The sequence below is a fragment of the Platichthys flesus genome, chromosome 12 (assembly GCF_949316205.1).
Source record: "Platichthys flesus chromosome 12, fPlaFle2.1, whole genome shotgun sequence".
NCBI classification, from domain to species: domain Eukaryota; kingdom Metazoa; phylum Chordata; class Actinopteri; order Pleuronectiformes; family Pleuronectidae; genus Platichthys; species Platichthys flesus.
Genome location: NC_084956.1, coordinates 11,837,230 through 12,111,687, shown reverse-complemented (window position 1 = coordinate 12,111,687; position 274,458 = coordinate 11,837,230). Strand labels below are relative to the sequence as shown.

The 274,458-nt window shown below is 40.8% G+C and overlaps 35 protein-coding genes across 44 annotated transcripts; 17 read left to right on the top strand and 18 right to left on the bottom strand.

The window, feature by feature from the left end:
• Positions 1-2,116: 2,116 nt before the first annotated feature.
• Positions 2,117-12,996, top strand: gclc (glutamate-cysteine ligase, catalytic subunit). Its single transcript, XM_062400943.1, has 16 exons — positions 2,117-2,773; positions 5,029-5,141; positions 7,320-7,502; positions 8,852-8,965; positions 9,091-9,149; positions 9,398-9,534; positions 9,728-9,802; positions 9,943-10,059; positions 10,190-10,328; positions 10,559-10,671; positions 10,757-10,849; positions 10,968-11,072; positions 11,176-11,257; positions 11,339-11,451; positions 12,041-12,161; positions 12,267-12,996. The coding sequence occupies exons 1-16, from the start codon at positions 2,624-2,626 to the stop codon at positions 12,446-12,448; spliced, it is 1,896 nt and encodes a 631-aa protein (XP_062256927.1). The 5' UTR covers positions 2,117-2,623; the 3' UTR covers positions 12,449-12,996.
• A 3,512-nt stretch (positions 12,997-16,508) lies between these two features.
• On the top strand, positions 16,509-29,601 carry elovl5 (ELOVL fatty acid elongase 5). Its single transcript, XM_062400515.1, has 8 exons — positions 16,509-16,627; positions 20,639-20,703; positions 21,140-21,327; positions 22,467-22,544; positions 25,028-25,199; positions 25,801-25,925; positions 26,587-26,721; positions 26,940-29,601. The coding sequence occupies exons 2-8, from the start codon at positions 20,646-20,648 to the stop codon at positions 27,063-27,065; spliced, it is 882 nt and encodes a 293-aa protein (XP_062256499.1). The 5' UTR covers positions 16,509-16,627; positions 20,639-20,645; the 3' UTR covers positions 27,066-29,601.
• A 2,408-nt stretch (positions 29,602-32,009) lies between these two features.
• On the bottom strand, positions 32,010-38,050 carry fbxo9 (F-box protein 9). Of its 2 annotated transcripts, none has more exons than XM_062400513.1 (13): positions 37,783-38,050; positions 36,438-36,512; positions 36,086-36,208; positions 35,913-35,970; positions 35,163-35,262; positions 34,368-34,498; positions 34,147-34,261; positions 33,827-33,945; positions 33,334-33,424; positions 33,158-33,253; positions 32,937-33,030; positions 32,517-32,668; positions 32,010-32,431 (listed from the first exon to the last, which is right to left on the bottom strand). In XM_062400513.1, the coding sequence occupies exons 1-13, from the start codon at positions 37,783-37,785 to the stop codon at positions 32,323-32,325; spliced, it is 1,266 nt and encodes a 421-aa protein (XP_062256497.1). In that variant the 5' UTR covers positions 37,786-38,050; the 3' UTR covers positions 32,010-32,322. The 2 variants fall into 2 exon arrangements, with proteins under 2 accessions (XP_062256497.1, XP_062256498.1); XM_062400514.1 differs by having other exon boundaries at positions 36,086-36,205; positions 37,783-38,044.
• Positions 38,051-40,105: 2,055 nt separating this feature from the next.
• Positions 40,106-46,989, top strand: LOC133965917 (serine/threonine-protein kinase ICK-like). Its single transcript, XM_062400512.1, has 14 exons — positions 40,106-40,254; positions 41,407-41,676; positions 42,271-42,325; positions 43,336-43,457; positions 43,570-43,649; positions 43,730-43,862; positions 43,960-44,131; positions 44,243-44,410; positions 44,518-44,895; positions 45,063-45,271; positions 45,366-45,508; positions 45,681-45,797; positions 45,896-46,003; positions 46,143-46,989. Exons 2-14 carry the CDS (start codon positions 41,576-41,578, stop codon positions 46,292-46,294), a joined length of 1,938 nt encoding a protein of 645 aa, XP_062256496.1. The 5' UTR covers positions 40,106-40,254; positions 41,407-41,575; the 3' UTR covers positions 46,295-46,989.
• Positions 46,990-47,544: 555 nt separating this feature from the next.
• On the top strand, positions 47,545-49,971 carry LOC133965915 (glutathione S-transferase A4-like). The gene is made up of 7 exons (XM_062400509.1): positions 47,545-47,700; positions 47,794-47,914; positions 47,998-48,049; positions 48,633-48,765; positions 48,864-48,999; positions 49,417-49,542; positions 49,623-49,971. The coding sequence occupies exons 2-7, from the start codon at positions 47,828-47,830 to the stop codon at positions 49,749-49,751; spliced, it is 663 nt and encodes a 220-aa protein (XP_062256493.1). The 5' UTR covers positions 47,545-47,700; positions 47,794-47,827; the 3' UTR covers positions 49,752-49,971.
• A 1,403-nt stretch (positions 49,972-51,374) lies between these two features.
• On the top strand, positions 51,375-53,255 carry LOC133965912 (glutathione S-transferase A4-like). The gene is made up of 7 exons (XM_062400506.1): positions 51,375-51,453; positions 51,547-51,669; positions 51,753-51,804; positions 52,095-52,227; positions 52,326-52,461; positions 52,700-52,825; positions 52,907-53,255. Exons 2-7 carry the CDS (start codon positions 51,583-51,585, stop codon positions 53,033-53,035), a joined length of 663 nt encoding a protein of 220 aa, XP_062256490.1. The 5' UTR covers positions 51,375-51,453; positions 51,547-51,582; the 3' UTR covers positions 53,036-53,255.
• A 957-nt stretch (positions 53,256-54,212) lies between these two features.
• Positions 54,213-56,118, top strand: LOC133965913 (glutathione S-transferase A4-like). Its single transcript, XM_062400507.1, has 7 exons — positions 54,213-54,347; positions 54,441-54,562; positions 54,646-54,697; positions 54,958-55,090; positions 55,189-55,324; positions 55,563-55,688; positions 55,770-56,118. The coding sequence occupies exons 2-7, from the start codon at positions 54,476-54,478 to the stop codon at positions 55,896-55,898; spliced, it is 663 nt and encodes a 220-aa protein (XP_062256491.1). The 5' UTR covers positions 54,213-54,347; positions 54,441-54,475; the 3' UTR covers positions 55,899-56,118.
• A 2,078-nt stretch (positions 56,119-58,196) lies between these two features.
• LOC133965914 (glutathione S-transferase A4-like) lies at positions 58,197-60,594 on the top strand. The gene is made up of 7 exons (XM_062400508.1): positions 58,197-58,343; positions 58,437-58,557; positions 58,640-58,691; positions 59,264-59,396; positions 59,495-59,630; positions 60,048-60,173; positions 60,246-60,594. Exons 2-7 carry the CDS (start codon positions 58,471-58,473, stop codon positions 60,372-60,374), a joined length of 663 nt encoding a protein of 220 aa, XP_062256492.1. The 5' UTR covers positions 58,197-58,343; positions 58,437-58,470; the 3' UTR covers positions 60,375-60,594.
• A 185-nt stretch (positions 60,595-60,779) lies between these two features.
• On the bottom strand, positions 60,780-62,778 carry tmem14a (transmembrane protein 14A). The gene is made up of 5 exons (XM_062400511.1): positions 62,691-62,778; positions 62,300-62,376; positions 62,114-62,215; positions 61,526-61,613; positions 60,780-61,404 (listed from the first exon to the last, which is right to left on the bottom strand). The coding sequence occupies exons 2-5, from the start codon at positions 62,367-62,369 to the stop codon at positions 61,362-61,364; spliced, it is 303 nt and encodes a 100-aa protein (XP_062256495.1). The 5' UTR covers positions 62,370-62,376; positions 62,691-62,778; the 3' UTR covers positions 60,780-61,361.
• A 2,105-nt stretch (positions 62,779-64,883) lies between these two features.
• On the bottom strand, positions 64,884-75,351 carry agpat5 (1-acylglycerol-3-phosphate O-acyltransferase 5 (lysophosphatidic acid acyltransferase, epsilon)). Its single transcript, XM_062400505.1, has 8 exons — positions 74,458-75,351; positions 73,825-73,894; positions 73,603-73,718; positions 73,414-73,503; positions 72,439-72,529; positions 71,438-71,599; positions 67,941-68,064; positions 64,884-67,304 (listed from the first exon to the last, which is right to left on the bottom strand). The coding sequence occupies exons 1-8, from the start codon at positions 74,674-74,676 to the stop codon at positions 67,079-67,081; spliced, it is 1,098 nt and encodes a 365-aa protein (XP_062256489.1). The 5' UTR covers positions 74,677-75,351; the 3' UTR covers positions 64,884-67,078.
• A 720-nt stretch (positions 75,352-76,071) lies between these two features.
• On the bottom strand, positions 76,072-103,036 carry mcph1 (microcephalin 1). 2 transcript variants are annotated; one of them, XR_009923962.1, is made up of 15 exons: positions 102,923-103,036; positions 101,651-101,703; positions 101,467-101,558; positions 101,262-101,380; positions 101,031-101,115; positions 100,378-100,489; positions 100,164-100,295; positions 99,981-100,061; positions 97,952-99,088; positions 96,798-96,913; positions 94,022-94,059; positions 93,774-93,936; positions 93,603-93,680; positions 76,671-76,919; positions 76,072-76,571 (listed from the first exon to the last, which is right to left on the bottom strand). XR_009923962.1 is itself a non-coding variant. In XM_062401618.1 (15 exons), exons 2-15 carry the CDS (start codon positions 101,682-101,684, stop codon positions 76,519-76,521), a joined length of 2,478 nt encoding a protein of 825 aa, XP_062257602.1. In that variant the 5' UTR covers positions 101,685-101,703; positions 102,923-103,036; the 3' UTR covers positions 76,073-76,518. The 2 variants fall into 2 exon arrangements, 1 of the variants encoding a protein (XP_062257602.1); XM_062401618.1 differs by having other exon boundaries at positions 76,073-76,571; positions 76,671-76,908.
• On the top strand, positions 80,588-92,476 carry angpt2a (angiopoietin 2a). Its single transcript, XM_062401768.1, has 9 exons — positions 80,588-81,100; positions 84,834-84,989; positions 85,877-85,998; positions 86,092-86,330; positions 86,907-87,034; positions 87,372-87,473; positions 88,140-88,306; positions 89,316-89,446; positions 91,570-92,476. Exons 1-9 carry the CDS (start codon positions 80,831-80,833, stop codon positions 91,740-91,742), a joined length of 1,488 nt encoding a protein of 495 aa, XP_062257752.1. The 5' UTR covers positions 80,588-80,830; the 3' UTR covers positions 91,743-92,476.
• A 1,928-nt stretch (positions 103,037-104,964) lies between the features above and the next one.
• On the bottom strand, positions 104,965-106,577 carry npy4r (neuropeptide Y receptor Y4). The gene has a single exon (XM_062401405.1). It carries the CDS (start codon positions 106,575-106,577, stop codon positions 105,222-105,224), a length of 1,356 nt encoding a protein of 451 aa, XP_062257389.1. The 3' UTR covers positions 104,965-105,221.
• A 3,581-nt stretch (positions 106,578-110,158) lies between these two features.
• si:ch73-288o11.4 (beta-microseminoprotein) lies at positions 110,159-113,225 on the bottom strand. The gene is made up of 4 exons (XM_062401272.1): positions 113,149-113,225; positions 112,193-112,298; positions 111,890-111,992; positions 110,159-110,430 (listed from the first exon to the last, which is right to left on the bottom strand). The coding sequence occupies exons 1-4, from the start codon at positions 113,149-113,151 to the stop codon at positions 110,310-110,312; spliced, it is 333 nt and encodes a 110-aa protein (XP_062257256.1). The 5' UTR covers positions 113,152-113,225; the 3' UTR covers positions 110,159-110,309.
• A 217-nt stretch (positions 113,226-113,442) lies between these two features.
• On the bottom strand, positions 113,443-119,770 carry LOC133966360 (sphingomyelin synthase-related protein 1-like). Of its 4 annotated transcripts, XM_062401268.1 has the most exons (7): positions 119,065-119,770; positions 117,536-117,739; positions 115,815-116,441; positions 115,617-115,712; positions 115,330-115,447; positions 114,997-115,147; positions 113,443-114,254 (listed from the first exon to the last, which is right to left on the bottom strand). In XM_062401268.1, exons 3-7 carry the CDS (start codon positions 116,435-116,437, stop codon positions 113,950-113,952), a joined length of 1,293 nt encoding a protein of 430 aa, XP_062257252.1. In that variant the 5' UTR covers positions 116,438-116,441; positions 117,536-117,739; positions 119,065-119,770; the 3' UTR covers positions 113,443-113,949. The 4 variants fall into 4 exon arrangements, with proteins under 4 accessions (XP_062257252.1, XP_062257249.1, XP_062257253.1 ...); XM_062401265.1 differs by lacking the exon at positions 117,536-117,739; XM_062401269.1 differs by lacking the exons at positions 117,536-117,739; positions 119,065-119,770 and adding an exon at positions 118,086-118,523.
• Positions 119,771-120,446: 676 nt separating this feature from the next.
• si:ch211-223p8.8 (dual specificity protein phosphatase 13A family protein) lies at positions 120,447-121,913 on the top strand. Its single transcript, XM_062401270.1, has 4 exons — positions 120,447-120,702; positions 120,784-120,998; positions 121,090-121,554; positions 121,779-121,913. The coding sequence occupies exons 1-3, from the start codon at positions 120,479-120,481 to the stop codon at positions 121,296-121,298; spliced, it is 648 nt and encodes a 215-aa protein (XP_062257254.1). The 5' UTR covers positions 120,447-120,478; the 3' UTR covers positions 121,299-121,554; positions 121,779-121,913.
• A 46-nt stretch (positions 121,914-121,959) lies between these two features.
• On the top strand, positions 121,960-123,151 carry LOC133966362 (dual specificity protein phosphatase 13A-like). Its single transcript, XM_062401271.1, has 3 exons — positions 121,960-122,168; positions 122,264-122,481; positions 122,562-123,151. Exons 1-3 carry the CDS (start codon positions 122,044-122,046, stop codon positions 122,771-122,773), a joined length of 555 nt encoding a protein of 184 aa, XP_062257255.1. The 5' UTR covers positions 121,960-122,043; the 3' UTR covers positions 122,774-123,151.
• A 3,082-nt stretch (positions 123,152-126,233) lies between these two features.
• Positions 126,234-128,777, top strand: LOC133965800 (dual specificity phosphatase 29-like). 2 transcript variants are annotated; one of them, XM_062400352.1, is made up of 4 exons: positions 126,234-126,429; positions 127,089-127,276; positions 127,500-127,723; positions 127,822-128,764. In XM_062400352.1, exons 2-4 carry the CDS (start codon positions 127,098-127,100, stop codon positions 128,046-128,048), a joined length of 630 nt encoding a protein of 209 aa, XP_062256336.1. In that variant the 5' UTR covers positions 126,234-126,429; positions 127,089-127,097; the 3' UTR covers positions 128,049-128,764. The 2 variants fall into 2 exon arrangements, with proteins under 2 accessions (XP_062256336.1, XP_062256335.1); XM_062400351.1 differs by lacking the exon at positions 126,234-126,429 and having other exon boundaries at positions 126,454-127,276; positions 127,822-128,777.
• Positions 128,778-128,951: 174 nt separating this feature from the next.
• Positions 128,952-137,599, bottom strand: adka (adenosine kinase a). Of its 2 annotated transcripts, none has more exons than XM_062400348.1 (11): positions 137,444-137,599; positions 135,095-135,169; positions 133,358-133,411; positions 132,081-132,159; positions 131,792-131,964; positions 131,599-131,707; positions 131,198-131,368; positions 131,047-131,082; positions 130,827-130,941; positions 130,139-130,225; positions 128,952-130,035 (listed from the first exon to the last, which is right to left on the bottom strand). In XM_062400348.1, exons 1-11 carry the CDS (start codon positions 137,551-137,553, stop codon positions 129,911-129,913), a joined length of 1,134 nt encoding a protein of 377 aa, XP_062256332.1. In that variant the 5' UTR covers positions 137,554-137,599; the 3' UTR covers positions 128,952-129,910. The 2 variants fall into 2 exon arrangements, with proteins under 2 accessions (XP_062256332.1, XP_062256333.1); XM_062400349.1 differs by lacking the exon at positions 137,444-137,599 and adding an exon at positions 136,526-136,671.
• A 438-nt stretch (positions 137,600-138,037) lies between these two features.
• LOC133965798 (AP-3 complex subunit mu-1-like) lies at positions 138,038-142,959 on the top strand. The gene is made up of 9 exons (XM_062400347.1): positions 138,038-138,464; positions 138,797-139,074; positions 139,796-139,967; positions 140,064-140,201; positions 140,281-140,366; positions 140,454-140,587; positions 140,792-140,999; positions 141,182-141,326; positions 141,848-142,959. The coding sequence occupies exons 2-9, from the start codon at positions 138,802-138,804 to the stop codon at positions 141,946-141,948; spliced, it is 1,257 nt and encodes a 418-aa protein (XP_062256331.1). The 5' UTR covers positions 138,038-138,464; positions 138,797-138,801; the 3' UTR covers positions 141,949-142,959.
• A 5,870-nt stretch (positions 142,960-148,829) lies between these two features.
• On the bottom strand, positions 148,830-172,598 carry LOC133966449 (vinculin-like). Of its 2 annotated transcripts, XM_062401385.1 has the most exons (22): positions 172,191-172,595; positions 166,374-166,444; positions 165,135-165,285; positions 164,280-164,388; positions 163,089-163,211; positions 162,101-162,261; positions 159,753-159,843; positions 159,508-159,655; positions 159,271-159,424; positions 158,813-158,988; positions 157,838-158,028; positions 156,983-157,182; positions 156,597-156,725; positions 156,323-156,472; positions 156,102-156,210; positions 155,664-155,966; positions 155,456-155,580; positions 154,266-154,451; positions 152,652-152,828; positions 151,518-151,721; positions 151,327-151,431; positions 148,830-150,581 (listed from the first exon to the last, which is right to left on the bottom strand). In XM_062401385.1, the coding sequence occupies exons 1-22, from the start codon at positions 172,356-172,358 to the stop codon at positions 150,435-150,437; spliced, it is 3,378 nt and encodes a 1,125-aa protein (XP_062257369.1). In that variant the 5' UTR covers positions 172,359-172,595; the 3' UTR covers positions 148,830-150,434. The 2 variants fall into 2 exon arrangements, with proteins under 2 accessions (XP_062257369.1, XP_062257370.1); XM_062401386.1 differs by lacking the exon at positions 152,652-152,828 and having other exon boundaries at positions 172,191-172,598.
• Positions 172,599-176,449: 3,851 nt separating this feature from the next.
• On the bottom strand, positions 176,450-180,501 carry plaua (plasminogen activator, urokinase a). Its single transcript, XM_062400390.1, has 11 exons — positions 180,365-180,501; positions 179,707-179,811; positions 179,564-179,609; positions 179,332-179,473; positions 178,690-178,772; positions 178,561-178,602; positions 178,298-178,478; positions 178,048-178,193; positions 177,811-177,951; positions 177,577-177,725; positions 176,450-176,968 (listed from the first exon to the last, which is right to left on the bottom strand). Exons 2-11 carry the CDS (start codon positions 179,755-179,757, stop codon positions 176,774-176,776), a joined length of 1,176 nt encoding a protein of 391 aa, XP_062256374.1. The 5' UTR covers positions 179,758-179,811; positions 180,365-180,501; the 3' UTR covers positions 176,450-176,773.
• A 3,078-nt stretch (positions 180,502-183,579) lies between these two features.
• LOC133966314 (inhibitor of nuclear factor kappa-B kinase subunit alpha-like) lies at positions 183,580-192,629 on the top strand. The gene is made up of 22 exons (XM_062401193.1): positions 183,580-183,832; positions 184,456-184,605; positions 184,705-184,799; positions 185,044-185,161; positions 185,250-185,319; positions 185,403-185,491; positions 185,618-185,707; positions 185,804-185,928; positions 186,141-186,248; positions 186,341-186,476; positions 186,573-186,773; positions 186,999-187,101; positions 187,745-187,868; positions 187,952-188,103; positions 188,200-188,261; positions 188,349-188,458; positions 188,543-188,592; positions 188,726-188,834; positions 188,953-189,100; positions 189,215-189,264; positions 191,332-191,431; positions 191,759-192,629. Exons 2-22 carry the CDS (start codon positions 184,501-184,503, stop codon positions 191,816-191,818), a joined length of 2,205 nt encoding a protein of 734 aa, XP_062257177.1. The 5' UTR covers positions 183,580-183,832; positions 184,456-184,500; the 3' UTR covers positions 191,819-192,629.
• Positions 192,630-194,548: 1,919 nt separating this feature from the next.
• On the top strand, positions 194,549-201,364 carry erlin1 (ER lipid raft associated 1). Its single transcript, XM_062400854.1, has 12 exons — positions 194,549-194,696; positions 195,988-196,116; positions 196,366-196,447; positions 196,676-196,722; positions 196,806-196,867; positions 196,973-197,098; positions 197,244-197,317; positions 197,593-197,651; positions 197,800-197,891; positions 198,043-198,132; positions 198,256-198,335; positions 199,044-201,364. Exons 2-12 carry the CDS (start codon positions 196,004-196,006, stop codon positions 199,200-199,202), a joined length of 984 nt encoding a protein of 327 aa, XP_062256838.1. The 5' UTR covers positions 194,549-194,696; positions 195,988-196,003; the 3' UTR covers positions 199,203-201,364.
• A 3,922-nt stretch (positions 201,365-205,286) lies between these two features.
• Positions 205,287-209,974, bottom strand: spef1 (sperm flagellar 1). The gene is made up of 7 exons (XM_062401660.1): positions 209,789-209,974; positions 209,503-209,614; positions 208,028-208,175; positions 207,781-207,829; positions 206,699-206,774; positions 206,495-206,600; positions 205,287-206,044 (listed from the first exon to the last, which is right to left on the bottom strand). The coding sequence occupies exons 1-7, from the start codon at positions 209,895-209,897 to the stop codon at positions 205,931-205,933; spliced, it is 714 nt and encodes a 237-aa protein (XP_062257644.1). The 5' UTR covers positions 209,898-209,974; the 3' UTR covers positions 205,287-205,930.
• A 61-nt stretch (positions 209,975-210,035) lies between these two features.
• On the bottom strand, positions 210,036-218,907 carry adam8a (ADAM metallopeptidase domain 8a). Its single transcript, XM_062401658.1, has 25 exons — positions 218,798-218,907; positions 218,561-218,673; positions 218,373-218,446; positions 218,203-218,281; positions 217,471-217,547; positions 216,842-217,073; positions 215,916-215,993; positions 215,698-215,766; positions 214,882-215,051; positions 214,717-214,798; positions 214,457-214,599; positions 214,190-214,367; positions 214,005-214,094; positions 213,632-213,827; positions 213,456-213,537; positions 213,191-213,371; positions 213,021-213,107; positions 212,854-212,938; positions 212,401-212,512; positions 212,105-212,303; positions 211,719-211,766; positions 211,531-211,587; positions 211,386-211,436; positions 211,202-211,282; positions 210,036-210,908 (listed from the first exon to the last, which is right to left on the bottom strand). Exons 1-25 carry the CDS (start codon positions 218,868-218,870, stop codon positions 210,864-210,866), a joined length of 2,682 nt encoding a protein of 893 aa, XP_062257642.1. The 5' UTR covers positions 218,871-218,907; the 3' UTR covers positions 210,036-210,863.
• A 1,288-nt stretch (positions 218,908-220,195) lies between these two features.
• On the top strand, positions 220,196-223,119 carry znf511 (zinc finger protein 511). Its single transcript, XM_062401772.1, has 6 exons — positions 220,196-220,397; positions 220,470-220,540; positions 221,324-221,525; positions 221,650-221,774; positions 222,106-222,372; positions 222,614-223,119. Exons 1-6 carry the CDS (start codon positions 220,275-220,277, stop codon positions 222,684-222,686), a joined length of 861 nt encoding a protein of 286 aa, XP_062257756.1. The 5' UTR covers positions 220,196-220,274; the 3' UTR covers positions 222,687-223,119.
• Positions 223,120-225,054, bottom strand: msx3 (muscle segment homeobox 3). Its single transcript, XM_062401773.1, has 2 exons — positions 224,578-225,054; positions 223,120-224,226 (listed from the first exon to the last, which is right to left on the bottom strand). Exons 1-2 carry the CDS (start codon positions 224,942-224,944, stop codon positions 223,817-223,819), a joined length of 777 nt encoding a protein of 258 aa, XP_062257757.1. The 5' UTR covers positions 224,945-225,054; the 3' UTR covers positions 223,120-223,816.
• Positions 225,055-244,050: 18,996 nt separating this feature from the next.
• On the top strand, positions 244,051-245,411 carry si:ch211-217g15.3 (uncharacterized protein LOC368914 homolog). Its single transcript, XM_062401452.1, has 4 exons — positions 244,051-244,145; positions 244,301-244,364; positions 244,532-244,569; positions 244,658-245,411. Exons 1-4 carry the CDS (start codon positions 244,138-244,140, stop codon positions 245,280-245,282), a joined length of 735 nt encoding a protein of 244 aa, XP_062257436.1. The 5' UTR covers positions 244,051-244,137; the 3' UTR covers positions 245,283-245,411.
• On the bottom strand, positions 245,404-248,799 carry fuom (fucose mutarotase). Its single transcript, XM_062401453.1, has 6 exons — positions 248,544-248,799; positions 248,328-248,396; positions 247,066-247,136; positions 246,483-246,581; positions 246,302-246,375; positions 245,404-246,000 (listed from the first exon to the last, which is right to left on the bottom strand). Exons 1-6 carry the CDS (start codon positions 248,743-248,745, stop codon positions 245,934-245,936), a joined length of 582 nt encoding a protein of 193 aa, XP_062257437.1. The 5' UTR covers positions 248,746-248,799; the 3' UTR covers positions 245,404-245,933.
• A 2,549-nt stretch (positions 248,800-251,348) lies between these two features.
• On the bottom strand, positions 251,349-254,963 carry echs1 (enoyl CoA hydratase, short chain, 1, mitochondrial). Its single transcript, XM_062401424.1, has 8 exons — positions 254,762-254,963; positions 253,281-253,478; positions 253,063-253,190; positions 252,574-252,673; positions 252,355-252,459; positions 252,074-252,193; positions 251,912-251,979; positions 251,349-251,816 (listed from the first exon to the last, which is right to left on the bottom strand). The coding sequence occupies exons 1-8, from the start codon at positions 254,859-254,861 to the stop codon at positions 251,751-251,753; spliced, it is 885 nt and encodes a 294-aa protein (XP_062257408.1). The 5' UTR covers positions 254,862-254,963; the 3' UTR covers positions 251,349-251,750.
• Positions 254,964-256,039: 1,076 nt separating this feature from the next.
• On the top strand, positions 256,040-257,731 carry sprn (shadow of prion protein). The gene is made up of 2 exons (XM_062401720.1): positions 256,040-256,182; positions 256,894-257,731. Exon 2 carries the CDS (start codon positions 256,894-256,896, stop codon positions 257,359-257,361), a length of 468 nt encoding a protein of 155 aa, XP_062257704.1. The 5' UTR covers positions 256,040-256,182; the 3' UTR covers positions 257,362-257,731.
• Positions 257,732-258,402: 671 nt separating this feature from the next.
• On the bottom strand, positions 258,403-261,616 carry mtg1 (mitochondrial ribosome-associated GTPase 1). The gene is made up of 11 exons (XM_062401719.1): positions 261,362-261,616; positions 261,209-261,273; positions 260,525-260,629; positions 260,346-260,432; positions 260,178-260,234; positions 259,750-259,840; positions 259,603-259,664; positions 259,415-259,511; positions 259,233-259,314; positions 259,019-259,131; positions 258,403-258,762 (listed from the first exon to the last, which is right to left on the bottom strand). The coding sequence occupies exons 1-11, from the start codon at positions 261,462-261,464 to the stop codon at positions 258,665-258,667; spliced, it is 960 nt and encodes a 319-aa protein (XP_062257703.1). The 5' UTR covers positions 261,465-261,616; the 3' UTR covers positions 258,403-258,664.
• A 668-nt stretch (positions 261,617-262,284) lies between these two features.
• On the bottom strand, positions 262,285-268,517 carry LOC133966344 (peroxisomal N(1)-acetyl-spermine/spermidine oxidase-like). Its single transcript, XM_062401240.1, has 10 exons — positions 268,285-268,517; positions 267,106-267,282; positions 266,281-266,411; positions 265,999-266,186; positions 265,433-265,614; positions 264,562-264,731; positions 264,293-264,378; positions 263,689-263,801; positions 263,393-263,547; positions 262,285-263,306 (listed from the first exon to the last, which is right to left on the bottom strand). The coding sequence occupies exons 1-10, from the start codon at positions 268,439-268,441 to the stop codon at positions 263,160-263,162; spliced, it is 1,506 nt and encodes a 501-aa protein (XP_062257224.1). The 5' UTR covers positions 268,442-268,517; the 3' UTR covers positions 262,285-263,159.
• Positions 268,518-268,612: 95 nt separating this feature from the next.
• Positions 268,613-273,101, bottom strand: LOC133966343 (peroxisomal N(1)-acetyl-spermine/spermidine oxidase-like). 2 transcript variants are annotated; one of them, XM_062401238.1, is made up of 10 exons: positions 272,522-273,101; positions 272,240-272,416; positions 272,019-272,149; positions 271,701-271,888; positions 270,920-271,101; positions 270,609-270,778; positions 270,227-270,312; positions 270,002-270,114; positions 269,508-269,656; positions 268,613-269,292 (listed from the first exon to the last, which is right to left on the bottom strand). In XM_062401238.1, the coding sequence occupies exons 1-10, from the start codon at positions 272,808-272,810 to the stop codon at positions 269,170-269,172; spliced, it is 1,608 nt and encodes a 535-aa protein (XP_062257222.1). In that variant the 5' UTR covers positions 272,811-273,101; the 3' UTR covers positions 268,613-269,169. The 2 variants fall into 2 exon arrangements, with proteins under 2 accessions (XP_062257222.1, XP_062257223.1); XM_062401239.1 differs by having other exon boundaries at positions 272,240-272,401.
• Between the last annotated feature and the right edge of the window lie 1,357 nt (positions 273,102-274,458).

Here is a 274,458-nt window from a genome sequence, read left to right as displayed (position 1 = left end):
TTCGCATATACTGCCTATTGTTCTCTGTATTATTTTTACATTATCTTTTTATATGATTAAAAATTTATATTGACACAACGAGGTAGTGTTTGACAAAGATTTCAGCTCTGTGAGGAGGGGCTGCACTGTGAGAGCAGAAACAGAGCACCAGGCCTGTAACATGAACCATAAGCCAACACATGATGTTCAATGCAGTTTGGGTTCATTGTTGACACCATTATTCGAAAAGAGAGAAGCATCTCCACCGCCTCCATTTGGTGTCTCACCAACCCTCACCCAAGCCTCGAGGATCATGTTACAGAAATATAAAGAGGTATTGTTTTAATGATAGCGTGTAGGACAAGTGCTACCGTAGTGACGCATGTTTCTCATCTTTCTTGTGCAACTGGTTCATTAAAAAACAATAAAAATAAATATCGTTGTTGATGTTTGTGATGGTTGATACTTAGATACGTTTTTTCTGTTACCTAATCATAGTATGGGAAATTTCAAGATTTCTCACAGCACAGGGCCAAGTTATACAAATCGCTGTTTAGGATTCTGACAGTGATTGACAGGATCCTTTCCGAACACTTTATTCTCTGCCAAGGTTTCAGCACTGTCAAACAAATCTATTCATGCCAAGACTATAGCACATCTACTCTTGGGTTAAAAAGAGCTTTAATGTTAGAGAGAAATATGCGAAAGTAAGCCTACAGTAAACAGGAGTGGATGCATGGGCAGGCAATCGGGGCACTGAACGCAGCTTAAACCTGAAGTACCACTGTTCTGTCAGTAGTGTGTTCTTTTTTTAAATAACCTATCACCTACTTACAATATTAATAGTAAATTTGATAAGTTAAGAATGTTTATTTCCTATGCTTTTTTTGAAGATGACAATGTGCTTGGAACATTTTTCCAAATATATCCAATGATGTGTGGCTTTGCCAAAAGACATAGAACTGACAGTAAACATGGAATGACCTGTGCACCTTACCTAGTCAGGAACTGTGCATGTTGGACATATCATTTTCTACTCTGTGTAAATTGTGGCACCTTCATTGCCCCTGATTAACAACAATCCTCTATGCACCAATGAAGATATAACAAATGTTCAGGCTCTTTAATATGACATACATGATGACAGTTGGCGTGGCATGACGGTTGCCATGGAAACCCAACAATCAAATCGCAGCTGGACAGCTTTTGTTTATATGTAGGGAGGAGAGTGAAGTTGACATATACACACAGACGAGTATCTCACAGGATGTTATCGATCAGTTTTATGGAAACCAGGGATTACATGAGGAAAGTGTGAGATTGTCAGAAGTGAAACCACATTATTACTTGATTGCATGTGTACACGCACTCTGAGGAGCATCTAGGGAGAAGTTGAATGCTGTGTCATGATTACTGTCACTTTTTGCCTTGGTATGATTTTGCAACACTAGTTGTGAACATGATTCCTTCATACCTGGAGTTTGTGATGGAAAAACAAAGATTACAAGCCTGTGCTGCCACAGTCTCATACTGTTTAGCTTTTGTCCGCATTTTTTGTAAAACGGCGTTTTAGTATTATCTTGATCTACATGGGGGGGTGAGTCTTTCATTGGAAATATTATCATATGTTAAATAATAAGTCAATAAGTTGTTGGAGGAAAATAGAAATTTCCTACTGGAGAAAAAAGTTCAGGAAAATGTACAAACGGGATTGGAGCTGATGTTTGGACAAATCGGCTATTTCGGGACATTGCGATATGAGTAGTTACTTTGCTTTGAATCCAAATGAAAAGGTGAAATATCATTCTGTTGTATTATACGGAAAGAGGTATAAATATTGATACAAAAGTTGTGAATTTATATAATTTTACTTTTTCTGCTCTTGATCTTTCTCATAGGGCTGCTCAGGTTCAAGTCGACACCACCAGGGCAGCTCTGTGGTTTCCAGTGAATTGTCCATTTGTGCAAATGTTTACATTGATCGTGCAATTTCCCGTATTTCCAGTTTCCACCGTCCACCCTACTCTGATTGACAGCTCGGTGACAGGGGGAGGACCAAGCGCCGGAGAATGCTTAGTCACGGTGATGTCACCACGCTCTACGTCACATGTGCGGAGCCGGGAGGGCGTGGCGTCGCGCTGGTGAACTGTGAGTGCAGCAGCGTGAGGACGCACAGGTTTGAAAACACAGACCCACGGACCGGTTCACTCCGCTGGGACCTGACCGCTCTGGGGTGCACACAGACCGGTCTCACGCTGCCGCCGATATCGGAGCCGAGGCTTCCACGTGCTCACCCGTTAAATCGTCTGATTTATTAACCCGCTACAAGCCGCGGTGCTGGTGTCATACGTTCCCGAGCTAACCGGTCATTAGCAGGCGATTCGCAGGGGCCTGCTCCTCCTGGATGCCAAGCTGGGGTTACCGACAGGACACTCCTCCTAACAGCCTTCCAGAGACTGCGGGTTCCGCCGGTGTAGGCGTCCGACACCGGCCTCAAGAACCACACCCGCCACCCTTCGTCCTGACCTGGACTTCATGCTAGCCCCGTGCCAGGCTACACTAGCTAGCTAGCTAACGGTCGGTGTGCAGGTTGAAAGTGTGAAGACAGATAGGACCGCAGCCTCCGGCTCCCCGTGTGCGTGCGATGGGTCTGCTGTCACAGGGCTCTCCGCTGAACTGGGAGGAAACCAAGAAGTATGCGGACCACATCAGAAAACACGGCATCATCCAGTTCCTCAACATCTACCACAAGCTGAAGGAGCGGCAGAGGGACGTGCTGAAATGGGGCGATGAGGTGAGAAGTTGTGTTTTTTTTTTTGTGTGTTGTCGGTCTTCCATTCGAGCTGATCTCACACGTGGGAATACATATCCTCTGGTGCTGTTATTCATAATAATGTGTGTCTTCGGTCAGTCATGAGGCGTCTGCATGATGCAACAGGGCTGTTGTGTTGTTACAGAAAACGATTCGTCTGATCTCAACGCTGAAAACTGTATTTAATGCAAGAAACACATCTTAAATACAACTGCAGCTTTTCAATGTTGTGTGTCTGTCACTGACACTTTTCATTATGCGACAATGCTTCAACTCTCAATGTAGGACAGCGTTTAGCTTCAATACAGTTGCGCCTTTCAATAGCAAGTTGCTGTTGTCGACATGTTTCCATTCAATATCAGTTATATTTTCTTAATACTGAAAATATTTAAATGCTTCTAGTCTCAATGCAAGAAAATGTGCATTTAGCTTAAATACAGTGATCAATGCTGTCGTGCTATCGTCAACATTATTTCCATGATGTAACAGTGCTTTAGTATTCACTTTTGAAACTCTTTTTTTTTGCTCTTAATGCAAGAAAGATGTATTTAACCTAAATATAACTGCAGTTTAAATGATCTTTCGCTGTCATTGACATTTTTAACATGGTGCAAACTTTTGCTAAACACATAACGCTTCGATAGTTCAGTTTTCAATGTTGTGTCGACATTTCTCCATTATACAACAGGCCCTGGGAGCTGATTGAGAACAAGATAGTCAAATCAATTGTTACAGGTGAAACAGCTCTATGTTACAACACCGGTGATAACACTGTATTTACACACAGTTGGCTCGTTCAATTCTTAATAGACTCAATATTACTACACAGGACCGACGTCTAAATAGCCATACATTATCTAACATACTTAGTCATGGTTATGTAACCTTTTTTTAAATTTATATTGAGTATTACCAATCATTCAGCTTCCTATTACCTAATTCCTAAACTACTAATACAACGTATTTGGCTTTATCTCAGACTCATAGGTCGATATTTGTTAATTAGGAATTATGTTCTAAATTATATCTTTTTTTAAATATTATAAGTAATAGAAGTTAACTCGGGTGAACATTTTACACATTTTAAATTATAATGTTTTTTTTAACTTTAACTGTACTATTAACTCATAATTGTGTTATTTTTTTTATATTTGGGATAGTTTACGGTTTAGATAAATCTGGAACTGGAAAAGGTTTAAAATGATATGAGATCGATTACTTGCTGTGACCCATTTTAAGGACCACATGGCCAGTAAAGGCCATAAAAAGTTCAAACTTTGTTAGCCCATATCTACTTTTAATAAGGATCTGAGGCACATTCGAATAAAGTTCTTTGAAACTCTCTTGTGACCAAATCAGCTCACCAGATTTCAATAAGATCTGTGAAGGTGCTGTACAATTATGTGATAGTTAGATATGGAACTATCCCCACCCAGACATAGTGTAGTCCAAGTTGAAAACCCTGATCATTACTTTGTTTTGTCAGTTTATCAACACATTATCTTATACATGAAATTCCCCAACACGGCTTCAAAGGTGGGGAAATTGATGGCCGCAAATATGTGGCTGTGTTGAAATCTTGAAAACAAAACTTTTTTTTCAGTTTTGATCTACAATAGCTGCAACCCGCTTGGGCTACACATTTTTCCTGCTGCTTATAGTTTTTACAGCACTGACACTGCACATTGTCCTCATCACATAAACCCTTGCAGAATCGCAACTATGTTCACTACATATAGGACTTTGTCTGCCATAAAGAATGAGATGTTACTTTTGCTTCACCCCGCAGCAGCACTTTAACGAGACAAAAACCTGTTATACAGCATGTTAGGAGAATTATGCTTGGCGGTCACCTGTCTTGACTCTTTGTTTTAATTTATCTATGACATTCACAACAGTTTGTATTACTAGTTTCTGTCCAACATCAGTCCTGTAGAACGTCAGCGTGCTAAAACTCCAACAAAGTGTTTTGATTTGGAACAATGTGGAATGCTGTTGTTATAGATTAATCCCTCTTTCAGACAGGGGATTACAGGGGTAGCAGAGTCAAAGTCAAGGAAACATGACTGGTGGATTGGAGTTGATGTGATGGCGTCCCAGTCTGATCTTGAAAATGTTGTTTTGCCTGCTGTCTGTCGTCCGGTGTATGAAGTTAGACATGTATATGAATGCAGTGTTTGACTGTAATGTAATCTTTTGTGTGTTTGTTCTCTTGGATGTTAAATATTTGTCTCTAGGTTGAGTACATGCTGGTGGAACTGGATGAGAAGGATGAGAAGGTTCGACTCGTCCTGAATGGCAAAGATGTTTTGGAAACTCTCCAAGACCAGGGTGAAAAGATAAACCCCAAGTATGTAAGCTTTCCACAGCCCACGTGTGAACATTAACCTTGATGTATTACGCATTTTTAACGTGGTAGCTGTCTTTATACGGTCACTTTTACACAGGGGATATTTTATTTTCTTTGTGGTTACAGTTTTGTTTCCATCTTGGTTTCAATGGGCTAGATATATAAATTATTAAATTCTTAATCTGAACGACATTCAATAAGTAAATTCCACACTACAAGTACCAACATGGGTATAAAATGGGGCTTAAGGACACAGACAAAGCAGATAATAGTGTATGGCTGACAGACAACTCTGCCCCTTTCCTTCTACGGCCGCTCCTCGTTATCCTTTGTCACTCTCCGTGCTCTCTTGTACTCCACTTCCTGCTCACTTTGCAAATGAGCGTTCCCTGAATTCTGAATCAAATGAACAGAGGCCGGTGTATCTCAAAACACATTTACATGTCGTAGCGGATTGTTGTTGCTGCCTCCAAGTGGACTAACTCCAAATATGTTGCCTATGCAAAGACACATCACAACGGCGCATTTATGAACAGATGAATAATATACTATAAAGTTTTTTTATACTATATAAACTATGGTGCTTCTTTAAGCTTCAAAATCTAATGAAACCACCTATGAAAGAGAAATCAGTCGTCAGAGGAACTTTCCAATCTGAGCTCTGACAGCCTTTGAAGGGTCACATGTGTTTCAGGAGTCACAAGGAACAAATGGAAGGAAGTGGAGACCAGCAGAGTAAGGATGCAGTTCCCTCCAGGCAAACACACAGAATTTGCCTATAAGCCTGAATACTGCTGACTGTCCATTTGACTTTCAAAGTCAGCATTCATCGTTCATATTGCATGTGACTAATGATGCACTACACAAACAATTGTGAGTCATTTTAACACGATTCTGAGGAATTATTAAAAGCCTTTACATAGTCTAAGTCGAGACAAGCAAGTGTTGTTGATGGTATTGTGGAGTTGTTTTTAAAAAAAAATCCCAAAATAGCTAACCTGCTTATTTCAACTTGATAAACGTTAGGGTTAGGGTTATAGGACAGCAGAGACGGAAATCAGATGATGATTTCCGTCTCTGTATATAACTTAAAAAAAGTTCACGGGAGCATCCACTGGTGTGTTGCCTTCTGTTTTTTAATTCTTCCCATTCGTAGTGATAGTGCTCACTTTAAGCCCAACAATTGTTACACCCTATTTTTCATGCCTAAACATGATTTTATAAATATAAAAAACTTTTGAAGCTGGTGACCTGAATTATTTGTGAACTGCAAGAGTTTCACCATATTGTACAGACATCTGCACTTCTAAGTCAGATCAAAGAGCACAGATGATAAACTAGAAAGTAACACGGCAGAGCACATTCCTACATCAAGCTCCAACAGCCTCCTTAAACTCAACTAAGCTGCAAGAAATTGCACACACTCAAAGATATCAGTCCCCTAAATATGCCTGATATTATTCATCTAGATCCATGAATTGTTGCCTGGGAAATAAGTGAAAATGTCAAAAAAAATCATTAATGTTAAATAAAGTGCCAAAAAAATGCCAGGATCCGCCTCATTGTCCAGAGCCTTGCCGAAATATCATTGGTTCTTTCTTGTCTCCTGCTTCCACCAAGAATTATCAAAAGTTATTAGATGTTGAAAGTTTTAAAGTAGTTTGGTCGATTAATTCCAACTTGTCCAGACTTTATATTTGGGGTTAAAGCTAATTTAACTGAGGACGGCTGTGAGTGATATACGGATCCAAGCTCCACATAGGAATGTCATTTGCATATCAAAACTGTGGTAGCTTTCTTTTTTTAAAGAGTAGTTCTCTGCAGGCAGTGGACATGTGTTTTTACAAGCTCATGAGTGTTAAGCTTGCTCTCTGCCTATGACGTCTATGTAAATCTGTGAAGCCAACTTCACTCAGGGTAAATACCAGTGAATAGTAGAGCCGATGCATTCCTCATTACTGCCCCTCTGTCGCCCACACCACTGAGCACGCTCTGAAGCACAAATACGTCGAGTTAGCTCCTCCCGCCAAGACTATGGCTTATATCCAATAAGGTGAAAGTGGTCAGTTTATTTAATCAGAAAGCTTATTGATATAGTGATCCTATTATATTGTGGCCTTCTTTCATAATGGCTGATAAAAGTTTAACCTTTTCACAACACCTTTTATATCCCTGCAGTCACCCAACGCTCTGGAGGCCAGAGTACGGCAGCTACATGATTGAGGGAACTCCAGGGCAGCCGTACGGCGGCACCATGTCAGAGTTCAACACTGTGGAGGGCAACATGGGGAAGAGACGACGAGAGGCGTCGTCTGTCCTCAGCCAGAACGAAACCCTCTGCACCATCACCTCATTTCCAAGGTACGCAAGTTCACACTGGGATAACTATACAAAACAGGTTGAAAGTTTGATATAGAGCCTTTTCAATCAAGTGTTTCACCAAATAAAATCACCTTCCTTCAAAACCAATATAGAAATTTGTAGAGTGCATGCACCTCTACCAACAGTCTCTTTATGAAACCACATTTAGATTCACTACATCTGGATTTTTTTGTGTGATCTGCACCAAATTGCACACACATACATATCACTCACCAAAACATGTCTGATTTTCTTCATCAAGATCCATTAATTATTCTGAGAAATTAACAAGAACGTGGAAAAACATCTCTTATTGGTAAAGAAAGTGTAAAAAGAAAATCCTGAATCTGACCCCTGATTCTGAGCTGCACTAAAATTCAGGATCATATTAATGTTCAAATAGTTATTTTATGTCAGCAATCTATTGTAATAATTTTACAATATCCTTCAGCTGTTGGTGTAAGGCACTGTGGGATTGTGACTGTGGTAGTTTTTGTTAGGTTTACAGATTAAAGTAGCTTCCAGTTGAATAATATGACCTTGGTCTAGTTAGGGTCTTTGATTAGGTTGTTAGTTGGCTTGTTTGCTAGCTTTTTATATTCACTTTGGATTTAAGGTCTGTGACTCAACTGTGACGACGAGCAACTATTTCAAATGTGTGTGGGTTATTGTTTAGAGAGCTGGTGAATAATGAACAGGCAGTCAAGGTCAGATCAATCAATGATAACCTCACACCAGCTAAATACTGGCTACTATTTCACCAGGTAGAATGGACCATATATAATGACATGAAAAGGTTTCCCTCACAATGAGTGTGATTAACTTCATAATGACTAGTAAAGGGTCTAAAGTGTGGTGTAGTAAACTGATAAGCGTTTAACAATTATCCCAGCAAACTCAACTCTAATTTTAAACGTACATTTAGGAATGTAAAGTCATTGTGAGGGGAATTTATCAGTGTCCTGGCAGCAATGGTTTATAGATTTATAGGAAAAAAGGATTCAGGATTACGTAGCACTTTCCAGACCTAGAAATAAAATGCAATGATGCAAATGTATAAAAATGGAAAAACAGTATTAAAACAAAGCAAGATATTAAAAAAAAATACAGTAGAAGGAGATATAGATAAATTACTGGCGTATAATCTAAAGTGTTTCTGTAAGACCATAGCTATAGATTGCATGTCATTTAAATTTGACTTCCACAGAGAAGAACAGTGCATGTTGTGATCCTGTTCTGTCAAACCAGCTTCATTATCTCTGAAAAGGTCCATGAAAATGATTTATGGACACGAGTGGGAACCCAGAAAATGAATTTCATCTGTAATCTTCCTGCATGTTTCTGTCCAGGTCAGGTTGCCCAGGTTTCACCCAACCAGAGCACCGGCCAACTCCCGTGGAGAAGGGAGTGTCGAAGTCACTGTTTTTCCCTGATGAAGCCATCAACAGTCACCCGAGATTCAGGTATTTGTTCATGCTAATAACCTCAGCATGTGTGTATGTTTGCATTATGGACAGATCAAAAAATACGTTGTAGTTTGCTGTTGTCGAAGATAAATTATTGTGGGTGAATGGATTTGCTTTTTCAGCACCCTTACCAGAAACATTCGTCACCGAAGAGGAGAGAAGGTTGTGATCAATGTGCCAAGTAAGTCTGAGTTAATTAAAATACAAAGAGTATCACAACCACATATTGTGTAATAAAGATTTTTTTTAAATTATATTTCAGTAAGATTTTTGATTAAAATGCTATTCTTTAAGATATTCACTTTTCAAGTTCTCCATCCGTTGAAATGCAGATAACTGCAGTGGTATATAAATAAAACTCAGAATAGAATAGAAAATAGAATAGACACTAGAAAATAAGGGATATTTTTTTTATCTGTTGCATTTCAGTTTTCAAAGACAAGTGCACTCCATCTCCGTTTGTGGAGGACTTTCCTGAGGACGACGGGGAAGCGGCAAGGGCGGCTCTGCCCGATCATATCTACATGGACGCCATGGGCTTTGGCATGGGCAACTGCTGCCTGCAGGTACTGAACAGAAACGATGGACCAGTGTGGCGTCCCAGAGACATTGTAGTCCTTTAACAATGTTTTTGTTTCTAGCGATGAAGACAGGGTGATGTAACCTGCACTGTTAAGCTTTGTGTGACTTCTACTTTACAATCCCAATAAGTAATTTATTACTTTCTACTTCAGCCTCTTTTTTATTGTGCTGCTGCAGGTTACATTCCAGGCATGCAGCATTGATGAGGCCAGGTACCTCTATGACCAACTAGCAACTTTCTGCCCCATTGTGGTGAGTATATATAACATGGTCTTCCTCTTGTATAATATGATTAATTACGTCACGTCTTTTTCAGCAGGACACTGTAACTATGTCGATAGACTTTATTGTTCCCATTACTTCTACTGAATACAGTTTTCTCTTCTTTAAAGATGGCGCTGAGTGCTGCCTCTCCCTTCTACAGAGGCTATGTGTCAGATATTGATTGTCGATGGGGAGTTATTTCTGCCTCGGTGGACGACAGGACACCGGAGGAGCGCGGGCTGAAGGTGAGCAGCTGGAGCTGAAAAACAAACACTCTTGATAGTGTGCAAACTGTTTGAGTCAAAAGACAAATTACCTCTTAGGAATGTGCTGTGCTTAATTTTACCTATAGTAACCCTAGTTTTCCCCCTGCAGCCTCTGAAAAATAGCAAATACAGGATCTTTAAGTCGAGATACGACTCCATCGACAGCTACCTGTCGAGCTGTGGCGAGAAGTACAACGACATCGATTTGACGATAGACACGGAGATTAACGAACAGCTGCTCAGTGCAGGTAAGGTCATCTGGAAAGATGGGGGGGGATATATGTTTGAGAACAAATCCACGTAGTCCTCTAGATTCAAGATTTTTTTTTTTATTGTCAAATGCACAGCAATAACATTAAGCAGTTGCTGACAGTGAAATGCTTGAGTCTCAGGCTCTCTATAGGAATATGTGAAATAAATGACAAAATTCATGATGCTTGTAAAGTGATCATATGAATAATCATCTCCCTGTGTGCAGGTATCGACAAGCTGCTGGCACAACACATAGCGCACCTCTTCATCCGAGATCCACTCTCTGTCTTCGAGGAGAAAATACACCTGGATGATGAAAACGAGTCCGATCACTTCGAGGTAGGTTACCATTTTAACTAGAAGGGAGCCGACATTGCAGACTTGCCTTCAGCATATCTGACTATTTATCTTGCAACACCTGCAGAACCTCCAGTCGACCAACTGGCAGACGATGAGGTTTAAACCTCCACCGCCGAACTCTGACATCGGCTGGAGAGTTGAGTTTCGCCCCATGGAGGTAATATGAAAAGCTTCAACACAACCTAAAGTTGGAATCTTGGTTTATATTTAAAGACGCAGTAGTAGATACCAACTTTTAGTGAGTTAATTTAAATGTTTTTTGTTTTGTTTTTTAGGTGCAGTTAACTGACTTTGAAAACGCTGCGTACGTGGTGTTTGTCGTGCTGCTGACCAGAGTGATCTTGTCTTATAAACTGGACTTCCTAATCCCTCTGTCAAAGGTGAATACCAAAGATGATTCTACCAATTATATAAAATGAAATTAAACTGACATCAGGCTGCTGCTTCAGCTCTGTAATACAGAAAACACTTTTCTTTCTTTAGGTGGATGAAAACATGAAAGAGGCTCAGAAGAGGAATGCAGTCCAGGAGGGAATGTTTTACTTCAGAAAGGACATTTACAAAGGTGTGTGAAACAAACCGCTCGATGCTCATGGTCAGTTGATCAGATGAGAGCAGCTGGTAAACTTGTCATGTCCACCAATAGGCTGCAGCACGGTGCTGGACGGCGCCTCTTCTGCTCAGAACGGCTTGGAGACTGATGGAGGCGATAATGAAGAGTACACGCTGATGAGCATTGACACGATCATCAATGGAAAGGTGATAATCGTCTTGTATTAAATTACCTGACTGGGTATTGATGATATCTTTAGCTCGCCCTATGAGTCCCTCAGGAAGGGGCCTTTTAACAACTCCAGTCTCTCTGGAAGACTAATGGGGGAAGAGCTTGTCAAATTCAGGTGATCTGGAACACGCTGCCTGAGGAAATACAGCAGACTGAGTCAGTAGCTTCCTTTTAATCAAAGCTTATCTCTGATTTTATATATGTTTAGCTTTTATTATTGTAATGGGTGGTCATGCTTATGTTTCTGTCTGAGTTTTTCTTGTCTTTAGTTTATGTTTTTATATTTTATTATTTGTAAGCACTTTGTAAAGTTTGTTTTGAGAAATTGATGTCAATGTTTTTATTATTAAAATGGCTGCAAGGTCCCGAAGACTATTCACTGGTTAAAATATTTTTAATGTATGATGCTAGCAGTCTGAACACTGGTCAGAGAAATGGCAGACTGTCGTGTTGTTCCCGGTTCGAAGGACTCCCAGCTGTGCCTTAGCACATCCTCACAGAGCTGAGAGTGTGGCTCTCGACTTATCATCTTGTTTTAAAAGACAGGATTTTTTCTGTCACCAGGAGGGAGTTTTTCAAGGGCTCATCCCGATCCTCAACTGCTATCTGGAAAACATGGAAGTTGACGTCGACACAAGGTGCACCATTTTGAATTATCTGAAGCTCATCAAGAAGCGTGCCTCAGGTGAATATCCCCAAACCGTTTTAAACTTAATTTTAATGATGAGAGAGAGTTTCCCTCTTTATGCAGCTTTAAGGTTAAGCACAACTTTGTCTTTTCCCTAAACAGGCGAACTTATGACAATGGCCAAGTGGATGAGGGAGTTTGTCTCCACGCACCCGCAATACAAGCAGGACAGCGTCCTGACCGATAAGATCAACTACGACCTCTTCCTCAAGTGCGACAGGATCGGAAAAGGCGAGGAGCAGTGCCCGGAGCTCATCGGAAACCCTGTTAACAAGTTTAAATGAGGAAACACTGTAGAAAGTATTTTAAACACACGCATGTGAAGAGAGACCAAATGTATGGCTCAGAGCGTTAAGCAGTCCAAGTGTAAGAGAATGCAAAACAGCATGTGTGTGTTGTAAAAAACTAAAACACACTGGCATGTATGTATATATACTGTTTCAGATTTTTATGATTATACAAAATTATTTTAATAGGGTTAAGACATACAAAAAGGTTATGTAATAGAAATCAGATGTGTATTTATTTTTCTCTGGAAATTCCGCCTACCTGTGTGAGAATGTAAATGTAGCTAAGAGTTGTACAGTAGTCTGCTGCTTTTAGTCTTGTTCTGTAAATACTGTATCTCTTCTCGTTACTACTTAAACATCAGAGGCTTTTCTGCTGGATATGAGCTTTCTTCGCGTTTGATTGATTCTTTTCTTTTTTTTTCATACTTTTTTTTCTGCTGACATTGTAGTGGGACCTTGACGTTGATGTTGCATCCAATTGGAAATGTTAAAACATTGTTTGCTATGTGATGCTGCTTCATAATAAATATGTACACCAGTAATTGAGTAACTTTTTCTTACAAGAATGTTTCACATGTTTGTTTTCACCAGTGGGTTTTCTGAGCCACCACAAAGCGGCATTATCATCAAAAAGTCTATTGATCATTCCATCTAGACACTCTAGCATCTTGACTGAAAAGCCTCTGCAGCCAGCCCTATGTATATGTATTAGAGTGTAGTGAAGTAACCAGAGCAGTCAAGACATAGGACAGCTGGAGCAGTTAGAACTGGGCTACATGCTGTAAATGCATTCAGCTGAAATAATAATACATGAATGTTATAGTTACGTCCGTTGCAGAAAGCTAACTGACTATATGTATATTTATACTTTATATATCAACATGCTAACGTTTGCCTAATTGCATAATTATAGCTGAGGCTGATTTTATTATTTCAGTTTGGACTAAACAGACTGACACTTTCTCTGGAGACACGACAAAGTAGGAAAATAACCTTCATTCTTTGTAAAAGTGCACTAGAAATGTAACTCTAGGCAATCAACATAAAGTTAAGCATCAAAAGACTGTTTGATAAATACTGGAGTAAATATAGACTATTTAAATACGTTAATTTCTCAATAGATTTCTTTATTTTCAATTTCAAAAGCCCAACACCTTTTCATCCACAAGATGGTGATATTGAACTGAATGTGTTACTGAGCTGTAATGACAACTAAGAGCATTACCTCATTTTGACCTCTTGGACTAAATAACGATTATGACTGGATCAGGCCAAGCCAACCAAGAGGAGAGAAAAGAGACATGATGAGGGGAAAAAGGAACAGATGAAAGCACAAATAAAGCCCCGGGACTCATTAATGTTATTCATACAATGGGCATTAGGAAATTAAATGCAATTTGTGTTTAGCTTTCTGGTCTGAGAATAATGACATGAAGGCATCACCATTACCATTCACTGAGCCCCTTGCAGATAAGAGGCTGTGTAAAAACCCAGCTATCAGAGAGAATGTCAGAACAGCCACGTCACAGAAGGTACAGTTGTTACTGATAACGTTAATGATGGCTCTGTTCAATCGTAATGACAACATGACAGCGTGGCTGCACCCACAGCTACAGCACCACGAAACCGAATCAACTAAATGACATTCAATATATTCTTTAAACATGTTTTTGACACCTGTCTTAATGTTCTATATAGGGTCGTCAGTGATGTACATTAAAAGTATGTATAATGCTTCCTTCAATCAAAATCAAGTTCGAATTACTCATATACGTAAAGAGCAGTGAGAAATACAGAGTGAATGTGCCAAAAGTTAGGTTAGAATTCCTATAGAGGCCCGAGGCACATTTTAAAGGATGCTTGGCCACTAGGTGGTGCAGTAGGTGCTGTCATAAATCTAGTGGATCCCAGGTGACACTAATCTCCAGCCTAGTACCTTTAGCTCCTACTCTCATTCAAACATATCCAGGTGACATGATGCGACTTTGCATCAACATTGTATCTGCTCAGACCGAACCTCCCCTGTTGTTACAAGAGCTAGAGCGAGGGGGACTATATATAGTCTGCGGTTTTCTGCACAGGTTGGTGGAGCCCAAAACAAAGTTACAAGTGAGTAGTGTACTCACAGTACGTTTGCATTCATTACGGGACAGAAACATGACTCCAAATGAATGCTTACCCCTGTCTACTGGATGTAAAACAACTTGGCTGTGATCCATGAAAAAAGTGTGCAAAAATTTCACAGCAATCCAATCAATAGCTGTTGAGATGTTTCAAAAAGAACCAAGAATGTTTGACAGACCAGCAAAGAACCCACAACGTTGAATGAAAACTGATGCTGTAAACGCCAGTGGAATTGAACTGAAAAAACGCCCTGCACGACGAAGCTACTTCAACATACCCAGGATATCTTTCAGTTATCAGCTGATCTTAACCTAACAGACAGCAGAGCTGCATATTTCACAACAAGGAACCAACTGTAAGGAAAAGATATGAGGAGTACAAAGACATTACACGGACTCAAAAACAGTAACAGCTGCTTAACTCAGTAAGGTCAGCTGGGGGGAAAACTACCAACTGTGAAACCTCCCACTCCTCAGAGACCCTCTGACAATCCACACCAAGCTCCACGGGATCCAGAATGGTGATGTCATGTTTCAAAGGAATAGATTGGTCAGTGAGCGCTGCTTTTATACTGTATAATCTCTTACTTCCAATTTAGCCATTCAGCATAGGTTGCCATGTGGATTTAATCCAATAAGAAACAAACAAGCTTCTTAAAACTGAAAACTCTGAAGTTAGTAACCTTTAGTTAGTAACCCTAACCCCCATTTTAATTTATCTTCTTCCTGGTACAGGTCCCTGATCTTCTGGTTGAGCTGGCCAATCCCTGAGACAATCACTTTGGTTTAATCGCAGGCGCAGAAAGAAAGGGTTCCCTATAACACAAAACATGTTCCTTTTCTTAAAGAGGCTGACTTATTGCAGGTCAATTTGCTAGATTGATGTATTTTTATTTAAACAATATCCAAGTGAAATGGCCAAAATTCTAAAATGAATTTACTTTAAAAAAAAAAGATTTAGCTCTTTTTTTTGATATGTTAGGTTCTGAACTGCATGGTCATTTTATTTTTAATGACATAAGATTTCACTTTTAATATATTGTTATTTCTTATTTGTGCTGTAATGTTGTTTATTCTTCATAATACCATTATCATAAATAAGGATTGATCAAATATAAAACTACATACACAGCAGCTCTGATTGAGTGAATAACTAAGCTCAGGTTAATTGTCTAGTACAGCCATTCCAAAACTTAAGAATATCGCGGCCCAATTTGAAAACTGAAAAATGTGTGCGGCCCACCCACCACTTTAATCACAACTATATGATCCACACAAAGGACTAGAATCATACATATTTTTTATTTCATAGCAAAAATATGTCCTCTGGGCCTGTGACAGGACTTGAGTCCTTTCTGCAATGCTCTTTTTAGTCTTGATTCAGTTGGACTTTCTGATTCCCCTTCGTCATTGGCAGCTTTCCTCTGCTCCATCTTGCTTGACCCAGAACAAAACAAAGTTCTCTCTCACCTATGATTCCCCAGCTAAGGATGCGGTTAAGTGTTAATGTGATGGTCAGCAAATACAATGACATCGTGGAATTGAAATCGCTTGTCTTTGTTTCATTACCTGTGATCATTACTTTTTTTTTAAATCAATCATAAATGTTAGGTGGTATTAAACGCTTACTCACAAATCTGAAACTTTTTTATCTATCTATTTTCTGATGACTTCTCACGGCCCACCTGCAGTGGCTTCATGGCCCACCAGGGGGCCACGGCCCACACTTTGGGAATGGCTGATTTAGAGGGATTGATTATGATTAAATTCAGAGATCCCCTTTATGTCATCATCTTTTTTTTGTGTACTTTGTCTGTGTCTGTGTGTTTGTGTGTTTGTGTGTTTGTGTGTAGGTGTGTGTAGGTGTGGTTGCAGCCCACCGGGTCACCTCCTGGCTGCAGCCTGTAACCCTGCTGTAGGGCACTGGGCCAGTCTGCGTGTTCCTCCCACTACTTTCCACTGAGCGACAAGGCTGCACATTGTGCTCAGAGCGGCCAGGAGACAGCCAAGGTTACACAGCCGCTCTCTCTCCACGCATCGCCTCCGAAAGGTACACAGCCCACGGCGCACGCTCACGCACACGCGCTCGCACACACACACACCGCTGCATCTCCTCGTCCACGCTCAACATTTCTACACTCTCTCCTCTCTGTGTGTGTGTTTGTGTGTATCGGCTGGAGAACTTCATGGTAAGGCTTTTTTATAATATTATTATTTCTAGTGGTTTGGATACGTGGGTGCGCGCATAGCGTCTCTTACATTGGATGATACTGGAGCGGTGACGTCTGAATGCGATCGATATGTTACTGTTATTTGGATTGTGATTGTTTCATTGATTCCTCTCTGGAAGTCTGAATAATCAAAAGAAGACGATGATGTAATGAGATGCCGCCGTCATCAGCTCTGAGCTCACATCATTATTTATCCCGTACTTGAGCTGTTTCACACTGCACAGTGCTTAAAGTGCGAAAAGTGCGATCCTGATGGGACATTGCCGTTACACAATAGTGCATTTTAGGGTTTTAGGTGGAGAGGGATGCAGCAAGGACGCTGCATGATGATCACAGTAACAGTAAAGTATTCCCCTGGAGGCGCCGGCACTGTGCTACTGTGAAGTTAGGGCTGTTACTACTGATGGAAAGTTCAAATGATGACTGGGATTCTGCTATTTTCCTTGTTAGAGTGATGTCATCCACAAAATATTGTTAATAGAACACTTCTGCAAATCCTTTACAAATCTAAAAACAAAACAGATTCCAAGCATTCTAAAAAAGATTAAATGAGAACAATACTAGAGGTAAATAGACTAAAATAAATAAAAAGTATCTATCTATCTATCTATCTATCTATCTATCTATCTATCTATCTATCTATCTATCTATCTATCTATCTTTCTGTCTGTCTGTCTGTCTGTCTGTCCTCTTAAAGTGTGGTGTTGGCAAAGTGACAAATGTATTCATCAATACATCGATACATGATATCAATACATAACACAGTCAAAATGAATTTAGAAATTTTTGATGGAAAACTGTAATCCCAAGAGGAAAATATTCTCCATTCAAGCATGCATGCATTCATGCATAGTATACGTACAACAAATTAAAGTAAATAAAGGACAAAATTCAGTGTATCACTAAAACAGCCCAACTCATTGATCTGCAGCACTGGCCCCACTGTTCTGCAGCGTGCAGAGAGGTTAAAGGGACACGTGCCACAGTGTAAATGGCATTACAACATGTCTGACAACAGACACACTGCACACTCATGTCATAGTTACATCATTATACTCCCTAACTCTTACAGCAATTAATCCTGGATGCAGAACTCATTACCAGCTGCTGCATCCCTGAAACCACGGTCTATATAAAGTCATGAGGCGGCATTTTCGTATTTGGCAGGATCCAGCTCTGGATTGCGTAGACGCATTTATTTTGACTTGGCTCTGCAGCACAGACTCATTGACTGGCTGCTCACACGGGCTCCTGTTGTGGGTCATCATGCTCTGATTAAGGCCTTGCAGATTATCATGTTTTGGTGCAGCCTAATGCATCTTTGATAATCAGAGCATGGACTTTAGTGCACAGGCTTGATCGGAATAAGCCATATTTAGTTCCTGCAGATAAGTGATTATGGGCAATGCAACAATCCGTGACATGCGATTTGTTGCCTCGGCAGCGATTCACTGTAATGTGAAGTGCAACTTTTAATTTCTACATGTCTGCACAGAGACTGCACATTGTTTACAAGCTGTATTTTTGCTCTTAATAATTACACACAGTTCCTTATGCAACACAGATGTTAAGAATATTCCTATTCTAAAATACTAAACCAATGTCACTGACCTGCCCCTTCATTTCTCTTGGTCATGTTTCCATATCCAGTGACTGCAAGAGAGCTGCTTTAGATACATTTGATACTCACAATCTGTTTAAGGTCAATCTGTTACCCCGTAAAGCTGTAATTGAATTTTTACCTCAGATAAATACAACTTGAACAATAGTAGCCCATCTGCATATAAATTACATCTTGAATTTTTTGCTGGAATGTGGATTGCAGAGATGTTCATATGGCCCTATATGTGTTTCCAGCAGTAGACTCAGGTATGAGGTGCAGAAATCTGTGACATAACGCAACTGAAATTAATGTATAACCCTGGAGGGCATCAGTGAAAATAGAATAGGCAGGCATGCTGCTATTTCAGTAGCTGAGAGGAGGCATTTTGTGCAGAGCCGATTTAGGGTCTTCCAAATAATTTAAAGGCCTGCAGGGCGATGTAAATACAGCTGGGGTGATAAAGAAGAAAGTTATCAGGTTTTTAAGGAGATCAGTTGCACAGATTTTTGTCTGTAGAGGTTCACTTGATGAGGCTTTGTATGAACAAGCTCCATTCATATTGCTACAAAAGCCACTTTAAAGGATATCTGCAAATCTTTCTCTATTGTCTAGTACAGCCATTCCCAAACTTAAGAAGGCTGCGGCCAAATTTGAAAACTGAAAAATGTGTGCGGCCCACCCACACCTTCAATCACAACTATATGATCCACACACAGGACTAGAATCATACAAATTATTAATTTTATAGCTAAAATAATTGTATATTAACGCAGGCATATGCAGTGCAAATCCAATAACATCCACATTTAAGCGTAACAATTTGCAAAGCAACAAATGTAAAAAAAGTGCAAATAGGGTATTGTTAAAAATGTATTCTTACTGTTTGTATAACAGAGCACGACAAGGATATCCGGGAGAAGGAAAAACACATTTGAGGCATAACCAAATATGTGAGGGTCAGCAAATACAATGACACCTGCTATATAGGTCAAATAAAATAAGATCAATTTCATTACCTGTGATAATCAATCATAAATGTTTGGTGGTATTAAACGCTTACTTACAAATCTGAAACTTTTTCATCTATTTATTTTCTGATGACCTCTCACAGCCCACCTTCAGTGGCTTCACGGCCACCAGGGGGTCACCAGGGGACCATGGCCCACACTTTGAGAATGACTGCTCTAGTAGATAATAGTCAAAAATACTTATAAGACAATACGGAATTTACAAACCCTTTTGAGAACATAACCTGATCACATCTTAAAACGCACATTGTCCAACTGTGAACACCCAGACATTCATTCAGTTGTGTAGACGGCCGTCTGGTCTACATCACAGAGCTGATCTGACTGTCAGAAGCAGAGCAGCGGATTCTAATTTTATATTCCAAATTAGCCCACATGGAAAAATACAGTCACTTTCTGACTTTTCCCTGGTGTTTAAAAAAACGGAAAGAAAAACCATGTGTTTTAAAGCCCGACTGAGGTAGTGAGTGATCAACAGATACAAACAATAATGCACCACCCCCACAGTTGGACAGCTTTGGCAAGAGAACCTGCATAAAGTAAACGGAGCAGCGCTGCATGTGCCAGACACGATTCTGCAATTGTTACAGCCGGAGCTTGCTGGGGCTAATAAATCCCCACAGTTTGACGTCCTTATTAGCCTCAACAATCGAAAGATCCAGAGAATCACTGTAGGGCAGCAGTTACGAAACAGAGATGTGGTTAACGTCCGCTCACAGCTGCCTGTTGGCTTCTTGTTTTGTCTCAAGAAGTGGCCACATTTGATCTATGGTTGGAAACTGCAGGGACTTGAAGAAAGAATTGAAGTAAAAAGGGGCATTGAAATGAGGCCAAAGATTAAATTAAACAAATTCCAGACTGATGACAGACTGTTGTATGAAAAAGACTTGTGATTTTAGCTGCTTTCATGAGGTTACAATAGGCATGTGTTGAAATGTGTTTAATTTTTATGAAAACACTCTTTAGACTTTCATATAAGTTATAATCATTGAGCCTCCCTCAGACAAAATATTTAGTAATCACGCTAATAATAATATACATGCGCCTCTTGTATGTATCACTCGAAGAAACAAAACCACACACACTCAACTCTGGCTCCACGTTCGACTTTAAAATATGTTTAAAATCTATAATAGGCTAATATTAAGGTTCATACGTTATCTAATGGGTGTGTTGTTCTCATTATGCCACCGTCTTAGGTGACAAATGGAGACCTTCAATCATCAACTGAACACTTACATACAGTCATGGATGGGTCCCAGAGGTAAGTAACGTTTATATTGTTATATTATCTCAGGTGCTGGTGTAGAAACAAATTTCCCTGCCTGAACCTTAAAGTTCTGCGAATACCGACTGCAAAAACTCAGCAGGGCACTACACATAAAGGGATAGTTCACCCAAAAATGAAAATTCACTCATTACTCTACTACAAATCACAGCGCTGTGAAGGCAAACATTACATAAAACCTTTGACAGGAGTCGTTCAATACTGTAGATATTCATGCACAGATATTGAAATGAATTCTGCTCTCCTGTTTCACACTCTTTCATTAAAGTCAACCTTTTGTGGTATTGAGAAACCATTGAGGGTGCAATGCCACCGGTCGGCCCCTCGAGTTCATGTCTTTTCACTACTGAGACCACCTTATCAGCCCCTTGATCGATCAATATACTCTGGCCCCTTTATCTCCATATTTCAGATCAGCGGGTGAAGGGATGGCTCCTATTGGACAACTACCCACCAACCTTTGCACTCACAGTCATGTACCTTCTGATTGTGTGGATGGGACCCAAGTACATGAAGCACCGGCAGCCGTTCTCCTGCAGAGGCCTCATGGTGCTCTACAATCTGGGCCTCACGCTCTTGTCTTTCTACATGTTCTATGAGGTAAACGGGGACATGGGTTGTAGTCGACCAATTCACTGCAGCGTCACACTAAAGCAAGGGAAAAGTGACCAGAACCAAAGCTCAAGACCCACTAAAAAGGGTGTGTGAATAGGACCAAATATGTTTTAAGTCAAGACAATTCTAAAATAATCCTGTTCTGTGAAGATGCTCAGTCAACCAGATGCCAAGTTAAGCTAATGAAGCTAGAAAATGCTGGCTGAAGCCTTGTATTTAGAGTAGAACTAGCATTAAAAATTAACAAGTTTATTCAAGTTGTCATGAAACATTTTCAACCCTCAAAAATTGATACTTCAACCATCAAATCCCTCATACACCATCACAGACCACAGCACAGACGCCTGTTGTTTGCAGTAAGATGGATAAACAACGGATTCCATACCTGAAACTGACAGATCCAGTGGTGTAAACTAAGATGTGATTACATTCGTATTTTGGAAAGATGGCCAAGTCTGAGATGAACGTTTAATAGCAGCTGTGCCAAGACTTCACTTATTATAGTGATCGTATCTGTTGTACCTGTGAACATCTCGGTGTAAGTCTAAAGTATCAGTCTGCTCCCTGCCATCCAGCTGGCAGACTAAGGAATAGCTAGACTGTCTGTGATTCATGACACCTTGAACCTTGACCATGGCGTGGCACCTCATGTCAATCAAAATACATCAACTGTTCTCATCAACTTTTCAGGCTTCAGAAGTTATTTAGTGGTGTACCAGGTTAGTGGGAGGACAATGTCTGTGCAAACAAAACAAAAAATATTTCATGTTAATAAATGCACATGTTCTCAAATAACCTGAAGACCTTTGAACAGCACATACTACATTAAATTTACATATTATAAACATATTATGAATAAATAGTTGTTAGGTTCCTAGTGCTTTTACTTTTAATTAGGCAACATTAAATATTTAGAACCAACGTCAGCAGCTAAAGATCGGTCAGCAGAACCTGACTACACATCTAGCGATCTGACTAGCTCTGTACCTGTGCACTCGGTCGTGCATGTGTTTATGACTTCACATTCTGCAACACAATATCTTTCAACAATTTTCACTTTTACATTGCATTTGTGCATTGCAGTGTCTATGTGTGTTAATTGATTGCATTTGCTTGTTCTGCAGCTCATCACTGTTGCGTGGTATGGTGGCTACAACCTCTACTGCCAGAACACTCACAGTGCACCGGAAACAGATAATAAGGTGAGTCAGTCAGGCGTACACGTATTTATGTTTAGTGCTTGTGATGATTTTATGCTATTATGAAATATCTGACATAACTTGGATAATTTCCCATACCGTTTCTTCAAGCTATTTGCAAAACACAAAAAGTATAAATACAACAGGACAGCTACAATATGTAATAATCTTAATCAAGTTTTTTCTCCTTTCAAATCCACTTCTCTGATGTCTGTGGCCTACCTGTAAATCCCAGCAGATAAACTACAGACACAGGGAGTCAATTTAATCCGACTCTATCTTATCATCAGGATGACTACACTGTAAAAACGCTGATGGTAGAATTCACAGTAAATATCTAGCAAAAAAAGTTGTCCATGAAATATTGTAAAATACATTGTTGTTTATTTTTAAAAGAATTACAGTATATGGCACAGTTAACAGGCTTTTTGTATATATTACATATGATAAAATATTTTGATTAAATTAGATTTATTGTTTTATGTGCATGAAGTTTATTGCAATCTAGCTCACAACGTGGTATTGTATACAACTCAAATGACCTAGATCCTCGGTTCCCAAACTGGGGTACATGTACCCCCAGGGGTACGCAAAGTGGTTCAGGGGGTACATGGGGAGAACATTTTATTTGCGTTTTCAAAGTGAAAAAGCCCATTACATTTTCAAACTGAGCTATAAATAATCATGCATTATTAAATAGTCTAAATAGCCAAGTCGCATTGCCAAAAATACTCATGTATACCCATATTCTGTAAAATAATTACACTGCCAATAAAAGTTACAGGTAGGTTAGTGACCGTTAGTAAAAACGAGGGATGGGCATAATTAATTGACAATCGATTAATTGATCCTTAAGAATTTCCTAGATGACATTTTGTCATAGACATAATTCTGTTGCGTTCACTGCCAACACTGCAAAGCTATACGTCTCCATGAGCGCCTGAGGAGTCCACTGCTCTCTTCAAGTAGGAGGTCTAGCTCCAAAGCTAGCCCCTTCGGACCCAGACAGAGCCGGCTCTGGGTGAGGGGTGACAACCACCGGACTGAGAGGTCGAGAACCGTAAAATCCAGTTAGCTCACAGCGGCTAGCTGCACTCTCATCGGGGCTTAAGAGAACAGCAGCGCATATTTTCAAGTGTAACCAGTGAGCGGTTCCCGTTTAACTGCCACAAGAGTTGTTCACCTTGTAATAAAGATCTATATTTTCACTGCATTTTAACAGAGCCTATAAATAGTGCATTTTAATATAAAATATTAACCATTAATCAAAAATCGATCGTTAATTCTCCCGACAATCGATTAGGAACTGACAATCATGATTAACAACTGATTGATAACTGACAATCGATAAACTCAGTTTGATCTAAACTTCCATCCGAGTCCTGAAATCCCTGTAAATTTCAAAGTTTCAAGTGTTATATGCTGTATAAGTGCGTCGGGGGGGGGTACGTAGCTGGAGATTGAATGTCTGAAGGGGTACGAGACTGTAAAAAGTTTGGGAACCAATGACCTAGATAAATAGTTACAAGTAATTAGCAAAAAGTGTGTCACACTAAAATATGTTGAATATTATTACAGTACAATTTCTGTTCTTTACATTAGCAGCCAAACGATTTGAAGTGTTTTTAATGAATTTTATAGCACAAGACTGTGACAGTTAATGACCAGGTATGATATATTTGCATCATCATAATCTCAGACAGTAAAGGTTATAAACCTTGCATCCTCCATGTAGATGTGGACCAATTAAAAAAGTCAAAGTTCACGTCAAATTTGGTTTAAGTTATTTACATGATGCTATAAACACAGGATGAAACGCCATGGTTGGCAGCCGAGATTGACTCGTGATTGGACTTTGTTCCAGGACCTTGATACCACGGCTCCACACCACAATTACTACTGTGCAGACTTTGACTCCTGATGGCTCCAACAGTGCCAATATGTTGTACGAAGGGAGGAAGTGTAGATGCGTCATCCATCTATATATAGTATACAATCTATTAGAACACATCTTACCTGCATTTTAACAATTTGTTATTGTGGACAAATACTGTCAGCTGCTCTATTATTTTGGACCATTGATACATTGCGATATACAGTTTAAGTTTGTAAAATGATAGAACAATACGTTTTTGTAAAAATTCATTGTGGACACAACAGAGTGTGTTACAGTGTGTTTGGTGTCCCAGCTGAACTGTGCGGTGAAGGAGATAGCACGGCTCACAGTGAAATGTGCTCAGCTTTGCAGTTCTGCAGTTATCAAATAAAAACGTTTTATCAATGTGTCAGAGCCACAGATTACAGTAAAATTGCTTTATGACAGGGCAGATATCTTCTTATGACCTTGTACTGATGTTTGGGAATTATGAAAGAACGGTTTCCGCTGGACATTTATGATTTGCTACTATATCAGTCCCTTCGAGAATATACAGGAAGTTTTTATTTTGCAATTTGTGTAACTTCTGCTTTGCCGTGTCTCAACTCAGATCATGAATGTCCTGTGGTGGTACTACTTCTCCAAGCTCATTGAGTTCATGGACACGCTTTTCTTCATTCTACGAAAGAACAATCACCAGATCACGTTTCTTCACGTCTACCACCATGCCAGCATGCTGAATATCTGGTGGTTTGTTATGAACTGGATAGCCTGCGGCCACTGTGAGTGTTTTAACATGACTTTAACCTCCAGTGACTCAAATCCCTCACGTAGCCACATTCAGGCTGTTTGGGCTCACAGCCAGCTGAATAATTCAAGTGCGCTAATGTTAAAGCCATTAGGCCTGAAAACCGCCTGAGTCGTCCACAAGGCCTTAAAGGACACAAAGTGACATTTATTGACTCGAACGCTGCAGTTCTGTGTAACAAACTTTTTTGTGTTTCTATTATAGAAAGCATCACAGCACTCTGAGCATTATAGGACATTCGCTTAAAATCCACTATTAATTTAGATTTAAATATGACATTATACACACATTTGATTATTTATCAGATGTTTACTAAGATTTTGTATTATTATGTGTGCAGTAACGCAATGCATGCACATATATTATTTATTTATTAATCATTACTGTATTACTTTACTGTTAATGGCTTCTATTGATTTCAAATGAAAATTGTTGTAGTGCTTCCTAACAGACCCGACTAATGAAGAGTGTTATTCCCTGTGCACTCCTGAATACCAGTCACTTGCCATTCATTAACTCTGTACTGTACCCTGTAGATAAATCATTTCATGTGTCTCTCATCTGTGTCTGCTCAGCGTACTTTGGTGCAGCCGTTAACAGCTTTGTCCACGTTGTGATGTACTCGTACTACGGCCTCTCCGCCATCCCAGCCATAAGGCCGTACCTTTGGTGGAAGAAATATATCACACAGTTTCAGCTGGTGGGTTTATCCTGTGTGGAGTATTATTCATAAAGTACATGCACGGTAAAATGATATATTATTGGATTATTGTTACTGATGCATTATATGTTATTCACTGCTGTCGTCGGTCGAGCTAAGTTTCTCATCCGGTTACATCCTGAACATCTTACTTTCTTGAAAGCAATAGAATGACATTTTATTGGCAATACTGTGTTTAACCTGTTTTTACTTTTAAAAGCATTTTATCAAAAACTGCTCTTAAAAGGAGAATTTAAAGCAAGAATGATGAAGGAAGTTGCTGAGATGTTTTCACTATAATGCAAGAAAAATGAGAAAAAAGTAGCTCACTTTTAGAAATCGACTTCATTTCATCACGCTACTACTTCTCTCCTTATTTCTGTCAACATCTTTAGTTGATGGCCATAAAAAAAAGTTTAATTCAAATGTATTATCATTTGTCTATGATTTGTATGTGATAAAATAATAATAAGTTAACACTCATTTCTCATTGTAAAGCCAATAATGCTTTTTAGATTTAAGCATTTAATAAAGTGTGAACATGTTTAGCGCCATCCATCTAAGATATTTTAGGCACTGGATCAATATATACATTGTGCAAGTTCTCTGAGTCACCTTCTCACTCCGCCATCTGCATATGAATGTTGCGTTTCCTCCACAGATCCAGTTCTTTTTAACCATGTTCCACACATCCTGGGCTGTCATTTGGCCGTGTGGCTTCCCCTCGGGCTGGCTGTACTTCCAATTCACTTACATGGTCTCGCTCATTATCCTTTTCTCAAACTTCTACATTCAGGTAAGTTGATTGTCCTTTATAAAGTGTGAACAATTGAATATTACTGACAAGTATGTTGAACTGTTCTTATTGATTTATTTTAAGTTTCATTCCTCAAAAATACCTCAACTCTGTTAATTAATTACATTTTAACATGTAATTAAAACGATTCCATTTTCCATCCTGATAAACTGTCTAATAACATGTCCTCTCTTCCTCTCTTTCTGTCACAAAACAAGACGTACAAGAGGCAAAGCATTTTAAAGAAGGAGCAACAGAACGGCTCTGCTCTATCGAGAAATGGACATGCGAATGGGACACCCTCTACGGAGAGCACTGCACACGAGAAACTGAGGGTGGATTGACATTTGAGAACCCGTCATACGTCACTCGAAGCTCACTGTAGTCTGTTAGCTAATGCTGCTAGAGGGTGCATGAACCTTCTTATCTAGAAGAGTCTAGAGTCACTAGAGATAGAAAAGCCATACCCAGATGTATACAGAGACTGTCCCTGTTTCCGGTCACTCTGCTACACATGGCGGTGAATAATGAAGTCGTTATAGCTAAAGGGCAAGAGATTTGTAGTAGGGCCGGGTTTAAATAAAGATAGTTTGAATTAAAATAGATTCTAAATGATCTAATATAAAATTTTAAAATTAAGCCATTTAAAATATTGAAACGAGACAAAAACAAAGCCATATGTAAGTTAGAAATATGTACAGAAATATCCAAGTGCTAAAAACAGCTGACCTGTTTTTTGCACTTGCTATACTATGACCTAGATGGATGAGAGTCTCCACAGGCATGTACAGAAATGAAAGAAATACCATCAATCTCCAAAACCATTTCTTTAAAAAATCCACTAAATATGCAGAAATATGCAATTGTCGCTGGAGACCAAAAAAAAAAACACCGGAGACGCTATTTGCAATAAATTTTCCACCCAATCCTCTGCGTGCAGAATTAGGTATATGTTATTTGCACTGGCTGCATGGTGATGTGCTTTAAAAGCTGCTGTTTATAATACACTGAACATATGTACACATGGTTTTTAATGCTTTGTTTACCTGCAGTAAAGAAAGCACTAATTAACACTTGTCGGTCATGTAAACATTTTTTTTTTATATATGCACTAGGTTCCTTGTACAATTTGCATCATCAAATCAATTTGGTGTGTTATGAATTGGATTTGAATAGAGTAGCGATACCCAGTGCTATATTGTAGAATGGTTGACACTGCACAGTAGTCCCTCCTCAGGAATACAATATCTAGTATACATACTGCAATAGATACATTGACTCATTCAATGATGCTTTACACGCAGATCGTCCAAAGATGAGAGCTCCAGTAGTGCAGGGTCTCCAGTTGGGAATATAGAGCCATTCAACCAAAGCATACTGTGTGCAATGACATAATGTTGGTTGCTGTAGTTTATGAGCACAATTCAAACTCCACTCCACATTAACACCCCCATCCACACTGTTATATCCACTGCAGCATTATCCAGTAAATTAGTTTACAGCTTGAATTTACTGATATGAATTATTGAATTCATAAGAAGCGAAACCTAGTAGGTCTGCAATGTTTATAAGTAAGTATTTGGGTATCAAATTTATCAGGCCAATATAATCATACTGAATAATTCAGCAATGAATACTCAACTACATTATACAGACAAAAAGGGTAGATTATGACACATTATGGATCATAGAAATAGCCACAAGGTCCATTTAGTTGATGTTTTGGAGCCTCTACTTGTCACATTTAACAACAGATGGATTTCTCCCAGGTGGAAGATCACATGTTTTTGTTTGTTTGTATGTTTGTTTAGGGTTTATTTTTTGAGGCTATATGTTAACAGGGTGCCTTCTGGACCAGTTGATTTAGTTTCTAATGTAGCATCTTTTATCTTTTCAATATTCTAAACACATGTTGGTCCATTTCAGAATAACAAGCTATGCGTTGGATGTCCTGTTCAAATCCTGTGCCTATCTCTTTATTTTCCTTTTTGTCTTTTTTTTTATTATCTCTTCAAAATGTTCACAATTCTCATCCTGTTTAACTGGCACATACTTAACACAACAGCAACGTGTATCTCAAGTTGAAGGGATCGTTTTATAATTGAATTAGTTAAGAATATCAATACCACTTTCATATATGATGAGGTATGATGGTTTTCTCACCTACTGCTCAGAAAGAAAGTGAACAATTAATATGTCAGATGATTTCTTAAACATTACTTTTAAAAAGGGGCACAGTTTCTCATTTTAGGCCATTAACACGATTTCTTTGTGAAGTAAAAACAGTAGTCGTTTCATGAGAATGTTTTTTATGGGTACTTTTATTTTCCTTTCAGGGTGGTAGAGAAAACAAAGATGTTTGAATTATGAACTGTGAATCGGACACCCTGGCCGTGACCGCGTTGCTCGACCAAGCTGATTGAATTTAATGAGACTGTGTGGCCTTAACCACTGAATGAGCATGACATGTTTTTCAAATGCACACGTGACCTACTTTCTTGTTTGCTGCATTTGAAAATAATATGAGTAATACAACCAGAGCCACAGTTTCTCTGTTTGATCAATCTGTTCCACTGATATGTTCAGATTACACAAAAAGATGTTGACAAACACGGACCATTTCTACTCAGAAATTTAACTTGAGGTAATTTTGTTGAATTTCCATTTACATGTCATCTGGTACAGTTCCTCTGTTGTGTGCCAGGTGACAGTGGTGGAGCGAATATTTAAGAGCAGGACTAACATACAGGTATCAGGTATATTACATACATTTTATATAATATTATAATTATATTTTTCTGAAATCTGGGATAAGTAGGTTGACTTGTTGTAACTCATGATTTATTCTATTTGAATGCATTAAAACCCGATTGTAAAGCTGCTGGTTACTTTCCTTGATGTAAATGCTTTAAATTAGCATTGCTTTTATAGTTTTAGCATCTTACATACTTCATTTTAGGGGATTTAATAGTTTGTGACAATATCTATGGGCCATCTTTGTCTGCTATGCTATGTTAGCATGCTAAAAACTTAAAAACCATTGTGCTAACATTGTTACTGTAGCATGTTTACGTGCTAATATTAGCATTCGGCTTTATCCACTGGATGACTTGTTGAATCTTAATGAATAAGATGTCAGGTCAAGTATCTCAAATACACTGAAATTAAATGTTGAAGTAATGGAGAATATTTTAGAGAAACATTAATGACAGTGTCAACAAATGTTAAAGAAAATATACGCTTATCATCGGTAAACATTATATTATTATGACAACCAAGAATAAAATGGCAAACCTTCTCCACACTGAGAAAAGTTTATTCAATTCCATTTTATTGTGTGTATTACTGCAACATGCATACGATTACTTCGAATAGGTTTGGGGGAAATTTGGGAATCAGAGAAGAAGATAAAAAAACATTCATGAAGCCCATGTAGTTTGTTTTCTCAGGTATTGATATCTCCATAACTTTTTAAAAAAGTTTATTTTCATATTTTGTAAAAAATAATAAATGTGATGTATCCAGTTTTGAAGGAAAACACAAAGAAAGACAGGTGGCCTGCAAATGTTTTTTCAGATATTCAAACCTATACATTTGAATGATTAAAAATAGTAATATAGGGCTTTTTCCTTCAAAATATACTTGAGAGCTATCTTACTAATTCTATATTTAACAAAAAATAAATTGGTATTCATTTGTTATCTTGCTCCTTATCCTTGTATAATCCATATTTTGCAGTACTCCTGTAGTGCTCATAGTTTTCAAGAGCTGGTTCATGTGGTCTGGGCAGAGCCAAAATCCATTGAATCTGTTTATCAATATAATATTTGATTATATAATAAATTGGCACATAACAATACTTAAAAGGTTTTGATTATTATGCTTCTTCAGAAATGACAGCAGCCTCGTAGTTCCCAAAGAAAATGTCACAAAACTGGTGTAACAAAAAATGTTTTCTGTGTCCTCTGTGTTGTTACCTCCTCGCTCTGTTGGTAAGTCCTCTTTTTTTGGATTGTGGTGGAAGTTAGCACATTGTGAGTTAGACTTTAGAGAGAGGACATGCGGCCATGATGGCATCAAAACCTGCAACTGAACACCTTTTCAGGTGGAATGTGTTTTCCTCTGTTGTCTCAGTGCTGTTATCAGCCACCAACTCTTTATGAGCAATGATGATAAGGTCGAGGCTGCAGGAATTCTTAGCATTCTTGGTAATAACACTCTATTGGTCTGTAAACCTGATGTTGACCTCTCTCAGGTCTATTGTCTCTACAGTGTGACTGCACCTTTACTGCCCTCAGTCCTATACTCTAGAATGGCATCACTCTGGAGTGGAGGACTGAGGGCAGTCCCCTACCCTCAGTCCTCTACTCATCAGAGCTGTTTGCAGACTGGATGCACTGGGAGACTGTGTGTGTCACACAGAGCTCACGTTTGGAGGACAGAGCAGCTGTTTGTGAGCTTCGGTTGTGTGTCTGCAGCACAAACAATGCCTCACTCAGGAATTTTTCAGAGGCCGTGGTCTGAACAGGGTGGGCAAGATGGGTGTCATCGAGGTTTTTCACTGACAGAAGCAGAGAAGAAGCGTTTACGTTGTGTTGAATATTTTTTTGGGTTATTTAAAAAAATATATTTTTTTTAAAAAAAAATAAAATAAAAAAAGTGCTGCTTTGCAGCCCGTTATTTTTTTATTTTGTATTGTTTACCTTTGCTCCACATTAGTTTTCTATTCTAACTCATAACAATTGTAGCAACAGCTGGTTATATACAGCAGGATTTACTTTTTAATTTGGGATTTGCTACAGACTGTTATTTGATTACTTGAAAAACCAAAACAAGCCACAAATCACTTTTAGCCTAATCCAATAAAACTTTCACATTCATGTATCTTTTCCCCCCTCTGCAAATCCTGTTTCATCTGTCCGTGCTTGATTCCCAGAAAATGTAATACATGGATTATGACCCTGTGCGTCCTCGGCAAGAAGACAAATGATGCTGAAGTCTGACATCACATCAGCAATGTCTTTCACTGAGGTTGTGTAATAGGACGTCTAGAATTTCACAGAGATGGATCATATTTTCACATACAGGAGAGCCTCAAGGTCTCTGGTCGGAAATGTGTCCTTGAATGAGATTAATCCAGTGAAGATATGCTGCCTGGCTACACATCAATACAGGTATGTTGCATTTTTGTTGTACCAACTTATTCTGAAATGTACCCAGTGTCTTCTTGAGTTGTGTTTGTCTATTTCAGTCATTTACCATAAAAAAGAGCCAATGACAAGACCGTGTTCTGTTCACCACTGTTTATTAGGGAGAAAGTCATGAGATAACAACAGTATAAACATTCATTGCTTAGACAGGTGGGGGAAGGGTGGCTAATATTTTAGCTCTCAACACATTGCTTTCATTTCTGAAATAAGAAAATAAGTAGTTGTCTATCAGGTAAACCTGAAACATAACACGCTCGCATTGGAGGAAACATGAGGGTTAAATTAATACGTTATCCAGATGCAGCACAAATTACACCGGCAGAGAAGTATGCATTTTATTAAATGTTGTTTGCTGTGGTCTCTATGGGTCACATGCACGTCCCCATGATGCTTAGAGAGGCTGCTCGGAGAAAGCAGTGTAACTCTTCACACGTGCAAAAGAGAAGGGGGTGTACATCCTGTCCAGGTCAAACACAGTGACAACCGCTTCCCCGGTCAGCCTGAAAACAGGATTCACGTCAAGTCTCAAATTAACAAGTGAAATAATTTGACTTATCCACAATGGCGGGTGCTACTGTTTCTTACTTGTAGGTGTTGTGGCAGGAGTGGTGGATCCACACCAGCTTACTGGAAATCTGGCGCCCCCCAGAGGACAGATGCAGTCCAAGGTGGAAGATGTGCTCAGTTTCGGTAGCTGGGTTCCGCCTGCAGAACCGATTCTTCTGAAAGTCTCCTTTCTGTATAAAAAGTATGCAGTTTAAAACTTGAGCCATAAACTGACAGATAAGGGTTTTTACTTTAAATGCTTCTTGGAAAACCTGGAAAAAATGTGAGTATTAACGTATTAAGAGTTCATATATGCTGGAATAATAAACCTGTTTTTAATTTTCACTGATCTTCAATTGTGATTTTTTCCCTGAATTTTAGGTCGATAAATTCAACTAAATACTTAATTTACTGCAATGCTTAGACTAAAATTATGAGTATGTATATATTTATTCTCACCTCCTCCTTTTTCTTGCAGACAACAGCAAAAACTTTGGTTTGATTGTCTGCCTCCTGTGACAGACGGAAATGACCGACCAGAAGAGAATCCATTCTGTTAAATGAAAAAACAACGATCGTGCAAAAAAAAGGAAAGCTTGTATTTAATAAATATATAAATATTTGTTTTATGTTGCAACTTGCATTCTTGCTGAGGTAGTATAAAACAGAGAAGGTCTGACCTAGTGTTCCTGGTACGCAAGCGAGGAATGATGGACAGAGGGACCTCAGGGGTGGTCAGCATCATGACTTTGCCGTCAGGGAAGAACCTGAGGTACCTATGAAAAGAAAGAACAATTAGTTTAGATATCTACTCAACTTACAATAAAAAGTAACGATTAAAGTCAGAAAAGTGTACCTGTAGAACTCAACATGGTGCAAGGACTTGTAAAATCCATCCAGTGATTCCTCTCCTTGACGCATGTATGATGTCTTGCTGATATACACACCTGTGAAAATAATATGCAAAGTTCAACATCTAGTAATAGCTACTCAGAGGATGAACAGTGTAGTAATAGTTGAACAGTAATTAATTAGTGCACTGGCAGCACCATTTGCCCATATTAGCCTATAGAAGCAACATCAACACACAACATAAGTGCAATATTATGAAACTGCGCTTTCGCATTTGATAATCCTGTGGTTGTGTTGATCATCACAGTGATAATAAAGTCGGTCCTCTTCAGAGCAAAGATGTTCGAAACTGCAGCTTCGCACTACATTTTAGACATGGATATATGATGCACTAGTTTGCACTGAGACATATATTGGTATATTAATCAGTATTGGTCTCATAAACTATGACAGAACCGAGTCTAGATTTGTATGTGATATTCATTTTGCTTCGTTACCATCAAAACGGACGTGTGGCCTTTGCAGAAACATTTCCCTCCAGGAGTTGAAGGGAACAAGTTTGGTGCAGTTCCGTCCCCACAGTCTTAAACAGGCTGATCGCCACAGCTCAGGGTCTCTGGAGAGAAATTAAAAGTGAGTTGTAAAGATCGAGTAAACCTAAAAGAATAAACACATGACTGGCTTTTAAAAATAGAAAAACTGACAACCCAATTGTCTGATCCCAAATCAACAGTTTTGAGAGGCAAAATCTTGAGAAAAGCAAGCTGTTGGTGAATAAGATGTTGCACATTTAATCTGTTATGACAGCGGGGCTCACCTTGCACAAATATAAAAACCCCGGCAAACCAAAGAGAGCTGCTCCAGGGCTCGCATGTCCAGATCACTTGACACAACCCAACGAAATATGTACATCAGGATTTCCCGCGGCAAGGCTGCAGTCAGATAAATCAGGAAATGGTTATAATGAATACAATTTTAGAATGACTCGTTTACATGTTTTCAATCTTAGAAAACAACAGCCTTTTTTTTTTTCTTTACCTGAAATGTGCATCTGAGTCATTTCCAACTCAGGAGTGCAGATCTTTGGAAATGAGCTTTCCAAGGTGAATTGCTGCTCAAAGTAGGCAAGTAGATCTTCAATCTCACCTTCAACATCACTGTCCTCCATGCTGCAACAAATTTAATAATATGCTCAGTTTCAGAAGTGAGATTTCCCCACACGATATCACTCAATTTCTAGACATGAGCCAGAGCCATGGAACAACCAGTTTGATGTGGGTGTGAATGAGTAAAAACAGATTATCCAACCTGTGACTGTTCAACTTTAGAATCTGATTCGCTAATGGCTTAAAATAAACGATTTCAGCATTTAACAGAGCTATTTGTGTTAGAGATAATAATCTAAAAATGGGGATGAAAGGTATAAGTGAATATTGTCAAAACTGTATGTAATGATGCAAACCAAACCATATTTTTGGCCATAACTCAATGGAGTTATGGCCAAAAATATGGTTTGTAAAGTCATTCTACTTAATACACCCTTGAGTGTAACCGGATATTTCTGCCAAATCTGAAGGAATGCCCTTGAGGTGTTCTAGATATCTCGTTCATCATACCAAAAACAAAATCTAATCAGTTCATCCATGAGTCTGTACCAAATTTTAAGGAACTTCCTCAGTATTCCTGAGATATTTTGTTCACAAAAGTGCGAGTCATAAAGAAATGGACTAACGAATAAACAAACATAGCGCAGACCTTTCGATGCGTGTTGAAACATTGCAGACTCAGATTAAGTGAATTAATAGATGTCATCCCAAAAAAAAGGCAACTTACTATTTTCCTCCAACTAAGTCGGCATCCAGAGGACGGCTGTAGTTGATTTTGAACTCGATGTCAGGCACAAGCTGCATGGCCATGCGGTAGAATTTGATAGCTGTGAGTTAAGACATCAATTCATGAACAGGGAAGAAGATGCAACTGAAAGGCTCAGGAAATGTAATCACTTTTTTACTGACTTTACAAAACTATTTGAATAGATTTAAACATTCTCATCTACTTTCAATGGCTATAACCACTGAATGAAATCGTTCACATTTAATCCAAGACAATGACTGAAAGTTAGAAATACCTGTGTTTAAAAATATATATATTTTGTGGAATTTTCCATGGGCTGATAAATTAAATATAATAATAATTATTGTTATTAAGGTAAAAAACATAGTTTACAAAGTGCTTTGACAGCTGATTAAAAATAGATAAGGGAAACCATCAGTAGAATGGCAGTACAAACCACGTTTAGGTGGTCGCAAACAAGGTAGTGTTCAAATTAAATGAATTAATACAGAGCTTTGTCACATGAAAACTTGAAAACATAAAAGCAGAAATAGGACAATAAAAATACATCAAGTAAAATAAAAAGGTTGAAAAAAAAATGATAAAGGGTAAAAACAGGACATCACATCACAGGAAAGCAAGTCTATAAAAATGCGTTGTAAGAAATGATTTAAAAGAAGTCCCTGACTCTGCGAGCCTCTGCACTATTGGACTTGTTCATTTCTAAGGAATCTGTCCTCTCAAACGTACCCTCATAGACAGCTCCATTCTGCTCTTCCTGAACAGCTCTCAAGAACAGCTCTGTGGCCTGAGGGAAGATGACTCATCTCAGTCATTCCAACAGCGCTGGGAATTTCAGTTGCAGCACTCCACAACACACAATGAGATGGACCTGAACCTTAAGATATCATTTATCAACTTACTTTCTCCTCCAGAGCCTTCTCTTGGCTCCTCTTCAGACCTTTAACTCGCAGCAGTCGGTCACTTGCTGCGGAGTTCGGTTTGATTTCGGACATCCACTGAACTCTGAACGCATTGAGCTCCTGCTGAAACACATTTTAAAGTGTCAAAACAGTCCTGACCTTTATTGTTCTCAGCAATGCTTCAGCAAGAGTTGTTTCTGAAGTGGAAAACTGAGAATTGATTAATAAAAAAGCTCAAGAGAGGAAAGGTATGTCATATCCGGATGGGCTGAGACAAAGGTGCAGTTTGTAAATTTATATTAGATAAAACATTTTAGAGAATATAAAAGAAAATGTTAATAGGATGTCTCACCTTAAGGTTCGAGTCATTTGAACCTTCATCTTCATCCTCAACTGTACTTCCAATATCTGCTGCTTCTTCTTCCGCCTTTACAACAAAGAGGTGAGGCATAAATTAAATTCATCCAACCCGTTACATTACATTTTACTAATTCAGTTACGGTACTACTGCAGTTGTCTGTTTAGCTCTGTATGTGTTGGGTTTTCTTGCACATGAGGTCGCAGTTAAATCCACTAAAAAGTAAATGTGTTGCAAATTAAGGTTTGTTTTTAACTCTTGTGATGCACATCTAGCTTTTATTATCTGTGTTACATGTATTTTCGTTGTCTACTGCACAACCTAGTCACTCGACATTTCAATGTGTTGTGTGCATGAAGATACATCGCCAAATCCTTCAATTATTATCACAAATGTAAGATGAGGCAAATAATGCAGAGAGGAGTCTGGCATTATAACGAGCTGTGGAATGTAACAAAGAATATTAAACGCAAATCTGTAAAGTACAACTTTGCATGCTACTTTGTACATTTAGTCTCCAAGTTAGTTAATATATAAGTGAAGTAAAGGTGATATGGAATTAGAACGTTTCCACTTTTAAAGCTCAATCAGTAATTTAATCAGTTCTTATGCAAGATAAAACGTTGTTTAGAGATGAATGTATCATAACAACAATACACTTTAAAAGTGGATTTGGGGGAAAATCGAGCTGCTGATTATAGCTCAATCAATAAATGCATCTATTGACAATAAGTTGATCAGTTGACAATAAACTCCACGTCAATCAAAAAGCTGTTTACATATTAACAATAATCTAATAATAAGAAATGTACTATGTAAACACTAAGAAGGGGAACCGTGTTTGCTTTAAGGACATTGCCTTGAAATACCTTAATTTCCTGATTATTCTCCCAGCTTTGTTTCTATTTCTTTTTCCAAATCAGGACTTTAACATGTCTTGAAGTAAATGTAAAGAGTGGTACTAGTGTTTTTACTCCAGCAGCTTATTTGTTGTACTTATTCAAAAGCTGTTGACGTTAAAAATAGCTCGGGAAGCTGCTTTGGTAAATGCTGGTAAACAGTGAGTAGCTGTACACGGTAATACTAGCATCTTAAACTAAATTAACTATTTATCTGCTACAGACTCGTGAGTGTCGTTTACAAAATGGACTGGTCTCAAAGTTGAGGGCACAGAAACACAAACACAGTTTAGCGATTAGCTGTTAGTTAGCGGAGACACGTCGGGCACAGGGAACTACAGGTGGACACGCAGGTGACGCTAGCTACTTCGGGCTAGCTCGCTAGCTCGCTGGCTAACTCGTTTCCCCGTGAATAACAAGGTGAAAGCGCGGTGACCCACCATGGCGGCTCGGTCTGCAACTCTGGGTCAGCTCTCCTCACACGCGGTCAACAATAGCGTCTTACAGGTCACGGTCGGAGAAGCGAACAACACTACGGACAAATTTACGAGCTCGCAGGAACGCAGCCATAACGCTGAGAGGCCGCGAGCTTCACAGGAAGTCAGGCCGAGAGTGAGGAAGATAGAGACGGAGAGGAGAAGGGGGCAGTCGGGAAGAGGCGCCTTGCTGTCTGTCAGGAGCTGCACTGTTTCTATCACAGCTTAGATAACTTCCACCGCACTGGGCTGTCACTCATCCAGGAAACGATGCTGGGAATAAGTGTGTGTATTTCGAGGACATGACAGAAGCCCCGTCCAGGCTTTGGAGTCTGGATCGGGGAGGAGCAGACTTCTCTGTTGTGTGAATGGATCAACACATGCAGGGGATGCACATGGATTGTCGCTGTGTAATGGAGAACATGGGGCAGTTTAACATTTCAATTACAGCGACCGATGCAAGGACAGAAAGACTTGTGAGAATGCTCCTCTGCAGCAGTGAAATGAGAACATCAACAGTCACAACAACAAGTAGTGCTGACTGATACATGATATTACATAGGACGTTGCACCATAATATGGGGAATGAACATCACAATTAATCTTAAAGGGATGAAGGGCAAGGAAGTTTCTTGAAAAATCTGAAGCTTAACCCTGGAGAATCATCAAGCTCCGATGATAATTTTGACCAGATTTGATCTGTTTAACCTGCAAGGAGAGTTTACGTCAAAGTAATGAATTTAAGTGTCCTGTTCCCAATAGGTGGCGCTATGACCAAGACTGACATTTGGACTGTAGAGGTTGTCAGGCCTGGACTTTATCAAACATTTGAAATCTCAGAAAGATCTGATGATGTAAGGCACAGTAGAAGTTGCATTATCGACAGCAAAGTTAAAATAACTTTGATTTGCAAAACTGTTAAGGGGCGGAATCAAGCCACTTTGTTGCTTCCATGCCTGACACACATAAAATCTATACATTTTCACCCAATAAAATCAGATACCACAACGGCACATTAAATGTCATGTTTTCAGGCTTAATTGGGATGTTATGGTACTTTTAGTGTAAACATTTGCATTATTAACATACAAAACGGATCTTTACAACAAAAGTTAATAGAAAAATGCTCTATAATCAGCCTGGACACACGCTTATTTAAGACTATTTATGAAACATGGTTTAATTAAACCACTGCACAGGTGGTTAACAAGATCAATTTATCAGCCTTGCTTCATTTAATGATGCCATTTGTTGTCCTGATTTTCCACAATGCATTTATTGACTTATTAAATATTTCAGCTGGATTGTTTGTTTATGGCCACATACTGAATAGATCATGAAGAAAAGCATTTAATGTGTTTAAAAATGGACGATGCGTTTCCACTTGCATTTTGAAATCAAGCTAAAATATCCTGTATAAAAAGAGTGCTACCCTATATAAATAAAAATAAACTTTATTTATAAAGCACTATTCTTAACAATGTTAAAAGCATTTCTCAAAAAACAAACGAGGCAGTTGACTAAAAGTGCATCAGCAACGAAAGAGATGAAGCAATACAAATTTATAAAACAAATATTGATCTGATGATGAAGTTCTGAGCCAAAGTGCACAGTAGCAATCAGGGGATGGGGATACACATGCTCGTCTGTGAGCCTCAACTGACAATCATGGTGTTTCACCCTATTTTTACAACAACAAAAAACAAATCAAACCCCTTGTGCATGAGAAGAGCTAGCTAAAAATTACAAAAAACTTTTTCATGAATAAAATATTGAATGTGTCCTTGTAGGTGTACCATCCATGTCGTAAAATATCATCACACTGGTCCTCCTTTACATTCTGAAAAATCCAAATATTCTTTATGGTAAATTGAACCACTTTTGGACCTTCTTCCTATCTGAGATTTGACGAGGTGAATGCAAAGCAAGATTGAAGCCTCCCTCACATCCGTGTTTGCTTTACGCCGCCAAGTCTCTCGTCTTCGTAGTCTTTTTTTTTTTTATATCGTGCTATTTATCAATATCTTTCATTCAAAGGAGTTTAACTGCGGCCTGCATTTATAATATATAAACTGAAACAAGCAAAAAAACAAATATCATAATAGATATTATTTTAAAGAGCGGACTATTTCATGCCGCACAAGGTGTAGACATAGAGAAGGCAGATATATGTTTCCGCTCCTGTTGAGTCTTTGGAGAGCTGTGATTTGTTGGGATGAAACCGCGAGAGAACAACGCGAGACTTCAATAAACAGAGGGCCTGTCTGAACATCTACTTGTGTGTAGTGTACTTGTGTGTACATGTGTACGTGTAGATGTGTGTCTGTTTAGATGTGTGTGATAGACCGAGGTTGCGGCTATGATCGCAGTGAGCAGATTATTCCGCCACATTTCACCACAGATGCTATGTGTTATTGTCGATGTGACGAGAGGAGGGTGAGTGATGTGTTTTGATTAATTAGTGAGGAAATCGTTCAATGTAAAAGATTATATATTTTTTTTAAAGCATCAGGGCCAAAACATCTTTACCACAACAGCGATGCCGTCAGAGATCTGCTTCCGCTGACTGTGCAGAGCCATCGTTCGAATTCTAACTTAGCACATCTGTAGTGTTATCGCCATAGATGGTTATCGCAACCAAAAGCACTGAAGCTAACGGAGTGGAGGACCTTTAGTGCTAATTAACCGTTACGTTAGCTTCCTTTCACTAACTTAACTAGAAACACGGCTGCTAACGTTAGCTACATACGACCCAAACATGACACAATATCAATACCATGGTGGTGGAGGAGGTCGAGGCTGTTAGCTTGTATTGCTTTAGCAAGCAGCAGCTGTGATAGCTACTTAACGTCTGTAACGTGCTACAAGACATTTTAGCATAAAGATGTTTACTGCTTAAAGGACCACTTCAACGTTTTTCATCCTCATCTCTATGGAGGCACCAGGATCTTTTACTTATGTTAAATCTGTCTGTGCATGTGTGTATGTGATTTGGCCTTTCCTTTTAAAACAAGTAGGATCACCTCATTGAAAAGTTGAATCTACATGTTCTCCTTCATTGAAAATAGATCCAAAATCGGGACCATGCAAATCCCATCAGAAGTTTAATGCTACAACAAGATGTCTCCTACGTAACTGAAGATAGAGTCCTGAGTGAATTACACATGTCTAAGTGAGCAGTGGGTGTGCACCGGAGACGTTACACATCAGACTTCATATTGGATCATGAACTAACTGTGATCCCACTCCACCTTAAAATCAGGGATTGAAGTAGCCTCACCTTTTCTGCAGATTCATGTGAAAGCAATGTTTAAATTAACATAAAGCTAAAATAAATTTGGCTGATGGGGAGGAGTGGGGCTTTAATTGTCTGTGTTATTCTTTGCAGTAGTGCCCTGATCCTTATCCCTAATCCTTAATGTAAGCACCAAAACTGTGTGACACTGAAAACTAGAGGACGTTAGAGAGAACATGGTCCAACAGTCCCTTAAAATTCAATCAAGCTGCACGGAATTGTACAGGTTTACATGGGCATCAATATTCCCACTATTTACCTTATTCTGAACATTCTATCTCTCACCTTCTCAGCTACGAGGAGGAAAGTCCATGACACCATGAGCCCTCCAGCTCTGCCCCTGGTCTTCTGCTGTTGTCACAGGAAAATCTGGTTGCATTCAGCAGCAGGAAACAAACACGTCTCTTACTTTCAGCCCAATTATCATTTGCCTCCACACACTGCTATGGAAGGACAAGCACAATGAACAGGTACACCTCCATCAGACAGCTCGGGGATGGCACCTACGGCTCGGTAATTCTTGGCCGCTGTCTGGAGTCGGGAGAACTAGTTGCCATAAAGAAGTAAGTATCTGGTAGTTGTGTGTGTTTCACTGCAATCTGCAATACGTGATGATGTTCTGCACCCCACTGTGTATTGTTTTTCTTGGAAAACCAGCGGCCTGTTTGAAAACATGGCGGGGTGTCTTCCTGGGTGTCACCAATCGTGGGCTTTTGTTTTATGTTTGTTAAGACTTAAAGGTTCAGTGTGTAAGATTTAGGTAAAAGGGATCTATTGGCAGAAAATGAATATAAAATAATCACGAGGGCGTTTCATCTCAATTGTACAAATTGTTATGTTCTTTAATCTAGATTGGTCCCTTTATATTTAAATACTTTATATTGACATCAGGAGCGGGTCCTTTCAATGGAGGCCGCCACATTTTTTACAGTATCCCAGAATGGACAAACTAAACACCTTTTGAGTTTTTATGACAAGTAACTGAAGGTTTCCACAGGTTCTCTTGCATGTTTGGAAGGGGAGGGTGAGGTGAGGGGTACTCTGCTGCACTACACTAAATTCTACACACTGAACCTTTAACAGCAGTTTAACAAAAGATTGATCTGCAATTTAATGTAATTTCCAACAATTGGTTAACAGGAATGCTATGTTTTCAGAATGAAAAGAAAATTCTACTCCTGGGAAGAATGCATGAACCTCCGTGAAGTCAAGGTGAGTTTATCTTTTCTGTATTTTTTTAAACAGTTTCACACATAAGAATAGAAAACTAAAAATCAGCCCAAAATCTTTAAGGGAGTTCCCTGTTCTAGAATCATATCAACAGCTGATGTTTCATCTTTACTTAAGACTCTAGTTCATATTTACTGATCATAAAATTGATCAAGTTAATTTAAGTTGTATGGGCCTGTATTCATGTAATGTTGATCTGGCTGGTCAGTCTTGGATTCATTCTCCAGGTGTAGGTATGAAACATCACTGTGGTTTGCTTTATTATTTGTTATATTTTCTTGGTGTCGACTGTATATTTATAAATAACTTGATGATTATTAGATAATTTACTGACGATATGTTCTTATGTTCTGGCCTCAGTCATCAAATGTAATAAATCAGCTTTCTGTTGTTTCTTCTCACACCACCTCAGTATTTCACTGTCTAAATTTCCTCGCAGCTCAGAGTCACTCAGCATCTGTGAGAGTAGAAGGTGATTCTCGTGTGCTGTTGGGTTTTCAGCTCTGGTTCCCATCCCCGGCCCACACACCACCTTTCCCGGAACTTGACTTTAAACCAGCCAAATAAATGTGTAGAGCACGCTGGTCCTCAGAGTCCCACTGAGTAGATAATTACTGCATGATGTCACACCATAATATCTCAAACTCCCTTTCCAGCTTTTCCTCCTTACTAAAAACATAGCCTGGTTAAACCTTTATCATCCCAGTGCATGGGAGCAGTGTACCGAATCTCCATCCTGCTTTCTATTACTTTATTTTCCCCCTTTTTAAAATGTCAGCATAAATCCTACCATTGCAGCATTTACCTCCAAACTACACAGACCATGTTTTACCAAGAGGGATTTGTTTTCTAGTTGTAAGCTGCTTTTGAATGTGCCGCAGTGACTTGTGTGTATCATCCAGCATGGTTAGATTTCGCTTTTTATTTCTACCATTCATTTTTTCTTTATGCGTTCCACACACTCTAACACAACCTCTCTTTTACTTTTTCAGTCCTTAAAGAAACTCAATCATGCGAATGTGATCAAACTGAAGGAGGTAATTCGAGAAAACGACCACTTGTACTTTATTTTTGAGTACATGAAAGAAAATTTATATCAGCTAATGAAAGACAGGTTTGTAAAGCTTTTACTATTTGCATTGTTATTTCTAAATTTAAAACTATATTTGGTTAATGCTTAAAGTTTCAAAACTGATTGAGTTTTTGTTCTGTTTTTTTGAGGGCAGGGCTCGTCTGTTTCCTGAATCTGCAGTCAGAAACATTATGTTTCAGATACTGCAGGGGCTCACATTCATTCACAAACATGGTAGGTCTGTGTTAAGATTACAGAGTGTGGCACAAATAAAAAATGAATGTTCTAAAAAATGTACATGTTTGCTTTGTTAGGGTTTTTTCACAGGGACATGAAACCTGAGAATCTCCTGTGCATGGGCCCTGACCTGGTAAAAATAGCCGACTTTGGTCTCGCCAGGGAGATCAGATCTCGACCGCCTTACACAGATTATGTGTCAACTAGATGGTGAGTGAACGTAGCCAACTAATAATTCGACCTAAATGAAAGCATGTGCAATGGCTGAGTGCATTCAAGCCTCTGCCCCAACTCTTCTTCTGACCAGGTACCGAGCCCCTGAGGTGCTCCTCAGATCCACATCCTACAATTCACCCATAGACCAGTGGGCAGTTGGCTGCATCATGGCGGAGCTTTACACCCTCAGGCCTCTTTTCCCAGGTTCCAGTGAAGTAGACACCATCTTCAAGATTTGCCAAGTTTTGGGCACGCCAAAGAAGGTACGATGAACCACACTGCATTTAAATCTCACTTATAAAATAGAGTTCAGCTTCAGGTGAATAGTGGAGTTATATGTGGAGCATGAGATGGCATGCTTTCTTTCCTTCTAGAACGACTGGCTTGAGGGATTTCAGCTGGCAAGTGCCATGAACTTCCGTTGGCCTCAGTGTGTTCCCATTAATCTGAAGAGTCTCATCCCTAATGCCAGTCCTGAAGCCATCCATCTGATGACCGATCTGCTTCTGTGGGATCCCAAAAAGAGACCAGCTTCTGCCCAGGTACAGTCTGACCTGCAGTTAAAACATATTAACAGCTGAACATAGACAAACAGAGACAGACACACAGCTGTTCTTTGTCCAATTTGTTAGTTTGTCTATCTTTTCAGGCTCTCAGGTACCCTTACTTCCGGGTAGGCCAGGCTCTGGGCACCCCTCAGCAGATCCTGGAGCAGGGCCGACCTCAGCCGGCTCTTGTGCCGATGCAGGCTCCATCACAGTCACCACAGCAGCAGCAGCAGCCCCTGCTACTCAAGCCCCTCCCCCCCGCCCAGCCGCCACCTCCCAACCAACACTGCTCCCCCTCCAGGCCTCTCCAGCAGATCCAGCCGTCCCCTGTATCTGCAGCCGCCCAGGCGCCACTGTACCACCGGCACACGGAGCTGATGCGAGCACAGCAGCCTAAGCACATCCTGAAACAGGAACAGACCGAAGGGACTCCACCCAGCCATCTACCTTATATCGTAGATAAAAATCTGCAGAGCAAGGTGAGTCTGGGCTTGGCATAGAAACATACAACTGGCTGTTATACTATTTACTGCACCTGTCAGCCTCCAATTCCAACACAAATAAATCAGATCAAGTTGCTTCTTCCAACATGTAATTGTGCATATATCCCTCCCATGCATGGTTGGTGTTGTTGATGTTCTCCTAGCAAACCCGAGAGGAGTCAGAAAATGCCAACTTACTGAGCTATCAGCTGAAACCTAAAGGAGGGCGTCGCCGTTGGGGCCATGGCACCGGTCACCATAAAGGTGAAGACTGGGACGAGTATGAAGAACCGGATCTGACATCAATAAGCATACTGGGAAAAAAACCCTTCTCCACAGAGAAGTCGAGGCAGGAGGAGGACGCACTGAGCAGGTGAGGTTATGATCCGTCTTCAGGCCAGATTCAATGATTTAGTAATATAATGCATGAGCACAACACAGGATCCTTACTGCCCTCTGTCTTTCAGATATGGAACTGTTCTGGATTTCAGTCGACCCAGCGGAAAGGAAGATGCACCTTTAAACCTGAACAAGACTGCAGCCTATCAAGAGCCATCGAGAACGGCCTCTGCTAAACAACATTACCTGAGGCAGTCCAGATATTTACCTGGTAACTTATTGTATCTTTTATGACGTTTCGCTAATAAAAACAAACATAACCTTTGATGACTCAGGTGATGGACGTTTTAGTTCACTTATTAATGCCTCACCCTTACCTGTTTTATTTAATTATTTATTTCAGAGGAAAATATAAATATTAAACTTCTTTTATCTCCTCTCAGGCATTAGTACAAAGAAGAATGTCGCCATTAATGCCAGTAAAGACTATAGTGGAAGCCATCTTTGGGGAAACAGTGGTATTCCGTTTGGAGGGACTCTGCCGAGCAGAGGAGCTCATGGTGAACATCACAGACATCTTACACTGTCACATCCACTCATCGTTCCCACTTTTCACTGTGTTCAAGTTTTACAGATCTGTCTTTGCTTTAAATATCAGGTACAAATACGATCCCAGGTGGATACATACCATCGTTTTACAAAAAAGACATCGGTTCTAATGGTCACAGAGGACATCAGGGTCCGTCAGAGGAATCAACAGCATCAAGTGAGTGAACAATTTCGAGCTGTGAGCTTCTGTGATGCTATTTTAACTGTTATAAACTGTTTTAACTATCCAGCCACTGAGGAGTATCTCCTAGTTCTTGCTGTGTTCATTGATCATTGTGTATTTATCGTCATTTTAGATTATGCAACATGGCGGTCTGGCCGGAGTCAGATTAACACCTCTGCCAACATGCCGCTGGCCAACAAGAGCAACCCGGGTCTGCTGCCTCGCCCACCCGTGCACACCATCCACGGGCGACCAGACTGGTCTGCCAAATATGGACACCGCTAGTGGCCTCGCTGGAGCTCCGATCTGTTCGGCGCTCCCAAGAACTCTTTCACCTCCAAAGAGTAGGCCTAGTTATTTTGTAATCCAAAAGTGTACATACATCTAACACAGCAATAAACTTTGTTTCATGATGTGTACCATGGATGTTGTGAGTTGTCACAAGTTGTGCGTGTATAGTATGTGTACAGCGAAATGCAACTGGCCAAAATTTAAACCCGGGTCTTTCTCCTCAGTGTTTTATTTTTTATTTTCTATCTCTGTGACTTACACTGTTATCCTACAGAGTTGACACCTGTACCTTCAGTTTTTTTGTCATCAGATTTATTATTGAATGCTCTTCACCAACCTGTTTACATTATATATGCATATTATAACATCACGAAAGTTTCAGTGTGACTTGTTTTTGGTCAAACTGATTATTTTGCGTCTGTATAGAATAGCCTTTTTTTTTTTTTACTTTCCTGCTGTATTGTTTCATAATGGTGAACTTGTAGCTATTATTTGTGCATCCTGTGTTCGAGATGAAATCCAAGGCCGGGCTGTAATTTCAGTCAAATTAATGCAATGTTGCCATGTTTATGAATCTGTTTACATTTGACCAGTAACATGATCCATGTTAACACATTTTATCCCCTCAGCCAAACAGAGTGTGATTATTGAACAGCCAGTTATTGATTGTGATTAAATGTTTGACTGAGTGTGTGAATATTTTTTTATTAATTATTATATAACAGTCCATTCTCCATGCCTTGCTCAGTGGCTGTAACAGGGTGAACACAGGAGAGGCAGCCGGATTAATCTGCTGCGAAAGGTTCATCAAGGTCACTGTTAATCCTATATGTGCAAGAATATGATGATGCAATTATACTGATTATTTGTGCCAGAGTCAAAAACGCAATACAATGAAATCTGCTTTGGACTATATTTAGTATATATTGTGATTTGAAAAAAGAAAGAGGCTCTAAATTCATCACACATCATCACAAGTTAAATAGTTTTGCATTACATAACCTTTTTATATAAAGTCTGTGTACAGAAGATTAAATTGTACTGAATGGCCGAGAGCTATCTGCATCTAAATGTGGGGGGGGGGGGGGGGGGGATTTGTTTAAGCAGAAATAATCACATGATTGCAGTGCAGTCACAAGGCTATAGACAAGAAAGGGTCGCTCTATTTGCTAACATGGCACACAACCCACAAGAGCAGCGTTCTAATCCATTTTCAGCACTTCATCATTGGCTCCCTCTTCTGGAGCCACGTGGTCTAAGCCAACCAACCAATGGCAGCCTCTGCGTGTTTTCTCAACTTTCACCGTGTTTCTTATCCTCTGAAGGAATAAAGTTATACAACAACTCACACCTTGCTTCCATCTGCCACTTCTCCCACAGCTGAACTCAGCCCTGCTCGTGTAAGTCTGCTGAACTCAGATTTAACACTTGCACCCTCGTGTTCAGGCAGTTTTATCTCTAATTAGTGTTTTCTCCTTTTTGTTCATTTCTAGCTTCACAGTTTTGTATCCCCCTAAAAACCAAACCATGGCTGGAAAAGTTGTGCTCACCTACTTCGACGGCAGAGGGAAAATGGAGACGATCCGCTGGCTTCTGGCTGCAGCGGAGGTGGAGGTGAATAAAACATGCTTTGCTTCTATTCCTCCAGTTTTATTGCTTTTGAAGGAAAAGCAAACTAACTGTTGTTGCATTCACAGTTCGAAGAGGTTTTCCTGACGACCCGGGAGCAGTTTGAGAAACTCCTCAGTGGTGAGTTGTCTGCATACAGCTGATTAAAAATAAAAAGTAGTTTCTGTGTTTTCCAAATCAGTGAAAGTTTTCAGTGCGATTTATTTTATTCTTAACGCCACCTATCAGCTGGAAAACACGCCTCTCACTTTATTTGAACTATAACCTGTAACCAGGTGAAGGGTTTTACTCAATGGATGTCAGGATCAGCTGAGAATATTCCCCCCCTGTGTTTTTATCAGTTGAAATTAAACCGGTGTCTGGGATTTTAAAGAAGAACTGCAGATTATTCAGCCCCTGCTTTTGAGTCAAATTCTGCCCCCCCATAGAGATATGTTTCCTTTACACTTTAATTCAACCAATGAGCCACCAGGTTTTGTCACGTATTTGTCCAACAATAGACACAGCAACTCCCCTGTGTGCTCAGACCAATTTTTGTTAATGGGAAGCAATCTTAACTTTCTGAGGAGGTAATCTCAAGTATCGTGTGATGCTTAAATTCACGCGATACTTGTGTGAATCGTGTGAATTGGGTGACTTAGTGTTTTACTGCCCTGTGTCCCCTGCCCCTGTGTCTCCTGCCCCTGTGTCTCCTGCTCTTCAGACGGAGATCTCATGTACCAGCAGGTTCCCCTGGTGGAAATAGATGGCATGAAGCTTGTTCAGACCAAGGCGATCCTGCAATACATCGCAGAGAAGTACAATCTCCACGGCAAAGATCTCAAAGACAAAGTCATGTATGATCCCCTTGTTCCTTAATGTATTTCATTACTGTGTGCTGGGATGTTTTCACTACATAGATGTGTTTTGGTAAAATGTCGATGTTTCTCCTCAGGATCAACATGTACTCAGAGGGAATCATGGATCTCATGGAAATGATAATGATGCTGATTTTTGTCACGGATAAACAACCCAAACTGGACATTATTGAAACCAAAGCAAAGGAGCGCTATCTGCCTGTGTTTGAAAAGGTACTAATACACCTATTGAATATCTGAAATAGCACCGGGTGCCAACCTCTGCCACAACAGTCCCCTTAGGGAAAACACATTTAAATGAACTAAATCCAGGTTTTTATCTTTGCACGGACTCATAAATATCAGTCCTATAGTTCTGAATATCCTGGTTCTGCACCAGAATTGAATGGCTTCTTCCCTGACCCACGCTGCATCCTTCTACCCAGTTTCATTCTGATCCATCCAGTAGTTTTTGCGTAATGTTTCTAACAAACATACAAACCAACAACAGACAGGGATTGCAAACAAATCCTCTTCGGCGGAGTTAATCATCTCAGTCAAAATCACTTAATGATATAAAACTGGCCCGTTGATCATTATATGTGATTGTTTATGATAAATGAGATGAGCGTCTCTGCCGAACTCTCTCAGGCTCTGTCTGGACCTGTGTACCTGGTGGGAGGTAAACTGAGCTGTGCAGATGTGCAGCTGATGGAATGCACCCTGATGCTAGAGGAGAAGTTCCCGGCGATCCTCGCGGACTTCAGCAACGTCAAGGTAAATGTTACACAATGTTTGAGCCCAGAGATAACAGATTTATAAAAAGTGTTATACTAAATCTGAATTCGGCGTTACAGTCTTTCCAGGGGAGGATGAGCCGGGTCCCAGGCCTCAGCAAGTTTCTGCAGCCGGGCAGCAAGAGGAAGCCACAGCCAGACGACCTCTTTGTGAAGATGGCCATGGAGGTGTTGAGACTCAAGTTGTAATTTCCACAAGCTTTTGTTGAACATCTGGTACACTCCTCAAACATCTAACGACGAGTAGAACAGACATATTTACTGTTTTATTTTGAGCTGAATACTGCACTGAGGTAAAAGCACAAATCCATTTGTTACCATAGGAAATTATGTGGTTATTTTTGATAACAATCAGTGAATTAAATGAAGTGAAGATGCCACTAAATAAATAATCTATTTCTGGACAACATTTGAGAAGTTGCTGTTTTTTTTCTTTTTTTCGTGTCGAACATATGGAAAAACACTAGACCTGCTACACAAAAAGAAAATCATAATGTTAAGAATCAGACTCACACTGGCTATAAATAAAAACACGTTGAAATCATTTCCCCCTCAATGATAAATAATGTGAGAATTCAGGAATACACTTAAGTAATTTGAATATTTCAGTTTAATATCCTGCAGGACAAAACAGTGGTAGTGTAAACTGTTTATTGCCACTGCCAAGACAAACAATAACAGCCACAAATGTCATGTACAGAGGAAATGTATTTTATATACAGTCTGTGAACAGACGATTACATTGTACTGTATGGCTGAGAGGTATCTGTATCTAAATGTGGTGGAAATGTTGTTTATTTTAGGAGAAATAATCACATGATTCCAGTGCAGCCACAAGGCCAAAGACAACAAAGGTTCGCTCCATTTGCTTGTATGGCAGAGCCATCAGGAGGGCGGGGCTTAATGTGAAATAGGGGCCAGAGTGAACGCTACATAATGTGCGGTAAGATCACATGAGTGTTAGGGCCGTCTTAAAATAATCTGCGATATTTAAACAAGATTATACAACAGTATGTAGTTCTGGATTATCAACAAAGAAGCTGGTTCGCCCAGTATCAGACTGGTTTTTACAATGAAATATAAAAGTCATATTTATAGATGTCAATATGTCATAAATGATTGCAGCAACATATAATAATCATAACAACAACGATACTGATTATTGTTAACAATAAAATTGCACTAATTATATAATAAATACATAGTGAAAAAAAATATTATAATTACAATTATTATTATTGTTTTTAAATCAGCCTCTTTATTGCTGATCCCGAGCTACATGTATACAGATGATAAGAAGCCCTGTTCTCCTGCAACATGTGACCCTGCCCCACCCTTTCGCCACAAAGTCACATGAAGATGAGTCTGTCCCTGTAAATGAGGAAGTGGAGAGCAGGTCGGAGGTCCAGAGTAGAGCTGTGTTTCACAGTTACACAGTTACACAACATGCACGATAATAAATCTGTATCAGAATCTTGGTTGATGAAAAAAATCTCACTTCTTATCTTACTGTAGTTTTAAAAAGCCGAACTTGGATGTGAATCGAAGCTCAAGTTCCCTGTGTCACCTCGAGCCCTGATATCTAACCAATAGCGACATTATTTTTCAGAAGGGAGCAGCAGATGTCTGATGAGAAGGATGAGACTCGTGGAAACCCCACTGACTGAGAGTATCTCATGGGAGACGTTTTTGAATGGAGCAGCGTGATCACACCTTTCGAGTACTTCATCATTGGCTCCCTCTTCTGGAGCCACGTGGTCTAAACCAACCAACCAATGACAGCCTCTGTGTGTTTTCTCCACCTTCACCCTTTTTTGTATCTTCTGCAGGTACAACTCACACTTTGCTTCCATCGGCCACTTCTCCCACAGCTGAACTCAGCCCTGCTCGTGTAAGTCTGCTGAACTCAGATTAAACACTTGCACCCTCGTGTTCAGGCAGTTTTATCTCTAATTAGTGTTTTGTCCTTTTTGTTCATTTCTAGCTTTACAGATTTGTATCCCCCCTAAAAAACCAAACCATGGCTGGAAAAGTTGTGCTCACCTACTTCGACGGCAGAGGGAGAATGGAGTCGATCCGCTGGCTTCTGGCTGCAGCGGAGGTGGAGGTGAATAAAACTTTCTTTGCTTCTATTCCTCTAGTTTTATTGCTTTTGAAGTAAAAGCAAACAAACTTCTGTTGCATTCACAGTTCGAAGAGGTTTTCCTGACGACCCGGGAGCAGTATGAGAAAATCCTCAGTGGTGAGTTGTTTGCTTACTCTTTACCTTAAACCAAAGAATCACCAGGGTGTGTCAGGTATTTGTCCAACAATAGACACGGCCTCTTTTAACGTGAAGCAATCTTAACCGTTTGAGGAGATAATCTCAAGTATCACGTGTTGCTGGGTGACTTAGTGTTTTATTGCCCTTTGCCCCCTGCCCCTGTGCCCCCTGCTCCTGTATCCTCTGCCCCTGTGCCCCCTGCTCCTGTATCCTCTGCCCCTGTGTCCCCTGCCCCTGTGTCTCCTGCCTCTGTGTCTCCTGCTCTGCAGACGGAGATCTCATGTTCCAGCAGGTTCCCCTGGTGGAAATAGACGGCATGAAGCTCGTTCAGACCAAGGCGATCCTGCAATACATCGCAGAGAAGTACAATCTCCATGGCAAAGATCTCAAAGACAAAGTCATGTATGATCCCCTCGTTCCTTAATGTATTTCACTACTGTGTGCTGGGATGTTTTTACTACATGGATGTGTTATGGTAAAATGTCGATGTTTCTCCTCAGGATCAACATGTACTCAGAGGGAACCATGGATCTCATGGAGATGATAATGACGCTGCCGTTTGTCAAGGATAAACAACCCAAACTGGACAATATTGAAACCAAAGCAAAGGAGCGCTATCTGCCTGTGTTTGAAAAGGTACTAATACACCTACTGTATATCTGAAATAGCACCGGGTGCCAACCTCTACCACAACAGTCCCCTTAGGAAAACACATTTAAATGAAGTAGATCAAGGTTTTTAACTTTTATCTTTGCACACACACGCAGTTAATCATCTCAGTTAAAATCACTTAATGATGTAAAACTGGCCCGTTGATCATTATATGTGATTGTTTATGATAAATGAGATGAGCGTCTCTGCCGAACTCTCTCAGGCTCTGTCTGGACCTGTGTACCTGGTGGGAGGTAAACTGAGCTGTGCAGATGTGCAGCTGATGGAATGCACCCTGATGCTAGAGGAGAAGTTTCCGGCGATCCTCGCGGACTTCAGCAACGTCAAGGTAAATGTTACACAATGTTTGAGCCCTGAGATAACAGATTTATAATAAGTGTTACAACCAAATCTGAATTCTGCGTTACAGTCTTTCCAGGGCAGGATGAGCCGGGTCCCAGGCCTCAGCAAGTTTCTGCAGCCGGGCAGCAAGAGGAAGCCGCAGCCAGACGACGTCTATGTGAAGACGGCCATGGAGGTGTTGAGACTCAAGTTGTAATTTCCACAAGCTTTTGTTGAACATCTGGTACACTCGTCAAACATCTAACGACGAGTAGAACAGACATATTTACTGTTTTATTTTGAGCTGAATACTGCACTGAGGTAAAAGCACAAATCCATTTGTTACCATAGGAAATTATGTGGTTATTTTTGATAACAATCAGTGAATTAAATGAAGTGAAGATGCCACTAAATAAAGAATCTATTTCTGGACAACATTTGAGAAGTTGCTGTTTTTTTTCTTTTTTTCGTGTTGAACATATGGAAAAACATTAGACCTGCTACACAAAAAGAAAATCATAATGTTAAGAATCAAACTCACACTGGCTATGAATAAAAACACGTTGAAATCATTTCCCCCTCAATGATAAATAATGTGAGAATTCAGGAATGCACTTAAGTAATTCGAATATTTCAGTTTAATATCCTGCAGGACATAACAGTGGTAGTGTAAACTGTTAATTGCCACTGCCAAGACAAACAATAACAGCCACAAATGTCAAGTACAGAGGAAATGTATTTTATATACAGTCTGTGTACAGAAGATTACATTGTACTGTATGGCTGAGAGGTATCTGTATCTAAATGTGGGGGAAATGTTGTTTATTTTAGGAGAAATAATCACATGATTCCAGTGCAGCCACAAGGCCAAAGACAACAAAGGTTCGCTCCATTTGCTTATATGGCTTAATGTGAAATAGGGGCCAGAGTGAACGCTACATAATGTGCGGTAAAATCACATGAGTGTTAGGGCCGTTTTAAAATAATCTGCGATATTTAAACAACAAGATTATACAACAGTATGTAGTTCTGGATTATCAACAAAGAAGCCGGTTCGCCCAGTATCAGACTGGTTTTTACAATGAAATATAAAAGATATATTTATAGATGTCAATATGTCATAAATGATTGCAGCAACATATAATAACTGTAGTTTTAAAAAGCCGAACTTGGATGTGAATCGAAGCTCAAGTTCCCTGTGTCACCTCGAGCCCTGATATCTAACCAATAGCGACATTATTTTTCAGAAGGGAGCAGCAGATGTCTGATGAGAAGGATGAGACTCGTGGAAACCCCACTGACTGAGAGTATCTCATGGGAGACGTTTTTGAATGGAGCAGCGTGCTCACCGCTTTCGAGCACTTCATCATTGGCTCCCTCTTCTGGAGCCACGTGGTCTAAACCAACCAACCAATGACAGCCTCTGTGTGTTTTCTCCACCTTCACCCTTTTTTGTATCCTCTGCAGGAACAACTCACACTTGGCTTCCATCGGCCACTTCTCCCACAGCTGAACTCAGCCCTGCTCGTGTAAGTCTGCTGAACTCAGATTAAACACTTGCACCCTCGTGTTCAGGCAGTTTTATCTCTAATTAGTGTTTTCTCCTTTTTGTTCATTTCTAGCTTTACAGATTTGTATCCCCCCTAAAAACCAAACCATGGCAGGAAAAGTTGTGCTCACCTACTTCGACGGCAGAGGGAGAATGGAGACGATCCGCTGGCTTCTGGCTGCAGCGGAGGTGGAGGTGAATAAAACTTGCTTTGCTTCTATTCCTCTAGTTTTATTGCTTTTGAAGTAAAAGCAAACAAACTTCTGTTGCATTCACAGTTCGAAGAGGTTTTCCTGACGACCCGGGAGCAGTATGAGAAACTCCTCAGTGGTGAGTTGTTTGCTTACTCTTTACCTTAAACCAAAGAATCACCAGGGTGTGTCAGGTATTTGTCCAACAATAAACACGGCCTCTTTTAACGTGAAGCAATCTTAACCGTTTGAGGAGATAATCTCAAGTATCACGTGTTGCTGGGTGACTTAGTGTTTTATTGCCCTTTGCCCCCTGCCCCTGTGCCCCCTGCTCCTGTATCCTCTGCCCCTGTGTCCCCTGCCCCTGTGTCTCCTGCCTCTGTGTCTCCTGCTCTGCAGACGGAGATCTCATGTTCCAGCAGGTTCCCCTGGTGGAAATAGACGGCATGAAGCTCGTTCAGACCAAGGCGATCCTGCAATACATCGCAGAGAAGTACAATCTCCATGGCAAAGATCTCAAAGACAAAGTCATGTATGATCCCCTCGTTCCTTAATGTATTTCATTACTGTGTGCTGGGATGTTTTTACTACATGGATGTGTTATGGTAAAATGTCGATGTTTCTCCTCAGGATCAACATGTACTCAGAGGGAACCATGGATCTCATGGAGATGATAATGACGCTGCCGTTTGTCAAGGATAAACAACCCAAACTGGACAATATTGAAACCAAAGCAAAGGAGCGCTATCTGCCTGTGTTTGAAAAGGTACTAATACACCTACTGTATATCTGAAATAGCACCGGGTGCCAACCTCTACCACAACAGTCCCCTTAGGAAAACACATTTAAATGAAGTAGATCCAGGTTTTTAACTTTTATCTTTGCACACACACGCAGTTAATCATCTCAGTTAAAATCACTTAATGATGTAAAACTGGCCCGTTGATCATTATATGTGATTGTTTATGATAAATGAGATGAGCGTCTCTGCCGAACTCTCTCAGGCTCTGTCTGGACCTGTGTACCTGGTGGGAGGTAAACTGAGCTGTGCAGATGTGCAGCTGATGGAATGCACCCTGATGCTAGAGGAGAAGTTTCCGGCGATCCTCGCGGACTTCAGCAACGTCAAGGTAAATGTTACACAATGTTTGAGCCCTGAGATAACAGATTTATAATAAGTGTTACAACCAAATCTGAATTCTGCGTTACAGTCTTTCCAGGGCAGGATGAGCCGGGTCCCAGGCCTCAGCAAGTTTCTGCAGCCGGGCAGCAAGAGGAAGCCGCAGCCAGACGACGTCTATGTGAAGACGGTCATGGAGGTGTTGAGACCCAAGTTTTAATTTCCTGCAGCTTCTGTTGAACATCTGGTACACCCCTCAAACATCTAACGATGAGTAGAACAGCCATATTTATGAATTTATTTTTCGATGAATACTGCACTGAGGTAAAAGCACAAATCCACTCGGTACCATAGGAAATTATCTTGTTATTTTTTAGAACAATCAGTGAATTATATGAAGTGGAGATGACACTAAATAAATAATCTATTTCTGTTCAACATTTGAGAAGCTGCCGTTTCTTTTCTTTTTTTGTCAAACAAATGGAATATCACCAGACCTGCTACACAAAAAGAAAATCATAATGTTAAGAATCAAACTCACACTGGCTATAAATAAAATACATTAGAATCATTTCCCCTTCAATGATATAGAACATGAGATTTCAGGAATACACTTAGGTCATTTGAATATTTCAGTTTAATATCCTGCAGCACAAAACTGTAAACGGCCACTTTCAAGACAAACAATAACACCCACAAATGTCATGTACATCTGTTGTGCTGAGCGAATACATCAGTGAATAAAGACAAAATTAAAGAATATAAAATCATAAGGTTTACAAAAAAAGTTTGATCAGCGGAGAGATTAATTACAAAATGTTGAATTTAAGTCTGGTTTGAACGCCCGGCCCTGGAAGCTTATATAAGGATTCTGTTCCCATGAAACTTAACACTGATCATGTATTAAAGCAGGTGATGGTTTGAGTGGTTTTAACTGTTTTTTAATGTACTGACTGATCAGTGTTTTTCTGTATTTGGTGGGAAATAACAATCTACAAAATAAGCTTAAAATTCCATAACTGATGGTTTGGAATAAATCAAAACACAACACATTTAAACATCACGCTGTCGTGTCAGTGCTTGTTATAACACATAGCAGATGACTGGTGCTGACAGGGAACTATGTTTCCTTTGTTCATTCACAGGCCGACAGTGTCTCCTCAGACTGGTTGGTGCTGTTCATGCACTCACGCCATGATCAGGAGCAAAAGTCGAAACACCATTAACAAACTGCAAGAAGAAAAGAGGAAAGGCCTTTTATTTACAGTCTGTGTACAGAAGATTACATTGTACTGTATGGCCGAGAGGTCTCTGCATCTAAAGGTGGGGAAAATAAGTTGTTTGTTTTAGAAGAAATAATCACATGATTCCAGTGCAGCGCCAAGGCCAAAGACAACGATGGTTCGCTCCATTTGCCTACATGTCACAACCCACAGGAGGGCGGGGCTTCATGTGGAATCAAATCAAATCAAAGTTTATTGTCACATGCACCAATGACCGCGTCATCGGAGCAGTGAAATTCTTATGACATGGCAGGCAAACATCTACGCAGTAGGCGACCTTACAAAATGACAAAAAAAACAACATACTATGTAACATAACATATAACATATAACACAGTCAAGTGAATATTAAATTAAGTAATATGAATATATGTATAACATAACAATCAAATTAAAGTCAAAGTTAAATGAAGCAGCATGAAATAGGTGCCAGAGTGAACACTACATAATGTTTGGTGAGATCACATGAGTGTGAGGGCCGTCCTAAAATGAATCGGTACGATATATAAAGAACAAGATTATACAACAGTATGTAGTTCTGGATTATCAACAAAGAAGCTGGTTCGCCCAGTATCAGACTGGTTTTTACAATGAAATATAAAAGTCATATTTAGAAATGTAATTATGTCATAAATGATTGGAGCAACATCTAATAATCATAACACCAACAATGATGATTATTGGTAACAATATGATTGCAATAATTGTATAGTACATACATAGTTAAAAATATAACTACAACAACTATTTTTTTTTTGTTTTTAAATCAGCCTCTTTATTGCTGATCTTGAGCTACATATATACAGATGATAAGAAGCCCTGTTCTCCTGCAACATGTCCCCCCCCCCCCTCCTTTGGCCACAAAGTCACATGAAGATGATGATGTCCGGGAAGTGGAATGAGGAAGTGGAGAGCAGGTCAGAGGTCCAGAGTAGAGCTGTGTTTCACAGTTACACATCATGCACGATAATAAATCTGTATCAATGTCCTGGTTGATGAAACAATCTCACTTCTTATCTAAGTGTAGTTTTAAAAAGCCGAACTTGGATGTGAATCGAAGCTCAAGTTCCCTGTGTCACCTCGAGCCCTGATATCTAACCAATAGCGACATCATTTTCAGAAGGGCGCAGCAGATGTCTGACTGAGAGTATCTCATGGGAAAAGTTTTTGAATGGAGCGGCATGCTCACCACTTTCAAGCACTTCATCATTGGCTCCCTCTTCTGGAGCCACGTGGTCTAAACCAACCAACCAACGGCAGCCTCTCCGTGTTTTCTCAACTTTCACCGTGTTTCTTATCCTCTGAAGGAATAAAGTTATATAACAACTCACACTTTGCTTCCATCGGCTACTTCTCCCACAGCTGAACTCAGCCCTGCTCGTGTAAGTCTGCTGAACTCAGATTAAACACTTGCACCCTCGTGTTCAGGCAGTTTTATCTCTAATTAGTTTTTTCTCCTTTTTGTTCATTTCAAGCTTCACAGTTTTGTATCCCCCTAAAAGCCAAACCATGGCTGGAAAAGTTGTGCTCACCTACTTCGACGGCAGAGGGAAAATGGAGTCGATCCGCTGGCTTCTGGCTGCAGCGGAGGTGGAGGTGAATAAAACTTGCTTTGCTTCTATTCCTCTAGTTTTATTGCTTTTGAAGTAAAGCAAACAAACTTCTGTTGCATTCACAGTTCGAAGAGGTTTTCCTGACGACCCGGGAGCAGTATGAGAAACTCCTCAGTGGTGAGTTGTCTGCATACAGCTGATTAAAAATAAAAAGTAGTTTCTGTGTTTTCCAAATCAGTGAGAGTTTTCAGTGCGATTTATTTTATTATTAGCGCCACCTATCGGCTGGGAAACACACCACTCACTTTATTTGAACTATAACCTGTAACCAGGTGAAGGGTTTTACTCAATGGATGTCTGGATCAGCTGAGACTGTTACCCCCTGTGTTGTTATGCATTTAAACTAAACTGGTGTGTGGGATTTTAAAGAAGAACTGCAGATTATTCAGCACCTGCTTTTGAGTCAAATTCTGCCCCCCCCCATAGAGATATGTTTCCTTTACACTTTACCTCAACCAAAGAATCACCAGGTTGTGTCAGGTATTTGTTCAACAATAGACACAGCAACTCCCCTGTGTGCTCAGACCAAGCCTCTTCTAATGTGAAGCAATCTTAACCTTTTGAGGAGATAGTCTCAAGTATCACTTGATGCTGAAATTCACAGGTAACATGCACTTGGTGACTTAGTGTTTTACTGCCCTGTGTCCTCTGCCCCTGTGTCTCCTGCCCCTGTGTCTCCTGCTCTTCAGACGGAGATCTCATGTACCAGCAGGTTCCCCTGGTGGAAATAGACGGCATGAAGCTCATCCAGACCAAGGCGATCCTGCAATACATCGCAGAGAAGTACAATCTCCATGGCAAAGATCTCAAAGACAAAGTCATGTATGATCCCCTTGTTCCTTAATGTATTTCATTACTGTGTGCTGGGATGTTTTTACTACATAGATGTGTAATGGTAAAATGTCGATGCTTCTCCTTAGGATCAACATGTACTCAGAGGGATTGATAGATCTCATGGAAATGATAATGATGCTGCCGTTTGTCACGGATAAACAACCCAAACTGGACATTATTGAAACCAAAGCAAAGGAGCGCTATCTGCCTGTGTTTGAAAAGGTACTAATACACCTACTGAATATCTGAAATAGCACCGGGTGCCAACCTCTGCCACAACAGTCACCTTAGGAAAACACATTTAAATTAACTAAATCCAGGTTTTTATCTTTGCACGGACTCATAAATATCAGTCCTATAGTTCTGAAAATCCTGGATCTGCACCAGAATTGAATGGCTTCTTCCCTGACCCACGCTGCATCCTTCTACCCAGTTTCATTTATATCCGTCCAGAACCTTTTGCGTAATGTTGCTAACAAACATACAAACCAGCAAGCAGACAGGGAGTGCAAACAAATCCTCTTCGGCGGAGTTAATCATCTCAGTCAAAATCACTTAATGATATAAAACTGGCCCGTTGATCATTATATGTGATTGTTTATGATAAATGAGATGAGCGTCTCTGCCGAACTCTCTCAGGCTCTGTCTGGACCTGTGTACCTGGTGGGAGGTAAACTGAGCTGTGCAGATGTGCAGCTGATGGAATGCACCCTGATGCTAGAGGAGAAGTTTCCAGCGATCCTCGCGGACTTCCGTAACGTCAAGGTAAATGTTACACAATGTTTGAGCCCAGAGATAACAGATTTATAAAAACTAGATCTGAATTCTGCGTTATAGTCTTTCCAGGGCAGGATGAGCCGGGTCCCAGGCCTCAGCAAGTTTCTGCAGCCGGGCAGCAAGAGGAAGCCGCAGCCAGACGACGTCTATGTGAAGACGGTCATGGAGGTGTTGAGACCCAAGTTTTAATTTCCTGCAGCTTCTGTTGAACATCTGGTACACTCCTCAAACATCTAACGACGAGTAGAACAGCCATATTTATGATTTTATATTGAGATAAATACTGCACTGAGGCAAAAGCACAAATCCACTCGGTACCATAGGAAATTATCTTGTTATTTTTTAGAACAATCAGTGAATTAAATGAAGTGGAGATGACACTAAATAAATAATCTATTTCTGATCAAAATTGGAGAAGCTGCCGTTTCTTTTCTTTTTTTTTCTTGTCAAACAAATGGAATATCACCAGACCTGCTACACAAAAAGAAAATCATAATGTTAAGAATCAAAATAACACTGGCTATAAATAAAAATACATTAAAATCATTTCCCCTTCAATGATATAGAATGTGAGAATTCAGGAATACACTTAGGTAATTTGAATATTTCAGTTTAATATCCTGCAGCACAAAACTGTAAACAGCCACTTTCAAGACAAACAATAACACCCACAAATGTCATGTACATCTGTTGTGCTGCTCGACTGTGAGCGAATACATCAGTGAATAAAGACAAAATTAAACAATATAAAATCAATGTAAGGTTTACAAAATAAGTTTGATCAGCGGAAAGATTAATTACAAAATGTTGAATTTAAGTCTGGTTTGAACACCCGGCCCTGGAAGCTTATATAAGGATTCTGGTCCCATGAAACTTAACACTGATCATGTATTAAAGCAGGTGATGGTTTGAGTGGTTTTAACTGTTTTTTATTGTAGTGACTGATCAGTGTTTTTCTGAATTTGGTGGGAAATAACAAAATCTACAAAATAAGCTTTAAATCCAGTTACTGATGGTTGGAATAAATCAAAGCACAACACATTTAAACATCACGCTGTCGTGTCAGTGCTTGTTATTACACGTAGCAGATGACTGGTGCTGACAGGGAACCATGTTTCCTTTGTTCATTCAGAGGTTGACAGTGTCTCCTCAGACTGGTCGGTGCTCGTCCTGCACTCACGCCATGATCAGGAGCAAAAGTCGAAACACCATTAACAAACTGCAAGAAGAAAAGAGGAAAGGCCAATCAGAAACCACTGAATCAACAAGCGCAAAATAACGTTGCACAAGCCTCACATTGCAAAACACATATCTGCACGTAGAGCAAGCCTGACTCTGACCTTAGCCCCGACATAATCCCAGCAGGCAATAATTTCCCAGACTTCTTGTATCTCATGCCCATGATTACTGCAAGGAGTCCTGAGGCAACTGAAAGACAGAAGCAATGGTTGATTAGTGGCTGGACATTCAAACCAGTTCTCCATGGTCAATGTATTCAAAACAATTCAACTTGTTTAGCGCCAAATCATAATAAATATTATCTCAAGCCCCTTTGCATAGAAGGTCAAGACCTTAAACATTACAGAGGAACCAACAATGACCAGCACTCTGGAGAAAAAGCTCCCACTAAAGAAACCTCTAGAACCAGACTCAATGTGGGCGGACATGTGGCTCGACCGGGGAAGAGAGGAGAGATGGGTAGAGAAGAGGGGTGAGAAGAGAGACAGATGGAGTGATAGAGAGAGACCAGGAACAGTTGTGTAACCATCTAGTTTCACCTCTGACCAACTAGTTGAGGGAATGAAAACAATTATGGACGATAGCAGCAACACTTAATATGATAATAATAATAATGATTTTAACAGTGACCATCGTTATGCATGTTATGATTGAAGAGCACACGAGAAGGATCCTATAGCCATACTCACTCAATGAGACCTTAATGTCCTTTGGGTCATTAGAGACATTGTAGGCACCATAAGCAGACAATCCACCAAACACTAGCCCCGCCATCAGGGACATCACGCTGCCTGCAGGGAGACACATGAGGACAATCAGGGTTTTATCATCTCGTTAACTCATCGAGCGGCCAAGCTTTCCTTTCAAGTGTCAACCTTTTCGCTTGTAGCCCATGAACCCTCCAAGGGCGATGGCCGCAGCATAGCAGAACCCGATCCAGTCCATCACCAAACTGCACACAGGGAGACAGGACACACACTTTAACACACGACTGACATTTGTCCTTGGCACTGGTCGTTTCTTTGAGCCCAGGTATGAATCTGTTCTCAATAGATTTAAAACACCAACAAGTTTCCCTCTGAAACTCTCATCCAACTTGCCAGCAGGAGGCCGGACAGGCCGCTAGATGGCACTGTGATAAAAAACATTCAACAGCAGAGGAAGACTACATTATCTATTCTGCACTCACGTTCACGCTAACTCACTGCACGTGAAGTTATTGTCGTTACAAAGTAGTTTGATTCGTCTGTGTGTGTTTATTTTTACCTTGAGTAGAAACAACAGCAGCAGCTCAACAGTACCTTCGATCTGTCACTGCACTTCCTGGTTACTGACACATACTACTGCGCATGCGTGATTTGTTAACACTGCTGCGTTCGCCGGCCGACTATAAAATGGGAATTCAAACATTTCAAAAATTGCTTTTAATATAAAAAATAGTTAAAATACAATTAAACGGATCTATATTTGAAGGACAAAACACAGTATTAGAAACAGTGGCTGAATGAGTGAGTGTATCAACTCTAGATGATCAGATGAAGTCGCTGCACTCTAACACATCATGCTGGAATTATGGGGAAAAAGTAAATTAAATAATTTCTCATGTTAATTCAACATGTAAATCTTCTTGAATTCAAGTTCAACATTTTAAGGTAAATTTTTATATCTGGACTACTTAATGGACAAGTTGTTTTAACTTCAGGTCTTTTGAGAGGAAATGGTAGTTTGCACAAATCATGTTCACATTTCTTTTTCAAGAAATAAAACAGATCTTCTTACTGATTACCCAGCATGCATTGTTTTAAGTTAAAACTCTCCTATGTTTGTATTTTATTTTTACAGCATTTTCCCCGATTGAGCTTCTTTGAACAGTGCAACACATTGCTTTATTTTAGTTATTCGGTTTCAATATAATTATGAAAGTGGATATTCATTACTATTCATTAGAGAAAAATAGGAACATGGACAGGTCCAACTCCAGGTTTTAGAAAAGGAATGTATTAAAAACCTTCATGTTCTGTTTAACTCGTGCTGTGTGGTTCTGACAGAAGTCACCACAGACTGAATTACACATTGAAACCCAAGGAGAGGGCGCAAACCCATTTTAATGCCGTCAATTTTTTTATCGCGAGATTAACGCAGAGCTGCCAACTCTCACGCTTTCGCCGTGTGACACACGCTTTTGCATGTTGGTGGTTGACTAAGTCACAATCATTTTTTAAAACATCATCGTATCAGGCCGTCATGAAGTACAAGGAGCTGGCGAGTGTGTCTGTGTGGTTCCAGATAGCGCACAGTAGCCCCGCCCCCTGCCCCCGCGCACTCGCTGAGGGAGACAGTGAGATCAGAGCTCGTTCACGTGCAGCAGCCTCTCAGTGACTCACTGCTTAACTATGAAAACAGTGAAAACACAGAGTTTCTCTGGTCTCAGCTGATCAGAGATCAGCGTCTCAGCTTCTCGATCAGAGCAGAAGCTGCAGTTGGTTTCTACCGAGCTTCAGTATCTGTGTTCGCCTCCAGTCTGACCTGCTCTCGCTTTGTTTTAATATTTCGCCAACTAGAATATATATTTTTAAGCTATTAGGCTGCAGCTATATGTTTTTATTTATTTCAAAATAGGGTACTTCTTATTTCATACATTTTCCACAAATATGGGGAGGACTCAAATAGCCCTACACAGTTCTGTGTTTAATTTGTTTCAAAGTAGGCCGACACTTGCTTGTGTATTTTGTTTGTTTGTTATTTTGTTGCTTGTCTGTTTGAGAGGCCTGACTGCTATGTTCACAGCAAACTTGAAAAAAAGAAAATATTAAGCCATGGTTTAACTGCACTATAGGCTGAGTCCTTGTTTACCTGAAATGTGCACTTTATAATTGTATTTTGTACAGCCCTGTTTGGCAATGTTGTTTTTCAATAAAATAAAACATTTGCATAAACTAAAGCAAGCCAATCCACTTTACATGTTGATAGAGCATTAAAAAATTATGGAGAAAAAATTAATGAAGGGACATTAAGAATAGATAAAATTTGCGATTAATCCTGATTCATTTTGAGTTAACTATGACATAAATGTGATTAAATATTTTAATTGTTTGACAGCACTAGTTTTAATATCATACTAGCGATCAAAGGGGGTTGCTGAGAAACACAGTACTTGACTTTAATTCAACTCCACTCCTGTTTTCTCATCATTTCAGGCTGCATAACAGAGTTATTTGAACATAGCAACTGTATGGTCTGTGTGTTCCTGAGCTGAAAGCTGTTGTGTTTTCACTGTATTTGTGGAGGAACATACACAAACAGATGAGGGTTTGAAGGTGAGCAGTCAATGTTTCCTTAAAGATACATTTATTTATTCTGGCCTGCAGCTGTCCCTCTGGCAGATCAGGATAACAGATAACAGTAGCAGAAGACGTATTATTAACCATGTGTGGAGGACAGTAGGACAAAAGAGACAAGTTGACTCTCCCCAAAGAAATTCACTTTATTTCACTCCGATTCCCCATTTCCAGAACATACACATATTAAAGGTTTCATCATTTCATAATAGTTCTCAAAAAGTGTAAATGCATTCTTTGAGCAAAATAAGCCACTATGAAGTGCAGACAATGTGACCAAGAGCTGCAGCAAGCAGCAGCTCCAGCACACTGGAGGTCACCTGCTGGAATAAAGAGCCACTGTGCCCCCCTGTGGGAGGGCTGAGGAACAACTCCTCCAGAGAGAAGGCACACATTTTCAAAAACCGTTGGCATTGAAATACTGTCTACGCAGAGTTTCCTGATGAGTTACAGTCTGATCTTGTCAGGATCAAAATAACTATAAAATGGCTGACGAGGGTCGTTTCAGAACGAGGAAGGATTATTCAAGTGAGGTATCAGAGAAACATGTAAAAATCATGAGATGTACTGTATCATGATCCACGCGAGGAAAACATATGGCAGACTGACTCTAAAGGAGGATGAGATAGCAAAACATGTAAAGTGACCTGTGGAAAATACAATGGTTTCATTCAGTAAACGACCACAATGGACACAGTGCGTTTCACAATACAGTGATGATTAGAATACAAATGGCTTTGAGTGCACAGGAACCTGTGATATTCTGTTCACATGGCTTTGTCAGCTTTTTGCTAGGTAGATATTTTCAGGTGAGCTGTAACTCAATATTAAAGGTAACAAATGCATAAAAGTTATGGAACTGCGAATAAACAATACTAATAAAAACACATAATTATCTTATATGGCCAAAAATACTTTGTTTTGGCATTGAATAATATCTTAAAGTTAATCGATATTTTACATCATAGACCATCTTTAAAGATGAATGAGATGATTGCTCTCCAAAAGTGAAGCCAAAATGTTTCAATCGCCACCTGGTGGATGGCTACAGTATAGTTCATAACACCCAACTCCTCCTTGCTTGTAACTAGCAATGGACCAAACTAAAGAGTCAAAGTATATGTTGAATAAAACATTTTCCCGTCACACTGATGTTATTTTTGGAGTGCTTACGTGTCTGGCAAGTTTGGTTTTAATTAGTTATTTGATGCTATAACAAAGAAACAAAGATTGACAGTTGAGCTGACTGGCGATTGGTGGAGCTTGTGTATCGCTCCAACCCTGATTGTTATTGTTATTGACTCCGTCTCCAATTGACGTCATTGGCGAAAGATGCCAGTTTTGTCTCTGAGATATTTTGGCTTCATTCCTGGATAGTGGGAGCAAGTGGAGAAGGGTCGTCCATCTTTATTTACTGTCTATATTTTTCATTGGTAGAACATTTTCAGCGGCCATACTCATTCCTCTATACGAGCTCATTGAGGCATCTGTACAGCTAAAAAAATATATTTTTAATAATAATAAATGGGTTTTGGAAATTAAGAAAAAAAGATGTCCTTTTTAACGGCTACATTCATTATCGCTATGTAACAAGTGCTGTCACTCTGAAGAGTTATGGTGAATATAGCAGCTGGTGTCATGTTCATGAGCTCATATAGAAGACTGCAGATCATTTATTTTATTCTACTAATGTAAAAACATCACTTGAAATTTGCAAAGTGCATAATCCTTCTGACAATTAACTTGAAAACCGGCATTTCAACCAATGTCAATGAGTCAGTGCACTTCATTATAACTGATCCATCGTCAGGAGGCTCGTGCACTCTCAGTTTCACACAGTATCTGACTATCACCTTTAAACAAGTTTTTAAACTACCCGGCACACTTTGACAAAAACATTTTTCATGAGAGCTTTAGGGAGCATGCAAAATTACTAATTTGGATAACTCATGAGGGGAAAGTCGTTTTAGAAGGGGAATATGTTTTAATATCATACTAGCAATCAAAGAGGGTTGCTGAGAAACCCAGTACTTGACTTTAATTCAACTCCACTCCTGTTTTCTCATCATTTCAGGCTGCATAACCGAGTAACGCGCAGGAACACGTAGCAAAAAAGCCTTAATTTCTCACATGTCTGTTCAGCTTTCGGCTCAAGGTCAACATTAAGCCAGACGTGCAGGATAAAGCTCTGAGCCTTGTATCAGATAACTGCTCTGCATCTGGAACACACCTTGTGTTGTTGCGATACAGGAAAATGGCACCATTTGTCTATGTGTTTTGTGAGTCTAACTGTGGCCGCCTCTGCCTGTCCATTCGTTAAGGAAACACGTTCACCCACAGCCAGCCCAGCAGCGTCCCATAAACCCAGGTCCTCGCATACAGTTTCCTGCCATTCTCTGTCAACAGTAACGGCAGTGTCAGTCCTCCCAAGATCGTCACTGACGGGAGGGTTTTCCAGAGGTTTAGCGGAGACGGTTTGCCTTCCCCTGGGAACCTGCTGATTTTTTCTGGATCCTCCGACTCATAGAAATCTGTGAGCAACCTTTATAAAAACAAACAGGGGAAATCACTTTTGAATTCAGCCCATTTTAGATATACACAGAGAGTTCATATCAACATAAAAACTGCACACAAACCACATCAAGGCTTTTCTTTAGCTTGTTTGATGTGACCAATGTTGGTTCCACTTTTCTTACGTTCGACTGATTTCAGGGCTGCAACAAATAATTATTTTTATTGTATTCAAATCGTTGCTCATTCCCCCTGCAACCATTTCAGCTCCAGTTATTTAATACCATCGGGAAACTTGAATTTTGGTCTCATTTGGGAAATCAGCTTCTTTCACTCATGAGTTGTTTTTGATATATGAGACTGCTGCTCTGTTGGATATATTTTAGAGTTTAATCTCCCTAGTAAACTTACGAGTTCATGTTGTCTTCAATATAAATTTGACTGGATCTTGTTTGGTTATTCTTGGTCAACTATTCTTTAGAATCAGATTTTTATTCTCATGTTTTCTAAGAAACAGAAGCTAAGAATCAGTAACTGAAATTCCTGGCGTTCAAGTGCAAAACATTTAAAAACCTCAACTCACTTTGCTTTAAGCATTGATGGGATAGCCTGCAATCTCATCATAAATTCTTCCCTCCCACGCTCACATACACACACATACACTTACCGGTCCTTGATTTCAAAGCGCTCGTGCAGCCACCTGCGGAAAAACAGTGGCTCTGGAGGAATTTCCTTTATATCCACACGGTCGAAGTGTATGTGGACCCGGGGACATTCTTTACACAGGAATTCTGTCAAACAGAGAAAATAAAAGAGACTAAACAAAAACAGGAAAAGCCTTTCAGCAAAACGGCACGTAGAGTAAGCACTTAAAATCAACACAAGGAGACAGTGATAGAGTGTAGAGCCACTGTGACACTGTGATGCCAAGGTCCTTCGACTCAAGAAAGGAAAGAGCTGTGATGTGAACAAAGCTTGTTGGTCATGACGGTTACATAACTGATCCTTTAAGGAACAAAAACATAGAGGTGATAATAAAATCCACTCAAAACCTGAAATACATACAAAGTTAAATTTTAGATCTAAATTAAATAAATCATCCGACCGTTCAATTGAATTTCATTTGCTTAGTGATATAACTCAAATTCTCTCTAGTCAATAAGTAAAAATGTTTTCAGTCTTAAGCCAAATCAAACTGTCAGGGTAGTGAGAGTAGTGAGAAAACCTGATGAGTGTCTGAGAAGGTCAGACATAAAAAAGTAGCCAAGTGTGAATGCTCAAGGCAACACATGTAACCCCAGAGAGCTTCAACTTCCGGTTTCCACAACAGGCGATATTTTCAGGAAACTTGGCAAGGCGACCGAAAGAGGAAACTTGACCGAAGTCCGCTGCAAGAGATTGCTTCGCCGGTGGAGCGTGCGCCTCCATCAGCTGCTGCACAGATTGAAACCGACCCTCTGTCCCAACCCGAGCCAGTTTAACAAACGCTGAAAACTCAGTGAACCCCCCTCAAAAGAAAGCAGATTTTCCACTGCGGATCATGCTTGTGTGTGTGTGTGAGCAGAACAATGCTCCAAAAACACTTATAAAAACAACCTGGAAGAGGTAAAGGAAATTAACTGTACGCTCCAAGTGATAAACAAGTCCTGATTTCAAAAAACAAACTGAAAATGTGAGAGAAGAAATCTTTAATATGTGGAAACATCTGTGTGCACAGGGGAAAGCAAACTGCTGGAAGAGACGTGCACAGAGTTGTTTCACTGAAGCACCTGATAATAATAAACTGTATTTATATAGCACCATTCATAACAAAGTTATAAAGTGCTTTACGAGACAAAACGATAAAAGCAATTTAAAATCTGTTTAAATATAAAGCCATTAATCGAAAGAAGCAAAAATTAAATCATTATGGAAATTGTATAAAAAAAAATTATGAAGGTTGAGACCACAAAGGCAGTAAAAACAAATGTATTAAAATGTGTTTTTAAGAGCGATTTAAATTAGAGCCCCAGTCACCAAGTGTCCAGTCTAGATTGTGGAAAGGCGAGCAAGTTCTTTGATGAGAACAAAGAAGTATCCAAAATGATTGAGTATTCAAAGTAGTCATTACCATTTCTGTTCTCTGATCTAAAACATTCAACTTCTAATATACAGAATGGAGAGAGTCCTGCTTCTTCCAGAACCTCGGAATGCTTTCTCAGATAAACATGATCTCTTTGCTCTAAGATAAAGTCATGGACCACATAGGGATTTTAAAATAAGGTCAGAACTCAGAACATTTCTACATTCACATCCTCCTGCTCTGAGAGTAACAAGCGAGCTCCTGGTATGATACGGGTCCTGGAATTCCAGTGATAAATCAACATGCCATCAGCATTTAAATGAAATATTTCTCAATTTCTGACAAAAGGCATTTTCCAGAGCACAAAGCTAAATTTAGTCTGTATAATACTGTGGAGTTATCCATCAAACAGTTTAACCGAGTATTTCTTCCAAGTTACATTTTAATTATTACCTCTGTGTTTGTTTGTTTTTTAGATTATGCAGTTACTACTGGACAGATTAGCATGTAGTACTTGGTGGACAGATGTGTTGTGGAAGAACCCATTCAATTTTTCATTAATTTCTCATGGGGACAACTTTAACATGTCGAGGGGACTGATATGAGTGACTGAGTGTGGGCCATTTGGTGCAGATCAAAATAAAATCTAGATCTAGTTTTATATTCACATCTATAATTCAAATGAATTGTCAAAAACTTAATCAGACAGCCTGAATGCAGCATTATGTGCCACTCCGGTTATGTTGTCTCCAATTATCAGTTTGCTCGATTATGACATCACAGTTAATGACTGAATATTTTGAAAACTCAGTATTAAGTCTTAAATCTCAGAAACTATAATTTCAGTGTTTAAAAAAAGACATCAGCTTGTAGCTTCACATTCAAATAAAGTAAACTGTTCATACTGATGAGAAACAGAAGGAACGTCAATTAGCTAAAGCCTCAGCTCCCAGCTCCTGTTGAAATTACTAAAGTCACAGTCACCACATGAGGTCAGGATGTGCGTGATGGGAAGAAAGCTTTTCTGCTTCTCTTTGTTCCGTTTGCTAGAAACACATCAATGTTTATTCCTGACTGCAGCAGGAGGGTATTTGTTTGTTTTTTAAAAACAACCGGAACAGAGAATAATCAAATCTGAAAAACACGGAGTCATGCTGTTTACAGGAAGACACAGATGTTAATAGGTGATGTTTTCTTTGTGATTAATTAAGGAGGGGGTCAACATAGTGTTGCAGGATTGATATAAACTGCCTGTGGGACCCTGGAAAGGGAATCAGCTGCTGTCAGCTGAGAGTCTATCTGCGATAGTATCAGGAGTTAAATGCTTCTTTTGTGATATACTATTTTATTATTTTATACATTAATTCTACATATTGGGTTGAATATATGGAAAGCTAGTATGTGGAAAGGTGATTCATTTTTCATTATATGATTTGTCTTTTACAGTACTCGTCTGTAAATGTAACGGTTCAAACGGTCAACAAACATGTCACGTTCCAGAGCAGAGAAAGCATTGCCATGAATTAGTGTCATTCATTATTTAAATAGCCTGTATTTACACCTGGCAATTAACCAATCAATGTGTGAGCCAAATACCAGATAGGATTTGGCTGATCTGTTCAACTTCGTGTTCTGCATGTCTTGACATCTAAAATTAACATAGGCGTTTCCAGATTCGCACAAGATCTCCAGATACAGATCCGATTTCAACGGCAGTAACAGACATTTTTATTCTAAATACTAAAACAGGAAAGGAGCGATGACTGGGCAGAACAGATCTTTCTGGAGTGGAATGATGTAAAGGCAAGCAGAAGAAAAAGTTTATTGTAAGCTTCTTCTACACTGTGGGCTTTAATTTCACAGAGCTGAGCATTGTCATGATTGCATTAGACCAGACTAACTCCCTAATAAAGGGTCTGGCCCTTCCAGTTATATATGTTCACGAAGATGTTTTTTTTTTGGACCCATTAGGGTAAAAAACCCAGATAAAAATCACGCTGTACAACCAGGTTCAATGGAGGATATTGTAATGTGTACATCTTTTTCAGGAACACATGATCAAATAACTGGATGTCTGTGGCCAACTTCCAATACCTGCTTACCTGGCATGGATGGTGCAGTTCTTCTTTGACCAGAAGAATCCAGCGTTCCCTCGTAGGCCACTGTGATGTCATACACGGCGTTCAGGTGGTCCTTCATCGACTCCATGGCTACGTGAGACGCTTTCATCCTGGGTGTTAGAGTGTGCTTCAGAACAGCCAATCCTATGGTAAAGACATGAGCAGACCAGAGCATTAGGTTTACAGACAGTGTAACTATGCAGGCTGTCACATCAGCTCACTGGACATTAATACAGCTAGTATTTAGCGTAAAAAAAAAAAAAAACTCATTGTAACCGATTGATTTTCGGCACGGTCTCTTGTTCCCCAGTCGATCCATCCTCTGCTTACTAATACCTCACTAATAGCAGATAATGTCATGTGCACATGGCGCCTCCACACAGCGATTTGTTTGGATTAAGGGGGGGAGGTGATATTCAGAGCTGCGGTCCAGAGATAGGCTTAATCTCTGCGGAATGGATGCAGTTTATGAGCTGACCTGAGAACCAGACTCCACAACAGCAGCGTAATAAACATGACACATCTCACATATTCAATGGTCAAATTATAAAGCTATGATGAAATGCACTGTCAAATTCAAGCAGAGGAAAACAGGACTTTCTGACTAGCTCTTGTAATACTGAGAGTGAGCACTGAATTCTCTGTTGTAGCTGAGAATTTAGTCTTCAAAATATTGAGTTCCATAGATTAAATATATAACAAGGAGTTTTGGAAGAAGCCGACCAGTTCATGACACAACACTAGTGATGCAATAATGATGATATAATTGAATATGGCAGTTATAATAAGCTCTACCAAATAATATTTTAACAAATTGTTGTTTCTCTGTATTTTCATTGTTTTACTGCTCTCAGGGATTAAGGCAAGAAGAAAAGGTCTGACTAAACAACTTTCTTCATTCCAACACACATTGCAACATACAAATGGTAAAACATGTGACAGAGTAGCAGTAAAGTCATAAATGGCTGATATCGTGCCAGTACCTTCTTTTGTAGCAAAAGCCTGACTGTCAGCGATAACTTTTTTCAGCTCTGGATTATACCGAGTTCCTTCTGGGAAAATGACGAGGTACATCTGAGGGGAGGAAAAGACGTTGAATAAAACCTCCTTCACGTTTAATTCCTAGCATGAACCAAACATGGTGGAATTTCTGCCAAGTACAGAAATTCGAGGAACATATTATGCTGAACTTCTAGTGTTTGAAAAAAAACTTGATAGATACTTTTAGTGTCTCACTCCTTAAAAATCGATTTGGATTCAAACTCAACAATTACCAGGAAGTTGTACCTATCTGATAAAATGCTTTAGCGCAAGTAGTGCACAAATGTATACATGCATCATTTTTTTTCATTTGCTGCAAATTATTGAGTCCTTTTCAACAATAACAAAGTCCTCACATTTGATAATGATGAAACAACAAATGTTTCATAACATAACTAGAAAGCTGCGTATTATTTTACAAATTATTTCAGAAATATTTTTCAACCGTTTAGTCAAAACATACATTTCAAAATCTGGGTCAGTCTTATTTCATGAATTTCTGTTAATGTGACAACTTGTGTTGTTGTAGACAACCTACCCACCCACCCCCACAGAGGGGAAAACACAAATCTCCCTCACTTTAATCCCAAAAAGTGATTAGAGGCGAACTCTTAGTTTCGACACCAGTTAAGATACAGTGTAACAGGAACTTCATTACTCAATATCTAATTAACATCAAATGACCAAGGCTCAAAATATTCAATTCATACATGTCGAAGCCTTAATAATATAATATGATTAGAGGGAGTTTCTTTAGATGGAATTTTGGAAGACGACTGCAGAGAAATCTGAATTCAAGTTGTGAAAGTTAAAAAAGCTTAAAATATCATAAAAGAACTTTCTTAAATGTGAAGATATAATTTCATTAAGACATTAAATATTCATGCGCTCAAGACGCCAATTTATAACAAACTTACTGGTGCTCCTGATTGGGTCTGAGTGTGGAGTTTTGTCTTCATCGCCTTCTCATTAAAATTTGCGCTTCGTTTGACATAGATCCCGCCATGCTAAAAAAAGAGAGAATCTGATTAGTGAGGAATGAAGTTTACAGTTCATTTACAACTGACATTCACGTAATGACATGCAAATACTCAGAGTAGCATTACCTGAGAGAAATACCATCCGTACAGCGGGAGCCACTTGAGTCCATCTTTCAAAACATATCTGATATGGCCAATCGCACTCTGCCTGATGGCGAGCATGTCAGCGATGATCCAGTCAGCTAAAAAGAACAAGAGTGATTATAAATACTTACACCGTCATTCACATTGATCTAAGTTTATAAAAGCTGCACATTCATATGTAATATATATATATATATATATTACCTGTACATTGATGATTAGACATGTAGATGACGTTCTCTTTGTTCTTTGGTATATCTCCATATATAACAATCTACAGAGAAAGGAACAAAAGCAGGTTTACACAGACGTACAGTTACATAAACAGACTTTTCTTTCTTGTTTTAAATATTTAAACTGCTTGAGGGATTTAGTTGCAGCCTAGACATGTTGTTCTACAAAAACCTTCAAAGACTGCAGCTTTTCATAGATCCTGAAGGAATTTATTGAGAAACTTTCCTTCTAATCTATTCAGGCGCGCCCCAACTGAAGCAGCTTACAACACAAACAGCATCATATCAGAGACTGAGGTTATATGTACGACACTATCACAGTCAAATGAACAAGGAGTGGCAGCAACAGGGCAGAAGAATGCAGACTTTCTGGTTGTTCTCCCTCATCATACCCTTGTTATTTCATTTGTCAAATAAATAAACCTACAAAAATATACTGATCTGTGCAGAGTGACCACATCAGATCAAAGTCAAGTTAAAAAGTGCGCAGGTACACAGTCAGAGGCCACTCAGAGTGGTGGTATTTTGATTAATAAACAATCTATCATCATCAGTTTAATCTGAAACAATGGGATTGTGTGTTGGATAGTGGTGGATCACTTGCCTCCACTCCTGTGTAGTTCTCAAAGAAGAAGAGGACCATGCTCTGGTAGATGGAGTACAGCCTGTCGTCTACTCTGTGGTACACTCTCGCTGGCAGGACAGTTGACAGGAGACGCCAGACTCCCCACGACAGCATGTAAGCCGGGGCTGTTCCCAGCATGACCGTGGCTGGGAACCAGTACCGCAGCGAGTGTGTGTGCACGACCAGGGAGAGCAGCATGGTCCCGACCCCTGGCTGCACCTAGGCAGCGACAAACCCTGAAGAAAGGCACGGGGCCAGGCTAAATGGCAGACTATCTATCCCGCGCCACACCTGGCCCGCTTTCTGCACACCTGTCCTGACAAGTCAGCATAAGAAAGCGAGGAGGCTCCAGAGGCAGCGGAGAGGAGGGGGAGTGAAGAGCTAGCTCGGCTAAAGCTAATTGTAACCTTGTGTGCACGCCGCAGTTAGCCGCGCCGGTTTAAGCGCTAACAGCCTCCCATACTGCGACACACAAAAAGCCAAACAACCCACTGTTATCCGATTAGTTTCGTCATCGCAGTGCGGCGGACCGGAACACGACCTCAGCCAGAACTGCGAACATTTAGAGGAAGTTACCGGGAAGTGTTAGCGCGCTGGCTTTAACGTGCGGGGAAGTTTTAACTGACGCCGCATCTGACACAAACAGTCTCCTCTGACGTGCACGCGACCGGAAACACGGGGAAACTCAACCGTCAGCGGGGATATTCAAAATATAAATAATTTTCTTTCTTCTCCTCCAGTTTCCATCTTTCTCCACTTAGCTGTTCAGAACTAGCTTCTTGCGGCGAATGTCACACACGCCTCCCTACGTAACGACACTCCGTAACATCGGCCGAGCTGATTGGCCGACTGACGGAGGAGAAGCTGGCCAATGGGCGTTCTGATATTAAAGGGATCGGCCACTCTTTTTAAAAGTTTAAATGTTTTGTTTTCCTACATGTCAATAAAAAGTAATCTTAAAGAAAATGGGAGGATGAAAAATATATAATAAGAAAATATTTGTTTGAGTCAGTCAAGTATGATTGCTTAAGCAGATTTGTTTGGAATAACTTTTTGAATATATTTTTACCTTTTAATTTTTTGTCAAGGCTTAGTTAGGTATGAAGTTTGAAGGATGAAAAATGACATGATCTAAATAAAAGGCCTGGAAGAAAAATATACCTACAATCTGTGATTCCTGATGACTCAACAAATATATCCCCAAAAACAACGATGGGAGTTAAAATTAAATAAAAAATAGTATCTTCATGAATTCAATTTGATGAAATTTTGTGTAAAAAAATGTATTCAATCTGATGCATCGGACATGATTTAATTATTTTTGGACTAAAGGTAGGGAGATAAAGGGTGTAGCCACAACGACATTCGTCATTTTTTGCTGACTTAAGAGTAAAATATTGACATAATTGTTTATTTTATGGGGAGAACTGACTCCAAACATTTTACACAAACATTAAATCAAAATCATAATTTAAAAAAATATAAAAAAACCGATATAAAACTAAATAAAAATATGTTTTGATTGTGAGGCTGTCTACACTTGTAAATCTATCAACTTGAAGAGTATAAGAAAAACCAATGTTTAAAATCAAAAGTTAAAAAAACATTTATTAACACGAACAACATAAAACACGTATATAAAGATTTCATTAAAGATACAGTATCCTTTATCTCCATTCAAGTATTGAACTGGCTCAGAAAGTATTTTTAAAATCACACTCTCAATCTTATGTTTCAGTTGTTGCACAATTCATACAATAGAAGATCGACCTGCAGAATGTTAATCTAGATTCACAGTAACATGTTGAATGGTTGATAGTCCTTACAAGTAATAGGTCACCATGGCAACATAGACTCAAAGTCTTTGAAAATAGAATAGGTGAGAGAATTTGGGAAAAAGCCTCAAAGACTAAACAATACGATAAAGTTGCATGAGAGAAACTTGAAGGTTGAACGTGAGGGTGTGTGTGATGTGAGGCACCGTTCAGAATTAAATTCAATAAACTAAACATCACAGCCATAACAAATATTATACAGCTTTCACTCCAAATCGTAGTTATCATATGACAGCTGCTTCAGACGTGTGATACTGTCTGAAAATGAAATCACAAAAACATGACAGAAACGTATATTAGTGACACGATAAAGGAGTTTAGCATTGAACACGGATAAATAAGCAGGACATATCTTACCCAGCACCCACTGCTCCGACAGGATCCTGCTTCCCTTTGGTCTCCTGCCGTTGTACCTCCCTATGCAGATACCCGCCTGCCGCATAGTTTTACACACTGTTCCTCCACAGAGCTGGATCAGCTCCATCAGACACTGAGTGGGCGGCTGGGAGTACTGGGACACAAACATAGTCGGCTGATCTTGGAACAGGTCCTGCTGGTGCTCCCCGGCAGACAGGTGCCTTTGGAGACGACAGATCTGAGGAGAAACTGATGGTTAAACAACCGAGATATTAATGGTTGTCAGAGTTTCTTCCTCAATGTCCTTCCTCTGCAGGTATCTGTGACTCCAGAGCTGCACAAGCTACTCAATACTATTACTATTATTAATTATTAATAATCGATCAAGTGTTTTATTTGTACTGCTACTATTACTGTAGTATTATCAACATTTTATTAATAACTCTAATAACATCATAACACAATATCAATATTTCTAACGACGACTTGATTTTACATTTTTGGGGGCAGGAGCTGAAACTGAGATTAGGGAATAAAAAATATTCTACCTTTCCCCTTAAGAACCTCATTTTAAAATCATAGAAGTCATAACTGTGAAATCTTGATTCAGTACTGAAAGTGGCCTGAAGGTGGCTGCTGGTGATACAGCAGAAGCTGAATGTCACTGTGAGGAACCTGAGAAACAGGAAAAATGTGCCATGAAAAGCAATTTGAAGAAAAACTATTGTTAATATGAGTAAATACTGAAAAGTCCACGCTGCAGGTGAAACCTAAACTAATTCATATTTGATCATTTAGAGAATTGATCATTTAGAAATGTTTATGGCTGAATAAACTGATTTAAACTGACACAGGATACATTTTCTGCTAAGTTGAAAAAAGTAATTATTTTATGCGAATCACATTAACTTAGACAACTGCTTTCTCTCCGATGAGCTACAATATCATATTATGCCCACACTGTTAAACGAGTATCTTCATCTCTCTCTGTGTGGTTCTGTTTCTTGTTGGTTTTGCTGCGTGACACTTTCACCACAGGCCCGGTCGGTAATCTGCTGGGGTCAGTAGCTAAACTCAAGGGAACCAATCTGCCCTCCTCTTAAGTTGAATGCCAGGAAATGAGCTTTGAGGCTTTTCGTCTTTTGTCAATGTTCACACAGTTTTCACTTCACCTCAATAATCGGGGATTGTTCGGGAGGGTTCAGAGACAAGGTCAGGTTAACATTAACCCACATTGTCCTCTTTAAAAGGGAATGATTGAAGACTATATGTCACGTGTACTTTGTGAGGAAAAAGGTTTTTAAAAAACAGGGAATAACACAAGAGGGAAAACAGAAGGGAGATAAACAAAAAGTAAAATACATAAACAGCAGATGTTGAGTATTCCACTGCTAAGAACTCCATATTAAGCCTTGGAGATTTGAATTAAAGTAGTTGGATAAATATATGATGTTGTTTATAATGTGTGGTCAAGTAGCTTCTACTACCTGTTTATTATCACGCTAATATTCTCACACTACTTCTGTTAATAACACAGTGAAGACTGTTAAAGTGGCACAATCAATATGTCATCATATTAACCATTTAGGTCAAGATTTCTGTAAATGATCTTACAGGCATAGACAGGGGTCCTCTATCACCAGCAGCTTGCCTTTGCATGTATTTAACTTCATATGTAGACCAGAAAGGCCAGAAGAGAGTTCATACCTCCCCCAAGAATCAACGTTACCCTAATTCACTCTCCTAAACATGCCTGAGTTTTTCCTATCAAGATCCATGAATTAGTCTCTGAGAAATCAATGAAAATGTGATCTGGATCATATAAAAATGAACTGTAAGCGAGCGGAGATACAGGTGGTGAAGAGCTTCCTCTGAAAAACACTCTTGAGATTGTCTCAGCTTAAATGAGATGCTTTTTTATTTTGCCAGCAACAATTTATAAATGTTTCACATGGGAAATCCCCCCTCCTTACTCCAGCAGCCAAATCAATATCTCTGCAGCCACTAATGGTGAGTGCATGAGCGTTCGTCTGGTTATGCACGCTGGTGAGTCTACTGATAGGGTGGACAGAAGGTTCAGCCTAATATCCAACACCAGATATGGATAAATAAAGCCTAACAGCTCTGCATAATGAAATTCAGTTTGTGCTCAACAGCTCAGCAGAAGTCACAGGATAAACAAATAATTAAATCTAGTGGTTTATCTGGTGGCCCAGAGACTTGTTTTCAACAACCCTAAAACAAATTGAAACACAAGAGCTGCTGTGCACGAATCTACTGTTCAAGTTAATCAGGACAAACACCTGAAAATGTGTTATTGAAATGATGACGTGTGCTTCCTCTGTGGTAATGCGCCTCAAATATGTTGCATTTCCCATATACAGTAAGTATTACATCAGCCTACTTCCTACAATTCTGTTATGGTATTTCTATCCCACTGCAGAGGACAAATCTGAGGCTTTCCTGTCAAAGAATAAAATATGATGCGGTTGACAATGTGGTGAAGTTAAGTTCAAATGAGTATTCGGCACATGACATAAATGTGTCTATTATAATATAGCGGAGATGGACAGCAGCCTGTTTGTCTTTTTAATTTAAGAGTAAAGCTGCTGGAGGTATGACTGAGAGTCTGTTTTAGAGGCACTTTCCAGTAAAAAGGCTAGAAAACTTTCGACTTGTGTCCTGCAGGTTCGTCATTTTAACAAGGTAAAGGTTGGATAAGTCTGTGCCATTATGTGTTGTTGGGAGCCACACTCCTTCTATAAACCCAGGGGTGATTCATTTTCAAAAGTATTTTCTACTGAAAATGTTGTTGTTCGGAGAGGAAGACTAGAAACACTAGTCTCTTTAACAGCTGAAACGGACAAATGTCAATGCTGAATTTTAATAAAGCAGAAAACATCCTGGTTTACATTCACTTTTGTGTGTTTTTTCTGTGTGAAGCTTTTATTTGGTTATGATATTACAAGGTAACGGCTCAAAAAACATTTGTTAAATGTCCTCTTTCCTATAATCAAAATAACGCACTAACATCTGCCTTTTGGCTGCAATCGAAATTCCCTCCCCTGACCTAGCTAGGTAAGTTTTCTGCGCATTTGTGACGTCAAACATGACAAAAACAAAAAGGCAAACTCCTCTATCGGCCACGGGAAATTAGTCAATCCACTTTTTTCACAGGTTTAAACGCCATTTAAAAACGTATACATGATCATTTTGGTGTAAAAGAAAATAAACTTCTTCCCTATTACCTTTCTAGTTTGACCAGTAGGAAAGGGGGCTTTAGTCAGAGATCTGCCATGTACAATTAAGTTTAAATTGCATAAATCAACCATGAACCAGATGCAAATATAAAAGCTGTGACAACTTTGATGTCAGATAACAACCAACTTAGTTTTTACCATTAAGACCATCACATTTGGATTGTTTGATCCCATTATTATTGAAACAAACCTTATATATTAATTTTTTTGCTCACATTTATTTTATTATTTTGCCTTTAATATAAATTAAACATCTTAAAAGAGCAAAGTATGTAGTATAAAAAGAAAGCGTCAATAACATCATTAAACAAAGGGTTCTTCCTTTGACTCTTGTGTTCAAAGATGCTTGAGTATTTGTCGTAGGCCGGGAAACATTCTTCAATGAATGGGATGGACACTGCTACTACCACAGTGTCCTGAAGGTGGACAGCTGCATCCTGAAGAGCTGTTCCAACTACAGCGGGAAAAAAAGGTTTTGTAGAGGATATAGTGAGAGATGTGTAGACTGTGCATCTGCTCCTGTGTTGTGTGTACTGAAAGGAATCTACACTTCACTGCTCTTCACAGTGACTGGCCACAGTGAGTGGGGGAGTGGTTGAAAAACACAGTTAGCTAATCAGAATGGGCCATGGGCTGCTCAAACAAGTGGCTGGGGGCTTGATGAAAGGCGAGCACATGCAGTCTGGCACCGGTGACCTAAGAACCAAACACTACCTCTAATTCCTGATGGCTCTTTCTCCTCCTACCACCGCAAGCTATTAAAAGGAATCCGTAGAACCTCAAGAGAACTGTTTACACTTGGAGGCCGACGCACGTTCATTGAGAGAAGTTTGAGTTAGAACTTGAAAATTTAAAAGTTATAATTTTACTGAGTATATTCTTAGGTAAGAGTACCATACTATGAAGATGCTGCATGTTGACCTACTAGTAGTAAGTTTCTGCCTTGGTCTGGGGACAGGATACAGTGCTGCTGGTAAGAGACAGTATCAGATCCAGAACGGGCCGTGCAGCTACACCTTTCTGCTGCCGGAGCAGGAGAACTGTCAGACCCAGGCCGACAGCTACAACTTCCCAGTGCAAAAGGACGGACCAGTGGACAACGACGAGTCGGCTCAGAGGCTGGAGCAGCTGGAGATCTCCATGGAGAACAACACACAGTGGCTGCTCAAGGTAAAGTTCATTCATAGCCATGATATTTAGTCAATGCAACAAACTCTGAGTGAAGAGCTGAAAGAGCCTCCATGCAGGTGTTAAACAACTTTTCAGTGTAAATTAAACAACTGGATCACACAACTTGGATAAACATGCCTGATGTTTACTAAATGACTTCTGCAGCTGGAGAAGACAGATTTTAACATTCAAGACTTGTTTATTCTGACTTGCAAACATTCAGGAACAACTTTTAAACTGTTGACAGGACGATGGGCTGGACGATGTTGACAGAAAAAATTGTCAATATCAATAAATATCACGATAAATGTCCTACTGTTATTTCTGTTAAGTTTAAAGACAGATTTTTGCTCCTGAGTGAAGGTTGTGGTTTTAAACTCTTCAACACTACATAAACCGCAAAACATTTAGCAACATCTGAAATAGATTAATAATATGTTATAACTCCTTACTGTGCTAACACAATGCATGAACAATATATTGATCTATTAATTGAGCCTTTGTTATATTATTATTGATGAAATTTATATTAATGCTGCTTCATTGCCACAGCCGTAATCATTTACGTACAAATTTACAAAAACAAATGATTAAAGCTCAAAACTTCTTCCCGAATGTATTTTGGTCAGTCTGATTTGAAAAAACAATATGCAGAATGTCATACTAAATCACCAGCTCCATGTTAACTACCATGCTGACACGAGTTACCCTTGACCAGTCCTACAAAACTGATAAAAATGCTCCACTTCTAAAAAGTTTTATGTCGAGAAGAACTAGTTTGGCAGTTTATTAAAAAAAGAGGGGGAAAAAGCTCTTTCTAAGACCACAAGATTCTTAGGGAATCTATTTTGTGGAAGCAAAGGTGGAAATAAACATGAAAAGGTTTGAGTACAAAAGGATATAATGGACAAGAAATGAACAAAACCTCCTCACAGGTGTCCACATGAGCGATGCATGCTTTTCCTTTCAGCTTGCTGAGCTATTTACTTGAGGGAGACATAAGTGAACTGCTTCTTTTCCCGCTCCCACTCTTCACCCCCACTTCAGAGTGCCATTAATGATCAGAGCTTTACAAGCCCAGCCAGACAAGACAAGAGTGTCCCACAGCTCGATTACACAATTCTCAATCTCGGAACATAAACGGGCTCAGATCTGTTCCACGGGGGAGCTCAGGGGGCATCGTCTTTGATGTTCCTGCTCCTCAGTGGCGACGCTCATTCTGACAAAAACTTTGACATGCTGCCTCAGAAATCGAAGGCCAATTCACCACCAAACCAGTGAAGATTTAAAAAGGCCCAACAGCACATCTGATACAGGAACAGGTTATGTAAATGTCACATTGAAAGAAGCGGTGATGATTCATAATGTGCGGCTATCATCTGAACTTACGAGCTTGATCCGTCTCAAATCATTTGGTGTAAATCCAGGCGGACTCAAGTTTCTTCTTTGTTATGTGATGTGACTTCATAAAATCAATTTGCACTTCAGATATTAAATATGGCACAAGAAAAAATTTATCACAGCTAAGGTGTTTAGACTGATGATTTTGAAATTTTGCCATAAAACAGAATATCCAATAAACATAATGTAATTATACATATTCTTAGAAAGTATCTATTTATTAATAATGTACTTTACTGTGGCTCCAGAGAGGAAGCATAGACACTGTAAAGGTCGATAGTGTGTTATGGCCGTAATATATTTACCCACTGGGAAAACCTGTTGAGTTATAAAGAAGTGAGACGCTCAATCAATATCTTACATCACAGACTAAGCTAATTCAACACCTAAGTAGAGCACACACCTCCACCAAGCCCAAGCAATCATACCTGTATATGTTTTATATTCAAGATTCAATCATTATTTCGCGAGTACTGAGAAATGTTTAAGAATTATTTCAATGTTAAGAAGAGAGAGAGAGAGAATTCCTGCCTCTGCACCAAAGATGAATAATTTCTTTCCTGGCCCCAGCCCATCCCTCCAGGTGAGGTTTGCTTATTTAAAAAACATCCGAATACAGACGACAGAGGAAGGAGGGGGAATGAGGAACTTAGTCATTCCTCTCTGACGCCTTTGAGACACGCGGAGTAAACAACTGATTAGATCACGGACTGTCAATGGGACATCCTGCCGACAGTTCAAATTAAATCCTTCCACCTAACACACGTCCATGTCTGCATTCAAAAGCATAAACACACTGGACACCAGGAAAGGAAGACAAACAAAATCAGCACTGATTGCAGCCGCTAGTTGTATTTGCCATTAGAAAAATAATAATAATAAATTGGTCTGTTTGGACTTTTCATTACTGAGTGATGAGTAAATAACGTGCGGCAGATGACAAAGATATTTTACTGACGCTGGTCCCCGGCTGTACACAAGTCACACTGTCATGAAGGATGTAACTCCTCACTCAACACTTCCATCCTGTTTACGAGACGTGTGACCTGATTGCCACTCAGGAACACCGTGCAGGAAATAACTTAATGATTGGTCTTGGTCTAAATCCGGCGATACTGGAAGGTAGATAAGAGCAAATCTTGTAAAGATGAAACACTGACACGCTGACAGCTTCCCCTTCTCGATGCCATTGTATCATCACTATGAATCAGAGGTTTAATATTTGATATGAGAAGTCAGATCACTTATTGACCAATCTAACAACCAGTGCAAAGCGGCACCATTCGTGACACAACTGTATCTGTTAGTTCAAGTATGATGCAGTTGAAATTTTCCCTGTGCAGCCCCCACATTGCTTTAATAACAACTGCACTAGTGCTCATGGACGTGTTGGTCTAAAAATTAGGTGTGGTCAGATGCCGTGTTGGTGCATTGCATCGCTTTACATCAACAAAAACCTGCATTCACCATTCAATTCAAAGAGAGTACCACCTATTGGCGGGTGCACAACACACACTCCGCTTGTTACACACATATGGTCTTCTCCTGTGCAAAATTAGAGAAATGTCCTCTACAGTGAAGCGTTCACTCTGAGTACCTGGCTAATCTAACATTCTCATATGAAACCACTGAGGTGCACCTGAGTTTTAAAGGGACTCGGAGATGACACTCCGATTGGTTTAATGAAACATAAGCCTGGTGCAAATATCTTTTTTTTAACTGGTTAACTACAACACTGGATTTGGATTATTTTATATAATCTCAAGACTGTATTATTCAATTAATTCATTACGTTGCTATTATTACAAAGTGAATAATATCATCTAAACTTGAACATATCTTGACGTGGCTCTGCTTCAATTATGTATTTCTGTTCCATTATTTCACTCTAGTACTGCATCAGCAACTGATTCCAAAAATGGGCTGTTAAATTCATTTTAACATGTACCAATATACAAAATATGCCAACAAAGTGAAATTTACACAATTCTCACAAGTTGTTTTGAGGTCGTAGTATGATAAAGTGTGAGTTTTAATGTAGAATGGGGCAACTCATTTTCAGTGACTCTTTGACAAAACGAAAACCACAAAATGATTGTAAGTTTCTGAACCAACAAGAGAACAAGCACAATTTCTCTCAATAACTGCAAAGCACGTCTGCTCCAAGAAACAGACCCGCTCCTTGTCCAAATATTTTATAGCGAGCAGCTCCTAGTTGTCAATCGGTGAACTTCCCTTTGATTTCGATGCAGCATTGTACAAACAAAACCATTTCTTAAAGATACTAACAGAAATGGTTTAAAAGGGCATTTTTCTTTCCTCTGTGTTGCAGTTAGAGAACTACATACAGGACAGCATGAAACAGGACATGGTCCAAATCCAACAGAGTGCCGTCCACAACCACACAGCTACGATGATAGAAATTGGAACAAACCTGCTGAGTCAAACCGCCGAGCAAACGAGGAAACTGACCCACGTGGAAGCACAGGTGAGGTTGAGCTTTCAGAAATGTAACGTTCAGAAAAACACACTGTCACACTGTGCAGTACAACATTAAGAAAGTCTAACCCGTTGCACCTGTCAACATACAAGCACAACAGATTTCTCAGCAGAACAATGTGTTGGTTACACTGCGAGCTCTGTGGTTCAGTACATTAAATAATGTGGCTTCAGAGTGTTAAAAAAATAAGCAGGGGTGAAAACAGGCATGCTTGCGTCAGTTTATTATTGTGGCTACACGTCAATGACCTTATGTGAGCCAACTGTACAGCATTTCCTGTTATTAGCCCACTCGTATTCCCACAGAAAGGGTCTATCAGTTTGTCACAATCACACATCCGTCTGTTCAAAGACATCAACAGCTCCATTGGAGACGAATAGCTGGGATCCATGTAAACAACCTGCTTTTTGCTGAGTTCAGTTCCTATAAAATGGGAAATTAGAGGCAAGGTCCCCAACCCCAGAGTTTAGTTCAATACATCTGTGGATTGTTCAGGTTCAGGTACTTCTGCTGTATCGGAATTTAGTTGCTCTTTCCTGTCAAGCTTTTCCATTTTGCAATTGACTGTTTTTTTCACTTTGGAAGTAATAAAATGGGGGCAAAGGACAAGCTGCCTGTTGATCAGACAAACAATCTGAGGTTTATTATGTCATTTAACATTATGCATTTGTTTACTTTCCTTTAGGTTACATGTTTTTTTAACGTTCTTTAACGTTTTATCATAAACCAAACAATATAATCTCTAATTTAAGTATTCTTCTATCAGAAAACAGCAGGTTTGCAGTTGTAGTGTCGGTGTGATATGCGTACAATTCTACAGAATAGCGGAAGGTATCTCAGGGACAGAGCTGAAATGGTGCTTCTTTTATTTGCAGGTAATTCATCATACAACGCGACTTGAGCGGAAACTTCTTGAAAACTCCTTGTCAACCAACAAGTTGGAAAAACAACTTATTGTCCAAACAAATGAAATCAACAAACTGAACAACAAAAACAGGTGAGGACTCACTCACTTCCGCCTCACTAACAGTAAAGTGTTGGACAAAACAAGGAGCAAAGCTCACTATTGAATTTATCTGTGACTCCTTAGCATCCTGGAGAAGAAGGTGGGGGAGATAGAGGAGCAGAGGCAGGTGGAGCTGAAGATGGTCAGAGAGGAAAAGGAGCAGCTCCAGACCCTGATACTAAGGCAGACCGCCATCATAGGCGAGCTGGAGAAACAGCTGCTCAAAGTCTCCTCCAACAACAGCGTCCTGCAGCATCAGCAGCAGGAGCTGCTGGACAGCCTCAACAACCTCATTCACAGCATAGCTGTGGGCTCAGCTCGAGGTGAGTCACCACCTAACTAAAGGTTGTTAACTTAAAATCACCTCAGTGCAACCACAGTCTTGACTTGTGGGCTGAGACTGCTGTAACCACTGGAATAACTGAGGGTAAGACACAGTATAATGGAATTTAGAGAAATATGCTTAATGAATTTCTGGTGCAGAGTTAATGGTAAAATGAAGCCACCTCCGTATTTTTCCATTGAATATCAAGCTATATCCAGCAGCTTGTTAGCTTGGCTGTGGGCACAGCCTCTAAATTCTGTTTAGTCTCTGGTCTGATTATCTGCCAACTGCTCAGAGTTTTTGGACAAAGCCATGGTAGACATTTACCTGTTTCGATATGATATTTATCACTGCATTCATTTTATTACCTCTGCCAAGAAGGCTATATCTTCACAAAGTTTCTTGAATCTTTGTGAAGGCATATGTGGAGGGTTGATACATAGAAACAGGTGAATTCTGAAGTGGATCCTGCCGCAGTCACAGTGACACTAAGGAAATAAATCTTTTAGCCACCGGAAGATGTGAACTTGGATGAAACTTGAACGCTGTGAGTGAAATTGTGTTTTTTCTGCAGAGACCAAAAGCATCATGATGCAGGACACCCCAACCACGTTCATGGACTGTGCTGCTGTCTACAAGTCAGGAAACACCCTAAGTGGAGTCTACACGCTCACATTAGCCAACACCACGATGGAGGTTAAGGTACAGTGAGCCAGTTTAATTGCTTCCGACTGGCTTAACTCTAAGAGAGTAGTTTGGATCAGCTTAAAGTGGAATTAAAACCAGAGAGAATTAAATATCCCAGTGGCGAAGAGGACATGTTTTCTGAATGAGTCTTTCGTTGATGTGCATGCTTAAACTAAACCTGTGATCTCCTTAGATTCTCTTCAGTGATTAAGACTTGGACTTTAACTCTGCTCCTTTTCCCTTCAGCTTAAAAGTTTAAGTTTTAACTGAACCAAGCATTGTGAATTTGTGGTTCAGAAAATTTGATTTGAATTATTAATTACCACAGATCTTTTTTTCCTTGTGTCTGAAGGCTTTTTGTGACATGGAGACAGAAGGAGGAGGCTGGACCGTGCTACAAAAACGCTTCGACGGCCGTGTTGACTTTCACCGTACGTGGCAGGAGTACAAAAAGGTAAAACTATTAAGAAGAAATTCTTCCCTTTAATAAATACATATCCTAGGCTACGGGTTTTCAGTCCGGTGGCACAGGAAAGAGGCTAGATTTGGTTTTGGCCACTGACTGAAAGTGCTTTAAAGGCACTCTTAATGGAAGAGAAGACAGCCTGCAGCCATTAAAACAGAGATATGAGCTGATTATCATCAGCCCTCCATCATATGAATGCTGTTTTTAAAGTACCACATTCAGTCACAGCAGATTTAATATTTTTGTCTGTGCATTGAGACTAAAATCTACATTAAAAAAGGATGAGTTAAAAAAAAAAAGCCAATACCAATGCCTAGTGGGAAATGACTGACACAATGCCAAAATTAATTTCAAGTTCAATGTCAGGTCCCCGCAGAGAAATCATTAAAGATCTGAATCCATTTAAAGTCAAATCTAGTCTAAATATCTACCTGTGAATGTGACTTTGATTTGTTTGAATTTGCTGTGTCTTTAAGTTTTATAATGGATAAAAATCTCAATTCCAGGGAAAAATATCTATGTGTAAAAGCCAGGAAATGAAGAGCACATGGTGATCCTCTGTTTATTTGCTGTTTCAATAATGGCAAAAGCTAAATGCCTCTCTACTGCAAGGAATCAGCAATATTTAAATACATTTCTTTAACATCTTTTCAGGGGTTCGGAGAACCTTCAAATGAATTCTGGTTAGGAAACGAATTTGTCTCCAGACTGACGAGTCAACAGATGTACAAACTGAGGATTCAGCTGAGTGACTGGGAGGGAAACTCTGGATTTTCCCAATATGATCAGTTTTCTCTTGACGGTGAAGCACAGAATTACAGGTATGTCATAATATAAGAGAAGTGTTCCCTATTGAATCTGTCTCATGTGAGGTTTTAAACATTTGTTATGTTATTTTGACGTTAATGAGGAAAAATAATTCCATGAGCATATATAACGGCTATCCCGAACAAATACCAAAAACTGTTGCTATTTCTCACTGGCTAGTTCTCAGCCAAAGAGCATCACCAAAGCAGGACTTCTGCAGGGTTCAATAAGTTAAGTTAAGGCTTTTTAAGACCGTATTGAATTAAATTCAAGTCTCAGAAATACATTAATTCTACACTTTTCTATAGGTTACTCAGAAGTTACATGCTGAGTATCCTTGGATCAGATTGTGGATATATTTATCTCCTGCGCATCTGTTTTTTTAAAGACGGCAGGAGATGGTCCAAACTGTTGATCTACTATTACTGTATAGAAGAACAATACATTAATGATCCTCTTGTTAGTGCTATGTAAGAGTGTAGACTGCCTGATGATGATGTGTTGGCATGAGCCCACAGAAAATGTAATAAAACTGGTTAGTATTTGAAAAATAAGGAAATACATAATGTGTTTTGAATCTCTAACATACAGTAACAACACAACCTTCAGGAACTTTTTCTCCTGTAAAGCCAAACTGATTTCAGGAGGGAAAGAGATGCTTCAATTCAATTGATGTGACAAACAGACCTTGAGACGCCTCAATTCAACCCAGTCCATGCCTCAAGTCTACACAACTATGACCAATTGGGTCTAGAGTGAACTGGCTCAGCAACTTCAAAATCTCACAAAGAGATGACACAAATAGTAGCAAACAAACGTGAAAACGTACCAGATAATAAAATCAAGATCAGCAAAATAAACCCCCAAAAAGTGAGGAGACATTTAATCCTTATGCCAAACCCCATTTTAGCACAGTAGTGAAGTTATAGCTAAACAACTCTAAGTCGGATATTGCCTTTTGAGGAACAGCAGTCACGAACTTCCTCCTCCTCTTCCTTCATTTCTCCTTTTCCCATTCTACAGGATACACCTTAAAGGCTACAGTGGAACAGCCGGCAAAATAAGCAGCATCGGGCAGCCAGGAAGTGATTTCAGTACAAAGGATGCAGACAATGACAAATGTGTTTGCAAATGTTCGCAGCTGACAACAGGGGGTAAGAAACACTGTTTTTGTAAATAACTGATTCATCAGGAAAATAACAACAACAAAAAAATCACGTTAATTTGTGATGGCCACACATTCCCACACACTCCTATCTTGGCACTATCCCCCCAAAATAAAAAATTAAATCTTCCAAGTGCATTTTAAGGGCTCCCGTACTTTTGTGGCCTGGTCAAAGAGCACAAGTAGCTTAGAGTTAATCACTGATCAACTCATTGGGGAATTCAACCCCTACAATGGCTGACATTAATAGCCTGGGAACAGAGCTTGAAGGTCCTCCTCTGTTCCCTTGAAAGTGACTCGGCTGCCAGAAGTTAGTCTCCCTCTGTATTGAGGTCTGCCAAGTGAGCGTGAAAACACCAACCCTGTCCTCTTTTTTCCCATTAGGCGTCTCTCACAGGCGACTCAATATGCACATTATGCACAATCGTGACTGACTGACATTGACCTGGTGTAAAGGATACATTGGCTGTTTTGAATGAACACAAATTCCAATCAATGCTGTAAGCCAGTGTGTAAATGGGAGCTACAAATGTATTAGATATGTCTCTCAGTGCAAAGGTTTTCAAAACAAAACAACTGCTAACTGTCATTTTAAAGAGGAAATAAATTCTACCCATCAGTCTGTTGACAGGTGTTGGGGAGTACTACTGCATTTGAATAGAGGTTCCAGAGGACATAACGATGGACAACATGAAAGCCCAGCAAAAGTGAAGCCAAAGGGTCTTGATCACCCCTAGTGGCTAGCTACATTATAAGCCATAACCCCATTCACTCTATATAAGCGTAGAATAAAAAATATATCTATGGTTCTGCAGCACTGATTCGACCAATGTTACAAAAGTACAATGTTAAATCAGTGGAGTACTATATTTAATTCACTACTGGGGACAACAGATTGTGCAAAGGACTATTTACTGTATTGAAAGGGCCATACAGAATTGCATTAAGCATTCCTAATAAACTTGTAGCAACATGTTAGCAGCCATGTTAGAGAACAGTGTGAAATTACATGATGTACGACCCAATTCTTATGACACACAGTCATTATATATTTTTCTTGAATGCTGTTAACTGATAGATATTTATGAAAGCCCAGATACAGCTCCTGAACAGAAATACAAATCCAGAGCCTTTTAATTAAGATTAAGATTAAGATTGAGATACATGTAATTGTCCCAAACAGATGCACAGACATGCAGAGGCACACTCATGTAGGTAGGGAAATTTAACCTCTGCTTTTAACCCATCTGGTGAAGGACACACAGAGCAGTGAGCAGTCATGTACGGCGCACAGGGAGCAGATCTTGGGGGAGTAAGGTGCCTTGCTCAGGGGCACTAGACAGGGTAGGGAGAATCCTCTTGGATTTTTGGACCGATCAATCCAGGTTCATCTTTTTGTTGTTTCTCCATGGAGTCGAACCAGAGACAGACCAGAGACCTTTTCTGCCCATAGTCCAAGTTTCTGCCACTAGTCCACCGCCTAATAGTTCATAAACTAAGTTATCAGTCAAGTCAGTGTCTTCCCTGCACACACTGATGAAAACTTAAGGAGTGTCATTGGGACCTAAAACAAAAAGGGCTGTTAGTCGACGATCCATCGCTATGTAAGAGCAGTAGCAATTATACTGTCACATCCAATTCAGTGGTGTCAAATGTGAACTGTCTGCCTTGACACCATGACACAACAGAGGATTGTACTGCCACTTTCAATTAAACAAGCTGGTCATGTGAGGCCATGATGCCGACATCAATTTAACTGCAACAACAAGTGCATCAAAGATGAATTCAACACCATTCATTCCATAAATCCAGGATTCTAGCTAGAACATATTTGTTATTGCTCAGCTGATAAATTCAAACAAAATGTTCTGTTTTCATTCAATATGCAGCAGATTTTACAGCTTGTTGATGTCAAAGGTTCAGTTTTTTATAAACGATATGATTAAACTTAAAAGCAATACATTTGTAGGGTGTATAGATGTAAGTTACCATAAGATGATTTAAAGATGATTTAGATCTTAGCAGCTGTCAGGAGTGAAAGAGACCAGTATGAATGCATAGTCCACTTTGACAACATTGCATTTAAAATTATGTTTGTTTTGACGATTCCAGGTTGGTGGTTTGATGCCTGTGGTCCCTCCAATTTGAATGGGATGTTTTACCAGCAAGGCCAGAACTCAAATCGATTCAACGGAATCAAATGGTACTACTGGAAAGGCTCGGGCTATTCACTGCAGTCCACCACGATCATGATGAGACCAGCAGACTTCACTGGTCCCCGCTGAACCGTAATTTGTGGCCAAAAAAACGGCCACAAACAAAACCAAAAATTAAAAATCCTCAAGGGAGCCAGAGCACATCGTGAAAATATTTTGTACATTTTTTGTGTTTGTTTATATGTTTAATAATTTGGCTTTTGCAAAAATTGTGAAACATGGACTGAAACCAGAGCAAAATGGGACATTACCTAATTCAATTTGTTGAATGATTTTAATATAGTTTAAGCAGCTGTTTAACTAATTTTAGGAAGGAGAAGATGGTACAGCATGCAGATAAACAACTGGCAAAAGGTGATTGTTATAAAGTGCAAACGTTAAAATGTCACAGAAAATGTTTTTCTCTTTACTGTTTTTCTGCAGAGAATGTATGTACTATGTTATTTAACTTATGTGTAGATTTTAAGGTTGATATTTAACATTATTATATATGATAGAGAGAGTTGTTTAAGAGATCTAGAGAGCCTCTTTGCTGCAAGCTAGTTAATGATTTCATTGCACATAAACTAAGAGGAAATCTTTTAATATAATTCTGCAGTACCGTCCCCCATGCTCACACATGATGACAATTTGAATGAATGTATTTTAAAATGTATTTTGAAGCTAGCTAGGGGGAGAAGTTATGAAATGTGAGGGAGCTTGAATTTCTCACTAGTAAACACTAGCTTTAGGTTTTGCAAGTGTTTGACTGTAATGCTCTACCAGTTGTTATATGTAAAGTTGAATATTAAACACAACCAAAAAGCAGGAACTTGAGCTCTGGAGATGTTTTCTATTATAGGTCTGTTGTATACTTTAACAAAGTAAGTTCTGGTGATTAAAGAACTGCCTCATCACCACAACCTTTCCAGCAATATTATATCAAAACATAGAATAACAATTGTAAATTCGCCCGAATGCTTTTCTTGTTTCTTTTAAGGATCTTTTCTCTGTTCGCCTGAGCATCTCAATGTAGTTTCCTGATCACTCACAAGAGACACAGTTCAGCCACAACATTTAAAAGAAACTGGTTTTATTGTTATGGCTAATCTATTTATTTAGGACTTTGTCAAAACAGGCTAAATGGATCTGCAACAATAAACAGTTGTTATATATTTGATAATGTCCTGACACAGACATTTTTGTGAAAATTAGTTGAGAAACTGATTCGCGATTATCCTAATAATATATAACAAAAAAGCTTTCAGACCCAAGGTTTCTTTCACTGACACTGAGAGCAGCTGAAGGGAATGCTGCCGGCTCCACAGAGCACAGGCTCTGAAGTGAAGAAAGATATTCGTAGTGCGTCCGTAAGAGTGGGGGAATGGTAAAAGGCCTCTGGGACACGAAAATGTTTTGTCTGTCACAGCAAAAGCCATCAAACGGTTTGAAGAGGAAATGTGCTGACATTTGTCTGCATCAAGACCCCATGTCTTCCTTCACAGTGGCAGGAGAGGACAGTGACTCATGAATGACGAGTTCAGGAAGAAGCAGCAACATTCACATTTCACACAGGACGCGTCAGGAAAAACAAGCAGACTGAAAATGTATGACTGTCAATACATATTTGCTGGTTTCCGGCCTACTTCCTTCGCTTGGAATTTACTGTTCTTTATTAGTTTTAAGTGTGTTTATAAACAGGGGAAAAAAACATTTATTACTATTAAACTGAAGAGAGTAAATGTAACAGATATGTTTCTATACAAGAAGTAAAAATAACGTTGATGGAAAAACTTTCTGTATTGAGAATGACAAACTTTTCGGTTTTGGGTATACATTATTTTATTTGAATGCATTGTTTATCAAAGCTTGGCACTTGAAACCTAAATATCAATAGATCTGATTGGTTGCACTGATTGAAAAAGCTACAGGATCACTTCTGGTACTCACCTGGGCTGCTGGAAACTGGTCCGATAGTTCATAAGGCTCCTCTGGAATCCAATGTCTTTGCTCTAAACACCAGAGAATCTACACAATCAATACAAACAAAAAATAATTACACATTTTATTATCAGCTTTGAATGATATGTAATGGCTCCTAAATATATACAGACTACATACCCATTCAAAGGAAAGGATCCAGCAGCCACGGGCTATGCCCAACAGAATATTGAGAGTCCGCCGGTGACCCCCAGACACAACATGAGTCGTGCTCTCACACACACGGTCAACGATTATGAAGCCACCCAGTGTTTTCACCACCTGAATTAACGTGGTCTGCTTCCTACAAGACGTGATGAGTAGAAAGCATCCAAAATGAACAATTTAACAGGTGATATTTGTATCTATTAAATGTTTGAGGTACTTACTCAGAGGGCAAGCTTGTCATCACCAATGTCCTCATTCCCTGAAGCAAAAATGAATGACAGAGATAAGCATCCTTCTTTACTAAATTCAATTTGTCTTTGCTAGATCAACTATTATTGTGTTGATAAATGTATACATTTTACAAAAGTTAGATGTTTGAAGACAACAAATAAAATCAATTAAACCATTACACATGTTCTGTGAATTTGTATAAGTCTATAGAGCATTGACAGAAGTGCATATTGGTGACCTTTAAGTGGAGCAGAAATCACAGAAAATAGAAAAACTCTGCACTCAATGTACAACAAATCTATAATATAAAGTAGATAATACAGTGTTGGAAATTCAAGGCAATTTATGTTTATTTTGGGTGGAAGCATTGTGAGCTGGTTTGGACCGTGTACTTTCAATAACCCCTCGAAACAGATGACTCATACAGACCAAAAGGGAAATCAAACACCATCGCTACGAGCTGAGGAAAACTTATTCAGAGCCACTCAAACTGTAAATCTGTAACCTGCCGATCGTGCTCCATCCTGCCACGAACTTTGGCCCCAGAAAGCCATCATCGACACAAACACCTGAGCAGCAGTTACAAACAGGACAACCTGACTCTTTCCTACCAGGCTCTGATATCTGCCCCCCCGGCTGTAAGTCAGGGGTTAAGGCCTGCTGCACAGTGATGCCAAAACCGTCCACCAGCCCCCCTGACCACCAGTCACATTAACCCTGATAAACAAGTTGTGAAGTCACTGGGTTGATTACCATCAACACATCACTGCTCAGCTGTCCCTGTAGAATTTTTTTTCAAAGTAAAGTGTTATGATATTCAGATTTGCTAATGATTCACAACAATACAAATTAAAATATGAGAATCTATTCCCTAAGGCTCAGTTAACTCTGGCTTTTCCAATGCAGTGGACATGCTCTGGCAGCGGTACAAGAAAACAAGCATTGAAGAATGAGCTTCCGACAAAGAGATGGTGTGAACTGCTGCAGGGCCCCGGAGCACAATGGAGGAAATTCTTCACTCCCATGACTTGGCGGCACTGATGCCGACTATTTTAGCGCCCAGTGAAATTACGTTATTCAAAGAATGATGGAGAGAGATGACGATCCTGGGTCTCTAGAAAGTGGGGTTGAAATTGAGCTTTGAGCTGGGATAGCCAGTTAGAGACAAGGCTACAGATAATACCACTTGTCTCAACTCAAGACTTCCGTGGGTACATTAACAAGCTCATGTCGGAGAAAATATGCTCTGCTACCACAGTCAAACCAAGCAGGCAGCATGCAGACGATCTGTGAGGAAAGATAGAAACTGTGAGGAGACAAGGATAAATTACATTTGATAACAGTCAGTATTGGATTTCAAGCAAAGATGTCTGGGTCATATAGTATGTGTTCATCATAAGCTGTATGCAAACATGGACGACACATCTCCACTTCCAACAACTATCCAGATATAAAACCAGAATTCTGAAAAAAATGTAGTTCATGTACTATCTACTACCATGAAGGAGGTGGGGTTTATGAACTATACTGCAGCCAGCCACTAGGTGGCAATCAAGACCCTTTGGCTTTACTTTTTCCACAATCTTTATATACAGTATGTGTGTCTGCAGACGACTAGGCCACCATGGGACCCCTCTACATTTATAATTGAGCATTTGTAATCTGCTGAAAGTTAACAAAAGAGTCAATTTTATTTATATATGTATTCAAATAACTATATTCACATTGAAATAAAAATATTCTATCAGTGTCAACAGCAGAAGCAGAAAACACTAAACCTGCACAGTTCTCACTCAGAGTCAGGTTACTTGGAATTGATCATTGTTGACTAACTGCACGTCAGAGGTCAGTGAGCCATGCAGGTGTGACTTTCCACAACTCATCACAAATGTGTTTACTAATGCTTCTTCAATTGGAAAGCAATATCTACACATCCATCTGTTATCACAATCTTTACAGAAACAAGAGAACAACTGCAACACATCTGTGATGAGGCTACAATACAGTCGACCCGAAACAGATCCCTAAGGGGGGACATGACGTCATGTTCAGCCACAGCTTGTTGAGGTTAAGAGCGTAACGAAAACAGACACCAGGTGCATTTCACAAGCGAGGAAGTCGTACGCCACCATCACAGGGGCAAAACACAGGAAACCCTCAGGACCAGACGAAACCTCTCAGCGAGATCCGTCAAACGCCTACAGCTATGGAAGTGTATGACTGTATGGAGGAAATACTTTAGAACTGCTTATATTTAGTTTACAATCTAAACCTCCTTAAGAATGAGCGTTAGGACTTTTGTCATATTCTGCAGCTGTATTGATGTTGGAAGAATATAAAGTATGAGCTCAGGTTTCTGAGGAAAGTGTGAAGAGAAAATGCCCCCCCTTAACCTCTGTCGTTTTGATGGAGGAAAATAAACTTGTTCAGTAAAGGCTGTTCTGAAGTAAGAACTAAGAACAAGGTGTAGCATCAAAATCGCAATATCAACTACATGAAATAAATATGCGACAATGGTAAATATATATATATATATAATAGGGTATTATTACAGATATCCGTACCACGGTATTATCTTAAATTAATCTGAAAGCTTCTGACTGGTCACATCCTGTTTTTGTAGAATAATTTCAGTTTCTTTGCCCAGTCAAAAATGTACCGTCAACATGCAGTTTTCTGTGGTAAAGCAATTATCACAACTGACACAAAATAAAAAAATTGAGGTTTGGTTCAGTTAGACAATTTAAAACAATCATGTCTTCATACCTTTGTTTTTTTGTCCAGTTTCTGAAGATTCGCGCTGATCTTCTGATTGTGAATGATATCACCTTCAGAGAGGATCTCTGTTGAACCAGCTGCAACTGTACATTCATTTCCTCTGCCTACATTTGAAAACAACAGAAACACATGTGTAAAGACGGTGGGTGTGTGTGTGTCTGTGTGTTTTACTCAAGCTACTTGGTCTTTTACATCAGCCTGTACAGCGACATTTTACTGTAAATGACTTCACCTTTAAATCAATTAAGTTAACTCCACTTCTAGCTGATAAGTGAATGTTAATTTTATTCCAAATTAATAAGAAATCAATTCTAATTTTGTCAAACATATTCAGCCTAAATTATCGAGGGAATTCAGTGAGCATTGGAATATTTTTAATCAGTAGCTCAAGCTAATTTGTATTACATCAGCACTGAAAACTGCTATTTATCTAGATAGGTTTTAAAACATAGCTATTTACGTTTCCTTATAAGATTGGTTTAATTAGATAAACATATTGCACACCCTTTTCCATCTGAAAACATCTAGTTTCCAAACTATTTATCCTGTTCATGGTCATTTTTATTTAAATAAAAAATTTGGTTTATTAGTCTCAAAATTGACCGTAGGTGTGAACAGTTATTTGTCTCTGTATATTGACCCTGCGATACACTGGCGATCTGTCTAAGGTGAACCCCACCTGCTGCCCAATGTCAGCTGGGATTGGCTCTAGCCCCAACCCTGCAACCTTCCAAAGGATAAGCAATTTAGATAATGGAGGGATTGTTCTGTACACATACATCAAATTTATGAGGCCTAAATTATGAGTTTGGCCTTCGGTAGAGAGCACGCAGAGACAGAAAACTTTGGACAAAAGGGCCTAATTCACACTGCATGTATTTCTTTATTCTTCTCTTTAAAATGTGACACCCAGAAATGTAATTCATCCTCAGAAAATTAACTGGAGAGATTAATGTACATATTAAAATATTGGTATTCCCTAAAAAAAAATTGTTGTAAACCTTTTGAAACCCAATATGTAAGATTACAAACATTGCTACATAGTTTAGTTCAGTCTATAATTAACCATTGAGGAAATGTATTCGGTAATAGTTTCACTGTGATTAAGGTCTGCTCTAAGCTCTGGTGGTCTAACTACTCACTTTCCAAGGTTTGAGATTGGACCCTGACACCAGAACTTTTCTCCAGCTGTGATACTGCTTTATCCTCTGTTAACACTGCTGATAGCACAGATGCTCGTCTTTGTTTTACTGCATCATTTGTAGTTGTACCAGCGCTTGAGAGAGGTAAGGTGCTGCGTCTTGACCTTTTAGCCATGAGTGTTGCACTGGCACTTGAACTGTCCAGTGCAGGGAGAGATTCTTTAACCTCTAGCTGTGAGTGTCTGCTTGCATCAGACCACTGATTGGGATTTTTGCCACTCTGACTTTCTTCCACCTTCCTCTTCTTTTTACTGATGGTCTCAGACTCGACACTTTCACTTCTTCTTTGTTTTCTCTTCTTTGGGACAGAGTTCAACTCAAAGGGAATCTGAATGCCCGTCTCCACAGGCAGATTCGTCATGAGAGGCTTTTTAGATCTATGCTGGTGGTTCGCTGGGGAAAAATAGTCCTCAAACACGTTATCATCTCCATCTGTCGAAACTGATGCAACACTGTGAGGTTGAGCAGAGACAGTGACGGATCGCACCAAGGAAGAAAGTGATAGTCTGGCTCGTTTGGGTGTTTTCTGTAAGACAGAAGCAGCTACTTTGGACAGTCCAACTCCAGCACCACCTGACGTAGCTGGTGACAAGAGACAACCCGAAAAATTCACATTATTGGGACAAATACTGGACTTAGTCTCTGTAAACGGTTTGTCTGCTTTACTTTTTTGCTTTCCCTTCTCAGGTTTTGGGCTAGTTGATTTTATCTGTGATCGCCTTTTCTCTTTACAAACGTTTGGGCTGTTGTCAGACTTTGTATCCTGGCACGGAATTTCCAATAAACGTACAGATTTCTTTTTCTCTCTCTCTTTTCTGACTGAGAGGCTTCTTGTCTTTTTTTGTCTCGTTCCCTCTTCATCCTCTTTGTCCTTCAAGTCCTGACATCTCAAAGGGCTTGATATCATTTTTGGGACTTCACGGCAGGGTGACAGCCAGGGCGTTGCAGAATCTTTCCTGTGGCGTTTTTCAACACTTCCATGATCATCTACATCAACTTTTGTTCTCCCTTCCTCTTTATCAGGTGAGCAGCCAGGTTCCGCAGCAGAGGCACTGGAATCATCATCCGAATGGTCAACTGTATAGTAGAGGAAAAAATAGAAATAATTAAAGGTTTTCAGCCATTTAAATTGAATTGTTCTTCTTTCCCTGTATGTGCATTTGGACTTGCAGTGGCTCTCACTGAACTTTAGAACATAAAACCACAAGCAGCTGCTTGTGCTTCACAAGCTCACACATTTAATTGTAGGCTTGATGCCGACTAGAAAGCAAAACTAAACAAGAGAATGAAGGTAAGACTTGTTCATGCAACCAGTTAATTGGACCCCGATATTTTTCTTATGATCTGTCAGCGAAAACAAGGGCCATATATACTGTTGCCATTTCTGCTAGTTACTGTTAGTGTCTCTCGAGCAGGCAGACTCTTATAATGTTAATTTCAAACAGTAAAATGCCCCAGGCCTCCAAAAATTATGTATTTAAAAAATATGATGCTTCCTGTGGACAGCAATCTGTCTCATTTTCTATTGGTTAACTGTATTCCATAGTTTGAGTCTCCAGAACCACTACTGTTTTACACATGTTTTCTTAATGTATTTTTAACTGCTTATCTATTATTTCATGAGCTTAAGAGAAATACGAACCACCTGCCAAGTCCAAGTAGAAATGCTATCTCCTTGTATTTCAACTCGTGGGTTAATTTGGCTTCATTTAGTTGTTTTATCTGCCAGCTAACTCGAGAACAATGCCTGTAAGGACTTTTTTAATGATTTAGAAATATGTAGCTTCTTTTGTCATATTAGACATCTCATTTTAAAAGTATTGTATATATTTAAATTGTCGAATAATACAGCATCAGGTGGATGCTGCCACTTCCCTCTCTAGACATTTGGAAACCATTCTTGGGAGTTGGGAAAGATAAAAATGCCACTTTGCACTTAGCTGTAAAAGGGAGATCACAATTTTCTTACACATTAATTTGAGGACAGTTGGTGTGCTCCCTAGAGAAGGCTTCAGCCTGGTAGGTGAGCAGGATTCAACCATTTGTGAAGCTGAAAGACAGAAACACTTGCGTGAATAGGATGGCATTTTCAAAAGAGATTAAATACAGGCCTGATCAATTCATTAGCCTGTACACCTGCCGTTGTGCTTACCTGTGGGTGAGAGGTTTTCCCGCTTCTCTTTCATGTCTTTCAAGCGCTGTGCCATATAATTTGATCTTTTCAATGCAGGGCTGTAGACTATTCCATTCTCTTCATCGATGATGATGGGCGACACATCGGTCACTGTGGAAAAATAATTATGAGATGACAAACTACATAATTTTGTCTTAAGTAAACATTTTCTGAAGGTGTAACAATCTCTTACCCAGAGGTTGTTTCGGTGCAAGGTCCTTCATCATCTTGTCCAATTTTTTCTTCATGCGTTTGTCATTTTCAGGTGTCCTCTCTGGAGAATCTTTAGGCTGCATGCAGCGATGCTGGATGAATCACACACAATACAATATTGTGAATTGATCAAGTTTGAATACTTTCAAGGCCATTGTGTTGAAAAGGGCAAATTCGCTTTTCATTTTTTAAGAAAGGCTGACCAATGAAGTGATGTCTCATTGGCAAGGGAAGGGCAGTGAAAGAAATATATTAACATCAAGTCAAGAAGGAAAGTTTCAGTCAACAAGTAGGAGTGTGGGTGAGCCCTAGAATGATAAAATAGAGGTACGCTTTACTGCTTATATCAGAGCTTCTGGTTTTGTTGCAACATAAGGTTCAGGTTGAAATCAAAAGCTCATAAACTCAAATTGAATACAGTTGAATAGCTCGATTCGTCCTATTGAAGTCAACATTTCCAATAAGATCAATTGACACTCATTTTGATATTTTAATCAGATGAGGAAATTACATCAATCAGCGACCCTAAGTTTGTTCAATGTTTAGCTTGACAATCAGTTTTTTGAAGTCTGAAATACACAGACTGCTTCAACTGTTTTTCCGACATAGACATCACATGTTCATCTGACTCACCTTCTTGTTCTTCAACACAGGATTGCTCTCGTCATTTAAGGCTGGATACAACCCCTCATCCACACGCACACCTTCGTCATTACATCTGGACATTATTTCATCAAACAAGAGTCACATTGAGGGAATGAAGTAACGATTCAAGACGTGAAAAACCTTTTGATTGGACAAGCACAATCACGAAAATATTGATATGGAATTATTAGATTAAAATAAAAAAAATAACTCCCTTACCTGCCAATCCAGAGAACAGAGACGAGTCTCACATCAGTTTTCTTAGCTTTACTCCAAGTGGCCGGATGACCATTGTTGAAGACCACATGTGTGACTTGTTTATTGAATGTTTTTGAAACCTGAAAAAAAGAATAAATGTCCTTTATAATTAATAGAGTTACATTTGGACAATATAATACATATGTCTTGTGCCCTCTGGTCTCACCTGAGCTCCCATTTCCTGCAGCTGCTGAACGAATGGTTTTGAATAATTTGCTGTTTTGTCTGACGACCACACATCAACATAGGCAACAACATCTGCAGACAAATTGAACAAAGTCATAAACTTGAACCCGCAACCTGAATTTCACCAGGATGAACTGCAGTTACACTTAGAAGCTGTACAATACCTTTAAGGACAGAAGAGTTGTGGTTTGTGGTCATTACTGGCCTCTAGCTCCACCTGCACAAAACCAATGAATATGTGTTTTGAGATGGAATCCTTAAAAAACTGGGTAACAAAACAAATGTAGGAAGAAATTAAAGTAGATTACAATGTTATACATCCCTTATCATTAATCATGCTTTTGGACTGCACTGCAACAAATAATGAAATTCTGCATGTTGAGTAATATAAAACAAAGCTATGGAACTGACTACTGGTTCTCATGTCATTTTAAGGCTCTTTGCTTGCTCCGTATTTATCTTATCAGTATACTATTGTAACTATATTGGGATATAGTGATTATATTATATATGAGTAACACAATTATTAAGCATATTTTCACTTAGGTCGGCTTAACATGCTTTCGAGACCTCCAGAAAGTTTGGTCTTGGCTCATTCTGTGTCACACTTTTGATGATTTGATATCAAGTCATTCTGATCAAGTGGAGGCTCAGTGATCACAAACTGGCACTTAAATGAGGACACGGAAATCATGACCAAATAAGTGAAAGCAAACAACGTGGACTCGTTGAGGTGAAGAGAGAGATCCAGAACATTTACTTAATCTAATTAAATTTATGCACTTCAACATTTGGAATAGCTGAATGACCTTTAAAATGAAAAGAAGGAGACAGCCCATGTGCTGCTGCCCATTATCCATGAACCCACCTGAAGGACTGGGAATGATTTACATAATATGATTCAATTCTACATAATGTTACAAAACTTCCATTATAGTTTCAATGAGTATAATTGTTGAATTCGCGATGCACCTATTAAATACATTACATAACGAATGTTGCGTGATTGTGAGGTTGAAAATGAAAGTGGAGACAACATGTGCAGAATGTATCAGCTCCATGAAGGCTATAAATATATTATGTTAACGAGGTGCCAACTGTTTACTGGACTCACTAGGACCACCACACCTTTGAAACACACACACACACATATATATATATATATATATATAGTTCATCCACATATTGGTGGCATCTTTAACAGTCCACGTTATAGCTGTCAACAGTTAAGTCGACGCTAGTTTTCCTTTTGTTTACGCGACGTTTCGCTGCTAGCCTCTGGAGCTACTTTGTTAGCATCCTGCTGCTGTGGCTAACTAGAGTCAATACTTCCGTAATGTGCTGACATGTGTATAACGCGTGTTTTACGAAGTGACAGTACACAGGCGTGAACACTATAACCAGCCGGTATCACGTAGGAGTCAACGGTAACTTACTTTAAGCAGCAGAGAGGGTTAAATGTGCAGTTTCCAAAAAGATCTGGCAACTTGTTGGGGCATTGTTCGCGCGTGCAGTTTGTGATGCAATGCATTCTGGGGTAAAGAGCGACGATTGGCTGAAAGGAAAGACGTCACCTCGAAACCAAACCCAGAAGTGGGAAACGGGCCCGAAGAAGACGAATTCAAATCCCACCTTTCCTTTCACTGAGTTTTACAGTGCCCCTAGATACAAAACCAAATATACTATGTACTATCAATTTGTTTGAAACAACTGATACACACACGCGGTGCAGTAACTATACATACATGTGGATTAACTATTGACGCACACTCAACATTACAGTTGTTACTTTATCTGTACCTTTGAAGGTGCTGTATATAGTTTTAGTTTTCAATTGTATTTTATTTTAGTTAACTGTTGCACTGCAGAGCTTACCAGTGTCTACTTGTCCAACACCTTTCATTGTACTGTTGACCCTGTGTTAACGGCATGTGACAGACACAAACTTGAAACTTGAAATATTATGGAATGCATTCGCTTGAGAAAAATAACAACATTTTGTTTTTGTTAATTCTTTTTTGCAAGGATTTTGAACTCATTTATAAAAAAAAACTGAGCAGGATTTTTTTTTCCTGGATTCTCATAACTGCAGGAAACTCGCAAAGTTCCTTCATTTTGCTCAGCGTCACTTCAGTATATCAAACACAAAACATGATGGTGTACAAGTAATTGTTTGAGTGCTCTGTGAACTTCTTTAAAACTGTCACACATTGTTTTTCTAAATCCAATTAATAAACCAGAATTAACTTGATAAGTCAAACAATATGCATGTGTCAGTGCCGTTTGGGAGATAAACTTCCAAACAATCAAATCTCAAAATAATTAGTCCAAATCCAATTAGCCTTGCAGAGTAATTTCACCATTCAGCCAGGGAAACATTTTCTATCTTATCATACCAGAACAGAGAAGAAAATTAGGCATTAGAGGTAGTATTTAAAAAAAAATGTTGATTGACTGTCAATTTAAATACAGCCATTGTTAATCCCACCACTGAGATTATTCAAACAGGCACAAACTAATTGACTACCCAGTCGCCCACATACATGTGCAACCATAAGGGAACATTGGACATACAGACGTGTTATGTGATCTGCATGCCTGCACATGTGTCATCTGAGAACTAAGACCTCAGAACTATTTATCACAGTGTTCATGATAGTCCATCAGGTACACATTTTAATATACGTTAAAAGCCTCACATGAACACATTGGACATTTTTTATTTATTTATCCCTTCTTCAGTATAATTGAACAATATTTATTACATTTTATCTCTATAAGTCATAATATCCACAGAACACAATTGGACCCTGTGTTTGTCTTCACTAATCTCAAACACTGATTTCAATGCATAAATGTCATAAATACAAATGCAGTGATAAAGTCTACTCTCTTATTTTCACATGTGTCTAGTTTGGAACAAATGTATAATTTTTTTTCCCATGACAATCCCATGACAAAACAAATGAGACAACATTCTCCTTATAAAACCTCTTTTAAAATCATTAGCTCTGGATTCTGGGTTTGATTTTTGAATTCATGGAAATTGTGAAACAGTAATTGTTGCATAATCTTGCGAACTAACAACCAAACCAAAGCAGACATGAACAACCTCCTTGGCGAACCAAGCTGTACACACTCATGGATGTCAGTCCCCTTACCATGGTTGATTTTTTTCATAAAGATTATTTCATGTTGAAGATGTAAATATCTCTGGATCCACAACCTTAAATGAATCTTCTCCAACAGTCATTTCGCTCTTCTATGGCCCATATTCCACCCTTCGAATAAATTTCAATGACATTGATTCAACAGTTTGATTAATCCTGCAAAAAGTCACAGAGCGATGACAACCTCCTTGAGGAGGCAATCATTTCTTGTTTGTATAAAAAATGTTGATTTCATACCAACTGCAAAAAAACTGTACAATACACAGTTACGTTTCAATATAGGATGCGGTATAGGATACAATTACATATTACGTTAAGTAACAAATTCTTTTGAATCTGTAAATTGTTCACATCAACATACTACAATAATTAATTACTGCAGAATAATACAAACCAACATTGTACTCCACACGTCAATTCAAACCAATTACATTAATCTTGCACATGTTGCATCACTATCAAACCTGTTGCACTGCCATTAAAAGGTCAAACAAACAGCACAGGTCAGAGCTACATCTCTATAGTTTACAACTTTAGCAGTTTCCTGTAGGCTGCAGCATTGAAGTCACACAGAGTTGCTCATGCAGGATAGAGGCACAGAGGTGCGGGACACTTCCATGTGCACAATGGACATGGGGAACTGCTCACACTCCTCCTCCAGCGGGTGGCAGCGGCAGTGCAGGAGCACCTCCCTCGCCTCCTGCTTGAAGTTGGAGTTGAGGAAGCCGTAGATGATGGGGTTGATGCAGGTGGAGGACATGGCCAGCAGGTGGCAGAGGGAGAAGAGCAGGTTGTGGTGGCAGATGGGCAGAGCTTCCTGGTTCCAGTCGGACACCACATTAAAGATGGTGAGCGGCAGCCAGCAAAGGGCAAAGGCCGTTATGAGGGCGACCAGCATGATGTTGATGCGCCGGCTGTTGGTAATGCGATGGCTCTCGGGGGTCCTGGCACGATCGAGCATTTCTTTGCGATGACGAAGGCGCACGAAAACTCTAACGTAACAGAGCAGCACTAGCAACAGCGGGCCACAGTACTGGAACAGCAGGAGCCACGTGGTGTAGGCGAGCCTGTGCTGCGGGGACGGCCAGTGCTCCAGACAGGCCTCCATGTGTGGAATCGTGGGGACGTAGGACAAGAGGGTGTGATATGAACCTGGAGGCACAGATGAGTTTTTGTATGTGTAAGAGGCAGGTTGAGGCAGTGAGGCATTGAGGTGAGCCTGAGGGGAGGCCCAGTGATGAAGTGGAGACTGGGGCAGGATCACATTATTGTAGGGCTCATTCGTAAGCAGCTGGAAGACCAAGAAGGGGGTAGAAGTCAAACAGGCCAGAATCCAAATGAGAACGAGTACCGTGTACGCCTGCGGAACGCTCGGCTTCCAACCAGAGGGGTTAATGATGAGCTGATGTCTTTCCAGGGCGATGAAAACGAGGGACAGCACGGACACCGTCACAGATACGCACTGGATGAACGGCACCAAGCGACACAACAGAGACCCGAACACCCAGTGATCCATGATCGTGTAAATGACAGTGAAAGGCAGGCAGAAGACGCACACCAGAATGTCAGAGAATGACAGGTTGCAGATGAAAATGCTGGTGACGTTGACTTTCTCCCTCCGACGAGTGATGATGCAGATGAGGCCGATGTTACCCACCAGCCCCAGCACCATTGTGATGCTGTACAACACCACAAGACCCCCCGTGAGAACAGGAGACATATGGCACTGCTCATCGTGCCCGAGAACAAAGATGTTGGAGAGGAGCTGGGACTCGTTCCCTGGCCATTGCACAGACTCGTGACTGCTCCGTCCCTCTTCCCCTGGTAGGACGAGCGGTGAGGTGGAGCCGTTCAAGGGCAGAGGCAGAGCTGTCGGCGGCAGCGGCGGAGGAGACTGGCTTGTGTTGCCACTCAAGGACATCTCGCCAGGATGTCAGTGTCACCAGCCTCCAGGATCAAACTGTCCATCCCAGCCCTCTGAAAACATGCATCTGTGACAAAGAGAGAGAGAACACACACACGCAGAGAAAGACAAAAAAAAACTCTTAGAACTCTTCAAAGAATTTCTTCTTTGAGAATGGCATTGTTATTCTGAGAGAGGCACAGAGTCATGAGAAGTTCATCCTGTCTCTGAGGAGGAATGACTATGAGGAAAGATGCAACATGTGAGAACCTCCTGCAGTTCAGTAAGGGTCAATAAAGCGCTGTTATCAAACATCATGCTCTATTGTATTCATGCCAGTGGAAAAGCTCAGCCCATAGACTGTATAAAAACATGGTCCGCATGATGCCTCACCAAAAGAGAAGCCAGAGTGTCTCAATTTCTACCTGGTGGCCAGCTGCAGTATTGGTCATAGTGAGGTATAAATGTGCGGTCGTGAAAGAATAATCCCACAAAATTCACTTAAACAACAAAAACTTTGGAAAGCTTGTGAACGCAACAAAGTCGGAATGACCGTCTGAGTAGGTAAGACGGTCTCCTCCATGTTAGCAGGTGGGACATGGACCAAATCAAAAAGTAAAAGTAGCCACATAAGCAGATACATTTTTTCTCAAAGATGGTTTCTGTCTTTTTGGGTAGTTCTTATCACAATAATATTTGCCCAAGTGCTAATGTTAATTGATGCTATAAAACGCAGTGAAATTCATGTCATGAATGACAGCTGAGACTGACTAATGATTGGTTGAGTTCATGGATCTATGGGACCTTGATACTGCGGCTCCATCCCCCAATCACTACTACAATGGCTCTGAGCAAGATGGTTGCATTCATATCCAGGATATTTTATCTTCATTTCTGGATAATGAGGAACTGGAGCCATGTCATCTGTTTTTATTCACAGTCTATGGTCGAACAAAAAGGGAACATCCGCACACGTAGTAGCTCCAGTTAAAGGATTTTATTGGCCGCAGTGAAAATACTGAGCATGAGGCACCTTCTTCTTCTTTGTGCTTTTCTCCTGATGAAAACACCAGGAATGTTGTTTGATTTTTCCGACACCCATCAAATATCCTTTTTAATTGGACTTGCATGTTGTTTTCCCATCATTTTCTGGTTCAAATGTTGTTCATTTAAAAAAAGGGAGAACATGTTCAGAGCTAGAAACTTTCATAAGATATTTTTATTCGCTGTCAAGACATTATGAGCAGAAGGCTCCATCTTTCTTCTTCTTCACCTAATGTTTTTCAAGCAGTCTGTCATATTTTGTTTATCTAAATTTTTTTTTGCAGGATGTGCTTTTGGATGAGATTTAGCTTGGACATTTATGTTCTTGTGTGGGATACATTGTAATAACTTTGGTGATTCTTTACCTTTTATCATCAGTTAAGATAAATTCAGTTGATATTTTACGTATGAAAATCAATGACATTCAACTTGGCTTCACGGTAAACATCGTGAAAATTATACTCGGCATGTAAGCATGTGGATTTTTTTCATTTAGACCAAAGCATCGCTTTTACTGTTCGTGTTATACGGGAGTTCTCATGTTGATTGATATTCTACGATATGTAAATACTTTACATCGTTACACATTTGACACTGACAGAGATGGAAAATTTTCACAGAATAATCTGATTTTTATAACAAGCACCACAGCTGCATGGAATTGTGTCAGTTCTTTGTTGTACAGTGGCAATCCCTCTCTCCCTCTTTATTTACACATCTTAAGATCTCAGATCTGTCAGCTTCCCGCCCACAAATGAGTCCTCCAATCAGGCTTTAAGAATGAACGTAATGACAGTAAGATTACTATGCATACATTTGATCACAGACCTCCAGTTTTCCAGTGCACAATTCATGATGTAGTACGTCGAAGTGAAAGGGCACGGCATTGTCAGATTCCTAAAAATGGATTCTGGCTCCCTCCCCCCCGCCCCGAAACCTCTACTGTGAAAAACCAGCATTGCAAAGGAACCAAGCCTGTCATTTCCCATTGATGGTACACACTCTTAGCTCTCAGTCCCTTCACACCGCATCATTACTAACATACTCTGGCACTTTGGTAAGTGAGCTGCAGGCAGGGCGGCACAGCAGCAATCCATTTTCCTTCAAGGAGAAAAGATAATGTCACCTGTAACATATCAGAGGAACCGTAAATGGCTGTAAAAACAGAATGAATAAGTGATTAATAAGCAAATTTGAAGCTTGCACGTTAAGTGATGTGACACTGGACGATGCACGTCCAGCATGTGTAGTATTTGTGTGTGTGAGTTCCCCTCCTCAGCAAAATCTCAGCAGGATGAGGAACACTGTGACCTGGCACTGCACTGCCCATCATATTCTGCAATTTTCCCTTGGTGAAGTTTCCTCCATCCATGACAGAAATAATGAAGTGAGAGAATGGCCACATTTCCCAATGTACCACATTGTGCTTTTACAGGATTAAATGCGCTAAATGTACATTTCAGTAAAATGTTTGGAAAATTGATTGAAGTTTTATGTCAGTCGTGTTCTTTTATTTAATTAGAGGATTATACTGAAAAGTGTGTCAAAAATTTAAATCACAAAAATACATTTTGCACGTACAGAGAACTAAGCCCCCTCGATACATACTGTTTATATTTATGTAAATTGTGTATATGCCTATAAATAGTGTTGCTGATTTGACTATATTACATTTGTGAAAACATTTATATCCCCCTTTTTAATACTGCTTCAAGAGACAACTGGTGAATATGACCATTTTTTGGAATCTGTTCTAAATTCATTTCCATTCATTCATTCAATCATTCATTCATTCATTCAAATCCGTTCAGTGTTTCCGGATGCATGCATTCGGAAACAGTTCTTCTCAGTGTTCTCCTCTTATGTGCGGAGGAGCAGGATAACGGCAGCAGGCACTGTGGTGTGCTCAACCTGAGTTAATGACTCCAGCCTCATTTGTCTCTGTTGGGGGTGTCAGGAAGTGTGGGACATTGATGAACATCAGATAGAGAATTTCCCCCCTTTTTTGTTCTTTTCCTGCTGCAGTTTACCCGCTGAAATTTGGATGCATGTTGCATGAGATGCCTTCCAGACTGCTGTTGGTTAAAGACATCATTCAAAACCATTTGCAGAGGATGATGCATATATAGCACAATATGTGTCGACCCAACAGAAAGAGACAATACAGAAGGAATTTCATAAGTGATGAACAAATAAGATAATTTTCCTCGCCAACAAACCATTACAGTGTGTGAAAATAAAGCACTTACATGGTGCGCTGGCAGAGTGGAGCGTTTCTGTGCCGCCAGGATGACAGAGAAACTGAAACTCTGATGTTCGAATCCACAGAGATGAGAATTGGAAAAGGAGCTAAGACATCACAGCCTTGCTGTCAGAGGCAGCGGCTGGAGGTGTGTGGCTATTATTGGGCTGTGGAGCCCTTTGGGTGACAGAGACCCTCTGAGCAACAGGCTCTGCTGTCACACAGTGGTGAATATATTCAATTACATCCTGAAAATGTCACCTGCTGCAAGAATGTGTTTAAGAGACAAAGAGCAGACAAATAGAAATAGAATGGGAGCAGGTTTTTAACTTTATTTAAAGCAAGAGCAAGGTTGATTCATCTTTGTTTATTGGTGATTTAATGTATTTCCTAAACTCCTGTAGCTGATTAAATGTGAAAGAAGACCTAATGCCAGTGTGTAGGTCATGTTGTGTGGTTTGTGTTTAGTTGGAAGAACACTCCTTTGTCTTGTCTGACTTCAGCACAACCTTGGAAGAACATTCCTGCTCATTCACAACCAGCTCACACTCGTCACTGACTTCCGACTCGGCTGGATCAGGGAGCCTGAGAAACACAAAAGAAGATTATTACTCCAGGGTGAAAAGAAAAACACAACAAATGACCCTCGTGGAATGGTTTTGCACTAAATGTGGCGGTTATAAGGAATGGGATGAGAAAGTGCATGGTTGTTCTAGTTTTTCTCTGGGGCCAAAAAGAGGCTGGTCTGTGCCAAATCAGGGAGAGGGAAGATTGAATATATCTTTTTGGCTTTTTTTTGCATCAGATCATTATTATTCCCAATTCAACAACTAACTCAAAGGACCTATGTGAGTCTTGTATTTAATAAACCTTACTTCTCATTTCCCACTGGGGCTCCACAGGGGTGTTGCAACAGGGTATTGAAGGCAGGTAATTGCCTGAGGCCAAGAGTTGAGAAAATGGCTGATTATATTTGTCCAAAGCAACAATTGAGAAGGGCCCCCCCAGGTCCTTCTAGCCTGGGGACCCAAAAGTCATCTAAAATGCCCCTGGTGCTCTCTGCATGATTTGAGAAAGTAACACTATATATTTATATAATTGTAGTGTTGGATCCAGTGGTGGGGTTAGGAGGGCACTTGACCCAACTAACCCTAACCCTAAACTAGTCACATACAAATAATAGTAAAAATAAATATGTCAAGATTTTTTTATTTCCAAGCCATTTGAATATACATCAACAAGGAACCATTTTCAAATACATTCAATGATGTGTGGCTTTGCTCAAAGCTAGAGAGTGAACAGTAAACCATGACTTAAATGTTCATCTTACTGAATCAGGGACTGTGCATGAATGTTGGACATATAATTGGCCCCTCTGAGTAAATTGTGGCTCATTTATGGCCCCTGATTTAGAAAAATCATTAAACGTGTTTTAATGAGCATAGAGATGAAATTTGACTTAACTACACTTTTAGGTTAAGAGGTTCACATGTAGTTTGAATAATAAATAAATAGGATCTGGGTCATTCCATGACAAATGATCATGCTTTTCAGCAGAACTGTCACAGAAAATTGGCATGCTGACTTGGAAATGGAATGTCGTATGTCTTAGATCTAAATTAAGTAATTTTCATAAACTGATTTAACGCTCATCAGTGCACACACTTATTGACACTTATTGACACACATCACCTTCTGCCTGTAGCAGAATCAACTGTGCACTAAAACCAGAGATCACCACGGTGCACTCTATGGAAGAACACGCAGCATGAAGCTGTCTCCCTCCATTTCCCCTCTGCAAAGATCATATTTTTGGATATTTGACTGTGTGACCTTTGGCTGAGCAGTCTGGAGCAAACAGACCTCCCTGGCCACTAGTTTAAAACACACCTGATCATGAAAGTCATGCACTGGTGGAAACGTGAGAGACATCACATCTCAGTGTGATTTCAAGAAACTTGTGGGAAATGAACCCCAGAAAACATTTTTGTCAAGTTAAAATGAAAGTTATTCATGATTGTAAATCAAGGCATGCAAGTCTTACATGTTACAGCAGCTCAATCCTTCATGTGTGCAGGAGCATGCCACGCAGTCTCTGACCCACTCAGAATCAAAGTCCTTGTGCGTTCCGTCGTGATCCACACACCCTGCATGTGAAGAAAGAAGAAACCATAGTTCAGAGGAGCAGTCGACCCCACAGTCACACTGTGCATGAGTGAACTGAAAGGTGTTAAGGAAACCCACAACAGATTGATTATGCAGTAACACTCGATGAAGAAGAACTGAATGCAACTTCTAGCAGAAAGAAAATTTCCACTCTCCTCTGTTGCTGTTAAAGCCGACTCACCATTTGGGGGGTTGTTCACATCTTTGATGACTAATTCTTCGAAGGTGCAGTCAGAGTGGCACAGGACAACCAGTCCCAGAAGACAAACAAACACGCGGAGCAAAGCCTACAAGAGGGAATAAATCCCAAAGGTGCACATGGTGAATGTTTTATTGTCTATGTAATGTATTCATGCAGTTCTCGTAAATTTACTTCATTTATAAAGCACATCCTTTTAAGATCTCTGGAGGCCTGGAAGGGAATCAGTTATTCATGGTTTCATCATCACCTATTCACCTTTTTCTTGACAAGAATAAAAATCCCCTAAATGGAATACAATAAAAGACTAAAAGTACACTTGTATGCTGTTTCCATGTACAAAACTGTAGTTTGCCATCATCACATATGATTCTATGACTTTTTATATTATGCCAGCAACATACGACACAGTCAGTTGACAAAGGGTTATTCCTTGACAAAGGTTAGCAGGAGCAACTTAAAAATAATATTATCTGTAATATTTTAATTTGAGAAAAAAATTGTAACCGTTCCGTGTATGTTTTTGTTTTTACAAATTAATTTATCCTTTTCAGTCTTTCTTAAAACTGCCATCACCAGCACTGCAAGTATACCACTACAACCACTAATGAAAATAATAATATTTTCATTTATTTGTATCAAATTTGATTAATCATGCAATTTTAAAGGTTTGACCATGACCATAAAGTTCAATAATGATGTCTTCAAAGCCTAGTATACATTATTAATCCACAACTTGTTGATATTTAGACACAAAGTAAAGCGCATGCTTCCACCAAGACCCAATAATCCCCTTAAATAAGAAAATTATACATCAAGATCCATGAATTGATCCCTGGGAAATTTGTGAAAATGTCAAAAAATGTCTCAGTTAAAAACTTAAACCATGATGTAAAACCGGTCGAATTGAGATTTGTAAAATGTTGTAAAATACGTACCATTCTCAGATGTGATGTGAACCAGTCTAGGGGAAGGTGATATGCATTCGAACTGACTCTAATGTTGGCTTTATATTGGAGGTGTGCCCCCTGCACTATGATAATATCTGAATAGTGATGTGATAGGGATATTTGCTTTAAGGTGAGGAATATTTGTAGAGCTTTAAGCACATTAAAGACACACCTCACTTAAACAGGATATTTTCACCGACAATAAATATGTACAAATAACAAAAATTATTCATTTTAAAAAACAGCCTGAAACATAAAAACTGATTTCTTTATCTGTAAACTTTTGTATAGTGTACAATTTAATTTAATCTCAGAATTTTTTTTTAAAGGAATAGATTTACAGTTTGCTCTTGTTAGGTGAGAACTTACTGCTTTCGCATATGTCCATTAAACTAACAGTGTAAAACCAACACATTGTGTTTTTACAACAGGTTTCATGCCAGGTTATTATTTGAGGAGCAGCAGTGAGTCAAAGTGCCAAGTTGGTCTATTACCAAGGTTTAGTGCCAGTAGTTACATTTTTTTAACTTTAAACAGCCAGGGTAGTGTTGCTAAACTAAGCTAACCAACTGCTGGCTTTAGCTTTATATTTATTAGACAGACATGAGAGTGGACAAAAAACTGTCCAACTTCTCCTTTAAACATCCGATTATTTAACAAAATAAAGATTTACGTGAATGAGGTAAAGCAGAAGATCAGAAGCAGCATGTCAAGTATAAAGTTCCTAAATCAGGCTGTAAATGTTACAGCCCATGCATACAGCAGCTCTAGCTCTCTGAACGTCTTACTCTATCCTATCAGAGTCTTCATGAAGGCGGGTTTGTTGAATGGCCAGTTATACTGGTTTGGGACAGGTCCATTCACATTGCACTCGAAGAAGGAGAACATGGGGAACCAGATGCGTGCTCGCCGGCTGTGTTGGTAGGCACGGGTGTTGGCTAGAGTGTGGTAGTAGAGGAAGAGGCGGGTGGTGATGTAGAAGGCGATGAACACGTCGATGGAGTAGTGCTCGTGGGCCGCCAGGATGAAGAAGATGCCAAACAGGTTAAGCACCCAGGAGATGGTGTGAATCAGGTTCCAGGATCGTGGCGTGTCTGCAATTGAAGGTTGAAAGGATTAAAGGCCAAAAGAAGTTCTATTGTTTGTGCCGTCAGCTGTACTGACAGGTTAATTTAAAAAAAGTAAAAGTAAAGTATACTTTTATATGTAATCCCATACAAATGATAATATGGTATCACTTTCTTACTTACACATCAAAAACTGAAATTCTGTCACTGCAAACATTAAAAAAATAACTTATGTCTACAACAGGATCCAATGGGATTAAAGCTAAAACCACAGACAGGGATGTGTAATCACAAAGTATGAAGAGACGTGCTAATACATCTTTGAGTTCCTCTTAATAACATTAAAAAAAGGTTTGTTAATTGAAGAAATTCCCCTCATGGCATTGAAATGTCTTGAAGTACACCTTCCTTCCTCGGCTCCCTGTCTCCCCAGCTTCACAGCGGTCGAGGAGCCTTTACCAGCTCAACCTTCAAGTTGACAGGATTCGTGTTTAAGATTTGTGACATCACAAACCCTGGTTGTTAGAATGTGTTTTTTCCAGACTGGCATTAGTTTGCAGTGTTATCCATGTATGCTGAATATTTTTATATTATTACAATGTCAATGTGTTTAGAAACTTTTTCACTCGAGGAGAATACAATATTTTCATTAGAATTTTCTAACAAAAATAATGGAGAATAATGTTAGTTCTATCCACTAACAATTGTCACATATACTCTAAAACTACAAATTCGGAAGTTAAAGGAAAGTAAAAGTATAAACACTCACATTCAGTTACAAAAAAGTTGAGCATTGTTATGACAACCGTGTGTCCGCTGAACATGTAGTCTCCACATGTTTGCACACCAGTCAAGGTCATGCCAAACCCACTCCAGATCGCTAACGCCCTTTGTATCTTCTCCCAGATATCACCGTATGTCTGTGGAAACAAGAGCTTCCAGTTAACAGTCAGCTGGTCATCGGTTTACAAAGGGAGGAGACAGAGTCAAGATAATCTGTAACAACTGCTGAGAGCTGAGGGAAATAATTGCTGACTACTCAAGACTTGAGAATGACCAACATGATCTAATCTGCACTGAAGCTCGGGTGTGTCCGCCCCACCTTACTGGAACACTTCAGGTGCTGCCCTGGCACGGAGAGGGAGGTGACAAACATGGTGCAGCAACGAAGCAGAAACACAGTTCCTATTAAAGAACACAGCCGCCTTAAGAGAATGGATCTAAAAAACAGGCACACAAAACAGAGTCTGGACTTGAAACATATTCATAACGTTCATGTGGGAAGGTAAATTAATTGATTGATAAATGATAGATAGATCCATCACACTCTACACTGTCACAATACAGTCTATCAGTGGTGAGAATAGGTGGAACAGTGGACTACAGTACCTGTGTTTGTGAAGCAGCAGGATCAACATAAACATATAACACAGGATGAGGCCACAAGCCTCGGCCATTGCAAAAGCCCAGGGGATTCTGGGAACGCTGTGAAAATACAAAACATCTATTTTATTAAAATACAATCTTAAAATAGATATACACTGGTGATTATCAGTGGAATACAGACAAAAGTTATAAAGTGTTTACCTGTCCAGGAATATATCAGGCAGTGGTGGGTATGTTCTCATGTCGGGGACCCGCTCGTGCACAAAGACCATGACAACAGACGTGAATCCGAACACACAAAACACATATATGCAACTCATGACTGTTTTCCACACCTCTGGGTCCAGTCTACCAGCAAGGTGCTGCCTATACCTCCAGTTGGAGTGTGTATGACACAGTGTCGCTCCTAAACCGTATCCAGATCTGTCGCCATTCCTAAGCCGCAACTCCGTCCCATTAAACAAGTGATCAGCTCCATTATACCTCCTCTCTGCTCCGTCACATCCCCACTCTCCTCCTTCCGAGCCCGACAAGAGCCCAGAGGGGAGGCTGTCTGACTGCTGCAGGCCCAGCTCCTCCAGCTCGGCCTGGTTCTGTCTCTGGAGCCGGCGAAGCGCCAGGGTTAACCTCTTGATGTCTCCAAGAACCCTCAGGCCCAGTGGTGGACCCCGCAGGTCAGCCTCAGTCAGAGCCAGCAGGCTGGGCCCATCCAGGCGGTGCTGGCTGCACAATAACTCCACATACTCCCCAAAACCTTCCTCCTGCAGCCACTGGGCCACCTGCTTACAGCTCCAGACAGCCACACTGTCCCCGGTAGGAGCCATGCCACTGCAGACACAGACAAAAGAGCAGCAAAATGACTTGAATGATCAAGTACAACTCTTCAAATGAGTCAAAGACACAGGGATGACCTCCATAATAGAAAGTACAGACTGATGTAACATCCTGTTTTAACTGATGACGACAATCTCCAACGTCTGATAACACTGAGTCACTTCCTTTTTCACCTCTTGATTTCATTACAGTCTTTGTGACCCTCCGCCCAGGTCTTTAAATGCAAATCTGCTGTAAATCTATGGATGTTAATTTTCTAATTTGCATCCTACCGATCACAACTCCCTCCCTAATCAGACCCATTGTGTGTGTCTGTAGGCTCATCGTGCATTATGTATGATTAAGTTTAGTTGATCACATTTAGTTGATTATCACTGTTTCCCCTGATTCAAAACTTCATCCTACAAAATCTAGTAGTGATTCAACAATTGATAAATTGATCAGACAATCATTAGGCAGATTGTTTGGTCAGTTAATCAGTAAATCTGTAATTTTTCGAGGAAATATTCCAAACATCCTCTTTCCAGTATCTCAAACATGACAGTTGATACTCAAGATCTGGTAAATTGAATATATTTGGGTTTGTGTACTGTTGGTCTGACAAAATATGTACTCTCACAACATTATCATAAAAACAATTTATTTCTCACATTTTAGGGCCCAAAACCACAAAAAACTTGACTTTACTCTAATAAATCACAGAACATGTTATAAATTGTTAAAATATATCAGCACAATAACACAATCACAACTACTTATTTTTAAGACAGGCATGTGGTTTGAATGTAACACTGACTAATCAGGAGTCAGTGCTGCGATAATCTGCTGTGGTGGATTATTTGTGCTCCCATTCAACTTGACCCAGGACTGAATGCCGAGGGCTAATTAGCGCTCTTACATCATCAGCGCTCAGGTCAGTCACTGGACACTGGAGCAGCGGCTTATAGTGTCCGTCTGCTGACACCGGGGTCCTATGAAGCAGGTCGAAGATTTGTGTGTCAAACCGAAACGATGAAGAAAGTGTGACTGACCTGTCTGTTACACCTGTGTCATTTTAGTAATACAAATAAAAAAATGGACTCACTAACCGTTCAGGGTTTACACAAAAGCCGCCGAGTAGGTTTTACTCCAACAGTTGGAGTCGAGCACTGGTGAATCAATCTTTGCTTTGCCCTTTGACTCTCTGATAAAGAAGTCACTGCAGTGCTGCTCCCCACTGCTCAAAGGTCTGCCAGGTTCACCAGTGAAATCGCTGTTGGAGTCTGAAGGTGAGCGATAACCCCCAATGCTGACTGGATGGTAAACACAGATTTAAAACTACCCAAGTAAGAAGCTTTAAGATAAAGATAAAGCCAGAGGTATCACTGACTGTGATGAGGTATCAGTAATTGTCCAAACACATATATCCACTGTGGTGTTTTCATGTCTTTCTGAATCTTGGAAGTACTCCACTTGCTTTAGGTTGCAGCTAATGATTATTCTCCTAATCCACCAAAATGCTGATTATTTTCTTAATAGCTAGATTTTTGGGCTCATTCAAAAACCAAAAGATATTCATTTTATCACAGTCAAAAACAAGGAGAGGTAGCTAATCCTCACCACAACTAAAACTACAACGGCTCTCAGTGGCAAACATACCTCTGCCAAGGCCCAACAGTCTCCCTCAAGTGTATCAAGCTGCACCAAAGTTGATCATTGATACCATCATTGATAGCAGTCCTCTAAATGTGCCTGATTATTTTTGATCAAGATCCATAAATTATATCCTGGAAAAATGGCAGAAATGTTAAAATATTCCCTGTCACGCGATGTAGAAGAAAGTGGAAAAATAATTCCGGGATGTTCCCTCTGATCTGGATCAGCACCAAACTGTAACGGATACTTCCCTGACCCAGATTACATCACTCCACCAAGTTTTGAAGTAATCTGTTTATAAGTTTTATAGCAATCTTGCTCTCAAACAAGCAAGCGATTTATTGAATCCCTAAAAGATTAATCAGTTATGAAAATAATTAAGTTCAGTTTTGGTCCTAATCCCAACATATGAAAAGCCGAGATGATCAAATATTTGGTATCTTTGCTTGATGAATAACTCAATGATCTATGATTTAATCAACTAATCATACGTTTTAATTTCTATAGATATAACAATAATAATAATAATGATGATCATGATCATGATAATGATAATAACTTTATTCATACAACAAATAAAAAAAAACGCAATAAGAATACAAAATCACCTACAAGCAGTAATTCAAAATTCAAATAACAGGAACAATAAAACATGAAAGCAAATAAATACAAATATATAGAATAAAAGCAATAAACCATAAACTGCTAGGGTTATGTGCTCACATCAATACTACTCTGATATGTTATTCTAGTCTGAATTGTTGTATTCTTGTCATATGGAGTGACTCATGCAAATATAAATATATGTAAATATATTCCAGTGAACCAAACCATGAGAGTTGATGACACACTTTGTTATACGCCATCAACACACAGATCATGTGGCGACTCGTTGCCTCTGAAGGATCCTGACAGAACAACTATTCAGTGACAAGCTGATCAACTGATCACTAATTGATATGTGAGAGTTAAAGTGACTCACCTCAGCTCGGTCCCCTCAGCGAGACACTATGGTACTTTCTATCACTCTGACAGTGAAGTCTGTGGATTGTACTGGCCCGAAGGCTGCAGCTTCTCTGGCCTCAGGCTTTGACTTGGGGGGTGGGCAGGTTGGATTCATAAGTGCCATGTCAGCCTGTTTGTCTGGTGGCTTACAGTGACTCACACACACACACACACACACACATACAAAGCTGAAGCTCTTCGGTGTTTGTGTGCACAGGTCTATCTATAGTTATGAGGGCAAATTTTGGTTCAATACCGTCATTGTGAGGACATTTTCGACGTTAAGAGGACATTTTGGCTGGTCCTCACAAATTGTGTTAGAGGGTTAGAGTTAGGTTTAAGTTAGTTGTGATAGTTAGGGTTAGGGTAGGGGGTTAGGGAATGCATTATGTCAATGAGTGTCCTCACATCTATAGAGAGACGTGTGTGAGTGTGTGTGTTTGTGTCAGTAACAAAGGCCACACATTGTGTTCAGCACAGGGCCACATTGTAACATCACACTGCTTCATGTCAGCATGACATCAACTCCCCTACTGGTTTTTATGGTGGTTTGTCAAGTTTAAACACAATTTTCTTCACAAAACCAAAGAATGAATGTGTTCAATTGCAATAGAGAACAACTGAAGTCCCAACAAAGTGCATTTAGTTATTTCCCAGTCACTTATAATGGTTTTAGTTGCCTCTCTTACCAGAAATCCAGTTTGAGGGAGCTGCCAGAGGGCGTAGACTGCCTGCCTTCTTGTGTGTCACTTCCCTGGTGGAGAACTTCTGCTTCTTGGCCAACATGCTTCTGACAACCAGGCAACAGCAAACAGGAAGAGAGCCTAGTAAACAACAGCAGGAAAGAGGAGCTGCTGGCCTCAAGCAGGACTGCTAGTGAAAACACACTGACACCTGCTGCTCACATCCAGGACAACTGCTTCATTTCAATACCAGGAACACACTGCTGCCGGTGGTGGAGGAGCACTCCGGTCAATCGCAGTCGTTTTTTAATTGTGCTTTATAAATAAATTTGACTTAACTTGCTGTCTGGTTTGAAAAGAAAACCCCATGCGTGCTCACACATACAAGTTATCTGACTCTGGTTTTGTATTGCTCTCACTGCGCTAATACATAAATAGAGATAGAGTTAAAGAATGGTACAAGACACAAAGATTTCTCTGTAGAAGAAAAGGCGGATTTCCTGAACTATCGGTTTGAATAATAAAAAAAGCTCAAGTTGAAATGTAACAGGCTGAGTGAGAGCCTGCAGACTGGAGTGGTCAAATTGCACCACCTGTTTGTGACCTTCACAGGAGGAATGAGGTGCTACTGAAGTAGAGGCAACAGTCATCGGTATCATTTAGCTTTTAGGGACAGGAAAGAGCAGTTTATGACCTTAAGACTTGAAAATGTCCGACAGAGAGTTGATCACAGGTGCTGCCTCAGACAGAGAATATGATACTGAGAAGTTGGACCTTGGCGAGGAAGAGGAGGAGGAGAAGTGCACATGTCTGACAGCAGAGAAGAAAGAGAAGACCCTGTCTCTCCAGGAGCTGGAGGAGGTCTTACACTCCGCTCCACGCTCCTGTCGCCATGGAGATGAGGTGTGGCCGTGCCTGTATCTGGGAGACATGTGAGCATCCTGTGGCTGATTTAAATTCACCTTATTTGTGTATGTGGATTGTTATTGATACATGAAATGTATATGTGACAGGGTCATGTCTCATGACAAGTTTGGGCTCTGGCGGCTGGGCGTCACTCACGTGTTAAACGCTGCTCATGGTAAACTGTGCTGTAAGGGCAGTGATGATTTCTATGGAACCACAGTGAAGTACCATGGAGTCCCAGCCAGCGACCTGCCGACGTTTGACCTCTCACCCTATTTCTACCCCGCGGCTGAGTTTATTCACCAGGCTTTGACATCCGGAGGTAGCAACAGATACTGTGTGTAATGTAATGATATAAGCTGGGTCCTTTGTCCTTTAAGCATCTCTTTCTTTGAGTGTTTAATGATTTCCAGGAAAGGTGTTGGTGAACTGTGCTGTGGGTGTGAGTCGCTCCGCTGCATTGGTCCTTGCCTTCCTGATGATTCATCACCACCGCAGCCTTCTGTCCGCCGTACGCTGCGTGCAAGAGAAACGCTGGATCTTCCCAAACAGAGGCTTTCTGAGACAGCTCATAATCCTGGACCGAAAACTGCAGCACACAGATATGAATGAGCCAAAATAAAACAAGGCAAGAAATCTATAAGAAAGCGGACTTGTGTTTGTGTCTCGTGAAGACGTTTCACATCTCATCCAAGAGGCCCTTTCAGTTCTAACAGACTAATGGGAGGTTTCAGGTATCAAAACTCTCTGGGTCTTCCCCTATGGTTGCGTTTCAACAGCAGGAACATTCCCCTGGAGGTGGGAACCTTTGCAGCAACTTCTTGAGTTTCAACCAGAGGAACCTGGGCCCAAATCTTTTTGGGCCAAGTGCAGGGGGGGTTAGTATTTTTTAGAATGGACATGTCTTGGAAGTAAGATTTCACGTTATCACATAGATTTGTTTTCTTTTTGTCTCCTTATTCATAAATAAAAATCAATAAATGAACTTTGCAGATGGGTTTTGGAGGAAACAGCCCTCAACAGAAAAGGTGCTCTATGGCACCAAGCTCCTCATTTGCAGCTCAACAGACTTTCTCCATTTTTCTATTCACTGTATGTGCAGCTCTCCCCTCACTCGTCCTCCTCTGACGTGACCTCAGTCTGGTCATCTGGCATCTGTGAGCAGACCGGTCAATGCAGCAGCTCCATTAAAAAACTCCCCATCCAGGCGGAGAGAACACTCTGAAACACAGGGAGCTAATTTGGGAAGCGAGCGGCATTTGAACAACCACCTGCTCGCGTCTCTCACCGAGCTGCGGACTCTGGTGTCGGAGCTGGGACAGAGAACAGAGAGAGCAGCGCTGGAGTCTGTCAGAGAAGCAGGGAGAATGTCAGGGAGCCACCAGCCACAGGACCTGGTGCCCATTAAAGAACTGGAGCTCACTTTGGATTCCTGCACTCTGGAGCTCACTGCAGTGGATGAAGTGTGGCCCAACCTGTACATAGGAAATGTGTGAGTGTCTAATGTTTGAAGGAGGGGCGACATTGCTCATAGACAGAGTGTTGCATTGAGAGGCATTTGTCTGTGTCGGCCTCTTTGTTTTCCAGGGCGGTGGCACAGAACAGAAAGACGTTACATAAGCTGGGCATCACTCATGTCCTGAACGCCGCACACTACAAGCAGGGCAGCATCGGCGACCAGAGTTTTTACGGGAACGCCTGTGTTTACTTTGGTATCCCGGCTGAGGATTCAGAGCAGTTTGACCTCAGTCAGCACTTCAGACCTGCGGCTGACTTCATTCATAAAGCCCTGAAGAGCAAAGATGGTAAAGTACAAGAATGTGACACCCACACTGTCCCATCAAACACTTCCGTCCTGTATCTCATTCTGCGTCCTGCTTTACAGGGAAAGTGCTGGTGCACTGCATCATGGGAGTGAGTCGATCGGCCTCTTTGGTCCTGGTGTACTTGATGTTGCGGCAGCGTCTCCCTCTGAGAGATGCTCTGAGGCAAGTCGTCCAAAAAAGAGCCATTTACCCCAATCGCAACTTCCTGTCCCTGCTCCTCAAGCTGGACGATCAGCTGACGTTCAAACGAAGGTTGTGTCCTCTTCTCTGACGTCCGTCTTTCTCGTAGCATGAGTCGCCTCAGGGCTCCATTCCACCCCATGTTAATTGGTGCTGGCAGTGTTTGTAAACAACGATTTGTTACCACAGTGAGAATTATGTTGACAGTGGTGTGTGGTGATATTGAAATTCCATATTTTTATTTTCCCTGCTCTTTTCTCCAAGTTTTACTTCTAGCTACAGCAGCAATGATGATTATGTGTTTTTACATGTTGTAAATACTGAGGTACAGATTTGTTGTTCATTTTCAAACTGTGTTCAAATGTTTTCTCTCAGCGTTTTCTGTCCATACAGACACCAACATGTCCACAAGCTTTGTAAATACATCTTTACGATTGTTGTCAATCTCCATTAAAGACATTTTCCGATATTTCATTTGGTTTCTATGGGGATAAAATGACTAACAAAGAACTTCCTTACATCTGTTTAATTCTTTGCACATTACACTTTTACAGAAAAGGGTTCCTTGATTACGCCCCTTGTTATTCCTCCTTGATCTCTTAAAACAATTCGTTTTTCATTTCAGTCAAATCATTTTGGATGAACAAGAACAAGTTTGCTGATGGAAAACTCTTTCCCCTGTTTTCATGTAATCAGCTGTCGCCTTATAAACCTGACAAAAACAAGCAGTGGATTGATATTTTACAGTAAAAGTTTTCAAAAGAGAGACCATTTATGACATGGTGAACAACATAATCTTTCTAAAAGGATTTGAGTTTGGAATCAATGTTCGTCTCTCATCATTCACTAAAACATACATTTGCACAGCCAATATTTGTGCAAAGCTTATGTTCAGTATCTTACTGAGGCTCTTACATTCTTCCCTTTATAGTTGCCTCAGGCATTTCCATTACCGCATGGAGCAATGTTGTATAGACAAAACTGAGGAAGCTGTGGGGTTCACATGTTCCTTAAGTGTTCATGCAGTTTGCATTGATTTGCAATCACAGGTGCAATTACTTTGTTTTGCTTGTCGTTGTAACCTGTTTGATTTAAAAAAAAAGGGTTCACAAAATCAAACAATACAATTATTGTAAAATGCTACAATTTTGCTTGATTTTTTTCACATTCATTCATGGATCTTGATGGAAAAAAATCTGGCAATGTCTAAGAAACTGATATTTATAAGTGTGTGCAGATCAAAATAAAAAATCTGGATCTAGTGACTTTTAATGCGATTTCCTAATGGGAGTGTTGGGCCTTGATATGCACAAAATGAATTCAAACTCATAACTAAAGAAGTAAATAAAGTAAAGTAAATACATCACTGTAGCTATCATGTATCTCAAGCAGAAATGTGCCTTTTGCATTTGCATTTTTTAGTTCAAGGTAAATAATTCAGTATTTTGATCCCACATGCTGTGCTTAATGTCAAGGCTTTGATCATATTTCTGAAAGGAAATATGATCAAAGCAGTCATTATATGGCTCCTGCATGAGGACTAACAGAGACACACAAAGTGGAGTATTAAATAACGGTCTGTGGTCATTATGGAAACTCAGCAAGTGAGCTCAGGTTGACGGGATGATGCCACATTGTTGTACAGAAGACAAAGACTTCAGACATGTGGTCAAAACGGATTAGATGTGTTAAGAAGCGCCTGATTACAGTCTGTGGGATGTGTTGTAACTGATAAGTGTATATGAATCCACAGTTATAAAAGGAAACAGGCTATGGTCGCATGTGTGTGTGGGAAGGATAAGATCAGGATGTCACCGCTGCCTTTACATTTTTTCTAAATATGGATTCTATGCTTTATGATTTGGCTAAAAAAATTGCATAATTTTATAAATGTTTATAGACTACATTTCATATACTGACAGTTTAAAAACAGGCCTGTGTGTGTGTGTGTGTCTGTGTGTGTTGTATGTGCCAGTATGTCTCTGAGGGATCAACCATATGCACCTCCTTCTGTTTCGGAGCCACACAGAGACATCTGCCCCAACCCAGGCTTCCTGCGGCAGCTCCACAGCCTTGACATGAGCCTGGAAAGCCACACAAAACCATAGACATCAGCATGTATACACATATACACATCTTTATTGCTACAGAGGTAATTTAAGCCAGGCGGAGGAAACACCATCACTGACAGAGCTGAGGCAAATCCTCTGGTCGAACAGGAAGCCGTGACACCTGACAATCAAGTCTAGCCGAACCTTTACGCAGGAGACGGGTGAGTAGGAAAATCACATCCAGAAACTTTAGGTCTGTGGCGCGAGAAAAAACGTACTGCACGCTGCAGTAGGTCGACACAGGATCAACACAGGTCAGCAGTTTTACATTGACCTCGGGTTGGAGGACCATGGTGTCAAAGCCGCAGACCATCCGGAGTCTGACCTACAACCTTTCTTCAGGCCGGCTGCACAGTTCATAGACAGCGCTCTCAAGAAAAATGGTCAGTCTGTAAACATGACAATAGGAGCCAAAAGGAAAATTAGGAAATTAAAATTACACAAACTATGATATATGATCAGAAAAATAAGAAGGAATAGGAAATATCAATGTTGACACTGTTATTTATTAACAGGAATCAAAATAAGTTAATTCATCACTTCCTTCACTCTTTTCCATTCTAAACACATGATCTCTTTTTTATCCTCTCTGCTACATCATCTACTCTCGTAATAATTATTTAATGTTAATAATTTTTTTTCAATACAATAGTCTGTTGTATGTTGTATGTAAGAAAATCCTAATATTTTCCCACCTTAGACAAGTCTGCTGTAAAAAAGGCCTCTATACCAGTAGAATAAATTGAGTATAATATCATGATTATGATGGGTGTGTTGTTGATATAATCTGTAACTCATCATTTCATTACACTAACATGAACACATATTCAGCACACAATCAAGCCCATAGCTCTAACAGTGTTATTCAGCTGTGTATTGTGATCTGGCTGTTGGACGCTCCCTATGCAGCCAATTGAGATCTTAAAAAGTGTGTGTTTGTCGGGGGGATGACTCTGACCTGATCTTGAAACCGATTTATTGGAACTCATAAAAAATGTAATAACAAAACTCAATTGACAAATAAAATGTAATCCCTCTGTCTGGTAGTTTATCTCCTCGCCACAAAAGAATTGTGGGAATACAACAACTGAATACTTTAAGTTTTGTGACTCTGGAAATAACTGATCCCCACACCTGTCCACACATTAGTGACATTCCTGTGATGACAATGATGCCACAGGCTACTCTCACTACACTTATTTTTGTTTTCTGGCATTGTGCGTCATTAATGTGTGTCTTCCTATACCATAGGGGCTGAAGGAAAGTAATCATTGTGCCATTAAAGGGATCATATCACTTTAGGAAGGTCCTGAGAAAGCATCTGTTTGTGTGTGTGCGTGATTGTGTGTGTGTGTGTGTGTGTGTGTGTCACGTTGATGAGGTCGGGTGTTGTCGCCCAGCTGCCTAAAAATATCATCTTAAACACTGAGCCCGAGACCGGTGCAGTTCCTATTCAAGATCTGTGTTTCAGTCTTCGTGCTCACGCTGCAGACACAGGTCTCGGGTTGATAAACAGTCACATGCGCGCACACATACACACACATGTCCAATGACGACAAGCGGAGGAGCTGGTTTGTGATCACACTGAAGAACAGATAAACAGTCAACAACAACTTCTAACACATACAAGAACGAGGTGAGTCATTTTTTCTTTCTATAATATTTGTATTTTTATCTGTATCAATTATCCTGACCATCTCAACAATATTTCATCTCAAACAACTCAACCTGAAAACAATGTGTGTGAAGAGTTTGAATCAAGAAGAAGAATTTAACAAGTGTCTGAAACAAGAGAGATGTAGATTGGAACTTGGACTGTCGACTTATTAGCCAATAAAGTCAAATCAAATTTAATAGAGATTTATCCATATGAAAGGGAAAGAGAGAAAGACATTTATTAGAACCGATAAATGAATAACGACAAATTGTGGGATTTGTTTATAAACTTCTCAATAAATTCAAAGTCTTGTCTCACATATGTTGTTTTGACAGGTGTTTGTGAATTTATTGCTTGGTTTTACCTTATTTATTAATGTAATTATTTATGGTGTATTGGAAGGTGTCCTTGGTTGTCTCGAAAGGCAATGTAAAAATTATTATTATTATCTATTATATAGAGTAATAATCCTAATCTTACTTCTCTTATCTGTGAAGTTTTGCATCCATAAAACCCCAAATTGTCACAAAAGCTGGACCTGGAAAATGACTGCAGCACTGTACATTGTGCTTATGCTGCATCTACAGAAGTGCAGGTGTGTGTATATTTCAAGGATGTGTGTGTTTTCCGTGCGGCAGGAGTGCGACATGTCGACCTGTGTGGTGAAGTCCAGGAGTAAAAACCCGTACACCGCGGTAAAGGTGGACCCGGACAGTGATTACTTCACACCAGGAACATTAGACCTGGAGCAACTGTTCTGGGCCGGCAGCATGGCTCAGTATGCACATGTGAACCAGGTGTGGACCAGCGTCTACATCGGGGATGAGTGAGTAAACTGTTTATTATGTTTATTAAAGTAGCCCAGATTGGACAAACCTAACACCATTTTAGTTGTTATGTCAACTGAAGGCTACCACAGGTTCTCCTTCATGTTTGGAAGGGGAGGGTGAGGTTAGGGATAATCAGCTGCAACATGAAACTTCACCACTAGTAGCACTAGATTCCACACACTGAGCCTTTAACAATGAATCTGCATTATATGGACACAGGAAAACAGCTCTGGAGCTGCCCGGCCTTAGGGATCTGGGTATCACACATGTGCTGAATGCTGCAGAGGGGAAGTTTAATAATGTGCTGACTGGTGCCGATTACTACACTGACGTGAACATCCAGTACTTTGGTGTGGAGGCCGACGACAAACCAACCTTCAACATCTCCCAGTACTTCTGCTCTGCAGTCCAGTTCATCCACGAGGCCCTCGCTCACCCAGAGAGTGAGTTCTGTAGGAAACGCTTTGAGATAACGTTTTGATAAGAAGCCTTTACTCTTCTCTGTTTGTAATCAACCTTTGCTCCTTTACTTTTGTTCCAGACAAGGTGCTGGTGCACTGTGTGATGGGTCGGAGCAGGTCGGCCACTCTGGTCTTGGCGTACCTGATGATGAAACAGAGCCTGACTGTGGTGGACGCTATTGAGCACGTGCGACAGCGGCGCTGTATCCTGCCCAACCACGGCTTCCTAAAGCAACTCAGAGCCCTGGACATCACACTACAAGAGGATAAACTCAGAGAAAAAAGACAGATGCAAGACCAAATGTAGATAATGTATATATAATAATCAATCTCAGGTATTTAAATGTTCAACAACTATTCTATCAATAAACCCAGTTTTTCATGACTATGTCAAGTTCAAATGAAATATTTTTTCACAAGGACCAAGTGTTGTTTTCTCATCATCAGCTACTGCTACTGATGCAAGATCCAGATCAGTGCATAAAGGGCCTGGCACAGATTACCACAGATGATTCAGATCTCCTGTGTTCAGCAGCCGACCTGTGATTCTGATTCTAATATGATATGAAGTGTGATATCGACCAAACTAGGGTTCACACTCACTCTCCCTTCCCTGGCTCAGCCCCATCCTCCAATGTCTTACCTCGAAAATTCATTTCAGGGAACGGATTGATTTCAGATATTAAGGTTGGGCACAGAGATAGATGACTGAGTATTTTTAAGCCAGATATAACAATGTCTGATAAGGTTGTTCAGGTGTATTTGAGCATAAAGTGAGCTCCTAAAGTCAATGATAAAGTGATTAGACTTTCGAACCAATTAAACAGAGAAAAATCCACATTACATTAGTTCTTATGCTTGTGATATTAAGAAAAAAACACGTATGTCTTTCAGATATGAGTGTCTATATTCAGAATAGTTGTATTTAAAATTCTGCATATCAGACATAACACACACTCTGGTAAATAAAGTTGGTTTAAAATACTTGGCCCAGTATCATGTTCACGTTCTTGATTCATCCTCAAACTCCTTATTCACCCTCAATCTTATTTGTACATGGGTTGCCCAACCAAAACATTAAGATCTGATGATATGAAATTTATATTTTCCAAAAATCTAACTTCAACTTCTAAAATCTGATTTGAATGAGGTTATGTTTTACGACATTGCAATCGATTTACATACATCCATAAACAACACAGACCACTGATGAAATGGGACAGGTTCATTTTAATACACAATGTATTCCTCTGAGAACATTCAGATACAACGACATGTGTCCATGCTTCAGCCCCACAAGCTGCCAGTTGCTCATTACTGGTTAAACTGCGGGCCTCAACTTATCACTACTTCAAGCTTTGTAACGTTTACATAGATTGGAATAGAAAAAAAAGGCACTCATTATTAGAAACCCGAAAAACACAAATACGTCCAAAACGCTGTTGACTGTAACTTCTGAAATCAAGGACACGCTACAGGTGACATTTAACAGTGTTAACATGGACGCAGCAGTGGGCATTAGGCTTTGACACATTTAAAAAAAAAAAGTGTGCGCTTAAAAGGAAAAACTTTTGGTTTCGTAACTGGCCTGTTATAATTAAAACAAACATTAAAGGAATAATTAATCTTACAAAATTTTAAAAAGATCACTTCTGCACAATTTCAAAACATTATCCGAAAACTCCCATGATGGTTATTCTTTATTCCTCTGTTTGTGTAGTGTGTCCTCCCACGGTGGAATCACCATTTGCCTGGATTCCGTATCCAAGAAGAAGAGAAGAAAAAACCCACTTGTGAGATGTCAACACAAGAAGTCACAGAAAAGTGCGATGGCAGTCAGTGGAAGACAATTTTGCATTTAGGTCAAAAATGTCCACATCCTGTGTTGTTATCATGACTCCTCTACGGTCATTTAAATCCCTGGAGTGGATCATGATCCTCTAGCGTTCCAAAGTGGCAGACACATGTCAGGAGACACCGAAACAACAATCGGTAAGAAATTATGTCCGGACTGATATTATGGACGGGTTGCTGATTGAAAAAAAACACAATGATTCTACGAGAATTGAGGGTTGTAATTGCATAAAAAAAACTGAGCTTATGGGTCAGACTTGTGTACAGTGAGGTAAGCACAAGGTTTCAGGCAGAAGGAAATGTTGTCTGGATGTGTCAGTTGAAATCAGGTTTTTCTGGGAAGGTGCAGCCTGCTCGTCTGATGATGACGTTGCCGGCGTAGTGTGCAGCCTTCACGCACTGATCCAGTGGTTTCTCCTGCACCAGCTCAGAAAGGAAACCTGTATGACAAAGGAAAGACTTTAACAGAAATCCACAAAAAACAAATACAGGGCCAAAGGGCAGCTTAGAAATGCATCACATGAACACACAGGAAAAACCTACCTCCTACAAATGCATCACCTGCACCATTTGTGTCAACAATGTCCTTAGGGTCAATCTTCATGACAGGGAAAGTCTCGACTTTGTCATCTGAATAGACAAAAACAATTATACATCCACAGTATAAGAGGACAAGACACTGATGCCCTGTCCACATTGATGCTGATATATTGCTAAAATAATTAGCAATTGGGCCTCTTGTCCAAAAACAGTGTGTTATGTCACGAAAGTTTAGATTTTTACAAACGCTTTCCAAAGTGTAGGTTTGTGATGTGTATCATGACATCTTATATTACTTTGTCCACTGTTACTTTGTGTAATGAGTTTGTGTCAGAAACAACAACAAAGGTTGTGGCTATACACCGGTTTATTTATATTTGGTTAGCTCTGCTAGGTCGAATTAAGTCTTCAGTCAATTTTGCATTACTGCACAAAATGACAGGCGTTTGCCTCGCCCAATATTTCTTGGACCACACAGCAGTCTTCTCAAGTATTTAGCGGATTGTTGATGTAGACTTTATCACCCCCTGCTGGTCTTGCATACTTTGGGTTCTTCTTCTTTTTTTTTTTTCAAGTGTAAGTTTATTAAAGAAAGGTTGTGTGGAGGTTTTTTGTTGTTTTTTAATCGAGGGGTTAATATCTATAGTATTGTAGACATGAGAGAAAAGAAAGTAAGAAGTGGAAATCTTACTTGAGGCCATGACAGTATCGTCCTTCCCCTGAGTCAACACTACAATCCTCTGCCTCTTTGCGTTGTCTTTGGGTAAAGCCTGGGCTTTCTTGGCAATTTCCTTAATGTCCTTGGTCTACAGACAGAGTACACATCCACAGAATGATTGGGTGATGTGCAAAATACTTTTTAAAAATACGACAACGAAGCAAATGCTTAACGAGACTGTCTGTCCACTCACCTCGAACTCTTGCGCTTTAGCAAAAGCTGCTGCTTCCTGAGAAACCAAACAAAGGAATAAATTTAGATTTTACTAAAGATGAGTAACAAACTGCGTGTATCATCAGGTCAAAGCACAACTGCACAATGCACAGCGACTTTCACTGTCTCACCGTCTCGTTGCCGAACAGCACATCAACGTAGGGCATGACCTTCATGAGGTTGTCCTTGAAGAACTCGCAGATGAAGGGCGCAGAGAGGTTCAGGCAGAACAGCTTGTTATTTTTAGACGCGTGCTCCGCCACTTTCAGGATGGACTCCAGAGAGACGGTGAGGAAGAAACCCTGGAAGGAAGGAACGACACTAGGTCAAGACTGATGTGCTTTTAAATCTTGATGGACTCTAATGAATCCTGAACAGAGCCTGCAGCCATACACTGTGGAATGCCCCTGTGGCTCCTCTGAAGGCTACACGTGGGTACAAAGGTGAAGTGATTGGACATGAGATGACCTTCAACACACCATATAATTATATTATTATAAAAACACAATATAGTTTGGAAACCTCTTCTTACAGCAATATAGTAGACTTTAGCCTTTTCCACCAGCTTCCAGTTTTCCTCCAGGTCTAGATGCTTGTCCTTCTTATAACAGTTAGCAGCAGCTAGGTTAGCAACCAGAGACCTGAGAGAAGGAAACAACAGAGGTGAGGAGTTATCGGCAGATGAGATTATGTGTAGACAAATACAAGTTATATTATTTACGCACCTATTATCTCCTGTGATGCAAGCAGCGCACGTCCCTGTGGGCTCTTCGTCTTGCTCGTAGTAATGGGCGTCGATGTGAGCCTCTTCAGCCTTCTGCTTCAGGGTCTTTCCAAAATTGTCTTTGCCGATGCAGCCAAAGAACGTGCCCACATTATGAGGTTCTTGGATCATCCACTACAGGCAACAGCTTGGATCAGTATCAATTCCGCTCACTTCCCACACTGAGTTTCCAGTATAATTTTCTGGTGACAGAACAGGAGGCTAGCTGTATTTTTGTGTTCATGACTGACCTGAGCGATCTTTATAGAGTTCTGCGTGGCTCCTCCGGCATGGTACTCGGCTTTAAAGTTTTTCACCAGCTCCTCAAACCTGCACACAGAGACAAACATTGTCATATTTTCAAAAGAGGATTTACTTCCGGCATCCATCCAACGTTTTGAATGAAAAAGCATAAGACCTCCTCCTTAAGTAGTGTAGATGTAACGTTGATCACATGTAGATTTTGTTTGCCAATTGTTTACTGTCTTTTTGAGATGCTGGTTTAATGACAAAGGCCAAGAACAAAGTTTCAAACCTGACAACACACACACTAAGTAACAACTATGGCAGGGTAAGGTTTTGAGCACTGACCAAACTGCGTCTGTTTGGCACTGAAGGCTTCGCCGGCTTCTTAAAGGAAGCTTTACAACATTTTAGGAGCCTCGCTTATTTACTTTCTTAAATGTGTAGAAAATACTAGGCACAGTCTGCAGCTGGGTGGCTTTGTTGTGTCCACCCTTGTGATGAACATGCTGATAGATATGGCTTGCCGGCCAGTAACCTCATCTGAAGTTGGACAGTGGTTTCACTTACAGTACACGCATGACTGATCACTGATTAAACTATTTGAACCATTTGGGCCTGTTACGTAAGACACTTGGGGCTCCTGAATTAGCCATGTTATGAGGTCTAAATATAGCCCTCATGTCTTCCCACACACATACATGCGTCTGTGTGGTTTGTGTGAGAGAGACCAAGCTGACTGCTGTTAGCGGTCCTGAGACTGAGCCAGATGTTGGACAAGAGGAGACAATATCTGGAAGAGGGGGAGAAAAATCCAATGGGGGAGACCGTCTATCAGTTAGTATGCATTATTTATTATAATTCATTATTCTAATACCTGCCTTTATTTTGTTTTAAACCAAGGGGAGTCAAAATACATGAGTACAATCTTTTCTCACACAGTCACACATGATTTTCTTATCATCCGCTGTTCAATGTTTGCTTTCTCTCTCTTGTCTCAGATGGACTGGGAGGTGAGAGTTTCCTGCTTTGCTATTGGCTGAGACCAGCTCTCACAACCGGATCTGCCGCGCTGCTATTGGCCTTCAAAAAAAGAACGGAGGTCAGTCGTGGGGATTTCTGGTGTGGGCCTGTTTTGACTGGCCCTCCCAAGAACGGAGTGGAGCAAACTCAATAAGGATAAAGAGATATGGCTTTTCTCCCTGTGCCAGTCTCCAAACCACATTATGAGACGTGTTAGAACTCGATGTTCTACAGGGGATGTTGCTGTGTGCAAGATACGTACAGCGCTTTATGCTTGTCCTCTGCCAGGATCTGGTCATTGGGTTTCAGCGTGTACCTGCAAATAATTAAAGGAGTTAAAAGGAATCAGAACCATGTCAAACAAATAAAACTCTGCTCATTCAAACACACACAGTAAGAGTCTGTACTGCATCACAGACGCAATGGCAGTGCTGCCAAATGCGTTGCGGACCATGCATGGAAAACGTGATTCATGACCTTTTTCAGCTATAAGAACACAAGAAAAAGTGTTGAGAGGCCCCATAAAAAAAGGCTGTTACCCCCCAACTCCACATCAATACGTTGGTCTGAAAAATTAGCAGTTTCTTTCAAGGGAAAGGTAGGCTGGGGATTAACGTGCAGCTTTAGTCCGGCTTGGTTCTAAGTGTGAGACTGAGATAGAGCTGTGCTTTGCAGGTTTATCTCTAATCCAGGGGTTTTGAGTGTGGACTCTGAGCTGGAGCCGAGAGGAACCCTTTGCCCTTGTCAAGTCAAACAGCTCGGACACACAAGAAAACTACTGATCAGACTGTGTGTCTCTGTAAAGCACCTGGGGTCCACCCGCTTGTATGAAATATGTTAATTAATTAGATAATGTAATTATCTGCCTCACCTTATGTAGGGTGGTGATGGGGATTTATTTTAGATCATTCTCTATCAGTTTAATGAATACAATAAATATGCAAAAGAGAGTATACAAACGTGTGCAATCATTTTGTGCCTCTGTTGTTTACACAAGTACATTTCTCTACAAAAAATGTATTCCTCTGTAGTGAAAGGTGTATATTATATTAATATTCTCTGTATTTCTATTTACTTAAATATTTTATTTTTCCATCTTTACTTTCACATGTTCTCTTGTCTACCTCATTATGACTATCTGCTGCTGTAACTATTTACCCCCTGGCATGGGATCGCTCAGGTTTAACTCAACTTTTCGTACATTTATAATTAAATAAAGATGTAAGCAAGTAAAAGGGGAAACTGCAGCTGCCTAACAGAACCTCCACAAACTTTGTAGGTTCCATTGACAGACTTTAAGATGTGGCTGACATGATAGGAACAGGATTATGAAAACAATACTGAACTAATTTACACCGAACCTTGGTGAGGGAATGGGATTGAAATAATGTATGATTCATGTTGAAAAAAACTATTTAAATTTAGGATCGTTCGACCTTGATAGGTGGGTAGACCAAAAAGTGCCCTTCTAGCTAGTAATGTAAACGTGGTGACAAAACAGGGAAAGGCACTAAATGTTTTCCTCAGTTTAATGCATATCACTGCTTATGTAAAGAGGCACTGTCTCCTACACTTAAGCTGTGTGTCTGCTGGACATAAAGCTCTGCTGACAGACTATTTGACATCTCTGCTGTCTCCGGAGCTCTGCTCTCTTGCATCACCATTATCTTGTATCTCCATTGATTGAATTACATCATAGAGGCTCTTTCTCTTATGGTCAGCCTCTTGCAATGGCCAATCCACTGACACCAGATGTCTTTATTTCATATTATCAGATTGTGACTGCGCTTTGTGGAGAAATAACGGCAGCATACGAAGAACATTGAAACATAAACAATCCCAATATTTGTAATGTATTGTACCAACTAGGATTAAAATATTACATTAAGCTTTGAGGAATCATCTTTGCAACTACTGGATTGTAGTTTAGGGACTAATCCAACAACAGCACTTTATTCAGGTGACAATTTTATTTCATTGCTTCAATTCTTTAACTTACTTGTCCAAGAAGTCTTTGTCCACTATGGCACAGATGTCCAGCAAAGGGTTTCCCATACCAAAGAGCGAATTAGTGCTGAAACATAAGGAGACTGAGTGTTAGAAGAAAAAACAATTGAGTACTTAATGTTGTTTACTTATATGATCTCTATACATTTGGTTATACCAGGGATGAGACAGTGATTATATTTCAATCCCATCTTTCCTGTAAATGTGGCAGAATTGACAATACAGTGACTGATGTGTTTATCGTTTATATGTTGTGTTTTTGTGCTTCACTGTTACTTTTTTGTACATTGGTCTGCGAGAAACACCATTTAGTTCAGCCGTATACTTTGTATGTGGATGAATAATAGTAGAGTTGACTTGACTGACTTAAAATCCTTGTTTCAGCTTATTGTGGGAACATAACTCATGTTTGTCCTCTCTGCGGAATGTGTTGGTTTCAGCTTTGTTTCCATGCGAATTAATTTCCATCACATGATTCATCACTTCCCGTTCACACAGAGAACAGCAGAAATAATTAATTTCTTACAGACCTAGTTCAGAAATGACACATGGTCAGATATTACAAGAGAACATTAACATGGTCGGTGGTGACATCCAGTTGGTCATGCATGTAACTGTGGTATGACATCCACAGTGAGCAAATATCAGGACAGCAGCAAGCTCTGTTTGTGCGCAGGGTGTTCCGTTCTCTTCTTTCCACAGGCAAACAACTGAGCACAAGGCTGGACAATTTTCACAAACCTGTCTTGTGACACCAAGAAATCACCATTTAAAATAAGCAAAATTGCAACATTCCCTCCACTGGTGCTCAACAAGATGAGAGGGCTACTATTGCACTCTCTGTCCCCGCATAAAAAAATTCAACAGGGACTTGTGTGTTTTTTCTTTTTTTTAAGATAATGCTTAACGATCTGAGAGTGATGCTGCGAAAGCACCGGGCCATTGTGGCAATAGCTGCATCATCTTTGTGTCTTGGTGGTGTCTTCACTTTCTCCATGCTGGTTCCACATGTCAACCCAGTCTATCTGTGTTAGTGGGGAAAACCCCAGATGTAGCAAGTCTCTGATGGCAGCCCAGGACAGATGTCACCTCCACACACCATCATGGGCGCGGAGGTTTTCCGATGTGGCCTCTCTCTGTCTACGACGCCAAGGACAAGATCTCAGGCAGCAAGAAGACGCACCATGGGAGGTGGATTGTGAAAAGATAAAAGAGACGTCGTCGTCCAGCAGGCAGGGACTCAAGTTACACTGATGAGTTTGTGTCACCGAAAAATAGAAAAAGCCTCAACCAATGTGGCCAATGCACCAACCTCTGATAGAAAACATGTGGCAATGTGCAGCCTGATAATAAAACGGTTTTCTACATCAAATCCTCACTGCCTGGATTCAAGTCAGCTCCCTGTATGTCAACGTGGTCTTACCTTGCAGCCGACATCCTGGTGTCCCTCTATGTGTGTGCACCAGCTACAAACTGACAGACCTGTTGAGCAACCTAAAACCGGTTCAGAAAGAGCTACGCTTTCAAAAAAAACTTCCCATCTTCAGCTCTGTGAGCGAGCGGTAAAATCGATTTCCCACGGCAACCGGCTCCTCCTACCAGGGACCGACCGATTGGTAGCATGAGGAGGAGGAAGACCCGGGCTGCCAGTCTCTGTTTGTTGATAGGCTCGTGTTGCAGCGTTCCCCCGAGCCCTCGATCCTCAACCGGTCGATGTCTGGAAGCTGCGCGACGGCGTGACGGGCTTGCTGATGAGCAGAGATACCGTGATGATATATAAAGAGTATTTCCAGCTGTGGGGGGTATATGGCGGACGTCGCAGGGTACTGCAACATGTTTGGATAACATGTAAACAGCATGGAAGCGCCACAGATTCCCCACCACGTGACCGCATTGTTTTTGGGGCTGGCGGCTGCAGCTGTGGTTTTGTATGGAGGGAGAGCATCAGATAAATAAAGACTCTTCCTGCACCTGTAAAACGTGAGAGGGGGGAAGCGGTTGGTGGCCCTGAGAGTGAATCGGACATTGGTCCACGCACGGACCTGAGTCGGAAGCTTGTTGCCACGGTAACGCCTATGTCCAAAGTGCCCCTGACTCCAATGTTTTACAACCTGCTAACTGTTAGCATGAAGCTAACCGCTAAGACCTCACGGCACAGCTTCCTCTCCGAGCGGTTTAACACTTTTTATGGTCAAACAAACCCGACATTTCAACCTTACTCGTTCATTTCAAACACTGCTAACTAAAGAGAGTGGAGCCATTGTTAGCATTCTCAGAGGAAACTCGCGCCCCCGCGCTTCTCCAGACACGTTTAGTTTAGTTTGTTGTTGTTTTCTATCACCTCAGTTTGGCAGAAGTCTCTTTGCTTGGAGACTCCTTCTTCTTCTCCTCCTTCTTCTTCTCCTCCTCCGAGAGTCTGGATTTCTTAGCTTTGGGTTCACCGGAGGCCATGATGAGCGAGAGTAGAGCAAACAGAGAGGAGAGCACGTTTCACCGGTAAGAGAACAGCGTGCCACTCTGGCATGGGAGGGATTGGTGCCCGGAGTGCGGGCTCGAAGGGTGAAGTATCCTTCTACCAATCAGAAATCCTACATTGATTGAGGTGAGTTAGTTAAAAGTATTTAGCTTTTCATTAGGAATAAATATTTAAAAAGAAACCCGGGCAATAAATACAAAAAAAGTCTTACACTGATAGGACTAAAAAAGACATTATAATATAGTATAATATAGCAAAGGTGGAAAAAGGTTCCAAAATGACAAGATAAACAAAACACTTTAATAAGTTTCTGAAGAATAGGCTTTTTTTAAATTATTGTATTGCCCTATTTATATTTTGCACTTTGTTTATGTTATATCATATGTTGTAATATGTGTATATGATTGATTATGATTGTTGCTTTCTTTCGCTAAATCATTGTAATCATGACGATTATTCAATAATAAAACTCTAGATGAATTATCAATTATTTGTATTCTTACTTATTGAAACCGAACACGACGATTAAAGTTAATGTATGTTCAAAGGTGGGAGTGGCACAAACACCTGAAAGTCCGTACTCGGGGGAGTAATATTCTATATAGCTGTCCGCAAATTTCGCCTGACCAAAAAGTCCTGAACGTTTCTCTGAAAGTTTCGTGTGCTTTACAACTCGAGTTGTTTCCCATTTTAATGCTTTAAAACAAACCTCAGTATTTCAATAATGTTGTTTTGACCTTTTTATTTTTCGTTTATCGACATTTACTCGTGTCTGAGTTGCGTTTACGTGTCGTGGGATCTGCAGGCGCCTCCTCAGCTGCTCACACACTTCTGCCATATTGACACAGAGTGATTGTGTCTCGGCAGAGTCAGCTGAAGCCAGCAGGTAAAAGTTTTTTACAACATTCTAAACTGTATAAACATTAATGCCCTGGGATGGGATCCGTATGGCTCGGTTTTAGCTTTAGCAGCAAAATACAGGCGTTGAAAAAGCTCCTACATTTGTTGCAATCATGTTCCTAACTGATCAGTTACCTGAGGTAGAACTTAGTTTTCCAGATTGACTTGAGCTAAATGTTGACGTTGGTGACACTAGCGGTGTGTTGCTGTGATTTGTGCACAGACTCGTGACTGACGAGGGCTGATGTTCAAAATAAAAGTGTTGACGTCATGTCTCGAGGCGAAGCTAACGCGCTAACAGACGCTTCGTTGTTGCAGCTGAGATGATCCACAGTCTGTTCCTGGTGAATCAGTCGGGAGACATCTTCCTGGAGAAACACTGGAAGAGCGTCATCAGCAGGACCGTGTGCGACTACTTCTTCGAGGCCAAGGAGAAGGCGGTGCAGCCGGAGAATGTGCCCCCAGTCCTGCAGACCCCCCACCACTACCTCATCACCATCTACAGAGACAAGCTCTTCTTCCTGTCCGTCGTCCAGACCGAGATCTCCCCGCTGTTTGTCATCGAGTTCCTGCACAGGGTGGCAGACACGTTCCAGGTGCGTCCAGACAGATGCCAGGATTTCTAAGTCTTATATAAACTTGTATTAGATGGTTGTGTAAAGATGTGGCTTCGATCAAGGTTTCCCAAAACTATCAGCCTCTGACCCCCAAAACAAGAATTCAAAAAGTTTAGGGCTCCTTAACATGTATTTGTAGGTCTTAATGTTGGTAATGTTCATTTATTGGCTCATGCTCCATCCCTCCCCAAAAATCCATGGGAATCAGTTGAGTAATTTTTGCATAATCTTTCTTACAAAGACACTCAAAAACATAACCTTGTAGGTCACAAGAGGAATCTTAGGTAATTCATTAGTTTGTATCGTTAGGAATTCAAGAACAAAACAGCAGAGCTCTCCTGATGAATCCCCTTTTTTTCGAGTGACAAAATGATGTAAATTATAATTATATTAAAAAGAGAAAATATTCAGTCTTTGCTTGTAGGCCACCACCCGCGTTAAAGCATCACAAGTTGACACTGCTTAATTTAATTATGTAACAAACGAAAAATATTAGGAAACTCTTTTGTGTAACAGGAAACTGACAAACGCTATTGGAGAGTTGGTTGGACAAAAAAAGCAATAAGATGACACAATCTTTGACTAAAGGAAGTTGTGATAAGAATGTTGCAGTATTTTCTTGTGTTATACACTCAATGATTAAGAAAAAAGTAATCGGATCAATCATTGTTTGATTAATACATGCAATATTTCTTGTCAGGACTATTTTGGAGAATGTTCAGAAAGTATCATCAAGGACAATGTGGTGACGGTGTACGAGCTGTTGGAGGAGATGCTGGACAACGGCTTCCCACTGGCAACAGAGTCCAACATCCTCAAAGAGATGATCAGGCCTCCCACCATCCTGCGATCAGTGGTCAATACGCTCACAGGTAAACAGAGGTCCCTATGAACCGCCCGCTGTGAAGGGATTTCTAAATTTGATCTGAAATGAATCTGCACTGTTGCCTTTTGTGTCTCTTTTCCAGGAGGCAGTAATGTTGGAGATACGTTGCCAACAGGACAATTGTCCAGCATCCCGTGGAGGCGAGCTGGTGTTAAATACACCAACAATGAGGCATATTTTGATGTGATAGAGGAAATAGATGCAATTGTGGACAAATCAGGTACAAAAAAACACTAGTTTGATCACTGTAGACTGTATTCATAGAAGAAATGTTACATATACTTTACTTTCTCATTCAGGCACGACAGTATTTGCAGAGATCCAGGGTGTGATCGAAGCCTCCGTGAAACTCACTGGGATGCCTGACCTGACTCTGTCCTTCATGGTGGGTTCATGTCCTTGTTGCTCAGTGTTTCTTGGCGTGTAAAGACTTGCTCACGGGCATCATTGTTGTTGCCTTTTTTGGTGACAGAATCCTCGTCTTCTCGACGACATGAGTTTCCACCCGTGTGTGAGGTTTAAGCGCTGGGAGGCGGAGCGTGTCCTATCTTTCATCCCGCCAGATGGGAACTTCACACTGATGACCTATCATGTCACCTCTCAAAAGTAAGCCCAGCCATGGCTTTGGGTCTCAGTCATAATTTAAAAATATTGTCCATAACCAGTTGTTGGTGTCTTTGTCGTCATGAGCAGGAAAAATTTAGATTTCATTAAATATATAACAGAAGTCTACCAGTTTGTGCATGTGATTGGATATCAGTATCAAGTGTTATTATCGTTATACACAATTCTCTCTGTTTCGTTCCTCAGTCTCGTGGCCCTCCCTGTATACGTGAAGCAAAACATCAGTTTCTTTGAGACGGGATCTTGTGGCCGCCTTGACATCACAATCGGACCCAAGCAGACCATGGGGAAGACGGTGGAGGGCTTGATGGTCACTGTGCACATGCCAAAATCGGTGCTCAGTGTCAACCTCACAGCCTCACAAGGAAACTACACCTATGACCTCACTTCCAAGGTAACTAACAAAGTTGGACCTCAGCAGAGACACAGTAGTATGTTTAAAATAAGATTTGAATGGGGACACTTTTCTCCAATCAGTGTCCATCATACAGCTTACTACACTATTTATGTTGGTCTTGCATAACCAAAAATGAGGATGAAATGCATTTAGTTTTATTGTCCTTACATTTTTTTTAGCTGTTGGTTTGGGACATTGGCAAACTAAACCCCCAGAAGCTTCCTAACCTGCGTGGCGGTCTGACTATGCTGTCGGGAGCCCCCAGACCTGAAGAGAACCCGTCTCTTGACATTAACCTGAAGATACAGCAGCTGGCAATATCAGGTAATCTTAAATAAGTCAACTAAACCAAGCCGTTTTCAGACATTTATCTCTGTATGATTCAGATGAGGGCTGGCACGTTGTTTAGAGCATCAGGACATGACATATCAATTCCCCCTGCAGAAAATGCAGTGTTTTTGTTGAAAGCCCATGGACATTGGCTTCTCTCTGTGTCTCCAGTGGTGTCTTTACAGATAACAAATCTTCTGCGTGTATGCATGTACATACACGCAGAAGATCTGTTAATTTTCCAGACATTTCCTTGCTGTGTTCTCACATGGCCTCACTCCAGACCCAGATATTTTACAAGGGGACCGGCAGGAAAAGTTCTGAAAAATGTCCGGATCATCTGACTCAGACATTTGCGCTCTCACATCAACCCCTCGAGAAAATTTCAAGAAAATATCTGGACTTCAGTGCAGGTCTGCACGCAGCTTCAATTAACTAGTCCGTCCCTCTTCGTGGCACACTTTCTTTCTTGATTCTTGATTTGAGCTGTTTCTCACTTTTTGTTCTCTATGCAGGTGTCAAGGTGAGTCGTCTCGACATGTATGGAGAGAAGTACAAGCCATTTAAAGGGGTCAAATATTTGACTAAAGCCGGGAAATTCCAAGTTCGGACCTGATTGATGACTGTCTATGAGGCCAAAGGTCAATACAGTCCATTGTGCCAAATAGGAGGCAATGTCACTACACCGCTGAGTCATCCAGTACATCTTATACATCCTCCAGCTCATTGTTATTAATGCATAATTTTGCATTCTAACAGTTATTTTTTATATGTCTGGCATTACATATAAATATATATATATATATATGAATGGATGCTATTTGTGGCTTGTAAAGAGGTGCCTTAATAATTAATATGACCTTTTGAATATGAAGTGCTAATGGTTCCTATCCAGTTTAATTCTAGTTCACCATTTGAACCGTTCCACTTTCTTTTTTAGACTATTTTCTGAATAGAATGTTTTTTTTCTTTTCCTTTTTCCTTTCTCTATCACCTTCTGAGTGTTTTCTAAGGAGGACTATTTTGGTTTTGAAAAGGGACACTCGCGGCTCACTGCCTCGCTCCCCACTACTTCAACACACCTGTACAATCTTATGTTACCTGAGAGCAAATAGCCATGCCTTTTAAAACCAATTCACAAAGTACAAGGTAGCCACTTTTATACCTACACACACACACACATGTATGTTTATATGTGTGTTTATTTTTGAGAAATCTAATGAAGCTGCAGTATGTCTCAAGGCGCTGTCTGTAGTGCATGTTTTTTGCACACATTCTCATCTTTAAAGTGGCCTTAAATAAGAATAGATTAAAATGCTTTGTAAAGCACAACATCACAGCACGAACTACATATTCTTGCGACCTAAGGGAAGTATATCCTCAATTTATCTATGGTACGTAGTTTGACCTATGGAGTTTAACAACAGTCAGGGCCTGGAAACATTTGTATAATAGACTAGAAATCTACAAAGATCCTCACATAATCTTGAATACAACGTCTTAACTCAGCACAGCATTTGCACAATCAATTATCCATTCGGAAAATACTACTTAAAGCTCTTGTATGAAGTTGAATCTGTGTTTTAGTGTACTGTATAAAATGTCTTATTAAAGCTTTATAACTTCGTGTTTGTGTTGTTATTATGCCAGTCAGCATCATGGCTCTAGGAATAACACTTATGCTCAGACTAAAATATCTCAACAACTAGGGAAGAGGCTTTATTTAGAAATGTTGTCCATATTTTCATCAGTGTTGTGCAAGTTCTCACCTCTTATGAACTAGTTCAAAGTTCAGTTCATACAAGTAACATGAATAGTTCACGTTCGAAGTTCACCATTTAAATTCTGAACTAGTTCATAGTACAGTTCATTTCCTAGTTATAAGGTGAAAAGTGAGAATAAAAGACTTAACTTGTTAAAGAAAACCTTATCCATCATTACCCCTTGCCTTGACTATCAGAATCTTTATCAGACCGCGTGTAAAAATCCCTCTATTCTCTCTGTTGCCATCTGTATATGAGAGCGAGAGCTGTTGTGTTGCAGGTATGGCCTGCCCCTTTAAGGAAAGTTTGTATTGTGTGACGTAGTGCACCTTGGTATTGTGGGAAAAGACGCTTAAAGTGTGTGTATAACGAGAAGTGACCGACCACCTAGAGGTGATGAGAGTGTTGCTCCTGCTTTATATCCGAGAAAATAAAGTGGCCGCATTATCAAGTAAAGAAACGTCTCCTCCTCCTTATTCACGGAGCGGTCTGGACGGCTGGTTACCGGCCAGACAGCGAGCCAAGATAACCAGTGACAGGGGCGGCTCCTGGTACAGGCGACACAGGAGACTGATCTCTGTATGATTCAGATGAGGGCTGGCACGTTGTTTAGAGCATCAGGACATGACATATCAATTCCCCCTGCATATCAATTCCCCCTGCAGAAAATGTAGTGTTTTTGTTGAAAGCCCATGGACATTGGCTTCTCTCTGTGTCTCCAGTGGTGTCTTTACAGATAACAAATCTTCTGCGTGTATGTACATGCATACACGCAGAAGATTTGTTATCTGTAAAGACACCACTGGAGACATGATGTGACACATGCAATGTAAAACAATACATTAACGCCACACCATCATCCTCTAACCCCGAGGACACACCGGAGGTAGAAGCGCTGCGAAAAGCGATTTCCTCGCCCATGTTAAATACTTTGGCTGTAGTGCCGGGAAGAACCGGGAAGCGCCGTTGCCACACACACACACACACAAGCACATAATCTCCTGTGGGGGGCTGGCGGCTACAGGCTTGCGTAGGTCAGTCACCTGTGAAGACCAGCATCATTTAACCCTGAACCAGCGCGGAGAAATGAAAATGATGATGAAAAATGAAATATAAATTGTGCGCAGATGCCCACTGCGCACTTCCTTCGCAGAAGCCCATTGCGCAGGAATTGCGCGCGCAGTTTTTTTTTTATTTTTTTTATTTTAGATTCAATTTTTTACCTGTTTTAAATTTACATAGTGTAATATATTTTGCAATTACTAGGAAAATCCTGCCATTTTAAAGAGTTCAGTATATTTGACAGCTTGAATGTGGGATTCGAACCCGGGTCCTTGTTACAGCCACCGTACACTATACCGACTAGGCCACACCACCTGATGATCGCCGTGAGGAACTAAGCACTATAAGAAGATGGACAAATCATTGTGTGAGTGTCTGTGTCATTTTTGCTTCTTTTGATAAACACTTCAGAGAAAATATTTTATACTTCACTACATATATTTGACAGCCTTACTTAAAAGTTACATTTATATTTTTGTCTTTTAGATACTGGATGATTTAACATACTTTACAAACCTATTGTTAGAGAATAACCCAGTACCAGTTCCAACCTTGTCTTCTGTGGCCTTACAAGAATCACAGTCTGCTGTGATGTCCTGAGGCTGCCCACTGCTGGTTGCTGGGTTAATCACAAGCTGGTTTGTGCAGCTTGTGATTAACTAAAGTTGTCCATAAAAGAAAATCTTTAATATCCTTCAAGGGCAATTTGATGTACAACCAGCAATCAGTGCACGACAAAATAAACCGATATATAAAATGTAAATAAAACACAATATAAAAACCCTCTAGACTTAATAGCAGGGCAAAATTAGCTTTTAATAAATTAATTGATAAGCCGACCAACAGAAAATTACGAGTCAACTATTTAGATATTCTCGAAACATTTTATTATACTTTTAGTTTCCTGTTGTGTTTCTAATAATTATTAATCTTGGAGATAGATAGATGACATACGCTCTTCATTTTCTGATCCTCCTTCTATAACCACACTTCCAACAACTTCATCTTTATCCCCTTCACTCTCCTCTTTCACCCCCCTGTCTCCCAATCAAGTTCTGACCTTGATAACCTCCGCCCGCCCGACCACCTGCCCCCTTGACCCCATCCCTTCTCACATTCTCCAGTCTATTGCCCCTGACCTTCTTCCTTTTCTTACTCATCTAATCAACACTTCCCTGTCAACTGTCTGTTTCCCTAATTCTCTGAAGGAGGCAAGAGTAAATCCTCTCCTGAAGAAACCCACCCTTGACCCGTCTGGAGTAAATAACTACAGACCTGTCTCTCTCCTTCTCTTTATTTCCAAAATTCTTGAGCATGCTATCTTTAATCAACTTTCCTCCTATCTTAACCACAATAATCTTCTTGACCCTCACCAGTCTGGTTTCAAGGCAGGTCACTCAACTGAGACTGCCCTCCTTGCTGTCTCTGAGGAGCTTCACACTGCTAGAGCAGCCTCTCTCTCCTCTGTCCTCATCCTTCTAGACCTCTCTGCTGCATTTGACACAGTGAACCACCAGATCCTCATATCCTCCCTTCAGGACCTTGGTGTCTCAGGCTCTGCTCTCTCTCTGCTCTCTTCCTACCTCAATGAACGCACTTATAGGGTAACTTGGAGAGGATCTGTGTCTGAATATGGTCCCCTAACTACTGGGGTCCCTCAAGGTTCTGTCCTTGGTCCTCTCCTCTTCTCTTTGTACACCAACTCCCTCGGCTCTGTCATTCACTCACACGGCTTTTCCTACCATAGCTATGCCGATGACACCCAACTAATCCTGTCTTTTCCCCGATCAGAAACACAGGTAGCAGCACGAATCACTGCCTGTCTGACCGACATCTCTCAGTGGATGTCTCAACACCACCTAAAGATTAACCTTGACAAGACTGAACTACTTTTCCTCCCAGGGAAAGACTCTCCCATCCACGACCTGACTATTAACTTTGACAACTCTGTGTTAACCCCCACTCCAGTGGTGGGAAGTAGCGAGGTAGAAATACTTCGTTACTGTCCTTAAGTAGATTTTTCAAATATCTGTACTTTACTTGAGTACTGATTTTTCCTGATGACTTTTTAATTTTACTCACTACATTTGAACACAAATTTCTGTACTTTCTACTTCGTATATATAAAGAAGTGCAAACAGGGTATTGTTAAAAATATATTCTTACTGCTTGTATAACAGAGCAGGTCAAGGATCTCCGGGAGAAGACAAACACATTTGAGGCGTAACCAAATATACTCGAGGCGTTTAAGCTGGGCCTGCGACAGGCCTGACCTTTGGGCTGACCTTTTTGTCGGTCTGTTTCTGTATCTGTCTTACCTGCCTGCCTACCTGATAGAACCTTGCCGTCCCTTTGTACTCAGGATCTTTGGTTGTATCTGAACTGACCAGCCTGTCAGCACTCTCGGTTTTGTGGCCAATTTAGGTTTTGAACATTTCCTTCGTAAACTCCTGATTGTGTAAATAAAATTCCATACATCCACTTATCTCCCTATGTTTGTGGTCTTGCACACTAAGTCCTGCCTCTTTCCACTGAACATATCAGAATATGGATAGAATTTTCGAAAGGCCTGTCCGAGTAAATTCCGATGCTGCCATATGTGGAACCTACGTGTGAATCATTTAAGAACAGAAAGTCACAGGTAAAACATTTCCATTTGTTTCTTCTCTGTACTAGCGCTGTTCAGGCTGTTAACAAAAGATAAACTATCTTATTTCGTGTGCTAGAACTTGTTTCCCATTGTTGAGTTATCATAAGGGGCATTGTGTATCATTCCTGCCACTGATGAAAGCCCCATTGTTTAGTGATATTTACAGAATTACACTTTGTAAATATCTAAATGACATTTAGTGGTTATACTGTGGTCTATTAGTGTTCTTAGGTAGACACAAGAGGCACTTGAAGTTCAGATGCACTAGTCCAATACTATTTGAACCTCAGCATCTGGGGTTCCAAATTTGTAAAATTATACATTATATGTATATTGTTGTTATAATTTCAGTTTAAATAAATCCTGAAGAGAACAATTTGGGGTTGTTTGTATCTGTGTAGGCCTACTATAAAAAGCACTTTGCATTTTAAATTTTTGTACTTGTACTTTTACTTTTGATACTTGAGTACATTTCAACACCAGATACTTTTGATACTTAAGTCGATTTAATATGAGCTACTTAAGACTTTTACTCAAGTCATTCTCTGACGGGTGACTTATACTTTTACCGGAGTCACTTCCAGGTAAGATATCTGTACTTTTACTCAAGTATGGCTTTCAAGTACTTTATACACCACTGCCCCACTCAGACGGCTAGGAACCTGGGCGTAACACTCGATAGCCAACTCTCCCTTACTGCCAACATTACTGCAACAACACGGTCCTGTAGATTCATGCTGTACAACATCAGGAGAATACGCCCCCTTCTCACTCAGAAGGCGGTGCAGGTTCTGGTCCAGGCTCTGGTCATCTCACAACTAGATAACTGTAACTCCCTTCTGTATGGAAATAAATCTGTGTCATCGGGTTTTGAAACAAAAAAGACATTGAATTTCTAGCACTGAATATTTATGCATGGAAATTATGTATTTGAATGTTTTTCAACGTTTAAAATTCAACTGCAAAAAATTCAACCTAAAAAAATTCAACCGCAAAAAATTCAACCTCAAAAATTCAACCGCAAAAAATTCAACCTCAAAAAATTCAACTGCAACATCCGGGGATCCAAGGAGGAGCAATCGATTCCAGATTCAAGATCGGGAGCGTGCGTGAGGTGCTTCAGTGAGTGTTTAAACTCTTCTATATGCCATCGGTGTAGTTTGTTTCTGTAAGATGTAGTAATAGACAGCTGACATGTGTACATTCACGGACTTTATTGGACATAAATTAAGTGGAACTTAAACGAGATGACGTTCGGATTTTTTTTTCCGAACGGGCCAGTGACTGGCATGGGTAACGCCAGGATTTCAATTTTGGATGGGCCACTATTTAATAGGAAAAATAATACTTATTATATGATCCCTGCCTGACTTGTTTGTGTTTATCTGCTGTAGACGAGCTTTAACAGTGCGCCGCTCTCTCTCCCGTTAAAAGTGAATGTCGCTCACCCAGCTCTCTCTCTCTCTCTCAATCCACTTTATTTCATGTGTGTCCCTGACGTACACGCTGCGGTGATAGACTGCGGTTAGAGTCAAAGATGAATCAATTAAATTAAATTATGATGATATGCTATCAGTACAAGACTCTTTTGATATTTTTTATTTGATATTTTTATTGTTTTTTATAGCTTAAAATTATATTTATTTCAAAAACATAATACATACAAATATACATGCAAAATATAAAAAAACAAATAATAATTCAGAGTTTCAAAAAAACGTTAAGGGGATAAAAGGGGGCCGGCACCCACCAATATTTCAGTTTGTGTCTAAATATTTGAAAAATTACCTCATTAGTCTCGGCTGCACTTTGCCTCTAGTGCCATTTAGCACCAATTAGCATGCAGACATGCTGAATTATATTAACTTGACATGCCTAACAGTATACCTGCTTTAGTATTAGTATGCTGAAATGACTTAGGTCAACTTGTAAAAAACACTGAATACTTTGATTCAACTCTCAGGACATGGAGTCATGTGTTTACGTGCTGACAGCAGTGAATCAAGAGGCCAACTCCCAAAGCATAATTCTTATCTTTTATTCTTCCAAGGCACAGCAGATGTGTTGGCAGGGCTAGAAGCTGTATCAGAATACATTCAGTGTGTGGATGGACACATCAGGTACACAAAGAACTACACCCTGTCGCTCTCAGTGAAGGGTCATGTGACTGCTACATGCTCAGTAGGCCCAAATCAAAAATAAAGACGCGGCGTACATTCTGTGCTGCTATTCAGAGCTCTCCATCACATGGACGGCTCACTTGTACTGTCGAAGTGAAGCCGCTTACACACAGGCACACGTACAAACTCTCCATTTAACAGTTAAAGTTGCCATTGTAAAAAATAAATACTGTTTAGGGAATAACAATCTGGTTCCACCTAATATTGAGGAGTTTCCTGTGATGAAGCTTTTAAACAGCTGTGTAGGTATTCCAGACAAAAACACCTTTATAAGAGTTATTTAAATTTAAACCTATAAAAAACAGACAAAAAAAACAAAATCACTGTCTGATTTCACATTAAAAGGTTGTTTTTGTTCTCAAACCACCTGGGTTGCCTAGAAAATCTGCGCTAAAATTAAAGTTATTCAGATTGAGACTACTTAGGAGAAAAGTCTAAAAGGTTTAAAATCATTGATTTTGATTCATTTTGGAAAAGAAATCCCAACAGTTCAACTGTTATAGAGATAGTGCAGAAACAAGACAATACAATTGGTTACAAAATGCAAAGCAGGAGAAAGCGTTCTCTCTTGTATTTGGCAAAAAAATCAAACACAAAAAGTCCTCCAATTCCCTAAATAAAAAGGGTCTGTGTTGTTGTTTTTAAAAACCTGGAGCTTATACAGTGCGAAAATAAAAACCTTTGGTATTGTTCACTGTGACAGAAATTAAAACAACTCAAAACACATAAAAACACCTGAACTAACTTTTGCTTTACTGTCACTCATACTACCACTGAGAAAACCTCATGTCTAAGAATCAACCTTCCTGCAATCAACAATTTGTTTTACTACTGTTTACTACTGTACTATTGTTTTAGAAACTGCAGCTTTGGCCTACAAGCTGTCAAACACTTTGATCCAGAATAACTTTTAGTTGTTTGCGTACAGACGCTTCACTGGACAGCAGTGAGGGCGTGTCACCTTAAAATCCACAGTTAAGAATAGAGTTATTACTAAAAGTAAACATGAAGAGTGGAGAGCCCGTCATCAGCTCCCACATTACTTCACACTCTAGTGACAAACTCATCGCTGAGTCCATAAAACAAATAATTAGTGTATATACAATAGACAATAAGAAACTCCCTGAAAGAAAACATAACACTGAGTGAACATTTTATTTCTTCTAGGAGATAATATCTTAATGTCATAATCTACTTTTATAAAATAGAAAAAAACTTTCATGCAAAAAATATATATACTTGGGATTTGGATAGACTCTCATAACACAACATACCATAAAAATATATATTAAAAAGTTACAGATAAAGGGAAGTGGAGAGCAAAGCTGAATTCACTCTGGTGAATGAAACCTGCTCGGTACCGGATCTAACGCACACGATAGGTGTGCACGTCATGACTCCGACATGAGGTGTGTGCTGTCGCTGTGTTTTCAGTGACCAGGTTTGTTTATTGGTACCAAGGGGTCTTGCGCACCCATCGGAGGGTGCATCCTGAGTCCGTGCGGATCTTGATGGAGGCGGCTTCTGCTTCCCTGACGGTCTCCTTCACTGACTGCATCAGATTCTGGGCATTGTGGACCAACATCTCTGTGGCCTGGTCGGGGAAACATTGGGTGAAGCAGTTGATAAATTAATAACAGAGGTTGGTAAAAATGTAAGTATTGGAAGAAGAATTCAGATTACAATTTGTATTAACTAAACAAAAATAAACAAACAAAAACACTAAATATCAACACATTCATGTAAAAAAACTTAATGTTTTGCTTCTTAAATTTGTATTTGAACTTTTCTCTTAGCTTTTTCGTTAAATTTTGGATTGAATGACCTCCTGATTTTTTATTAAGCCTTTAGCAACTACAGTATTTAAATGAAAAAGCTTAAATAAATGTACTTTTTCACTACCAAAAGTTATTAGAGATGCACTGAGATACACACAATATGCTGAATCAGTATGTGATACTGACAGATTAGGAATCGGCCATGACCTGACGACAATTAATAGAATATTTTCGTCATCAGTGTCACTAAGGAATTCGTTCAGTAATTCAGTCACTAAAGTAACTGTAGGTCTCCAACTAAATACCAGTTCATCAAAGGTCAAAGCCGCTGTAACATCAGAGAAAAAGCTAAAAGTTATGAATGGTTTTGTTTGTGAATTTCAGAATCAGAAATACTATTGATCTCTCAGCAAAACTGGGTTTTGATACAGTTACCTCAACCAAGAACAGAATTATATAGATTTATTTGACATACTTCTTATTCGCTCTAAGTTCTAAGTTGATATCGCAGATAATTTGGAATAAATTGTGTGATAAATTCTGGTATAAGTCCAGTTTTACCTGCTCTGACTCCTCTTCACTGATGTTTGTCCGTCCCAGCATGGTGGCTTTTACGGTGGAGAGGATCTTCAACTGCGTGCTGATGGTCGGGATGCGCTCACACACCTGCGGAAGCAGAGAAATATGTAAAGCATCTTCTGGACGAGACACACAAGACTGTTCATTGTGCGTTTTGTTTTGTGTGTTCTTACCTGCAGCAGGTTGGTCCTGATGCGTCTGTCGGTGCACTGCTTGGCCACCTCCTTAGCCAGTCTCGTCACCTCATCCGAGGCCTTGGCGATGTCCTTGGCACACTGAATCATCGCCCGCTTGTTCCCGCTCCCGCCGCGCACCAGCCGGGACATTTCTGCCATCAGCAGAGCCATGCGCTTGGCCGCCGCGATGATATCGTTACCCTGTGAAGAAGCAGGAGGACGAGGAAGCAGTCAGGGCTGTGAGCACCATAATGGATGCGAGATAGGAATGCAAGAGGAGCATTTTGTGTGGGTCATGATTCCACACATTTTTCCGATGAGAATCCAAATGTGGGATATTAGAGACGAATGCTGCTGAATGAATTTGAAATACAAAAGCAAAAAAACGGCACAAAGTCTTCAAGCGTGTTAATGAGAAGGCTGCATGCAGTGTCAGGGCACGTGAGCACATATTCCTCAACCCCAATGGAGGAAGATAAATCTGAAATTTAGAACCATTGTAGTTGGGAGGAAACTGTGATCTCCCCTTCATCACAGAGGTTAGAACCCGTGAGGTGACCTTCACAGAGCCGGAGGGAATCAGTACACACCCTGGGGCTCCAGGAAGCAGGAGCAGGCCTCATGCTGGCTGAGCAGGCAGTCTAAATGGCAAAGATACGTCACCCACAGGTCTTTGGGGAAACTGCCATCCTTGGCTTCACAGGTTAGTCAGACAACGAGTGACTGACAACAGCGAAAACAGCGAAAACCATTTTACCTAGTCGTGAACACAGGGGGAGGGACTTGTGAGGCGAGAAGCAGTTTATACTAAGTGGTGCAAACAAACAAACAAACCTGCCATTCCGACAACCCTCGACCTATTAGTGCAACCTGAGCATTAGCATCAGCACAACCGTGTGTTTGAGTTTGAGGCAACGACAGCTGCTCTCCGTGGTGACAGATGCAGAGCAGATGCTGTGACTGTCAGCTCGTGCTCCAGAGGGTGTTGGTTTGTCCTGCAGGGTGTTTTCTTGTGTGTTTTCATGCGTGGATGTGTGCATGTGCAGCTCCAAACAGCTGACGCCATTTACAAAAAAACATCTGAGCCACATCTGGTTGTGTGAGCACTCATGTGCATGTGCGTGCGCAGACCTTGCTGGACCATTTGCGCGCCTCCTGGTGGAGAGCCTGGGCGGCTGCCAGCATGGGTTGATTGACAGGCTGGTTGGAGGGCATCATCAGCAGCTCTGGCTCATAGTCATCCTCACCATCAGTAAACTCATCGTCATCATCTACCTCCCTCTCCTCTACCACCTCCTCATCCTCAGGCTGGGCGTGCAGGGGCAGGGGTGGTTGGAGGAGTAGGGTCGATTTGGGATGGAAAAGGAAGGAGAGGGAGGAGGGGGAAAGGAGGAACGCGGAGGAGAAGAAGGGGGAGAGGGAGAGCCAGGGACGGGAGGAGGGAAGGAAGCATTTAGTACAGTATGCGAGGCACTGGATGGAAGAACAGAAGAACAAAGGAGGAGCAGATGCGAAGGCTGTAAAGGAGCGGGGGGGGGGGGGGGGGGGGGGTGAAACTGAACGCTCAGGCAGAGATGTTCAGTGCAGGGCAAAGAAAGAAAGAAGAGAGAGGAGCCGGCAGCAGGGGGTCGATGTGCCTGAGTCTGAGGCTGTGGTTTGTAAAGCATTTGCACAGTCAAACTGGGTCTAACTGTAACCAAACCAGTGGGCAGGTTCCTTTTAGGAGTGTGATGGGGAACAATGTGCAGTGCTTATTATAAGACATTTCTTGTGCCTGGTTTCCAGCGACACCTCTGATGCACGGACCATAAAACAGGTGAGGAGAAACTGTCATGAGAGCGACAGAGGGGGAAACGGTGACAAGCTTCTCAGAGAAAAGAGAGCAACCGGACATTTTTCCTGGATAATCACTGGTTATATACATACACAACATAACTGTTCCTTCACACAGCTCCTCCACACAGAAACATTTGGACACACACACACACACACACACACACACATAGAAGAAACATAGACATAATATGGATAAAAGATTAGCAAGTAAGGTCTACTTTAAACATAATGTGCTTCTCCTTATGTTTTCGAAACCTTTGAACAGATTACAGTTTCCTCTTGAAGAAGGGATAAAGCCACTCATCTCCACATTTCAGGTTCACATGATTTCAGAAACTAAAACTTGGTTTCAGGATATTCCCAGTATGTGAGAAGTGCTGAACTGAACCCCCCGGATAATCTCCTGACATTCTCCAGAGGGGTTGTACGTGAAAACGCAGAAGTCTCAGTGAAAGGCTCCGGCCAGTCGCCAAATATAAAACTCCGGAGAATGTCTGCATGAGCCCATGTGAGAACACAGCAGGAGATTTACAGTGAGCCAGTGGATGTGTTGATGATGTTTCAAACACGATACAGATACAAAAATGAAACAACAACAACTAAGAAAACAAAGTATGAAAATGCAGATGAACACGTCAACATTGCGTTTGGTGACAAAGGCAGACATCAATGTCAATGGGCTAAAAACAAAAACATGTGATCTCCATGGTGGAATTTTTTGTTTTTAATTTAAACCTTTAGATCATCCAAAACACGTGCGCTAATATGAAATATGGATTTATCACGAAACCAGCCAACTTATTCTACCCAGAACTGTATGAATCTGAATATCAGATTTTGAAATGATTGGCTTTTAATGGGATGATTGTGCAGACTGTTATATTCCTTTGAACGTTTGTGTGAACTGACCTTGCTGGACCACTTGCGCGCCTCGTCATGCAGCTGCCTGGCCGCCACCATCATGGGCTCGCTGAGCACCTCCCCGACCTTTGGCTCAGGGAACTCCTCGTCCCTCTCTTCTGGGGGAGGGGGTCGTGGCGGCGGCACCTCGCCCTCTGGCAACGGGGGCTTGGGTGGCGCCTGCTCATCACTGACCTGGAAAATAAACACAAACACACACATTATGTACAAATATGTATTGAAGAGCAAAGAGGGTCATGGGAGACAAAACTACTGATCCAGAATAGTTTGAAAGATGCTACATTTGATAAAAACTGCACAATAGACCTTGTGATGAAACATGTGACAGCGTGTAGAATTGGTTTAACCCCAGTTGACTGAGAAGCTGCACTGAACACAAAGGAACAGGTTGATAACAGTCACGTTATTCTCAACCCTGAACTGGTTTATGAGTGTTGCATTGGAAATGTAGTTTCAGAGTCTTTTTCTCTCCACAGACAGAACTTTTATCAACAGCACACTGGGCTGTATCACTCTTCTGTTCTGTGCATTACATGTGACTATAGAAGCTTACATTAATCCTAATTCATTTTAAGGTGTTTTATCAGCTTTTAAATCCCTGAAAAGTTTTTTTTTTTTTCTGACATAACTATGACGTATTTGCCTGGTAGCCTCCTTTGCTCCTCCAGCTAAATCCTCCTGAATGTTCCTGAGGTCAGAACCAAAAGTCATCCGTCATGAATCACACCCTGACACAGTGGAACGCTAGACAAAATCTCAAGACACAGTTTTCTTTAACCATTCGTTGCCCTTTAAATTGAATTAGATTTATTTATTTTAGTACATATGCTATGAATTACTATAGATTTGGATTATTTGCCTTTATGCTGCATTTATTGCATGAACTATGCTATAGAAATTAAGTGTAATGTTACATTATAATTGATTATCATTATTATATTGCTATTAAATGTAAATGTTTTCAATCTGAACTCGATGCAAACACTAATGACATAATAATACTTCGAAATACTTTTACTCTATATAAAGAGACTATTACATTTAAAGACTGGAAATTCGATTCAAGGTGTAAAACCTAAAAACTCAACGTATATAAATCGCAACAGATTTGAATGACTGCACTGGTAAAATAAACCAACAGCCTGTGTGTGCGTGTGTGTGTGTGTATGTGTGTTTACATGGAGCTGGTCCAGGTCAGGAGGAGGAGGAGGGAAATCAAGCTCCTGAGGTTGGAAAGCTTCTCTAACTTTTCCTACGGCACCCAGGATCCTCAGACATGAGTCCAGGTAGGCCTTCTGCAGAGCTGCATAGAAGAGAATGTACACTGTGTTTCCTTCTCACACAGAACAGTATATTGAACATGTGATTCGTGGTGTATTCCTTTACCTTTGTCTTGAATGTTTCCAGCCACCGCCTTGGCGTCCATCACCATGGGGGAGATTGTATGTGAGAGGATGTCTGACGCATGTTTCACCGTGTCTCTGAAGCGCGGGTCTTCAGAGTTCTCCACTTCCTTCTTTGCCACCAACAGGACCCGGTTAGCGCGTCTTGCTATGCTTGTTGCCCCGGCAACAAGCATTTGGGGCTGAACATTTGCCATGGCAACTCGGCACTTGTCGATGTCTTTCTTTATCGCCTCCTCGGAAGCGTCTAGGAGAGATTTGGTGTCGATGGCCTCGTCCACCAGACCTGACGCCACACACACACACACATACACTAGGATTAACCTCTGTAATCCCAGCTGTAGATTGGGAGATCTATATGTTCAAAATGTGAGATTGTCAATAATTACTGAAACACAAGAAGTGTTGAGAAGCTTCTCACCAGTGAGTCTCTCCACGTTGTCAATCCACTGGTTCTTCATGGTGTCAAAGTGCTCGTACGCTGCTTTGTTTCCAGGATTCTTCAACAGGATCCGAGCAGCCGAGGTCACCTGGTACATTCACAAACATGTTAACCTCAGCATGGGACGGACTCTAACAGCTTTGTGTTTCACCAGTGTCGGTGCTACAGTATATCATGGACTCTAGAGCAAACAGGAGCACCTGTGGCGTGAGGTCCCTGGCATGTTTCACAGCAGCATGAATCCCCTCTACTGTCGTCTTATTGGCTGTTCCCACGGCAGCAGCCTTCTCGGCAGTCGCCCCCAGCCGACCTGCGTGGGCCTCGAAGTTCCCTGCACGCTCGTCGAAAACCTGTCGCCAACACAAATGTATATATCATCAGACGTTGCACGCTCAACATCTGGATTGTGCAGATTCAGTAGAAATGAGGTTTATTTGCTGTAACCATGTTCACATATTTCTCTGTGCTACTGACCTCCTCCCTGTTTGGGGCATCAGCTGGAGCAGTTGCAGCCACAGCCAGCAGCTTGATAGGGGTGGTGGTGTCACTGTAAACATCGGACACCTCCTGGGTCATCACCTGCTGCATGTGCTGCCTCAGGTCCTGGTGGGAGCAGAGGGTGTCGTATCAGGCCACAAGGGGGAGCTCTGCACCAATACTTGTTTTTGTCATGTTTTTCATGACTGCAGCATTTGATGACATGGAAATATTATACATGTGGTGTGAATCGTTAAGATTTAAACTAATACTCAGAAATATAGGGATCTTCAATATAAACTAAAATGCCCACAGAGGTAATTTGGTTGCACAGCATTCATTTCTTATTATAAATAAAAATGATGTGTGTGTCCGTGAGCTACCTTGAGGCTTTCCTGCAGCTGCGCGGCTGTGGCTCGTGCGTGAGGAGCCTCTGCCTCTCCTCTGGCCGCCATTTCTGCCAGAGATCCCATCAGGGCCTCTGTTCGGTCGCAGCGTCCAATCATGTCCTGTCGATACGGGCCTAACAAGCCTCCTGCCAACCTCCTCCCTTCTCCAACCATTCCTCTGATCGCTGCCTGACCTGGGGAGAGAGATAAGGCAGAATCAATCATAAAACCCCAGATACATAAATTACAGGTGCTTTTATGCAAATGGAGCATTCACAGGAACTGAAAGACAAAGGATGAGAAATGACTCAAGACTTCTCTTTTCTTGAAATACATATGTTTTCTTGTAAATTAGACGTTGCGGTGTTAAGTGTCACATGCTGACCTCATTGATTTCTATATAATTCGTTTATATCTTCACAGAAAGCATACAGCAGGCAGGTACCTGTGATCCACTGCAGCCTCTCACACTCTGCTTCCATAGGGAAGCATGGGAGGAAATAGGAAAAAGACAGATGACAAAACGGGGATACACCAGCACGCGAAAACAAACAATACAAGTCAAGTTAGTCAGTGGGTGATTAATGCTCGGGGAAAGGAAGCGACATCAGTTTGCAGCACGGCCATTTCTGTCGCTCATTCAGAACCGTTTCCTGAATGACTCAAAAAACGCTTTGCATCCTTCAAGACACCGTATCTGATGTCTAATCGCTGCCATAACCGCCCACACACCCCCTCCATCGTTCACATGCAGGAGGCCGACGGGAGGCGTAGAAGGTCAGATTATTTATTTTTAAAACCAAACTACTACCTCATCCTTCCCCAGAGGCGTCATCCGACCGCACTCACCTACTCCTCTGTCGTCCACCCCGGGGTTGTTCGCCCAGCGGAGGGCCTGCTCCATCTTTCCCTCCAAGGTGACGGCGGGCTTTGCAGGCCTCATGTTTGCCACGGCACGGTTGGTTTTCGACTGCAGGTTCATTAGCGCCGAACCAATCTGCTTTGCCAGTGCACGGGCCTCCGGACTGTCACCTTTGCCCCTGAGACAGTGACAGACAGAGATGATTAAAAGAACAAATACAATACCGATTTTCAGCCTGAAATTCACCAATTCCCTGTTAGACACTGTTCTTAAAGGAAAATAACACCTTCGAAGGCTAATGCCACTTCTCCATCTTTTGTCAACTTAATTGTTTGTGTATAATGAGTTTTTTTTTACTGTCATATTGCCATCTACTATTTCTGACGTCGTATATAACCCCTAGGTACAGTGCAAGCCCTTATAGGGCAGTTTTAGCTTAATACAAGAAAGGAAATATAACTACATAGAAAGTTGTGGTGAGGATGTGGTCAACAGCTGGGTTTCTCTGGTTTCCTTTTATGGGCAATACATGCAGTGGAGGTGCAGAACATAAAATATGTCCCTGGTGGTGACTCATCTTGGTATGAATCTCTGCACTGCAGTAAATGTATTATACTCATACTGTCACAAACCCAAACTGAAACTTATTTTAGTGGCATGAACCTTGAAGAAAGTGCTATTTTCTCTTAAGGTCTCGTAAATATGATTCCTCAAACCGACCCACCACATCACCACCACGGCCCCATCGGTTCCACACCATATTCAAAAAGTTAAAGACCTTATGCTTGGACTGATGCCCAAGGTTGACAGGCAACAACATAATTTCCAGGCAGGTAAAATATGCCATCTACTGGTGACATGAGGCTGAAGTTTGATTCTGGAAAAAAAGAGTGTCTAGGAGTTACTTATAGTCATCACAAGACAATATTAGGCGTGCGTGTGTCGGAGCAGGGACAGCGTACTGTTTGCGGAGCTCCACGAGTTTGGCGGTGAGTCCGGCGATCTCACTGATGGAGCGCAGGATGTCGTCCCTCTCTTTGGGATCTTCGCACAGGTCAGCGATGCGTTTGGCCTCTGCAAGCAGCGCTCGGATGTTCTCCTCCCCCTCGGGACCTCCGTTAGGATCAGCCAGCCAGGCCTAAGGAAACACACATATAAGAAGTTCTTTTCTAATGAAATATGCAACATAAATCTGCACAAAAACACCACAGGAGAGCCTCAACAATGAGACGAGTTCACTAAATGTTGAATGTTATAAGCAGTTTCTCAAATCCACAGTCATTTATGGAATTACTCCCCCACTTGCTGGAAATATAAAACTAAACCAAAACATGAGGCAGAAATAGGACAATGCATGGAGTAGATATGATTCACCTGGGGGAAGGTTAATATGGATGACTGGGTTGCTGCTTTGTCTGACCTGTGCTGCGTCCAGCCTCCTGGCGATGGCCTGCTTGGCGTTGATGAGAGCCTCCAGTCTGCGGGAAGCTCCGTCCACTTTGCCAAATAACAAGTCTAAGCCCTGCAAGCACTGGCCGGCACGCTGCATGCACCCGGGGGTCTGGCCCTGGCCTCTGCACACAAACAATTAACATGTGACGTGATGACAAGATATAATATGTTTGCACTGGGTTCATTAAAATTCCCTCATACAAACCTGGCTCGTAGATCTGCGACCTGGTCGGTCATTTGTCCCAGAGCCTTGGTAGTTACAAGAATATCTTTCCTCTCCTTCCCGGCACACAGCTCTCCCACCTTACCAGCTTCGTCCAGTATCACACGCAGGGCGACCTCGCCGTGGCCACCTGGGGATGGCAAGGCACAGAAGGATGAGACTGTGATGTGACATCCGAAGAGTTGATTGAAATTTTTAGCATGAGGAAAAAACTCCCCCACAGTTACCTGGCTGTCCATGAGGGTCTTTGAGCCAACTATGAGCTAGTGCCATCTTAGACTCGATCAAAGCAAGAGATCTCTTCATAGCCTCCATATCCTGAGGTAGAGAGAAAACACAGCATTGTGTGAGTGGGTGAGTGGGTATTAAATCAATCACAGGTTCATGACTTTTTTAACAATAATGTTCTAAAATAAACTGGATGAATAGGTTATGAGCCTTAATTGAAGAATAAGCTGATATTATTGTATATTTTGCTTAGTGTCAACAAATCCCATTTACAGATGGTGTGTCTATTGCTTCCAACTGCTCTGTCCTGCCTGTAGCTCTCAGCCCTGATTCCATTCAGTCTAACTGGGGATATAAATCTTAGAAAATTGAGTCACAGACATGAGCTGTAGGTTTTCTCTGGAGATGAGATTGATTCAACATAAACTAGAAGGGGCGCAAAGGTCCAACAGTCCCTTTATGAAACCACAGTCATTTTATTGGATCCAGATTTTTATACGAAACTGCTCATAAATTTCAGTCTTCAGAACATGCTGGATAGAAAAATTAAGATAGATGAATTATTTTCTGATAAATAAACAAATATGTACAATAATACCCTATAAAAAAATTCTGGATCTGCACCGAAGGTTCTTCCCTGACCCATTTTGCTGTAATCTGTCAAATGTTTTTTGTAGAATTCAAACTTCCTTGGCAAAGGCAATTACAGAGCTGTTGATAAGCTTCCATTTAGAAGATAAAGCAGTTTCTGGGTAGACAAGTAAAACCTGTTGGTTTTGATCTTTGGGTTGACAGGAATATAAAAAAATGACCTCTAATTTGTATGTAAAGTAGTTTAATCATTACTATTTTAATTATTATTTAAAAACATTTACAGCTCCAACCTTGGTGACTATTTAAAAGTGCATAATGGGTATTGATAAATGATTACTGTTCAAAAAGCATTGCTGCTCAATTTATGACTTAATTATGACTTAAATTGGAACACAGTCTACTTTCATTATCATTCATTTATATTAATCTCTAATGCTGCACTAAATTATTTATTCATGAGGCATAAAATCATGATTAACAGCATTATTTATATTGTATTGTAAAGTGGGACCTGTATACACGGACCTATAAACTGATTAGTTGATAAAAAATATATTGTTATTTATAATTAAGTGGAAAATTAGAATTATATAGAAAGGACAACAATCTCACAGTTAAGATGCCACAAACACATATTTCTACACCAGATGGAGAAAAAAAGCCTTTTTTCCAGCTCAGAGGAGAATGATCCACTTAAGTGGAACCGTTCAATACAGCTCATCTATTATGGATGTGTCTGAACAGCAAGCAGTTTACTTCCATAATTCATAACCAGAGCAGAGGACAGTCACACTTGATGCTCAAACAAAAAGAGTATGCAGTACTGTCAATTGTCCACAGCACACACACACACACACACACACACACACACATACACAATCACACACACACACACACACACACACGCACGCAAGCATGGACGCACGCACACACACGCCAGTGTCTCACATAGAAAACATGCAGGGTTACAGGTTCGACTAGTCAATCAGATCTTATCTTCACCGGTAAAACATCCCACTATCTGTAACATATGTTCCCAAAATACTTCCATAGCATTTCACTCTGATTTAAAAGTTTTCTCAATTTGTTATCAATGACTGTATCACACCATAAACATGAGCAGCACGGGAAACAAATGCCATCATTGAAACTCATAATACATTTGTTAATAACTGTCATCTCATGCCATTTGACTCAAATGGACATCAAGAGACAAACATATGCACATGTAGTAATACAGTGATGAAGCACGCGTACTGTACGTCATCACACAAGCTAACAGTGAGCGGACTGAACACAACACGTACTTACTGTTTGATACCAGCATGACAGATATATACATACATACAGTATATATGTCAGCATGGGGTTGTACAGTATTTCCCTTTCTGGATCTCATACACAGATATATGAATAAATACACACTCGCATGCTGGAAACTGCAGAGGGGCAGAGAAACAGGCTTACCTTCTACAGGGAGGAAAAGAATGGACGAGAAAGGTAAAGAAAGAAAAGGAAAAAGAAAAACCAGGAGTTATACTATCGAGCCAAAAGAAAAGTGGAGACAAAGTAAAGAGTGATTTTTTGTAGTGATGCTCTTTGCAGCAGAGAGCGATTTGTGGATTGTGTGGATAAATGTGTGTTTGAACAGGCACTCCAAAGCAAAAGGGGCCGAATTTGATTCAGGTATGTGGAGAGTTTAGGGTATAAAATGAGGAAATTGAATAGTCCCCATATGCAGCACAGAACATACCTTGTTGGCCCAGGCGTCTTCATCCCACGTGGTGAGCTGTAGCACTCTTATAATCTCGATGATTTCAGCGCTCATCTTTTCAAATGTGAACTTTCTGTTCCTCTCCGCCTCCTCCACGCCGGCACCTCGACTGGTCTTTGTTGAGACAAAGATCTTTATAGCTGAGGACGGAAACATGAGTTTGAATGATTATAGTCGGATAGGAGCAAATAAAATCGACTTCTGGCTGTATTAGCCTATATTTTTGGCCACCTGAAGGGTAGCATATAAAAAATTATTTGACAAATTTCTTTCCCCACCGAACATCTGCCAAAGTTCATTAATATTAATTTTGTTTGATGAATGTGAAGTCCAATATTCAGTCTCTTTAAGCTCTGTTTTTGGTCTCCACCAGCACTTGAGGGAAATGAGGTAATGAAATATTCCACTATGATTTCCACTTGGTTGCTAATTTACTAGCCACTAAAGTCATATTCCTTTAAACCAAAACAATGTGCGGAAAAACTCTTTAAAGCTTTGTGTGACACCACAGTTAGGAGTGGTAACCATGTGATCCATTGTTATATATAAAAATACTGATTAAAGCCATCTTAAATTGTAAAATGGCTCATGCATTGCCAAACCACAGGTCCAAACGTTTGACATTACATCCACAATGAACACTGATATTTGAATGCACAGCACAGAGGCTGTAACAGAAGCTTTAACCGTGTGTCTGTGTTCTGGTGCAGATACAGTATGACATTCGATAGTAGAGCTGCCAGTGGTGGATATGTGTGTGTGTGTGTGTGTGTGTGTGTGTGTGTGTGTGCGTGTGTTTGTCTGTGTGTGTGTGTGTGTGTGTGTGTGTGTGTGTCTAGTCAGTCTGACATCCCCGCTAACTAATGACTGTAATTATGAGGGTTGCTATAACAACTGTTGGATGCTCAGTGAACTGCATTGCCATAGACGCATGCACGCACACGGACACACACACTCACGTACACACCTGATATGAGAACAGGCAGCAGCTCTTTGACAGTGCTCATGGAGTTGACCAGCATCTGTCTGTGTTCTTGGTGCGTCAGCTCCTGCTGCCTCTCCTCAATCATCTTTGACATTTTGGTCATCCCTGAGGAAAGAGAGGGAGAAACTAGTACAGTGCGCATTGTCCTGTGAGAGTTAGAGGTTGTCATTATCAAACCAACCAGCAGGTAGAACGCACACAACGGTAATGAGTTTGGCGATAGCATCACAGCTTTAACTTCACCTGAACAATCAGAGGTGTCCCTCAGTGTTTTCACCAATCAACTAAAGCTCCAACACGTCCAAACATCATTACTTCATGAGTGACTGAACCTGCCCAATGACGGCATCAGTCAAGTGCGAGAAAACCTTGGCATCAGTTTTCCTCGGGCTCATTATGCTGCAGTGCACCGACAACACAATTGACCTCTGATGATAAATAGCCTGTTGATGCTGCTGTTCTCATGCCAGTGAAAAGTCTCTGATCCTTAATCAGAGCATCTTAGTGTCAGAGGAGCAGTAGACAGTAGATCTTTTAGTTTTTCTCCATCAGAGACAAACCTTTAACCAAGACTATTGATTAACATAAAGGTCGACTGCACAGTTCATGGAAGTGGCTTTATGTCAACATCTCCACTAATGCCAAAGAGCGTGATGTAGTAGTGATCTTTTAAACTAAGTTAAGACAATTATTTATACAGTTTCGTGCATTTATAAGAATTATAATAAAGATATAAATCCTTGATGCATTTGTTGTTGATGTTAACAAATATAATGCTTATCCAAAGCTGGCCCCAATATAATTGCAAATGTATTGCAAATGTATTGAAATAGCCCAGGATATTGACAGCTGGCTGAAACCTAATTGAGATTTCAATATGTATTATAAGGACATTTATGAATCAATTAGATTGGTAGCAGCAAAACATTACCATTTTCCAAAAATGCTTTATGTTTACCGTTTTTGAAAATCGAATTCTTTTTGCAACATCGCAAATTATGGAAATCAAAAAATCTTTATGTTAAAAAAAACTTGGGGGCTCTTCCTGTAAGACTCTGAAGAATTCTAAACAGCAGAAATATACACATGGACTTGTTGTCATTGAGTTGCAGCTTTAAAGCAACATCTCTCATTCTTTCTTTCTTTCTTTATCGATAAGTTTCTCTTGCTGACCTGGACCCAGGTTCTTGGTGTAAGTGATGAGGTCCTCCATGGTCTCCACCACCTCAGCTACAGTCAGATACTCCAGGATTCCTTTACATACTCTGATGATCTTGCGCACCTACAACACAATAGAGGCATTACATCACAGCCAGAAAAATCATGAATACAGACGTAAAAACATTGGCTGATAATGAAGTGATAATGGTGATAAGAGACAAATTGCTTAATCAAACAGCAAAATTCAGTTTGCGTGTAAGGTTAATTTTTTAAAGTGTTGAAAAACCCTGTAATTTGTGTGGTGTGTGTGTGTGTATGTGTGTGTGTGTGTGTGTGTGTGTGTGTGTGTGTGTGTGTGTGTGTGTGTGTGTGTTGTGTGTACAGTCTTGTGATGCACGTCTTGTGACTGTGAGAAGTTGCTCTTTAAAGAAAATGTGGCTAGTGATGAGACATGAGCATTATCACGTGTCCAATGTGATTTCACTTACGCACACACACACACACACACACACACACACACAAACCCACTGACAGATCTACACGCACACATTGCAAGCTAGTAAGGGCCCTATCCTCACATACAATATAAGCAGAACAATCCACATGCACACACACACACGCTCTTGAGTTATTACAGAGGGAAGTCATTTGATCTCGGTGATTAGATCTGGCTGCATCCAAGACTCCATTACAGACTTTCTTCAAGCCGAGTTCCTCTTCCTTCTGTGCAGCTATATAAAGCTATATTTCCCTGAAAGATACCAAACCTCTGAAGTGAAAGTGACTCTCAAGGGACAGGCATGGAACCTAAAGAGACAAACACACGCATGCACACACACACACACACACACACAAACACACACACACCTCTGCCTCATCGAAGGTGAGCAGCAGGTCGGACGTCCCCGACAGTATCCCTCTGGACCCATCGATCAGGTAATCTCGTGCAGGAACAGAGTATGGATCTGCCTTTAGCATCTGCGCCGCCTGGACAAGCTTTGAGCTCGAATTCTCCACCCTGAAAAAAACCACACACAGCAGGTTTAGGACGAGCGGTCGGAAAAAAAAAACCAGCGTGTACATTTACCAACGGAGGGAATGCATCGCCTAAATAAATCACATAGATCAGGACTGTCAGAGCTGTCAGAGGTCAGACTCAAGGGCCATACATGAGACAAGTGGGTAGATTTATGAGATTTTTCTCAGTCTGCACATATAAGAAGGTGAACTAAGGGTGATCTGGGATTTATAGAAATGTGCATTTGTAGTAAAATGACAACTAGGGAGGATGTCTCCATTTTCCAAACAAAACGAGGCTGATAAAAGTTCTCATCTTTCATTTTCTTTCTTGAATTGACTGTTCCTCAGACTTCAGTGATCAGGTTATAGCGTGAAGAAGTTGATGGATTTTAAGGGCCCTTGAATAAAGTCAAGTCCCTCCTGTTTTTGACCCCCGTTGGTCAGGGTATCAATGGCTGCTGGTTCATCTATATTTAGGCGAGTTCACATTCCCACATGCCCCCTCCTAAGCCGTGTGAGTCAGATTTATGGTGTAGTGTCCTGAGAGCGAGCAGTGAGAGAGCAGTGTGTGGATCTGACTGAGGTCTGGAACTTAAAAAAAAAAAGTGGAAGTGTGAAAGGGAATTAGGGAGAAAAACAAGCTGAAAACAGATAATATTACCACAAAAGCACTAAAATTCACAAAATGACAATACACACACAGGCAAGCTAGTACAGCGTGATGTCAAAGTCAAGGTATTGCAGAGTGGTCGCTCTCAGCCAGCACTCAGAGTTCCTGTCAGCTCTCTGGATGCAAGCTGGAAAACAACAAACAGCCACATGGTTCTGATGGTGCAGCCGGACAGTCAGCCGCACTCAGCCTCAGAAGTGGCCCTTTGTTTCAGCTGGGAGCGCAGCCACGTTTCCGACCATTAAGTCTCCCGGAATCCGTTTTTCAACAAGTTCTCTGTCTGCTGAGATAAATCGGATCATTTCCAGAGTTTTGTCACTGGGTGTTTGTGTGAGTGATAGAGAGAGAAAGGGAGGGCAGGACAGGACAGAGGGAGCAGGGCCTCTTCTTGTAAAGCCAGCTTCACACACACTTACTTAATGAACGCAGGGGGCATGTCTCTCTTCATCACCTGGTCTTCGGTGGTTTGAACCGTTTCCTTCCCCACCTGCGGCACACACAAGAACCAAGCATTTGTTTTAATATCATTAGCTGCAGCGAGACAGGAAATAGTATTCGAGTGAGCGCTATTAATAGTCTGCATGGGTTAACGGGTGCGGATCAATTCGCACCTATTTCAACCATGCATGCATGTCATATTTGTCAGGCTTGGAGGCGAAGCAGCTCAGGCTGTGGTTGACTGGGCTCTGTGTTGTCGTATATGAGGGCAGGTCAGAGGAAAGCTGTTTGTTCTTATCTAAATTGACCCACACCTTGCCACAGACAGGCGGCCTGTAGTGATGACACCAACTCGTCACCAGTACAGAGTCAAAAACGCTGATAATGTTTGCGGATAATTCTCCACAGTAAATCAGGCAAACTCTGCATTTGGGACCTCGTGAAGTTAAATTGTGTGTTTTAACTGCACTAATCGAAGTGGAAGAACTGATTTTTCAAAAGCCTTTCACAGCAATGTTTTTCAAACAACTGTATTTGATGCCCTAAATTTAATATTTTTTTAATTTGTATTATTACTATTTTAGTTTTATATATTTGTGTATTTCAATAGATTAATGTTAAAATGATTACATTGTCTAATAAAAGATTCACTACATTTTTCTGTAAGTCTGGCTTCATGCAACTCATACTCATGCTTCACAGATATGTAAACAGTTATGAAGTTTTCCAACCCATGGGAAACATTTTAAATATGTATATTTTGTCAAAGCAAAATATGCAACTGGTTTAAAATGTGTTTATTCTTTGACATTGACCCAATTAACTTTTTTACCTTGATGGGCAAAAGTTGTCTTATAATTGTCTTTGTTTGTGTCATTTAGTTCCTGATCTCCTCTCACGAATGTAAGTGTGGTTTCATAAATGGACAGTTAGGCCTAGGTGGAGGTATGGGCTCGACTAAGTGCCATTCTTGCTCTGCTGCCAAGATTGTGTTTGCTGTCTATTGAGATGATGATGATGCATTTGTATGAACCCCTGAGGCTTTATTAGCTACACTCTCAATTATTAAATGATCTATATCTTATCTAATGGCCGGGGCCATTGGAGCACAGTAAGAAACTAAACAAATCGGTACTGAACACTAGACATCTTATAAAATGGACACAAACATAAAAGGCACATCGAGAACAAAACTACACACTCACACCTAAACGCAGGGATACACAAGTGCCTGACTCTAGCCCTCCCACACAATATATATCCTACAACACCACATATACACACACATTTGAGTGCACACACACACACTTAAGATGCAATTACAGTGAAACGATGACATCAGTCTCTTGCTGCTGCGTCGATTAAAGGCAGTTAATAGGCTTCCTGGCTCCAGAGACTCGGGCAGCCGCCATCATAGAACACATTCAAACAAATCCAGTTTCACCAGGTCACTGAGATCTGGTCTTCACGTCTGATCTCTCTTCAGATTTGACCCACCATTTTGAAACTACAGACAGTAATGCTGCCGATGACTTCCTCTCGTCATACACTAAAACAGAGCAAGGAAATCGATTTCTGAAGATTTTATGCTGCTCTGAGCATTGACTGAAATAATGTCATTATTGGGAAAAAAAATGAGAAATAGACTATTATCGCAAATCTGCAGGGATTTAATTTTGTCACTGTGAAACCTTATAATTAATGTTCACAAACACTTGGGACATGATCCAAATATCTGAGAGCCTCCGTGTGTCTTGAGGAAGTTCCTGCTTTAAAAGAACAGCTAGATTCACAGCTGGAAAATGTGAAGAATGCAGCTCTGAGAACAGGGTTGATGGATCTCCACCAGAGTCACATCAGGTCACTGATCACACAGTTTCCTGTAAGCAGGAGCACTTGGAATTGATTATTCGATACATAATTAATGTGAAGGTAAGTGGTTTGCTGAGACCCGCTGATGTTGTGGGATGTGTGTGTGTGTGGCTGAACAGCCTGAAAAGACAACTGACAGCTGTCAGTCAAAGCTGACAAAAAAGAATTAGTCAGGTCCATTTTCAGATCCACAGGTATCAACTCAAATCAGCTATAGTCCAATCAAAGAATGATGAAAAAAAGTGCAGTCGGGCAAATAATGATTCTATTGAATTAAACATTCACCCAAGTTTTTAGCTCTGTTTTTGTCTCCACCAACTCCGATGTTGTGAATATCTGGCTTCCTGCAAATGCTGCACTATGGTTACCAGCTAACTTTGTCCATTTGCTGTGTGGTACTGAGCATGTTTATAGTATGATCAAACTTGTTTTCTGGTCCTGTACCTTGTAAAATCAAAACAATAAGCCCAACGGCACAAAAAGGGGAAATTAAGATTTTAGTTGTGGGGGAAACTTTCAGTGGGTTACTGTACAGTTTATTTGATCCATAACTCATAGTGGAACTTTCAAGACACACATAATGACTTTGATCATTGTTTCTTTAAAAAACTAACGTAAAAAACCTGAATGAAAAACAAATGTGACATTTTCCATCAATCCCTTGGCCGTTAGAATTAATCGTTTCACTATCAATCCCAATAATTGAAATTTATGGCTTATATAAAATATAGGTTAGGAGTTGATTTGGGGGAGACTGAGGATGTGTGAAGTCATCCTGAATCTTCCAGTGAATAAGAACAACCCAGAGATGGCTAGTATCTTGATGGTGGAACAATAAGGCTTGGCAGAGTCTGGACTGGAGACGGCAGAGACACTTTCCCCTCCCTCGCAGGGTGATGGCGTCCGGCTGCAAGAGGCTGTTTCGCCTCTTCTCCACATCTCTCCTCTTCCACCCCTCATTCAGCATCATGCTGTTTCGACAGTTTTTAGTCGGGAGTCTCTCGCTGCTCTCCTCTCCTCCTCTTTCTGCTGTTCCTTCAGGCCGCAGTCACTTCACTCAACGGTAAATCTATTTATTCCTTCCTCCCCCTCCTCCACCCAGGCACACTCAAGAGTCTGTGTTGACTCCCTCAGGAGTACGCAACTTCTCAAACACCACGAAGGCGTCTCTCTCATCAGCCCCAACTTCAGCAATCTCACACTATTAAACCAACCAACCAGCATTTTGGAGATCTGTCGGTGGATCAGTGACAACCCAACGCATCCACCTCTGACAGATTGAGACTGACACCATCACCATCTTGTGTGTGTTTCTCAGTGACCTAGATTTTTTAAGTACCCCCTACAGTGATCCCACCCTGGACGGGTTAACAGTGTAATTGTATCAGTGTGCAGTGGGACTCAAGATGGTGGCACGTTGCTGTGTACTGACTTATGTCTTCGCAAGTGTAGAACTGAATCTGCTTTCTAAAATAAAGCATATCTTCTCTCAAGTGTGTGTGTGTGTGTGTATTTCAGTGTTCGGTTTCCTTTACATCCAATTAAGTTTGTCTACCCAGCAACCAGCCCCTGCTGATTGTACCAAGATCCTTTTGGGCTTTCCTTCAACACCTTCTTTTCTCTCCTTCAACACCTTCTTTTCACCCACTTCTGAACTCTCACTCCTCCATCAGCGAACTACACAACTATCCATCACCTCCTCTTCAGCTGCATGTTCAGCTTGTGTCATCGCTGTGGAGAAGTAAACCCAAGAACACAACAGGAAAAGAGCTGAGGCCAGAGGAAGACATTTCAACTTGTCTTTCCTTTCCCGTCAGCTATGGGAGGCCTTCCATATCTGACACCGCAGAGTCACTGTGTCTTTAGCCCTGTAGCCTCAGATCTCCATCAACCGCCACCCAGCGACACGCCCGAGGCTGCCATTAGCTTCCTTCTGCTCGCTGTCTGGACGGATCAGCCGGATGGTTCCACAAGGACAAGCAGAGAATAAGGGGGGATGGAGAGGTGCGCCCTAAGCAATGGGAAATCAGTGTCACTGAGTCCTTGATATTGCGTAAAAGGTATTGCGTTTAAGGTTTTTTTATTTTTTATCCATCTATACACGTCAGAGAGTTTGAGTTGAAACTGAATGGTCCTTTTCATTATCAGTTAATGAGATCATTTGTCATAATGAGCTTGTGTGTCACAAAGGGAGGCAGCAGCGTTGTGTCAGAGCTGGATACGACAACAGTTCAGACCAAAAAAGGTGCAGAATTCACTAGACGTAAGAACGTTTTTTACAATCCACTCACAAAGTTCTGCAAATGAAAACCACAGCAGACTTGTTCTCAAAGAATATTTTTTCTTGAATAGGAAACGTGGCCAGAGGAGCAGCATTGTGTGATTCATGTGTTCCAGCTTAAATGTAGAGAGATGATCAATCATAAAATCAATCAAAGATTTTTAAAGGTAAAACCACCAAAACTAATGAAAGCAAAAGAAAAAAAACTAGTAATAAAAACATTGAATATTACCTTTTTTTATATTTATATATATATATAAAATTAAATAATATTTATTTTACTGAATCAGGAACTGTACATGATTGGCCCCTATGTGTAAATTGTAAAAGAGTAAACCAGACATGACCCCACACTGCCCCTCCCTGACTCTGTCACAAACCTACAGTTCATCATCATCACGCCTGTTTGACACAAAGCAACATGGAACCAGCTTCTTTCGCTAATCCAAGCATAATAAAAGTTGTTCCTCCTGTCAGCTGCGTGAGTGAGGCCCTGTCACAAATGCATCATTTTGTCACTGACCTCTGCTCAGCATTAATGATGTGGGCGGTATTGATTTTTCCAGTCAGTGCATGCAGAGGACACATCAGTGTCTGAGTGAAGCTTTCAAAATGACCATTTAGAGTCAAGATGACAGAAGAGGAAAAGCAGACAGGGGATAGAAGGAACAGGGAGGAGGTGTAGGGGGATGAAGAGGACAAGTGGGAGTCTGATGAATGTCCAGAGAGTGTTGCTGTAGTCTCTGTGGAGGTTATTACCATGAATGGATGCAGTCAGTCTATTAAATGCATTGTTCTACAAACTGCAAATTCTGAAATAATCCAAGTGAGTTCAGTAAAGCTGCAGGAACATGTGTGTGTGTGCGTGTGCTTGTGTGAGAGACAGAGACACTCAGTTAATTCAGTCACCACTCGTTTCTTCCGCCCGCCAAACTTCATTGAACTCAGCAGCCATCTGATTATTATTCGGGAGCAGAGTTTAACAAGTTGTGTTGCACATGCAAACATAGACACACACACACACACACACACGCACACACACACACACACTCACACACAGTCGGGTCTCCATAACTTCAGAGGGCATTACATTGACTCACATTATTTTCCTGGACAGCTTTCCTAAAACTAAACCTATCCCTGACCTGAATCTTATTGTAGACCTAGCCTGTACCTAACCATACCTAACTTAACCTAAACCTAATCCCAACCTATCCCTATCAAACCCTAACCTGATGGAAACCTAACCTTAAAACATGCCTTCAACCTAAAATGGAATGATTTACGTTATGGGGACTTGTGTTTTGTCCTAATAATGTGAAACACACACACACACACAGATGACACTGCAGGAGCTCATGAAACACACATGATCGTCAGCTGGGTCTATGACACTTTAATCTCATTTTAATGGCGAGCAGAGATCAAACTGAAAGTGCCATTAATGGGAATGGAAGCCAGTGGGATGAGAAGGACCTGCTCTGTGCAGAACAGACACTTTGATGAGCTGCTCTTCTCATGATTTATCACACTGATGGAAGAAGAAGCATTCATGTCACACCAGGCTCTGGGCTGTTGGGAAGTTTGGGTGACTGGAGCGGGTGAAGAGGAGCAGTGACGCCCTGCTGTGGTTCTAACTCACCCGGACAAGGTTGCTGACTGCCGCCTGCACCGCGGCCACCGGCACCGTGAGATCCGGGATGGCTTTCCCGTCCACCTCCCCCTCCTCGTGCATGATGACCAGGTGGGAGATCTGCTGGGCCACCGGCTCCAGGATACTCTCGATGGTCTTGGTGTGGAACACCGGCATCGTGAACGACTTTGCACCGCAGCTCCGACAAATGAAAAGGCGGCTGGTCGCTCCAGCACCGAGGATCTCCTGCTCGTCTCCGGTCCTGTGCTCACCGACAGCCGCAGGAGGACAAATCCCGAGTCGCGAGTCCAAGCAGCCCCTGAGAGGACAGCTCCTCCTCCCGGTGTGCAGCCCTCGCTTCCTCCGCTGAGCACCTCGGTCCCGGCTGGGCTCAGACGGTCGGTGTCCTCCGGTGGGATTGACCCAAAATCGTGACAGGAGAATTCGCCGCCCTCCACCCAATCACAGCGAAGCAATACAGCTGCCAGGCGGGTTGGTGCTGTTGCGCACTGACGCTTCCCCTGCACGCACGCATCTAGCACACACACATACAAGCACACACATACAATGCAAATGAAAGCTCTTCCCAAATTACGTCATGCATGCGAGTGGCCCAAAAAAGGTGTTGGGCAAAGTTAAAGGGAAATAAGGGACATGGGAGTAAATGTGTTACAAGGGACACAAGGTGCAGCATCTAACACTGAGAGGACATATGTGAACCTGCTCCTGTAGCCGTTTAAGGTCATGTCCATATGTGTGGAGCCACAGAGGACACAGGGCCGTGGAGCTGCATCTGTGTCTGTAATGTGGTAGAAAACGGTTGGTGTCTGCCTTTTTGTCATGAAGCTTCCAACCTTTATCTGATATTTGATCTGTGTTCATTAAAAGGTGGGTCAGGGGTTCATGTCTCCAGGCCTCAATGTGCAGGTCTAAATAAAGACTGTGGATTCAGTTTGCTGCTGCTGCTGCTACTGCAGCTAGGAGAAGAAGTCTTGAAAGGTCCTGCACACACACACACACACACACACACACACAAACACAAACACACACAAAAACACACACACACACACACAAACACACAAACACATACAAACACATACACACACACACACTGTTCCTCCAGTCTTTAAAGTGATCCTTGAGGAACTAGCGGGACAGCTAGTTGAGGAATTAGCTGTCCCGCTGGTTTGAAACCCACCCAGCCGGTTGCACTAGAAATTGGGGTTTGCATTAAGTTAAGGCAAAGTAGATTACTATATTAGATACCTATGAATTAGAGGGATGCATTCAGATTCATCCTGTACAACACTGACCCACTGAACTGTTACCATGTACATTCTGCTCCCCCACTAATACAACTAAATTTACCACTTACTTACTAGACATATATTCATATTATTTCATTTAATATTCCTCACTCCTTCACCCTGTAATCTGCTGCTAGCCCTAATTTTTTATTTAAATTGTTGCACTGTTATATGTCATATGTTACAAGGTTATATGTTATATGTTATATGTAATATGGAATATGGAATATGTTATATGGAATATGTCATTTTTTCTTGTAATGCCCATCTACTGCGTAGATGTTGCCTGCCAGGTCACAAGAACTTCACTGGTCTGATGACGCTGTCATTGGTTCATGTGACAATAAACTTTGATTTGATTTGATTAACTTTATCTGCACTAGTCTGACTTCTCTGGTGTGTGTGTCTGTGTGTGTGTGTGTGTGTGTGTTTATTGGTAAGGGTTGCCCCTGCTCCTCAGGCCTGAATCTGACTAGTGGGGAAACCAGAGACCTTGGCAGCAAACACACAGGTATTTATACCCCTGAGAGTCCTGTCGGCGAAAGAGCCAGCAGCAAAGGACCCCCCCCCCCCCTCTCTCCAACCCCCCCCTGTTTTGTGTGTGAGTGCGTGTCCTTAATGAGGGTGTAGTCTACAGGCACTTACCCAAACCACAGAGGCAGGACAGTCAGGTCCACCTGGTTACTGGTGTAGACCTGGTATCTCCTCTCCTCTCCTCTCCTCTCCTCTCCTCTCCTCTCCTCTCCTCTCCTCTCCTCTCCTCTCCTCTCCTCTCCTCTCCTCTCCTCTCCTCTCCTCTCCTCTCCTCTCCTCTCCTCTCCTCTCCTCTCCTCTCCTCACTCGTAGGAATTGTCCTTAAAGAGGAGTGAGCCTCACACTCTCAGCATCTTCAACCCATATAAGGGTCGTTGTGAGAAGCTATAAAGTAAACTGGTGTCTGTGAATAATTGAGGGGGACTGGGAGAGACTGCTGTGAACTGCGTATCTGTATATGTGGACTTGTCCAAACAGACTTTGATAGAAAACATTGCAGCAGGTTGCTTACAGATGCTCTGAAGCGTACTCTCAATAATGACGTGATGACCAGCTGGATTTTGGTCGCTCAGCGCAGCAAGCTAATCCTCACACTATGATTAATCATGTTATTTTTCGGGGGGTGGGAGGGAGGTAGGGATGTTATACAGAGAGGTGGAAATCAGGATTCATCAGTTCATGCAGATGAACTGTCCCTTCTATTACTTAAAATTGCACAGAAGTAATTGTAGAGTAGAACTGTGCTTTGAAACAGCAACTAGGCTACATCATATACATCACTTTATGTAAAGATGGACATAAAGTGATGTATATCCACTTCCTCACACTATCCAGAAATGAAGCCAAAATATACCATATACGAACTCTGCCCTCTTGGAGCAGCGTTGAGGTCCTCTCAATGCACGCCCACGACCAATCACAGAGTCAGTTTTCAGTTGTCAGTCATGACGTTTCACCTCAATACCTAAAATGACAGAAAGCATCTGTTAGAAAAGTTTATTTGACTTTGTAGTTTGGTCCATGTCCCATTCATTAACATGGACGAGGCCTGATTTATGACCTATCCTCCAGCCAGCCACCAGGTGGAACACTGAGACACTTTGGTTTCACTTTTGGTCAGCTTTCATGGGTAGCATGGTTATATACAGTCTATTGGCTACATATGTTGTAAATATCTGTGGTCTCATACCTGGTATTTGTAGCCCCAAAGTAAGAGTGATATATATTCTTTGTTATTTACTGATAAAACAGCAACAATTCTGATTAATAGCTGCCTCGAGGACTTTTAGGTTATGTCAGCCTTCATCACAGTGTTCCATTCTCAGTAAGCTTAGCAACGATTCAAAGTGCTGACATTCATGTTCCCTAGAGGACAAATCCATATGACCCTCAGGATCTATTAAGTTGATCAATTGCCATTAAATCTGCTTGACACTTTCATGTTCCATGTTCAACAAACAAATTTAATTGCAGTGATAAATATCTGCATTATTTTCTCTTCAGCCTCAGGTGTTTGTCCTTGGAGCTAACTCGCAATTGTCCACATGCTAACATGCTAATTCGAATTTAGTGAACACAATAAAAATGTACAGGCTTGAATTCTATGATCCTTGATTGTGTTTCCTCTTTTATTCATCTGTCTTTCTGTTCTTTGTTCTTTTCTCACTCTGTTTTTGTCAAGATCATATAACACCGACTCAAAGATTTGTAATTCTGAACACAGAGATCTGAACTCTTTCTCCTTCTCTGTCTTAAATCAAGGAGGAGGACTATTTTGATAAATCACGGACAAAAAAGAGAATAATATCAGTTTTTGTACAGGTAACATTCCTGGCACGAGAGAAAGGAAATAAAGATAAAGATGAGTATGTGCATTAAGCCTAAAATGTCCCTTTAGTTATTTATAGAAACGTATAAAGAATCTGCTATGCCAATGTAGTGACGGTCTTGAGACTAGAATGAGCTTCCTGGAAGTATTTTATTTCACACAACACTGCCCTACAGTGGTGAACTTAGTCACAATTCAACCGAAGGACGCTGTTAAAACACCACATTCAACAGTTTTCTCTTAATTTCTACAGTAATATTAATGTTATCCAGCTGGTCTGATATAGCTTTTTCTTACATGTTCTTGTTCCCATTTTTGTATGTTAAAGAAATTTAAATTCTAACTCATAAGCAGTCAAAACTAGAAAAAGTGAGTTAGTCACATGCTCACACCTATGCCTTCTACCAGTAGCTGCTCTCTTGAAATGATAAAATATCAACTCAGGAACAAAAAGGAAGTGTATGTGGGTGTGTGTGTGTGTGTGTGTGTGAGTGTGTGTGTGTGTGTGTGTGTGTGTGTGTGTGTGTGTGTGTGTGTGTGTGTGTGTGTGTGTGTGTGTATGTGATGCAGTACTATTACAAACACATGACGGACATATGTAATAGAAACTTTCCTTTATTATATTAAAAAAAAGTGCTCATCAACAGGGCCAGCCCTCTTCAAGAGTAAAAGGTTCTCTAATTGTATTTCATACATACTCTTATTATAACAAGTTTGCATACAGTAAAAAAAATATATTAAATATGCAAAATATATGCAAAATAACATTTTAAAACATTCACTCAGAACAGTCACAGCAATAATTCACTTCACAAAGCCATTTTCTTTGCACATTAATATCAATTTTGATTCCCACAAAGCTGCCGCCCCTTTTTCCTTAATAGACACATTTAACACCCAACTGGGATCTTCCTGCCACAGCTTCATTTTGTGGGATACATTTTTCCCAACATGTACTCGGAGAGGCCCGTTTTTGCTGCCATCCACCTGTTGTACCTGGTGACCTGCGTGTAGACACCGGGTTTGTTTTTCATGGCACAGTTCTCACCCCAGCTTACCACCCCGAACAGAAACATGCGGCCCGCCGACTCACACACCAACGGACCACCGGAGTCCCCCTGTGAGGAGAGGACAAGACAGGTAAGTACGAATCAAGGCAAAGTTTATTCATAATGCACATTTTAAAATAACCACCATTTAACAAGGTGCAGAGACCTGGCTGACAGGTACAACTGTAGGCCAGGCAATACCTCTATCTTTTTTGATCCAGATCTTCTTCGTATTTCATATTATTCACATAGGCAGAGTATAATATGGTCCGGAACTTCTGTACAGTGAGAAATTCCTTAGAACGGAGTGAAAAACGTACAATCCCTGCTGGTGTGTATAAACATTATGTGATATATTATATATATATATCAACGCTAAAAAGTGTGAAAAGAGTGAAATTTGTGATGAGCATCAATGTACACAAATGTATAGAGTGAGTGATAAATGGTGGCAATAAGGTGAAATGAAATAACACAAGGGAGGAAACACCTTAGAAAAAGAGGAAGAAATACTATACTATAATAATATAATAGTTTAATGCTGCCAAAGGTCACTGAGCTTCAAACACATTGCAAATCTGCAAATGATCTTTTACACAATGTTCTTCATGCACTTATCTTTTGTCTGTAGGTTTGAACATTCTTTACATATTCATTAAAGTGTGTTTTCCACTCACTCCGCAGGCATCAGTGCTCCAGTCAGGGCTCCCAGCGCAGATCATATTCTTGGTGATGCGGCCTCCATAGTACAATTCACTTTTGCAGTCAGTCTGGGAGATCAGGTTCACCTCGGCCTGTTTCAGTATCTTTGAGTAGTGCCATGCACCTGCAGACGACCACAGTGTGAGACGTAAGAAACACTGAAGCAGCACAGAGCAAAGTCATGAGTCTGAAGAAGAGAGGTCTCTTACGGTGGCTCTCCTTTCCATATCCTGCGATGCTGCATTGAGCTCCTGCAGGAAGCTGAGTGCGAGCAGGAGGGACACACACTGTCCGTGCAGATGCTGACTTCACAGCACATCCTCCACTACTGCTTTTTATCTTGAGCAGTGCTGGGAGATAAAGACAAGCACATCTTTGAGCACCCTGCACACAGAGATCCCACACTGCTCTTTCTTTTTCCTACCCTCAATGATATCTGTGCTCACCGATGTCATTGTCATAGCTGGTCATGTTATATTTTTGGTGGACGATGAGTTTTTCCACAGTGAAGCTCTGCTCCTTGACAGGATCTGTGTCGTTGATGGCAGACTTCCCCAGATGCACAGAGAGATCACTGAGTGTGTTCCCTCCGCTGAACAATTACACAAACATATTGCATACACATGTGAGTCACATTGCCATTGTAGTACGGAAATTAAAGGGGAGGAAATCTGTCTGTGTGTGTGTTTTTCTCACCCATTTTCAAAGCAGTGAGCAGCTGTGAGAACCCAGCAAGGTGCAATAAGGGAGCCGCCACAGACAAACTTGCGGTCCTTAGAAAAGATAGCAGCCACCCATGGGTTCGACTCTATGGGTGTGAAGGAACCACCCACAATTTTGTTCCGCCTCCGCTCGGACCTCTCACCACATGTCCTCTCTGCGTGTGGGGGGAATGAGTCAGTGAAGGCTGACGATCACAATCGCCGCAGAGAAACGGTTGAGAAATGTGTTCAAACTACCTGAATCAACAGCTGGTGGAGGTGTTACTGCTGGCTTGGAACCTGTTCAGGGGTAGACAATAAATATGATTAGAAAAAAAAATATCAAACATACATTATCTTAATGATTTTCTCATGTGTCCATCTTACATCTGGGAATGTTGCAGAATTCTTTCACAATCCTCCTTCCTCTTCGGATATGGCACCACGGCATCAAGTGCTTATCAGGATTCCTAGTGTTTAAGATAAATAAAATAAAACACATTTCAGTGAAATCAAAATCCAAAGAACATGTACATAATATACATCTTACACTACAGATGGAATATTATTTGTGGAGGACGAACTGGTGTAAAGTGCAGTGGCGCAGGATGATTGCATGAGGATTAGAAGTGTGTTTAGCAGATATTGAAATAGATGTATATGCATAAATAGAAGGTTCTAAGTTTGTAAGCAGGTATGGTATACAATATAAAAATTGTATGTACTATATAGTATATTAGTATGCTACATAAGGATGTTTGTATGCTTCTTTGTATATAGATGTAAAGTAATAAAAAAATCACAATAGTATACAATATGATATAAATGTAAAAATGGTATGTAACTATATGTATGTGTATGTAAAAGATTTCACAATAACAGTATGCATATGGCATTTGTATGTTATTTTATTAATATTAAGGTAAGTAATGGTGAGTAGTTGTGGTATGGAAAACAGTGCAACATCAGAGGAGTAATATTAAACATGTGACACCTCTCCAGCCGGGTGACTTATGACGCATTCTGTACCTGCAGTAGTTATGTGAGCCCAGTCCCTCCACAGCTCCCATCAGAGCACCTTCAAACCCCCTCCAGTTGAGACATCTGTGGCCAGCTGCCGACTTGGAAACACGTCCCCTGTAACTGCTCCCGTCTCCAGACAGACACATCTCTGTAGATCACAAGAGAAAGAGAGAGATCAGTGAACACATCTGGTGACAAATAAATGAATAGTAAGTGTCGCCCGGAGAGTTGGTTTTACCTCCATGAGTCTCTTTATGTCTTAGAGGCCATCTTCTTGAAAAAGCCTGAGAGGACCACACATAAACCCAGTCACGCATATTAAATGAAACCATCCGAATCTTGGGAATATTAATCAAGCCACTTCCTCATATTGTTACTTACCATGTTAACACTGAATGCTGCATGTAGAGCGAGAATGATGAACAGGTTCATATTTAGCGCTGGTTTCACTTCTGCTTACTGGGGTTATTTCTGTCTGAGAAAAGTCTGTGAAACAATGAAACATAACAACATTGGACGATGGGATTTGAAGCCGATCCTTATATGGAGTTTATCATCATGGGTACAGGACACACAGGACAGAAACAAGTATGACGGTAGAAGAAGACATGTGGTCGTGTTGTCTGGGTTCCAATGTGCCTGTCCTCAGTTCACACAATGTGACATCTCTGTTGATTGTGTGAGTGCATTTTAATGCAGAGGGAAACGTGTTTTAATGTGAGAGGAGCAGATAGAGCTCGCTCACTGTGTGCACAGTGTGCTGTAAACACAGTCCTTATCTATGTAGTGAGGGTAATATCAACTTATACTAGAAGATTACTGCAAAGCACATTCACATTAGTTTAGCAAGTCCAAACATTGCATTTCTAGATATCACCAAGTAGGAACGTGATTTTAACAAGATAAATTGGCTTAATGCTTAAAAAGTTTCTATTTAATGCACAATTTCAGTCAAAAAACATTTATAAATACATCATTCCTTTTAAAAAGTAAACCAAACTTTCATAGTCTGGGAAACTTTTTTGTTAATATATATTACCCTCTGTCCAAACGTGTAGTCCTGATGAAACTCTGGGTTGCAGCTGAAGCGTCCTCTCTGTCTCCTCTCACTTGCACCTGACTTGTGGAAGCACTCACTCTTCTGCTGTTGCACTGCTGATCCTCCTCTCATTTAAGAACTCCGAGGCTACAAGTGGGAGGGGTTTGTGAGGAAGACAACATCACCAACTCTCTGAAACAAAGCATTTGTCACATCCTGTGAGGCATTCACGCTGCCCCCTTCCTCCCTCCCTTTGACCACAATAAGACAGAAGAAAAATAAATTCCAAATAGGTAACATGTGTAATGTGGCTGTGGGTGCGCAAGAGAAAATGTTGAGACATTTTACAGCATTACTTTACCTGAATAAAACGTCATTTTTGAACATGTTAAATTCACCATAAACAAAAGACCACAAAATCCTTAAAAACCTGAGTCAATAACTTGTAAAACTGTTATAGTAAATATCTATAAGTGCAAATATTACTCTATAAAATAGTCATAATACTGTATGTAATTTAATGTACTGTACATATACATAACTGTAGTTTGTGGGAGTGAATGAAGCACATTCCTGTTTTAATTTAGCATCAGCTCAAACTGGCATTTATACTTGATCCCTTGATTTCCTCCATTGAAGCTGTGTAATTAAAACAAGATGTTACATATACTTTAAGTGTTTGCTTAGAACCGTGTTTAATAGCTGACATTGCTGCCAAAAATAATTTTCTTGAAATTTGGGTGAAGGATGTGGTATTGGTCAGGAAATAACTCATTAAATTGACGTGCGGATCTTGACCACAGAGTTCATCCAAGAATTTCATCATAGTATTTTTTTTTTAATTTTCACTGATTTCCAAGGTCATAATTTAGGGATTTTCATGAAACATCAGCATTTTTAAGGAACTGATATGAGCAACTATTAATAATATTAGGCTATGCTCTTTTGCATATCTTTCCTCTTATTTTATGTATTACATACTTCTTCTACTACTACCACTGCTACTGCTACTGCTATTACTACTACTACTACTACTACTACTAATAATAATAATAAGATATACGTTTCAAAATGATGGATACTGTATTACATAATGCGATCGCTCCTCTTACTAGACCGAACGTTACATCAATACTAAGAAATAAAGCCTCCTGAGTCATCTGCGTGTTATTACGTGCAGATTACTGCATCACTGATTAGCGCCACTGAAAAGTTAATTTCCAGGCAAGTTAAAAAGTAATTTACAGACATGAAACCATGGAGCAAGGCTTTGTGAACTGGAGGTCTATGATGCCAAAAAAAATCAAGCATGAAACATGATACAACTGGAAAACAGTTTTTTGTTCAGGAGCCTTGTATTGTAAAAGTCTACACTTCAAGTCGCAGGTGTTTTACCAAATGAAGAAGTAAGTATTACACAGAAATGACTGAATCCAGGAAAATCCCATGATGCTTGTGGTTGAAGCATGTGCTAACTAGTGTTTGATTTAGTAATTTTGTCTGGAGTTGTTTGTCTCCTCCAGTTCAGTCGAGACACCATACTTTCCGTCAATGTAAAGTTCTACAGGTTCACAACTCACCTCTTTGAGCTCCTGATGACTTTTCAAATTCCTGTTACAAATCTCCTCTAGATTATTGACTTAGCTCTGTAGATGCCCTCCAGGGTGAGAGGAAATTAAGATATTGTATCTGGGGCCGACAGTTAGAGAGCGTGTATTTCAGAGGCCTTTGATTTATTGCTTTCTGTTTCATGCAGCAAAGATCAGACACAAGAATGGCGAGTGCAATAGTAAAAATAAGCCTTTATTGTGACAAGTGTGATCAAATGTGACCACACAACAATTACAGTTGGATTTAAGGAGCTGGATTGACAAGAATCTGTAGCTTTCCTCTGCGTTCAGGTTGAATGTGTTTATCTGTGCCCGTGGTTGTTCGGAGTATTATTCATTATTAGCTTTTTTATAATAGTGTGTGAGGAACCACACTGACATCAGTGCAGAGAATTGAGGAAGGAAAAAAAAAAAAAACGACAGCAGAAACAGAGAATATGAATCATATCTATTTATTTTTGGCCTAATCTTATATGAAATTAGAATTAACCTCAAGATTGTCCAGTATCTTGAGCAGTGAGGTTACAATACTTATCTTAAGAAACATCAACAAGGAAAATAATTCCTAGTCTAAATTGTTTTGACTCATTCAAACTTCTACTGCAAAAGGCCTCATGTCAAACTCTGCAAGTCATTTTAGAAGTGCTCTATTTCAAACCGTACTTCACATTCAGCGAAATGAGCAGGAAACCTCTGAGACATTATTTTCACACCTCAGAGTCTTCACACTTGCATCACCTGGAGTTTTCGATCACATGTTTCTGCTCTTTCTAATAAAGTGTGATCTAAAATACCTCTTTCTGATTTCCACTGAACTGAGTCCGATTACCTGACCTCAACTTTTTAAAGCAACTACTAAGGCTGGTACTTCCTGCTAAACAGTAGAAATTGTGATCTATTAATCTGAATATACAAATATATCTATTAATTCTGGAAATGCTGTCAAGTGTTGAACAAGAGGACAGGTCATCTCAGCCAAATTGGGCAACGCTTTAAAAATATAAAGTAAGAAATCTATATAAGATAGAACTCAATATAATACAAGTCTTACAAAATAATATGAATAAAATAAAATTAAGTAAATCAAAATAATATAAAATAAAGTTAAAGCCTCAAGGGTTCTTGTCTTATGTAAGTTAGCACAAGGTCAAACGTGTTGAGTTGTTATATAAAATATATAGTAAGGTAAAGAGAGAAAAAACAATAATGAAATAAAAATAAAAATAATAATTTACAGCACTTGAGTAAACGAACTTAGGTGTGTTGCAGCATTGGTTTTAAATTAACTAAAACTTGACGGTGACTTCATATTTCTTCCTGTCGTTGTGTGACTAAAACGAGAATACCTGTGTGTGTGGCGCCATCTGGTGACAAAATGAGGACACGTCAATATTCCTTAGCTTCCGCTGCTTTTATGTTGTGATAAATAAACATGCTTACTCCACAGTCTGGTTTGTAAAACACCCTCAGACTGGGTTTGCTGGTGGATGTGAACGTGGGTGGGTGCCGGGAATTCCCCCCACAGAGGGGATCAGTCCTGTGGCCTCGGCTCAGTGACTCTGTCCGCCGCTGTGAGGACCAGCACGCATGCGCAGAAACAGCGCCTGTCGCCTACTTTCATTTTTACCCTGCGCAGATTGTGCAGCCGATTTTAGCTTCACACAAGAAACTCACACAACGACACAACAACAACAGCAACTTCCATCATCAGGTCGCGTTCGAGGGATCGTTGACCCGGAAGGTTTCGTTTCAACCTGCTCGACATGAGGAAGACAGAGTAAACGAAACGTAAACAAGACGTGGAGCTAACTGCGGCAACAATGTTCTGACAACTCAGGCTAATCTCGTCTGGAGGCAGGTGAGAGGACAGTGTGTGTGTATTCATGTTTTGTTGTGGTTTACACAGTCGACACTTTACACAAAATCTGGTTTTCATCTGACAAAAGAGCAAGAAGAGCGATCACTGCATCACAAAGTACCAACTAATGACCTGTTTGCAGAATTTCAGATAATGAAAATTGATTAATCATCTTTAACGTGCTTAAAATATTGTCACCATGTAAGATTTCCAATGTGTTTGTAACCATGAGATAAATATAAATATAAACCTAAAGGAAGGACTATGTTTAGAAAGATAAGATAAGACAAAGATGTTCCTTCAGTGATCCTACTAAGAGGGAAATTACAATTGACACAGCATCATAGGGGAGGAAATATAAGAAAATGGATACAAATAGGATTATTATATACAAAATAAGCTGAAATACTATATATGCAAAGCTGTTTTTCTAATGTAAGTATACACAATGTGTAATTGTGAAATTTGCCCTAATTCTTTGGAATTCTTTGGGTGATCAAACATTAAAATTATAGTCGAAATATAATTTTCATCAATTACTTTATAATAAATGTTAAATTTATTATCTGTACACTGACCATAACACATTGGCCTTTTTTATTTTTTACTGGGTTCCTTTACAGACTTCTTCTGTTGCCCTGTGGCTGCAGCAGACCTTGCACCACAGTATGGAGCGGGGGGCGCTCAGGCAGAACCAGGTCTGTGGCTCCTGGGAGATGAAGGAGCGGATCGGGATGGGAGGCTTTGGGCACGTCTACCTGTACCAGCACCTTGTAAGTTCTGTCACCCACACGGCATCAACTGGATAATTAACTCCAGACCCAGATCAGTGTTTCACATGCTTCTTTATGTCCTGTCTGTGTTTGGAGCAGGAGCTGGGAGAGAAGATCGCTGTGAAACTTTGCCGCCTGGAGCTGAACACCAAGAACAAGGACCGCTGGAGCAGAGAGATCCAGATCATGAAGAAGTCAGTGTGTTGCCCTGTTAATAGTTTTTTTTTTTGTTTGTATTTTATTTTATCTTGCTGAAGTTGAAGGACAGAGGATGTCCCACCTTGTAAAGCCCTAGGAGACAAATTGTGATTTGTAAATAAGGGCTATACAAATTCAATTTGATTATTGGATTGAAATCATCTCCTAGTCTTTACACAGTAGTTCATAGATTATTTCACTGTACATTTTCCTCAAGCTGCTTGTCCCCTTCTTTCACAGACTGAACCATGTGAACGTTGTTCAGGCCAGAGAAGTACCAGAGGAGTTTAGCTCCATTGTTCTAAATGACCTACCCCTTTTAGCCATGGAGTACTGCTCCAGAGGAGACCTACGCAAGGTACCAAACTGATAAAGGATGAAACCTCTAAAAAATGTCTTTGTCTTTTTAAACAATACACAATTAACCTCTCTCCCTCTGAATTTAGGTGTTGAATAAACCAGAAAACTGTTGTGGGCTTAAGGAGAGTGACGTCCTCTCGCTGCTCACTGACATTGGTAATATTTCCCTCAGCCTTTGCTCTCGTTCTTTAAAGTACATTTTAAAGCATCAAGTACATGGAATCTATTTTCAAACATAGGTTCAGGTATCCAGTATCTCCATGAAAACAAGATCATCCATAGAGACCTAAAGCCAGAGAACATAGTGCTTCAGGAGGTTGGTGGAAAGGTGAACTAATTAATTTTTTGTGTGTCTACAGCCTGTTTTAGCTCCTGTATCGTATATCATTCAGTGCAGATAATGGATACACATTTCTGTGTCTTGCTCTCATTCTGAAACTATGTTTTCCTCCAGCTTGTCCATAAAATCATAGACCTGGGTTATGCCAAAGATCTCGATCAGGGCAGTCTCTGTACATCCTTTGTTGGAACTCTCCAGTATCTGGTAAGTGTTGCATCACTAATGCAACTCTGCAGGTGACATTTTTTGATGTCTTTTCAATATGTTTCAACAATGAAGCTCTGTGTGTATTTGTGCCAGGCTCCAGAGCTGTTTGAGAGCAAACCCTACACTGTAACTGTCGACTATTGGAGCTTTGGCACCGTGATCTTCGAATGCACTTGTGGCTTTCGCCCCTTTTTACACCACATGCAACCTGTACAGTGGTGAGTCACTGTAATGATTCATGCAATAATCAATGTATATGTTAAAAAATTGAGACAAAGTAATGAGATTTAACATAGGCTCTTAGTTTTTGGAACCTTTTATGGATCTAGTTTCTTAGGCCAAGGAGGTTATGGTAGGGTTTATTGATATTCTTGAGTGCCATTCTAGTTTTCAACATATTTTCAGTTCTCTGGTTCATCTTCTTATGTAGGACAAGTAAAGTGAAGAACAAAGGTCCCAACGACATCATGGCAGTAGAGGACATGAACGGAGAAGTCAGATTTTCTGCACAGCTCCCTTATCCCAACAATCTCAGCAGGTAGCAAAAAAAATATTTTTCTTTGTACCTACCAGATCTTTGCATTTAAACTTACATATAACCTTTGTACTGGTGCATTTTTGTGTTAAAAGGCCAATTCTCGAGCCAGTTGAGTCTCTACTACAGATGTTGTTACTGTGGGACCCTGCAACACGTGGTGGGGGGGTGGATCCTGACACAAACAAACCCAACTGCTACACCACTCTTCAGAATATTCTAAACATGAAGGTCAGTAATATTTATGTCGTGTAAGATCAAGTTTTATTGAGTTATTTTACCAGACCAGGGAGCAGTAAGCCAACCCTCAGAATATTTCCTTTCCAGGTGATTCATGTGTTGGACATGACGTCAGCCCAGCTGCACTCCTTGGTTTTGGGAGCCGAGGAGGGTCTACACTCCCTGCAGCTTCGCCTGGAGACAAACACGCAGACACACATTGCCCCACTGAGTCAAGAGCTGCTGATGGAGACAGGAATCTCCCTCGACCCGCGCAGACCGCCCGCACACTGTCTGCCAGACGGATTGGTACGAGACACCAGTGGTCATTTTTGCAGCTGGCTTCAATTTAGTCTCTGTCTTTTGATGAAAATGAGGATTTGTTTAAGATGGACCAAGGACATGAGTCCTGGAGATTAATCTAGCAAGTCTGAACCTCAGCACAGTTTTTCCACTTGTTTTTACAAAATGAGCTGAACCTCCATCAGCATGCACTGCAGTATGCACAGTGAGAAATTTGCGCTGTGATTCCAGAGAGGCTGGGACTGCTCCATAGTCTTCCTGTTCGATAAGTGCCTGACCAAGTACTCTGGACCACTGACTGCCAGACCTCTGCCAGACAGTGTCAACTTTATAGGTGAGATATATAACTGAATACTGCATAGATATCAGTCTGCTGTTGATGTCTATACGGATTTCTTTGGCTTTGAAAGTTATGGACATAATTCGAGAAAGTAATTGTGTTTTAGTTTTTTTAAGTGCGTGAGAAAAAATAGTCTTTCCATATGAAAAGAGTAAATGAATGATCCGGTTCAATTCATTAATGTCATTGCCACCATAATATCATTATGGATTTACTACCAGCAAACTGAACATCCTTGATGTTGGCTGTGTACATTACTGTGAGCCGCCTCTTCTTCTTCTATTGTATGCTTCTGTGTCAACCTCCTGAAATTGTCCAAAAGCTCTGAATGATAACCCCAAAAAAGTTTTCACTCTGCAAAAAAAACCAAACCATGGTTCAGATTGATCGGAACTTAGCCTTCATCTGGTCTTACAATATTTTGGTATGAAGATCCAGACCATAGTTCGAGGCACCTCTCACACCTCTTATTTTGGTACATACTAAATGGAAAGGTCCAAAGGTCCTGACCAATTAAGGTAGGAGGGACGTAGCCCTAAAACAAAACATTGATGTTTGTTGTTGATATTTTAAAGTTACATCCAATTGTTAGAGTCTGATGTATGTATTTTTTTTGGTGAACTCTGTGTTGTCTCAGTGAGGGAGACGAAGACTCAGCTCCCTCTGTCTGCTCTGAGGAAAGTGTGGGGAGAAGCAGTCAGCTACATCTGCGGGCTGAAAGAGGACTACATCCGCCTGTATCAGGGACAGAAGGCTGCCATGTGAGTGACTCTCAAATACATAGACTCAACACTTGCATACATAAGAGTTTTGAAACACATATGTCGTGTTTGTGTGTGTACAGGCTGAGTCTGCTGCGTTTCAACACCAACCTAACTCGGTACAAGAACCAGCTCTTCTCCCAGTCGCAGCAGCTCCGAGCCAAACTAGCTTTCTTTAAGACCAGCATCCAGCACGACCTCGAGCAATACACCAAGCAGAGGGCCACGGGCATCTGTGAGTTCATAATAACCTGCTGCTGTGACACGTATGGTGATTTAAAGTCCTCACTGAAGCTTTAATTAAACTGTCTGTTGCTGTTTTCAATTGAAGCTTCAGAAAAAATGCTGAAGACGTGGCAGGAAAACGACGAGAAGGCTGAAAGTTTCACAAAGGTAGGACAACTGTTCATTTCACTCTACATAGACTCACCTGCAGTTTTCGAAAAAGTATCATATGATGAGTTGGGTTTTCTACCATAGGTTGCAGATGTAGGGTATCTGGATGAAGAGATAGTGTCTCTACACTCTGGGATTGTGGAGTTGCAGAGGAGTCCTTTTGCCAGGAGACAAGGGGACGTGATGGAACAGCTGTCAGTATCTGGGTTACATTGAAGCTATGATCATTTCCTTGAAAATATCTGACGTCCACAAGTTTACTGACTCATTTTTTCCAGAGAGGAAAAGGCCATTGAACTCTACAAGCAACTGAAAGCTAAATGCAAAAGTGAGTACAAATCAGGACACATAAAATACGAGACATTGGGTTTTGAAAATAGCCGGCTGCTATGTGGTTTGCGTTTACATGATTTTGACAAATGTTGGTACATGGAAGCTCATAGGAGGATGTGTTTGTCCAGGTCCTGACCCTCCACATGGCTACAGTGACAGCTCGGACATGGTGAAGACCATCCTCCTGACAGTTCAGAACCAGGACAGGGTGCTGAAAGACTTGTACACTCACCTCAGGTAATTTAGACATGACTTCAAACACACACGCTCATGCACAACATGGCAAAATTCAGCACAACTTTTACAGTTCCTTGTGTGACATTTTTTGTTTTTCCCCATCTGTTGTTTTCTATAGCACAATCCTGGTGTGTAAGCAGCGCATCATTGATTTGTTCCCTAAGTTGGAGCGGGCGGTGGAGAACATAAAAACCGCAGAGGCAGCCGTGATGCAGATGCAAATGAAGCGGCAGAGAGAGTTCTGGTATCTCCTCAAGATCGCCTGTGTGAGTTTTTAAGAAATTGCAGGATAGAAAGTCTTCCTAGCTGTCAATCCATGTTTATTAAACTGATACTTCAAATAACACCTGAGCTAACACAGTGTGTGGTTGTGTATTTAGGCCCAGAGTAATTCTCCATCACATTCGATTACGCAGCGACCCACTGAAAGGTAAGATTACAATGAGTCACAAGTCAGTTCAATATGACACAATTGTATGTGAATGCTAAAACATTGTGTGACTGTTTTCTCTGATTGTTGTTTAGAAGATGAGTTTAAATCCACACAAGTTGTCTGATCTCTTAAAACCAGCTGCGTATGGAGGACCATACATGACATAAGTAAAAATAAATAAATAAATAAATGTATAAATAAATACAGAAATAAATAAATAAATGAATAAATAAAAATGGAAATAAATAAATAAATACAGAAATAAATAAATAAATATGTTAATACCAAAAGAAATGTCAAAAGAAATGTCTTAAATATATTTTAACATTTATTTTTTCCCTGATACATTTCCTTTGCATTTGCAGTGTCCTTATGCTAATGAGAAAGGCGGGCCTAACCGCAGTCTCATGCAGGATTGGTCACAGGAGTGTAATGATCCAGCCCTACTACTTCTGCCTTTCAATGCTGGTGTCCAGTAGCTGTTTGCAGCGTTGAGCCAGTTCACACTTAAAATTAACTAGTTCAAGTTCAGAGGGTTAGTTAAGGTTATTTTTTATTGGGATGATTTAGGTGTCAGTAGTCCTGACTGTGAGCGTCACGTCTCGTGTTGTAATGAGCACAAAGGAGCGAGCCGAGAGGAGGAGGAGGAAACAGAAACTCCAGCTCGGTACAAACCACCTGCAGCTTCTGCTGTGATCATGAAGCCGCTGATCTCTGAGCAGATGTGACCAGAGAAGCTCTGTGTTTCCACTGTTTCCACTGTTCCACAGAGTCACTAACTGGCTGTTGCACGGTGAAGAGCTCAAGTCTCAGTCACTGCCCGTGTCTCTGAGCGAGTGTGTGGCACAGCGCAGGGGCTGTGTGTGTGTGTAGCTCAGTTGACCAATCCTGCTCGAGACTGAGGTTAGGCCCGCCTTTCTCATTCGCATAAGGACACTGAAATCGAAAAATAAAAGTTGGAATAAATGTGGAAATAAATAAATAAATATGGAAATAAATGCAGAATTAAATAAATCAATGTCTTAAACTTATTTCCACATTTATTTATTTATTTCCACTTTTATTGCAACTTTTATTTATTTCCACATTTATTTATTTCCACATTTCAGTGTCCTTATGCTAATGAGAAAGGCGGGCTTAACCTCAGTCTCGAGCAGGATTGGTCAACTGAGCTACACACACACACACACAGCCCCTGCGCTCCGTCACACACTCGCTCAGAGACACGGGCAGTGACTGAGACTTGATCTCTTCACCGTGCAACAGCCAGTTAGTGACTCTGTGGAACAGTGGAAACAGTGGAAACACAGAGCTTCTCTGGTCACATCTGCTCAGAGATCAGCGGCTTCATGATCACAGCAGAAGCTGCAGGTGGTTTGTAACGAGCTGGAGTTTCTGTTTCCTCCTCCTCCTCTCGGCTCGCTCCTTGTGCTCATTACAACACGAGACGTGACGCTCACAGTCAGGACTACTGACACCTAAATCATCCCAATAAAAAATAACCTTAACTAACCCTCTGAACTTGAACTAGTTCATTTTAAGTGTGAACTGGCTCAACGCTGCAAACAGCTACTGGACACCAGCATTGAAAGGCAGAAGTAGTAGGGCTGGATCATTACACTCCTGTGACCAATCCTGCATGAGACTGCGGTTAGGCCCGCCTTTCTCATTAGCATAAGGACACTGCAAATGCAAAGGAAATGTATCAGGGAAAAAATAAATGTTAAAATATATTTAAGACATTTCTTTTGACATTTCTTTTGGTATTAACATATTTATTTATTTATTTCTGTATTTATTTATTTATTTCCATTTTTATTTATTCATTTATTTATTTATTTCTGTATTTATTTATACATTTATTTATTTATTTATTTTTACTTATGTCATGTATGGTCCTCCATAGCTGCGGGCTTGTGTGCAAGCAGCAATTCCACCACAAGAGGTCCCCCCCACTCGCTTTCATCCTCCTCCCTTGTCATGAAAAAAGGGCTGCTTGTACTCCTGGGTTCATGAGAACGTGCAGAAACATTTCATCTATTCAGAGTCTCTTGTCTGTTTCAGTGAAAGCGTTCATCAATTACTGGATGAGAATCAGCGTTATCTGGGTCAGCTGACTTCTCTGCTGCAAGACGCTACTCAGGAGATGGAGCCCAGTGTAATGGTACGATGTTCACGTGTGAAGGAACTCAACAATTCACTATTGTTCTTTGACTGCATAGAAAACATCTGTTAAAAAACAGATAATTTCAAAAACTAGTAGTCACCACCACATATATATATATAGTTGTGTGGCTGTGTGTAGTTTACAATGTATTATTGTTCTCATATTTGTATATTTGCAGTTCATCTTTACTTAAAAATCCTTTACTAGATCACTTGTACCATTTTAATTTCAATTTGAAGATGATAGATAGAGCATTTAATGAATCACCAGTACAGTGTTAATGATCTGTGGTAAAATGGCTTCCTCGGTTTATTCTCTCTGCAGGAACAGGACTGGAGCTGGACTCAGTACCGAGCAGTGGAAACACAATCTCTGAAGCTGTAGAAACTGACCAGAGACATATAGAGATAGTTTATACTACAAACAAGTGCCTAATCAGAGTTACACCATTTGAAAGCTCTGTGATTCCATACTGTGTCATTTACATACACGTGATACTGCGAGAAAATACTGTGTGAAGCAGCATGACGTGTTAAGCTATCAATGTAATAACTTAAACTTACATTATTAAATTAAAAAAAATATCAAGCTGTCACCAAATTGTATTTATTGTACTTCTAATAAAGGTTAGAGTAAAACGTTGCTGCTAACAAACTATGCATGATGGAATGTGAGTAAATTTAAAAATGTTATCATGTTTTGTCTTTGCTCAAACTGTTTAAATTGTTAGTTGTTTTCATTTTCAGTTTGTCCTTTCTCTTTATGTGTTGAAATGTTGAAGATTGTATTAGATTGTGAAACTATCTCACCAAGTGGAGCAGACAACTGTCTGCACACATACAGGAAACTATTTGTTTACAAGACCCTGGGTTCAACATTCTCCTAGGAGCTGCTGAAATCCAAACAGAGAGACAAACATGCATAAATTAATATGACACAAAACAAGAAGCCCAAAAACAATGTCTCAGAAGGAAGGAGGAAGATTTAAATACATGGTGATTTGAGTTATCTTCATTCGTCATTATCCTCTCATATGTGTTTGATTTGTTTGTAACTGTGATGAGATGTTTTTTCCGGAATTAAACAACTATCTGAACAAACCATTAGTAAGGAGTCAAAAACAAGGAACTGAGTTGCTTGTGTCCCTGTGAGTGAATCAGCCTGAAAATAAAAGTTTACATTATTTTTTATTAAATAGCCTTCTGTGTGTATTTTACTGTTACCTACTCTTCTTCATGACCCTTTACATAAGGTAAGTATTTTCTCTCAGTAAAATTTTAGAGGGAAATGTTGGTTGTAATTTCACATATTTGAATCTCATTCTATTGAGTTTATTTTACTGGCATATAGCCTCACAGAAACTGTTTTTAGAAGTAGTTGCAATAAGAGTATTAGGACATTTAAATAAAATGCATTGTAGGTATTGGCAGTATAAAAAGAGTTTTTGTCATTCTCTGCCGATGAAGAAACACTTTACACGACAACCTTCACTCAGGAGCAGAAACAATTAAAAAAAAAAAAACAGATAACAGTCCCATGTAACATGTTCAGCTCTGTCTTGGCAGTTTGATAAGCTATCAACTTAATATGTGTCATGACATATTTATATTTAAGAAAATCAAGATACATACAAATATTTGCCTTTTATTCACATATTATAATTATACTCAAGTTACACCAATTTACAGTAAATGAAAAGAGTGTGCTGCTGCAGGAAGCTGAGAGCAGGATCTTAGCTAAACACTCAAGGAAAGAGAAGCAGACTATTTGACTTTTCATCGTGTTTATAAGTCAATTTCTTTTATAATGTTTTCACCTGAATGGTGGAAATATGTGGATAAATACCAGGGATCATCGTATAAACTGTAAAATGTAGTTAAAGCATTAATTTTACTGCAGCGTTTCCTTTCGAAAGATGACAGGGCGGTACAGGGAATTTCTGGAGGCTGTGATTCGTCGTGTCTGACCAATAGAAACATGTCTCATTAACATAACGGAGCGAAACCTGAAGACAAACCTCAAAATAACATCCTTAAATAGAATAACGAGTCCCTTTTCTTGGCGCCTCTTACACTACTGAAACAAACAAGTCGAACCGTGTAGGCTGTGGAACCATACCAAAACGACACCATGACAGTGAGTGCAACTTTTATTCAGCTCTATATATACCGCCTGCCCGCCATTTTTACCCATGGATGTGAGGGCGATCTGGCTGCGACATCTGTCACCCCATTGATCGCTAGGGTTGATTCGGCTGATCTGGCTGGCTAGGCGGGTGTCCCCTTCCTCCCTCACCGCTCCACGTGTGTCCCTCCCGACGCCCCGCGCTCGGTGGAAGAGGACAAGGTTCCCCCGGCGGACGACCATCCATCGGTTTACCAGTAGCTGCGCTCCCCTGCTAGAACCTCCAAACAAGCTCAAGGCCCATTTGTAGGAGAAACGTAGGGAAGTCAAGCTCCAAGCTTCAGACACATCCAAGTGAGGCGCTGCACGTGGCAGTCTGCCTTCCTTTTGATTAACTTTTTAAAAAACACACGTTTTAATGTTACTGCCACCAGTATTATTTATATTGGTTATTCACGAGTTAAATTATTAATGTTAATCCTCTTATTATGAACATATAAACATATAAGTTTCACCAGTTCATTTTTATTTTATTTTACTCCTCTCATATTACTTTCACATTTAATCCCCAGGTTCATTATTATTATTATTTTACTCTTAATATTACTACTTATATGCTATCATATATTTATCTTATATTATTCCTATCGTTATTTCTATCAGGCACTCCTTCTACATTACTCTGTCTACGCTCTATATTTTTTATTTAATTTACAACACATTTTTTTGTTCACTTGTACTGTATATTATCCACGTTTGATATTTACATGACATCACACTCTACATATACTACATGCATACAGTTTATACAATACCACTACACTCTGTTTACGCACATTCAAAAACAGAGGGCTGATGCATTTGATGCCGCAATTAAATAAAGTAATTTAATGAATTGGATTTTTCTAAAGCTAAATGTTTGGAAAGGATAATAGTGGTAATATGTCCCAGCGGCCGTGAAGGCAGCATCATGTAATAGTAAAACGAGAGTGGGACCTGTTGGGGGCGGGGGAGGTGAATGATAGGACCGGAGAGGGAGGCTGTTCGATCACTGTGGTCATTTGGTTCCGTTGATCAGAAGCTGGACTCTTTATTCCACAGATCACATATCGATTCTTGTTTTGCAGTGCAGCGCGAGGTGAGTCAATCCGCCTGCACGTACGCCAGCAGGCTAGTTAGAGAGCTAACCGTAGCATGGCGCTAAGAGAAACGGACCCACCCGATCTGGGGCGCTAGCTGACAGGCTAGCTGGGTTAGCGTCAACCCTAAGAGCGAGCGGTGTGCGAGGCTTTATTTTTAAATGCAGTTATAACGAGGCTTTGTAGACGATGTCACGCTGTGGCCGTGGTGCTCACGTGTTGATTGTGTTGCTAAATTAGGGACAGAATCGCTGGTTGTCTCCTCACAAGTCAACCTGTGAGCTAGCACTGTTAGCGTTAGCTTCATTAATGGTCAGGCTGAGTGGGAAGTGGCTTTTCTAATGGGAGCTGATTAAAAATGAGTGACTCAACTCTTCAAACTTGTTATTAACTATGTCAACACAGTCGCGTCACAGTTAAATGACGAAATCGCTGTTGACGCACTTTTAATGTTTTGGCTTTCCACTGTGAATGATGAGTTCTTTTGACCTGAGTGCACCTGTACACCTCAGTTTAATCACTATATTTTCATATATATAATGTATTAAGGCTAAGCTATGATGAATAATGATTGCAATATAATACAATAGGTCAAGTATTGTGTAAACACAGTGACACTTAACTGATCTACTTTAGAGTTGTAAAATGTTTTGTTGATTGTCATTGTGTCTGTCCTTTAAAATGTAGTTTAAAAACACAACCTTCACTCAGGAGCAAGAAATCTGTCTTTAAACTTATAATAAATTAAACAACTAATAATCTGAGATTTATTGTAATAATGATAAATTCATGTGAACATTTTTATCTTGATCATTTCTTGTCGTATGGCCTGGCCTTAATACGTCTACTGATATTCTGAAAATGATAAAGCTGGGGTTTTACAGACCTCCTGTACTAATATAATCTATAGAAAGATAGATAGATAGATAGATTGATACTTTATTAGTCCTGTGGGAAATTCAGAAAGTTATGTCTACCTCTGGTGCAGGTTTTGTTCAAGACATGTGCCTGCACGTTCATTCCTTATAAAAAGTTAGTTAAACAGTGTTCAGTGTACATGCACCTTTCTATTAAGTTTCTACTCAGTGTACTCAGCATGGTTCCATACGGTGTGAATGCTGACCATTAATCCTACCTCACACAAGTTGTAATCACACAGCTCTAACCCTAACCCTGAATTAGTTAAAGCTATGTGCATGCAATAAGCTGTTAGCTGGCTGTGTGTTCTCTGCCCTGAGAACATTATGTTGTGTAAATACAGGATGTTTATCCTTCTTTCTCTGCTTACAGGTGAGCGCCAGTGAGAATGACTATGCCGCATGTAGGGGCAGTGTTTGCAGCAATAACAGGACTGATGGCCATCCTGCTGCACTCCTCCATTCACAAGATAGAGGAAGGACACCTCGCTGTGTACTACAGGTATCTCAACACTGAAACCTGTGATGGAGACAGAAACAACCCATATGTGAATGTGAATGGCAGATTGTTATTTGTATTTGGAACTTCCTGTATTGTAGTAACATGTTGTTATTTAGAAAAATAACCACACCCTATTAAACTACTGTTAAACCTTCCTGTCCATTTCCTTTTTCCACTTTCTTTAAATAATGCATCAGACAATTCCGTTTTGAGAAGTCAGACCAAATAATTTGTTTGTATTTGTTTCAGGGGCGGGGCGTTGTTGACTTCCCCCAACGGTCCTGGATATCACATCATGCTGCCTTTCATTACCACCTACAGATCAGTACAGGTAAACTAACCTTTCAGGAATAAAACTTGCTCTGTGAGCAAAGCTAATCTTGGAGTCAACCATACTGAGCAGGACATGGAAATCAGAAGGGGATTTTATACAAATAAGTCAGATACCAAACTCCCCAACTGAAACACTCATCTTTTATCTTGAAGTACATACTTTTACAAACTTTAACGCATAGCAGATACTTGTAGTCGGAGAATAATTGTTATTTCTTTCTTTCAGACTACTCTCCAAACTGATGAGATCAAGAATGTGCCTTGTGGAACCAGGTAAGACTGAGCTTAACATCAAAATAAAGACCAGTCTTTTCAGGTGGACGATGTAACTAACAGATACTTTTCTTTCTTCATAGTGGTGGTGTGATGATCTATTTCGACAGAATAGAAGTAGTTAACATGCTGATCCCTTCAGCAGGTACATAATGGTCTTCCCTCATTGCAGAAGTTCCTCATCTGGTTGATTCATTAGCTCCCACTAACTGCGTGTTACTAAGTGTTACTTGTGTTCATGTCTGTGCAGTGGTGGACACTGTGAGGAACTACACGGCCGATTATGACAAAACTCTAATTTTCAACAAGATTCATCATGAACTCAACCAGTTCTGCAGCGTTCACACACTACAAGAGGTCTACATAGAGCTGTTTGGTGAGTGAGCTATCAACAAGGCGTTTCGTTGAAATACATTATAAACAAAACAACTTGTGCTGCATGCTTATTACTGAAATTCCTGAGCTGTGATGCACAGGATGTTGCGTATTCAAACGGCAGTTTCTGTTGTTTTGTCTTGCAGACATTATAGATGAAAATCTGAAGACTGCTTTGCAGAAAGATCTCAATGCGATGGCACCTGGTCTCACAATACAGGTATTTAAACACTATATTTTACTCAATGTATCAAACAGGATTCAAATGTTTAATTACAGTAAACTGTTGCAGCTTACCGATTCTAAGGTCTACTTTTCAATAATACTACCGCATGCTGTGGTCAACGCTGACTTTAAGAAAACTGCATTCAAACTAAACAAAACTCTTACCAAGCCTGAGAAGCAGTCATCAATAATGTGGCTTTTAGATTGTGAGCAAAGGCCCATCTTGTTTTTCTCTCTTCTCCTCTGCACTGTTTCAATACCCTGATGAAGGCGGTCCGGGTTACCAAGCCAAAGATCCCTGAGTCGATCAGAAGGAACTTTGAACTCATGTGAGTGTGATAATCTTTGCTCTCTCGCACGGTCTTGGTGCACGTTTCAAATTCCCTGTTACCCGCCCACTCAGTTCAATTGAGACCACACAGAAAAGAAAACGTATGCAAGAATTTATTTGTTTATTTTGGTTGTGTGTGTGTGCAGGGAAGCAGAAAAGACTCGTCTGATGGTAACAGCTCAGACTCAGAAAGTGGTGGAAAAGGAAGCAGAGACTGAAAGGAAGAAGGCAATTATTGGTAAATATGGTTTCTTGCTCTAATTCAGCTTGATATTATAAAATGCAATTCATGAGTTTCCTTTTTTCAAGCACTCATCTGTATAACCTCACTATTGAACTCTACCTTCTGTGAAAAGCTGTGAAAGCTCACTGTTTTCTCTCTTCCACAGAGGCTCAGAAAGTGGCTCTAGTAGCAGAGATCCACTTCCAGCAGAAAATAATGGAGAAAGAGACGGAGAAGAGGATCTCTGAAATAGAGGGTTAGCCTGAGTGATATCAGTTTCCTTCTGTGACATGGTTTTTGTGTATTTGTGTATGCGCTGTCCTCTGGTGAGCTTGTTTGTCATGTGTCTGTCTCATTCAACACACTCTCTTTGTCTCAGATGCTGCCTTCCTGGCCAGGGAGAAGGGCAAAGCTGACGCCGAGTATTACACTGCTGCCAAGTTCGCTGAAGCAAACATGGTAAACAAAATATGGTGTTGACATTTTTACACACACAAATAAAATAACTTTTAATTTGCGATAGGTTTGTCAATGTTTCTCTCAAATGTCATTACTTATAATTGTTAATAGTTTATTAAACATTTAATGAAATTTAGCTTTTACCATTACTGTGTATACAGCACCTCGAGAGAATCCGGAGCTTGTCTATTTTTTCTGCAAGCGGTTAACAGAGAATAGACTGTAAATGATCAGTTGAACATCATAACAGCAGCAGGACACCTTTCACAAGAGTTGGAGTGAGAGCCATCTTTATCACTCCTTTTCATGTGTGTGTGTCTTTATCTCTATCTCGAAACAATGGTAAACAAAACCTCCCTGTTAAACTCAATGTAGAAAGACAGGGTTGGCTGCAGCAGTGCCACAGTAAGCATGCTCTCTGTGTGGACAGCACTTGTGCAAGCCAGAGATCAGATCAGCGATGTAGCCGTGACGCGCTGCCCATGCACCCAACACGGCCGGGGTTTTCTGTTTTCACACACATATTGGACGAGCCGTAGTTGCTGAGCCATCACATTCATAAAATAAATGAAAATACACATTTAAAATGTAATTGGAGCATTCAAATGATTATCATTTTTAAAATATTTTAATTGTATTCGCCTCCCAATATTTGCTCCAACAGCCCTGATCCTCACGTGCTCTTTTGTTTCTCTAAAATCTTTACAGATGAAGTTAACCCCGGAGTACCTGGAGCTGATGAAGTTCCAAGCCATAGCAGCTAACAGTAAGATCTACTTTGGCCAGGACATCCCGAACATGTTTGTAGAAGGAGCCAACAGTTCACCTAAGTCCGCTGAAGCAGACAGGAGAGCAGAAGGGCAGTGACTCCACAGCCCTGCTACGGCACAGGAGAGGAGAACCTGATGAGGACTTTGTCTTGTCTGTTGGATGGAGAGCACTAAACTGAAGTTGACGGGTGGGATAGGTTTGCAGCTAGTTTGGTGATCTACACACTTCAGTCTTAAATCTAAATGGCAAAGAAAGTGGGGGGGGAAATGAGGTATGAGGAAGAAAAGGCAAGTTAAAAAGGGAAAGTATTGTCTTCAGCTCCCGCTCTTATAGAAGAGATGCGTTTTAGGAATGAGAACGATGCCATAGTTAAAAATCAAAAGCATAATAAATGCTTATGATTGGGAAGGCGACAGCAAGTCGCCCTAATTACATATGCTTGCAATCAGTGCCGTGCTGAACTTTGCTTTTGGATCTGCATTCATTTTGTTTGTTCATTTGATGTATGCAAGAGGAGTGGTTTTGATGCTAATGAACATACTCTATTTTATTGAAATTAATTTCTACTTTAGCTTAACTGGAATCTGATAGGGGATTCAATCATCTCTTGCACTAAATCGCTAGTCTCTCAACATGGGTCAGTGTGAGGGCTGTTTTAATCACACCCCATGTGAATGACTTTAATATGGTGGTGAAGGGTTAATACAGGAGTACAAGCATTAATAAAGTGGTGGATACAGCAGCGTTCACTACATGAAGCTCAACTCAAATTGTGTATACCACACAGACTTAGTTTTATGATGTTGTTCTATAACCAAGTGGCCTGCCTTTGTTAAATCTTCACTTGAGCCTGCGTGAAGTAGAAAGTAGATGTTGTTCTATTGATACTCAAGTCTTTAAAGTGGCGGGTCGGTCAGCATGTGTTTAAATACAGTGATGTTGGTTTGGTTGCCTTGTAGGAGTTTATTGTTTAGAGCGCAGCCGCTACAGAGAAGCTGTATTAAGGCATTAACTGTGAAGCCAACTGAGAAAAAAAACAACTCTTAAGCTGCTGAAATCAAATCAGATTTTCTTTGAAAAAAATTATTTCAAGATGATCCATGGTTCAAAGCTAATTAATGTGGGACCGCATGAGTGGTTGAGTTGAATTCTAAAGAGACGTTAACACTGGAAGAAGTCGTGATATGTCTTCCTTGTCAAGAAGTCTTTAAATCTTTCTTTCCTCCGTCTGGTTTGGACTATGGTGTGTGGGGGGGGTGCATGCATGTGGGAAATTTGTTGGGCTTTATTTACATGATTGGTAGTGCCTGCGTTTGTCTGCTAACTCAGTTCTTACAGGTTATTTACAGATTATTGTGAGGTGGCTCAATGCACATTCTCAGGAAACTGGACTTTTATTTGAATAAAACGGCTGCTTGAAGCTTAAACCCGGCAAAAGACAGTTTTGTAAAACAAAAAAGAAAAAAGCTTAAATGTAGTGTTATGCTATGATTTTTTTTTTTTTTGTCATAAAAACCCATAAACTAAATTTAAAATCTGTCTCCTGCAATTATTTAAATGACAGTTTTACAACATGTCCCTGTTTAGCTCAACATCTGTTTTCAGAAGGTGTCTGACATTGAAATAACACAAAAAAGCCCCCTGCCACTGCATTAATGTGTAACTTTATATTTGATGTATAACAAAATTGTCCAATCTTTGCTTAATATTGAATTCAAATTGTTTTAATTGTGACACAAGCAACATGCAGCTCCTAATTCTATTAGTATTACACTCAGTGAGACACAAACACAAGCGTGGTTGTATTACAGTGAATGTTGATATTGCTTGGATTTAAACCAGATGCAAATTGGTGCTAGTTTTTGTTGTATTTATCAGTTTTTTGATGTTCTTCAGCTCTGTGGATCAGAAACATGGAGATACTTACACTATTCAGAATTCAAGCCTTAAATGACAATGGTTTACCCCAGACTGAAGGATTCAGTGATGATTATAAACCAAGAGGCTCCACCCTAACCCTAAGACGTTTAGTTCCGGTTTGGAAGTTAAAGGCTGCGTACTGCATTTGCTATGATGGTGGGCTCAAATAAAGCTACAACAGAAGTGGCTGAATTTAACTTTAAAGATGATTTCCTTTTTTTGGGTCAATATTTTGTACAATCTGTGAAATTTAATCATTGTCTCTTTGTTTTAAAAAGGTTTCTATGACAAAATGTTTTCAAGTTTTGACATGTTCTACAATAAAACCTATTTTGGTATCTCTCTTCTCCCCCTGTGTCTCTCTGTGTCGACCTGGTGTAGTACACATGTAAGCAGACAGGAGGAGATCTAACACCATGTCAATATTGAATGCTCTGATTCAGCTGCTCTAGAGCTGTGGTCGTCGTTTTTGTGGTGGTTGAAAGACAAAGAAGAGAGAAAAGCTAAATGAAAGATCAGATGATGGGTAAATAAGATGAAAAACTAAATTGAGAAATATAAGGCCACGAAAAGATGGCTTGGGGGGGGATGAGCTCGTAAAAGTGACACATGTACAAACTATTCTCAAGAAGAAGGCTTTCACAGGTTTAGTGGGGATTCCAATTATTTCTGATCATCACTTCAAAAACTCAGAATCTCGAACTGAATTATTATTTTTTTTATTTTTTTTCTAAAGACGAGAAACCATACCATGGTCATGTGTCGGCAGCATGACGATGACTCAGTGAACGCTGAATTAAACATATACACAGTCTGTCACACGGTACCTGTTGTTCTAACTCACTGCACGAGTTATACACATTTTGTACATATGCGTTTGTCTTAAGATTGTACAATCACCCCCCACCCCAGGGGACTGACTCTAAACCCTCAAGTCCTGCCCTCAGCAAGGCCAGTCAGCTGTTCATTAGAGGCTTTCCAGGAAGTGTGAGCAAGCATGTGATCACTGCTGCCTGAATGACCAGATGAGGGATAGCTTCCTTTTGTTAACTCTCAGTCTTTGTGGAGGTCGCTCTCTTCACAGCACAAGCCATTAGTCTTTGCTCTCAGAGGGAGGCTGTTTAGTTTGAGTCAGACCCCGGATCCAACTTTTCCCACATCTCAGTATTTGTGACAAATGTGATCATAAAGCAGGTTTTTTGAGCATTTCCTCATATTGTTTATATAACTGGAGAGTTTATGTGGATGTCTAGTGGCGCTTATTTAAACGGGAGGTCCGATTTCGTGTCTGGGTTACAAAGTCAGCGAGTTTAATCCCCTCACCCTCCCGCCTGAGGAAGTCAGGTCAAGGTCAGGTCTGGTTGAGCCAGCGTTTCTCTTTCCTTCCTTTCTGTCCCTGAATCACCAGATCCTGACTCTTGCCTGGATTCGTGCCTCGCCAGAGATTCAAGGGTGTGGTCGCTCATCTCGGAGTGCACTACAGTAAATCCAGTCCCAGAGCAACTCCATGATTCTGAATATGATTCATCAGCAGGAGACCGCGCCAGCATCAATAGCTGCTCAGTTTTCTCTCACATTCCGATTCTCTGTGTGAGTGTGTGATTCTCGTGTACAAAAAGCTTCACCGCTGCTGTTTATCAAAGATCTGCCTGACCTCCTCAAGGTTTCTGCGGCGATCACCTATTATCAATCCAAACCCTCAACTTTACTAATACAGGTCAGTTTACTCATGATGAGTAACTGCTCAGCCTGTAATAACATGAAATCTTCTAAGGGATATGAACAGGGCTTCCTTCAGGGCAAATAACCCTGATGATGTCATCAAGGTTACCCTGAGGCTAAATCCACAAAACTACTGTTTAGTTTTTTCCAAAGTATCACTGCTCATATCATATTTACGTCTGGAATCCCTGCTACCCCAGAGATTTCCAGTGCCAAATAAAAAAGATTAATTCTGACGACCCAGTTTTAAGCTTCTTTCTGACATGAACTGTACTTTGGACATTTTCCTGAAATTTTCCAAAGGGGCTGTTTGGGAGATCGCAAAAGTCTGAGTCAGTTGATCTGAATGGAACTTTTCCTTGTCAAGCCCAGGGTAAAATGTCTGGGTGAGCCCATGTGAGAATACAGCAGGAACATTCACAGTGAATAAGTCAGCATGTTGATGTAGAACGCATCAGACAGGAAAGTTGAATAAAGACAGGAGAAACATCTCAGGATCAAAGAGATGTGCCACACACGAAGAAAAAAAGAAAAGGACAAATGAGATTCCTGAGCTTTTAGCGAAAGGTGCTAACGCCAGTGCCCTCACCTGAATATTCTGGACATTGTTGTTATTCAGATAGATGATGATGTAATCAGGGTTACCTAAAGGAAACATCAACACTACTATGGTTTGTTTTTAAAACACATTACTGTAGCTGAGACAACTGGAATCTAGTGGCCACAGTTTAAGATTGAAAACTCCGGGGCTGCGTTGAAGTATGGACGGACAAGAAAGGAGACATTTAGAAACCGTGAAGTAGTCACATGCATTTGCTACGTAATGGCTTCTTATCTGTCGTAAGATTATCATTGAAAAACAGATTTAAACAAGGACATCCAGAGGGGAACAGAGAGACAGCTCGGCTTCAAATTAAAAGTTCAGGAGGCCGGAGGTTTGTATTGATTAATGTGTAATGAGTGACCCTTACTCCTTGTACTAGTTGATGGGAACAATATGTCATTTATTTGATCACTGAATATAAACTAGAAGGTTTTGCATGAATTTTCATAATTATATTAAATTAAATGTGTCCCACACTATGATTCTTGTAAGGCGTCAGAAGACAAGGTTGGAAACTACTGAGTTATTCTCTAACACGGTTTTTAAAGCATGTTAAATTATCTAAAATCCCAAAAATATAAAAGTAACTTTTAAGTAAGGCTGTCAAATATGTGTACCAAAGTATGAAATACAATGGTTTTCTCAGAAATGTGTATTTAAAGCAGCATAGAATGACACAGAGACACACACACAATAATTTGTCCATCTTCTTCCTGTGCTTAGTTTCTTTAGTGAATGAGAAGGTAATCCAATCCTTAATGTTGGTATAAAGGCAGTTTGGCAAAGGGGGTAGAGTGGTTGTTCTCCAACATGAATCAATCCCCACTCTTCCCCAAGTGTATCAAAGTGTTCTTGGCAAGACACTGAACCCCAAAAATTGATAAAATAAAGAAATTAAATGAAAAGTAAATTTTCACCCCTTTCTAATTTTCTGCAAATTTTGGTAAGAATTTGAGCATGTGTAAGCCCTCAAGAAGCCAATTAATTAACCTGAAAAGTAATAATAATAATCCTTACAATTTTAATAGGGCCTCACTGTCTTGCAGTGCCTGTCAGTGCTCAGGCCCTAAAAATAGTTAAGCAGGAACAGATACGTCTCATCATTGAGGTCTATGCCAACATAAAGATGAAAGATTTTAAAGAACTGTTTGATATCTGTTGAGATAAATTGCCTGGAGCCCGTTCAAAGTGATTGTTTTGGTCATATGAGGGCGATCAATATACCGGTCACAGCAGCAGCAGGAGATCGGCTGCCCCTGATGCAGCCCAGCAGGTCCTCTGTCTCCTGTTGTTCTACAGCAACAGAGGGGGCAAGATCAGAGGACATCTCAGGGACTGACAACCACTGACCGACACACACTCCCTGGGTCTTAAGTTGAAAATACTGAGTAACCGGCACAACCGACACAGACTGGGATCTGTGTTTGTCTATCTTTTGTTATCTCTCAGCTTAAAGCCTAAGCTTATAACAGAGGGAAATAAAATCATTAATTACTTCTTTTTTTTAATCTCTAAACAGTCTTTACACTTCAACCGGAACAAGAGCTTTGTGGAAAATGACTGAAGTAATTTTAGACTCTGAAGGAAGTGAGTCGGCGTATAAACCCAACTTTGAATATTATTTGGTCAGTTAGTCTTTGGCGTCATATCTCTGTTCTGCTTCTTTGAAACACACTGCTTGTATTTAAAAAGACAGTCTGGGAAGCTGCAGTGGTTCGGCACTGACAAACATTTACAGCAGAACATCATTCAGATTCAACAAAACTGTTTAACACAGGGACTCAGCTACAGTTGCAGGTCTATGGAAATACTTCTATTATAGAGAAAACTGTTATTAAAAAAAGAAAACAATAAACCGATGCATTTCAACACGTTTAAATAATAGGTGTAACAGAGCAACACGCAGAGAGTCCCAGACTGATGCTTCACGGCTCTTTAATGACAACATTCAAACATTGCACCGTAGAAACACCATGAAACTAGGAGGACATATACAAAATGTAAATTCATACTCAATGCTAACGTGAAGTATATGATAATCATTTAATACAAATTAAATAAAACTATTACAAATATTTAATCATCAAGGCCAATAACTACAATTCCTATATCATGGATATTAAATATATGAATAAATATTGAACAAAGCTTTTAAAACATGAGATGTTTGACAGGTTAATCGTCGAGACGCTGATGTGCAGCGTCTTGATAAGTATTTTATCAAGCTCAAACAGGAAGTCTCTAATTATCCCGGAGCAAGTGATATCTCCTCAGATAATATCTGTTCCCTCCGCGAAAGCTACAGGCAATTATGAGGGGTGAGTCGCCAAATTAAAAGGAAAACAAATTACTAATTCAAATAACAAAATACATACATGGGAGAATAACAATAACAAACTAAACCCAACACAAATAATACATCATCACAAAACTGCATAAACTAACAAGTTAGCGGTCATTTACAATAGGACTATAATCGTTTACCTGCATTTACTTGTTTACCTTTAACAATAGAAGAGTTTGTGTTACAGGAGTAAGTCTACAAGTTATTTTTACAAATTCTGAGTGTGTGGATTCGTCAGCGTGGATTGCCGTTGGCTTTGTACGTCTCCAGATGCCGGGTTAGTTCTTCAATACGCATGTCCTTCAAGTGAACCAGATGCTCCAACCTGCTCATTTTCATCTGCAAGATCTACAAACACACACACATGCAATCGGATGTGGTAAAGCCAGAGCAGGTTTCGAAAAGTGACCAATTTCACTGATGTAAACTTGAGGTGTTGCAAAGTGGTGTCATTATTTGCCTTTTCCTGGACGTACAGATGTGGCCACGGAAGCAAAAATAAAAAAGGAATGTTATATCCGCTGAGCAGAAGCTGACTCATTGACCACTGATGACACAGTGTATGGCCCATATTGCTCAAACACACACACACACACACACTCACATCTGTGTGACAAAACTGCTCCCCCACTGAACATCATAAAGGGGAAATGATTTTGTTTGCAGCTGTCCGACTAGTCAGCAGTAAGATTCCTGTGTGTGTGTGTGTGTGTGTTGTGTGTGTGTGTGTGTGTGTGTGTGTGTGTGTGTGTGTGTGTGTGTGTGTGTGTGTGTGTGTGTGTATGTGTTTGAGTCTACCTCCACAGTCTCCTGCAAAGCAGTGACAGTTTGCTCTTTTTCCTGCAGGATTATTCTGAATCTTGGGTCCATGTCTGTGTCAAACTGTGCTGTGTGCTGCAGGTTACTTAAAAAGAAAAGAAAAGCAATACATAGCATCACTGTTGAACATAAACACAGCTATAGGTTAACTTAATTCAAATTAAAAGCAACTTGTTGTCATACCCGTTCCTTGGTCTTCTCCTATCATCTTTTTTCATCTCCTCTCCTCTCAGCTGAGCCACTTCAGTCTGACGAATTTCTAAACACAGCAAAACCAGAGCGTATCATTTCTCAGAATATAATATGACTGAAAACTCATCAGTCACTGGAAACCTGCAGGGATTCGTCCAATAAGTCTTATGGACACAACTAGGCTGAAGGGAGGAGGATAGGAGGCATATATGTGATGATGACCACAAGAAAAGTGGAGGCCCGGGAATGTGAAATGATAAGATACAGAAAGAGAAAAATAAGGATGCTTTTCGGTTGAGCAGTGCTGAGCTCGGGCCAGCGATAAAGGCCATCTGGCGATGGAGCTGATATGAGGACCTGAGCTGTGCAGCTGATAGTGGATGAGGTGGATTGAGCGGAAGAGGAAAGAGCAGAGGGAGGAGGCTCTGGCCTGGGTTCAGCTCTACAGGGTGGTTTCAGGGACAGATTAGGTGTGGGAAACGGAAGAGGTGCCCGTCACAGACTCACTCCCTAAAGGTCGTGGCATTCTCTAATCAGCCCTCTCTGATGTTGTTAAAGGTATGTTTGTGTCTGTGTGTGGTCACGGTTATCTCTGGGACAGATAACCATTTACTGAGAGTGGTTGGCAGGGAACCGGCCTCGGACATATCAGGACAGACAGGAGAAGACGGGGAGCAGAGAGCATCATGGAAGAATATTACTTCTGTGACACAAAAATAAATCACGTCAGTATTTCTGGAATATGCTGATTTTGTGTTTGTCAGATGACCAACAGATACGGCACTGTTTTAAACTTTCTAAATTTAAACCCACTTCCCTCCCTGAGCTAAAAATAAAGTCAAAATTCTGAGTCTGCAGCTTCAATCAGGATAACAGACTGTCTGTGTCAGCTAATACGCTCCAAAAATGGATATATCATGAGCAAGGTCAAAACTCAGTCATCATATTTTTTCAGGGATTTTCATATATCAGTTAATCTGAATACTTTCAAGATACTGGTTTTTGAATTGGGTTTTTGGATCAAAAACAAACAAATGTTTGGTGTAAAAGCACAAACACAAAATCCACTCTACCTGCAGGAAGTCTCTCGTGGTGTTTCCTGGGGTCAAAATATTCCAAATCCTTGATTTCAAAAGAAAAAATAGGTTTAAAATGTAGTTACACTTTGCTCACACACACTAAGGGATGCTTTGTGACTCACATGGAAGGAGGAGGACCAGAGTAATTCACATTTTGGTATTAGCATTCAGACAAACAAACTAAAAGTGACTCATAGTATATATGTCTCTGAGGGAATGCGCATAAACATACAGTACAAACCAGTATGTTGTCTGCAGTCTGCTCCAGTTTCTTGTCTATCTTCTCCCTCAGGGCGCTCAGCACCGGCTCTATCGCTCCTGCAGTGCTCAGTGCAATCCTATTCACTGTGTCTTCAGGCAAATGAAAGTTCAGCTTGGAAAACACCTTCCTGTCCACAGAAGAAACAATTAAATAAAACACACATGGTCGTGATTTAAAAGGCTACAATAGGAACAAGGGATCGGTGATTTAGCTGATGATGAAGACTGATGATAAACACCGTATGGGGACGGCATGTTTACAGTGAAGTCCCACGTCAGGGGAGGGTAAAGTTTCACTTTTTACCCCAAAATTATCAAGGAGGTTATGGTTTCAGCCCGTTCCAATTGTTTGATGGTCAACAGGATTATGCAAAATTACTCTACAGATTTCCCCGGATCTTGGTAGACGGATGAGACATGGACCCAATAAAAACTCTTGACTTTTGGTACAATACAGATCAGGGAACGGATCCTGTTTTATTTTTTCTTTAATCACTTTTTTAAACATTGTGAGATGTTTTTTTATTGATGGAAAACATTCTGGCTTATTTAAAGGACTATGGGTGACCATGAGTGTGGGGAATTTGGTGAGGATCCAAATTAAAAGTCAGATCTAATTAATTAATGTGTGCTTTTCATTGATGGACTGTTGGGCCCTGCCACACGGGCGTCTGTGTGGTGTGACATTCATTTATAAATCACTTACCAACGCTTTGCCAAATCCTCCCCCTATAGAAGTGGTACACAGAGATTGGTTAACACTCTATAATGTACTTGTAAGTACTTGTGTTTCTTCAGTGCATAAACAATGCTCTGCTATTATAACGTCTCCATTCACAGATTATTTAGGCCTGTGGGATATAATCTGTTTTACTGATTCGTCATCCATTAGCCTGACTCTGTACAGCCAGGTTCAACCAAAGGCCTCCAGCTTGTGCAAAACACAAAATATGACCACATCACAACCGTTCTCGCCTCAATGCACTGGTTACCCTATGGTTTTGAGGGCCTTGCACTGCCTCACTTGGCAAATCTCATCCCTTAAAGCTCCGCTCAGAATCCCTGATCTGCAGTTTCCCTCAGTACCCAGACAGGGCAGGTGGGAGGTAGAGCGTTCACTGTTCGAGCTCCACCGCTGTGAAACCATACATCACTTTATTGATCAGACAGACTATCTCAGTGTCCTCTTTTCAAAGTGCATTTTTATAAAAAAATGTCTTCAATAGAATTGTTAGTTTGTTTTAGTTCAGTTTGTTCTAGAGCTTTATTTTAGCCACTGTCTTTTGCATGAACTCGTTTAAATGTGTAATCACACTGCATGTCTTCTCTGTCTTCATGGCTGTGAGGCACTTTTTAAACCTGATTATTGATAAGTAGCGTTTAAATTAAGTTTATGATTATTCCCATTCACAGCCACCACAGGCGGTTTGGATAGACAAAGGAGACGTTTCTTGCCTGTTGAGGAGGCTCCAGTTGCTGAGCTTCTGTGGAGTGGAGTTTGCAGGAATATAGTTGTGAAGGTCAACGAGCTTTGGGAAGAAATATTTCACAATCTCCGCAGCCATCACTGCAGAAGAGGAAGCGCAGGAGGAGAAGGAGGAAGAGGAAGAGGAGGAGGAGGAGGAGGAGGAAGAGAGGCAGGTCACAAGTTAAAGCAGAAACAAGAAGAACTTTTGTAGAGAGCAGCTGGAGATGGATCGTGACCCATTCCTGCGAGCTGCTAGCTGAGCGACCTCTTTACCTCCGTCGCTGAAGTCTCGTGTGATGTGTCTCTTCGGCCGGGCCAGCGGTATTCGGTCTATCCACGCGTACAAGCCCAGCAGCTCCTCCTCGCTCAGCTCGCGACTCATTTTTCCTCCGTTTTCCTGTTTGTTTGTGAAGATGCGACCTGTTTTCCTCCGAGCTGCCTCGTGAGCTCCGCGGGTTGTTAGAGGCGTGCTTACCATGGCAACGCAAACAATGGTGACGGAAACAACAGACTGGTTTTGGTGATCCACCTTTATTATCAACGTCAAAGACATCAAAGGGTTTTTTAATAAATAGAAACATACACAAACATGTTTTCAGTTCAAAGTTTGCAGGGGGAGAACAAATTATAATAAACCAAGGCAGTAATCCTCAGTGTGTGTAAAAATAGCAGTCATCAGCCACCATGAGTGAATCATGTCTGCTGCATAGAAAATACAAATGTACAAAATCCCTTGAAGAGTTACAATCAATACGCATCAGATCAAAGCACCAAGCAAAGCAGCTACAGGTCATAATTTAGTCCAACGGCATCAAGCACACGTGTGTTAGTACAAAAATAGTTGTGGTACAGCCATAAAGTGGCCATGATGGTGCCACGTTTAAAAATCCCTTAATGTTATTTCTTGGAAAATCAGTACCAAAGGACACGTAACAGTAAGTCATAGAAATTAGATTAAAACAAATTGCCTCAATAAGTGTTCACATGTACCAGGACCAAGGCAGAGTGAGTATTTTCCCTTAAGATTTGTTTAAAAATCATCATGGCAGCGTAGCCATTTGTCATTTTTAAAGCACAGAAGCTTGTCAAGCGCATCTTCCGGTTTCCATCGGCGAGCGGAAGGCCGACACAAGCCAGACACAGACGGGGCGGCTGTAATCCTCAGGGGAGACCGCAGCTGAGGGAAAAAGCTCTGTCACTTAACATGGCTGATCCTTCGGTGGATCTTGTTTCCGTTGTCAAACAGACGAGCGTCTCCTGAGAGGATCTTCTGGGTCCGACTAGATGGAACAAGAACTCCAGGGCTCTGTCAGAGGATCCCGGTGTTAACCACGTGCTGGGTTATGTGTCATCTGGGCCTGCTGGGGGGCATCAGAGCAGCTCTCCCCGCGAGCTAAGAAAACAAACACACTGTTGATGAGTCTCTCTCAGGACAACTGCAATTTTCTTCCGCCGAACCCCATCTTAAGTGTAAGCTATTATTTCAGCCCATCTGTGTTTTAGCTGTCTGTTAGACCTTTACGTGCTTACTAACAGTGAGCCACTGCTGGCTCATCACACTGCTATGTTGGGACAATGCCCAAAACCACAGACGTCTCCAGAAACGTGAATACCTCGAATAACACTGAGAATGTTTGGATGCAGAGGATTTGGGGGGGGGAAGTTGCGGCGAGTCTGCATACGTACCAGCTGAGTGTGAGGCAGCAGAGATGGTAGGGCGGACGGCTTCGGCTTCACCGGAGGCATCGGAGGCTTTGGCTTGGTGATCTGAGGAAACCAGATTTTAAAGGGTTTAAATGAGCAGTGAAAAGTATATGAATGCAAATATATGACAAGTGTTGTTTAAGTGACTTGTATTGTTGTCAAGTACCAATTTTGTTGCAAGCGGGGGCAGAGGTCTGGATGGAGGTTGTGGCTTAGCCTGATAAAAAAAAAGACAGTTAATACATAGTTTAACAAAACAAACTATCTTTGTTCTGGAAAATTAAATGAGATAAGTTCTGTATCAGTTTTACCTCAGTATAGTTCGGCTTGCTTGAAGCAGACAGTGGCTGCATGGACGGCCTCACAACCTGAAGAAAAAGATGTATCTACTTCATATACAGCTGACACCCAAACAATATGGACAGCAGTAATACAATATTGTAAATATGTAAACATTTAAATAATCCGTTATAATATAAAGATCAGTAGATGACATTACCTGTTGAACCTTTGAGGGCTGGGGCACAGCTGGAAATGTCTTCGGTGGCTGTAAGGGGCAAGAAGAGAGATGACTAAACCAAACAAAAGAAAACCATGACTCTGAAGTATTTTAACCACAAACCTTAGTTTTGCAGTTAAATGAGAATAACAGTCCCTTTATAATTTAGAACTGTAGAGTAGCACCTCTGGAGCGTATTGGTCATCCATGTGTGGCTATGGGAAACTTTCTGAGGCTAAAAAACCTTCTCACCACGATGACACGGATACAGATGCCAACTGCAGCTGCCACAAGTGGAAGTGTTGTGTCTAGCTCACACATTTAATATCGGTGTCAGAGTATCTCCACTCTGGTGCTGAAGCCGTTGGGTCAGATGGTAAACTCACCTCTGGAGCTGCTCTGCTGGGCTTCAATGCTCCAGTGTGCGGTCGGGCACTGGCAGAGAACAGAGGTTTGCAGGGCTGAGTGGCCGAAGACTCCACAAACATGGGCTGGCTGATCAGTGTCTTCCCGAGACGGGGGCTGTCGCGTGTGCTGCTCGACCGGAACACCGGGTTTGACTGTCCTGAGGTAGACTGGAGCCATCTGCCGAATAACAAACACAGTGGCTGAAATTAGATATCGGAAATATTACGAGTTCTGTCTCTACAGCTTCACTTACGCACGGTGGGAATCACTTTACCTCTTTGCCGGTCGTCTTTTTCTGATGCAGCACATCAAAATCCCAATGACCAGGACCACCAGCAGAAGTGCTCCAACCACCAGCAAGACAAAGAACACCAACATGCCTGTCTCTGCACACACACACAAACACACAAAAACAAACACCACACGTAATGATTAGGATGATATTCGATCTATTGCTCCTGGACAAGCACGCGTCAACCATCTCGGGGAACAAAAGTCACTGTAACATCATTACTGCATTTCTACAGACTCAGCGCGGGGAAATCCCCAAGTTCCCTGCTTGTCTGTTTGTGTTTATCAGCACAGAGCTCAATTGTGTGGGAGTCCATGAGACGTAATAAATCTTGGTGAAAAACGCAGCATTAGAGGAGTGCACACAAACAGTCATGTGTGAAGCATGGAGATTCAAATGGTCAAGCCAGTATCGAGCACGAAGTGGAGCTTGTACCTTCAGGCAGCTCCGACTGCTGCACGTCGCAGAAAGGCGGGGCCCAGCCGGGGTCGCAGTGACACTTACTCTCGTGGTTACAGACCTGTCAGAGATCACACTCGGTTATGCTGTCACAAATTCTGCAGTGCTCCAAAGTGTTGTGAGGTTAAAGCATTATTTTTTACCCCGTGGTTGTTGCATTTGGCCGAGCAGTCGTTTGTCCCGTACGCCTTTACGTTTGTGATATCTTGACACCGCTGGTTGTAGCAGACCTGAAGGACAGACAAGACGCCCTGAGGACACTGTTCACCACTCTGTGGTCCATGGAGGTTTTTCTTAAGGGCAGGTTTCTCACCATGTTGTTGCCACACTTGGTCCCCGTTGGTACCATGCCCAGATCTGCAGGGTAGTTATCTTCAGGGTTAAGAGTCGCTTCGTTGCACGTGTCCCCACTTCCGACTTTGTGAAAGGATTTCCTGGATGTCACAGGAAACTCCCACCCTCCGCGGCAGAACAGTGTCCCACAGGATTGATCTCTGTGACAAAATAAAACACAAACCGATAATAAAACAAAGCCCAACAATATGTGAATATGAGCTATTTGACTTATGGTTTCCTACCTGCTGGAACATCTCTGGCTAAACAGTGTTTTCCTGCAGGTTCCATGAAGGTAGAAACAAGCATTTGCAGCCACTTCAGCGTCTGAACAGAAACATAAGAAGATAAAAACAGCTGCAGATGTACTAGTCCTGAAGTTTCACAATAAAAGCAGATCTAAACCAAGCTGGCATTTTACCTGGACCCCACAGTCTCTTGCAGTGCTCCTGCTGTGAAGGACACTGCCCATTGTAGCAGTATCCTTTCCCACGGTTGCAGGACAGGCCGTTTTGGGTGTAGGCGTCCGTCGGACAGGAGGCAGAGAAGCCGGTGCAGAACTCTGCCAGGTCACAGACCCCTGCCTTTGGTCGGCAGACACTGCCTGTTGGTTTCAGCTGTGGAGGAGAGAGAAACACAGATGGTGATGTACCGACTTACTGAAATACGTACACTCACACACACACACACACACGGCCAGATGGCACAGTCAGACAGTGTCTCGCTATATGGTTACACATTTAGTATCAGCGTGTCTTCCCTCATCTAGAGAGGACACAGTGAGTGTGACTTACTTGGCAGTTGTGGCAGCACTCTCCCTCTGCACACTGGGCTCCCGCGTTAAGTTTGCATGTGGTGGCATTGCAGCAGGCATTCTTGCATTCCTATGAGGCAGACAGAGGAAAATACGATTCAGTAATTTAATTCTGTGACTTTTATGCATGCAGCCTGTCTGAGCTCAACACGCACACATACAGACCTGCACAGTGCCACAGTCGCACTCCTCTCCAGGCTCCAGGAAGGCGTTCCCGCACACCGGCCCTCCGTGGATGCGATTGGTGGACGGAGTGTCCAGCAGACAGGCCGGGTTCACCTCCTCCAAGAACCGGCTGAGCTGCTGCTGGCTGCAGCTGCTGAACAGCTTCGGATACACAAGTCTGGAGGAAGAGGAAGAGAGGAGGAGGTCAATATTAGAGGACTAGAAGAAGAGGTAGATGTGAGGGGGAAGGTGAGAAACTGAGCTTACCCAACGCTCTCAGACATGATGCAGTCTCTTTTGGTTACTGAGGAGCCACAGACACAGTTTTCAGTGTCATGGGACAAGCCCAGATTGTGACCCATCTCATGTGCAATAGTAGAAGCCACTCCTATTGGGTTGTTGTTATGGTCCTGTTTGTACAGCAGAAGAAGTGGAGTCACAAAGACATAAACATATAGATAATGAACATTAACATGTTATGATTCCCTTTCATTTCCTTGGGATTTCTAGAGAAATGTGATATTCACCTCATTGACGGCTCCAGATTTAGACGTGCACATTGCGTTGGTGTTTGCCAAGCCGACAGTGGACCCATCAAAATCCACACCTCTGAATGAAGAAGTGTTAAATGTTATTAGACCGCAGCTCCGACAGGTTCTATTAGAGGGAAGTTCAATACCCCTGCGTCTTACGTGATGAACTGTGCGTTGTCGTGCCTGGTCCTCGGCAGCAGGCTCCTCTGACGCCACTCGAGGAATCGGCCGAGGGTGAGCTCAGGGTTGGTGCTGACCTCTATCTGATCTTTGTACGACCAGAGATCCACGCCGACCAGCATGACGCGGACACCCACAGGGCGATACAACTAATCACAGCATGATAAAAAAGCGAATGAATCATCAGGTAAATGGCTAATATCAGTATTTTGGAAACAGGCGATGCTGTAAATCACTGAGCGACTGATGCTGTCACACAGGGAGACACATTCGGGTCTGGCACCTTCATTCACGTCGGCCCTTCTCCTTCAGAGTACGCAAAGAGGAGTGTGTGGTATGTGTGAAAATGTTCAGCTTGGGTGTGAAGATTCACAGTTAAAGTTAGATTTTTACAGCGAGGGAACTTTTCATTCTCTGTTATTGGTCGACATCCAGTCATTGAAAGACGGGGTAGTCTCAGGACAGCGTTTTGCAATGATTTAAATTCACAGTGAGAAGTCGAGTCTGATGTGACACGTGGTTGTTTCTGCTTTGTGGGGGGAAATGAGTCCTCTCAGCATCCAAGGCAAATAAACTAAATGACTGGTAAAAATAGGTGGAATGCTCTATTAAGTCCAGAGGATAAATTATGTGGAATTACATAAAATTAAGCTTTTATACTCATTTGAACTTTAGTGTGGTCTTATTTTATAGTCCTGGATCATTTTCTCCCAACATCAGAGGTTTTCTTTTTTGCTGTTCAAACAAAACAGTGTTGAATCGTTTTAGGTGGTTAGAAGAGAGAAACAAACATACCTTGTCCACATGGTTTGCTATTTCAAGCATCCTGGTCTCCACTGCCTTCTTACTGTCAAACTTCTTATACTGAAAAAAAAAAGAGATCATTTTTTTTTTTACTTCAGTAACTATAAGAAATAAAGTCTCAGATATAAAACCGATCATTCCACATCTTGAGGGGAAAGTGAATTACAGATCATTATGATTAAATGTGCAGTGACAGACAGAAATCCAACCTCAGTGTGGTCGGCCACAAGAACCAGCTCCACTGTTCTTGGTTTTACTGCACGGTCTTTGGTCTGGGCTCCGACTTTCTGAATAACACAAGACATTCAAAATATTAAACATTAGTGTGTGTGTGTGTGTGTTTTTTTTTTAGTTAGACACAAATTATTGTTGTTTGATGATGATTAATACAGCCCAGTAATCAAATGTATTGAGTTTAGTGTTACTGACAATGTACCGTAGCAACAAAAAGTACTATGGTAATCGTACAGGATCCTTTTGATGCATGCAAATATGGAATTAATACTGTAAAATATGAAAATGATATTTGCATTTTGAAGCTAACTATATACTTGCAAAATCTTAAAAACGATGTATTGGGTCTCTCTTCCTTGTTTCCTATATGTCTGGTTTTGACTCTGTTGTCCCATGTTTTAATTTCCTTTCTTTTTTTATCTTAGTTTGTTTGACTGAAATTAAAACTAATTGAAAGTGAAATTTCTTTTTGGTCTTATGTTGATAGAATTCAAAAATATCCCCAGTAAAGTTGAATTGGTTTGTTTTAGCTGTAAATGTGATGCAGATACAGGATTATCAGGACGTGAAAATGTGGATCGTGATAATGATACAGAGCAGCTGTGAACAGTAGTATCTTACTGCCTGAAACTTTACCTATCTAATAGGAATGCATTAACTCAGTTTAAAGAATTGTATGTCTTTTAGATTTCGTTTAACTCAATATTGTCCTTTAATATTTGTGATTCCTTAAATTATGACCTTTCTGTTTTATTTTGCTTCCCTTCTAAAGCACTGAGTTACTTAGATTTTGAAAAGTGTTCTATAAATAAAGTAATTATATCATCGAAGAACAAAGAAAGTATTTTGGTTTCAAACCCTGGTGTATGCATGTGTCAGTGTTGTGTGTCTGTGTCTTTACCAGACTGCCGAGCTGGAACAGTCCAGACGGACTAGCTCCGTGATCATAGTAAGTGGTCGTGTTTCCATGGGAACAGGAGCTCCTCTTCCTCCTCAGGTGTTTGTAGTTGTAGACAGCATGAAGACCCTCGTCGATGTTAGTCTCGGAGCTGTGTCTGTCGTCTCGCTGTCCCGCCTCAGGACCGGCCAGAGGCTCGATCAGGTACATCTGGTCCTGGAGCAGCACAAAGCCCCTGCAGAGCCACACAGGAGTTTCAGAGTGGATAAACACACAATCCTTCTCCTTTGCTTATGTTCTTCTCAGAGACTTAAAATACCCATCTGGTTGTGTTTGTTTTTACTTTCCACATCTTTTGACACTGGCATGTCTTTTCTATAGACAGCAGTAGGCGGCTTTAATTAGAGAAGTTGGATTGGGTTACTTGTTTTCACTCTTAATGGTCTGCAGGAGGGAGCCAATGGATGCTGTGGGACTGATTGTCTCTTCGGATTGGACACGGCAGGTCATGAGTCGCAGCAGGAGACTTACAATCCCAAATCCTCACAGGTCTAATTCAATTTGTTGCTAAATTTCGAGGAACAATAACCTTTTGTAATTAGAGGAACAAAACTACATGCAGCATCACTCACTTCATTCCAGAGCAGAGTCCCACGCTGGCAGAGGAGTCCTCCACCCCCACGATGTGTCCGTGGTAGTAGCAGTGAACCTGGACAGACAGACCTCATTACAGAAGGAGCCATTTCACAACTCTCTCGCCTTTTTTTTTCTTTGTCTGACAAATATCTCGAGCACAGTGTTGCAATGTGATCTGAGGGTGAATGTAACTGTATGTCTGTGTCATGGTCAGAGGAAATGACCTTATATGTCAATTCCTCTACCAGGTAAAAATCAAGAATGACAGCATGTGGTGTCATCTCTCATAATGAGGAACTTTGTAGTTGAGAAACTTCCCAATGCTTTAAAATGTGTCATGACATCTGAGGAACGGACGTTCATGTCTTAAATAAAATGTAACATGACGTTATCTCGGCTGCAGCAAAAACCCACTGGGACTGGGTTTGCGTGTGACAGGATATCCTGTACTTAATGTAATAAAGCATGTGTGGTCTGTGTAGTAGGATAATCATTTGATGCTGTATGGCAATCTGATTTTAAGATCTCTGGATCGTCCACGTCACTAAATGTATTCTGCCATTTCAGCAAGGAAAGGGAAAATAAATGTCTAATTACCGGGTTTAGGTTTATCATGTATATATACAGTTAACAAAACTTATAATCAAAGTTTCTATAGTCCATTATTACGCAGGTTGATCATTTTGTTGTTTGTTTGATCGTGATGAAAGAGTTTCAAAGGTACATACCCCAAGATCTGGAAAAGTTGTGACTTGGGCACCCTGATCAGAATAGTGTGTCACAGAAAAGTCTTTCGCAATAAGATCCCTGGAAAGAGCACATTATTGATATTATATAATTGATAGATCAATGAATTTGAAGCAGTATGTGTCAAGCAACACAGGAAAGAAGATCTTACTTGTTCCTCTCCAGATGCAGAGTGTAGTTCTGCCCTGCGATTGTCAAAGAGTACCGGAGTTCATCAGGGTAAGTCTACACTCACACACACAGCAGGAGAGACTTTAGTGCATCGTCAGTGAGATTAATCACAATGTGATTGTTTAAATACAGTGTGCGTTTGTGTGTGTGTGTGTGTGTGTGTGTTACCTGATGTGTAGCAGCATCACTGATGAGAGATGGATCCTTCAGCCTCTGAGGTGTCACAGTTTGGTACTTCATCACATGAGGTAGGGTCGTCCTTACACTGCTCGCTATTACTCCTGCAAGTAAAGTGATTTTTCAGTAAAGAAAGAAAGAAAGAAAGAAAGAAAGAAAGAAAGAGAGAAAGAACGAAAGAAAGAAAAAAAGGAAAGAAACATGAAAGAAAGATAGAAAGAGTCGTACCCCATGAAGAGAGGAGAATTCCCAACAGATATCCAGAATGAAGCATGTTGCTGTGTCCGACCGACTCAGTCATTGTGTGCTTTGCAGTCCGCGGTGAATACTGAGACTCCTCAGCTCTCCTCCTCTCCTCCTCTTCTTCTCTCCGCCTCTCTCTCTCTTAGTCTCTCTCTCTCTCGCTCTCTCCCCCTCTCTCTCTCCTTGCTGTGTAATATCCTGGCAAACCACATGAGTCAATGTGAAAACTTCAACCTCAATGTAAAAAATACAGAATAGTTGAACAAAGTAAAAAGTAATAATTCCCATTGGTTGATATGAGGTTAATCCTTTTATTTTTGGAACACAACTGTTTTGTTTCTTCACATTACTTTCTGATCTTAGTTTTTCTGATTGTCAATTGTTTCTAATCCATATGACTCAATCACCACAGGTGTTTCCATCTCAAATTCTCCTGTGTGTATGTTTTAATCAGGAATATAAATTGTGATAAATGAAGGGAAACCCCCCCATTAACCAAACATCCAGTACATAGGATCATGTGGCTCTGAACTAACAGCTGAACCGACGAGGACTCTTTGTGGACTCTGGTGCCCCCTACTGTCTAAACGTTGGAGCAGCCAGAGCATTGATGTTTTCACCATACTCTGTAAATTAGGTTCTCACACATTTCCATGTGTTGTAAATTAAGCGTGGATTTGGTGCACTGATGATATTTTACAGCTTATATTTGAGTGAATAACACCAAATGTTTTTGTAAAATAGCCCCAACATGTCAACTGGATGATAGTGAAAAAATTGACACATATATATATTGCACACGACTGATAAAAGAAAAGCAGACATGGTTAATTAAATTCGTAGGAATAACACAAAACTTACCTCATGGAAACCAGACCAACATTTTTGTGACTTTCTGGATTCAGCTTCTCCCATATTGAGTCTGACCAGTTGGGGGCGACAACTCACCCCTTTCATTTAGATGCGTTCATACCTCATCGTGAGATTGTGAATACTTGCACACGACACTTTTTTTACTTTTTTAAAATTAGTTTTTTTAAACTTGATACAAAACGTCCAGACATTTAAGTCATAATAACAAATAAAAATGCATGGTATGCACAAATGAAATAATACAACATAATAATAATATCCAACAAATATAATATATATACATTAAATAAAAATCTAATTGTAAATTGTGTGTTTTTCTGTGTCCAATTTTCCAGGAGCACAAATAACCAAGGTGTTTTTTCAAAAACAAGATACGACAGATATACAGTTGTTTGATAAAATCATAAAGTCATAAAACATAAATTAGAGTGGCCGCTCTTTTCCTCACTTTGCTGCCGTTACGTGAACACAACATATGACACCCGCCAAAAGCAAATGAGCAGACGTCATCATTCCGCGACCACTAGGACCCAAACAGAGGAGAAACGTCGGGGGCGGTGCGGTGGCTGTCACCTAAAGCAGGAGGAGGATGAAACCTGCTGGAAAGTGTCCGACTGAAGACTCTGGGGAGCCGGAGCGGAGAGAGACTGAGGCTCCGTTCAGCTTCACCCCGCAGCTCGTCCGCCTGCACAAGGACCACGAGCTGTTCGAGGTAAAGTTGCAAAAACGAGCTCCGTCTTCTTCTTGGATGAAGCACCCGCTGTAACACGCTGCATGTTTACAGGATGGAGACATCCACAGACACATGTACCTGCAGGACCTCTACATCTCCCAGGAGGACGAGCCCACAACCAGGTAGGAAACACGAGTTATATCCGAGCAGGAGCTAAGTGTTAGCCTGGTTTATATGTTAGCTTCTCTCAGTTAACAACCCACAAACAAAACTTCAGCTTGGTTGTTGTTGTTGGTGGTGTTGTTGTTCTCGTCGTTGTTGTTGTTGTTGTTGTTGTTGTTGTTCTTCTTCTTCTGCTGCTGTTGTTGGACCCAAGAAGGTTTAACTATGCAATGTTTTTTGCAATCTGCTGACCCTTTTCATACAAAGCATAAATATGTGTATGCTGTATTAAGCCAATAACTCTGCAAACTATATGATCATAACAGGGGGAATAATATCTTCAGAAATGTAAACAAGATGAAAATTATACAGCGAGCATAAGAATTAATTCATACATACATTAACCTACTGAAATACAAACAGTAAATGTATGTAAATACAAAGAACAACAGGGATGTGAAAGGATTTAAAAAACGTATTAAAATGAATCAAATCAGTGGAACAGTTTTACAAAAAGTACCAGTATCGAGCTGATTTGTATTAGATTCAAGATTATTATTGTCACGTTAGTTATACAAGTGTAATAAAGTACCATAATGCACGACTGAAGACGAGTCTCTAACAACTGCAGTTGGTCACTGACATCCGCTCACCTCTACCTGAAATCCCGAGTAGGAAAATACGACACCCAACAACAGATGCTCCCCCCAACTTTGGGTTTTCACCTTTTTACCTGTAGCCCATTGTAGAGTCAGTGTTGTAGTACTGACGGTAACCTTCTTCCTCCTCGCGTCTCCTCTCAGCGTCTCAGAGTTCGCCTGTCACATCTCCGGCTGCAGCGCTGTCTTCAGTGCTCTGGAGGAGTACGAGCACCACTACAACTCCCTGCACAGGCACGTCTGCTGCTCCTGCCGTCGCTCACTGCCAAGCGCCCGACTCCTTGACATTCACATTCAGGAGTGGCACGACTCTCTCTTCACTGTCCTCGCCCAGAGGCAAGACATGGTGAGAGCCAAAGGAAATTAATGAATTCTACGTTTTGTGTGATTTTATTGATTCCTACTCATCCACTTAAGATTCGAGGGGAAATCTTCAAGGATAATTATTCTATCATGCTTCCTTCATGCAGTACCAGTGTTTGGTTGAGGGCTGTGGACACAAGTTCAGGACAAGTAATCACAGGAAGGAACATCTGATAAAAATTCACAAGTATCCTCCAGACTTCAGATTTGACAAAACCAAAAAGGACAGAGGGTAAGAATGCACCTTTCACATTTTTGTCCACTAGATGGCAGCAAAATGTTAGTAGAAATATTACTCAGCCAAGTTTCGGGTCCACGTTTGTTATAGGGTGCAGGACTTATTTCTCTGTATTTAATATTTAGTGACATATTTCATGCAATTTTTTACATAAATTAAGATTTTCTGCTGCTTTACTCTATTTTAAAACGTCTGTGCAAATTGTTAAAAATTCATATCTATTTATCATTATTCAGACTAAACAGAGTCAAATGGCTTAAATTAGTTACGTCTTCATGCTTTATTCCCTTGTTTGTATTCTTTAATAAGATATCTTTCTTAACAGAACCCGAGAGACGAAGAGGCCGCCTCAGAAAGACATCGCCATGGAGGAAGTGGGCGATGTGTGTGAGTCCGAGGGTGTGTGCGAGGTTATGTGCGATATGTTGTCCGAGCAGCCTGAGCCTGGAGAGTCCATGGAGACGCTGGTGGAGGAAGCAGCTGCTCACTTGACAAAGGCTGCCGATGCTGGGGAGGACGCAGGTCTCTCTGCTGCGGTACACAGCCAAGAGTGTCCGAACAAAGACACACTGAAACCACAATACTCCTACAGGTTAGTTTAGCAGGAAAACATACAGACAGATTTGGGATGTTTAAAGTTTGAGGGTGAATTCAGTGAAACATTGCAGATGTCAGTGGTCTAAAGGGTAAAAAAGTTGAGCAGTTACTTTATACATGTGCAATGACATATGATTGAGAATATACATGAGCTGATATCTTTAGACAGCTTTTCATCTAATTCATATCAATCTGAGATGAAAATCTAAAGCTTGTAGTTTGTCTTCTTCTCTCAGAGTCCCTTCGACCGTGTGCTTTGGTCACGGATCCATCCGAGGCTTCAGAGGACGGCGTGGGAGGAGGAAATGAAACGCCAGACCTGCGCCTTCTGTTTGATGTTCCTTTTTAAGACTCAATACCCTTGTCTATAGTAACGGAATGTATTCACTATCACATGTGTCTTTAATGTATAATAAAAATGGCCTTTGCAAAAAAGAAGCAACGTCCATATACGCATTAATTTAGGTGATCAAGAACACATTTTGGTGTGTGTACTTTTTACACACACAATCTCGTTTCTTTCCTGTTGGTGTTACCCATACTGTCAGCAGACTGTGCATTTCACTTAATACAACCCAGTGTCTGTCTTTATTATAAACTAAAAGAATTGACACCATAGTGAATCCTGTTGTGTGTTGCAATGCAGAGTTAGATTGCACTGAGCTTAAATCACAAACGATAAGTAAAATATGAAGAGAAAAAAACGAGAGGAAATGACCAAATTTACATAAGAGATTTTAATAATTGTACAAAACACCTTTTCACCCCTCAAATATAAAATATCCTGTACATTAACGACTGATGTGAGACATTTATCTACATTTTGCAATAAAACCTACTGTTGTCTTGGACATTTAAGAGCTCTTTAAACATGTGCAATAAAAAGTTATTTTTGAGGTAATGAAAAAAAGACTACGATTTATCTAAATTTGAATTTTTATGGATACGAATATATATTTGTTTCTGTGTGAAAGGTTGAGATCATAATTTAATTTTTAATTCTTATTGTGGATATTTTAAACTTGCACCCTGAAGAAAGTTTTTGCAAAAGTCCATCAAAATGGAAATACAACATTCACATGGTCACTTTAGTGAGTCGTCACTAGTTATTGCTTCAAACCTTAAAAAAAATTAACATGTCACAAATAATTTACCGCAAATAAAATTTTAAATACTTCATAGAAAATTTACGAAAATGATGAAAACTCACAACCGTTTCTTTCATTGACCTTTTGAAAATTAAGCCAGCTTGTTTTACCAACATTTTTGCGTGAAAAATATTCCTCTCACCCCATTAGAATTTTCGCTATATAACGAAACATATTTTACAAAAGTTTTCAGGCATCTTTTACTTCTTTTGCAGTGTTTGTTATTTGCTGTATGGAGACGTTTGTTTTTAAGGCGGATCTCCCAACGATGCAGCTCAGAGTTAGTGCGGGTTAAGACAAGTAGTACATCCCATACGGTCCACTGAATAATCCCGGGACAGGAAGGCCGGGCCTGGGTCCGCTCAGGGCCGCGTAGAGGGACGGTGCGCCCATGGGTGCGGCGCTCAGGGGGAAGGGGAACGCGAAGGCTGGCAGCAGCGGCTTCGCGGCCAGCTTGAACTTCTCCAGCTCAGCCTCTTGTAGTCTCTTGGCCTTGGCCCTGCGGTTCTGAAACCAGATCTTGACCTGGGTCTCTGTGAGGCTGAGTGAGCCGGAGAACTCCGCTCTCTCTGCGATGGACAGGTACTGTTTCTGGCGGAACTTCCTCTCCAGAGACAGCAGCTGCGAGGTGGTGAAGGGAGTCCTGGGTTTTCTGTTGTTCTTGTGTTTCCGCAGGTTGCAGGAGGTCGGGCTGGGGAGTCCTGGAAGCAGAGAGTCACATCAGTGGAGGAGAAAAACTGGGATCCACGTGATTTATAGAGAATCAAACCGAATCAAGGGGAGGTCAAACACAGAATGGGCCTGAGACGTTTGGGTTGAAGGCCTGAACAGTTTTCTGCAACTTGGAGCCTCGCACAGTTTAAAGATCTATCTCCATCATCTCTAGGTGTCTTGAGAGGGGTGATCCATATTTTGTAATATGGAATTAGATGTCTTGCAAATTACTATTCCGAATCAAAACCTGATATTTCCAGAATATTTGTATAGGATTGTAAAGTTAAAAACTTGCCCACTATTTTCGTAATTTACAGAAATATAGCTGTTTCACTCACTTTGAGGGGATGCGTGGGGACTCTGAAACCAGGGCCCCGTGTCCGTGTCACCGGGCTCCACCGCCTCTGCTTCGGACCGGTGAGGTCCCCTCGGTGACCCGCACTCCGTCTCCTCCGCCGGGACGGCACCTGGACCTGCAGGCTCGGGGGAGTGGCGGCTCCTGTCGGGCGGCCTCTCCGACATGAGGGACTCCACACTGAAGGGCAGCTCTAAACTTTTGCTTTTACGCCGTCTGACAGGAGACAGGTCCAGCTCCTCGGTTCCCACGCCGCCAGCGGCTCGCTCCTCCGGTGCGGTGTCCTCCGGAGGCGCAGCAGAGCGCGGTGATCCTTTCGCAGGATTCATTACGCACGACTGCGGTGCCATACAACCAGTTTATCCCGCCGTGCGCGCCTCGCTGCTGCCGCTGCTGCTTCTGCTGCTGCAGGTCAGTGTGTTGTCGCCTTGAGGAGAATCTGTGAAACCGCCGAGGCTCATCTGACGTCGTGGAGCTGCGGGGAAACTTCAGATATTTGACGCACGGACCTGACTCACCGTCCCTGAAGTGCCACACATGCCTCTTTCATCTCCACCGCGCGCCAATCAGTCTGTGGATGTTTCCAAGCGACTGGAGCGGAACAGGCTGTGATTGGTCAAGCTGGTCGTGACAGAGCAGTGCGGTTCTTGACAGATGAAAACCCACGATCACAGGCTGAGCTCGGGATTCCCAAGGTGAGCAAATGAGTTTAATATGTGCAAACTCACATTTAAATAACATCTATATTATCGTGTTACATTAAACTTTTGGTATATTGTTTAAAATGTATAATATTCATAACATTCCCAATATTACTATTAGGTTACATTTCACACACACACACACACACACACACACACACACACACACACACATACACACGTAAACACACACACACACACACACTCGCGTACACACGTACACACACATACACACACACGTTTGTGTACTTCTATCTTAGTGAGGACACTCATTATACATTCCCCAGCCCCTTACCCTAACCTTAACCAATTCTGACTCTTACCCTTAAACCTCAAAGCGAGGGCCATTAAAAAGGAACACACACACGCAGATCTTTAACGAATGGAAATTTACTTCTGGGCTAATGTGGACCATATGTCACCATAATCTTCTTCTTAGTTACATTTGAGTGAGTTTAAAGTTGCACTGATTAGTTGCAAAAACGAGAGCCAAACATGACTAATGTTTTTTATTGTTTATTGTTAATGCTCATCCCCTCACAAGGTAGAAGCTGAAATATTCTTTTGAAGATGAACAACTTCAAAGATAATTTTTTTATGTTGCCTCCTTCACACTGTTCAATTCCACTGTTTGGTTGAGGTCTGTGGAAAGCAGTTCAGGACCATCTATCTTACCAAGTTTAAAGCGGCACAGATTACATTATTTTATATGAATTATTCTGATATATTTTGTTTGTGATTCACGCTCATCATCCTTGGATCAACAGGAAGCTGCTCTACAGCTTTAAAAAGGGCTAGGTAGTCCTCCAACATATCATATTACCTATAAGGTGATAATACTTTATTTCAATATTGTGTTTATGCATAGTCCTGCTACACTCCAAGACACCAAACAATTTGATTCCAGCAGGTTCAACAAAGGGAGTCCAATACAAAAGTTTACTTGTGTAATTTCTTTTCATTATGTTGCAAAAATGACAGTGGTGTTTCTTGTTCTTAGAAATATGTCCACAGTCGTTTATCACTGTGTTTCATTAAAGTAGGGAAAGAATCCTGGCTACCACTGCTTTTTATTCTCTTATGAGTTATTATCGCAGTAAATTTCTCCATCATGTGGCCTGTAATCGAATTATCCGTGGCAGTGTATTGGCCACATTTCAGCCTATTGTGTCCATTGTGTGCAATCCCCTTGAGAGACAGTAAAACCCCAAGTAATGTCGCAGAAGCCCTTTGAAGGGGCCCATCCAAATTGGTCTTGTTTTGCAGCTCTTCACATATTGCCTTTCATTGACAATGATGTGACTTGATGTGAAGAGTTTTTCTCTCTTATCAGAACTAATGCAGGACTCGTCTGTCTGTCCTTCTGTCTGCGGGACAATTGGTTAAATGGAGTTAACCGTTTCTCTCCCTGAGGTACATTTCTGCTTTGATCCCGCTGTGCCTGGCGCCTGTCTGCTCTGCTCTCCCCTCCCTCGGCTCTGTGTGACAGTGATAGATTGCTGGGTAGCTATACAAGCTTTCAATGACTGTAATTTAGTGCCCAACAACATTACATTCTCCTCTACTTACTCTCTATTACCACTCTCACTCTCCTCCTGTTTGGAAAGGGATGTAGGGGCTGTCTCTTATGTTTTTGTTGCTCCTCTGCTCCTCCATTGTTTCATAATGAATGAGTAAATCATATTTCCTGCCTCTGGAGTAACACAGTGCAGTGTTGCACTTTAGTTTTAACATTTATACAAATTACCTTTGCCATTTCCTTGACTTTTCCATACATTCTGATAAACAGACACATATTAATTATCTGTATCGAATACTCTTCAAGAAGTTTCACTAAAACCCCAAATGTCAACTTGCTGTTGGGACTATATAGGAAAAGTCAAGTGGTCATATGAAGATAAAATATAAATCAATTCTCTATTTAATTGTCTAAAAACAATATGTTGTTGACTTGTGAACTAGCATTATCCAAAATGTTTCCAACAATGTTCAAACTTAGAGAAATCCACAATTCATTTTGTTCACCTTTTAAATGCCTCATATCCACTTCAACTGTGGCTTCTTCCATCTCTTCTAACTCGGCAATGAAGGAAAAACCCACAATAGCCTGTTAGCCCATTAGCCCGTTTGCCCGTTAGCCCGTTACCCAGTCAACTGTTTTTCCACTGATTGTGGAAGTAATGGATCACAATTATTCATTGTTATTTAATGTGTAAAGTGAATTAAACTTAATACATTATCTCATCCATGAACGTGATTAACACCTGAGTCCTATCCGGTAGATTTCTATCCGCAATGGGGTGAAGACAACAAATTAGGTCTATTGTTATTGTTTTGATTTAAAGACCCCTACTGGCCAATATTACATTTTTAGCACACACACACACACACACACACACACACACACACACACACACACACACACACACACACACACACACACACACACACACCAATGTTACATTTTTAGCACACACACACACACACACACACACACAACTGTGATAACAGTAATAATAATAATAATAATAATAATATTTTATTTGTATAGCGCTCTTCAAGATGAGAAAAAATGAGATACTAAAGATAAAAACATAATGACCAATTCATGACTTATCCTAACCTTAACCTAACCACAATTCACATCTGAACCCTAACCTTAACCCGGACCTCAGAAACCATATTTAAGGTATACTGGTCCTCACAAGGTCAGTGTTCTGTACTTGAAAAGTTCCTCAAGAGCTAACAAAAATGAGAACACACCCACACACACCCACCCACCCACACACACACACACACACACACACAGGACTGTTTAAGGAGGTAATTGTGGTTTCCAGAGGAGTTTTCCCTTCCAACAAACATGTTGAAACAAGCTTTATATATTTCATTTTTTAAATCATTCTCTTTCATGAGAGTTGGCATGGCTTCCAGCTCTCCTAAGCAAACTTTGTGGAAGGAGCTGGAGTCCTGTGGGATAAACATTTATGAAGCACACAGCGGGGAACTTTGCGGTGGAAGTATATCGTCTTTAAAAGAGATGAGAGGCCTGCCTGGTGAAGCATAACAGAGCATTATCCTGTGACTGAGCGGACCTGCCAACATCTGTATGTCAAAGTATAGATGGATGTGAGATCACAAGCTTCTCTTTCCATGCTGACATTTACACTATTTGACACTCTATATACATTATCTTCATCTTTACAGACAGAATGACGTGTTGACTGACCTGCACACTAGTCTCACATTTAACCTCTTGTCCATTTCATGCGGCTAGCAGTCAGCAATACTAGTGTCTAAATGTAAATATCATAAGTGTCCAGTCACAACTCAAATTTCCATCGTGGATATTCCAGAGTTTGTTAGGAATGTCTTAAATGTCTCAAATAAAACATACCGGATCATTTTAATGGAATTTTCTGGTGGGGCTGTATGTGAGCTCTAGAACTTTCCCTGCCAGTCACCTAGTAAATGTCTACGTTTGCCCTGTAAGCATAAAGCAGCAAATTGTCCAGAAAATTGAATACACTAAACTGAAAAAATAAAAAGATTACTAATATTTCAGGGTAAAAAAAAGGTGCCATAGAGTACACCACCAAAAATTTCAACTTGGAAAGGGCCATTACCTGTGTGGATGTGCTCTGAACAAAAACATGTGCTTTCAGGAATTCATATGTGGTGTCCTGCCTCTTGCATGCTCTGTCCAGGCCCAGGACATGTTTCTGTTGTTGTGAATCCATCTGACTCAGAGAATCTCCTGCTGTGTTGTTCATAAGTGAAAGAAAAACACTTGTGTGTGTAAATGGCTCAACTAAAGCCTGAGTTCACCTGATAGTAACTTGACTTTCAAGTAACTATCTTTCTCAATGAATTCACCTCAAATGACACAGTGACACGTTGTCACAAGTCACATGGCAGATTTAAGGGGACGCAGCTAAAGTCAATTATACCAAAACATCCCATTTAAACCCTGGATCAGAGATTTTCTGGAATATGTCTTTCAACAGTTTCAGCACCCACACTGTAAATTGGATTGACATATGCATTTCATTAATTGCTGAAATAATAGAGTTGATTTCTCACTCGGCTCAATAGCTCAGTTTCACTCAAGCCCGATCATGCCAGTCATGCCAAAGAGGATGTAATGCCCGAGGTCTTTCCCAGTAATGTTTTCCCCTTATCTGATGGGAGCTGGGAGGGAACTGCAGTAACACGTTATTCTTAATTAATTCTTTCATCTTTAAACTGTAAGCACATTGTGTCATGTGAGCCGCTGTCAGGTCTAACCCGTTTACCTAAACTGTGAAAAAGGTGGTTACTGATATGAAGTGAGGACTGCTGGAATATACTAAACTAAATCGGCCTCAGATATCCCAGTGTCACAGAGTAATACAGTAAAGTTTCACAAACATGGAACACATAAAATGATATTATAGCAGAAACTTATTAAAACGAACCCATTAACACGGAAGAAAGTAGGCTTTAGCTCTCAAAATAAGCTCTTGGACAACTTCCTGCAGCACAATAAATCAATTGTTCATTTTCAGTATTTGTTTTTATGATAGTCCCGTGGTAACTTCCTTCTTGAGGACGACACACTGTGGACCATCAGATGATGCTTGAAACCTTTGTAATCACCTGATGGGTTGTTGATCGGTTAAGTGCTTTTCATTCATCCTTTATGTGTTAGCATGACTCGGCTGCCACGGGGAAAGTGTTGACAGGCAAGCAGCGAGAGGGTTATTATGCCTCCGTGTGTTTTGTGTGTTGGGATATTGGGTTTGGTGACAGGAAGGCGCGTTCCACATGGCGTCTGACAGAGACGAGCAGAGTGTTCGGCTGCCGGGGCCTCGGCGGCGAGGCTTACCCGCAGAGCCAGGTGCTAACAGGTGAACACAGAGATATCGTAGCTCTATTGTTGCGGCCTGGGAGGGACGGGGGGGGGGGTTGGATGAAGGGAACCAGACACCCTCTCTGGACCCGGAGCGAGCCAGGGGTTAGGGTGAGCTCAGTGACTGTGGTGACAGCAAGGGGGGGGGGGGATATAGCCTGCACTCAGTGATGATGATGACGTTGGAGAATGACCCACTAACGGAGACAAGGTATGTCAAATTATCACAGGCTCTTTATTGTCTTGCCATGATAGCAGATGTAGGTGTAGCTAGTATGAGGGTGATGACAAGAGGAGCATGGGACTGAGAGAAACCTGACACACACACACACACTCACACACACCTGCACACACGCCTACACACACACACACATGCACCCACATGCAAACAAAAGAGACAATTGTTATTGAATGATGCATTAATGTGTAAACAATATTTTATATTGCAGCTGATTGGGTACTGGGTACAGTACCAAACACAGATGTTCCTTTCTCTCATTCAGTTTTTATGATGTTCTGTTCTTCTTTCTCCAGAAGTCTATAGATTCACAATGAATGAAATATCACTTAGAAAGACCACAGTTTAGTGTAGAAGCTGAAAATGACACTCTGATTTGTGTCTTTGGAAAATGACGACGATATTATAATATAAAAAAAGTTTTTTCCCCTGGTTTATTATTATTGGAACTGTGATGTTATTCCTCCCTAAATTCAAAAGGAGTCTAATAATTATAAGTGTAACAATATATGCTGGCACAAAATTGTTCACCACTAAACTGTGATACTATGTGTCTTGGAGCTGAAAATAGGTAGGAACTGTAAGAGACCGAGCAGTGAGGCAATGAGGAAACAGGAGTCGTAAACGAAAAACCATGGATGCTGCCAGTAACTTTAACTTCTATTAGTTATTTGATGCTTTAAAAACATGGTGAAGCTTCATCATTGAAAGCTAAATCTGACACGTGAGTGTTGCAGCTCGTGTGTATCAGCATGACCTCACTACCGATCACTACTGTGCAGACTCTGGCTGCAAGTGAGCAAGAGGGCAGCGTTTATTTCCAGGATGTTTTGGCTTTGTTTCTTGCTCGTGGGAGGAACTGGAGTTGTGTTGTCCATCTTATGAGCTAGAATAACCTTTGTTTATTATTGCAACTTGCACAAAAATGCACATATCGAGTATACACACTTTAACAGGAATGCAGATATTTCCATAGGGTTCATTTTATAACTAGAGTTTTAGTTTGACATTTAACAGACATTCTTCTATTTCACATGTATTTATAGATATTTATTTCCTTTGTTTGTGACAGAAAGATGTTCTAGGTGAGTTAATAATAAATTACGGTGTCATAATCTACTTGAGGCTCAGTTAATGTTGTCCAGAGAGGGGTGGAAACTGGAACAAATTGGGGTTACATGCTGTGCTCAGGGGCATTTTGGCTCTAGCTCTGGATGGTGGGAATAGTCCTTTCCATTCACTTCTTTTCATGCACATTTTTCAGACCTTCAGAAGATTCAAGGCAGTGTAATGTTCCGGTCACACGCCTATCCCTCCAACTTTAAGCTAATGCTACTTCATTCCAATTCTGCATTAAAAAAAAGCATTTTAGATTAAAGCACATTCAGAGCTCCAACCTGTGTTTGTGTGAGAATGTGTGCGAGTGTGTGCCTGTGATCTCAGCGCAGTGACAACCTGAACAAATATGCTGGGTTGATTCCTCTGAGATTACAATAGATTCCACGTCGTCTCATGAAGCTGTGAAAGAGATGGGAGGGCACCGCGGAGGCCCCTGAATAAACAACCATTAAATTCTCCCTAGTCTGCATGAGGGGACCCTTCAGACTCGCAGCCGCGCTTTAAACAAACCAAAACACCAAAATAAGACAGGAAGAGAATTTAGTGTAGGGGAGGGGGAAAAGCTAGAATAAGGAAGCTTACTTTATCCAGTGTACTTCATCTTTTCAGACTAGAGGCTTAATAGGGGCAGATTAGTGGACAGCGGGATAAAGCGAGGAGAAGATGGGTGGATAGAGAGAAGAGGGGGATGAGGTGGACGAATGAAGGAGAAGATGAAAGCTTTGTTGTGCCGATGCTTAATGAGCTGGAAAACACAATTGAACTTCTCTGACTGTGGAAATCGCTGTGAGGGCATCGTAAATTAGCGCCTGTGTGGGAGCTAGCCTGCTGACAGAAAAGGGGCTTTGTGTGGCGATGCCGTCTTCACAGGCCCGCAGCCACTGAGATCCTCTATCGCAGCCCGATCTGTCACATGACGAGGAGTGGCGTGTTTACCCTTAAACATGAGCATGGGAATTTTTTTTTTGACTCCAGTGATTCTTGCTCTTTTTTACCCCACCTGTTGATTCAATGTGTTCTCAAATACCCCTATTTGCCTCTATCCTCCTGACCCCAGGCTATTTATATTTGCTGTGCCCGTGTCCTGCTTCCTTTTGATTTTTACTCCATAATCGTGAAGGCCAAACAATGATATGACAGGGCAAAGAGAAGATGGGTCTAACTCCTCTCGGATATTAAGTGAACTCCAAAGGGTGACTCTTCATTCTGGCTTCGCAGGCTTGGCACATGCCTTCTGTTACTAAGTGGCTTCATATTGAAAGGCTCTGCGGACGCTATTCTCTCTCCCACTGGGTGCCAGCCTCTCTGCCCTGGCAGCTGCTGGGCTTCAGAATGGGCCCATAGTTTCCCCTCTGCAGGTGAGCTGCACAGCCAAAAACAGGGCCCCTCAAAGGCCCTTTCAGAGTCTCAATAGGAAACTGACTTGGGTAGAGAGGAACGGGCACACAATGGCCGCCTTCTCTGGACACAGAGAAGATGGAGATGAGCTGTTGGGGTGCTGCTTTAGTGTCGCTTATAGCCATGTCGAGGAGAGGTGATGGGAGAAGGGTGGATGGTTTTTCCCCGTTAAGTTTGAGAAGGCGTGGTTCTTTCTCCTAGGCGCTCTTTTTTTAAAAAATCTCTGCTGCTGCCGTGCGGGGCTGTCCTGTCATCCCGTGTCTCTGATGTAATTGCTGTCCCTTTGAAACCTGACGAAACAAAATGTCCATCCACGTCCCCGGGGCGACGGGGGTGACACTCTGCTCCCGTCCGCACCTCCCCTACGTCCCCCCCCCCCCCCCCCCCAGCCTTCCACTAGAGCTCCCTTTTCTGCCGCAGCAAAACTCTTCCCATGCAGGGAGGGAAGAATGCACCTCCTCCACTCCCTCTCACCTCCTTTTCATAGTTTGCTTTCTAACTTTTATTAGCAACAGCTTTCACTGACACAAGAAGAGTTGGCAACAGACAAATCGGGTGATGGCGGGGATGAGTGATGGAGATAAAGTTTAAAAGTGTGAGGTTAGACAAGAGTGATGAAAGAAAGGAGAAGAGGGTTATCCCGTTCCTTTGTTGGTAATTGCAGCTTGTCCACGTCCTGTCAAGCCAGGACAAAAAAGTGAATTACAACCATTGAACCTGTATCTCTGAATCTCTGACTTTAATTATGACAGGGTCATTATTGAATGTTATGTTTTATTTTTCCAATCATATTCCATTGGTATATTATGGTTTCTTAGGGTTGTTTATCCATTTTGAGACCAACAGTCCACATGTTGCTCTACAATCAGAATTAGAGGAAATAATGTATTTGTTAGAATTTCTTCTCTTAAGTGACACACATGTCTCAACGTTGAATCTTAATACTTAAATATATGCATTTATTTTGAAAGGTGTAAAACGTAAAAGTGTAGGGTTAAATCATTATCATGTTTTTCCCATATTACCCACCACAGCTCTACAACACAGAAACGTTTCCATATTATGCTCTTTTGTTCGTGTTTACATTTCACATGAGATCTGAAACACACAGTCATCTCGTGTATTACAGAGCCTTTGGCTGTCTAATGTAATTAAGTTGGTGAAGAAGATGCTATCAGTCCCTGTCTCACTTTTCCTCTCTTTTCTTTCTCTCTCCTTCCTCTCCTCGTCTAATCAGTTCCACTCTGTTATTGCTGGCCCCAGGCTGTGTACCTCTTTGCTAAACTGCTTTCACAAGCATCAGACCAAAGCCTGCTCAAATGTCTATTAGGCTCCTTAAATACCCAGTGAAACCCACATTCACTGTGTGGCTGACCTTACGGCGGTTGTTGCCATCATTACAGAATCAGGACTCACTGATCTGGCGTTCCTCACACCTTCTTAAGCCAGGAATCGCTTTTCCCTCTGATGTGAGTGGACCACTTTTGAAAGGTTAAGTGGTGAAAAGGAGCTCTCATTGCAGAGCGGAGGGCTGGACGGGCCGACAGAGACAGACTGTGACCGCAGCCCCGGAGGACTTTAACCGTTGAGAAATCCAGGACAGACAGAGAAACATAAATCCTGACGACAGACATGCTCCTGAATGCACCACGCTTCATGTACTATTTGCTGTGACGTTTAGAGACGAAAGAAGCATTTCCTGCAGTCGGGCCGGCTGGGAGTTATTTAGTGACATTAGTACAATCCCATTCTGGCAAGCGTCTTTCCACAAGGATAAGTTCATAGGGCTATGTAAACCAATAATGTAACAGTACCCCTCTCTGGTGAGATTCATCTTGTGGTGGCTTATCTGGAAGACAGGCTGGGCATCATTATTGTGTTAGTTTAATTTGCAAAGAGCGATGTGACTTTTGACTTCTCCTGGTACTGAACTCTCATTATTTACATGTGTGAAATAGAGTACATACAGTACATCCTTACATTCTGCAGCACGGAGCCTTTCACAGCCAAGCTTCAACATTCAATAAGCTGCTTAACTAAGCAGAGTTTGTATTCCGCTATTTACTATTTACACAACATGTTGTACCAGTATCAGTTTGAGCACCTGACTTTTTCATCATCACCACCATCAGACACCAAAGACATTAAATGTTACTCTCAGATTTTAGGTTGAGGCCCATTCAACTTTGAATCCAAGCACAACAGACAAACAGACTCTCCCTTAACAAACCTGCTGTTTACTATAATCTGGCATTCTGGTACATGATTTACTTTTTCCTGCTGTGCATTGTTGTCTCGTCGCCCTAAACGAGAGCTTGTACTACACTATGTAAACGATGAGCGGCATTTACAGACATATGTCAACATACGTGTGACTTTCACTCACCAGTGCTTTAATAACAAGAGGAACTAGAAAAACAAATATCTTTATTATGAAAAACATACTTAGAACCCACAAACGTTTGTTTCCTTTCCACAATCTTCTTCTCATATTTTGAAATATCTGTTTCAAAGATCAGTATAAACATCAGTGCAGTATATCTCCATAATTGGCTCCTGTTTGTCCCGCTTCCCCTTCTTCTCCATGTCCAAACTGTTTGAATGGACACTATCTATTGTTGTTTTTACCCACTTTATGTAAACGTCCAGCCGCAGTAATCTTATCATGAGATATGCTGCATTTAACATTCTGACACTGCTGCTTATTCTATACGTTAAGCTGGTGGGATTCAGGGGAGCTGAGGAAAATACTCTTTTTAAAGTTTACTTTGGCAAAGCAGTGAGCAGTGACTTTTAAAAAGCAGATTTACAGTGCCTCCCTTCCATGTAAATTAGATACAGCAGTATGTACACGGCAGCACCTTATCGTGTATCACTGATGGTGACCTCTCGCTCTTTCATGCTGTGTCTCTCTTTACTCTGCCGCTGTCTGCGTTCTGCAGGTATGTAATTATGGTTGGAAAAGGTTGGAGCCAGACGTTCCACGGGGCCCAGCGTGGGAACAAAGCAGGGTCTGGGAGGCGAGGTCATGGAGCACCGCGGCTGCACGGTGGTTACAGAGCACAGAGATAGACATCTCAGGGACAGTCATCGTCCTCGAATGAAAGTCTAGTACTGGAGAGGATTCGGGGGTCTGACTCACATCCTCTGACTGTGCAGAGGATAGTTTATGTGGCATTGAATGATGTGGAATGAGCAGCTCTGCAATCTGGCATGAATGGAGGTTCTTTTAGTTGCTACGACTGAAGAACGATGCATTACATGTAATGGCATTCCTCAAATCTGTTTACAATTTGTCATTGTGACACACTGCAGTTAATGAAAATAATAAAACAAAAAGGAAGGGCATCTGAATTACACACAGTTGTGAATACACTCTGCTTGATAAAAGGATTCATTGCATTCGAATAAGCAATACTGACCTGTTAGTCCTTTTAAGTTTTTGGATTAAAATAGGAGAGTAAGAAAGAAAATAAATGATACAAGAAAATATAAATCGAAACGTTAGAGCAGAAAATTTAGAACATTTAGAGTAAAATCTACAGAGCTCAGATTTTTTATCATAGTTTGCTTAAAATGACATGGTTTTCTTCATTGGATTCTTCTCCAAACTTTCAACTCTAGCCTTCTGGAAAATTCACGTTATATATCTTCATTTTGGGGGGAAATTATGGTGACAAGATTTTTGGTCCCTCTATGCTGTGATACCAGAGCTGCACATACGAGAAGTTATGCGCCAATTAGCTCTGGCTAACAGATGATCAGCAAAGATTAAGTAATTATCTTAAATGAATCAGATGGGTTTGACATTCTTTGTCACCAGGGAGCCTATAATGATACTTTCAGTGTGTAACAAAGAAACCACTGGTATTTGAAGAATGAGGCATAAATCACATACAAATTTCAGATACAAATAATGGTCTTTACTCTTATAGGCTTGGCTTTTTTATTTCTTATGATAAGTGCGTGTAAGGACTTCAAAAGATGAGAGTTTTGTTTAGCGATTATGTCTGTGTAATATCCGTATCTGTACTGAGAAACTAAATAAATAAAAGGAGAGCGCATAAAAAGTTTCATCTGCCGACATAACTGCGCAGAGCGGGCACATGTTTCTTTAATAAGGATGAAAGAGCGGCACTCTTGTAACTGGATCTCTCTGTAGCAGAAAGCTTTCCATCAAGAAACAGCAGGATCCTCTATTTAACCCACGAGCATCAGGACAGATGGGAGCGTGACACGCAAACTCAAACACACACAACACAAACACACAAGTTCAGAGCGTGACACCAACCAAAAAGGCCTTTTTTTTATTTAATTAAAAAGAAAATCTTGTCGATGCGATTGTGCTGTGAGTATCAGGAGAGGGGGCGGCGGGTGAAGGCAGTGTAAAGAACATCTCTAACACCTGCCCTCACCGTTAACACCTGTATGCTCCATCCTCTCTGTTGTCCCGATAGTGTCCCACAGGATGTGCTTCCCGCTGAGCGCACAGTCGATGGCTCCATGATGAATTCTCTGGTGCTGGGGGTCATGGGTCAGAGGTTAGGGCTACTCCAGCTGGCAGCCAGAGCCGCGGCGGACTCCAGCGAGGAGGCATTCAGTGGCTTCAGAAGGAGGGGGGGCAAGCTTGTCTCTCTCTGTGTCTTGTTTGAAGTAGTCCACCCTCAAGGCCTTTCTCTTCTCTGGCATCAATCATCACGACTCTCAGATGTTTTTAAAATAGCTGAAAAGGCCGATCTCTTTATATAACAGTGAACAGGCCTGTATGTCTTTGTATATTAACAATTGGTCACATGACTACATGTATGTGAAGTGACCCGTCGTAGTGATAAGTTCTGCAGCGTTGCAGTGACTTTGTGCTCTGTGTTTTTCGTTGGTCCTCACAACTAACTGATCTCTGTTAAAAGCTTTTTGTTGTAAATTTTATTGGTTATTGGCTTACCCAAAACATTGACAAGAAGAAAATATGAAACACATAGTAAAATCTGAGCCCTAAAAAAGATTAGAAAAAGAGAATCCGTGACCACCTTTAAAATAAATCAAACCTTGATGTATAAAATGTATGGAGAAGACCCTAACACCTGTGGTATGATAAGCAGCAGCTACTATTAGCAGCAGTCACCCATTACATATAGGTACATATTTATAGTAAAAAATATATCTGCTTTATGCCATTTATTAAGAACCAGCTGAGCGGCCAGTAAAGGGATAAGTTCTATTCTGGAATCTGGTTGTCCTTGTCTTTACACTTTAAGTATCTTATGACAAGGTGGGAAATGAACAGAAAAAGTCTGGTAGATCTATTTACAAGATGATCATGATGTTTTTTTAAACATACATTTACTGTGAATCCAGTCCAGTTTCTGCAGTTCCCTGACTTGTCCTCTAGAGGGCGGATTGTCTAATTAATAAGCCACATGTGCATAGTGGTGGCGTGATGTGTGTTTCCTTTAACAGACTTTTCCAAAACATAATTTCTCCCTGAGTGGAAAATGTGTTAATGAGAAGCATATAAAACACAGTAAATAGTCATTAAGCCCACTTTAACAGCTCCCACGTGTTTAATGATGTTATGAGGGGTGTGATTGAGGGAGGTGAGGAGTTTGTGTTTGTTTGTGTGTGTGTGTGTGTGTCAGTGTCAGTGTGTGTGTGTGAGAAAGAGAGAGAGAGGGAGAGAGGGAGAAAGAAAGAACGATAGAGACCACCTGAGCTTTCTGTGTCTGTAACATATTTCCATATAGTTGATACACCAGTCACTGATGTCCAACTTTCACCCAAGAGCCTCAGATCAGCCCCCCTGCAGACAAAGTGCTTCCCAGACGTCACTCATCAGTTACCTGACACACAAGGGGAAACTTGCACTCTCTGTCTCCTGTTCCATCTCCCATCATCTGCCTCAGCTGTCATCAACACCATTAAGCCTGGAGATCTGCCTCAGATATTACCATGCGGAGCTAGATAGTCAGGTGGCTCCGGGCCCCAGACTGACTGGCTACTCCCTCCCCTCATTGTAAAAATCCCACCTGTTGCGGTCGGAGGCATTTTATTAGCATTAAACCGTGTTGAGGGCAGGGTCAAAGGCTGAGGTGCCTGCGTTTAGTGCTGAGCAGATGGCTTGGCTAATTCTTCCTCCGGACGCCTCATAAGTCTGGCAGCTCCCCACCGTTCACCAGACCGTTGTCACAACATTTCATGTTGGCCTCCAATCTTCCATGGAGGTCCTTCCCTCAGCCCTGTAATTTGTGCGGTTAAACTGCACCAGGAGATGTCTATTGTGTGTGTAATGAGTGTCGGTGAAGCACCAATTAAGTTAATTGTAGATCATTGCGTTAATTTTAGTTATTTAGAAAACCCCAGCTTTCCCTTAACGTGGTGAGTGCGGTGGGGACGTGACGGAGACAGAGGGGTGGTTAGCCTCAAATACAGGCCTCACGCTCCAGGACGACCTTTATGGGATTTACTGGAAATAATGACGGTGCTGATGATTGTTTTAGTGACTCCTCTGTTTTAAGTGCAATTATGTAATATTCATGATCAAATTTCAAACACAGTGAAACAATATGTGTTGAGGTTTTACCGTGGAGACTGATGTCTCCAACTGATTGTCGCCTCTTGATAATTCTGTTTTCTACGTGTTTCTTTTACATCAAGGGAAGTTTGATGAAGGTGCCGCTTTAGAGTCAGGCAGAAACACGGCAGCTGCATTCCTCACACTCCCTGATATGATGTGATTGGTTTGGGGACAGAGCCAGGACATCAGATCCTGCATTTAATTTCAGTGATAGTGACATATTCATCTACTGCATCTGACTACATGTTTTGCACATGTTTAAGTAAGTGACAAGTGTGGACACATGCATTTGTCCTTTATGTACCCCGTGCAACAACTGTGCAGCAGAAAGTTTCAGCGAAAGATGCCAAGAATGTGGAGTTTAGTCAAATATTCATTTTAGTGGTTTCCCTCATAAATTGCTGCAAGCTGCAACACTTTTCTAATCCAGATTGATGATTATAAATCATGGCTTACTGCTGCACTTAAATAATTACAGACAGGCAATTTATTCTTGGCTCCCTCTTCACATTATGTGCAATAACGCACGCACAGTGTGTGTGTGTGTGGGTGTGTGTGCGCGTGTGTTTCACAGTTTATTGGGAGCAATCATAACTTGCTGACAACTCCCTTTCGTTCCGGCCTTTATTGCCGTCCTCACATTTTCTAAAGAGCTCAATGCCTCTCACATGATACATGCACTTTCACGCATCTCATCCAGCACATGCACAGCACCCGGAGCGGGATGCGAGCAGAGGTATGCAGTGTGACGGGACGAGGAAAACCTATCTGCACCTCAATCACTGGGCAGATCAAATTAATCTTCTGATGACTTCCAGAGGTGTCAGGCCACAATCTGTACACATTACATTACATGTCATTTAGCTGACGCTTTTATCCAAAGCGACTTACATTTTTAGAACACTCAGCATTTATGAGGGGCCATTTAGGGGTTCAGTATCTTGCCAAGGACACTTAGGCATGCAGATGGGATAGAGTGGGATCCGAACCGGCAACCTTCTTGTTGCAGAGCACCCGCAGAGCACCCGCTCTATCCCCTAGGCCACGCCACATGTAATGATTCACTTATCCTCACATCACCTGCAGCCTGTGGGAAGGAGGAGAGGCTGATTGAGAGATATTACCGTCTCTCATGCTTGTTTTGCTTCGGGGTCTGATAATTACTCTACATAAACTTCTTCACCGCCACAGACAAGTAAATACAAACTCATAGTGACACGTTGCCCATTTATCATCCTCACGAGATTCAGCAACATAAATATTTCGATTGTTTTTTTAATCAATCAATCAATCAATCCAATTTAAATTGTATAGCCCATATTCACAAGAGCAAGGAAAAACTACTAAAACCCTTTTAACAGGGTAAAAATACGTAGAAACCTCAGAGAGAGCCACATGTGAGGGATCCCTCTCCCAGGACGAACAGAAGTGCAATAGATGCCACGTGCAGGAAAACATCATCAAGATTAAAGTCTTCAAGATTAAAGATTAAAGTCTCTAGCAGCATTTGATGGGGGTAAGCATCCCGAAGGACAACCCAAACATGACATGCCAAGCAGTCCCGCTGCAATCACAGTCCATGGTCAGAAACCAGGAGGACCACGATCCACCATCCAGACCAGAACGCCACTCCAGTCCTCAGTCACCGTCCACCGCCACCCACCACGAGCCGCCGCGGTCCTGGTCCAATGCCCGTACCCGATGCAATGCTCTGATGTTTTAATATCAGAGCAATAAAAGTGTTTGTATTACATTTTTATTGGCCAACTGAAAGGTAGAAAATCAATCTATCCACTCAGTAATTAACATGTTATATCTTGTATGTTTAATGAGCACATTAAGCAGTAACATTTTACAGTTTTACAGGGGTTACTTGCATAAGCCAAATACTGGTGGCTATTAAAGTGCTCCAATATTGAAATAAAAGTTTAAAGGTTACACAATAGTAGTCATTGAAGCTGCTTTCAGACACTACCTGGATTCCAGATAATCTCCCGACTATATCTGAAGTGGCTGTATGGAAACGCGAATGTCCGAGTGAGAGGCTCTGGACTTTCAGCGGAGTTTCTCCTGCTGGCCTCCCAATAAGAAATCTGCATAATATCTGTATGAGTTAATGTGAGAACACAGCAGGAGATTCTCTGAAGGATTCACCATGAGTGTGTTGAGGACGATCCAACACGTGACTGATGCTAAACTGAAAAACATAAAATGTGTCTCAGGATGAAAAAGCGGAGCCACACACATAGAAGACACCGACAAAGATGTCAAGAGACTTTTTGGTGAAAAGAGCTGATGCCATTGTTACAGTGGAGTGACTGAGGCACGATTCACTCCGATCGAGAGTGACTCATTTGCTAAGTCGCAGCTCCTCTGGGCCAACTAGAAGCAGGCAAAGCCACAGAGGAGCATGTTTTCCTGTAACTCTGTTGAAGCATCCTAAGTTCAGGGAGCTGGGAGTCATGTGGTCAAAGTGGTAGCTGCTGGGCCCGTCGGCTTCACATGAAAGCTCTGATGTGTGCAGAACACAGAGGGTGGATGGGTAGAAGCTTCAGCGCACTTGATCCCTCAAACCTCAGTTTCCAGACTTGGAGCAGTGGGATGTCTTCTCAAGGGGGGGGGGGGGGGGGGGGGGTTATTGTAATGGCTAACAACCCAATTAGTCACCAGTTTTAACTGGTAGCTGTTTTTTATGTTTGTCTTTTGATAATATAACAATAATAATATCAGTATCACATCTGTACACTAAATGAAGCTACGTCATCCTGCACCTAACTCCAATATCTGGTAAGCAAAGCACTTGCCTGGATCTGGTAACTAATGTGATTGGTCGAGCTCGGTTCATTTCTGCATAGTGTGAGGAAGTGGAGAGTCGTCTATCTTTACAAACAGTCTATGGGTCAACCCAGGCTCTGTCCCTCCATCAAGTAGAATCGGGTTCTGTGAAATAATAACAACTAAACCAAACAGTTCTTTTGTTGTTGTTTTTCTTGTATTACACAGACTATAAAGATGTAGGGTGAAATGTGGGTCGGAGACGGTAGACCACCCAGTGACCTGGGAGAGGCGCTATAGTTTAGGGGCAACATTGGACTTGCACATATGGATTTGATAGAGAAGGCAGATAACAGGCAGACACAGTGGAGCCATCCGTCGCACAGGACAGGAAGTCTGTCTGCGGCTGTTCTGCTGTACAGTGGGTGTATCTGTACATGCTGACTCCTGTTGTTGACTTTTTTAAACCATGTTAATTCTCAGACTGTCTATAAAAGGTGTTGTGAAGACCTTCTCATAACGCTGCAGTGACAACAGCCTTGTGATGGAGACACCAGCAGAGTCTGAGACACCGAGCTGACATGAAGTCATATTCCTCAGGGGAATATATATTATGTTAGATTAGCTGACCCAGCTCATGGCGGTGCTTATCAACTTACACGCGTTGAACGTAGCCTCAGAGTAAATAGATTTCTGTCTTGGCTGCATATCAGAAAAAAAAATTTAGACAGTTGAGTTTCAACTTAAACAACGTATGAATCTGAGACTGTTTTTGCAGTGTGATAGGATCTTGGCATGGACCTAGAGTTGTGTCTGGCAATAAGATCACATGACCATCTGCCCTCAATCAGTCCTCCTAGTGGGTTTGTATATGTACATATACATATGTACATATGAAGGGTAATTAGTCATTTCAAGTGGTTGAAGCTGTTCACATGCAGGAGAGTCTTTTCTGCATTTGAGAAGATTCCTATTAAAGCCGAAGTGATGAGCATGTGCAGAATAACAGATATTAGATGTTTGTTGATTAATAAAAGTAAATGTCCCCAGGAAGGAATGAGCGATAAAAGTGTCATCGTTTTCAGAAAGTTGTTAAAAAGTGGTGTCAGCCGAAAGCAAGTTATATTTGTTGTTCATGTATGTAACACACAATAATGTACTTTATATATGTAGCACTGTTTGTCACATTGTCATTGGGCTCAATGTAAAACAATCTCCCTGTAGGGACATCACTCTTAAGGAGATTAAAGAAACTGTTACTGTATTATAAAGTTAGTTTCAGGATAAAATATCTCAGGCTCAGCTGTAAGGCTGTAGGGCTTTATAACCTTGTGAGCGCTGACTGCTGATAATGAACATGAATCACTCAAATACTAATAACAATAATAATAATACTGCATTGTTATTGTGCCTCATCAGTATATAATTCAATATTTTTGATTCGTCTCTATGGGCAGCAATTCAGAAACAAAAACTTCCTTTAATCAAATAATACAAAGGTTAGCTGCAGTATAGTTTTTACTGTATATACAGTATGGTCACTCTTATTAGACTTGATGACAGATGCATTAATTCAACTATAATCAACAACTGGCACAGAGACACTGTTATGTTGACAGAATGCCGCTAAAGGCTGTTTCATATAGGATCCACTTTATTATGTTCAACACAACCGAGAGAAAGAAAGATGAATCACAGCTGACGCTCCCGTGTTCAGAGGATACAAAGGTCAGGAAATTCTTAACCGCTTTATAGGTGGAACTTTGGTCCCGTGCGTCAGGTGAAGAGAAGTCAGAATTTATTTTTGTCCGCAGCCAAAACATTGAACTGAAGGCAGAAAGAAAGACACCATGTTCAGGTAGGAAAACAACACAAGGCTTCAAGTGGTTTCTGACTGTCAACGCTGCGTAGCCTGGTTTTAAGGGTTTGTTTGAGTGACTAGACAATGATCACCTTTGTAATGTCTTGTTGATTTGAAATCTGGACATTAACCCTCAGGCTTTTCACTTGCAGGTTTTCTCTAATAGTCTGTGTCTCCATGATTCTTGGCATCACAGCGAAGCCATATAAACTGGGGGTATGTGTAGACGACTCTTGGCTGTCCTAGGGTAGAACAGCGTAAACTCCACTGCTTTATATGTCATGATAAATTATTCCTGATGAGCTTGAAATGTCCAGCATGTCTGTATGACTGCTAGCTTGTATTCGGACAGCAGTTGCGTAACATTTGTTCTCTTTTCTCAGAATAAACTTACAGATGCTGCATTCCAGGATACAGCTATGTAAGTTTCAATTTCCTTTAACTAACATGCAAGTGAATAATCTTCTCTTGGACTGAGGCAGACTAAAGTTGCGTGATGTTTATTTCAGGTCCATGGATGACAAAGAAAAGACGTCCTGGGGAGTGGAAGTGGAACCTCCTGAGGACCTGGACCAGACGGACTACGACATCGACCCCAGCATGAAGATTTGGAAGAGCATGGCGGGCAGGGAACGGCCCCTGAAGGCCGAAGAAGACCTGAATGAGCTGCACCATCTTTCAATGAGAGATCTCCTCAAAGACCAGATCCCTAACCAGGACGTCCTCCCTGTTGCCGACATGTTGTACAACGAACCAGAGGAGGATAGAGATGACATCGACCACCCTGTTTTCAGAGAGGTGGCCTCACAGCAAGCTGAGCAGGTCGAGAGCAAAGCTGGTGTATGGACCCGTGTCGCTCACTCAGAACCAGAGGAGGACAAGGACGAGCTGTATCATCGGGACGACCAGCCCTTGCTAGTGCAAACGGAGCCGCTGAGAATTGAGGTCACGGGAGAAAGACAGGTCAGACTTCACCTCCAGCCAGAGGAGGACATGGACGACCTGTATCACGAAGACCACCAGCAGCCGGCTCTTTACCAAGATGCTGCTAAATCTGAGGCTCCTGTTGATTTGCCGTATCAGAGGAAGCACAGTGAACCAGAGGAAGATTTGGATGATCTGTACCACATGTGATTGGTCAATAACCACACAGTCTCTGTTGATCCTTATCAAGAGAGTATTAAAATATCAATGATCATATATTTATGTCAGTGTCTATTATTTGTATGTGGGTGATAAATACACTTTAAACATGTAAGATTTTCAGTGTTTCGTTTATTGAAAAGCGCACACAACATGAAAGTTATTAGTTTAAAATACAAAATCATTTTGGATCAACTCAGATCATATTCAGTGTATTAATGACAAATTAAGAAGAATAAATATTTTTTTTTAATCCACAGCCTCTGGAAATGGAACAAAAAAAAACAAAAAATCTCTCTCCTGATTTCCCCTCGTTGTGGCTGAACCAGGGGTGGGTTCAGGGGGCACATGCCCCAGCTGAAATCTGATTGTAACCTCACTTACTTACAATTATAATAATTAATACAACAATTTGCTAAGAGTGTCTTTTTTTAAAGCTCACAGAGACACACACGGGAAAAGAGACACAGGAGAGGAACCAGAAAGGACTGAGCTGCAAAGCTAGACCCTTAAAGTTAGTTAATTTATGTTTATTCACGTGTATGTGGTGGGAATTAAAATGCTGAAAAGCAACACCCTTGTCTCTGGCTGTGTGTGGGAGAGCACGGTGGCATTCAAGCATGCCACTTCAAAATATGTGCATCACTGCAGCAGCTCAGCAGGAATGATCCCCTTCTTCAGTATCACGTTTCCATAGAGTGCGGTTTCCCTATGTAGAAAAAGCAGAGGGAATTGTTTTTTATATGCCAGCTGGATATTTATACACATTTACAAAAATATATCCTGGTTGAATAAGCAGCTAAATTTGAGAAATTCATATATAGTGAATTAAGAGACACGAAATGTCCTGTGAAGCTTGTTTACAAGACAAATTAAATGGTGGCAAACGTTTCTCCAGTGGAGAATGTCCTTGAACTTTTACACAGGGACAAATGCTTTCGTATTCTTTTTTTCATACAATATGAAATATTCCGCACTAATATTGAAATGAAGGCAGACACGATACACACCCTGTCGCCACAACAGCGTAGGCTTTCTTGGCTCGTTCATAGAAAGCAAACCTCTCCACCTTCTCAAGAGAAGTCTGTGTACAAAGAGGAATCAACAGACGAGTCATCAATCTAACAGACGCACAGTTTCTTTGAATTACTCACTGAATTGTTCAATAATTAGGTGGACTGGCAGTTTCACCTGGGACCCAGCCTCATTCAGGAGCTCTTTGTAGGTGTCCCACACAGGCACAAGTAAACCGTTCCGTTTGTCACTGTCCACCAGATCCATGACTGCAGCCTGGGGAAACATTAACATTTTAGAAGACAGCAACATTATCCAGCAGAAAATATTTGTTATATGGCCGATAACAGGAGGACACAGCTCAGTTTAGACTTACTAATGCAGTGCCTGTTCTAAACACGTCTGTTTGGAAGGTAAACTGTGGTAAAGGTTGGTTTGCAGCTTTCTTTCTGAAAATGCTACAGGTGTCAGTCTGCAGAACCCTGAAGCTGCTCCCCATCTGTCTATTCAAAGTTCAGTGAAGCTTGATTCAGTACGCACAGCCGCAAACTGAAGTCAGCTGTGTTGAACGACAACATTTCTTGATTTATAAGTCCCAGACGCTGCTGCAACACAGCACTGGTCACCTGTTTCTACAAAAGTTTAACACACTGCACTTCCTTAGGCCAAATTTGAAGACAACGAGGTGCACGGTTCTCGAGATATGCATTCCACATACAGACAGAGATTTATGGAAACTTTAGGTAGACGAGTCCTGTACCGAATAGGGGACGTAGGTGTCCAGGGGCAAGAGCTTCAAAATGGCCTTCAAAAGCTGTGGGATTCCCAAACCTACATGAAGATCAGACACAGTTGGAAAAGCAACTTAAAACAGAAGACTGCAGGGATGAGGTGTTATAACTCAGCCCAGAAGTTAGCATCCCCCTGGTTCCCTCAAAAGAAAACAAATACGCTTTCTGCATAGATTTGATAATAAGAAAAGAAAAAAATGTAAGTCTAGAAAAACACTTTGTGGTGAGAATTCCCATTAGTGTATTCTGAAGTTCTGTGGCTGGATGTCAATGAGGGGCTTTTCTCTCAGGAAGTTCCAACTTGACCCCTTCTCCAAAAAGCACATTATTTATGGACTCAACTAGGAGATTGCAAAAACAACTTTCTGATTACTATCATTCTGATCCCTGGGAAACGTTATGTTCCCAGGTCCAAGCACATAAAAGCAAAAACACTGATTTAAAAAAGGTAGGAATGGTGAGTTGTTTCTGAAACACCTATTATCTTACTTGCATCTTATTCGATAGCCATCAATAAAAAAAGATGTCTGAAAACAATCTTGAGAAAAGCAGGAGTCTATGGGCCTCGCAGAACTGAAACAAACACGACCAATGATTTCATTTGGTAATGATTTGTCAATGAACCCATCTGTCACCAACCGAACGGTGGAAGGAGACACACAACTCAAGCAGAGACGATAGCCAGACGTTTGTGAGCGCGTCACAGAGAAGTCGGCTTCAAACTGTTGTCAGCCAGCTCGCATTTATGTGTTTGTGGGGCTTAGATTTGAAGAGAGGGCAGGTGGGAGGGAGTGGGATGAATAGTTTTCATTTTCTCAAAGTGAAGCCTGACATTTCCAGGATTACCAACCCTAGCTTTAATATTTTCACCCTAAATTTCTGTGCAATGGACTTATCTAAAATGATTGAAGAACAAGTTTGGCAAACTGGCCCTCGACCTTCTAATCAATACCTTATTATGATTTATTTATTGTTTTAATGATTCATTTCTTTCTTCCTCATGCCTGACACCATTTTTGTTCCATGAAGGTCTTGCCTCTTGCTTTTCATGAGCCAGAGACCTACATCTGTAAAAAAAAAAATAATGCTTGCACATTTGAAAATGGTTCAATAAAGTTGTTTCAATAAGCTTGGAACCGGAAGTGTCAAATGCTTACCTATTTCCTGGTTTGAAGATAAGTTCCACACACTCACACAACACTTATATTAACGGTCATGTGTGTTTTCATACCGTCAGCTCTTATCTCTTTGGGGCCACAGGCACAGGTGGAGGATGCAGGGAAATTAGCATCAGCCAGAACTGAAAGAGAAAAGAAAAGACGTCGAGCCACTGCAATAAGTCTGATCCTGTGTGTTGACCTGAGCTGGGATCAGTCTATACACTGGCGACGACTGAGGTAAGATAAGAAAAGATCGTCCATATCAACAACATCATTCAGAGTCATACCCAGTTCGTCCCCGTGGCCCATTAGAGCCAGAGTGTAGAGCAGCTCAGGTGAGAGCACGGAGGGGATTCCTTTCAACACCATGTTGAAAGAGAGGAGAACAGTGCTGAGGAGAAGGGAGAGCAGACCCTGCACTCTACTTCCTGCTTTGTTTAACTCCACAAACACACGCAAGTCATTCAATTGGGGCTCTGGTCTCCGCATGCATATTTTCGTGATAATCGTTCTGGTTTTAAAGCTGAATTTGAACCTGTTTCAGTTTTCTTTCGGACGGAGTTTTTTTATTTAGAAATATATCCTAACTTCGTCTTTTTTGTAAACAAGTCATGTGACAAAGGACCTTAATTTGATTGGTCAGGGCGCTACTACACCGAGTCCATTTCTCAAACTTAATTAAATCATCACTTAACACATTAAACTGTCACTCTGTAAGCTTTGTAACACAGTTAAATTGAATTTGATCTAATACATTTTCTTTAGGTTATTTTTAAATGAACATAATTTGATCATTATATATAATTAACATAATATATAATTCATATTTGTTCAACTAAGGATCTAATGATGTAAATTAATATATAGCCTAATTGTATATATATAAATGTATGTAGGAAATACATGTTAGTTATTTTTAAATAATTATCACTATAGTTTTGTATCATAAAAACGTTAGATTATAAACAAAAAAGTTAGATATTCATAATCACTTTAGCAATTAGACTCGGTAAAGTAATTTAATGCTTGGTAGCCTGCCTGAATCTTAGAAATAGCGTTGTGTCATTAGTACGACAGGCTGTATAGTCGGTAAATCTTCGCTCTGTGTTGTTTCTGACGCCCTTGGGTGGGCATAATTCAGAGCAGACACTGGTGAACATTTTGTTTCGATACGGTCCCTATTTGTCTGATGAAAACCACTCACTTGATCCGAGCCAGAGAAACAACTCTTAGCTGTATTGTAGAAAAATGCTGAGGAGTCCTTTTTTTCCATGGCCGCAGATCCTGGTTGAAAAAAAGTAAAGTAGGACAACTGCATATAAAAAGGCCCTTAAGAGAAAGTCAAGCCACAGTGTAGCACTGCAGGCATGTGGGCCTATGCTGCATTTACAACCTGCATTCAGCTGCTGGTAATAATAAACTACAGAAATAGGCTGGTACTTTTATTACAGATTCCAACTATACACGCTCACAAGATATTTTACATTCCAGGCCTGCAATGTTTTTTACTTTATATTCAACTGTAACATGTGTCATTGTGTTTTGTGCTGATCCATTTGAAAACATTTATTTCTGCTAATCACATTGCAAAAAAATCCTTTGCTATAGGGAAACAAAAATCTATTTTACCTTTATAGTGAGCTGTTCCCAGTAAAACAGGATTGAGGTTTATGTTGCAGCATCCCTTTGAAGAATGAACTGGCTGCAGGAGGAACAGGGGCAGGAATATGGGTGATGTTTTGCAGAGGGATGGGAGTCTGCAGCCAGCGCCGGAGAAAAGACGCCTGCTGGAGCCAGGCCTGTCTGCCGGACTGAAAGCCTCTTTCTCCCCCTGTGGACCCATGCTGCTTTCTCTTTATCACAGCTTCTTTAAATGAGTTTATCACGCCATGAGGGTCTGCGCTGCCAAAATGTAGCGTTTTGCCCCCTTTGTGTGTCTGCAGAGCCTCAATTGAGTCTACATTTATTATTTTGACCTTTCGCTACAGCCTCAGAGAGAAGCTTCTGTGCACTTTTGTGGGACCAAGGAGACACGTTTTTTTTCTCCCTCCTCCTCCTTTTTAAAGTTTTGTTCCAAGGAGCTGACAAGAAACCGAGCTCCAGGGGGAATATTGAATGAAAATAAAATTAAATTAGGACACGGCCTTGTGAAAATATGGGGGAGCCGCCGTGTGAAGATCACACAGAGAAGAAGGAGCCCTGCGATGATTGGAGCGGCACAAGAAAGAGCTCATTAACCACATTTGTTCTGCTGTTTCTCTTTCAAGTCTAAGATATGGTTTTATGTGTTACTGATTATTTCAATTGGATATAGGTGATGAACACACCATGGGCAATAGCAGATCATTCTTACAGATATATATTTTTAAGCTTTCTGACATTTATTAATCTCTAAAACAAGTCTGTACATGTGGCAAAATGTCAATTTTTTAGAATGAGTGGATATTTTAATGTGAAACACAGAACATTTAAATGATTTCCACTACCTGTCTGTTTTTACTGACATTATTTTACTTACTTGACGTTAAAAGTGTCAAAAGTGTTAAAAGTATTTAATTCTCAGTAGTATTAAGTCAAGTGCTCATGTGCAGACGACCTGGAGCATTTCAATGCAACAGGCGAAGTAATTCTCTTCAGCACTTGTACTTAAGCGTGTAACAACACAAGAGCCCCACCTACTGGTGTGAAGCACACACTGCTGGCTAAACTGAATCCACTTGTTGAGTTTATCGGTTTTTGATATGGAGCCGGCACTATTTACTGCATTTCATGTATGTTGCATAGACACTGTTAGAGATTAACCTCAACAGGAGAATTGTTTGCAACCTCATCTTATTACATGTGTAAGGAACAGCCCAGTTACTTGAAAGGAGACATACTCAGCTTCTTCCTCATGTATTATAGGGTGTGCAAAGTTAAAGTTTCATCAGTCATCCAGCCGAAAACTTCAAGGGCACTGTGATTTCACAGGCTCCACATTTGTATTGTAGATTAATTCAGAGAGAGGCTGACAAGAGGAGCTTAAGCAATTGACAGTCTATACCAGTATAAGCATAAGTGCCTGTGTGCTCAGAGGTCCATAGCTGCAGTGATGAAAATCAATCTAGAGCTTTATTCGTAAAATGTACACATGGAAAACATCTGCCTACAAAATGAAGACAAACATTTGACAAAAGGAAAAAGGCAAAGTCAGTACAAGTCATCGGCAGATTTCTCCTATGACACACTGACTATAACACAGTTATCATATAGTGTTCACCTACACACCCACCTCTACCTCAACTGCATCTGATTTATACTGAGCCTCAGCAGCAGCTTCACTGTGATGACGAAGACACTGCTGTGCTCTCAATCACCGTGTCAGATCCGAACTCATACAGACATGTTCCACTACAGTCAGGTGTTTTGCATCATTCAAGTTGTTGTGGAAAAGATATTGACCCTGTAATATCAGGATCTGAGTCTTCTTGGCTGAGCTCTACATCTGATCTCTTCTAGTTGTCCTGGAAATCGGCCTTTCTCTTCTCCACAAATGCCGTCATGCCTTCTTTGCGATCATCCTGCAGGGAAACACACACACGCACACTCTATGAGCGCACTGTCAAAAGCAGAGTCTACTGTCCTCTCTCGCTGTCGGGTGGGCTCTTCTACTTACCGTAGCAAAGGTGGAGTGGAATAAGCGCTTTTCCAAACGGTTCCCCTCAGCCAAAGTCAGCTCAAAAGCTTCAGTGACACAAGAGGAACAAGTCAGTCAAAACAAACGTAATCAGCTCGATACGGTTTGAAATATCCAACTTTTAAAACAAGCTTTACACACCTGCGTTAACAGCCTCTTTAGCCATAGAAGAGACCAGTTTGGAGTTGGCTGCAATTTTTTCCCCACATTTAACAGCTTCAGACACCAGCTGGTCCACAGGATAAACTTTACTCACTAAACCTGGGGAGCGAGAAGCAAATGAAACATCATATCCCATCTATAGTCAGATGCATGTGGCCGATCATTATTTACTTAAGTAAGGTGTCAAAGCTATAACGATAAAAAAAACTCTACTTTCACTAGTAGTACAGTACTTAGTTACTTTCTATCGCTGCTGTTACCTGATTGCTTGGCTTCATGAGCGTTGACCTTGTCTCCTGTTAGAACCATTTCCATCGCCAGGGACTTGCCCACGGCACGAGTCAGGCGCTGGGTGCCTCCGGCCCCTGCAGGCAGACAGACGTGATAAACAGCTGCACCGACAGCAAGACTCTGGTAACCTTAGTATGAGGAAATGAAGTGTGAACACGGAAAGAAAGGCGATATAAATGTGTTTTTACCAGGGATGGTCCCCAACAGGATCTCTGGTTGGCCGAACTGCGCCTTCTCTCCGGCGTAGATGATGTCACACATCATGGCCAGCTCGCAGCCTCCACCCAGCTGAACAGAGTCAAACACGGAGGAAGTGAATGAGATGTATTTTCATCGTTTCATACCAGATTTTAATTTTTTATCTTGAACCGATAAATTACTGTGCATGATTGGTAAAAGCAATATAGTCAAAAGTATGTGGATGCCCATGTCTTTTTAGATCTACTCTACATGAAGGAAAAATAATAATAATAATAATAATAATAATATTTACTCTTTTGGAACTAGGCTCTATTTCTATTGTTTTCTGGGGGAAATGGTGGGTGTTTAGATTTCTCTCATTGATATTCTGTAGCTTTGAAAGGTTTTCATTGTCATTTAAATGTCTTATCTGTCATAAATCACACTACCTCCCCTCAGTTGAAAATATCAACAAAATGTAAAGAAGGGACCCTCACAGCAAATCCATTGACAGCTGCAATGACAGGTTTCCTCACTGTGGACACCCTGTTCCAATGAGCCAGGAAGTTTCCACCATAACATTCCTGGAAGGTTCGGTTCTGCATCTCTTTAATGTCTGCTCCAGCTGAAAAAAATAAGGGTTTAGGTCAGGTTTACCGCTGATACATCATCTTCTTTTTTAATATTTTTAAATATAACCACTTGGTTCCCTCACCAGCGAAGGCTCGGTCACTGCCGGTGATAACGATAGCTCCGACATCTGCGTCAGCTTCGAAAGAGTCCAGGGCCCGTCCCAACTCTGTCATCAGCCCGTCACACAGAGCGTTTAGAGCCTTTGGCCGGTTCAGCTGGATGAAGCCCACGTTGTTCTTCTCACCTCGCTTATCCACCAGAATATACTCATACTGACCGCCTGTGTGAAGGAAAAACACTTTTAATTTAATAATTTAGACTTAACTTAATGTATTCAAAACAAAGTGACAGAAAATATTAAGGACTATTATACTTCAATTCAATACATTTTAATGCCTTGTCTAGCCTTTTAGAGAAAACTAATGTCAGTGCTTTTCCAGATTTTTTTGACCCTGCGAGCTGCTTGTTTGCCGACGGGACAACTGCTTCCTGGTTGGTGGTGGAGCCTTTCACCCAGGTGATGGGTCACCAAAGATGTGTCAGAAACGTTGGTTTCATAAGGACAGGTTAAATCCTGGTCAATCATTGAAGAAAAGGTGAAGGATCAACACTAACAGCTTTGTGTTCAGGCTTCAAAGAGACTGTGGAGGTCACTGATACATGTTGTAAGGCAAAGGTACAAGACTGCTTCTATGTATGTTAGGCCACAAAAAGTAACATTTATTTTGGCTTCTCCAAGATTTTGTAGAATTTCTATGTAGAACGACAAACATCTGTCTCCAGAAAAAACTCTAAATCTAAGCTTCAAGTTCTGGCCAGGTGTTGAGGTGACACTCTCTGATGGTGATTTATGAGATTGAGGAACCTGCTCAGATATCCACAGTTTATGACAGCCAAGGAAACTGATTTTGAACGAATATAATGATTCCTTTAATTAGTTTGTCATGCTTGAAACTAAGCTCAGCCTGCAGGGGTTCACACAGTGAGAAACATATATTATAAGATGAATCCAGAGCTTGGTGCTATATAAAATTAAAATGATTATTTTACAGTGCTCTATGTAACCAATATAGAAATCATGATTAACCTTCATTAAATGGTCTGTACCTACTTCTCCAGGTGAGATGAGAATCGGCCACATCAATTAAACAAACAAGTATTAAAGAACAAGCTATACTCTTGACCATCAATGCAAAATAACACGTCACTTTTCTGTTTATATGGTAGAGTCTGGATTTTATTGTGTCGTTTTATATTTTGTATAATATTAAATTTGAAAATGTCTTTCTTGCCCTGAATAGTTTTCAGGTCTGAAACACGTAATTAAATCACACGCCCTCCAAATACCGCACGTGATCTATGTGTTAGGACTCGGAGTGTAAACACTATTTCAGGGGGGAATTGATCTGTACACTGGCGTAACATAGGCAAGGGGACAAGACAATATGACGTTAACACTGCTGCTGCACATCCGTCTCCCAGTGGTGGCGCATGTTTTCTTGACATTGGAGCAGCAGTAACATGGAGAGTGACCCCGGGTCCTCTCTCTCTCCACCCCCTCACCTGAGCTGTAGAGCCGGGCGGCGGACAGGGCGCTCATGGCGGCCGGAGCTCGGCTGCAGGGCTTCAGGAGCATGGCGGCACTTCTGCAGAGGAAAGCCATGGTGACAGAGACGAGGAACTGATGTCAATAATACTGCTGCTGCTGCTCCTGGATCTGTGGCTGCTGCTGCTGCTGCTACTTCCTGCTGCGTCTTCTTCTCCGGTGGGGTCATTCATGGGGCGGTACGGTGTCGCCACCTGGTGTCTGCCGAGGGTAGAACAGGGAAGATCTGCCATATTAGTGATGTGTCCTTCCGTGTCGAGGATTCGGAGCGTGTGTCGAGTAATCCACATCGCTTCTGCCGATGAGTGACACAATTGGCCACAGTGAAAATGTTGGACTTTACTTTGAAAAATCTCAAAATATATTCAGTAAAAATCGTTGATATTCATGTATGTGTGTAGTCAGGGAGGTTCTGAACACAGGCATATCAGTCTCTCTCTGAACTTATTGAGCAAAATGTTTTTACAGTACTTTGAAGTAACCTGAAATTATCTATTCCACAGTGAAAATGTTGGACTTTACTTTGAAATTCTCCAAATATATTCAGTAAAATCGTTGATATTCATGTATGTAGGTAGCCTTATTCAAATTTGAACACTTTTTTACATTCTGGTAAAATTCACAACATTAGTTTAATTTCCTCCTATGTTTCTTTGTTGGGGTTTCTGATGAGGTGGCATAACAATCATCATCATAACAACTTATGTTAACAATGTTTTTTATGGTTGAATCCATTGAAATTACTTAGAGATCACTGATACATACTTATGATCTGATAGTTTTACAATAATAATCTATAAATTTGAATTATTGCAGATTCTGGTAAAATCTACAATATAAGTAAATTATATCATGTTGACAACATTACACTATAATATCAGGTGTTCAATGTTAAGTGGAAATTCCTCCTAAATATGTGTATTTTTTATTTCATTTTCTTTTTTTCCTGAAATGATTAATGGATACACATATTAAGATTGGAATCAACCATAGAATCCGAATGTGAGATAAATGTCTCTCTCATTTAGAATATAGGACAAGATGGTGGATATACTTGAATATTCCTGATGTTGTGAAGAGCTCACACATCAACATGTCATCAATCTGAGGACCTCACTGTAACCAAGATGGAGAATAATAAAGACAAACTTGATATAAAAAAAAAAATTAAAACCGAAATTAAATAACAAGGATCTTTGAACAAGGCCCGTCCCCAACTGACTGTACCGAAGAATATTGTGTTCTCTCCAGTGAGCGCGCATCGCGTTCCCACCGTCATCCGCATGAACGAGCCTGCATCCATCGTTCGTGATACTCGCCTCTTCTCTCTCCTGCTTGTGGCAAAACATAAACAAGGACAACAGCACACGGGGACAAGGTAAACACCAACCATCGTTATTTACATGTAGGAACTATGCATGTCTTTTGGAATGGTGGGATTCCTCCTGGCTACAGCTCAACCGCGCACAGGCTCATTTATGAGGATGCAGTCAGACGAGCAACATGCATTTGCCTTGTCCGCGCATTCATAACATTTTTTCATTTGAACAATATATACATGGAAATATGAAAATATCTCAGTTACCTGCTGGACCACAACAAGGCATTTCTACTGGCCTGTAACCACTGGGAAATGTAGCACCCTGTGCCTTTAATTCCTAATCAGCCATATATGATGTTGTTTCATGTGTACTGGATGGAGGCTGGTTTCTCTGCTGAGCATATTCCCTTTTTATAAACTGGCCTACTTACACAGAGAAGGGATTTTTACATAGAAGACATATCATGATCCACACTGCACACTATGAGGATGTCCGTCATTTACTGAGCAGCAGTAATCTGGGTTCCTCTGGGCTCTTGATGACATATACTCATACACAGACGGTTATATTCCAAAACTCTTGGCCATAATTCATCAGTGATTAGAAAAAAAATGGCATCAGCTGTTCAGGGAAATTTCAACGGATAAAGAAAAAATGCATCATTTTTTTTTTTTTCATCATTTCCCTCTAAAAGGTGCAGCATCACCAACACAGTAAAGTATCAAATGTGCTTCTCTGCTTCATCACGTCTTCTTCTCTCTGCTTAGATGTCAGGAATGAACCAGGTGGTTGCTACATTCTGGACGTTTCTTCTGCTCGCTGCGTTCCTCTGTGAGCCCGCTCTGTCTAAGGGAGGTCGTGGAGGGTCCCGGGGCTCCTCCCGGGGCTCCCACTCCCGCAGCTCCACAGCGGGGAGTCACCGGGCAGGAGGCGGCTACGGTGGGAACCGCTCTCGCTTCAGACCGGGGGGGCGGACCTCTCCTGTGAGGGTGGCAAGTGCGGCAGCAGCAGGGGCTGCCGTGGCGTTGAGTGCAGACAAATGGTACGCCTCTGCCTACCGCCGCAGCAACACCGACATCTCAGATGATGACCTGGATTTCTTCAACAGGACCAATTACTTTTATGCCCAAATGTCAGGATCCACTCAAAATGGATCTTCACTCTCTCAGCTGGTTTCTATCATTATAGCAACGTTTTCCCCAAAATATGGGCTGTTACTGGACAGTATACTGTAGATGTTCACGTGTTTTTTTTAAAGATAACTTTCTGATTTGGTTTAGGACTGAGCCTCTGTTCTGGATCTGACTATAATGTGCAGGACTGACTGGAACCTGCGCTGGGAAGTCCAGTGAGAGTCCCAAAACAAAGGAAAAAAACATCATTGTACTGTATGTTTCTACACATATATAGAGGATACCAATGTATAGAGGATACCAATGGACAGATGTACATAACCAGGACGGTATTATTCATTGTGACATTTCACCAGTCAAACAGTGCACGTTGGTCAAATGTATTGAGTCTGTGAGTGAGATTCAATACATCTTGATCCCTGTATCGAATTAAAGAAAAGTTCTTCACTAGATTACTGGTCACCAATCTAAGCTGTACTGCCAAACTCAAATATATCTAAATTAAAACTGTATTTTCTAAAACTAAATAAAAGAAAAGATAAGTGAGCAACCACGATCGCTAATGTTTACAACTGAGGTAAATTATTTTCATGTATTTGCAGATTTGGGTCAAAGAATAGGACGTGCAGCAGTTTGTGTAAAACACTAAAGCACATGTTATTTAGTAATTCCTCAAACTTTTGTCCTTAGAGTGAAAATTTGTGTATTTCTCAATTTGTCAATTCAACCAGCAAAACGTTATTTTACTGCATCTCTTCTGCAAAATCTCTTAGCAATCTGAATGATATGCAGTGGTGGTCACTAACGCGGCTATAAAGACCATTCTCCACAATAATATAGAGTACTGTATACAGGGAAAGCTAAACAGCACTTCAATCACCTCAAATCATTATGTGATTCACACCCTTTTATACTGTATCACTGAAATCATTCCTCAGACCTGTGTGGGAATCACGTCATGGTCGGAGTAACACTCGAGAACAGCTGCTCTCACTGTTACGTCTTTGAACGTTTTTTAGAGCCTGGCCATCATCCAAGAAGAGCTTTTTACCTGCAGTACAAACTCAGGAGCAACAGACTGTTCCGTATTTATAAGTGCACTATATTATATGCTACTACACTAATGTACATAGTAAAAAATAATTTGTTATCTATGTCTTTATGCTAATAAATATCCAGTTTACACCATGTCAGATTTCTTCCTCATGTGCAAAATGCAAAGCGGAAAAAAAACTTTTTTTTACAGAGAACACAGTTGTTGAATTTTGTACATCAGCGATGAACAAAAGAGAATTTATCATGTCCTCAAAATGGGACAATATTTCCTGGAGGACACCTTTGTGGTTAAATAGGAATCCTTTCTGGTCGAGGACAAAATCCTGCAACAGTCTCTGGATGGCTCAGCTCAGTCCAATATGACTCGTCCCAGCTCTCCTTTCCTGAAAGCCCGGATGAAATCGTAAGCTGCTGCTGTGTAGTTCGGGATGGTCACTGTGATGTTGCCTGGGGAAAACGGAGAAGAACCATTTTAAATACATAGATACGAAGCTGACATTTCTATAGACTTGTCAGGTTGTTTGCTGTCTTTCCAGTGCTAGATATGGTGCTTTGTAAAAGTCAGTCCGATTACTCTGTTAGTGTTATTTGCACAGACAGCTGCAGGTGACGGCTGTAACTTTATATTCACAATTGAACTGAGTGAAAGCATTGACTAATTATATCAGAAGCAGGAGAATCTCTAAGATTAGTATTTTCTTACCAACTCCAGTGATGGCTTTGACCCGTTGTGTCTTTCTGAGTTTTACAGCGATGCGTTTGAGAACATGCTGGATGTCATCACTGGGCTCAGGGAGACTGTATTTTTCCACGTAACTGCACATGAACACAAACATATAAGAAACAATCACAGTGATGAGTTTAAGTTAACACACTGATCACATGAAACATCAGACGGTTTGAGAGAAGATTCACACCTGAACTTTTCCTGCCTGTTCAGAGAGTAGAGTAGGTAGTCAGCTATCACATCTTCACCAACTAAATGGTCCAGTATAGTTCCTGGAGAAGGAAAGACAAAGATATGTTCAGTTTTGAAAACAAATGCGACTGATATTCCACTGAACTCAAAGATTCCATAAAGCTGTTTCCTGAATCTCACCACATAAAGCCAGCTTCATGCCTGTCTCAACACTTTCGATCTTAGGAGGCAGGACTCCTGGCGTGTCCAACAGGTGCATTATGGGTCGCTCGCACACCTGAGGACAAAGGTTGAAACAAACACTTTACAGATGCAAAAATAGAATGAAGCCATGAACACAGATCCACAAACATGGCTTCTACGCTCACCTGAATTCTAGTCAGAACCGCTTTAGTTATACCAGGCTCTCCACCCACTCGAGATGCACGACCTGGAATTGGTGTAGAATTACAATATTTATAAGTATGATACTAAATCAATGTCCAACAACTCTCAACTATTTTACTGATACAAACCTTTTTTCAAGTTCGTTCTCCTTAATGAGTTAATAAGAGATGACTTCCCCACATTGGGGACTCCAATCACCATCAGGCAGTAATTTGGGTTCTGAAAGTTTTCAAAACAAAAGAAAAAAATTAGAATAGACGATTTATTGGAATTTAACCCGATTTCTTCAACATTTAAATACTGAGAAATATATAATACATACAAAGTCGGAAATAAATGATTAATCTCCAGTGAGGAAAAAGATAAGAAGGCTTGCTATTTTTACAGATTCGTCATATATCTTATTCATCTTATTGCAGATACGTTGGTAATGTTGTACATGTTACACAATAAGAAACAAGAAATAATCTTAAAGGTTTTGAAGCATTGGCTGTGTAATTGTCTTTTAGATGATTTTATTCAAGGTTGAAATGACCTAAAACATTTGATTAAATACCTCATCTCTGTTAAAACGTGGTCCCAACCCTATAATTTCCAGCACCATCGGCACCAACTACAGAGAGAAGAAGGGAAAAAACAGGAATGACACATTCATGGTCAGAATGTTAATTCATAATAACTGAAGACAAACTTCTGCAAATGTTTGGTCGATGATGACCTCGACCTTTTTGATGCTGTCATCTCTCTGCTTCAAACAGTCTGTGAACAGAACGTTCTGCACCCCATCTTTTTCCAGCTTCTTCAGGATCCTCTGCAGGGTAAAGGTACGGCGGTTGTTTTGTGTTGAATTTGATGCTAATGACATTTTACATTACTCACATTGAAAAGCAGCCTGATTTCTACCTGCTTGTTTGTCATATCCGCTAGGTCCATCTTGTTGAGAATGAGCACATGTGGCCTAACATCGAGAGTCTCCTGAAACAAAGGGTTCCTTCCAGAGAATGGGATGTGCTTGACGTTAAAGAGAAAGCTTTGCATTTAACATCTTCAGTAAACAGCAGCAGGGTCGGACCAATGCAGTTCCTACTAGAGACTCTGTGCAATGTCTCTGACTTTTATTTGCTACAATAAATCCTGGCGATAATTAGCAGAGGGATGATTTGATTTAACACATAAGCACAAAATAGTATTAATCAAAGAATGATTCGAGATTGGAGTACTATGTTTAGAAACTGTGTTGAGCCACTGGTATTAAAGCCTCGAACTAAGCTTGAAATAAATTCCGGGTGTCATCTTGGCCTGCAGTCTAGTATTTTATTAGCTCAGGGACATCTCTGAGTTCACACCATCATTTCATTCTCCTTTAAATACTGCAATGCTCTGATTTTGACTCAGATTTTGTATATTCAACTTGATTAAAATTCACTTTTGCTCATAAGAAATGTGAAGAAAACATCCCTAGACTTATTCACTTCTTTAGTGCACAAATGCAACTGCTGTTTAATTTAGACTCTACAACGATTTTAAGAGAGGTTCTATCTAACTAAAGTTATTAATAAAGTAAAAGGTTTAAATAAAAAAGGATATTCTGGCATCATGTATTTCTATGATACAGTCCACTTTCTTCAGACTGGCTCTCATCTGCTTCAGTCCTACAAACAGTGAGATGACAAAACTACTGTTAACATTTATCATACATGTGTTGCATCGTGTATATGACCTGTTAGAATAAGCAGTCACCTTTAGCCATGTGTCCGGGGAACCAGTGAGCCACCTCCCGGCCGCCGAAGTCAAACACGGATCTGAACTTGTCGACATGACGGAGACAGTGGAACAGTTTCATGGCTCCTGGAGAAAACTACACCTCAGTTTCAGTAATGTCCTCATTCAATATTCTACATCTAAATAACCTCCAAGCTGCGAAAGCACTGGACATACTAGTGTGCTACACTGTTTACACGCCGACTGGAATCCACCTTCAAATTATTGTTCCGCTCTTGTATTTCTTCTTCTTGTTTTGTCCCCCTTCAGTTATGGGTTAATGGGCGCACGTCTGCCCTCCACAGGATAAAACATGAATTACTCTCATTACTTTCTGGAACACATACTGTAGGATGTTGGCCAGAGATATTTGAAGGTTGTGAATAAAAGGGTTAGTTCACCCAAAAGTCACTAATTATCTTCTTACCACTATGCCAATGGAGGGGTGGGGGAAGTGTTTGAGTCCACAAAACACCTTTGGAGTTAAACGGTAAACAGTGTGTCCTCAGAAGGACAACACAAAATGTGGGTGTCATGTTTACATCGCTGCAGATCGAAGTGGATGAATACTTGTGACCACTGATTGCAAGGATGTTCAGAGTTTTTTTTTTGTCCATAGTGAGAGGGACTTTCGTCGGAGGCCTCTCAGCAGGACACAAATATATTTTCTTTGGGGTGAGTAAAGTCTGTGAGGTCAGTTATATGAACACTGTACTGTCTAGCTTTATAAACATGTGAAGGGTTACACAGTTGCACAAAGGAGAAACTAACAAGCACCCACACTGACATGGCACCATTGCTCCACTTCATCTTTTCATTTATCTTCACAATTATTTCTTCCATATCAATGTTTTAATATAAAAATGACTTTTTATAGAAATATTATACCCAGAGATCTGACAAACATTTATTTTCTTTTATTGACTTCCTGTGTTCATAGACAAAGTCAGCGCTCAACCTCAGAATCACAAAATGAGTAAAAGGCCACATTCACACTCAAAACAGAACAGAGAGAAAATCCACTGTCATCAAGCTTCTCTGACCCTGACGGATTATAGAATCTTCAGACTTATTTCTTCTCATCTAAACCTTCTCAGTTGACCCTGAGTGCTTTTCTTGCGGTATACTCTTGGTATAATAATAATACATGTATAATATAAGGCCACAATCTCTGTCTCAGCATCCATGTTGCTGCTCTCAGCTGGATGCTTACACCGTTAATCCAAGTCACAGTAGGTTTTACTTTATGAAATCAACATACACATGCTCCTTATTACATGGCATTTTTGGGATGTTTGTGTATGTAAGTTTTTCACTTGACCGCTTAAGCTTGTCATTTTAATGACACATTAATTCAAACACTTATTCCTTCATATTCTTCAACACTTTTCTAAAACCACTTACATTTCAAAAGGAATCAAAAGTAGTGCAAATGATAAAGAAATGTGTCGATTATCAATTAATTGACTAGATGCACTTCTAAGTGAGAATATCTCAAAGTTAAAATCAATTCATAATTTGAAAACTTTATAAAATTCAGTCTTGAAATCAAACTCTTTCCTTGAAAATCCTGGCATTATTACAACATTATTACACATCAGATTTCTAAGTGTATACTTTCAAAGTTCATTTTGTCTCATTCTTGGGGACTTTACAGTTTTTAAGGTGACAAACATATATGCACAGCAGCTTCCACACAATCAACTCTGACATCAGTTTTTGACAAAGTCAAAGATAAATCTGTTAAATCTCTTCTTGTCAATGCAGTATTCTTTTTCTAAAGCTTGGACTTGAGCGGCTCACTGACGGAGGAGTAGTGAGAGATGAGCCGATCAGCTTCTCTCCTCCCACTGAGAAGAGCTCCATGGACGGTGGAGTAGTAGCAGGGATGAGTAGCCTCTCCAGCGAACAGCACCTGCAGGGGCTGAGACACACAGAATATTCAGAAACAGGATTTTGATTATGTGCGAGCTAGTATGCATATATTTGGGGTTATGAACATGTAAGTACTTTTGACTGGGATCCCTTCACAGGTAGGGGCTCCCTCATGTTCTCCAGGTCCTGCTCCGAACAGCCTTTTCCAGGGTAACTGTAGGAGCCGCATGTCCAGGGGTCATGGAACCACTGGGAGCGCAGGACTCTCCTCGGGCTGATGGTCGGGTTCCCTTAACACACACACACAAGTTGTTCTAAAGATGCTGACAGATTATATTTGAATAACCAAGGCTCAGAGACATATTTTTGACAATATAAAGAGGGACAAATTATCCTTCAGTGGAGGGGCATTGTGAAATAATAAGACTCACCTGTAAACCTACGGATGAGTTGTGTGACAGCATGTGTGACCTCTTGTTCAGTCAGTGTCTCCATGTGCTCTGACTCATGTCCAGCTATCCAGCCACAGAGCACATGTCCATACCTGAGGGTTTAATCACCATCAGTCAATGCAATTAATTATGGCCTAAATTAGGGATGTTCATCATTAACCATTAACTGTGAACCGACAATACGAATTTTTACTATTTATACTATCGCTTCACTTCACGGTACCATCTTAGCAGGTATTCTTTGACATGGGTCTCACAGGTACCAGCCTGTCCTCAGACTGCCTCCACAGCATGTTGACATGTTTGTATTTCTGAATAAAAGCCAGTAGAAAAGCAGTCTGCTGAGGACTGAGTAGGCCTGGCCATCGTCGCCAGCTGAAGCGGCAAGTTATACCCATGTCTGCTTGCCTAAGATGCTAAAAACTAAAATCTTGTTATTTAACCGACTACGTTTTTCCTGAGTGGGACAGACATGTCTTTGTGTGTTTGAGTGAGAGAGAGAAAGAGCAAATGAGTGTTGATTATCAGTGAGACAATTTTCTTTTTTCAAAACACAAGCTAGGCAAGCATCATGGATGTTCACCTTTCAGTGGGTTTCAGCACAGTGAAGCCAAACAGCTTCCTTATCCAGGATCCCTGAATGTCTAGCACCGTGTCCACAACAGCATCCTGAAGAAGAGCATTAGAAAAATCACAGCTCAAACGTTTGTATGTGTTAAGATGATTTTTTGCCAACTACTGGAAAACATGTCAAATATTTGATGGAAGTGGAATGCTAATAAATCAAAAGTATTCAAGCATAGCTGGAGCACAAAGTGTTTTTTCCATTCATCCACTGACTTAACATCTCACCTCATCTTCCCATATAAGGTGGATGACCTCACAGTCAGCGTCCCACCACGGGGAATCGAACTCCACAAATATTTTATTGTTTGTACCGAACCCCAGTCTCTGGACAGAGTGCAGCTTGTGCAGCGGAAGAGGAGGATCAAACAGAGTTGAATGGTGCTTCTTCAGGTATCCTGGAAAAACACAACAAACCAGAGCAAGTCACGCTATGATCATTGCTGAAGAGCCTCAATACATGCTGCTGATGAATCAAACAAAACAGCAGTCAATAAAAGATTATTTTTACAAATAGAAAATACAATGTTAATTTTGGTTTTAAAAGCACTTTTATAATGACATACAATGATAAATGAATCATGCAACACTGACTGGTTATCGACAGTCCTAACCAGAGTGACCACTCTAACCAATCAGTACATTTGAACTCTCTCCAGGTGATCCTGATATTGCATTCGAAATAATTTGAGAACCCATGAGGTCACTGTGACCTTGACATTAGACCTTTAGCCACCGAATTCTAATCCTATCATTCTTGAGTCCGAGTTAACGTTTTACCAAATTATGGCATTCTTGAGATATCATGTGGGATGGTCAGACGGACATACCAACATCTGTACAATGGACAGACAATACCAACACATACTGCTTTTGCCACTGGCGGTCGCAGAAAGAGAGGCATAAAGAAAGTCTGTGTGTGTGTGTGTGGTAGGATACAGACTGTGACTGAAACACTGTTCCATCACAGCCCCACCCAGCATCTAATCCAATAAACACAACTTCTAAAACTTGTATATGCAGAATCATTGTATAATAAAGTGCTATTAAAAAATGTATGACTGATTAGTAATTTAGTTTTGTAGGCATATGAGTTTACCTAGAGGTACTGTGACAATAACATGGTCGGCAGTGATCTTCTCCCCATCATCACACTCAACTTCCACAGGGTTTTCTCTCCTCTCCGAGTTGCTCCAGTGGACACGGCGCACAGGCCGACTGTACGTCACCAAACCACCGGGAAGCTCCGATATCAAGTTCTGGACGAGACCTTCGAAGCCGCTGCATGAGGAGAGAAGTAAATGTTAGAAATATAAATCAGTTAACTGACAAACTGAATAAAGTACTTTATTAGTAAATTAATTACTCAGGGTTATTAGGTTTGTTAGATTGACCAGGGCTGTCACTGAAGTCACCTGTATCTGTCATAATCTAATGAATCATTTTAACTGACTCCCCTTTCCCCTGGACACATTTTCTAAAGCAAAAATGTGCTTCTTTATCTTTATAATAAGTCTTGGTGCATCTTTAGTTCACTGACCAAATGAGCAACTGCAAGACATCCCTTTACTTAGATTATCAATATGTTGAAATAATGATTAAGTATTGCAATAAATGAGTTGCAATAAAATGAGTTGCTGCGCTCTATGCATTTCGTGTACGAACCCTGGGAATGTACAGTCCAATCCAGGAAGAGTCTTATAAAGGCCATAGGCCCCCAGGCCCACCTCATCCAAACTGTGGGCCCCGTTAACGCTGCACTCCACCTTCAGCATGTTGCTGATCGTACACAGTTGCAGAGATCTGGTGTTTGTGTCGATATCTTTCCATTTCTCTTCTGATCGTTGTTGCACCTGCACAAAGCCACAGAAGTTCCAGCCATTTCCGACAAACACATTTCCAGTGTTAATATGTTAGTCACGGAAAAGAAACAAAACGACTGAGTACCTCTGACCGGATGAATTCTCCCATATTGGAGAAGGGTTCTCCTCCTTGATTTGGAAATTCTGAACCTTCATTCAGCAGCTCAGCAAACATCTCCAGAGCCGGAAAGACGTCCTCAGCATTGAGCTTCCGACCTGCACACATCACATAGCCCACACAACACGGATTAGGGAAAATATCATTAGGTTTACCAACTCAAACCTTACCCACACAACAGTAGGAAGTAACAGCCAGACACTAGCTAAATGTCATTAAGCACAATAATGGGAACAATTTCAAACATAGCTGCAACATGTGTCAACTATGATGCTTTTCATGCTCCATTCCAGTTTCTGAACGAATGAGGATGGTTCAAAGTACTCAAGTAAAATATTCCTCATGAATTCAGGAGTCTCAGGATGAACCTTCAATATTTAACCAGCTTTCTGTGCCACAGCAGACTGTTGTAAAACTGGTCTTATCTGAAATCAATAAAGCTCTGTGTCTAAAAGGGGAGGACACAATAACATGACTATCCACTGCAAGATACATCCCTGCACCCTGCCCCTGCAGCCATGCACCAGGCTGGCACAAGATGGCAGTTCATCAAATTACAAGACAATAATTGTTTTTTGTTTACTTTGATATAATAAGGACCTTAGCAGAAAAAGGCAAAATCAAACTATGGTCTAACCAAAAAAGACGCATCATATCATACACCATACTATCCCACCAGCAAACACTATACAGTTTACTGAATGGTTACAGATCTGTGGTGTTGATGTTATTGTTAATGTGTTGGAATGGTAGATTCATATACCAGTCCTACTGTAGGCCATGATTCTTCACCTGAACTGCTGAAGAAGTTGGGAACCCAGGGGGGGTGTCCTCCGACGTCCATGGCCTGGTTTTCGGGGGTGAGGGCCTCTGGGTCCAGGAGTCCGTACTGCTGGGCCAAACAAAACACTGGGTTCTCCTTGCATGGTCCATGGATCCAGTTTGCCCCAATTTCAACTATCCTATCACCTAGAGATGACAAATATACATTAGAGGTTTCAGAAAAGAAGATGGTTATTGTTAAACTGTGTTTTTACCTCCAACAAGGAGGTTACTGTATGTATTTTATTTTACCCTTGTCTGTTTGTTTGTTTGTTTATCAGCAAGATTACGTTAAAGGTACCGAACGGATATCCACGAAACTTGGAGGAAGGACATGGGCCAAGAACATTTCCCCCAATTTCTCAGAGAATAATTCATGGCACTTGATTTAAAAAAGAAGCTGGTTTATTATGGAGACTGATATCAATGTAATGTGGAGCAGCTCTACTCTATACTTGCTCCTTTACAGCTCTTTTATTGCTGTTGCTGTTGTTACCAACAGGGTTATGTAAGTTGAAGGACAGTTGCATAATTGTCTCTTGCTTTTATCTGTTAGTTACAGGATGTGCACTACACAAAACTTCGTCTGGACCTGGATAAGAAAAAATAAACATATTTAAAATAATACAAGTGAGACAATATTCAGATCTCTCAGAAAAAAAAGAAAATCAAATTATGATACCAATATAAAATGTAAATTTTCTAATGAGAAAATCATGAAATTGTTTCATGTTTTCATCATCAATTAATACAGATTGACACTATACTTTAACCTTTAAAGTGAATATTTCTTGGTTTCCCTTGTTTTCTATGTCTGAAAACAAGAACTTTTAAAATTGTTGGACAGTTTGACAGGCAAAACAATAATGGACACTTTCAATGTTTTATTGCCCACACGTCTTTTCGATTAATCATCAAAATAATCGAGTAATAAATCGATAATACAATTCAGTTAATAACATTACTAGTATGTGCTTTAGTTGCTATGAATGAATCTCTTCAACCTTATTTCGATTATCGCAACTGCAAAGACGAAAACAACGTGTTTACTGTAAAAAACGTAAATAGTTTATTTCTCCTGTTTGTAAAAAAGTGATTGTGAGGGTGCTCGCTCTCGCCCTTTTGGCTTCTTGGACTTTCCGTACTCACCTAAAGCTCCAGTTTTGATTCTTCCTCCGCTCCTCGCAGTCGCCTCCAGTATCCGCACATTGTGAAATCCAGCTGTAAAGAGCCTGTGAGCTGCAGATATTCCGGATATACCGCATCCTATTATAACTATTTTGGTGTTAACGCTCATTGCCTCCATTGCGTTCCACTCTACACGGTGCTCCTCTCAGTCTTCTTCTTCTACGGCCATCATAAGTACCAAATCAGATACTGACTTCCGCTCATGGATTTCAAAATAAAAGAGCAGGAAGAAAAAGGGTTGAAATACTAAGGTGTGTCGGAACTATGTAAAATATATCTTCTAACTGTGTTACCTTACAACAATATATTTATTGCAAAACATGAAACTGAACCACCTGAACACAAAACACATACATACATAGGCTACTTGCAAACATAGAAACATTCATACATACACACACGCACGCACGCGTGCACACACACACACACACACACACACACACACACACACATACAAGCAATGTATATTCCATTGTACAATTGTTTTACCTATGTTACTGTACATTATGATTCTTCCAACACTGGAAAAAATATTTAATAATGTCAGGTTACTGCATTATTACAATAGAATGTAAGCCTCTGTCCAAGTGTTGTCATTTTATTTAGATGATTTTATTTTTAAAAACTGGTCAGCTGGGTCAATCTTGCTTTTATAACAATGTCGAACTTGTTGGTTTAAACAAACAAAAAACAAGACTTTAAGATTACTGCACGATAACTAAATACATATTCCTTTATTCATTTTTCTTCTTCATCAGAAACTGAAACTTGAAAAGACGACCCAAAAACATAACATGCCTCAGGTCACGTAGGGATAACAATATGGATGTTTTAAATTTTAGTGGTTTAAACAGAGGAGTAGTGAGAGATGAGCCGATCAGCTTCTCTCCACCCAGTGAGTAGAGCTCCGTGGACGGTTGAGTAGTGGCAGGGATGAGTAGCCTCTCCAGCAAACAACACCTGCAGGGGCTGTGAGAAACTCTTATTAGTCATGGAAACTGCATTTATTAGGGTTCAATGGCAGAATCCTTTTGTTTTAACGTCTCATTATTGTTATTATTTATTATAACTTTTTTATGATGTGTCTTAAGGACCAAACATTTTTTTTGGACATCTCCCACCTGTAGGTTGTCTATATTTGAAATGTGCGTTTATGAGTAAATGAAGCCTGTTTGTTTGTGTACCTGTGTTCCCTTCGAAGGCAGCGGCTCCATCAAGTTCTCCAAGTCCTGTGCTGTACATCCTACTGCTGGGTGACTATATGATCCACATGTCCAGGGGTCATGAAACCACTGTGTGCGCAGGATTCTCCTTGGAGTGATGATGGGGTTTCCTATACGCAGATAACACACACAGTTACGCTGACAGGGACCGTCCTCAAATGACTCACAATGATCACTTCAAAAATGTTTTGGAACAACTGTCAAAACGGTGAATAGATTAATGAATAACATAAACACTGTTTATGTGGATTATAACACAAATCTATGATTGTTGTAAAAAATACACCTGAGATAGAAAGACGTTATGTTAGTTATTATGAATAGGATAACAACATATTAAGTATTAAATATCAGTGACACTAGTTTCTGATCTTTTAAATCATAATCTTTTTCTGATTGCAAGACGATGTGTGATCTCTCTCGCTCTCTCTCGTTCTCGCTTCACTCTGACTTACGTGTGAATAAATGGACGAGCTCCGTGACGCTGCGTCTGACCACCTCCTCACTGAGTGTCTCCATATACTCTGCTTCCTGCCCAGCAATCCAGCCACAGAGAACATGGCTGTTCCTGTGAGTTTCAGGGGTGATTTTATTACTCACTGGATCTATGAACTTACATTGAAACGTTATAGAGGGGAAAGCTATACAGCAACCGTTTGGGTGTTAACTATGGTACTTACCTTTCAGAAGGTCGGTGCACAGTGAATCCAACAATCTTGTGCATCCAGGACTTTCTTATATCGAACACCTGGTCTGAGGGGTCGTCCTAGAGAGACACAGGGTGTAAAATAGAAATTTGAAAGATGATGTTCATCAATATGTAACCTTTTCCCAGCAGAGCAGTGCAGTAGTGGTAAGTTAAGTTTATAAGTAGCACATCCTGGTATGTTATTTTATTTTAAATTTAAAAGGGAAGAAACCCATTTAATTTGAGACCTGATATTTAACAGTGTCCAGTTGCAAACTATCACAGGACACTGGGCAATATTCTGTCATGCTAAATAACATATAATGGTTCTGAATATGTTATTTTTTATCTTGGCTAACAGTCCCACTCCAGACCTTGCCTGTCCACAGCAGATAGATGACCTCACAGTCAGGATCCCACCACGGTGAATCGAACTCCACAAAGATTTTGTCGCATGTTCCAAATCCTAGTTTCTGGAGGGAGTGAAGCTTGTGCACTGGTAGAGGTGGGCAGAACAGGGTTGAGTGGTGCTTCTTAAGATATCCTGGAAAGATAAAAATTACAGGAACATACTATATCACACCATCCCTCTTTTATTTCTGGTAACATTAGGCCACTGTCTTGTCATATAATAAGAAATCCTGAAAATATTGACCAACGAACAGCTTTAGAAACAGAGAGATACCTAGAGGTATTGTGACAATAACATGATCAGCAGCGATCCTCTCGCCGTCCTCACACTCAAGCATCACCGCGTGTTCTCCGTCCCCTTCATTGTTCCAGTGGACGCACCGCACAGGATGATTGTAGGACACTAAATCACAGGGGAGCTCTGACATCAAGCTCTCGATCAGGGCTTCCATGCCACTGCAACAAGGAAAGTCAGGTCATATTTATATGAATAGCACATTAAAAACAGCCATAATGCTTTACAATCATGGCAAAGGAGGCCAACGCAGGATGGATAAAAGATAAGGGAATACCTTTAGTGAAAAAATAAAATAATAGTCACAGGTACAGACATCTTCATCTGAACATGTTTGAGATATCTTTTTTTCAGTTTCGTGGCTGTACCGTGTTAGAAATGTCATCAACATGGCCACTCACTCCCAGTAACAGTTTCCTGCTGTGTTCTCTTACGGGCTCACTCAAACTTTATCTATGTTCTCTAAGCTCCGGAGAATGTCCCGAGCATCTGACTCGAAATTTGTGTTCTCACACACAGACCCTCCATATGATTTTTAAAAGAATAACTACAGTTTAGTGCAGGACTGAAAGCCCCTCAAGTCGAAAAAGGTCAACCGAGAGTTCAAGTGAAACTTTGTACTTAATTTACCTTATCTATGTCAACTTAATAATCCATTAATCGACAAACTGGATGGTGAGAATCCTCCCTCAAGAAAACCATAACCTTATTCTCATTTATGTTAATACCCATTGCTTGACATATGAGATGCTGTGCAGACCTTGGAATGGTGCAGTCCAGTCCATCTAGATTCTTGAACAAAGTAAATCCCGCCAGGTCCAAGTCATCCATGCTGTGAGCAGCACTGTCACAGCACTCCAGCTTCAACAGGGTACTGATGGCACACATCAGCAGCTCCCTGGTGGTTTCATCCTTATCTTTCCACCTCTCTGCTGCTCGTTGTGGCAACTGCACAAATACCAAACTCTCAAGAGCACACAAAGACAAATGCAAACAGACATTCTTCGGTTCATCATCGAGAACTTCTGAAATATCTTCATCAGTTATTGAATGTCAGTCACTGACAGTCAGCCTGTACCTCAGAGCGTATGAAATCTCCAACGCTGGCCCATGGTGTTTCTTCTTTGTTCTTAATCCGTTCAAGATCTTCCATCAGATCAACATGCATCTCTACAGCAGGAATCATGTGCTCAGCGATCGGCCTCTGACCTGCACGTTACCCCACAGAATATAAAACTTTAATAACAAGAGTGAAAATGGGAAAAATAGTTTGTTGAAACTGCTTCTACATCAGGTGACCTGAACTGCTGAACCAATTGGGTACAAGGGGAGGTCTTTCAGCAACAGCATTGGCCTGGTTCTCTTCAGTGAGGGCCTCTGGGTCCAGGAGGTCATAGTCCCGGGACAAACAAAACACTGGGTTCTCCTCAGATGGGCCGTGGATATAAGACGCACCTATCTCTGTGATGGTATTACCTAGAGAGGGAAAACAGATCTGCGTGTGTTAAGCAGGCAAGGAGGAAAGTATGTTTATGTTAAACCAGACTGAAAGAATATACCTTGATCGTAATGTTTCCTTACCGAGTTTCGCAGTTTTTATTCTACCTCCGCTCCTCGCAGTCGCCTCCAGGATCCGCACATTGTGAAATCCAGCTTTAAGGAGCCTGTGTGCCGCAGATATTCCTGATATCCCGCATCCTATTATCACAGTCTTTGGTTCTTTGTTCTCAGCCATTCTCGCCCGAATCAAACACGGAAATGAAGAAATGCAAACTGAGACAAAAAAAGACAAAGAGAGGAACGACCAGGCTGCGAGAGGGAGGAGAAGTGGGAAGGGGTCCCATGACTTACTCCACCTGTTTGTTAACATGCTCCATGCTCAGGAATTTAAAAGTGGCAGCGCTCTAGAGACATGACCCACAGGTAAATTCCAGAGAATTAACTACTTTGGTTACCCAGAGATTGCATTTCACACTTGCGCAACTTATAGCGGGAGGTTCTCTGCACAGACACATTCTCCAGTCGAGGGATGGAGCAGCCGGGTGCAGAAGACAGAGACAGGAAGTGATGTATTAACTCTGATCATGTGACTTTCTTGACAACAAACAGACAGTGGTGTCAGCTCTTATCACCACAACCTCTCTTGACATCTTTGTCGCAGATTTCAACATGTATGAAGCCGCTTTTTTTATTTTTGCCTCTGTTGCGTGTGATTCAGGGGGGAAATCCCCTGTTGTGTTCTCACATCGACTTCTCCTGGATTTCTATGGACATTATACTCGGGGGGGGCAGAGTAAGTCCACAGAAACTACGGAGCATCTCACTCAGACACACACACACGTTCACACATGCACTTCCTCCAGAAAAAAATACGGTGGAGCAGCTTAGCCCCCCTATTCTTTAATATCCATTCAAATCTTCACCCTTGTCACACCCATGGGTGTAAGTTCATCTTGTAGTTAAGATGAGATGAGTTCTTTAAACTGCTATTGTATGTCGTACTTACATGACTGATGTGGAATTTCACCAACTTTGTCTGCAGGACGGGAAATTGGTTGCTGCGGGCTCTTTGACGTTGCTTCATCTTAATCCGCCCTGAGTTAGAAACAGTCCTACTCTATCTCTCTGCAGCCTCAGTGTATTTATATACTGGAAATTGCAAAAAATCTACACACACATTTATCAGGAAAAAAGCTGTAGTCGACTGGAGGACATCAAGCAGCTGGAAGAAAATAAGTCTAAACAGTTTCTAAGTGATTTAAATTACCTCACCGTATGTTTCTCCTGCTGTCATCAAACAACTGAGCAGTAAATGGCAGGACGCTGCATTATGGCACAAACTGGGATTGAAATTATTGTGAAAAGGTATACCTAGCTTTTATCCCATTTATATCACAATCTCTGTTTATAATTTGGCTCCTATAACCTTCTGAGTGATGAAAACTGGAGGAATCCCAAACAGGAAAAGCTCACTGCAGTGATGTCAACAATTCCCATGATGCAACATTGTTTTACAATATCATGAAACTCCATCTTTTGTTATTGTTTTGATTAGGAGAGCCCTAGCAGCAGAGAATGTATGTTGTGCATTGAAGGACGTTGTTGCCCCGATGTGTTTTTGGTGTGACAGACTGCCACCATGAGAACACAGAAATTTGCACTGGCTGATACCATGGCAAGAAGTGAATTTGGTAAATTGCAATTACATTACAATCACATTTTCAGTCTCTGTGGCAATACATGCACCAGCAATTCAAAGCATTACTGGGATTTACTCACAGCATGAGTTCAAGATTCATTGCTATATGAAACAACTCTCTGACGTGCACTCAACAACAACTTTACAGTTTTGACATTTGGCATTTACTCTGTCAGCTGATTGTATACGGGGGGGTGGGTATAATTATTATTATTAAAAAAATGGTCAAGTGACATAGGTCAGTGTTTAAGGTCAAGGTCTGTCCACAGAATACTACAACATTCTCACTGTTTGTGAACCTGTGGGAAAAAGGAAAAGC

Excerpts from the sequence above, each read along its gene's own strand:
- fbxo9 (XM_062400513.1), bottom strand. Across the intron at positions 33,031-33,157 it reads TTGCGTACCAGGAACACTAG|AATGGATTCTCTTCTGGTCG; the intron begins GTCAGACCTTCT and ends TTCATTTAACAG. Across the intron at positions 32,432-32,516 it reads TCCTGCCACAACACCTACAA|GCTGACCGGGGAAGCGGTTG; the intron begins GTAAGAAACAGT and ends TCCTGTTTTCAG.
- LOC133965913 (XM_062400507.1), top strand. The coding sequence starts at position 54,476 with ATGGCAGGAAAAGTTGTGCTCACCTACTTCGACGGCAGAGGGAGAATG. Across the intron at positions 55,091-55,188 it reads GATCTCAAAGACAAAGTCAT|GATCAACATGTACTCAGAGG; the intron begins GTATGATCCCCT and ends GTTTCTCCTCAG. Across the intron at positions 55,325-55,562 it reads ATCTGCCTGTGTTTGAAAAG|GCTCTGTCTGGACCTGTGTA; the intron begins GTACTAATACAC and ends GAACTCTCTCAG.
- elovl5 (XM_062400515.1), top strand. The coding sequence starts at position 20,646 with ATGGAGACCTTCAATCATCAACTGAACACTTACATACAGTCATGGATG. Across the intron at positions 21,328-22,466 it reads CTTTCTACATGTTCTATGAG|CTCATCACTGTTGCGTGGTA; the intron begins GTAAACGGGGAC and ends CTTGTTCTGCAG. Across the intron at positions 22,545-25,027 it reads CACCGGAAACAGATAATAAG|ATCATGAATGTCCTGTGGTG; the intron begins GTGAGTCAGTCA and ends GTCTCAACTCAG.
- mtg1 (XM_062401719.1), bottom strand. The coding sequence starts at position 261,464 with ATGAAACTGTTCCACTGTCTCCGTCATGTCGACAAGTTCAGATCCGTG. Across the intron at positions 259,132-259,232 it reads AACAGGCAGGAAAAGTTCAG|TTACGTGGAAAAATACAGTC; the intron begins GTGTGAATCTTC and ends GTTCATGTGCAG. Across the intron at positions 258,763-259,018 it reads CAAAGCCATCACTGGAGTTG|GCAACATCACAGTGACCATC; the intron begins GTAAGAAAATAC and ends CGTTTTCCCCAG.
- LOC133966360 (XM_062401268.1), bottom strand. The coding sequence starts at position 116,437 with ATGGCTCCTACCGGGGACAGTGTGGCTGTCTGGAGCTGTAAGCAGGTG. Across the intron at positions 115,448-115,616 it reads CTGCTGCTTCACAAACACAG|ATCCATTCTCTTAAGGCGGC; the intron begins GTACTGTAGTCC and ends CCTGTTTTTTAG. Across the intron at positions 114,255-114,996 it reads CAACTTTTTTGTAACTGAAT|ACACGCCACGATCCTGGAAC; the intron begins GTGAGTGTTTAT and ends CTTCAATTGCAG.
- LOC133965798 (XM_062400347.1), top strand. The coding sequence starts at position 138,802 with ATGATCCACAGTCTGTTCCTGGTGAATCAGTCGGGAGACATCTTCCTG. Across the intron at positions 140,202-140,280 it reads TGCAATTGTGGACAAATCAG|GCACGACAGTATTTGCAGAG; the intron begins GTACAAAAAAAC and ends TTTCTCATTCAG. Across the intron at positions 141,000-141,181 it reads CCTATGACCTCACTTCCAAG|CTGTTGGTTTGGGACATTGG; the intron begins GTAACTAACAAA and ends CATTTTTTTTAG.
- LOC133965915 (XM_062400509.1), top strand. The coding sequence starts at position 47,828 with ATGGCTGGAAAAGTTGTGCTCACCTACTTCGACGGCAGAGGGAAAATG. Across the intron at positions 48,766-48,863 it reads GATCTCAAAGACAAAGTCAT|GATCAACATGTACTCAGAGG; the intron begins GTATGATCCCCT and ends GTTTCTCCTCAG. Across the intron at positions 49,000-49,416 it reads ATCTGCCTGTGTTTGAAAAG|GCTCTGTCTGGACCTGTGTA; the intron begins GTACTAATACAC and ends GAACTCTCTCAG.
- znf511 (XM_062401772.1), top strand. The coding sequence starts at position 220,275 with ATGAAACCTGCTGGAAAGTGTCCGACTGAAGACTCTGGGGAGCCGGAG. Across the intron at positions 220,541-221,323 it reads GAGGACGAGCCCACAACCAG|CGTCTCAGAGTTCGCCTGTC; the intron begins GTAGGAAACACG and ends GTCTCCTCTCAG. Across the intron at positions 221,526-221,649 it reads TCGCCCAGAGGCAAGACATG|TACCAGTGTTTGGTTGAGGG; the intron begins GTGAGAGCCAAA and ends TCCTTCATGCAG.
- msx3 (XM_062401773.1), bottom strand. The coding sequence starts at position 224,944 with ATGGCACCGCAGTCGTGCGTAATGAATCCTGCGAAAGGATCACCGCGC. Across the intron at positions 224,227-224,577 it reads TCCCCACGCATCCCCTCAAA|GACTCCCCAGCCCGACCTCC; the intron begins GTGAGTGAAACA and ends CTCTGCTTCCAG.
- LOC133965914 (XM_062400508.1), top strand. The coding sequence starts at position 58,471 with ATGGCTGGAAAAGTTGTGCTCACCTACTTCGACGGCAGAGGGAAAATG. Across the intron at positions 59,397-59,494 it reads GATCTCAAAGACAAAGTCAT|GATCAACATGTACTCAGAGG; the intron begins GTATGATCCCCT and ends GCTTCTCCTTAG. Across the intron at positions 60,174-60,245 it reads CGGACTTCCGTAACGTCAAG|TCTTTCCAGGGCAGGATGAG; the intron begins GTAAATGTTACA and ends TCTGCGTTATAG.
- angpt2a (XM_062401768.1), top strand. The coding sequence starts at position 80,831 with ATGAAGATGCTGCATGTTGACCTACTAGTAGTAAGTTTCTGCCTTGGT. Across the intron at positions 84,990-85,876 it reads TGACCCACGTGGAAGCACAG|GTAATTCATCATACAACGCG; the intron begins GTGAGGTTGAGC and ends TTTTATTTGCAG. Across the intron at positions 86,331-86,906 it reads AGCTGTGGGCTCAGCTCGAG|AGACCAAAAGCATCATGATG; the intron begins GTGAGTCACCAC and ends TTTTTTCTGCAG.
- LOC133965912 (XM_062400506.1), top strand. The coding sequence starts at position 51,583 with ATGGCTGGAAAAGTTGTGCTCACCTACTTCGACGGCAGAGGGAGAATG. Across the intron at positions 52,228-52,325 it reads GATCTCAAAGACAAAGTCAT|GATCAACATGTACTCAGAGG; the intron begins GTATGATCCCCT and ends GTTTCTCCTCAG. Across the intron at positions 52,462-52,699 it reads ATCTGCCTGTGTTTGAAAAG|GCTCTGTCTGGACCTGTGTA; the intron begins GTACTAATACAC and ends GAACTCTCTCAG.
- si:ch73-288o11.4 (XM_062401272.1), bottom strand. Across the intron at positions 111,993-112,192 it reads TGTGAACAACCCCCCAAATG|GGTGTGTGGATCACGACGGA; the intron begins GTGAGTCGGCTT and ends CTTCACATGCAG. Across the intron at positions 110,431-111,889 it reads GGATTGAGCTGCTGTAACAT|GCTCCCTGATCCAGCCGAGT; the intron begins GTAAGACTTGCA and ends TGTGTTTCTCAG.
- echs1 (XM_062401424.1), bottom strand. The coding sequence starts at position 254,861 with ATGGCTTTCCTCTGCAGAAGTGCCGCCATGCTCCTGAAGCCCTGCAGC. Across the intron at positions 253,191-253,280 it reads CAGTGACCGAGCCTTCGCTG|CTGGAGCAGACATTAAAGAG; the intron begins GTGAGGGAACCA and ends TATTTTTTTCAG. Across the intron at positions 252,674-253,062 it reads CAGCTGTCAATGGATTTGCT|CTGGGTGGAGGCTGCGAGCT; the intron begins GTGAGGGTCCCT and ends GACTCTGTTCAG.
- LOC133965800 (XM_062400351.1), top strand. The coding sequence starts at position 126,996 with ATGACTGCAGCACTGTACATTGTGCTTATGCTGCATCTACAGAAGTGC. Across the intron at positions 127,277-127,499 it reads AGCGTCTACATCGGGGATGA|GAAAACAGCTCTGGAGCTGC; the intron begins GTGAGTAAACTG and ends ATATGGACACAG. Across the intron at positions 127,724-127,821 it reads GGCCCTCGCTCACCCAGAGA|ACAAGGTGCTGGTGCACTGT; the intron begins GTGAGTTCTGTA and ends CTTTTGTTCCAG.
- LOC133966314 (XM_062401193.1), top strand. The coding sequence starts at position 184,501 with ATGGAGCGGGGGGCGCTCAGGCAGAACCAGGTCTGTGGCTCCTGGGAG. Across the intron at positions 187,102-187,744 it reads AGACAGTGTCAACTTTATAG|TGAGGGAGACGAAGACTCAG; the intron begins GTGAGATATATA and ends GTGTTGTCTCAG. Across the intron at positions 191,432-191,758 it reads AGATGGAGCCCAGTGTAATG|GAACAGGACTGGAGCTGGAC; the intron begins GTACGATGTTCA and ends TTCTCTCTGCAG.
- agpat5 (XM_062400505.1), bottom strand. The coding sequence starts at position 74,676 with ATGCTGCTCTCCCTGGTCGTGCACACACACTCGCTGCGGTACTGGTTC. Across the intron at positions 73,719-73,824 it reads GTCTAATCATCAATGTACAG|CTGACTGGATCATCGCTGAC; the intron begins GTAATATATATA and ends TGTTCTTTTTAG. Across the intron at positions 72,530-73,413 it reads AGACCCAATCAGGAGCACCA|ATGTACCTCGTCATTTTCCC; the intron begins GTAAGTTTGTTA and ends TCCTCCCCTCAG.
- si:ch211-223p8.8 (XM_062401270.1), top strand. The coding sequence starts at position 120,479 with ATGTCCGACAGAGAGTTGATCACAGGTGCTGCCTCAGACAGAGAATAT. Across the intron at positions 120,703-120,783 it reads TGCCTGTATCTGGGAGACAT|GGTCATGTCTCATGACAAGT; the intron begins GTGAGCATCCTG and ends TATATGTGACAG. Across the intron at positions 120,999-121,089 it reads CCAGGCTTTGACATCCGGAG|GAAAGGTGTTGGTGAACTGT; the intron begins GTAGCAACAGAT and ends AATGATTTCCAG.
- spef1 (XM_062401660.1), bottom strand. The coding sequence starts at position 209,897 with ATGAGTCGCGAGCTGAGCGAGGAGGAGCTGCTGGGCTTGTACGCGTGG. Across the intron at positions 208,176-209,502 it reads AACTGGAGCCTCCTCAACAG|GAAGGTGTTTTCCAAGCTGA; the intron begins GCAAGAAACGTC and ends TTCTGTGGACAG. Across the intron at positions 206,601-206,698 it reads AGGAGAAGACCAAGGAACGG|TAACCTGCAGCACACAGCAC; the intron begins GTATGACAACAA and ends TTTCTTTTTAAG.
- plaua (XM_062400390.1), bottom strand. The coding sequence starts at position 179,757 with ATGAACCTGTTCATCATTCTCGCTCTACATGCAGCATTCAGTGTTAAC. Across the intron at positions 178,773-179,331 it reads GGCTCACATAACTACTGCAG|GAATCCTGATAAGCACTTGA; the intron begins GTACAGAATGCG and ends CTTAAACACTAG. Across the intron at positions 176,969-177,576 it reads GGAGCACTGATGCCTGCGGA|GGGGACTCCGGTGGTCCGTT; the intron begins GTGAGTGGAAAA and ends CTCTCCTCACAG.
- adam8a (XM_062401658.1), bottom strand. The coding sequence starts at position 218,870 with ATGACTGAGTCGGTCGGACACAGCAACATGCTTCATTCTGGATATCTG. Across the intron at positions 218,447-218,560 it reads GTGATGCTGCTACACATCAG|ACTTACCCTGATGAACTCCG; the intron begins GTAACACACACA and ends GTGTGAGTGTAG. Across the intron at positions 212,513-212,853 it reads GCAGTCGGAGCTGCCTGAAG|AGACAGGCATGTTGGTGTTC; the intron begins GTACAAGCTCCA and ends GTGTGTGTGCAG.
- adka (XM_062400348.1), bottom strand. The coding sequence starts at position 137,553 with ATGGCCTCCGGTGAACCCAAAGCTAAGAAATCCAGACTCTCGGAGGAG. Across the intron at positions 133,412-135,094 it reads GACAAAGACTTCTTGGACAA|GTACACGCTGAAACCCAATG; the intron begins GTAAGTTAAAGA and ends AATTATTTGCAG. Across the intron at positions 130,226-130,826 it reads CGATACTGTCATGGCCTCAA|ATGACAAAGTCGAGACTTTC; the intron begins GTAAGATTTCCA and ends TTGTCTATTCAG.
- npy4r (XM_062401405.1), bottom strand. The coding sequence starts at position 106,577 with ATGTCCTTGAGTGGCAACACAAGCCAGTCTCCTCCGCCGCTGCCGCCG.
- erlin1 (XM_062400854.1), top strand. The coding sequence starts at position 196,004 with ATGACTATGCCGCATGTAGGGGCAGTGTTTGCAGCAATAACAGGACTG. Across the intron at positions 197,652-197,799 it reads AGAAGGAACTTTGAACTCAT|GGAAGCAGAAAAGACTCGTC; the intron begins GTGAGTGTGATA and ends GTGTGTGTGCAG. Across the intron at positions 197,892-198,042 it reads AAGGAAGAAGGCAATTATTG|AGGCTCAGAAAGTGGCTCTA; the intron begins GTAAATATGGTT and ends TCTCTTCCACAG.
- LOC133966449 (XM_062401385.1), bottom strand. The coding sequence starts at position 172,358 with ATGCCGGTGTTCCACACCAAGACCATCGAGAGTATCCTGGAGCCGGTG. Across the intron at positions 159,656-159,752 it reads AGACCCTCATGGACAGCCAG|GTGGCCACGGCGAGGTCGCC; the intron begins GTAACTGTGGGG and ends TGCCATCCCCAG. Across the intron at positions 158,029-158,812 it reads CTCGTGGAGCTCCGCAAACA|GGGCAAAGGTGACAGTCCGG; the intron begins GTACGCTGTCCC and ends TCACTGTCTCAG.
- mcph1 (XM_062401618.1), bottom strand. The coding sequence starts at position 101,684 with ATGACCACAAACCACAACTCTTCTGTCCTTAAAG. Across the intron at positions 101,559-101,650 it reads CAACTCTTCTGTCCTTAAAG|ATGTTGTTGCCTATGTTGAT; the intron begins GTATTGTACAGC and ends ATTTGTCTGCAG. Across the intron at positions 76,572-76,670 it reads GTCGGAGCAGTGGGTGCTGG|ACAGTATCACACGTCTGAAG; the intron begins GTAAGATATGTC and ends TTTCATTTTCAG.
- LOC133965917 (XM_062400512.1), top strand. The coding sequence starts at position 41,576 with ATGAACAGGTACACCTCCATCAGACAGCTCGGGGATGGCACCTACGGC. Across the intron at positions 41,677-42,270 it reads GAACTAGTTGCCATAAAGAA|AATGAAAAGAAAATTCTACT; the intron begins GTAAGTATCTGG and ends CTATGTTTTCAG. Across the intron at positions 44,411-44,517 it reads AGAGACCAGCTTCTGCCCAG|GCTCTCAGGTACCCTTACTT; the intron begins GTACAGTCTGAC and ends CTATCTTTTCAG.
- LOC133966344 (XM_062401240.1), bottom strand. The coding sequence starts at position 268,441 with ATGGAGGCAATGAGCGTTAACACCAAAATAGTTATAATAGGATGCGGT. Across the intron at positions 267,283-268,284 it reads AATCAAAACTGGAGCTTTAG|GTGATAGGATAGTTGAAATT; the intron begins GTGAGTACGGAA and ends TGTCATCTCTAG. Across the intron at positions 264,732-265,432 it reads TATTGTCACAGTACCTCTAG|GATACCTGAAGAAGCACCAT; the intron begins GTAAACTCATAT and ends GTGTTTTTCCAG.
- LOC133966343 (XM_062401238.1), bottom strand. The coding sequence starts at position 272,810 with ATGTTAACAAACAGGTGGAGTAAGTCATGGGACCCCTTCCCACTTCTC. Across the intron at positions 271,102-271,700 it reads CTGGACTGCACCATTCCAAG|TGGCATGGAAGCCCTGATCG; the intron begins GTCTGCACAGCA and ends TCCTTGTTGCAG. Across the intron at positions 270,115-270,226 it reads GTGCACCGACCTTCTGAAAG|GAACAGCCATGTTCTCTGTG; the intron begins GTAAGTACCATA and ends TGAAACTCACAG.
- gclc (XM_062400943.1), top strand. The coding sequence starts at position 2,624 with ATGGGTCTGCTGTCACAGGGCTCTCCGCTGAACTGGGAGGAAACCAAG. Across the intron at positions 11,258-11,338 it reads CAGAAAGGACATTTACAAAG|GCTGCAGCACGGTGCTGGAC; the intron begins GTGTGTGAAACA and ends GTCCACCAATAG. Across the intron at positions 11,452-12,040 it reads ACACGATCATCAATGGAAAG|GAGGGAGTTTTTCAAGGGCT; the intron begins GTGATAATCGTC and ends TTCTGTCACCAG.
- si:ch211-217g15.3 (XM_062401452.1), top strand. Across the intron at positions 244,365-244,531 it reads CGAAGCCATATAAACTGGGG|AATAAACTTACAGATGCTGC; the intron begins GTATGTGTAGAC and ends CTCTTTTCTCAG. Across the intron at positions 244,570-244,657 it reads GCATTCCAGGATACAGCTAT|GTCCATGGATGACAAAGAAA; the intron begins GTAAGTTTCAAT and ends TGTTTATTTCAG.
- tmem14a (XM_062400511.1), bottom strand. The coding sequence starts at position 62,369 with ATGGACTGGATCGGGTTCTGCTATGCTGCGGCCATCGCCCTTGGAGGG. Across the intron at positions 62,216-62,299 it reads CATGGGCTACAAGCGAAAAG|GCAGCGTGATGTCCCTGATG; the intron begins GTTGACACTTGA and ends GTCTCCCTGCAG. Across the intron at positions 61,614-62,113 it reads GGACATTAAGGTCTCATTGA|TTGCCTCAGGACTCCTTGCA; the intron begins GTGAGTATGGCT and ends TCTGTCTTTCAG.
- LOC133966362 (XM_062401271.1), top strand. The coding sequence starts at position 122,044 with ATGTCAGGGAGCCACCAGCCACAGGACCTGGTGCCCATTAAAGAACTG. Across the intron at positions 122,169-122,263 it reads AACCTGTACATAGGAAATGT|GGCGGTGGCACAGAACAGAA; the intron begins GTGAGTGTCTAA and ends TTTGTTTTCCAG. Across the intron at positions 122,482-122,561 it reads AGCCCTGAAGAGCAAAGATG|GGAAAGTGCTGGTGCACTGC; the intron begins GTAAAGTACAAG and ends CCTGCTTTACAG.
- sprn (XM_062401720.1), top strand. The coding sequence starts at position 256,894 with ATGTCAGGAATGAACCAGGTGGTTGCTACATTCTGGACGTTTCTTCTG.
- fuom (XM_062401453.1), bottom strand. The coding sequence starts at position 248,745 with ATGCGGAGACCAGAGCCCCAATTGAATGACTTGCGTGTGTTTGTGGAG. Across the intron at positions 246,582-247,065 it reads ACACCTACGTCCCCTATTCG|GCTGCAGTCATGGATCTGGT; the intron begins GTACAGGACTCG and ends ATGTTTCCCCAG. Across the intron at positions 246,001-246,301 it reads TACGCTGTTGTGGCGACAGG|GGAAACCGCACTCTATGGAA; the intron begins GTGTGTATCGTG and ends TTTTCTACATAG.